Source organism: Dermacentor variabilis, chromosome 6 (genome assembly GCF_050947875.1).
Source record: "Dermacentor variabilis isolate Ectoservices chromosome 6, ASM5094787v1, whole genome shotgun sequence".
NCBI lineage: Eukaryota > Metazoa > Arthropoda > Arachnida > Ixodida > Ixodidae > Dermacentor > Dermacentor variabilis.
In genome coordinates this window covers 159,923,552-160,194,760 of record NC_134573.1, presented here as the reverse complement: position 1 = coordinate 160,194,760, position 271,209 = coordinate 159,923,552, and the positions used below count along the sequence as shown (strand labels likewise).

General features: G+C 45.7%; 10 protein-coding genes across 17 annotated transcripts in view; 5 read left to right on the top strand and 5 right to left on the bottom strand.

Moving 5' to 3' along the window:
* Positions 1–30,328: 30,328 nt before the first annotated feature.
* Positions 30,329–35,732, bottom strand: LOC142584419 (uncharacterized). Of its 2 annotated transcripts, XM_075694570.1 has the most exons (3): positions 35,529–35,732; positions 35,206–35,467; positions 30,329–30,961 (listed from the first exon to the last, which is right to left on the bottom strand). In XM_075694570.1, exons 2-3 carry the CDS (start codon positions 35,273–35,275, stop codon positions 30,414–30,416), a joined length of 618 nt encoding a protein of 205 aa, XP_075550685.1. In that variant the 5' UTR covers positions 35,276–35,467; positions 35,529–35,732; the 3' UTR covers positions 30,329–30,413. The 2 variants fall into 2 exon arrangements, with proteins under 2 accessions (XP_075550685.1, XP_075550684.1); XM_075694569.1 differs by having other exon boundaries at positions 35,206–35,732.
* A 16,878-nt stretch (positions 35,733–52,610) lies between these two features.
* On the bottom strand, positions 52,611–83,979 carry LOC142586344 (uncharacterized). The gene is made up of 6 exons (XM_075697593.1): positions 83,732–83,979; positions 81,301–81,510; positions 79,913–79,982; positions 76,302–76,365; positions 73,239–73,715; positions 52,611–56,250 (listed from the first exon to the last, which is right to left on the bottom strand). Exons 4-6 carry the CDS (start codon positions 76,363–76,365, stop codon positions 55,526–55,528), a joined length of 1,266 nt encoding a protein of 421 aa, XP_075553708.1. The 5' UTR covers positions 79,913–79,982; positions 81,301–81,510; positions 83,732–83,979; the 3' UTR covers positions 52,611–55,525.
* Positions 83,980–88,357: 4,378 nt separating this feature from the next.
* Positions 88,358–95,760, bottom strand: LOC142585587 (methylmalonyl-CoA mutase, mitochondrial-like). Its single transcript, XM_075696462.1, has one exon. The coding sequence runs from the start codon at positions 95,515–95,517 to the stop codon at positions 93,205–93,207; it is 2,313 nt and encodes a 770-aa protein (XP_075552577.1). The 5' UTR covers positions 95,518–95,760; the 3' UTR covers positions 88,358–93,204.
* Positions 95,761–98,132: 2,372 nt separating this feature from the next.
* Positions 98,133–132,048, top strand: cindr (CIN85 and CD2AP related). 5 transcript variants are annotated; one of them, XM_075696456.1, is made up of 13 exons: positions 98,133–98,242; positions 100,452–100,754; positions 104,682–104,773; positions 115,334–115,387; positions 117,403–117,484; positions 118,586–118,770; positions 120,381–120,546; positions 122,406–122,828; positions 123,643–123,761; positions 126,545–126,649; positions 126,880–126,976; positions 127,698–127,888; positions 131,650–132,048. In XM_075696456.1, exons 1-13 carry the CDS (start codon positions 98,239–98,241, stop codon positions 131,800–131,802), a joined length of 1,974 nt encoding a protein of 657 aa, XP_075552571.1. In that variant the 5' UTR covers positions 98,133–98,238; the 3' UTR covers positions 131,803–132,048. The 5 variants fall into 5 exon arrangements, with proteins under 5 accessions (XP_075552571.1, XP_075552570.1, XP_075552573.1 ...); XM_075696455.1 differs by having other exon boundaries at positions 104,682–104,812; XM_075696458.1 differs by lacking the exon at positions 115,334–115,387.
* A 5,751-nt stretch (positions 132,049–137,799) lies between these two features.
* LOC142585586 (COMM domain-containing protein 2) lies at positions 137,800–141,217 on the bottom strand. The gene has a single exon (XM_075696461.1). The coding sequence runs from the start codon at positions 141,004–141,006 to the stop codon at positions 140,401–140,403; it is 606 nt and encodes a 201-aa protein (XP_075552576.1). The 5' UTR covers positions 141,007–141,217; the 3' UTR covers positions 137,800–140,400.
* Positions 141,218–141,433: 216 nt separating this feature from the next.
* Positions 141,434–167,041, top strand: NKAIN (Sodium/potassium-transporting ATPase subunit beta-1-interacting protein). The gene is made up of 7 exons (XM_075696460.1): positions 141,434–141,872; positions 142,065–142,202; positions 142,304–142,384; positions 143,609–143,803; positions 145,466–145,526; positions 155,953–165,394; positions 166,543–167,041. The coding sequence occupies exons 1-6, from the start codon at positions 141,819–141,821 to the stop codon at positions 156,411–156,413; spliced, it is 990 nt and encodes a 329-aa protein (XP_075552575.1). The 5' UTR covers positions 141,434–141,818; the 3' UTR covers positions 156,414–165,394; positions 166,543–167,041.
* A 64-nt stretch (positions 167,042–167,105) lies between these two features.
* LOC142586343 (uncharacterized) lies at positions 167,106–200,542 on the bottom strand. The gene is made up of 10 exons (XM_075697592.1): positions 200,330–200,542; positions 193,005–193,130; positions 191,940–192,096; positions 187,213–187,526; positions 179,943–180,065; positions 177,275–177,385; positions 176,255–176,389; positions 173,487–173,606; positions 172,762–172,884; positions 167,106–167,193 (listed from the first exon to the last, which is right to left on the bottom strand). Exons 2-10 carry the CDS (start codon positions 193,081–193,083, stop codon positions 167,165–167,167), a joined length of 1,191 nt encoding a protein of 396 aa, XP_075553707.1. The 5' UTR covers positions 193,084–193,130; positions 200,330–200,542; the 3' UTR covers positions 167,106–167,164.
* Positions 200,543–231,269: 30,727 nt separating this feature from the next.
* Positions 231,270–238,048, top strand: LOC142585583 (heat shock protein HSP 90-alpha-like). Its single transcript, XM_075696453.1, has 3 exons — positions 231,270–231,418; positions 233,927–235,231; positions 237,052–238,048. The coding sequence occupies exons 2-3, from the start codon at positions 233,927–233,929 to the stop codon at positions 237,922–237,924; spliced, it is 2,178 nt and encodes a 725-aa protein (XP_075552568.1). The 5' UTR covers positions 231,270–231,418; the 3' UTR covers positions 237,925–238,048.
* Positions 238,049–245,903: 7,855 nt separating this feature from the next.
* Mic26-27 (MICOS complex subunit 26/27) lies at positions 245,904–250,665 on the top strand. 3 transcript variants are annotated; one of them, XM_075696451.1, is made up of 9 exons: positions 245,904–246,032; positions 246,429–246,565; positions 247,378–247,503; positions 247,771–247,825; positions 247,907–248,002; positions 248,563–248,709; positions 249,375–249,463; positions 249,651–249,688; positions 250,580–250,665. In XM_075696451.1, the coding sequence occupies exons 2-8, from the start codon at positions 246,458–246,460 to the stop codon at positions 249,660–249,662; spliced, it is 633 nt and encodes a 210-aa protein (XP_075552566.1). In that variant the 5' UTR covers positions 245,904–246,032; positions 246,429–246,457; the 3' UTR covers positions 249,663–249,688; positions 250,580–250,665. The 3 variants fall into 3 exon arrangements, with proteins under 3 accessions (XP_075552566.1, XP_075552564.1, XP_075552565.1); XM_075696449.1 differs by having other exon boundaries at positions 249,375–249,511; XM_075696450.1 differs by lacking the exon at positions 245,904–246,032 and adding an exon at positions 246,086–246,200 and having other exon boundaries at positions 249,375–249,511.
* A 608-nt stretch (positions 250,666–251,273) lies between these two features.
* Positions 251,274–271,209, top strand: part of Tace (ADAM 17-like protease Tace) — a 31,865-nt gene continuing 11,929 nt past the window's right edge. Inside the window, exons 1-14 of the mRNA XM_075696452.1 lie at positions 251,274–251,572; positions 251,787–251,928; positions 252,006–252,139; positions 252,632–252,824; positions 254,501–254,744; positions 257,003–257,197; positions 262,433–262,571; positions 264,841–264,951; positions 265,492–265,497; positions 267,349–267,467; positions 267,564–267,633; positions 268,471–268,603; positions 268,895–268,996; positions 270,895–270,957. Coding sequence (XP_075552567.1) covers positions 251,506–251,572; positions 251,787–251,928; positions 252,006–252,139; positions 252,632–252,824; positions 254,501–254,744; positions 257,003–257,197; positions 262,433–262,571; positions 264,841–264,951; positions 265,492–265,497; positions 267,349–267,467; positions 267,564–267,633; positions 268,471–268,603; positions 268,895–268,996; positions 270,895–270,957 — 1,718 coding nt within the window. The 5' untranslated portion in view covers positions 251,274–251,505. The remainder of the gene's footprint in view (positions 251,573–251,786; positions 251,929–252,005; positions 252,140–252,631; positions 252,825–254,500; positions 254,745–257,002; positions 257,198–262,432; positions 262,572–264,840; positions 264,952–265,491; positions 265,498–267,348; positions 267,468–267,563; positions 267,634–268,470; positions 268,604–268,894; positions 268,997–270,894; positions 270,958–271,209) is intronic.

Genomic DNA, 271,209 nt, shown 5'->3' with positions numbered 1-271,209 from the left:
GGGGGTAGGGGGGAGGGTCTGGTGAAAGCGTTGCGGAGCTCGCGCGGCGGTAGCTCCGGCACTTTCTCCGGCATTGTCTTCTTCTTCTGCGACCGGCGACGACCGGGCTTTCCTCAGGGAAGCAGGACACCACGAGGAGGGCTCTGGTCCCCTCCGCCCCGCGGCCTTTCTGTACGCTGCTGACTGCTTACTGCTGCAGTTGTGTCCCGTCACTCGCCGTCGTCTTGTAAAAGTTAAAAAAAAAAGCACGGCAGAAAGTGCTAACACGTGCTCGCCCAGGCGCGATTTGCCGCGGACGCCCGCGGCATCCGTCCGAGGCGACTGGAACAAATTGTTGAGCTCCGGACGTTTGTTGTGAGATGACCCGACAGATTGCGTCTCTAGGGGGGTTGGCGTGGAGGCGCCGGTCGACACAACAGTGGCGCGCTCTCCTCGAGTACAAGCTGCGGAGTTCTGCCGACTGCGCGGTGGCGCATGCCTTCGGCGTTGAGCGAAGGGCTCCCAGGCGGTTTTGTGTTTGTGGTCCCCAATGGGTAGAAAGTGAAGGTTGTCAGAACAGGGGCCGCTTTTGAGGAGCGCCAATTCTCCTTGGGACTCAAGTCATCGGTTTACCTGACGGCTAGGTACGCTTGGTTTAGTGTACGGAACACTTCGGTGAGCTTACGGCTAAGAATGATTGATCTCCAGCTTTACACATCATGTCAGAAGAATGACGGTAGCAGTCAAACACCTTTTTTTGTTGTTGTTGTTGTTCCCGCGTACCTAAAGCGTCTGTGTAACCTCAGAGCAAGCACAGAGACCTCGTGTGCCCGACATCCTCTTTTAACAAGACGTATTTATAATCCTGTTTTCTGTTCGCTGCGGCGGCTTTATGGATTTGGTGTCGTGCTGCCGACCTCGAGTCTCAGGGTTCGATTACCTGTCACGGCAGCTGCATTCCTATGAAAGTGGAATGCAAAACGATCTCGTAAAGTGCTTTGGGCGCACGTTAAAGAATTGAAAATAAGGCGGCGTGGTCTACAAGGTGCACTGCTCGGACCTGCGACGCCAGCTACATTGGCTAGACTGGGCGGCGACGGGGTACACGCCTCCACGAATGACGTCACGAAAGTGCCGCATGGCGCACGTGCAAAGACGGAACCGGTCGATCATCGCTTGACAACGGAACACGTGTTAGATTTTAATAATGCGAAAGCGTTGGGCACTGGAGCAGCGATGGGGAGAGGAGAAAGTTTGTGGAATCATGGTTTATTCCGCCGTGATCGGTGAACCTGCAATTCTAACCGTGGTCCCCTGCCCGATGTTTACGGCGGCTTCGTAGGTAAACAGGATGTATTCCCTCTATTGTATCATTTGTGTACTGAACATGCCGCTCACATAGGTGGCGAAGCGTCTATGCCTTGTTCTTGAAATGTTCGTTGAGTTAATTAAGTCAGTGCAAAGACGTTGACAAAAGAATTCCAGGTGGTCATAATAATTACCTAGTCCTTTAAAGATTCCCTCTCTCTTTCCCTCTCTTTTATTTTCTTCTCCTTCTCCTCTACAACGGCATCCATGATAGTCTGTGCTTTGCTTTGAGACACTAAAATTGCACTGAAAGGAAGCATAAATTTCAGCTGCAATAGTAAACTGCGTTTTTTTCGATAGCAAGAAATTCACCCTTGCACCGAGAGGAGGCACTAAGAGCCGGAAATGACGCAAAGGAGAAAGGAAGGCACGTGACCAGCTCGCCGTGACGTCAAGGACTTTGACAGCGTCTGTTTGGATCTAGTTAATCGCTTATAGACAAAGGTGGAATTGCGCTGTGTTTTAGCGGTAGCAAACAATGAACCTACCAAGTTTTCTAGAACTTTCACTGCATCACGACGGCCTAAATACCAAAGTATGCACTGAAATCCATGACGTCGCCGCTGACGTACCGGCACAACACCTCGTGTACAAGTTATCCAGGGGCCGAATCTTATAACGGTTCGGAATACGAACCGTCCGCTTCGCCGCTTACGTCATTAGATGTGCCACTCCCAAGCCGGCGGTGGAAGAAGGGGAGTACGCGACCAATAGATGAGAGGGTGCCACCTCTGAAGTGTACGTCATTATATGACGAGCTAATCGAGGAATTGCAGAATGTTTCTGCTTGCTAAATGAATGTAAAATATTAATTAAATATTATACGCCAAGTTTTGAAGTATAAACTTGTGGTGTCGGGCGTTTACGCAATGCAGAAGTAATTTATCAATGTCATTCTTTTTCATTCTCAGCCCACAGGCGGTATCGTAAGCGTAAATGAGTTTGCCACGGAGTTGGCAAAGCGCAGGGCTATGTCGTCTGCTACCAGGAGCTCGCACGATGCATGCACTACGCACTACCAGCACTTCTCAAGTAGCTAACACGACAAAACCGTGAACTGGTTCTTAGGGACACCTTTACTAGCCGACTATATCAATTTTCCTTCTTTTTTCGCCCTTCGTCATCGGCTCGGACATGACTCGCTCGCCGCCGCGCTGCCGCTATCCCTGCGATCTGCCCCACGGCGCGTCGCGTGATAGAAGCAGTGGAACTTAAATCGAACATTACAGTATACGGGCCCTGCATTGCCTGCGCGAAGTCAAATCGAAGAGTGTGGTGCTGACGGTGCGCGCTGTGCCGTGAAATTGAGAAACAAAGTATGGCACTCCCGAACTAGAGAAAGAAGGGCAGCCAAATAAGAGAGCTCCACAATACCTTCCCGTCCTGACTGTATAGTTTTATCAGCCGAACGAAGGAAGCGCTGAACCAGCCTATAGGTTGAACCCTTCTGACTGCTGAACGGCGATCTGCGAGCTATTCACACGGCGATAGCACTGGGAATTCGATCTCACCATGCAAATATCTCCTTGGCATTGACTTTGAAGCTGAAGTCACGGCAAAGCTGACCCAGCCCTTCAACCGGCCAACACAGTAATTGCGAGAGCAACTTTGTGGACAATGCCGGCAGCAGAGATCTAGGCAATTCCGATTAATGCTTCGCGTCCGACTGAGCTCTGGGAGCTGCAGGCCGGTGGCGATGAACCGCAACACGCAATATCCCTTCCTCTGCGTGGAATGGCCACTCGTACGCTTGCACCGGAGTCTCCTCCATTTGATAGCGTGGCTTGCAAAAGGTCTACTTAGAAAGCCAGCAAGGGCGGTGCAACTCATTATCCGTCACTTTTTCGAAAGCGTATCGCATTTCCAGCCGTGGTCGACACCGAAAGAGCAACGCCAAGCAGACGACGAAGGCAAGTAATAGCCTCCGAAGCAACCGGCGCACGCGGCCAGGGTCCCAAGCCAACAGCCAAGCCACAGCAACGGAACCCAAAGCGGACTACCCCTTCTCCGGTTCCTACGACCGGTTCGCTTTGAAGATGATTGACAGATGCGTGACGTATTCGAAAATTGCGATACCGCCCCGCTGCCTCTGACGACCTGTGACATAATAAAAATTTTGGCCAATCAGGTGAGGCCAAAGGAACGGTTCCCCAACCGAACCGTTATAAGATTCGGCCCCAGGTGTTGGTGACCGGCGCCGCGGCGTCGGCGCATATTCTAGAAAACAGAAATCCGCCATTCATTTTCTCTTTATTAATCGACCCCTTTTCGCCAAATTAACGAAAGAAGAAATCTGAAAGAATATCTTTATCTGTAGAAACTGACTTACTGTTTCTTTTTAGTGTCCCTGCGAGCCCGATAATTTAGTTTTACCCAAATAAGTTTTTAACTGATTACATTGTGACACATATTGCAACACAAAAATTCTAGCCGTGGAGTTCGCAAGGCGGATCCACTTGGAACGAATTCTCAGGTTGACACCAGTTTCGAGATATAAATTCCCGAACGTTGCAAAGAAATGCATGGGCGTTCCAGTTAAATTGTTAAGAAAACGTCGTTTTATGTATTGAAGTACACAAGTAGCTGGAACGACAATGCATTTCTCCGCAAAGATTGGGAATTAATATATCGAAACTGGTGTTGTCCTGATAATTCGTTCCAAGTGGATCCGCTTTGCGAACTCCATGGCTAGAATTTGTGTATTGCAATATGGGCCATAAAGCAATTAGTTAAAAACTTAATTAGTGAATTTTTGGTTATTAGATCGTTATGCGTTTCAATTTTTTGTGCATGTAGTGTCCACCGCTTCGAGTAGACCACCTGACGAACTATAATTCAGCTATCTGCCACAAGCAACGTTAAAAAATTTTTGACAGTGTTCGCTGAAACACCCTGTGTAACCTGTAACAAATACTCCACGTGATCTGATATTGTGTTGCTTTGTGTACTGCGTTTGCTCTTCCCTTCCTTGTCTGTGTCTATTTCGCGCCGTCAGTTTGTGCCGTGCACAGCGCAAGGGCTATGAAAGTCTACCAACTAGCCCGATTTCATCGCTCTGCCATGACGGGTATTTTTTTTTAATCGTCCGAGCTATTCGCTCCTCGGTGCTTGCACAGAATGAACCAAACGCCACGGGAGAGAAGCGCCGGGCGATCGACGAGCAGCGGCGACGAGCTCGTCAAAGGTGCGTCGCGAAAGCGTAACAAACGCGTAGGTAGCGGCGACGAGCCAGAGAGAAAAGGAGGACGTTAACTTGGCAGACCCACCATGGGAGGCGAATGCATAGAGTCACCGAGGATATATACGCAACGCTGACCTCATCCTATAGCGCTCACACACACATACATACACACATAAAGAAAAAAAAAACGAGGACGTTGACGTGGTTGAAGAGCTTCTCGATTGCGATGAGAATGAATGGGCGAGAAGGGACGATGAAGGCATCGCCAGGTTCGGTGAAAGTCTTTTTTTATGTCATTCTTAATTTTCTTTTGACGTGAATGCAGTAGCAGACGTTGGCGCCGGGGCGTAATGTAGATCACTCGTTAATTGTGCCGCGAAAATTAAAAAGGACATGCAACGCTGATATCGTTCGTTGGTATCATTCATCATTTTGGGCAGATAGCGCGTGGTCTACTTATAGCTGCAGAATGGGCGCCAGGACAAGCGAGGCGCAGTCGAGGAAGGCAGAGATCTCTGGGTGGTGTGATGAAACGAGGAAATTTGTAGACACTGGGCGGCTCCTGCTGCTGCGCTGGTGCTGATGACGGTTTGTCTACCCGATATCCTGCCGATCCCTCCACAGTGGGGATGAGCCATGTAATGAAAGGGTAACAACAGGTAATAATGACCCACAGAAGTAACGCTATATGAGAGACACGCTAGTACAGAACTCCGTATTTGTTTTACCACCTGGGGTTATGTATTGCGCCCCTAAATCTAAGTAAACGAGCGTATTTTGCCTTCCAGTCGCGGCCGACACACGGGAATGTGCCCTGCAAATTTCCTGATCTCGTCACAGCACCTCGTATAGTACTCGATCTGCCGTCCTCAAATGCCGTTCCCCTCCCTTGGCATCCATTCTGCAGCTCTATATAGATCGTCGGCTTCGTAAACAAGAAGAGACGCAGGAACGGAAGATATATAGGGGGCAACTTCATCGAGAAGTGCCCGCAGCAGATACCCCGCTTAAGTCATGGGTTTGGCCACTTTTTTTCCGCTGATGAAATACCGGTGTATGTGTGCGTGCGTGCGTGCGTGCGTGCGTGCGTGCGTGCGTGCGTGTGTGTGTGTGTGTGTGTGTGTGTGTGTGTGTGTGTGTGTGTGTGTGTGTGTGTGTGTGTGTGTGTGTGTGTGTGTGTGTGTGTGTGTGTGTGTGTGTGTGTGTGTGTGTGTGTGTGTGTTTGTGTGCGCGTGCGGGGGGGGGAGTAACGACCTCCCTGCAGCACATAACCAGTGCCACGTGTATAGAGGGCAACTGATGAGCGACACATATTACGTATCACCTAGAGAGAGAGAGAGAGCTTTATTTGCCACTGTAGGGTAGGAAGTTAGGACAGGTAGGCCTAGTGTGGCTCCCAGTTGGGGGCGTCGTCTTGGGCCCACGAGACGAGTGCGAGTTGCGTTTTCTTGTCTGCTCTCGTCAGCAGCTGGTTCCAACCCTCCTCGGAGGGAGCTGGCAGCAATGATTTTGGGGGAGGGTTACCCTCGCATCCCCAGAGAATGTGTGCCCGAGTGGCGAACACTCCATGGTCGCACTTAGTACAGGCGGGGTCGTAATCCCCTCCAGTGATTAAATAAAGCCTAGAATGACTGAGAATTGAATCGGTGTGCAGTCTGCGAAGCATGGTGGCTTGCGCTCGTTCGAGGTCGGGGCGGGGAGGCGGGTACACGCGTCTCGTCTCCTTGTAGAAGTTGGTGATGTCAGCATAGGATTTGGGGGCCTCTGCGAGCGCATCTGGGTTCGAGGGGCCGGCCTCCCGGTTAGTTAGGCCTCGGGCTAAACGGTCGACTCCTTCGTTCCCAGAGTTCCCCGCGTGAGCAGGTACCCACACTAAGCTTACAGTTCTGTCGAGAGCGCAACCGCGGAGGATGTGAGCGGCGGGGCGACAGAGTGAGTTTTTTGAGAAATTTGGATGGCTTGTTTAGAGTCACTGAGAACCGTGCTTGTGCGAGGATCCGCGATGGCTAGCGCGATCGCGACCTCTTCGGCAGCGGTGGAGGAGTCTGTGCGCACTGTAGCGGCACTGATCAGAGTGGTGGTTGGCGTCGCTACGCAGGCTACGTATGTGTTGGAGTCGCATTTCGCCGCGTCCACGTACATGGCATGTTCGTCGGCGGAGTAGGTGACGTCTAAGGCTTGTGCCTTGCCTTCAGTTGGCGGCGCCTATGGTGGCGGCCAGGTAGCATATTCTTGGCCATGGGTTTGATGACCAGCCGACTGTACACTTCAGTCGGGAGGGGAGCAGTGGAGTGGATGTCACCTGTAGGGTTAATGTTAAGACGATTAAGAATGTAACGACCGTGTTCGGTGTGAGAAAGACAGTGTATCTGTGCAGTCTTGCGTGCCTCTATCAGCTCTGTGAGGGTGTTGTATACTCCAAGCTGGAGGAGACGCTGTGTGCTGGCGGACTGGGGCAGTCCCATTGCCGCCTTGTACGCTGAGCGGATGATGCTGTTTACCACCTCTTCGTCTTTGCGGCGGAGGTGGTAATAAGGGTATGCGTAGACAATCCTACTAATGAGGTAGGCTTGTGTGAGGCGGCAGAGGTCGGTCTCCCGTTCCCCTGCGGCGAGCATTCCCCTCCGCACAGCAGCCAAATGATCTACCCATTTGAGCAGTAACCCAAGTTAGCGGGAAAGAGGTTAGATCGATGTGGACATACACAGACACACATAAATGGATACAAACATACCGCAAACTGAGGGAAGCTCCCAAAGAGTGCTAATAGCATTAAAATATGTGATAGGAACTTCTGACGCAGGACGTCTATAGCGTCCAATCGCTGACTTTTGCACAGCGTACTCAGATGAAGTGCGAAAGCTCGTTCAAAGCATACGCAGAGGAACACGCATTGACGTAATATTAACGGCGTAAGGGTTGATGAAGAGTCATACTCAAGTGGCTTCCGACTCACTGTGGCATCGTAGGCAGCAACTTTGTTCACAAGACTTCCCGGTCTGAATCAAATAGTTCTAGGAAGTGTATGCAAGCCCGCGAAGACACCCATGCGCTTCCAATACAATGGCAAGGACGGATGCTGTGAGAAGCTTCGTGTTATTTACCCTTTAATAAATACGCTAGTTCTCTGGATTTCTTCGAACGTTTATAGGCTACTGCGTAAGCTGCGCCCCTATACGGCTGCAAGTGCCATCTGGCCTTTCCCGCTGCGAAGCAACGTTGCTGTCCTGCTCAGGCTACGAGTGTCGTTTACGAACGCTTATGCTCCTGTCCGTGCGGGAATGGCCGACAGCCCTACGTGCGGATCCCCTGAGCGCAAGAAAACCGTGCACGGAGCACCTGTTGTGTATCTGTCCTCGCCACGACGTCCAAAATGCGCCTCGCCCTCCAAACAACTATAAGCCGACTCGACTCGAACCACTTTCAGAGTCAAATATACAGGTATATATATACTCTGACTCTGACCACATTCGTCGCTAGCGCAAAAGGCTATCGGTGCACTGGCGCAGGTGTTGAAGTGCACCGGACCGCGTGACCGTTTGTAGTCCTCCCGCGTGCACGCAGCGTTCAGCCACTCTCTCTTTCCTCTTTCTATTCACTCTTTCTCTTACCGTGGGGTAGCAAACCGGACACTCGTCTGGTTGACCCAGATCCCCGCCTGCTGCTCCTTGTTCTCTCTATCTATCTATCTATCTATCTATCTATCTATCTATCTATCTATCTATCTATCTATCTATCTATCTATCTATCTATCTATCTATCTATCTATCTATCTATCTATCTATCTATCTATCTCCAGTGGAATCTTTTTCTTGGTGAGGTATAAGCTGAGGATCATATGTATTCCTTCTTTTTTTTTCTTTTATGCTCAAGACCATGTTTCAAAACGAGAAACGCCGTTCATCACGCTCCGGCCGACTTCGCACCGCGTATATCTCGCGGCGGAAACGGAGTTTATACCCTAACGGTTCGTAATGAGACCCGTGTCAGACGCATCCCCAGTATTCGCACGACCGAAGTCTCGAGTGGCTGAACAAACAGCGGCTATACAACGCCTCCAAGACCAATTGCTAAAGAGAGGCGCGAAGGTCCATCGTGATGGAACCTGCGTTGTCACGGTGGTGTTGCTGTCGGAGGAACGGTTCGACTTGCGAAAGGCAGCGCGCGTTGATGTGGCTCGGATTGTTCGAAAGAAACTTCGTCGAGAAAATTGCGGGACAATGCGCAACGGCGGGGTTTCTCGTGACTGCGTGTTTGAAGAGGGAAAACAAAAATCTTGGAATGCGGATCAACGATTCATGACGCGCTGACACACGCTGTCCGCAGACAAACGCGACTGTTCAGTTGTAGCGCCACGGAGAACTTCAAGGATTCCTCTGCAGAAGAAAGAAAAAATAAAAAACAAAAATAAAGCAAGAAAGAACAATAGGGGAAAGACGAAAGTGGAGACGCAACAATCTTCTCTCGCTGCGTGGCTGCAATTGGGCAGCTCAGGGTTTTGCTGCAGCTTTGACCATTAGTCGCGAAAGCGAGTCATTTGCCGCAGCGCATTACTGGGGCTATGTGTACGCCTCCGTCAGGTGCATGCGCTCGCATAAAGCCACAAAGCGCGTTCGCACAGCAGTGAAAGTATCCATTTTCTGCGCACCGCTCGCCGAACGGAAGCTTCTTTCCGGATGAGCTGTTAACGACCGTTATCCTCTCAAGCTCGGTGGGCGTTTCACCGAGGGTACTGGGATACTCGTATACATAGTAACAAGGTAATGATTGGTTAAGGGGGCTCTCCGTCTGGCCGCAAGTCCGAGAGCAACCGTTGAAGCCACCCTGGCTTCAAGGAAAACTTAGATACTGTGTGGGAGGGGTCGAGACGGATCAAAATTATGCAACCAGTTGGTTGTGCTCATGTGAATGGGATTCGGTTCGCGAGCACGCATGCGAAAGGATCGCGCGTCCTGGCGCGACGAGTTCGGGTTCGAGCTTGAGCGTACAGCTCTTGTCACAGAGGAAGATGAGTCACGACCGTTGGGCTTCGTATTGTGCTTGTGTACGTCGAAAGGAACTTTCATGCTAGTCCAACATTTTATTATCTGTTGGATTCGTGCCATTCACTTCAATGAGAGCAAATGTGAAATTTATTTACCATGTTTTATTTTTAATTGCAGTGTACAAACAGTATAGAAAAAGGGAAATTAACGTGGAAGACAAGACAACTTGCCGCCGGTGGGAGTCAAACACACTACATTCGTACGACGCGTGGGATTCGCAGTTAGTACAGCCTTCGCACGCGTCACGCAGGCGTTGTGGGTTCGGCTACCATGGGCGGCATTTCGTCTTGTCTCTCACTTTACTTTTCCTTGCTATTTCTACATATTAAGTTTAAAAAATAGTTAATTTCATTGTTGCTTTCCTGGGTGGCATCGTCTATCAAATTCATGTGGATGTCGCTAAAAAAAAAAAAGAATATCAAGCCTCTCGTTCCAACCGATTCTCCTCACTCAGAACTTGAGAACACACTGAGCTTTCGTCCCCAGTGGTCACTGTATCAGCGAAAGCCTGCGGAGCTTTTTTTCGCGTCTGGTCTCTAAAAAGGCGCTGGGCTTAGTCCAGATTTACAAAAGAAAAAAAAAGTGTGATTCTGCGCAGCGAACTTGTGTCCTGGGTCCAAAAATGACATCACGATCTTCTTAATTTTATAGCCACCGTCTTGGTCGTTTCTGTGCTGAGCAGTGTTCGGCGCCACGCACTTTCCACCTTAGAAACCTTGAACCACTTTCCGCAATTTTCACTTTGGTTACAATAGAAGGGATAAATCTATACTACTAATCTGCAATTATTCAAGCCAGAAGCCATATATTACAATGAAATGAACACTTTTACCGGAGTGACGCTTGGCAGCCGCCAAATTACCGTCAGCGTACAGAAGTTTGTACACACCTTTCTATTATTTTGCCGTTGGAGATGTTCCCGAACGAATAAGTGAAACTATATATATAAAACGACCGTCGCCAAAGGTGGCGGTCTTGGAATGCCGGCGTCAGAATATTTGAAATTTATTGTTTGTGTTATGCATAATGCTTTACATCCAAGTTCGCAGCCTCTCAAATCGCGGCAGGTTCGGTGCTGACAGTTGAGATGCGGATTAAGCATGTCATGCTCACTCCGGTGAAGCCGATTGACTCATCTCACGGATCTTCCAAGACAATGCGCGGAGACGGCCTCATGAACAAGGGTACTGCAGAGAGGCATTTTAACATTCCCGCGAAAGCACACGTTTGGTGCTCTTCTCGACGGTGGAATACGCGCGCTGACGGAATTGAACCTTGCTTTCTGACCTTGCGTTCCGGACTTCCGTGGAAGGCCACCGGCACGTGGCATTGTGTGAGAAATGCATGTGTGATTCACCCACAATTTGAGACAACCGCGCGCGGTCCTACTGCATATCTAGGAGTCCGTGCACCCGTACGTATACATTCCGTGCTCGACAGGTAAGTGAGCGTATCAGTGAGTCGGCGAAATTTTGCACGTCGCGACAATCGAGGCCGCCACTGCCATTTCCTCAATTCCGCCCGCGAGAGATCTATGTTTAAGCAGGGGGCAGCAGCGGGACAATCCCGCCACCCACTTTAATTGTCCGAGGTCAAAGAGTATAGTAGGCGATGGGCAGTTCCGATGAAAGCCTTGAAGACATCGAGCAATTTCAGGGCATCACGCGGCGGCAACCTTGACATGCCAGCAACGGTGCTGCCTCTCGAAGGACAAGCATAGCACGGCCAACCAAGAAAGATATCAGCTTTCCTTTCCTTACGGATGTGTTGCAGCAGTTTTATTCGTAGCGCCACCTTGTTGTTCATTAATTTGCATTTTTTTCATGCGCACAAAGATACTTCTTACCTTCTCATTCTGCCTTTCTAGCATGCCTAGAAGTTACGCTTGCTTCGATAAACCTGTACGAAGCAAAAGCATAGGTGGAGAGAAATAAATCAGGACCGATTGAAAAGGTTGGAAATAGCTATTACGGCGCTGGCTACTCCACTCATTTGTAAAACGTAAATTTGCTTTTAAATAAAGCGAATAAGTTAAAATAAAAAAAATATATGGACAGTATAGAACGCGCAAACCCTATAACACGTTTTCTTCCCGCTCGTTCAAGAGTGAGAAGAAGAAGAAAGAAAATGGGGTGAAACGTGAGTACCAAACACGGGCCACTGAACAAGACCCTATAGTATTTCGAGCACACGTCCGTATCAAGAAACAAGTGTTTCGCTGCAATGAAAGCTGATGTTTCAAGGCCGCTAAGTGGCTGCGGCGGTCCACTAGGTGCCATCTAAGTGACAGGGCGCGATTGCCCAGAGCCCTAACTCTGTGTAGCGTACAGCTGTCGCCTTTGCTCTGCATACGGAGGGCAGCGTGCAGCACCACGTGGGCTACGTCCTCGTCCGCCGCTCCACACGAGCACGTGACGCGGAGCTTGCAAGATGGATTTTAAAAAAAGAAAGTGCTTCGTGTAAGCCACATCAAGGCGAAGGAGGTCAAGCAAGATTTCCACGCTCAGCGGTAACCTCGCACACGCGTAAAAAACAAAAGGAGTAACAGAAAACTAGTTTTTCTTCTCTCTTTCTTTTTCTTTATTTGAAAACAATGAACCCCGAGGGCAGATTCCGCGATTGCTCAGTGGTTACACATTCTGTTTCTGCTTGGGTTTGCGGGTTCGGCGGTGGCTTTGGTGTTCTGCGCTGCAGCACGATGTCGTGGGTCACGCACCTTGCCATGGCATCGGCATTTTTGGGGGGCGAACGCAATACAAATCTGTGAATGACGCGAAGGAGCTCCAGGTTGTTTGGAATAATTTGCAATTGATAATATTAAAATTCATGAAGTATTTACATTACTTCGACCAGGACAGACGCAAAAGGACAAACATCTATAATTTAGTATCAGTGTGGAATTTGTAGATGTAGTCAAAATTACCAAATAGCGAGAACAATCAGTAAAATTGAGGGGCTCGATTTTTATTAGTTACAATAAGCGATATATAACACATGGCGTCCATGACGTGTTTCCGGCTTCCGAATCGCTTCCGGCGTACGCAGCCTTCGAGATTTGGTTCTGTTGTCCAGAGAAATCCGTCGCTCGGGCGTGGATTTGGACACCAGCTATATGAAGGTAATTAAGGTGAATTAAAACAGAGAGAAAAACATTTCTTTTTTATTATCACGTAGAACTAATTATTGATTAGGGTTATTTTGCGATAAACTTCCTATTACTGATTAATAAAGATAAAGTAGAGAAAAGACGACTTGGCCGCTGGTGCACGAAAGCCGAACCCACAACCTTTTCATGACGCGTACAGTGCTTTCTCGTTTGAGCAAGGTTGTCTTTTCTTCAAACTTCAGTTTACTTTAAAGTTAGTGTAAATTTATATGTCATTTTAATTATTGGTACAGTTTTATACGAAACAAATAAATTAATATTAAGGCTGTTAATTTAGGATATTAATCTTTGTCTGTTGGTTTCTTAAGATTGTTACTCAATATCGGTCGCCTCGGTACCTGTACATCCGTCTATGCTAATCTGAAACCTTATGAATGGGAAGATGATCGTAATAAGGCTAACGCACAAAATTTGCCTTAGCCACCCTGACCCATTATAGAAATACCGCAGATTACAGCCCAAACTCAGCGACGCTCTAGCATCGCGCGGCTTGCTACCTCCGTCGTTCTCGTGCATTTTCGAGATATCGCACCCCCACCACCCCCACCAAATTTCGCGGAAGGACCCAGCGGCGAGTCGAGACTCAATTTCGGCCTGGACGGGGCACACAATGCAGGCATTGTCTGGCATGCACCCGCCAGAAGCCACCGTTTCTCCAGCGCCAACGCTCGCTGCCGCTTGTAGCACGCGTAGCGTAGCGTACAGCGACCGGCAGCCGAGAGTGGTGCTGGTGGTGGAAGTGACCGGCATCATTACAGGAGGAAACAGCTCATTCTCCACCCCCCCCCCCCCCCCCCTTCATGCGCCACGGAAAGAGCAACGAGGGTAGACCTCCGGGTCGCCCGCCGCTTCCTCGAAGTTTCCCCCCCAGCGTGGCCGACTGTGTTCTTTCTCGCTCTCTATCGCAATTTTTCTCTCTTTTTTTTTTATAGAACCAGCATGGACGCACGTGGGGACGACACGACGTTGCACTAATGAAAGCGCTAGGCCTCGGTGGTCCGCTCGTGTTACCGTATTAGAGCGCGTATTAGGCGTCCCCGACTAAAGTCACTACTAAAGACTACTACTAAACAGCGCCCCGGTGTGCGGCGCCGGCTCACTCTCTCATCCCTCGTTTTGTGCCAAACATGGTGTGAACTTGTATTGTATTGTATTGTACTGTATTGCAGTTCCCTTCCGCTTGCTTTATCTTTTATTCCTGTCTCTTCCTTCACTCCTAAACCCCATTCCCAATGCTGTTCACGTGCCAGCAGAAGCAGCTCAAGACAGTTACAGTGCAGTCAGCATCAACTTCTTTTCCTTGCATTTCCTGCACATTCGATACATAAATAAAGGAACATGAATTGATACATAAATAAATTCTAACCCTAATTCCTTCCAATTATCTCAAGTTTCTGTCTCTTTAAATAAAATAACCACCTACTACAACTATACTACTAGACGCAGCGACCCACTCGTTTCGCCAACCTTTCTTTTTCCCCACTCTCCTTCTCTCATGTCACGAGTGCCCCCACAACACGTTAGCGCTGTGATAGCAAGCGCGTGCCATAGCCCGACCTTAGGTACACGATCGTGCGTAACTATGCGCGGTTCCGCAAAGGTATCAAGACAAATCGACATATATGTATGCAAGTGGATTTGGGGGTTATTCCCGTATTGCCACGGGATAACGCCGCCATCACGATCTTCTGTTAGTTTCTTTTTTCTCCTAGATAGCCGGGCTCGTATATTCACCATACTTTATCTTACGTTCGAGCGTGTCCTGATTGGCTGGCGTTAGGGCGCCAGCCACTCGTGACAGCGATCGCTATGGTAATGAAGCGATCGTCGCCGTAATGACGAATGGTCGGTGGCTCTTACGTAAGATGTTTTGCGCATGCGCGTGCCCCGTTTTCTTCTTCTTCTTCTTCTGTTCTTTTTCTTTTTTAATCGAAGCTCGCTTACGGTGCAGGTGCAAATGTTAAAGGTCTGCTTTATTTCCTTTCACTGTATTGAAATGCGGCTTTCGGCAGACCGGCAGCTCTGGTCAGCCGGAATGCTAAACGCCCGTCAGCTGAACGTGTCTGTAGTTCAGCAGACGGGCGTTTAGCATTAGAGGGGGATTGTGTTCGCCATGATGCGGTACACAGGCCGCTTGCACCGCGTAAGCGAATACACCTCGCTGGCCTACATGACGAACAAGACGCGAAAGATGCAGCACTGCTGTTTGTCGCTGCTGGCCGCGGCTGTAATTTCGTGCGAGGCGTCGCGTCGCACAGATAGGGTGCAAGGGCAAATAGCACGGATGCCTCGACTTTTTTTAGGCACATGGGTCACGCAGCGGAGCCAGGGTGTAACAACGAGGATGGAGTCACTGGGCACACGACTGCTGTCTTTGGTGGTCCTGGCCGGAGCGAGCATTGAAGGAGGCGTTCCGTTCTTTTCCAAGCGTTGCCTATTATTGGACAGGCTTGCATTACCGATGACGCGCATTGCCTATATAGCTGCCACGGGCCGCTGATGCTCGTGCCGGACGCGTGTCTTTAGAACAACCAGAACCGTCGAAGCTTGGCTCTTGTTTCCTGTCAGGGCACTGAAACTCGAGCGTGACTCAAAAGGCCGAACGCATAGAAAGTGCATTAGGTAACTCTGTGCTATTTATAACAGGAAGAAGAAGGCTCAAATGACGCTATTCTGCTCGTGGCCATCGAAACGCACGCACGGACAGACAAACCGGCGCGTGCGCAAGAACAATTGATCAATGGCGATGAACAGTGAACACGGCTGTAAATATTCAAAGGCTGAAATACTGAAAGGAATATCGTAGATTTACGATATATGACATAAGCAAGTGCATATTACGGGACCGGGCAATGCAATATGGCTTATCTATTGTGGTTGTGTCCACTTTGTTTTTATGTTAACTTGACAATAGCGAAAATAGCGTTTAGAAACATTTGTCGACCGCAAATAGAGTGACAGTTCGGAAACTTTTATACTCCCGGTGGTCTCCTTGATGTCTGGAGGAGGTCATTTAAACAGTCATCTGGAATGTACATGTATGCACGAATAGCAACACCGAAATAAGCGATTTCATAAAAGTTCACAACTTCTCGTTTGAAGGTCGCGGCGAACGAGTACAGGCGCAGGTGTGCGTCCTGAGAATGTTAACGTATACAGCCCGTGCGACGTATTACCCAACCGCTGGCCGGACAATGAGCGCTTGCAGAGCGGGCGATATAATTGAAAGTTGATGAAGTCCAACCACTACAGCGAGACAGACAATGCATTTTTCCGCCAGCGTGCAATCCTCCTCGACTGTTACCAACAAGAGCGGACGGATTCAAAGGCATCCGTAGACGCGTGTTCTGTTGCGTCGCGCATCGGTGTTGCAGGCGTACAGTTCGGCGACATCATCCTCGCGCCACCATTAACAGTGGCGTTCGAGTAAAATGGCATTTGCGCTGGTCGTTCTGGCTTCGGCTCCCTATATCGATCGACGCAAGAGACCGATCGACTAGCTCGCGCCACGTGATTTGGCGGCGTCGCCACTATTATGTACTGTCGCCTCTGCGCTATCACGCCCGTCATCAGTAGAACGAGAGGGGGGGGGGGGGGTGTACACGATGCCACATTGTTATACAGTCCTTGAGCGCACGCCCCAGGTTGCATCACGCTGCCGCAACAACTGCTGCAAAGCACTTTCTGTTGCCACCGCGACTCCCGCGAGACGCGGCGGACATCACCGCATCGCATCGAGTTGCTTTCGCGGAAGTAGTTCGCCTACTCAGTCCGGGCCTCGCCCGCCCATGCATGGGAACCTCAATTGCGGCGCCCGCCAGTTCGCTTGTTTAGAGACTTTCCAATACGACGCGCGTCCTTGCAAATCTCACCGTCATCTCTGACGGCTACCTTATTCAGATAAGATCGTGGTAGCGTAACTTATGTTCGATGGGGCACCATCGGTCTAACTGTTGACGTTGTCGGTCTAACTTGTACACGCTAGGTTCACGTACAGAGCGTTCACGGTGCGGCATTTGTCTAAAGTGCGCGAGCCATTATTGTGCGTCGTTCCGTCAGCCGTCGTTGTGACAGCATTAGGACGGACAGGTGAACTGCTGTTGTATACTCTTTGTTGGCCATAACTCTATAGATAGAAATAATGATTGCCGTACTTAGTGTCTCGGATAGCGGTCCTCGCTCTATATGTGTCCCAGAGAAGCACCGACTGAAGCCTACAGAAATGCCTTATATGACTTGCGACCCGTTTTTAGATATGTGGATGCAAGTTTCGACATACTTGGGCTATTCCTTGTTCAACCTCGCGGCATCTGGCAAATCTAAACGGTGGCGCTTTGGCGGAGAACTCGCCGGCAATTTCTCGCAGGGCTTCGCCTGCAGCTGTATATAGCAACACTCGTATTCCTCTTCGTCTTCTTGTAGATCTCGGGGTTCCGCGGTTCTCGCGTACTCCCTCGCCAATCTTTTCTGCCACCGGCTGCACTTCTTTATATAATTCGACGCTTTTTAGGTTTGATAGAATAACGAACAGCCTACATTCTTTTGGCCCAACCTCCATCTTTTGTCATCGTAAAAAACACAGTGCAACAGGAACAGAGAATGAATAGACCAGACAATATGAGCGCTGTTATTGTTACTGCAGAGTCCGTGTTGTTTCATTTAGTCCACTGTTCTCTTCGCGCTGTTTGTTTTCTATTGCGTCAACCCACCAACACAACTACCTCGCTGCTTTGAGCTAGTTTTTGCATGAAGAGGACAAAGTACCGGCGAGTTGGCTAGTTTATTTGCTTTTTCGTTACGCTTAAACGTTTGCGGGTCGGCTGGACCGAGGTATATATCGTCAGGTCGGGTTGGATCAGAACCACCGATACAAGTAGCGGATTTATTCGGTCAATTCGGCTGACGAAATGTACGTAAACGCGTTTGAGTCGCTCCCCTGGGTCAGCCCGTTTCTTGACATGAACTACTCGCACCGAGATCCTGTAAACAAAGCTAGCTCGTAAGAGCGGTAGGTGGGAGGACCGACTCCGAACACTGGCTTGCTACAGGCCACAACTTCTACTAAGTGCGTACTGACCATGCTGAAACAAAGGCAAATGTGCGATTCATCATTCTTTTTGATGTACTATAATTCTTACGCAACCATCCGAATGTGAATGTTTATTGGCTATAGTCACAATTCCATGCCCTTAACGCGTGCCAATTGTGGATGAGAGACGTACATGTTTCTCAGCACATCCGGGTCCTTTTTAGTAATCTTTCGCATTTTAGGTTATTTGTCTGCTTTGTGATTGCTCTGACTTGTCCATGTGACGTTCAACGATGTCCTTGAATGACCTGACGCAGAGAATAGCAAAAAGCGAACACCAATGAACAAACTACCCAAACTTTCGCAAATGTTTGCACATTGCGGCAAGCGCTTCTGTGCAGCGCACTTTAAAGCCCATAGGTGTCATCTAAGGCATGTTACATACACTTAGGGTAGGTATAAGAAGTCAAATACGTTACAGTTACTCGCCGCAAACATGAGTGCGAATTTACAAAAACTTAAAGTACCACGCGCTCGCTACAACCTGCACAATTGAAGCCTTTCTTTTATTTTTTACATATTTTGAAACACTTCACTGGTAATTCTTAGTTCTCTCTGACATTTCTCGTTCAGCCGCACAAAACATTTTAGCTTAAAAACAAACGTTCGAATCTGAATATGAGTGCAGATTTTATACAGATTGTCAATTTTCAGAGCCTGTTATTTCCTTGTGTCAACGGGAACCGCATCCACGCATGAAAGACGGCTAGTGCAGCCGCACGTGCATCGGATACTGCAGTGAAGCGCAGGGACGGTCCGATCACTTTCGGCAGAAACTGCGCGAGCTCTCACGAGCACGAAGTCGTCGTGCTCGCGTGACCGACACGAGGTACTCGCCAACTCATGCGTTCAACGAGCTGTTTGTTGATCCGGTTGTCATGCGAGCTTTGTGCGAGTGACGCACGTGCTGGTCTCGATAACCACGGGACCCCCCCGAGCGTGGTGCCACCATCAACACACACACTCTGCGGAGACGCTCCGAAGACTTCGCTCGTCCGCGCTGTCCCGCGCTCGACTGGCCCAATTTATGAAGGGGGGGGGGGCGGGGGGGGCGGATACACCTCCTCTGCGGGACGGGCCGCTCACTATCAATCCGTCGGGCGCCCGCAGCGCGCTCTCACGGTATGCGACTGATTAATGTCTCCGGCGGGGACAATTTGGCCGCGCGCTCGTCTCATTAATGCGCGCTGTACGTCTCCCGCTGTCTCATTACGCGCGGGCGACCCCGTTTTGCGGCTCCTAAACGCCGCTCGGTTTTTGCCACCTGCATCGCAGCGGCCATAGCGAACGGATGAGTTCATCGCTTTAGAACACTCGACCCGAGCGAGGAAGGGGTCAGCCCGGAGGGCAGGGCACCGGCAGCGCCATCACCTGCGTCATGAACTGCGCAATCAGAGCATGGCAGGTAGCGCTCATGAGGCGGGATCTTTAAAGGCCGCGGCGGAGTGCTTCGGACAACCGCGGCACTTGATGTGCGCGGGGGACGCAACAACATGGGATCAGCGGTTCCGCTTCACCTTCGCAGTTTAAGAAGCGCGGGAACATGGAGGTGCTGACTGTTCCTAAACAAACGGGTATGGTAAAGGCGAAACGAGCCGACCATCTCGCCGCTTTGAACAATGATCTTTGCGCCGAGTAAGCATGTAGACCCTGCGAACTCGGCCAAGTGCAGTTATGTTGCCTACGGAGTGCTTCTTTCATTCACAAAGACGATGCAACCAAATAGACCTGACAAGACAGCGCTGACTATATATAACCTGGCGTTTACTGTTAAATTTTTGCAGAATCTACAAGCCGTAATCCAAGAAGGAAAATACGACATGTGCTAATGTGGAAAAGGGGTCCTTTCATATGTCATTATTTATGAGACAATTCACGCCAGTAAGTCTCATGATTTATCATGTTTTATTTTTTGTATGTAGGTGACCGTTGTGCGTGCACAGTAAGCGCTGTCGCGGCGCTTTGACGGGAAGGCGAAGCGGTGTGTGTGTGTAGGCGCGCGCGCGCGCGCGTCTGTGTGTGTGTGTGTGTGTGTGTGTGTGTGTGTGTGTGTGTGTGTGTGTGTGTGTGTGTGTGTGTGTGTGTGTGTGTGTGTGTGTGTGTGCGTGCGTGTGGTGAGAGAAAATTTGTTTGCTAAAACATAGGTCAGTACCTTGCTACTTGAAGGCCGAGCTGCCATGGCTGCCTCAGGACAACAACACAGAGGAGCAGAAATTCGCAATAGGATCAGGCATGTGTCAACTGCAGCCAATGTTCTGAGGCGAATTCAGTGCAATGTAATGCCAAAGCGCATGTGATGATGTGTTGGCGCATGTGATGTTCTGGCATAAGGCGCGGAGACATTAGAGAGTTTTAGGTGAAGGGACGCAAGCCGCTTGCGTCCTCTAAAAAAAAAAAAAACGCCCCATTACCAGTACGCGTGTACCGCATCAAGCGGGAGACACATGGCGCGATTTTGGGTGCGATCGGTCGTACGACCATTTGCATCGGCAACCGCGCTCAACAGGAGCTGCCCACAGACCTGACAGATGCGATGGCCTGCATGCGCCTGGTCTACGCTGACAGTGCGTGTCGCATATTTCCGAAGCAGTGGAAGTCTCAGAATGACCACTACAAATCCTAAATAAAGATTGTCTTCAGCAATACGCGGTGTGTCGCTTACATTGCCTGAATTCTGGTCGCAATAAGGCCGAAAGTCACCGTGAGACTTGCTAATCGTTGAGAGAACGGCGCCATCGGTGACTGTCAGTGGAATGCGCCGCCGTTGTGATGCGTTGATGTTCGGGCAAGACGAAGCAGCGTCGTGCAAATATATTTGTTTGCACTCTTCGACGCAAAGTGTTTCGAGCGTGCATGCCGCGGCGCCGGATCTAGGCGGAGTTATACGCGTCTATCCCTTGCATGCATGCTCGTGAAACTTGTCCCAAGTTGTCCTACGCCGCCAGCCGGTGCACACGGAGTGTTGCGACGCCGGTTGCTAGAACCTTGGTTGACTTCTACCGGCGTTACTGCTGGGTAGCCTGGCTTTGTCGGCAGGCCGCAGCAGTCCGGGAGACCATCGCGACCAGGCGGGGGTGAGACAATTACTAGTGCGAACCTTACACTGTTTATTCTATCGTAACGAAGTAGGAAAGAAGAGACGAGAATACAAAACGATACACAGCGGGGCCACTTAATTAGGCTTGCTAGAATCGTAGGCGGGCGTTTCTTCACGACAACGTCGCGCGGTGCCGTTGTCAGATGCGAAGAGGACTTGGCGCGCGGAGCTGCCGCGTCCCAGAGCTCACATGTACTTATCAACGGAACCTCATTCGGTACACTGACCCCGGCACTCCCCCTATAGCCGAGTTGACTGGGCGGGGGGCTTTGGTTCGGGCCAATGGTCCTTTCAGGACGAGGAGGCTGCTGTGGTGCAGCGTGACTGAGCTACTTCACTCAACATACAGTCATGTCGGTGATACAGGACACGAGCCTGACAGACCCCCGGACTACCTTGACATAAAAGAGGTCAAGGCATACAACCACGGAGACCACCAAAGCCATCCGCAGAGCAGCGCGACCGCACGGGGGTGCGCCACGACCGGTTCCGGCTCTGAGTTCCACTGAGCCAAACAGAACCCCGTGAATCGAGTAGCACACACGGCCAAGTCAAGCGACCTTAGAAGCATGCATCATAACTTAATGGAGACCTATCCACCTGGCTCATCAAAAATCACGGCAGGGCGAGCCCACTTTCGAGAAACTTTTAGTCGCGCAAGTGATGCCGATCCCGGGTGAGATGGAACCAGACCTCCTTCCGTGCTTTCGCAAGCACTTCGGGAAGGGCCGGCGCCCGCCGCCCGAAAACCGCTTCACAGCGTGCCACCAAACTTGGTATGAGCACTCGACAAGAAGCACGAACTGGTTGATCGCCTGCTTAGGCAAAGGGTGCAAAAATCGAACAGTCTGATATGGAACACCTGGGAGCCTAAAGAGACTAGCAATCCTTTGGAGAAGAGCTGCGGGAGGCAAACACTGCGAAAAGATGTGAACCGAATCCTCACGACCACCACTAAAAGGGCACACTCCACGAGCCGGGATGGCTGTGAAGGGCCTGTAACTCAACGGCAGGCATCCTCGCGCCAGGCGGTATACATGAACGTATAGCTCACCTGTTGTCGAGGAAACTGGTCGTAATGAGCTTCCAGCTTGGCCTGTGGATGGACAGATCGTACCTTTGGCAATGCGGGGTGAGACCTGGGGTCAGGATATCGACTAGTTCTGGGATTGGAGTTGAAACTGCGTCGATGCCGGGGTGAACCTTGCGGATGCATACCAGAGAGTCGGCAGCTGCCGCATAAATGGTGGACGGGGAATCTGGGCGAGACACACAGTGGGAAAATGTGCTTTGTGAAAACAAACGGAGTCGGGTACTAGGAAAAAAAGGAAGTAAACCTTCGAGTCTGCAGCATATCCGAGTTAAGAGCGACCTGCGTCCATCTTACGCGTAGTGCAGTAGCCACGATGCCCAGGTCGGGAATTCCGAGTCCTCCCTTATCCTTGGGCAACTTGAGCACCTGCCGAGCTACGCAACCAGTTGTCCCTTTCCAGAGGAAACGAAAGACGACACATTCTAAGATAACCTTGGTTCGGGTTGGAGCAGGAGACACGCACCCCACGTACGTGAGAAAAGAAAACAGAAGTGAGCGAAGAATAGTCTCTCGAGCTGTCGGTTCTTGTCTCCGCTGGCGTTAACCCGCTCGTCCAGTTCTCCCCCCCCCCCCCCGGGTCGTCGAGCTCTCCGGGGTGGCAGACTCGTTGAGTTATGACAGTTCGCAGAAGGAGTGCCTTCCCTTTTTCCCGCGCACGCACCATGGGGCTGGCAGTCACTGCGGGGAGCCAGCCAGACCGCCTGAGTCCCCCATATCATAAGCCAACAAACGCTGACACCGAGTCCCCCACAGGAATTTGGGCTATACCCTGCGCTTTCCGATTAGCCACGGCAAGGATTTTGGATAATAATAGGACTGGGTGCTAAACGCCAATCGTGACAGGAGCCACACGTCGGTTCGAACGCCTCATCGTAAAACTCTTGCTTGGGCATCGTATGTGTGTTTAGCGACCTACTCTCGTCTCGAACTATATACCCTCTCCTGGCGCATTATTTTGATTTTCACTGCTATCGCATAACGACTGTTTACATGCGTGCGAAGCGCGATAAATGCGATGCGCCACTTGCCGCATTCATTTAAACGACGTTCTAAAGTTGCTACAGCGATCGAACCGGACAAGAAGGGGATGCAGTGAGGCACCAGTATCTCAAAGAGAGAGAGAGAGAGAGAGAATAATGCAGAGAAAGGCAGGGAGGTTAACCAGAGGTAGTTCCGGTTGGCTACCCTGCGCAGGGGGAAGGGTTAAGGGGGATAAAAAGAGAAACAGAGTGGAAGGGGGAGATAGAAAGAAAGGGAGACAGGCACGAACAAAGCGCGTACACTACAGAGCGGTAGGGGGCGGCATTCTTAGAGTCTGTCGTGAAGCCCCGTAGACCGCAAGAACCTTAATAGCGCGAATAAGGCCTTCAACGCGGATGTTCTTTGGGAGCATTGGCCTAAAGCTTTTAGTTTTGAAAGTGGGCGATTGTCCAACTGGTCCAGTACTCTGCACATCACTTGTCTCTCAGCACTATATCGCGGGCAGACACAGATAATGTGTGCGAGCGTCTCGTCGATGTTACATGTGTCGCACGTGGGGCTGTTGGCCATTCCTATGAGGAAAGCATATGAGTTTGTAAAGGCAACGCCTAGCCACAGACGGTAGAGCATGGTTTGTTCACGTCGTGGTAATCCAGGTGGGAGGTGCATCCGTATGTCCGGAGACAACGAACGCAACCGACACATGGTAAAAACATTTGAGTCCCACAGGGGCAAAGTACACTCATGGGACATCAATCGCAGCTCAGCCGCAGCGTCTGTTCGCGAAAGCGGAATGAAGACTCGTTGACCACTTTCATGTGCAGATCGGGCGGCTTCGTCGGCGTGGTCATTCCCGCTGATGTTACAATGTCCTGGAAGCCACTGAAAAGCGAGCGCATTTTGAAACGCCCTGGATATTTGACCCAATCTTGGCCGCGATTTTTGTAGCAATTCCTTTCACTCGATTCTATGCCACTCTTATCCACCGTTCGCGGCCGGCTGATGCAAGTGATAACGCAGGGGGAACGTCGCTCTGACCACTGACGAAGCGCGAAAAGGAATCGCAGCGGAAAAGGCATTACTGCATGTCGTGAGTTTGCCTGTGGGTTTAAGATAACGAAGAGCGAGACAAAGAGGGAGCCAAGTGGTCATCGAGACATGCAAAAGTGGAGCTGGAAACTGAGAGGCGTCACGAGGCCGCAACGTGAACGAAGAGGAAGAAAATGCGAATGGGAGGACTGGCTACTCGAGGCACTTTGCGTGTATTCGCGGGCTTCTTTCACCCTCGGAAAAACACTTTTAAGTAGCACGTATTGAGCAACAGAATCGGGAATTTTTTCAATTTTCTCATTGACACTTTTCGTCTAATTGTAATGTTTGAGAAGTTGATTAATTAATTAAGGCTAATCATATAATTAGGCGGAATGCACAAAATAATCTGAGTATCTCCAAGTGACAGCAAACAGCATTATCTTGGTTCTGTCCAGCTAGGCGGCATTTGCATATTTTTTTTTTAAATTTTGGTGCATGATAGGTGGGACATCCTGTATATCCATAGGAGCAATTGTGAAGCTCTTTCTGCGCAAGACAAAAAAGTATTGCATGCTAAAACTGTTGTTTTTATTTCTTATGCTCACATAATTTTTACTAAATTCTTAGCGCTTACGGCCTATAGTTTGCCTTTTCTCATTGCAATGTTATTCCTTTTATGTACTGTGCTCACATAATTTTCACCGCAATATACATTAGCCTTCTTATCCATAACAGTCGACATTTAATTTCACTATGTACAAGTTACTTATTTCATTTCCCATTACTTTTCCGCAAACAAAAAAAAACGATAATAACCGTCTTTTCATTGCCCGATTCATGGCCGATCCCCCGGAGTTGGTTGCGCCATTTCACTGAGTAACAAGACAAAGAACAAGGTCAGTGAGTGACGTGGCCTTGGGCTAGAGCGGACGTGTCTTTCAGCCGTGCTCTGGAGACGGCAGCGAGTGGCTCAGAATGACCTGGCCCGCGAGAGGGGTCCAACCGGCAACGCCCCCTAGAATGCTGCGACGATGCGTCGCAGTACCCGGCCAGGTTCTGGCTGCAGTTCCGGCACCCGTCCTGTGCCCACGGAGGCCAGCCCAGGGTTCATTCTGCACGTCGCATGCACTGACGCGTGCCGTCCCGTGCTACGACTACCCATTTTAGCAGGGAAGAAGGAGTATAGTAAGGAGAAGGAGCATAGTAACAAAGTAGAGAGTATCGCTATGCGTGGGCGTCTGGCTGCTCATTTTAGGAAATGTGACGTTGAAGGCACCTTGCTACCCTCTCTTAAAACAAACTGTTGTTGTCTATCACCACAAGAATAAGATAACGAGGGAAATGGTCGAAGCAGCTGAGATAGCTAGAGCAGGTGACGACTGTGTTAGCACGCCGACTGTTCTTTTATCTAAGAAAGAGCTTGAATATTTTGGCATAGTAGTCACATGACTGCTTTCCTTTCTTCTTTTCCTTCAGTGTGTCTGTTGAAGTGGCTTCCCTGTAAGTATATATATGCTTACCAGCTGCAATAAAGCAATTGTTGAAAGTTAGTGCACGTCCCGTGTTTCTGCTTCGTCCTTGTGTCGTTCTTGCGCTATGCATGCCAGTTTACGACTACCCATCCATTCGTGAGGCCCCCGTCCTACGCGACGGCAGCCAACTGGCAACGTGACTCGTCTTGTGTCGCGGTGGTTGCTTGGACATCGCTACAAGGGAGCTACGACGTCAACGGTTAGGACCTTGAATTCAGCACAGGAGTGCATATACATCTTATCGTTTGAGTGTTTCAACACGTGCGCATTGTTTGTTTACAGTTGTTCTGCTTGATGCGTGTTTCTTCAATTATAGATGTTCGTTTTACACGAGCGGCGTGTCCCCATCCGTCTCTGGTCTGACACTACAAAATCACAGCCCTCGGGTGGAACCACAGAATCGTGTGCTTGGAGGGTTGAAGGATATAAAAAGGAATTTTGAGAAATATAAGTTTTGGTTTATTATTCTTTGAGTACAATGAATGGGTAAGAGACAACATACAGACGACGGTCCCAGAGTCAAAGACTGCAAACAAACAAAAGAAACTGCATATTTTGAATTTAGTGGTGAGTTAACACATAAACATGCAGTAAAGTTTGATAGCGAATGTGCTGTCACCGAGGTGCCGCTCAACGTGACTGCGGAGTGCGAAAAGAAAAAAAAAGGGGGGGGGAATAAAAGAACAAACTAGACCAATCACGACTGGCCATTGCGATCGTTTCATTCGCATACAAACACACACCGAAATGGGGTTAACCGAGGAGTCCGATTTTTAATAATCATATCATAAGAAGCCCACAAACAAAGACGCCAAGGTTATGCGTCTTTCGTTACGCGTCACTCGGGGTTACGCGTCTTTCGCTCTTTTCCGACTTACCAAGCAAGGAGTGGCTTCCTTTCTTTTCTTTTCCTTTTTGTTATTGACGAAGGGTAATTCACTAAAGCAGCGCGGCAATTCTTTTTTTATCATTTGTGTTTAAACACGATCCTGTTCGTAGAAGAGAGCCCGCCGTGTACTGACGGCGGAAGAGCCCGAACAAGCCGCGCTGGCAGAGAAATGGCAGAACGTGACATTCAGTTCCGCAGAGGAAATGCACATCACGACCACGACATCAAGAGACCTAAAAAATAAGCAGTAATAATAAAAATGAAGCAAAAAGAGTCAGACAGACAACGGCGTCACACTCCCGTAAAGCAACCTGAAACATTGTATACGTTCGCGGCGACAAAAAGGGGCAGACAAAAGGAGACACTGCGAAATCGTACTACTTAACCACATCGCGAGAACGTGGAAAAGTACGGAGCGGAAAATTACTGTCGAAACGCGGGGGAGCACTCTGTCCACACATGAAAATGTGCAGCCTACCAGAGATGAATAGCAGTGAAACAATTTAATGCGCCTTTAAAGCTAGAGAACATTGTCGGCACGGCATGCGCCAACATATTTTGTCTTGTCTTGCAACCAGGTCGCTGCACCACACCAGGCCGCTGACGTTTCCGCTCCTGCCCATCCGGCAATCCGCCTAAACCACCCGCGAGACGGGAGAGGGTGGGGGGGGGGGTAGTCAACGCTCAGTAGCTGCTGCATTCGCGTGCAAACCAGCTGGCACCGTGTGTCAGCGTAACGACGAACCTCGTTGCAGACATCTTCAAAACTCGCGTTATGTTTCTGCCTCAGCTATAGCCTTCTGTTGACTTTCATTAGTTTATCACCACCAACTCAATAACTGAGCTAATGAGGTCTAATGATATGCATACGCTTGAATCGCGTCGAAAGAAATTACGGCTTGACTTTCTTTCTCAATTACTTAATAACGAATTGGCCCTCGACCCGGGTATGTAAGTCCACTAGTAAGGAGACCTACTCGCCAACACCACCAAAATGCACTAACCCCCTATTTTTCCCGAAGCAACCTATTTAAATACTCTTTCTTTCCACGTGCCATTAACGGCAGGAATAACTTGCGTTTATGAAACTTGTATCACGATTGTTTACTTTTTGTATCAAAATTATTGTCGTATTATTGCATCATTTTGTTGTATTGGCTTTGTTTTACTTCTTGTGACCTAATATTCTATTATCCACCCTGCATGGACTTCGTGTCCGCAGTGTAGATTAAATAAATAAATAAATAAATAAATAAATAAATAATTCTTGTCGTAGCGCTCACCGCGTCTCGTCTATTTCCCGTTCTCCACTCCTTTCCCTTTCTCCGCATTCTTTTTACGTCCCCTCACCCCCTCGACGTCACACGCGGACATTTTTCTTGCGGCTTCCGGTGGCCAGCTCCTTCCGCATTTCCTTTTTTGCAACCGTAGTATAAACAGAGCCAGAGGCGCGAGTAGGCACGCTTAACAATGACATACGCATGAAAAGAAGGGCGCTCATGTCGCTCTTTTCTTTCTTGAACGTATCTGTCCGTTCCTGTGGGTAAACCATGATGCACGAACCACTCCGAAGTTATTTTTAGATTTGTATCGGCGTTGCCGTGAATACCGATGTGGCGATTGATGCGAAAAAGGGACATATAATACAGAATTTCAGGAATCAGCGGGGGCCTTTCTATAGGATTCGGACTAAGATATAACGAAAAAAAAAGTCGGAAATGTTATATTGATTTCTGCCCGCATGGGGGGGGGGGGGGTGTGAGGAGGGGAATTTCGATTGAAGGAAGAAATGTGACGGACCAAGTGCTGTCTCAGTCATTTCGTTCAAGTTTTCTCGTGTGCCTACACAACACGAATTATGTCCAACTATACCGATCTTACCACGAGCTTTACTGTAGTGCACCGCTGCTGCAAAGGATGTCGGTAGTAATAGCTCTGAGAAAGCTAGGGAAAGGTACAAAAAGAAGTCATCCTGACAAAGAAGCTTTAGTTGGGGCAACTCCCATTTCCCTACTCAAATACATGTAAAGCGCGGAAGTTGTTTAATAAGACAACCAGTGTACCGATTTGAATCAAAATTTGATGCGTTTGAGATAAAAGGTTAAATTTACGTGAGTCTAGGAAGCATACTTTTCATTTAAGGCACGCCATATTTACAAAAAAAATTTGCAGAAGATTCTCTGGTAAGAGCGGGATTGAAAAGCCCCCCTTCCCCCTATGAAGATGCGCGCTTTGTTAGTGTTACAACTCAACTGTTGTGACTGCTACCGGGCGGGAACGGCATCCGGCCGGGCGGCCAGGGGCATAATAACGCCCACACAAGAACGGGAACACTGCGTCCGTTTATTCAGTGACAGCCCTTTTCTCCGACGTTCTTAAGCCGCTCCGGAACGTGCCATGACGTCGGTCTCGCGCCACGGCGAACGCGGTTTTCTCTGTCTTCGTTGTCGTTTTCACTTTGCCGCACTCTTCCCTCCTTAAGGTGAGTACTGCTGTACGGATTTTCGTATACGGGTCGATCTACGAAGCACAGCTGGTTGAGCCTCTTCTGGTAGCGTCGGTACACCAGCTGGTTGATCTTGCGAACGTTGTGCCGGCACAGGACTGTATCGAGGACGGACCTGATCCATGTGACGCTGAAGCTCACCTTCTGCCGTTTCAACGATGATCATTCGGGATCCTCTTGTTTCTTTCACTGTGGCTGGCAGCTACAGTTGTTTTCATTTTGCAGCAGTCAGTGAGACCTACACACTGCTTACGTTATCACTGTGCTAACCCCGAGGGATCAGAGCCCGGAAGCGTTTCGGTGGGGGCGAAATGCAACAGCGTCCACGTACCGTGCATTTGGTGTAGGTTAAAGAACCCCAGGTGGCCAAAATGAATCCGGAGTTCCCCACTATGGCGTGCCTCATAAGCATATGGCGGCTTTGGCAGATAAAAGCCCAGAATTCAATTGGTTTTACGATATCATCTAGACGAGGACGTCATGAGCGCTGGCTGTTATGAAAAGAATAGAATCGAGCCAAAGGAATTGTCGCAGTTTGCTTTCTATAGGTGTGTGGTGCTCTCTCTATCTGTCGCACCGTGGGTAACGTGCCATCAACGCGAGGCTGGATGCGCTACAGGTTAAAGCTGCAGCATCACGTTAACTCGACCCGATCATGTGTTTGACTAGTGAGGAGGAAAATGAAAAAAAGAAAAAGAAAAAAGAAACTGCATTGGCGAGCGATGTTGCTGCGCTGCTGATTTATAAAATTTGTGGCATGAAATTCGCTTTCCTGTGGAAGAACCATGACAGAAATCTAAAAAAGCTAGAGCAAATGCAAGGGTCTGTTGGGAAGGAATGGGCAGGGCCGGACGACGACTTGGTTGATTCGAAGCGCGCGACTGTCAGCTTTTTTCACGCTAAACAATTTTTCTGACCTTTAGCATGTCGCGCTGAATTCCAACTCACTAGATGAGGCACGCAACAATGCCGTAGCATTCTGCGCACGTGCAGTTTGACCGCGCTATTTCACTGCGCGTAGCGTGATGCCACGCACACCCGTGAGCAAAAGTATACGGACCACACGGTCACCGAAATAAAAAAAAGAATTTTCTCGTAATTAACTCGCATAAACGGAAACTGAAGAGTTCACTAGAAAGTTCGCAATGCCAAGTTTGGACTGCAATCTTTACTTTCAAGTTGCATTTCCAGGCGCAGGAGAAAATTAGTTTTATCGCGCAATCCCTGGTCCGCATACTTTTGCTCACGGGTGTACACTATACTAACTCGTAAACTACGACACACAACGAACCGTCCGCACTGTCGCGACAGGCGTGATCGTGTGTGCGACTGAGCGAAGAAAGAACAGACAACCACGTATTGACGAGAATTTCACTGGGCTTGTTTATTCGCATAAATAGGTAATACGACTAATCGGTTGAGCGCATTTATGTACATACATCGGGGGGAGCGGAGCTAGTCGACGAACGGCAGGGATCTTCTCAACGGCGAGTAATCGCACTCCGAGAACAGCAGGTGACAGCCGCGACCGCTGAGACCCCCGAGCACCGCCTCGACGTACGGTCCGCCGGCGCTGCCCAGTATGCTGACGACGCGAAGCACGAGGGCGAACATGTGGTCGCGCTCAATTGCTTTTTCCGAGAGTTCGCACACGAATCGAAGCCGGCACTCCTGCTCGTGCACTTTGATGTAGGAGAAGGCGGAGTCCGAGATGTCGACCACCGAGGCGGCGTCCATGATGGAGCCCAGCGTGCGCACGCGACTGGCCACGGTCCCGCTCAGTCCCAGGAACAGGTACGCCATCCCGCTGAAGACCAGGTACAGGGCCGCGTAGACCACCACCAGGGGGAAGAGGAACCGGCGCGAGCGACCGTCGCCGAACACGATGAAGACCACGGCGCACGCGTTGATGGTGAAGGCGCCGACGAAGACGGCCAGGAAAGCGCGCGCCATGTTGGTGACGGAGTCGACTCGGTCGTTCAGCAAGCCGAGGACGTCTTCCACTGCAAGGAGACGAGGAGATGGATGCCGTTGTTAGCAGACGTAACTCGGAGGTGTAGCTGGCGGAATTATCGGTATTGTAGCCGCATCCACGGTCTTACTTTTGAACTATTCCGAGTATGCCGTCGAACATGAAACTCGAGCGTGCCACCGTAATTTACATCTACACAAAACACTAGCATGCCGTTTGGGATTCGAGTCATTTGTTAACTATAATCGCCCTTGAATACTTCCAAAACAGCGCTTCTCGTTTTATCCTCCGGGGATGCCAGCGTCTCGTGAATAATAAATAAATTAGTAATCCTCGTATCGCCATTTCAAATTAACAGCCCGTATCAAATGTTTGTTTTCTTGCCCCACTTATACTTCGGTCTCGCTCGGATCATAATCATGTTGAACTATCATGCACTACGATGAATCGGCATGCTTCCATGTCGCCACCATCATTTAAAAAAGAGAAACTTGTAGACTCTAACCACCCAAGGCTGTCTTCAAACGAAAACATACCGCCCACAGGCATTTCTCCCTCAAGGGCGGTTCCTGCCCCCAGTAGGGCGTAAGCACGAGCACAAATGATTACTCCTGAAGGTCCCTGACCTTATAGTCATCACCCCAAACCTTGTCACCGAGAGGGAATCTATTGTTGTCTTTCAACAGCATTTACCACGGCTGAACGCTCGCAGAGTAGAGGGGTGTGCAGGGTTCCGGTGTGGTAAAGGTGCAGCTGTTCAAGCGTAACAATATTTCGTTCAACCAGACAGCGGTTTAAATTGCTTTGGTTGGAAAATGTCACGCGCATGCGCAGCAGCATGGTTACAAACTGCCACAATAGAGAGCGGCAGACGATTGGGAACGAACAAATTTCAAGCTTACATTTATCCCGTAATGAATGCTATAGTTAGTTCGACATTAGGAACGGTTGTTAAGCAGCGTTAAAGACATGGACGCAGAGACGTATCTGTCTCACGTCTATCCTTTGTCCACGTCTTTCACACTGCTTTTCCGTTCCCAAAGTTAATTGTAGGGGCGTGCGAAGATTTTTCAAATTGTCCACACCGTCGACCGCATGTACGGTGAAATATTCAAATGAAGCAGTAAAATGCATAACTCTCGTCCCATTCGTAATGAACTTGAGTGCATAACACACAGTAGCTCGTACTGCCGGTCCTTTTTGGCTAAACGCGATCACTCGCAATAAAATATCGCTCAGCCATGACATTCAGCAGTGGATATTGTTTAGTTTAATAATTTTTTTGTTTATTGTTTAATAATTTCTTATCGGATGGAGTCAGAATACGTTTCATGGCAAAATAATTTATGCATTAGTAAACCATCTACCACGACGTACCATTTGAACTAAGAAAAACTGTCTTTTTTTACCCCCTGCCATAGCAGGAGACATTTCTGATTTAGTCAAGGAGGTATGCACAGATATTTTTTGGATGACATGGCTGCTTTTATAAAAGCTATCCGTATAGCTATGCATGACCACGTATGATCCGAATAGCTCTGAGATTGCGAACATACTACTTGGCTAACTGTTCCCAATGCTCCCTTTGTGCTATAAATGAACCATGCTTTATAACGTGTTGCGTAATGACAAACGTTTCTAGTGCTGTGATTACCAGGATGCGAAAATTTATATTATAATAGTGAGAACTACTCGAAAAAAATATGCCATTCACTCACCCCTAGTTAATTTCGTACCCACAAATTCCGGACATCGCCCTTTGGGTATATATTGACGAACTTTTAGTTCGCAACGTTGAAAGAGTACGCCTGATAACATATACATTTACGGCGCTTAGCCGTAACTTCGCTGCTGCGTATTTCATAGCAGTGACACGGCTATGAAATGTCACCGATTAGACTGAAATTTCTGCCCATTTTGTTATTCTGGGGCATCGCCGTGAAGTTCAGGATGTGGACGATGGGGCAATGTCCACAATTCCTAAACGTGTTCGTGCCCAGTCGCCTGCCGCATTGCATCGCAACATATTAATTTAGTCACCGGACATGCGATGCTTGTTTATAGTTTTTCTTGTAATGCCTTCATGCCCTTGCGAAGTATTTCCAATAAATAAATATGCGTGATTGTACTGCCTGATAATGTGAAATACAATAAAAAATAGTCCGTCTCCAGCGAACAGGGGGTGTACGCGGTCCATAGTCTCTCCGCATATAAATGCCCGCCTGTACATCGCTATTGGGCTTGTCTGACATCTACGTGAGTGCGACACAGGCGGATTTCGATTGAGCATAAAGAGACTTATCACGACATCATTGTTTGAACATTTCGATTAGTGATAACATAGCGCGTCACGTTAGTCGAGTGAGGAAGAAACCAATCTCGCCTCAGCCGCACCGAAGTTCAGCTTGCGTGCGAGTTTTGAAAAGTGCGCTGAAACATGCACGAATAAAAAGAGAAATAAGTTCGCTACCCTTACCCTAACTTCTCTGAGAGAAGTGTAAATAAATAAACAAAGAAACGGCGAGTAGGTCCTGAGAAGCGGAACGAAGGCAACCTGGCCACCTATCCGCGTTAGCAGCTGCAGTAACTTACGCAGACAGTGGCTGGTGTCGAAAAAAAAAAAAATGAAGCAACCCCCCTGTTCGGAGAACGGAATGAAAACGCCGTAGTGACGTCGCGGCAGCTTTTTCTCGGAAGCTGCACCTGAAAGCAGCAGAGCGCTAAAAAGTAATTCTATGAAAGTTTCAAGGATTGACAGCTTCCAGGCAGTTCGGGATATTGAGTGGGGGGTCACGGTCAAGAATCTCGACGTCTGCCTAATAGGCAGAGAATGGACAGCTACGGGGCCCCTCAGCTAACAAGATTAGAGAGCCGAGCGTATAACTCGTCCGTCGTGCCCTCTTCTATTCGTCGCTGGAATGCTTAACGGAATGTTCCCTCCGTTTCGAACAAAAGCGGTTCTACTTTTCATAAAAAAGCGCATGAAGACGAAGGAACGCATACGACAGGACTGACGCTACTGACAGGTGCATATGACAATAAGGTTGATGCATGTGATGACAGGGTTCTGTTCCAAACGCTCAGCTTACCTCTCTAGCTTACAGGCAACGCGCGCAATTCGAGGACACGGGAAAAGTTACCGACTTGCATACTTTTCGGCAGCGGAAAAAAAAAAAGCAAACGTTGCAGAAAGTTAGCAAGTTCAGCTAGTTGAAAATAGATGCATACGTGAAACCAGCGCGTAAAACAGAAGGGAACACGAAAAAAAAGAAATATGACACGGGACAAAAGCTGTCAATGCTCGTCCGATATACTTCGGTACGTGGAGCCCTTGTTTTACGCGCCGGTTCCAAGTACGGAAAGCTACGTTTGTATAAATATATTCATGCTAAAAAAAAAAAAATAAATAAGACACGTGCACCGCCGCACTGCTGGCGCCATCACTCGTGAAGTCTGTGAGACTGCTCGCCCTAGTGACATCGCCAACCCATGCTACGAAAGATGGGCGGGCAAAAACGAGAAGACAGCCGTCGCTTTGCTTATAAATTACAGGGTTTACCTAGAGCAAATTGACCAGCGACTGTTTGATGCGAATGCAGATATAACCCTACTGTCATTGTACACGGTGCGCGGCTCAAGAATGTTGGTAGCAGTTGGAGACTGGTTTGGCACACAGCTAAACTAAGCGACCCGGGAGCAGGTTTTCTTTGTTCTGCCATACTAGTAAACACTGTCCTAGCGTAGAAAGGCACGAGGAGAAAAAAAAATAAATAAAAGGAGACAAGCTATAGGCTACTCGCTTAGTAACACTTGGGCCGTATTACATGCCGTACGTGAATGCATGAGCAACTTTGCATTGCAGCAGCAGAGCCCTGCATTCGCTTTGCCATCCCGGCAGGCTACGCAAACCAAGCTTAATCATCTAGTGCATTTCAAGAAGCACATCACTGTTTGCATAAAGTGCCGGCAGCGTCACAGAATATTGCAATCATCCAACACGACAATATGACGCTGAAAGGAATTCATAATCAATGCGCAAGCAGCAGTCAACTTGCCAGACCACCTGTTACACACGCGTGCACAAGTTGTAACATCTACCCAGTCGCAACAGACGGCGGCATTGCTGATCACCTCACTAGAACCCGGGCTCTGACCTCCAAGAACTCTCACCTATAAAAATAACCATGTGCTCATATGCGATTATCAGTAACGAGGTAAACAGTTAAAAAAATAAAGCATAAAATAAAGATTAACCTTCAAAAATAAAACACTTACTTCCAAAGGCAGCGTCCAAAAACAGCAGAAGCAGGATGACGAAAGCGACAAACAGCGGCTGGCTTCTCATGGCTGCAGTTTCTGAAGCGCAGATTCGAGCAAGTCCGAGCACTTTTCACTTTGCAGCAGAGTCTGCGGTGCACGCCAGAATGAATGCTCTCGTCGGAGAGCCAGTTTGCAGACTGGTAGAGAAGCAGGGGTTCGAATGGTGATCGCTCGGCGCAAGAAACTCTTTCCCAGGAGTGGCGAGAAGGTAAAGCGCCTGCAGTGAACAAAGTACGTCCTCTAGAGGGTGTTGAGTGAACCCCCTAAAATTTCCTTACATTGCAGGGGAGACAGGTGACACAAGAGGGGGCCTTTTGTCTGGCGATTCCTTTGTCAATCTGCACTCGGGAATAAAGGAAGTTGGGTGGGTCAAAAGGTGTGGCCCCTCTTTGTGGCCAATGCAGCAAGAATGTTTCCCCACCGTGTTCAGGAGTTCATGTCGATAGCTCCCATGCCGAAGAGCCACTTTTTCTTTTTTCTTCAAAAATTTCCATCAGAAGGGTAAAGTGCAAGGGAGGCCCTGTCGGTGCCACGGCTAAGCTTCAGCAGAATTGCAGGGGGGGGGGGGGGGGGGGAATTGTACGTTTCTGTAGGCGCAGGTTATTTCTTTCCTCGTCACGGGGCGGCATTCATAAATTGCTGGGGCAGAAAAGAGGGTGCTTCACACTTAATTAATATCGCCTCCGGCAGCTCTTATGAGGAGCCACCATGCAGCAAACAAGTTTTACTTGCTTGCTACACACACGATCGCACGAGACGAGTGCCTACTTGAACGGGGATTTTCTAAAAAGAACAAAAAAAATTTCCAGCAGAAGTACAGCTTCGTCCTGTTCACATTTTTGTTATGTCCAGTTATGCTTACCGGCTTTGCCGCTTGATCAGCACTTCGTTGCCATCGCTCTGCGGTTTGTACGGCCATGTTGTTACTCCTAAACAAAACTACATTCTTCGGTGGCAGAAACTGCATCTAACAAATGAACGAGTTGCGCAATGTACGAGTATCTATAACAACAACAACAACAAAAAAGAACAGTTCGAACACTTGTCGAAGCAAATAGGGGAATGCACTTACAATTTAACAATAGTCTCGTATGTTTATCGAACTGATCATGACTGCTAAACCGCAGAACATATTCGTGAAACGAATACTTCATAAATACACGCACCAGACTCGCACTGGCTGCTCCGTGCGCCTCACCATCGGCAGAAATCCCTGCCATGTCTATAGGTAAAGCACTACAGTACGTTTCACAGAATGTGTTCCTAAGATAGACGACATCTACTAAGTAAACCATGCCAGCTCGATACCAACCATCATCATAGCTATCATCATCATCATAGCTTTTATGGCCGTACGTCCTACATACCAGACATTGAGCTGATCGCGAAGCTCCCTGAATATGTACGTTTGAAATGCGGAGTTCTATGCAGTTGTATGCCATTGCGCAGGCAGGGAAGCGATCATAACTGAAAATGCATGAACGCACCCGCATTCATGCAAGCAAGAGGCAGCGAAGGTAGCCAGCGTTGACCGACTGGCTATACATGTGCTGGGGTAGAGGGTAAAAAAAAAAAAGATTCTAGAAAGAGAACCAAAAAAAAAAAAAACCTATACATGATTGCCATGTGACGCGCGACACTTCTCCTCAAAAAGCGCAACGCGTTCAGCGCCTTTTGTGCTACGGACGCTCTCGGAACAGTTCCCAGCGATTATGATTCTTGACAAAAAGCAATCGTCCAGTCTGTCTAATGCAGTTGAAAGTTCACTCCTAGGCCCACAGAAAGACGTGCAAAGTTGTAAATATACTGCAAACAGCAGAAGCCTGTCGCGTCGCCAGCACAGAAGCATTGATGGGGTTTGTCCCAAAGCTCGAAATGATCACGCGAACGGCTACGCAACATGAGAAAATCGTCGGAGACGCGCTTTTTGTGTTTTTGCCTGCGCTCTGCTCCACAGCACAGCGTTTAATTAACTTCAGTGTCGGTTGAGGGCTGTTTAATTCGACATCTTTCGCAGCAGTGTATTAGGAGCATGAATTGAAGATGAAAAGGACGAAGTTGAGTTTGCGCTCGTGTAAGCAAACAAAGGTAATCAAAAGAACGGGAAATTTGCAAAACTTGGAGCGACCTCTAGCCCCAGAATCGTGAACTTCGCACCTCGCTGCGTGGTTGCAAAGCAGGTGTTTCAAACAAAACCGAGTCGGCTGGTGCGGTTTCTGCAGTTACTCGATCCCATTCTCACCGCGTTTGACATCTTGGTGCCGCAGATAAAGCAAAATTGATTTGCAGAAACTCTAAGCCGGTTTGCCATATCGGATTTCTCACAGTGTGGTTTTATTGCATTCCTTTTATCAGGAAACAGCGGAACACTCAGACAAGAATTCGGTCAGCAGCGAACAAAACCAGCCGAAGGTCAAAATACCTTAGTAATTTTTAAGAAATATTGCCTCTCTTTTCGATTCTACGTTTTCGGTCTTAGAGGCATCCAAGGAAAAAGAACATAATGGGCAGGGACGATAAAAACAGCACCATCAGCAAGTAAACTAGACAAAAAAAAAATAACAACGGGTGCACAGCGGCTGCAGATCTGAAGGTCGTGGAGCATAGGAGTGAGTGAGTAAAGACTTTATTGGAAAACAAGGTATTGACGGGTGACCTTGTGGTTAGGCATCCAAGAGCCCCTGGGCCCGGGCGGCTTCTTCAGCTCTGTTGATGACCTTGGCCTGCAGGCCAGGGTCGGAGCTGGGCAACATGGCCTCCCACTGCTCAGTATTACTTATTTCGTGATTTGTGTGATTTTCCGTGGGTCACGACTACATAATGTGGAACAGATCCGATTTTTTCTTACAATGGTTACATATATTAGGGTATTGGCCCGGATAGTAGCAAGAAAAATAAATTTCCGCTGCTTGAGACTCGAAATAATGCGATTACCATTTTGAACGCCGACTTTCTGTGAACCATACAATTAAAACGCACTGCGTAGAACAGTCACGTAAGGCTTTTTCTGTCTCAATCGATCCCAGAACGTTACCTTCTTTTTTCAATGCGCTCGCATTAGGAGTGTCAAAGCGAAAAAAAAAAAGAAAAGGGTCCGACGCAATGTGGGAATCAACGTAAGCGAAGCTTTCTGTGCTGTTTGCTCTGACTGACGATGATCACGGGTGATGTTGACGGCGAATGTTTCATTTCTTCGAAGTTTATTGCAATACGGGAGCGGTGAGTAATTACCTTGCGCGCACTGCTGCCGTTTGCGTATATAGTGCACCGAACACACAGCGAGACGCACTTGCTCGAGGCGTTGTCGTGCCCCGTTGATCGTAACCTCCGAGAAAGTTAGTGTTGTCGACGCCTCACAAGGCACATCGCATCGGGGTAAAAAGTGTCGAACTTTACTTGAATTACGGGACTGCACGTGCTAAAACCATAATCGGATTATGAGGCACGCCGTCGTGGCGGCAACATGGTACAGTCGGAGGGCCCTCGTGCTGCGCAGCCTTCGCCTCGCTGAAGAAGCCGGCTCACTGCTGCTCTTACACTGCGTGCCTTGATGGTGGCGGCTGTGGCAGCATGCAGGTATCCATGTGAGACGGTGGTCGACCTGGAGTCCCAGAAGTTTGACCGTCTTCCCCCATGGGTGGGCATTTCTCCCAGCACGAGCACGGGCAGCAGCTTTGGGGTGGGGGGGCAGGGCCCCTGTGTTTGGGAGTGGGGGGGTGGGGGGGGGGAGAGACTAGAAGCCTGATGCTTCGGAAGTGCGAAGCTACTGCATCCAGGGATTGTTGCAGTGACCACCGGATGGCCTGCAGGTTTCGTCTGAGTCCATGCGTCCATATAGGGCCACATCATCTGCTTAACCCTAGTAGCAGCATTTCCTCGATTTCTCAAGTCGGATTTTCCCTCTCTCGCGATCCCCCAATGTGCCAAGGCTGTTATTAGAGAGCTTTAGTTTAGGGGACGCAAGCGGCTTGCGTACGCAAGAACTAGGAGCGACGTTACTGCGCATGCGCAGACCCAGACGTAGGGGTGATAGCATGCTCAGTAACGTGGCCCCTAGTTCTTGCGTACGCAAGCCCCTTGCGTCCCCTAAACTAAAACTCTCTATTCCCTCGTTTCGTGGCTGCGTCGGCCCTACCCATTCTCTGCGATGACTTTGCGGGGAGTTGCGGATAATTACTGCCGTCAAGAGGGTATTGCGGGGGCATTGTGCACGTTCGACACGGTGCAAAGGTCCAAACGAGTCTCTCGCGTCGACCTTCCTTCCTACCACGCTCATGTAATGTATTTATATGCACGCTCTGAACCCCCTCCCGACGCGGCGTTCAAGGAAGCAGCAGCAGTGGAAAAGAAAGAGGCAAAGAAAGCATCACTTTAAAAAGTGTGTGTGTAGACATATATATTATACCGGGTGTTTCAACGAACACTTTCAAAAAATTGTTAAAGGTTGCCTGTGGCAGATAGCCCAATTCTAATTCGTGAGCATGGTCTACTCGAAGAGGCGGGACATTACCTGCACAAAAAATTCAAACGCATAATGGACTACTTAACAAAAATTCACTAATTAGGTTCTGAGCTTATTACCTGGTGGCCCCATATTGCAATATACAAATTCTAGCCGTGGAGTTCGCAAGGCGGATCCATTCGGAACGAAATCTCAAGATGACATCCGTTTCGAGACATTAATTCCCGAACTCTGCGGAGGAATGGATTAGCGTTTCAATTAGTTATGTACAAAAACGTCGTTTTATGCATTGCAGCACACATTATATGTGCGAGCGCACGAGCGCGTCTATATATGTGTGTGTCCGATGAGCCGTCTTCTTTTAATAAAGCTTTGCCATACCATCCCTAAATCGCTCCAACATAGTTCCAACATTTGTGTAATGTTGGAAGTAAACCACTAAACGTTATAAAGTGGGCAAAACGCGGATCGATTCTTCCTCCAGGTTTGAGTATTTGACTCAAGTCTTGTCGTCGCGCCTACCCAACATTCCTTCAAGCACACGTGTCTGCAACCAGGCCTTCGTGGTCCAACAACGTGCAACCAGCAACGTCAAGACAGCTCGCTCAATTGTGGCTGCTGGGAGAACCTGCCAGCTAGCCAGCACAGGTTGGGCTATTGTGCCATTTTGCCCAGGAGAATTGCAGATAAAGTAAAGACGAAACTTAAGCGTCCTACAATATGTTCTTTTTTTTTTTTGCGCACAAAAGGGGCTCTGCGTATTGTTAGCACCGAATTAATGGAAACGAGTTTGCTGGGTGGTTTCTGAACGTAGGGAAATAGGTATCACGTCGCGCGGCACATGCGGTCGAAACAAAACTGGTGTCAGCGGTGCACACAACTCTAATTTCTTGGCACGTTGTCGAGTGTAGCTCACAAAAGCACTGCGACGTCTTCGAGCAGTCGGGCCACGCCACCCCGCTGTTCTGCGCGACCTAACAATAGTGCCGGGGCCAACCTTTCTTGAGGAAGTGACTCCACAAACGAACTCTTTTTTTTTTTTTTTACTTAGTCGCTCTGTTGTAAATATTTCATCTTTACTCGAAACTATCTACTAACCGTTGCGCCTACTCTTTTCCCGCCACCCTTCCTCCGCTGCTGGCTGCTGTTCAGGCTGACTGTCTAGCGCAGCAGACTGCGCTAGACAGTTACTGTGGTCAATAGCAATTTCCTGCCCTTTCTAGCTATACGTGTTTATAGGCCCAAAGCTACATTTAAGATTTCAAGCCTAGAACCTCCCTTTATAGCGGGCCCGTAGTCAGCAGAATGCTGACTACGGGCCCGCTAGTACGGGCCCGCTAGTAGAAGAAACAAAACTAATTGACGATCAATGCCGCTCCAGGTCCCGTCCATTTCAGTTTCAACCTGTCTTTCTTATTACAAATGTTCCGCCTAGGTAGCGAGCACTACAGGCCATCTGCCAAGACGGTTTTCGAAGAAACGGCCCGCACGCACACGACAGCCACGTCAAAGCGGCAGTGACGAACCCCTTACCACAACTACAGCCGCCATCCATCAGCGGCACCGATCATTTTACGTAGAGAAAGGTTCGACCGAGCCATTATTAAACGTATCAATGGTCAGAAGGCCACCAACGCCCAGCAACAAAACAACAATGGTGCCAGTCACAGCTCGTCCTGCAAAGGGGGGGAGGGATCATTTTTCTCAACTACTGCCGACAGATCACCTGTCGCAGCGTCGCAACAGGTACAGACCGGAGCAAGCTGCGACGGCTAAGAGCAGGTTTTTTTTTTTTCCTTTTACCAACCATTACCACGAGGATGATTATTATTTAATGGCATCCCCTTTGAAATGGGGCGGTGAAAAAAGTAACCTAGCCTGCTTGATTTAATCAGATTTGCTATACATGTTTTTTATCTAGCATTTTTGTATACATCTCCTTAATGTCTTATTTTTTTAAAGCAAACCTTTCTTTGCCTCTTCCTTCGACTTGCCCATTGCTACTGCTGCTGCTGCTGGGGCTGCTGCTTCCGCTGGTGTCTGGCACCAGCAGAAGCAGCGGACCTCTTCCATCCGCTAGAGGTCCGCTATCCGTTATAGCGGACCTCTTCTATCCGCTGCTCCGACTAACAACAAATCAAGCTTTCCCCACGTAAGCTGGGCATCGGTAGCTTCCCACAGCTTACATAAACCTAAGTGTTGAATATTATGCACTGAAAAAAGAAGAGAAGAAGAAGAAGTAACGAGCGTGAAGCCGAGCGCGCGCCGGCATTCTTTTAGTTGTTTTTACAAGCGTCGAATAAAAGACGTTCTCTACTTCCGCTCCGCTTCCTGGTTTTCAACAGTAAGCAACCTGCAGGGGCGTAGCCAGGGGGGAGGGGTGCTTATGGGGCGTCAGACCCCCCCCCCCCCGAAATTTTTTCGTGCTGTCCATGCACCGCCGACCAAAACAATCCCCGGCGCCAGACATCATTCTAGATTTCGTCTAGAATGTATTTCTCACGCTCAAAAAGATATTTCAGCACGCACATTGCGAACACGGGCTGGATTTCGAGGCCACGCCCATGCATCGGGAGTCACATAACTCTAGGGACCCCATCCGAGCACAAAGTTTCGAGGGCATTTTGATGGCAAGCGGGCTCGTCGCGGCATCTCGTCGAGGCCGCGGAATCTACGGAGTGCATGGATTTGAATTCCCAGACTTTATGGGTATAAAGTTCTCATAAATTTTTGATGCGAGAGATGCACTGGTTAAATGTTGTTATAAACATTTCACGCCAAAGGTGCATTGACTTTTCTAAAGTATATCGGAACATGCAATGAGACATGCCAAATCAACACACTATCAGACAAGTTGACAAAGCACGCAGCGAGCTCCAATGAGACGAAGCGTTGTGGCGGTTCATTTGTGTCGTCATGTCACAGAAAAGAATATCAACATTTTCATTCACCTCCACCAAAGCATCAATGTCACGACACTAAAGCCAGCAAAGGTAACGAAGTCCTTATCTATTAGACTTCTATTTGCGACGACCACATTGAGCCTCTTCAATTTTCTTTCTCGCTACCCGCGGGCTGCCGGCGCTAGCCAAAGTGCATGCGTTTCTCTCGTGCTGCCCCGACCACCACCCGGCACGATCGATGCTCGTTCGTTTTTCTCTAGCCAAGTGTATTTCAGCCTGGCAGAGTTTTGGACGCTTTCTCGCTAGCAGACGAGAAAAAGAAATAATAGTCGTTCGCCGCCATCACTGTGGGGACTCGACGGATTGCAACGCGTTCGCTTGACCGCAACCTCTCCGGAAAGTCTTTTCTCGCCAGTGTAGGATACCGAGCAACATGCGCATGGTTCTCTGTGGGCCAAGTGTCTCACGCTTTCTTCGATATTCCATGGGTAGCCACATTAGGTGCCCAAAGTAGGCATTCGATTGTGCCCAACATGCTTTCTCTTGCGTTTCTTCATTTCGGTTCCCCCGCCGCCCCCCGCCCCCCAGAAAAATAGACGTTGCCAGCGCACCGCATTTTCGCATGGTGAAATTTCGAGTTTGTTGGTTCTTCATTTGCGGAAAGCAATGGGCTCCGGGACGCTTCATTTGCCGGATGCTCGTATTATATCATTGCGATGGCAATCATATGGACACTGCAGGCGCATTCCTGCCGTCGCTTTCGCCCTCATGTTCCGTATAAAGTTCAAGGGCCATAACCTTGTGACCGCGAGCCGCATGCTGTATGTGCGAATGAAAACATGGTGGGGGGAAGGCATGGGTGAGCCGATGGTGGTGGTTCAGTATTGTGTGCGCAAGGGAGGAAAGTGGGGAGGAAGCGCGCCGCCTTCCATCGCGCGATACGTCAGGGGGAGTGGGGGGACGGGTGGTGGGCGTTAGGATTTGGTTATCTCGGAATCTGTGATTGCGCAACATGTTTATTTGCCTTGTTTGGCGCATTATATACAGTGACTTTTTCTTAGATACGTAGATTTATTGGAGACTTATACTTATATTTAAATATCTTCTGCGAGGTTTTGTGTATACGTGCAGCGAACTTTGTTTCCAGTGGCACTTTTTTTGCCCTTTATCAAGCTCTGTCTTCGCATTTGTATATCCCATTGTATCTTCGCATTTCTAATGTACGAGGGCGAGTCAAATGAAAGTGAACCAACCAACGCCGCTCAATAATGGTTATCCGTGAGGCATGCGGATAGCACACAGGCATCTATAGATGCCTGTGTGCTATCCGCATGCCTCACTTTCGTAAATGATATATCATTTACGAAAGTGACGCGCAGGTGTGAGAATAAATGTTCGTTAATGCTACCATACACTGGGTCGAATATGGTTGCGCGACGTAATGGACGCTCGAAAAGTAGAACAGCGCGGTGTCGTGACAATTTGACAGCTGAAGGCGTTTCCAAAAATGAAATTAGTCGCTGTATGGATGCCGCGTACGTTGAACATTGCATTCCATTGGCCACAGTGAAGCGTTGTAGGAAACGGCTCAAAGAAGGAAGTGATAGTTGCAAAGACGATCCAAGACCCGGTTAAAGCCACCGTGCAATCGCCCCCAACATAATTGCAAAGGTTGATGAGCTGATTAAACATGAACAGAGGATATTCATCGATGAACAGGCAGGACGTGTGAACATCAGTCACGGTTCGGTTCACAACATAATTCGTGAACGTCTCGGTTATCGGCTCATGTGTGGGAAATGGTTGCCGAAGATTTTGAACTGCTGCCAGAAGACGGAGAGGTTCGGCGCTGCCTTGACTCACCTGATCCGGTATCACAATAAGGGTGACGACTTCTTGACTGCACTTGTGACCAGGGACGAAACTACTACGAGCTTGATACATGACGGCGAAGCTCACAGTGGAAACATTCGAATTGACCACCCCCAAAGAAAGCAAAAGCCGTTATTTCCGCCGGAAAGGTGTTGACTTTTTTTTAGATCGTCAGGGGCCATTACCGATCGAATTTACGAAACCTAGAAAGACTATCAATCATTTCCGATATTGTGAAACGCCGGATCGGCTGCGTGTCGCAATCAATAACAAACGACGTAGAAAATTGACGAATGGGGTCATCTTGCTCCACGACAATGCCCGTCTCAATGTCGTTGATGTGGTTAACATAAAATTGGCAAAAGTTCAAGCCCAAACTTGTCGCGCTTGCGACTTCCACATTTTGGGGCAATTGAAAAAAACAGCTCAAGGGAACTAGACTCATGTCCGACGATGACGTGAAAGAGTCAGTTGCGGACTTTTTCAAGAAGCAAACCAAGGAGCTTTATGAAACGAGAATCACGCGACTCGTTAGTCAGCAGGACAAATCTCTAAATGCTCATGGAGACTACTTTTAAATAAAGTAACCCGTTTGTCATATATTCGCATTGGCTCCCTTTCATTTGACTCGCCCTCGCATATTCTGCAGAACTGCATTTTATATGTGCTCTCTGTTGCGACTATAATTTCGGTGCCATTACAACGCACGACCGGTGACAACTGCTTCTGCGCAATACATTAGAACAAAAGACAGCGTCATTAAGATTCTTCCCTGGCCTTTGCATAAGTACAAAAGCGTAAACAAGGTTCTTTACTGACAAAGTTTCATTAACATATTTGTCCTCAACTTCTTCATTTCATGGCCTTTACATATATTTTTTTTTTCATATCAGGGCATGCACTGCTTTGCTGGTTTCGAACTGATATATTTCTAAAGTTGGTGTGATATTTTATTTACTTATTAAATAGACAAAAACACTGAAGCATTGTTATCACTTATTTCGGGCACAATTTTTGGGACATACCGGTATATTCTTTTATGAACAATACATACTTGTCTTGACAGTGCGTAGCGTTGAAGAATTCGTTTGCAGCACCTTTAGCAATGACAATGCAGTTATTATTCATGTATTTGATCCCTCGACAAATTCTATAAGGAGGAGGCCGAGCTGCATCGTGAGCCCCTCCCCCCCCCCCCCCCCCCCCCCCGAACAATATTTCTGGCTACGCCACTGCGGAGGACATACCGCTCGTCGACAGATACTTTCGCCCAGCAGACGCTGACGCGCGAATTCGTTGTCGACGGTTCGTTTCCCTTGTGGCGCAAGCGACGTTCGCTATCAGGCTTGACGAACACGGGAAGCGCGCGGCCTTACTCAGCGCCCTTGCAACATGGCTCGCTTATCGAAGAACAGATTTTCCGGTGGTTGCAACGAAGCTGACATCGATGTATCATCAGTGCACGTTGAGATAATATGAGCTGCGGAAACAATGGTGAGACTGGGCTGATCACACAGCCGCTCGAAGATTAGTTATCTCACTAATTATGTTTTAGCAATAATTGCAATGCACACGTCGCGATTTCATAGATGATGCCGCGCACTGCTCAAGGTGGATACATTCAGCGGGGAACGTGATACATACACACACACACACACACACACACACACACACACACACACACACACACACACACACACACACACACACACACACACACACACACACACACACACACACACACACACACACACACACGCACACGCACGCACGCACGCACACTTACGCGACCTTGAATCAGGGCGCAATCTCCAGCAAAGCCGTTTCTTTCGAGCAGTTGTATTAGCAATCATTTGTGCCTATTATAAAAGACCACTAAAGAGAAACACATAATAAATGAGTTTAGTATGATTATGTATTCTTTCAAAAGGAACTCTTTGTTGGTTTTGCGGTAAAAGGTCGATTACTAAATGAGAAGAAAAAGAGTAAACATCCACTCTCCTTAATTTATTTTTTATTGTTTTTCGTGCCGCACTTCAGCTCCGCTACGCCAGAGGGACATCACGGATTTCAAAGTACTTTCTAATATTGGCCACTGTGACAAAGTAAGTTATCCGAGCTAGTTCGGTCTTTAGCTTCTTCACAATACAATTTATTTCCCCTTTATCGATAAAATGTAACTAGGCTCTATTGCAGACATTGTCAGAATGCATGACGATATGGCCTGTTTCCGAGGGAACTTCAATGCGGCGGCGTCACCAATCTTTTCGGGCTTATACGAAGCCTCCTGTCATGATAACAGTATGGCAGAAGCGTTACGCTTTAGCACAGGTGAACGTAACATTCTCTTCACAGTCCCTTTAAACCATGCACAGCAGAATTTTACCCGCATATGACCAAGTATACATGGGTCCAATCTTCTGTAAGTTTATTCTCGACGCGCAACATTTCGTTCTCCCATGGATACCGAAAAAAATATGCGTGCAAAGCTTCCATCATGCATTCGTGGGATGCAATAAGTAATTTACTGCAAAAGGCGCAAACAGCGCATGCACGTAGTTTAACCAAAGGCTGAACCTTGGTCTGCAGATGATTCATAACATATGCTCCTTATTTCCAAGAAATATACAGGGTGTTCAAAATTGAGCTTTATGGTTTTCTTAAAATTAGGCCCTGGCACGCACGCAAAGACCACCTGCGCAAATAAGTTATGTGGCTAGGGGGAGACAAAGTGAGATAATTATCGCTTTCAACAGTCCAATTAACTAAAATTGAATTAACTTTTTGTTGACTGCAGTAAGTGGATATGTATGTATTGAAAAATTACAGGCAGTCGTGTTTCTACGCAGTATCAGTTGGAAGAATTCTTCTAGCGTGTCTGTGCTCCGAGATATCCGACTCCAAATTGCAATTGTCGTTCGCATGAAAGTATAAACCCCATGCAAGCGATCTTGCACGCGACAGCACAGGCGACGCGATGGAGATGGCTGTCGCGTTCGCTCGTCGCCTACAAGTTGCACCCCATGCGAGCGATGACTTCGAGCGACGTCTCCCCAGTGTTGCCGGTATGAGGGCAGCAATATAGGCGCCGAAACTAGCGTGACACGTGCTTTATTAACTTAAGTTGATGTATTTTACTGTAAAAAGCAGCATAATATATTTCTGAAAGTCTTGCAGTAGGTTCTTATCCTTGCACCTATAAAAATTCGATCGTTTGCTCGTTCCGTGCGACAATCGGAAGTACTGGAGTTATGTACATCCAGTTCCGGCTTTGAGCTATTGGCTAGTCGCTCATAGCACTTCCGGGCGACGAGCGACGAATTCTAGATTTGCAAAACCGAGCGATCGCGCGACAAGACCGAGCGATCTGTCAAGCGACGGCCTGATCCGTCGCGCGAACCCGTCGCTCGTCGCTGTCGCGCACAAAATCGCGCTAATGGGGTTTAGCCTTACGCATGCAAGTGAGTTAGGATCGGCGCAAAGCTCCTCTCTGATGTGACGCGGCTGTTGCCTGCGGCGTCTGCTCTGACAACATGGCGGAAGCACAGGCAAATATGATAACTGCCCCACTTCCCGTCTCGGCTGGCGAAAACAAAAATAAGAAGAAGAACCCGCAACCGATACCGCAACACGCGACCTCGCAGCCTGTAACGATGGCGGCAGCTGCCATGCCGAGGAGTCGGAGGGAAGCGCGCATGCGTAATGGTGACTCGACGAGCGGGCATGGTTTTTGTCTTGGCTACGCAAATAAAGTGACTGCTGATTTCCAAATTAGTTTTATCGAAATCAAGAGCGACAACTGCACGGAACACCGCGCTGTCATATCTTGATTTTGCCAGCCGAAACGTTTTATGCACTGAAGCTCAAAAGTAACTGGAGTAAGTAATGTGCATATTTTTGCACCGTTTAAGTTATTCTTTCTTCGTATTCGCTTTTTTCATAGTGCGTCAAGCCCCGCAAACCGCTTTTTTTTTTCAATACACCAGGGCCATGCAGCAAAGCCTTCTTCAACCAAGCTCTGTAAGCAATTTATGAAATAAATGAACCCCATGAAATTGAAACATTGGTGCCGTTTTATTCAATAAAAAGAAAGCTCTACAAACTGAGCGAAAAGAAATTCCGGTAAATTTGGTACAATTTCTTGTTTTTTTTTTTTGCTGAAGGGAAAAGGTTAATAAGAAGAACAACTCATACTTCGCAGAAAACTTGTTCGTGTAACCACTCGCTTTAGTACGAAGTAGCACAGTTAGCAACGGGAAGGGCCCTAGATGGTTCCCATGGTCATATATAGCTTCTGAACTTTCTACCTTTCCGTCCTCTCTCTCTCACACAAAATTCATAGAATCTGGAGCTGGGATTATTCAGCTGCTGCAATGGGAATGATGGTCGTTTTTAGCGCGTGGACTTCCTGCCAGCTGCTCAGCTGTTCTGCGACAATAGGTCCAGTAGGCATGTTGCAGTTACCGCGAGTCCACTTTATTAGCTTAAATACCGATTCCGCGACCCGTAGCAATTTAATTACGTCAGCAAACATAGGGTCGATCTTGTCCTCTTGATCTTGTGGCTTTAGGATTATTCTCTGTTACAGACGCTAAAACTGTCTCGTAATCTACTTTTGAGGCGCTAACGGATTCCACTGGCCGTGCTACTTCATACCGCAGCAAACAGTCTGGACCGTTCCATACACTGCAACTGTCGCTGTAAATGCTTCTCAGACACTCCTGTTGACCCTTCTTCAAGGCGATCCCGTGGGCTCTGCCATGTTTTATCACGTGGTAACGCGTCCATTGCTTGCCTTCACTGCGAAAGTCAACTCGACAACGCAGAGCTCCTGTGTGTCTCATTCTGTAGGGGGAAGATGATGATGTGTCTTCAGCTGGCAACCCGGGACATCATCCGCGACTCCAGGCACGTGACGTATACGTCATGGACCTCCTATATATATCGTCGCGCAGCGAACAATAAGCGTTCCATTTCTTCTATATGTTTACCACGTAGTCATCTTGTGTACCAGGGCGCGAGTATATCAGTTTGATCACGTGGTGACGCGCACATCGCTTGCCTCAACTGCCTCTGCGTTTGCAATGGACGTGTATGACGCCTGTGCGGCTTAGCAAACCTCTCTTTCGAGAGATATCGTAGACGGTGACTGGGTGGACAACCCGAAGCTTTTGCCACGGTGTCAGAGAACGCGCAAAAGCGCTTTCCGAGCTGATTAAATTGTGCCCAAACGGCGCAAGCAGCGCATATGGTGCTTGTTCCAAAAACGGGGCTGAATATGTATCGCAAGCAAGCTATTTAAACTTTCCCCTCATTAATTGAATCAGGATTAGTGTGTTTTGCTCTTCGTTCTTTATTTGGCGTATATTTTGAACCAGCGCCTTGTCACGTTTCTGACTCAGTAAGATTCCTCGGTGCGGTCACTATCCGATTATTTTCTGCCTAATCACTCGCGGGTGTGCCCAGTTCGGACAGATTTGCTCTTGCTACGTGCAAGCCTTGGAACGCAGCATCAAAGATGTATTATAGCTACAGTAACTCGCTTGCTCTTGTGGACCCTCACGAAACATGCAGCTTCGATCATTCGTGCGCTATCTGTGTAGCCAGTCATTTATTCTGCGTATATGGTGCGCATACATGCAAGTGTGCGTCCGTTAACTTATTGGCAATAGAGTAGGCGTAAGATTCCGTGCCAGTCGGGGCAGATGTGTGTAGATACTGTGTGCGAAACTTACTATTACAGGAAGCAGCGCTAATCCATCTGTCATTGTTTAACGATCGGCACTCTCTTGCCGACGTTCCGGGGATGAAGCTCTTTATTTGAAGGTTATAGCGATACAACGCTGGTGGAGAAGCAAGTTTCTGCACCATCGAGGAAAGCCGTACATCTCGAACTGCCGGTAACACGTGCGGAGTTGCAGCAGTGGTCCGCGAACATGGCCACACAGATTCATTCCATTCCTTAATATTCCAATTAGTATTTCTGCAGCCAACGACTGCCCACGTCTTCAATCCACATGATTCAATCCAGCATGGTTTGAGCACAGTGCGCGAGCGAAAACTCAGTTGCATTTCCGACAGCTGATCGCACAGAAGCAAGGTAAAACCGTTAATAGTTTCGTATTCGTGCGCTGTCGCTGAGGAGACGTGCGGCGCGCCGCCATAAGCGCCATCCAGTTTATCTAGAAGAAACTCTTTTCCTAGAAAAAGGGTCAATAGGCATTATTTCAGCTGGGGATCCTGCTGCACGCAAGACGTGGTCCGCTTCATTGGCCAAGATGCATGTCTCGGAGAAACGGAGCGAGTCATGGTATAACGCGCTTGTTTTGTACCTTTGGACAGCATACGCGACCGACCATTGGTGATGAGCGCACGTTCTAGGTCGCGTTATCGCTATCTTGTGAAACGCAAGTGACTTGGCCCGAGTCCGCCGGCTGAAAAGCGGCCGAATATCACCGATTGCATGGCGCGCGACGCGCCGGCTCTGCATTTTCTCGTTCACTCTTTCTTCTCTCTTCTTTCTCCGTGATCTCGGCGCAAGAGGTCACGTGTTGGACCGCCACTGAGCTGGCTTGACGGAGCGTTCGTTTGCTAAGGCAGCCAAACTTAGCAGGCGATACTAATTTGCGATAGCACATTAGTAGATAGCTGTACGAAGTAAGGATAGTAGTTTTAAACATTAGCTTACTAACTAAATTAACAATGATAGAATATGTAAGCGTGACTCAACGAGGACGTAGAAAGAAACATGCACAGAGAAAGCGCTGTCTTTGTGTCTGCTTCTTTGGACATCCTTGTTCAGTCACGCTTACACATTCGATCATGGTCTCAAACCAACTAGCCCGCCAACGTGTGCGCCACACCACACAGCAGCTCGGCAAGTGCAGTAGATCCGCAGCAAATTCCATTTCCCAGAAATAAAGTGCATGGTGTCCTGTATAATTTGCCTTTTAAAATTCGCAGTTCCGCCCACAAGGCGAAACATCGATTGCGATAGCATAGTAGTAGATAGCTGTACGAAATAAGGATATCAGTTTTATCGGACGTATACACAGGTAAACATTCGCTTACTAACTAAACAACAATGATAGAGCATGTAAGCGTGATTCAACGAGGACGTCGAAAGAAATGGACACACAGAGACAACGCTGTCTTTGTGTGTCGTCTTTCTACGTCCTTGTTCAGTCGCGCTTACACATTCTTTCATGGGTTCAAACCAACTGGCCCGTCAACGTGTTTTAATTAAGTTAACCAGCACGGTGTCACGCGCGCACAGGTAAACATGAATACACCTCGCTCTATGACAGGGAAAACTGTCTGTTAAAACGCTGGAGTTAGGAATTGCGACAGCAGCCGTGAGCCAATTGACTTCCATGCATCAGTCGCTTCAACGCGAACGAAACGTCGAAAGCACAACGCACACGACGCTACCTGAGCTACGCGCACTCTGCAAACATCGCAGTACGCTTTGAAGATGAGGCCCACGCGGGCGCGCACTTTGGCCACGTCGCAGATCGCTTTCAAGACACACGAGCGCTGGCAACGCATCCGTGGCCGCGTGGTCAACGCCGTAGTAGACGCCGTAGTTGTCTCCACTCTGTACGGAGCGGCAGGCGATGAGGACATCGAGGCATCCTAGCATTCGCCGGAGAAGAACGCCCCTCCTCCCTCGCCTGACCCTCCAGCCTCGCGCGCCACATGTGAGAGCACGCATCTAGGCGGCGTTCCTCAAACGTGCACTCGAGATTGAACCGCGTTCGCCGGCTCACCCTCGCACGATTTCACTCATTACGGAACTTCACAGCGACGGCAGAAATGCGCCTGGAGTGTCCATATAATTGCTTTCGCAATAAAACTTCAGCGTACCAGAAGTTACAGCTGCAGTGATATTGTGAAGAAACATTAGGAAGAACTTGGAAGCAATATTTTTTGTAACATGTTTCGGAGTAACTAGCGCATGTAATGTAGGTAGTCATGTACAAAGGGTGCGGGGAATTGGGGGAGCTGTTCTTGTTTGGGTGCCCGGATAAGGTCTCTGGCTTTTGGCTCAAGGTCGCTCAAAGGTTGCCGACAATGGGAGCTAAAATCATTTCATGCTCAAAAACACGCAGGTTGTAACAATGCACATATGCAAAACAGTAACTTATTTAATGAACTGAAAACAGACTTACAGAACTAATTCGGTAATACACGATTAAATAATTAATTGCAGCCAGGAAGAGCTTATATGCAAGAATACAATGATAAAGGTGAAACCATGATCACGACAAAAGAAGCTCGAAAAACTCGGACACGTACTAGGAGCTAGAGGCAACAAGAATATGACCCTAACACAAAAAGTTTGCACCTTATTGTGCACCAAACAACATCAGAGTGCATCCAGATAAGTTCGGTCAGGCATGTCCGGTGACCATATCGAATTTAGATGGAAAAAATATACTTTGCTGCCTGAGTGCCAAGAAAAACAAACCAACTTCCCACAGTTGTCTGCAATGCACCCCCTAATGTGTTGGCTCACTGCAAGTTCTGCTGTGAGCTCCCTCGCTGAGCAAGTTACTAACCAGTGTAGAACTAAAAACATTGTTTTTGGATACTCTGCATTCTGTTTCTAATGAACGCACCACAAACTGTGTGGCAATGCCCCACGGTTCTGTTGCTACGCACATATATACATTATGCGATTCCTGTCTATGAACGTGCCGAGCGTTTTCACCCCGACATTTTCTGTTTTGTCATTCCTAGCTTTCAGAGCCATGCTGGAGCATTTCCGTGCCACGAAAGAAGGGAACTTCCAACCATGATCATGCGCAGACCCTGCATGTCGCAGCAACATGCAACCATTTATTTGGTCGCGTTTCTCACTTTATAATTCTGAAAGAAAAGAAATGATGCAACATATTTTTTCCAGATTGCATTAATTCAAGACAAAGACTTAATTTGGAATATTTCCAAGAAAATCAAGGATGGTATATTTTAAAGATATTTTTAAAGTACTGCTAATTTAATCACAGACCTAAACTTGAGGGCTTCTCCTGATAGTATGGTGCCACGCAAGGAAGTATATTTGGCTCAACTTTCGACAACATTAAAGCACACGATGAAATTTGAAAAACATGCTCTTTACAAATACGGAGAAAGGAAAATCTGGAATTTGGCCAACATTGTGCAATGTTTCGTGCAATGTTATTGGCCCGTACTGTATCAATAAATATTGTTAGAGCCATACCCACAACAATTTTTCTTTGGGAGCTAACCGAAATGGGGATTTGGCAAAACTCACTGAATGAGCTTCCGACCGATTGGGCACTTCTATATTTCTTTTTCTTGAAGACAGATCCTTTTCTTGCAAAGGTAAGTTTGGGTTAGTTATTCTTGGTACTCAGGCAACAAAATATCTTTTATGATCTAAATTAAAAATGGTTGGTCGTCACTGGACATAGCCGGTTGAGCTGATATGAACACACCCATCTACTCTGAAGGCACCAGTCACACATATGCAAGAAAATTAACAGATGTACAGCCATTAACAAAAAGTAATATTACAAATCATGACCATGGAGCATAGTGCGACAGCAAACACAACATAAGCCACCTACCAGCAACTTAATCTACATACAAGAAATAAAAAACATAAGTGCTTTAACAGTGAACTTTCAAGGCCAGCATCCAGTCACAATACTACATGCACAGAGCTTGTCAAAAGAAACAAAGTCACTGTGTGATTTATGGCACCCTAATCTGAGAAGTCTGGAAAATTTTATGCATTTCCATTGCTCAAAGCACCCGCTAGTAACATGAGCACTACTTCTCCCTCTTAACAGCTTTTCAGCACCTATAATTTTTCATTTCTCCACTAGGACTCAGAGTGACTTGCTTGATGCTCTTTGGCAAGGCCTGGACCTTGTGTGATTAAACCCTACACAACAGCCAATCTATAGCTCTTCACTCACGCTCCTATTGGCATCGTCCCTTTTGAGAAAGAATATGTACATACCAAAGTGCGCACATTTGTGCCATCACATAAAGAAAATCACATGGTTATTGCCGCTGTGATAGGCCGATACTCATTACAAGAAACATCTCTGCAACATCTATATAGCTGGCCTCAGCTACTGTCTCAACAAGATGGAACAACTTGCCAATTCAGAATCTGTTCATTCCCACCAAAAGTGCCATCAAAACTGCCGTAATATATACTTCACTAAGGTACCATGTTATCATCCGTACATGTTTCACCTAAGGTCCAGGTTTGCATTTCATGATTTTTTAGCATAATAGAACAACCTGCTTGATGATGCTGGCACATTCTCCGACGTCAATTAGCAGTTCTTCAATAAGAGCATACAATAGCACTTGCACTTCCTAATGTACCAGAATGCCATGCACCATACCACACATCTGTGCAGATTCCCTGTTCAGACTCCATTTAAAATGTAAAATACACCTCACATGGCTGGTGGCATTCTTGGTGGTATAATGGTGCAACGTTCATGTGTGTTCAGTGAGTGGCTTGCAAAAAGGATTTGGAGAAGACGATGCAGCAGTACGGTCATTCTAATGTGAGGATAAACAAGTATTCCTTGAGCTTGTAACCAACCTACAGCACATTTGATTGGTCAATTCAGAGCACTCCACAGGAAGGTTAAAAAAAGTGACGCAAGATACTTGTTATGCTTTACCGCAAAGATTTTAAAGCTATCTTCAGACTTTCTTAGTAGTGTCAAAATGTTCTGGAACACCAAGCCGAATACGCTATTACAGAGAGGCCCCTACAGCAAAACTAGCACTGAAATGGTCAATTGCGGTTATGGTGGCACAAGTGCCTGTTGAGGTGGCTTTCACGCACGAAGGTCTGAGGGCACAAGTGGCACTAAAATGGCCTCTCACCTGTGTAGGTGCACAGGTGATCATCCATTGAGGACCACTGTGAGAAGCTCCGAGGGCATTCAGAGCATTGAAATGGCCTCTTGCCTGTGTGGATGTGCAGATGTTTTTTGAGGACATACTTTTATGAGCAGCTCCAAGCGCCCAAAGGGGTCTATAATGGCCTCTCGTCTGTGTGGATGCGAAGGTGCGTTTTCAAATGACCCCGTTGCCTGAAGCTCTGAGGACATGAGGGGCACTGAAACGGCCTCTCGCCTGTGTGGGTGCGCAGGTGTGTTTTCAAATGCTCTCCTTGTAAGAACCTCCGAGGACATAACGAGCACTGATGTGGCCTCTCGCCTGTGTGGATGCGCTGGTGTGTTTTCAAATTACCCCGTTGCCTGAAGCTCCGAGGGCATGAGGGGCACTGAAACGGCTTCTCACCTGTGTGGGTGCGCAGGTGTGTTTTCAAATGAATTCCTTGTGAGAAGCTCTGAGGGCATGAGGGGCACTGAAACGGCTTCTCGCCTGTGTGGGTGCGCAGGTGTGTTCTCAAATGATTTCCTTGTGAGAAGCTCTGAGGGCATGAGGGGCACTGAAATGGCCTCTCGCCTGTGTGGATGCGAAGGTGTCTTATCATATCAACCCTTTTCCAGAAGCTCCGAGGGCATGAGGAACACTGAAATGTCCTTTTACCTGTGTGGGTGCACAGGTGCTTGTTCAGGGTTTCCTTCAGCGAGAAGCTCTCAGGGCACAAATGGCATTCAAATGGCCAATTGACATGAACCTCGTTCTTTGGTTTCACATTAGAGGGTTTATCAGTCGGACAGTCACGGTGGAAGTATCCTTGATGTGGTATCTCAACCTTCACAGTTGTTGGAGAGGTCGCCTGCATCGATGCTTCAGAAAAAAAAAAAAATCAAGACAGGTTAGTTACGTAATGCTTTTCATTTCAAACAAAACAGTAATTATGAAATGCAAAATAAATTAAATAACATGCACAACAATGCTAAAGATCAGCTTTTCCCTCATTCAAGAAGTATTGAGGGTGAAGTTTAATCTCATGAAACAAGAGCACTGCTGGGTGGCCATTTTGATTTGCACAATGTATTTGAGATTTCTCATTAACAAAGTTTACAAAATTCACACCTATTTTTGCTACAAAAATATTTTGAATAATAAAAAGAATATCAAAGTCAGAGGATGTGGAGTATGGTATCGGTGCAAGCTGCTGCTGGCAGCCAAGTGTGCAAGGATGAACCTTCAGCAATATCGTCTTGGGACAATTACTAAATGCTGAATGAGATGTTGTGCTCGGTGACTAGATGAAGAGGACAGCATCTTGTCTCAAGCCAAGATTCGCTATATTGTATGTTATGTTAAACTGGCTACGTATAAATATTGCAAATATATTGCAGCCGTTTCTTTATTTGTTACAATTTCTTGATGACATCCTCAATATTTTTCACACAATAACACAAATAAAGCATTGCAATAATGTAACTATCTTACTGCCAGTTGTTTAAAAAGATATTTTTGATGCCACAAATGTCACAAATGGCCCAACAGAAGGCGTTGGTCCTGGGTTTGATCCTTCATCCAGGACAAATTTTTCTTTAGCTGGGACATTTTCTTTATGAGAAACCTAAGTACAAGGCCAAAACAAGCACTCTGCTGCCTAAGCATAAGCCTCTGAATCAAAAACATAGTTGCTGGTATCATAAACATATATACATGAGCTGTACCCTTTCCATTGGCCATACAAGAGTAACTATCTATCTTTAATAGAGGATGTAACACAGCACGGTTCCACAAGTGGAGAAGAAGAATGCTTGCATGATGCAGTTTTGAACTAACAGTGGTTGCTTTTAGTCAAGTGTACTGCGTTATTACCAGTATTTCGCAGGTTCATGGTCACTGTTTATTCTTTAAGCTATTTACTGCATATCTCTGTAAAATAAAATTTCTGCGGGCAGCATATGCATCATGATGTGGTGCCTGTTACAGACACATATAACTACAACAAAGTTCCACACTGAATTGCACACATCTCTGCTTCACATTTAGAATATACAGCAATGTGCAATGCTCAGTAAATAGGCACACAGTGATTAGGTATTGCTTCCACATGGCTCTTGTTCATTTTTATCACTTGAGTCATTTAATTCTTACATACTTTCTTTTGAAAGTATAAAAGATATGAACAACCCTAACAACTACATAGATAAAAAGTGCACAATGAAGAAAATGATGATTTTAGCTTTGCAAAAAGCTGAAACAGATACAATATCTCATAGCACATCAGCTAGCTTTAATCAACACAAGCAGTGCGCAGAATCGGAGAACGAATCAGAGGCTTGCAGTACGCCAGTTCTTGATGAGAAGCAAACAGCCACTCTTATGCATGCATGCACACACATAAAATAGAAAGGATGAAACCACATAGATTAGCAAAGAATGGAAAGAACCTGCCTGCATTACAGTTGTGCTAATAAATGGCTTTTCTGCTCTAACAAATGCAATGAATTTATAATTGCAATGCAAAAACACGACAGGTAAACGACACAAAAAAATATTTACAGAGGAACTCCTCTGGTAGTTGTCCAAGTATGTGTAAGCATTGTGCTACTTACTCATCTCCACGTAGCACGGTGTCACTATCAACCTTATGGAACTTCATCCGACAGGCATAAACCCTTATCAACTCTCATTCGTAGTTATCAACTTTATTGAACATCTGCTTATCATGTCCGATAACAAACATGGTCAGGCAGGTTTCATTAAGACAGAATTCATTACGGCATTCATAGCCATGACCATTGGTGGTAATTAATGTGAAGTTAACACGAGTTAAGTAAGGCACACGAACGCTCGACCTTTGGTGTTAAGATTACCTAAGCAAAGCTCTTGCTAAACAACCACTGCATTTGCTGAGGGGGCATGCGATACTTTATTGATGAATCGGATGCTTGTTTTGAGCTTGCTTTTTATTGGAATGTATGCTGTTCTGTGTGTTGTATGGGTGATTTCAATGAATGTATACAATGCTCGCGTCACTTTACTGCGCGCTTGAAGCCTCTGCCTTACGTGGGCATGAGACATTGCATTTTTTGCTTGCTTACGGGATTATGAGCCCTTACTTACAGGGGGTATGAGTCATTCATTGTCTAATGCGACAGACAAATTTCTCATTGGGTAGGCATTGTTGGGAACTCAGCGCTGACGCCCGTTGTTGCACCTGGGTCGCAAGCCCCAAGGGTAGCGTTGGCCTGGCGGCCTGGGGCACAACTGGAAGCATCCGAAGGTCCCGGCAAAGCATGAGTCGACTGGTAACAACAAAACAACTTGTTTATTCTAACATCGCAAAGAGTTGGCGGTCAGGTCGACCGAAGTAGAGAGACGGGAGTGCACGTTACTCAACAGAAGAAATCGGAGCCTCTCTTGGCGTCCGGGGGCAGCTGCTTTTATACTCTCGCAGTTGAGGGCAAGAAGGAACCCCTCTAAGACGAGCACGTGACTGTGCTGCTCGGGCACGTTGGGATGAGAAGGTGGCGCAGCCGTCGTGCCAGCGCCGTTCAGGCACAATGGGAAGAGAAGGTGGCGCATACGCCGGGCCGCGCCGCTCGGGCACAATGGGATGAGAAGGTGGCGCATACGCCGGGCCGCGCCGCTCGGGCACAAAGGGGATGAGAAGGTGGCGCAGCCGTCGTGCCGGCGCCGGTCAGACCCCCTCGCTTCACAGTTGGGGGAGCTCCTCTCCCCGGCTGCCGCGCTTCGACAAGCGTGGGCACCAACATGCACATACACACACACACGCACATGAAGACACGTGGCATTGGAACATGCCTGGACGCGCTTGGCGGGGAGGCGTAGCGGCGGCGCTGAACGGGCCAAAATGTCTGCCGCTTTGAACGAAACCCCGGTGTCCGTTGCATCCGCGCCGGCTTTACCGCACGTCGTAGGCGAAACGTAACAGACCGCCCCGCCGGGGGAAGGAGATCCCGATGGTCAGGGGACTGCATCCGCTGTCCGGAGGGATGTCGCTCGATGATGCTCATAACCGAAGTCGGGCGTCCCTCGACGTTTCTTGAGCGCAGCGCACAGAGAAGGCCTCGTTCTCTCGTTCAGGTTCGCACAGGACACTGCAAAGTGACTTCGGGAGAGTTCACATTTTTGTTCTCGTTCCCGGCAAGCGTTAGAACTACGCTGAAACTCAACCGCTCAGTCAGCAAGCACGGCACAACCCTCACTAAGCCCTGCCAGGCTCTTCCCCCTTCTATACCACTGCCTAGTTCCTTACAGTAGTCTAGCAGCACTCAGAACGCGTCCACAAATTGGAAAATTGCACTAGAAAGCATGTCATCACTTTGAAACACTAAACAAAAGCAATATGTTAAAAATCCTGCCTCAGGAAGAAAAACATCAGTAACAAACAATCTTGAGGCTGATTCCTACGTTAGGGGCTTCGACTTAAGCCATCGGCGTTACCGTTGAGACTCCCCTTTTTGTAACGCACCTCAAAGGAATATTGTTGCAAAGCGAGGCTCCAGCGCAGGAGGCGGCCATTTTTGGGAGAGATGGTCTGCAGCCATTGGAGAGGGCAGTGATCCGTCTAAATGATAAACCTCGAGCCGGCTAGATAGCATGACAATTTCTGAACGGCCCACACGAGACACGCACACTCTTTCTCGGTGGCGCTGTACGCCTGCTCACGACTGGTCAGCTTACGACTAGCATACAGGACGGGGTGTTCTACTTCTCCATTTTCCCGTTGGCACAGTACAACGCCCATGCCTCGCTCACTAGCATCGCACTGAACAACGAACCCTTTTGTATAGTCCGGCGATCGTAGCACCGGCTGGCTTGTTAGGGCACTCTTTAGGGCGCTAAAAGCTCTTTCCTTTGTCTCGTCCCAGACGACTGTTTGGGGCTCTGTCTTTCTTAGAGCATCCGTCAGGGGAGCCGCGATATCAGAGTACCTGGGGATGTACCTCTGATAGTAGCCGGCGACACCTAAGAACGACCGAATATCGGTCTTCGTGCGCGGTTGCGGGAAGTCTCGCACAGCGGCCACCTTTATTTCAGAGGGGCGGCGACGACCCCGACCAATCACGTGACCGAGGTAGACAACCTCGGCCTGTGCTAACTGGCACTTGGGAGCCTTGACTGTCAAGCCCGCTTCGCGCAGGCGGGTTAGCACTGCCCGCAAGTGTGCCATATGCTCAGACCAGGATGCGGAGAATATCGCTACGTCGTCTAAATACGGTAAAGCGAATTCTTGCTGTCCCCGCAACACTTTATCCATGAGGCTTGAAAAACAGTATGGCGCGTTCTTCAAACCAAAACTCAACACTTTAGGACGGAATGTTCCCATTGGTGAAATGAACGCCGCATACCTACTAGCCTCTTCTGTAAGTGGAACCTGCCAATAACCCCTGACAAGATCTAGGGTGGAAATAAACTGAGCGCTACTAACTTTCTCAAGGCGCTCCTCGATGTTAGGGATCGGATAAATTTGATCCTTAGTGATGGAATTAAGCCTGCGGTAGTCGACGCAAGGACGAGGTTCCTTGCCCGGTACCTCAACTAAAATCAAAGGGGAGGTATAATCACTCTCACCCGCCTCAATAACTCCGAGCTGTAGCATTTTCTTTACCTCAGCCTCCATAATATCGCGCTGGCGGGGTGACACCCGGTACGCCTTGGATCGTACTGGCTCTGGGGAGGTAAGTTCTATATCATGAGTAAGGACAGAAGTCCTACCAGGCCTCTCAGAGAACAGACCTTGAAACTCTTGTAAGAGCTGGCGTAGTTCGGTTTTCTGCTCAGGCGACAGCGGTGCGTTACTGATAAGGTCACTAATGACTTGACCGGTGTCTTCCCTGTTCGTCACTGAGCCTAGTCCCGGAAGCTCGACCGGAAGCTCTTCAGGAACGTTTACCATCATGCACACCACTGCTTCCCTTTGTCTATAAGGTTTGAGCAGATTACAGTGGTAAACTTGCTGTGCTTTCCGCTTTCCTGGCAGACTCACCACGTAGTTGACGTCTGACAGTTTTTGAACAATCCGTGCTGGGCCCTCCCACTGCACGTCTAGTTTGTTGTTTAGCGATGTGCGCAATATCATGACCTCATCGCCCACCTCAAAACGACGGGCCCTGGCTGTCCGATCATAATAAACCTTGGCCCTCTGCTGGGCCTTTGCCATTGCTTCACCTGACAACTCCTGTGCCCTTCTTAAGCGTTCGAGGAGCTTAAGCACGTACTCCACCATGACTGGGTCGTCGCCCCTGCCTTCCCACGATTCTCGAAGCATGCGAAGCGGAGATCGCAGCGAGCGACCGTACACCAGCTCGGCTGGCGAAAACCCCGTAGCCGCATGCGGCGCGGTCCTTAATGCAAACATCACCCCAGGCAGACACAGTTCCCAGTCAGTTTGATGTTCAAAACACAATGCTCTCAACACGCGCTTCATGACGGAGTGGAGCTTCTCAACGGAATTCGACTGTGGGTGGTACACTGAGCTGTGTAACAGCTTTACCCCACACCTTTCGAGAAAAGTTGTCGTCAAAGCGCTAGTAAACACTGTGCCCTGATCTGATTGGATTTCCGCAGGAAAACCAACTCGCGCAAATATGGACAGTAGTGCATTGACTATCTCAACTGAGCTGAGTTCTTTAAGCGGCACTGCTTCAGGGAACTTTGTCGCTGGGCAGATCACAGTCAAAATGTGCCTGTACCCCGTGGCTGTTACCGGCAGAGGTCCCACTGTATCAATAACGAGCCGTCTAAAAGGCTCCGTAATGATAGGTACCAATCTCAACGGCGCCCTCGATTTGTCCCCTGGTTTGCCCACCCGCTGACAGGCGTCACATGTCCTCACGAAATGGTCTGCGTCCCGAAAACACCCTGGCCAATAGTACTCTTGCAAGAGACGGTCCTTAGTTTTCTTAACTCCTAGGTGTCCGGACCATGAACCCCCGTGCGACAAGCGCAACAGATCCTGACGGTAGCACTGAGGCACGATCAGCTGATCTAACTCCACTCCCCTGCGGTCTAGATACTTCCGGTACAGGACCCCACCTCTTTCCACAAAGCGAGCATTTTTCTTGGCGATACCTTCCTTGACAATGCAGCGTATGTTTTCTAGGTTGCCATCCTTCTTTTGCTCGGCTATCAAAGCCGACCGGCTGACTTTTAGCAACCTATTAAGTCCGTCTGACATAGGCGCGATGAGCAAATCTGTAGATAGCTCTTCTAACTTTCCCGTGTCGGGCATTTCCTCTCCAGTATCTGGCGCCTTCAACGCTACAGGCTCAATTTTATTCAGTTCGGGCGTGCTCTGAATATCGGCTTGCTGTGCCTCTGACCCTTTTTCATTGTTCGATAACGTCGGCCCCGCAACTACCGCCTTTGCAGCGAGCTCCCGAACCTTCGATCTGGTTAAGGCCTGAACGCTAGCCTCACCAAACAAAAGCCCCTTCTCGCGCAGGAGGTGATCAGACCTGTTCGAAAATAGGTACGGGTACTGGGGAGGCAGCATAGATGACACTGCAGCCTCCGTCTCAAGCGCTCCGAAAGGTCCTTCAATAAGCACTTTTGCTACGGGCAGACACACGCTATGAGCTTCCACGGCTTGCTTGATCCATGCGCACTCGCCCGTGAACATATCGGGTTCTACGTAGGAGGGGTGAACTACATCCATTGTAGCTGCGGAATCGCGAAGCACTCGGCACTCTTTCCCGTTCACGAGGAGGTCTCGCATGTAAGGCTCGAGAAGCTTCATGTTCTCGTCAGTGCTACATAATGACAAAAACACCACTTTTGGTTTTGTTTCCGGACACTGCGCCGAAAAGTGACCCGGCTTCTGGCACGTATAACAAACGCGCGCTTGCCTCGTCTCGAACCGCTTTCTGCGTTCGGCTTCGGCTGCCGCCGTCTCCTTAGGTTCGGTCGCACTGCTTTCACTCGCATCCGCACTACGTGTGTTCCCCTTTGCTCTCATGGGTGTGAACTTCGGCCTTTCAAACTTGGAGCCAAATTCACCCTTTTGACCGTCCTTAGCTCCGCGAGCCCGACGCGTCACAAACTCCTCGGCTAGCTCGGCGGCTTTAGCCACTGTACTAACGTCTGGCCTATCCAAGACCCAGTACCGCACGTTCTCAGGTAACCGACTATAAAACTGTTCTAGCCCGAAACACTGCAGAACTTTCTCGTGGTCACCAAACGCTTTCTCTTCTTTGAGCCACTCCTGCATGTTTGACATAAGCCTGTACGCAAACTCTGTATATGACTCACTTTTGCCTTTCTCATTTTCCCGAAACTTCCGACGGAACGCCTCCGCTGACAGCCTGTACTTTTTTAGCAGACTCGATTTCACTTTGTCGAAATCCTCTGCCTCCTCTCTATTCAAGCGAGCGACTACGTCGGCCGCCTCGCCGGGTAACAAAGTGAGCAAGCGCTGTGGCCACGTTTCCCGAGAGAACCCCTGCTTCTCGCACGTTCGCTCAAAGTTAACCAGGAACAAACCAATGTCCTCTCCAAGCTTAAACGGCCGCATCAGGTCAGTCATTTTGAACAATACGCGTTCTCCTGCACCGTGTGCCTGACTTCCATTACGAGCGCGTTCGATCTCTATCTCGAGACGCTTCATTTCCAAAGCGTGTTGACGGTCGCGCTCTTGTTGCTCTCGCTCTTTCTGTTCTTTACGTTCACGCTCTTCTTTTTCTTTCTGTTCTTTTCGTTCACGCTCATCTTTCTCTTTCTGTTCTTTAATTTCGCGCTCCTGTCTTTTTGCCGTCTCCCTCTCCTCAATGGTCTCAAGGCATTCCGACAGCTCGTCATCCGCAGCTTCTAACTCAAGAATAGCCCTTAGCAGTTCTGGTTTTCTGAGTTTGTCTGAGACATCCAGACCCAACTCTCTTGCAAGCTCCAGCAATTTCGGTTTGCGCAACGACTTCAAATCCATGGCTGCTCTGAATGCTGCTTTCTCTACTGCCTATTATTGTCTTGCCGCAATCTAACCCGGCAGCAACGACAACCACAATTACCAGCTCTGTTTCTGACACTAACAAAAGCCTGGCAAAGCTCAGAAGAAGAAAGTCCCGCACTCACCAAACCTCGTAGCCAAGAATTCCGCGCAGTCGTTCCGCTGCAGGCAACCAGTCATCACACAGGGCTCGTTGCACTGCTCCCGGATGGTCGTTGAGCTGCTCAGCATACAGTCAACTGCATATCTTCGCTGCTGGCCTCCGTTGTCGCGATCTCACCGCTGCCACCAGTTGTTGGGAACTCAGCGCTGACGCCCGTTGTTGCACCTGGGTCGCAAGCCCCAAGGGTAGCGTTGGCCTGGCGGCCTGGGGCACAACTGGAAGCATCCGAAGGTCCCGGCAAAGCATGAGTCGACTGGTAACAACAAAACAACTTGTTTATTCTAACATCGCAAAGAGTTGGCGGTCAGGTCGACCGAAGTAGAGAGACGGAAGTGCACGTTACTCAACAGAAGAAATCGGAGCCTCTCTTGGCGTCCGGGGGCAGCTGCTTTTATACTCTCGCAGTTGAGGGCAAGAAGGAACCCCTCTAAGACGAGCACGTGACTGTGCCGCTCGGGCACGTTGGGATGAGAAGGTGGCGCAGCCGTCGTGCCGGCGCCGTTCGGGCACAATGGGAAGAGAAGGTGGCGCATACGCCGGGCCGCACCGCTCGGGCACAATGGGATGAGAAGGTGGCGCATACGCCGGGCCGCGCCGCTCGGGCACGTTGGGATGAGTAGGTGACGCATCCGCCGGGCCGCGCCGCTCGGGCACAAAGGGGATGAGAAGGTGGCGCAGCCGTCGTGCCGGCGCCGGTCAGACCCCCTCGCTTCACAGTTGGGGGAGCTCCTCTCCCCGGCTGCCGCGCTTCGACAAGCGTGGGCACCAACATGCACATACACACACACACGCACATGAAGACACGTGGCATTGAAACATGCCTGGACACGCTTGGCGGGGAGGCGTAGCGGCGGCGCCGAACGGGCCAAAATGTCTGCCGCTTTGAACGAAGCCCCGGCGTCCGTTGCATCCGCGCCGGCTTTACCGCGCGTCGTAGGCGAAACGTAACGTAATGCTTCACATTTAATAAGCCGGATAGCATACAAATGATCTGTTGCCATTGCAGGACTATGGCCTTACAAAAACATATATTTTATGTGTAATATATTTTTAATATTCTCTATATTAACATGTTTTATAAAAATATAGAATTACAAAGCATACAATTCTGTAAAACAGAAAGTAAAATAAACACTTTCTTGAATTTGCAATAAGTTCTTCAGTGCTGAGGATGAATGAACAAGGGCACTGAAGAAGACAATATGCAGAAACGAATGAAAGAGAAATTAAAAAACACCTAGCAGATTCACAGCACAACCTCTAGTGAAACTATGCATTTCTTTTAAGCAGCAGTATAATTAATAGTTATTGCTTGTACTAAACGAAGATTCAAGTGTGATCAGTCAACTTCCCGCCCAGCATCCAATATAATAGATGCTTACGATACCAAAAGATGACAAGCTACTAGTGCAATAACTATCAAGAGAATTAACAATCCACAAACATTCAAGAAACACTGTCATTTATATGTTGAAACAGACCTGAACAGACTTCTCTGTGAACCTTAAACACAGAATTACCATTAAAATATACTTACATGTAAACATAATAAAAATAAATGAAATTATGAATATAATTATTTAAACAAATATAATGGAAAGGCTGAAAAAAATATTTATGCAAGAAACTCCAGCAAAGCAGTGTACATACTAGAACCTAGAAGAAGCAAGTACATGAACTGAATCAAAAAAAAAAAAATTACACCATATTGTGCAAAACAAAACAAGTGCCACTGAAAGGACTAGTCACAAAGATGCAAGAAATTTTATATTGCACAGTCACTAACAAAAAGTAACATCGCACATTGTGCAGAAGATGGAACATGGGGGTCCAAAAATAATATTTTCCTTCTGCCAGTGCCACACATCTAGAAAGAGAAAGAGGGGAGCAATGTGTTATAAAAAAAATTATGGGGTTTTACGTGCCAAAACCACTTTCCGATTATGAGGCACGCTGCAGTGGAGGACTCCGGAAATTTCGACCACCTGGAGTTCTTTAACGTGCACCTAAATCTAAGTACACGGGTGTTTTCGCATTTCGCCCCCATCGAAATGCTGCCGCCGTGGCCGGGATTTGATCCCGTGACCTTGTGCTCATCAGCCCAACACCATAGCCACTGAGCAACCACAGTGGGTAAACCTAATGGTGAGGGGTACGGATAAAGCATTATGATCAGCCGCGCAAAGCATTTGCACACATTACAGCACAAAACCATCGGATTTTGAAATACCAGAAGTTTTGAATCACTGGCTACAGATAGTCGACATAGCGCTGCCGTCTCTTATGACCATCAAGATTCAATACGTCTGACAGTTCTGACGGTCAAATTTGTTTGCGTATTCATAACTTACCCTAGATATGGTGGCAAAAACGACCATGTCGAAAGTGGAAAACCATTACAATACCATCACAATGTTGACAATTTCTTTCTAAAGGCATGTGTCACTTCTGACTGTCTGTCAATTTCATTTTAGGCTGTTCCTACACTAGAACATGTTCCCTGACAGGAGCAAACAGTAGAAATTACATATTTTGAGGAAAGGGGGCCAAGTTTTGGCTTACGCGTACCAAAAAATTGAACTTTGTAGGTTACTTATATGCTTTGAAAATGGTTGTCACGTCCAGCAATGATTGCGCTTCCTGGAGGAGCTTCATGTTCTCAGTCGGTCGGTTCAGCATGCAGAAGAGTATGACAATTCAGCCCTCGCATGGGATTTTTGGATTAAACATTAAACGAGACAAACACGAAGTGTATCCCTAATAATGTGTGTGTGTGTGTGTGTGTGTGCAAGAGAGAGAGAACACTGTACTACATGTATGGTGTTTTCAAGGACAAGGTTCCCATAATCTTTACTCACAAGCATTTCACAGCTTCAAGGTCTACATCAATGAGTCTGTTAAATCTCCAGTCCGATCCATGCCTTGAACTGTAAGATGAGCTGGCACCTTGAAGGGAGCACCACTTCTGCTTTGCACTACAAAGTGATTTTGAGTTCTTCCGTGAAATGTAAATCTTAATAAGCTTCTGTGGAGCTTGAAATGATTTCGTTTGAGTATTGCTGTTTGTTCAGTTTTCTTATTTTTTAATGCTTCTTCTAAACTTATTTGTGCTTTGTGCATTATTAGTTGATAAAGCATCTTAATTGGCATTCACATCAAATTTTGTGTGTGCATGTGCGCATGTGTGCGAGTCTGCACGTGCATGCTAGACAGGGGGAGGCCTTCGAGTTGTGAAGTGACAACTGTGGAGTTGGAATGACTACGGAATCATTCCACATTTCCAATCAGCTGGAATGGAATGGTATGCTGGTACTAGTTTGGCAGGTGGAATGAGAATGAAATGCAAGCCCAAGATTCCAGAATGGAGTTGGTATGGAATGGATGCATAATCCCGAAGCACTAAATGTAAATTTGAAGCACGACTGTAAAAGCGGTAAATTTACACTTCTCCCTATTGACTCACTAAGACTCTTCCAGTGGCTACCTCTGCAGTGTTAATTATAAACAACACTGTTTTCCACAAATTCTACATTTCCGATGACCCACAACCCTTCTTTCATTCCAATGTTCAAGTGCATCTGAAGACTAACTTTTAGTTAGGGTTAACTCATTATCTTTCAGTTAAGGTGTTAAGCTGGTTAACTCCTCAGTTTTAGTGGACGATTTAACATTTGTAGTGAAGTAGTCAAGTTGTGAAGAAATATTCAATTTAGCAAGAGCATGCTTTACGTACGACAAAGGGATGCAATTTATAAATGGCCACATTGGAAGTGTTTACACACTGCCCGAGGCCACAGTGATTTGGAAAGTGCATCATGTATTCTCGCACACTGTCAAGTGTCCAGGAGGTACAATAACAAGCGGTCAGAAAGGTGTGCTGGAAAATTGCGCGGTAAACATGAAACAAAAAGAGCAGCAGACTCCAGTGATTTCTCCGGCTCTGAACTCATTTACTGCGATAGCCGCATTCTCCTACAGCAAAGAACACAATCTTAATTTTGCTTGCCTGTTTTTTTCCTGAAATAACTGCGCTCACCTTCCATGGGTCACAGAGCATAAAATTGCTATGCACTTTGCATTACTCTAATGATTTATAATTACAGTGATTAAAGGCAAGAAAGTCCTGGACAGATAACAGGCCAGAAAGCATGTTCATCCTTGCGCGAAATAACAGTATGTAACATAATTTGCTAGGCTGTCAAAACTAGAAAAAGTTTTTTTTTTCATCGTTGCACGTGCAAGCTCTAGTAGTGAACAATTCTAATAAAAGTGATTAATTTACTGGAATTACAGGAGTGGAATGGATCAGTTCAGTCACTCCGGGAGTGGGAATTGTACGTAAGGAACTCATACCTTCTGGACATAAACCATCAATAGGAAGTTTTGCTGTAAGGTTTTCAAGGGAGAGCATTCGGCGCAAACATCTAGGGAAGTGGGAGAACAATTGGCTTCTCCACCAAAATGAGGTGATGGCTCACACATTACTTGCTTTTCGACAGTTCCCGACTTCCAAACACATCACAGTGCTGATCTTCAACAGCCCTATTCATCTGACTTTACCCCCTGTGACTTTTTCTTGTTCCCGATTGAAAATTGAGGCTGAAAGCACAGTTGAAGAGATACAGTCGGAATCACTGGAGGTGCTCAATGCACTCACACCTGAAGGATTCCACAGATGCACAACATCATGGTAAAAATGATGGGATTGGTTTATTCATGCTCAAGGTGACTACTTCAAAGGAGACCATTCAGATTAGGAGTTATGGTGCGTATATATTTTTATGACCAAATTCCCTGAACTTTTGGGTAGCCCCCCGTATACCTATCATAATGCTAATCCTAAAGGCATGCACCTCCCAGCCACACGGGACCCCGATCTACGTAATGCGAGTTGAGGTGGTTATTCCGCATTTTTATTCAGGAGTAGAAACGGACACTGTAAGGAATCAAACCAGCCTGTATATAGGAAACTGCTCGAAAGGCACACTATAACATCAGTGCACACTATAACATCAGTAACAACAGCACACCCAGCGCCGTGCTGTTGCAATACGCGAATGGCCAATGTGTCGACAATGAGTCGACACGCTGCCACATTCGAAAGTGGCATTCAGTTTCCAGGACATAAAGTCCATTCTCGTTCGAAGAAACCCGCAAGCACGAATTAAATTCATCCAGTATGGGCACCTGGGGCCTGTCAATCAAACAGTGATGAGTCTTGAACACTACCGCCATGATGACCTTTCTCGTGAAGACTACCGAAGTGTGGATGTGGCGTGCCGTGGTTGTGTCAAATACAAACTCCAATGTAAAAATACCCCAATGAGGGGATGGATTCAGATTTGTTTGGCCACTCACGGAACCCCTGGGTTAGAGTATCGGGCCTCTGTCCTAGAGGTTCTTTGCTTGAATACTGGCTGTCAGACAACTTTCTTTATATATGCATATAAATATATATGAATCAGAAGAAAGAAACCAAGGGCCAAAATATAAGAAGCCAACAAACAATAACATCAAGGATAGGATAAAGGAAATTATTTGTAGTTCTTAAATAAAAAAATGATAACAAATTCAAATGAAAGAAGATGAAAAAACAACTGGCCATAGGTGGGATACAAATCCACGTGTTGGCATTACGCGTGTGATGCATTACGCGTGTCACTCTGCAATGTGACACCTAAGGCAGACAGAATGTTCCACATTTGGTGCCAGGGCCGTGAGTGGTGGTGCTGGCCAACCCTCTGAGGGTTGGTTCTAGTAAGTAAAACATAAATATCCAAGAAAGAAGATGGGAAAACGGTGCCACGGTAGCATAATTGGTAAGAGCATCGTGCACGTAATGCAAAGATGTGGCTTTGTTGTCCATCTACTTTCATTTCCATTTATTTGTCATTTCTATATTTCAATGAAGAACTACAAATAATTTTTTCTATGCTGCTCTTGGTGTCATTCTTTGTTGGCTTCGTATGATCTGACCACAAACACACACAGTTTTATTGCTGGAACACCAGGGCGACGGTGAAAATTTGCCTGGAGTGTCCACAGAATAGCTACCACAATAAAAAGCACATATAGCCCACAACACATGCATCATAATTTAAATTCCTGATGGAAATCTGTCATAACCATTGAACTGAATGGCAATAATAAATTAACTGGAAAATGCTGTCACTCAGCTTCTCTTCGAGTATTAAACACAGTAAAATGCTAATAATTTGAAAGATTACACGCCATGAGCGCAAGCATTGAAATGCTAACAAGAATTAACAACGCACATTCACAAAACAGTAACTTATTTAATGAACTGAAAACCGATTTACAGAACTGATTCTGTAGTAAACAATTAAATGGTTAATTACAGCAAGAAATAGCTTATATGCAAGACGAGAATGAAAAAGGTGAGACCATTGTCATAACGAAAGAAGTTCAAAAAACTCTCATACATACTAGAAGCTAGAAATAACAAGAATATGACGCTAACACAAAAGATTGGATCTTATTGTGCGCCAAATGACATCAGGGAGTATCGAGATAAGTTCAGTCAGGCATGTGTGGTGAACATTTTGAATTTTCATTTAAAAAATATATTTTGGCGCCTGAGTGGCAAGAAAAACAAACCAATTTCCAGGAGCTGTCTGCAAAGCACCCCCCAATCTGGTGGCTCATGGCAGGCTTTGCTGTGAGCTGCATGTCACACCAACGCTACCATTTATTCAGTCACATTTCTCACTTTATAATTCCGAAACAAAAAAAAAATGATTCAACATGTTTTTTCCAGATTGCATTACTTCCAGTCAAAGGCCTAATTTGGAAAATTTCAAAGAAAATCAAGGATGCTATTCTTTTTTTAAATATTTTTAAAGTACTGCCAATTTAATAACAGACCTAAACTTGAGGGCTTCTCCTGAGCTTATAGTGCCACGTAAGGAAATATGTTCGGCTCAAGTTTTAACAACATTTATGGCAAACAATGATGAAATTTGAAAAACATACTCTTTATAAATAGGGAGGAAAGAAAATCTGGACTTTGGCCAATATTGTCGAATGTTTCACGCAATGATACTGACCCGTACTGTATCAAGAAATGTTGTTAGAGCCATAGCCACAACACTTTTTCTTTGGGAGCTAACCCAAATGCGGATTCAGCAAAACTAACAGAAAGCGCTTCTGACTGGCTGGGCGCTTCCATATTTTTTTCGTGAAGAATGATCTTTTTCTCACAGAGCTAATTTTGGTTTAGCTTTTCTTGGTACTCATGCAGCAACATATACATTTTGGTCTAAATTAAATATGGTCGTCACCGGACTTAGCCGGTTGCACTTATCTGAACACGCCCATCTACTGTGAAGGCACCAGTCACAGGCATGAGAGAAAATTAACCGGAGGTACAGCCATTAACAAAAAGTAATATTACAAATCATGACCATGGAACATAATTCGGCAGCAAACACAACATAAGCCACCTACCAGAAACTTAATCTACATAAAAAACATCGGTGCTTTAACAGTGAACTTTCAAGGCCAGCATTCAGTCACAATACTACATGCACAGAGCTTGTAAAAAAAAAAAAAAAAAAGTCACTGTGTGATTTATGGCACCCTAATCTGAGAAGTCTGGAAATATTTAAGCATTGCCATTGCTCAAAGCACCCGTTAAGAACATGAGCACCACTTCTCCCTCTTGACAGCTTTTCAGCACCTATAATTTTTCATTTCTCCATTAGGACTCACAATGGCTTGCTTGATGCTCTTTGGCCAGACCTGGACCTTGTGTAATTAAACCCTACACAAAAGTGAATCTGTAACTCTTTAAACATGCTTCTATTGGCATAGTTCCTTTTGAGACAGAATACGTACATATCAAAGTGCGCACAGTTGTGTCATCACGTAAAGAAAATCACATTGTTACTGCTGCTGTGATAGGCCGATGCTCATTGCAAGAAACATCTCTGCAACATCTATATAGCTGGCCTCAGCTACTGTCTCAACAAGATGGAACAACTTGCCAATTCAGTATATGTTCATTCCCACTACATGCGCCATTAAAACTGCAGTAATATATACTTCACTAAGGTATCATGTTATCAACTGAACATGTTTCACCTAAGGTCAAGTTATGCGTTTCATGATTTTTAGCATAATAGAACAACCTGTTAGATGATGCTGGCACATTCTCCAAAGTCACTTAGCAGTTCTGCAATAAGAGCATACAATAGCACTTGCACTTCCTGATGTACCAGAATGCCATGCAGCATACCACACATCTGTGCAGATTCCCTGTTCAGACTCCATTTAAGATGTAAAATACACCTCACATGGCTGGTGGCATACTTGGTAATATAATAGTGCAAAGTTCATGTGTGTTCAGTGGGTAGCTTGCAAAAGGATTGCAAAAAGACGATGCAGCAGTACGGTCGTTCTAATGTGTAAATACAGAAGTATTCCTTGAGCTTGCAACCTACAGCACATATGACTGGTCAGTTCAGAGCACTCCACAAGAAGGTTAAAAAAAGTGAAATAAGATAGTTGTTATGCTTTACCGCAAAGATAATGTTAAGGTAGTGATAACGTAGCCATATTTTTACTACTAGAACGAAGGTGTTATAGTTGTCTTATGAATTTCTTAGTACTGTCAAAATGTTCCCAGGGCATTCAGAGCATTGAAGTGGCCTCTCACCTATGTGGATGTGCAAGTGTTCCTTTAAGACATACTTTTATGAGAAGCTCGGGGGGCCTAAGGGCACTGAAATGGCCTCTTGGCTGTGTGGATGCGAAGGTGAGTTTTCAAATGAGGCCTTTGCCTGAAGCTCCGAGGACATGAGGGGCACTGAAATGGCTTCTCTCCCGTGTGGATGCGAAGGTGTCTTTTCAAATGATCCCCTTGTGAGAACTTCTGAGGACATAAAGGGCACTCATATGGCCTCTCGCCTGTGTGGATGCGCTGGTGTCTCCTTAGAAGAGCTCTTCGTCTGAAGCTCTGAGGGCATAAGGGACACTGAAATACCTCACCTGTGTGGGTGCACAGGTGTTTGTTCAGTGTTTCCTTCAGCAAGAAGCGCTCAAGGCACAAACAGCATTCAAATGGCAAATTCACATGAACCTCGTTGTTTGCTTTCACATTAGACTGTTCATCAGTGTCACAGTCACGGTGGACGTATCCTTGATGCGGTATCTCACCATCCACAGTTGTTGGAAAGCTCGTCTGCATCGATGCTGCAAAAAAAAAAAAAAAAAAAAAACGAGACAGGATAGTTACGTAATGCTTTTTATTTGAAACAAAACAGTAATTATGAAATCCAAAATAAATTAAATAATATGCATAACAATGCTAAAGATCTGCTTCTCCCTCATTTCAAGAAGTATTGAGGGTGAAGTTAAATCTCATAAAACAAGAGCACTGCTGGTTGAACATATTGATTTGCACAATGTATTTGAGATTTCTCATTGACAAAGTTTACAAAATCCACACCTATTTTTGCTACAAAAATATTTTGAATAATAAAATATCAAAGTCAGAGGATGTGGAGTATGGTATCGGTGCAGGCTGCTGCTGGCAGCCAAGTGTGACAGGATGAACCTTCAGCAATATCGTCATGGGACAATTACTAAATGCTGAATGAGATGATGTGCTCGGTGACTAGATGAAGAGGACAGCATCTTGTCTCAAGCCAAGATTCACTATATTGTATGTTATGTTAAACTGGCTACATATAAATATTGCAAATATATTGCAGCCGTTTCTTTATTTGTTACAATATCTGTTAAAGCATTGCAATAAAGTAACTATCTTACTGCCAGTTGTTTAAAAAAATATTTTTGATGTCACAAATGGCCCAACAGAAGGCGTTGGTCCTGGGTTTGATCCTTCATCCAGGACAAATTTTTCTTTAATTGGGACGTTTTCTAAGAGAAACCCAAAGTACAATGCCAAAACAAGCACTCTGCTGCCTAAGCATAAGCCTCTGATTCAAAAACATAGTTGCTGGTATTATAAACATATATACATGAGCTGTACCCTTTTCATTGGCCATACAAGAGCAACTATCTATCTTTAATAGAGGATGTAACACAGCACGGTTCCACAAGTGGAGAAGAAGAATGCTTGCATGATGCAGTTTTGAACTAACCGTGGTTGCTTTTGGTCAAGCGTACTGCATTATTACCAGTATTTCTTGGGTTTATGGTGGCTCTTTATTCTTTAGCTATCTATTGCATAACACTCTGTAAAACAAAATGGCAGCATATGCATCTTGATGTGGTGCCTCTTACAGACACATTTACTACAACAGGGTTCTACACTAGATTGCACACATCTCTGCTTCATATTTAGAATATACAGCAATGTGCAATACTCAGTAAATACGCACTCAGTGATCACGTATTTCGTCCTGCCATGCTGAAGCAATACCTGATTTTTGTGAGTTAATTGTTACATACTTTCTTTTGATAAGCATAAAACACATCAATAGGCTTAACAACTACCGATAAAAGGTGCACAATCAAGAAAACGATGCTAACTTTGTAAAAATGCTGAGCCAGATACAACAGAGTGTCTTACTTTGGCGTTCTTATGCTTCGCTCAGTACCTGAGCAGTGCAGAAGTGCGAATACGCATGTGCTCAAGAGGGCTAGCGCAAGAGGGTTAGCGCAAGAGGGCTAGCGCAAGAGGGCTAGCGGAGTGACAAACACAAGCTGTCTGAGAGAAGCATCACTGCCGCAAGGGTGGTCAGTGCAGCACTCACTAGCAAGGGTGGTCGATGTGCGCACCCTCTCTCGTGATTTCACAATGACAAAGATTTATGTTTGTGACAAGAAGTTGCAAGTGCTGACCCATTTGAATATCCCACAGTGTGGGAGGATGTGGTTTGTGCTGTGCAGCACGTTGGCTAGCGTTAGCGTCAGAAAGGACTGGACTGGATGCGAAAAGCAAGCTCGCAGGCTATCACGTGGCGTTCCCCAAAACGACGCTTTATTTTCCACTGGATAAGATGGACCGGTAATGGATTACAAGCGCATGTCTAGATACGTCATGGACAAATAAATGATATTTGTTTTACTTTATAAAAGTGATCAATGGCTGTTTTTATTTTGTTTAATTTCCCTGAATTTGGCCAGAGGGCGGTGCAACTACAAAAGGTCTGTTAAACATATAACTAATATGTGAAAATCACCCGCTGCTCTGCTGTGGCTTAGCGGGGCAACTCGGAGCGCAGCAACTTAAAAAACACCTAGCAGATTCACAGCGCAATCTCTAGTGAAACTATGTATTTCTTTTAAGAAACAGTATAACTAATATTTATTGCTTGTACTAAATGAACATTCAAGTGAGATCAGTCAGCTTCCCGCTGAGCATCCAATGTAATAGATGCTTATGATACAAAAAGATGACAAGCTACTAGTGCAATAATTAAAACATCAACAAGAATTAACAGTGCACAAACATTCAAGAAATACTGTCATTTATATGCTGAAACAGACCTGAACAGAATTCTTTGTGAACCTTAAACACTGAATTACCATTAAAATATGCTTACATGTAAATATTAAAAAAATAAACGAAATTATGAATATAATTATTTAAACAAATATAATGGAAAGGCTGAAACAAAATAATTATGCAAGGAACTCCAGCAAAGCAGTGTACATACAAGAACTTAGAGGAAGCAATTACATGAACCCAAACCCTCCAAAAAATTACACCATAATGTGCAAAACAAAACAAGTGCTACTGAAAAGACCAGTCACAAAGGTGCATGAAATTTTACATTGCACAGTCACTAACGAACAGTAACATCACACATTGTACAGAAGATGGAACATGGGGGTCCAAAAATAATGTTTTCCACCCGCCAGTAGAACACATCTAGAAAGAGAAAGAGGGGAGCAATGTGTTATCAACAATGAACTAGTTATCAACACAACAAGTGTAAGTATACATAAAGCAGTGTTGAATTGCATTTGAATTTTCTGTGAGCTATGTTATCACAACTACTTTGTAGTTTTATGGTGGTTCTTTTGTTTATGAAGGAATTTATGTATAACACTAAGTAAACTCATATTTCTGTGTGCAACATATGCAAAACAATTTTCACAATTTTCTTGTTAGTGCTGAGGACAGGCTGCCGTTTTCAGTCTCACATCATTACGTACCACTCGGGTGAAAAAGCTCACACTGGGGAGGTTAGAGTGTAGCATCAGAAGATGCATTGTTCAGCTTTAGCCGAGCAACAAACGAGATCAATATTAGCGTGCAAAGATGACACTGTAGGTTGTGGGGATACGCTCTGTGTACTCCCACAACTGCAGGAGAGCTCCGGATCTGAAGGTAAGCTCTGGATCTGAGGCGAGCTCTGGAGCTCTGTACAGAGCTCTGGCTCTGTACAACACATGTAAACCAATTTCCACCATATTCTTGTCAGTGTTGAAGGAATGGTGGTGTCTTCAGTTTCGCATCATTACTTGCCCCTTGGGTGTAAAAGCTCACACTGGGCAGGTTAGACTGTAGCGTCAGATGATAAATTATGTGGCTTTAGCTGAGCTATATGCACAAGGTAAATCTGGGCACGCACAGATAGCACTGTAGGTCATGGGGGTACCCTGTGTGTGCTCCCACAAATGAAGAAGAGTTCCGGATATGAAGGCGAGTTCTGGACCAAGACGCACACAGTCATTCAGTGGTACTCCCCATCCTGTATCACATGTAATCACAGCCACATTGGGATCTAATGAATAAGGCAACTATCGATGTCAACTCTAACAATGTTTATTGCTACAAGTAACTGGGAACACTTCCACAAAGAAGTCCACTCTGTAACAAGTAATAAATAGGATTGCCTCGTTCCGTGGAACAGTCATGTAAATGAGATCACTCACGGTTTGTAGCAGGTACGTATTTACACGATTGTAAGTCGACCCCCCCCATATCGCTTGACCGAAAAAAAAAAAAAAAAAAAAACCCGAGGGCGCATTCGATAACGAAAATTTATTAGTAGCTGACATGGTCACTGGACTACTCGTCTTCACTAGTGCTGTCATCATCGTTGCTGCGGTCCCACAGCGCGTCGTGGTCCAGCGAAATTTCAAATTTGGCAAACGACCGCACCAGGACATCTTGCAGAACAGCAGCCTACGCCAAATGCACCCAACCACACGCAGCTGTCAGGGAGGCTCTTTTGACAGGTCCGGTTGGCGTAATTTCGCAGTCTTCTGCCGCCAGCCACTCGTACTCACGGCGGAGCAGAACCTTAAAATTAAGGCGAAGGTCCAGGCTTGTTTCATGACCACGTCACACTTCACTGGCAGGGACCGATCACGCATTTCAGCGACGCTGCCGCAAGCTTAGCCTACAGCTCCGCAAAGCGTCCAGACTTCGGCACGTGGGAAATTTCTCACTTGCCGCCACAGGGTGAAAATTTCGCTTCGCTGCAGTCGCCACTCTCGCACCACCCGCTTGGAAACATCGAAATTGCGGCCCGCTGCGCAGTGATTTGTTTCTTCGGCGTAAAGGATGGCAGCCCTCTTGAACGCTGCTGTGAACGAGTGCCGAAAGATTAGTGGGCCTGCTTAGTGACGACTGGGGAAGCATAGAAGTAGCACGTAGCCGGCAGTCAAGTGGAGCGCGTCAAAAAGTTGGTCAAACTAATGCCAATGCCTTTAAACAGAGAAAGAGAAACGCGCGAACGGTGTCTGCTCTTCCTTGAACTACCGATACTCCCCGCAAGCGCCGCCGTTCTAAGGGTGCCGCCGCAAATAGGAACAGCGGCGCTTCCATCAACTATTGACACCCCCCCCCCCCCCCCATGAGTGTTGCATGCACTGTAAGACTCTCAAAAATGTTGAAAAACGCTTCCGAAAAGCAAACAAACACGCAGGATAGCGAAAAGATACGGGTAGGACTATAGAGCAAACATAAAATTGTAACTACCCTGTAGCTCTCTTTGGTATCGCTTTCTTTTTGGCGGGGCCATGTTTTGGTTTCGATTGTAAGTCGACCCCCCAACTTCAGACTTTCAAATTTTAAAAAAGGGGTCGACTTACAATCGTGTAAATACGGTATTCCTATCTGTCAGGATGTGCCAGTCGTTCATTTGAATTTCACACTAATTGTAATAGTGAACTGCAGCTAAAAAGAATGTGTACAGCGTACACACAAGTAATTATCCATTTTTACCCATGAGCTACAGCGTTTTTGTAAGCTACGCACCACTCGCTAAAATCCCTGTAGGCGACAGCACTTGCATTTCTTGACTGAAGGATGGTATGATGCCAGTGGCAGCTGCGTCTGGCTGACCCCATCATGTGGCCAAATACAATATAGCACTTGTGAGACCAATTTGGCCATGCTAGATGAAGGCGATGGATTGCTACACCAGTACATAAGATCTCACAATATGACGCACTCCTCTTTTTGCATAACTTGCTCCGATAGAATCAGGAATGACAGAACATTGAACAAAAGCTGTAGCTCCTGCAGTTAAAGCCTCTTCTTGTATCTGCTTTTGCATTGTAGCAGTCAATGACACCTTCAGGACACAAGCGCATGAACATGCCAGAATATATTCTACCTAGGCTTTCGTGCACGACCAAGCTTGTGCTTGCAGGGCAATATTATGCAGAGAACAGGTTGCATGTAGGTTAGAACACCACAGCTAACTGAACGAGACTTGTAGCAGAGCCCGCACAGCCCACAAATCAAGCGTGTCGTGCGATTGCCCGCACGTCGACCCTTTACACGATGGTGATGGGAACCCAATGTGCACACAGTGTTAGCATTATTGAAGACGTCTATTAGACTAATGTTTGTTGACCACAATAAGGCATAAAGCAGCAGAAAGAGTAGATAATGGGCAAACTTGCAGACGATTACTGACTTTATGACAAGGCTGCTCAGTAGGCAAAGCAATCTTTTCTGTGCACAACAAAATTTCACAGATACAATAAATGCTTACATTTTTAACAATACATCTGTAAGTAAAATGTTTTTGACCTCCAAGGAATTCTCCAACTTTTAACAACCTCTGTTCAGATGCTGACAAAATATTATTGAGCAATATTTCTAAACTGGCATTGTTACGTTTACTTGTTTACTAAAATACCTCTCATGTGACAAAGATCATAGTAGGGCATGTTCGTGTTATGCATTAACTAACAGTCCATATTTACAATGTGCTGTTCACTTGCTCAATGATTGCTCTAGAGATTTCAGTACATCTATGTTACTTCAACAGTTTCAATAGTTCCCGGGGATTTACAGCAGGTGCGTAATTGTCAATATAGCCACATAACCATCACTTGGGTTAATTTGTAATTATGCACTCTGCAGCTCCGCATTGCAACCCAACATAATTTAATAACTGCCATATATTAGATTTTGCTGGCCATGCACAAGCTAGTGGTGAATTGCCACAAACCTATGTGCAACAACCAATACAGCAACAGTTTCTTTCATAATGATGTCGGCCACACACCTGGCCAAAGCAGCTGTGAAAAAAAAAGTGAATGTGAGCGCAGAAGGTTCTTGCCATAAACCAAGAACAGCTATATTAGAGAAACACATGCTCCACTAACACTATTATTATGTGTTTATTGGGGCAAGAGCCCTGTGTGGCGAAAGAGTGCCAGCACATGTTTTTTTCTAATGATTTAATATTATGTTATCAACCAGGAAGAATCTAAGCTCCAGTGATAATTTGAAAGCATTACTTATGTTTAAATGTAGCACACGAAACTATGCAAATGTGCAATACACCCAAGACATGTGGCACCAGCTATACAAATGCAAAAGAAAACCTGGAAAGCAACAAAAAAAGCAATATACAGGTTTCATCACAATGTAAAGCTTTTCACACTGTTATACTGCTTTCACACATGCACTTCTAAGGACTAATAAAATCAAAGGTGACTGAAATTCACAATTCCCATTGACTTTCTCCTATTGCACAAAGAAGCCAATAAGGTACATAGGGTTTGAAAGTGGGTGAACGAATGAGGTATTAGACAAGCATGGCATTGTGGTAGATGCTGTGGTTTGGATTATGCTTCAAAATGGTACACAAATAAGTTTATGTTTCTTCTGACAGTTCCAACTTGAGCACATCAGTGGACAGCAATTTCTGAAAAGCAACATCCACAGCCTTGCTCTGTGTTCTTTTAAGCTGCAGAGTATTATTTTTTGTAAGTATGATCCAAATCACTGTGTGAAGTGTAGTTATCCTTCATTTTTAAGATAGTTAAATTTAGAACAGCATATGTTAAAAATTACAAAGGTGAGACTGAAATAAATGAGGCTGCTTTTTTTCATAACTCTTAGGAGCGCTGTGCTACCCAAAATAATTCATCTAAAGTACACTGTGGTTTGCTACATTTCCTAAAACATCATACAATCCTAACATTGTGCTGAAGCTGGAACTAGTTTTGTGACACTATATTATTATGGGTACTATGTGGATGAGCTGAAAGTCAACTGTTGGGGTGTGTTAAAAAGCAGGTTATGGTCAGAATAGCTTAAGCCATTCCAAGCTGTCTGTTTTGAAGTAAAGGACCATCAGACACATACTACATGTTGCTATTTCATTTTACCATAAGCAATGGGGTAACAAATGTGCAGAAGCCTAGGTGCGAATGCTTCTGGACATAGTGCGAAAGTCTGACATAGCATGTAAAAGGAAATGTTACACATTTAGGTTTTTTCTGTGCCCGTGTGGCACGGGTATAAGGCAGCATTGAAAGACAACTATGTAGAACCTGTCAGAAATATAATGCATTTTCAAAGATATGAAAAACATAAGATGTAACGCACCTACAAACTTAAGATGATGGAAAGATTTAACACAGAAAGCAAAGTCACTTTTGCCTGTTCAAGTATTTTATCTATTGTTAAACAATAATTAAGATTTATTATTATGCATATGTCACGGACTGTCACCCGTTCGCCGTCAGTGCGAAGTCATCGACGGGGTATACAAGCCAGTTGGTCGTTCCACACCCAAGCGAACACAGTGAAGGGGTCCTAGTTGGAAAAAGAAATATATATATATATATATATATATATATATTGATAGACTGACAACGATACACACACAAAAGAAAGACACCATAACAGTAACACACATGCTTTTAATATAGATCAATGATGATGAAAGAAATAGGACTAATTAACAGTGAATGTTCGCTCCCACGTATGTGAACATTATCATGGGTCAGCTTGAAGCAGACCTGTTGAAATCCTACCCTTTAAAACCACACACCTATCTTCATTACATTGATGACATATTTATAACATGGAAACATGGCACCAGTGCGTTAACCAACTCAATTAGCCATTTCAATCGCTTTCACCCGAGTATTAAATTTACTGCTCACCACTCTCCTAGTCAGATCAACTTCCTCAACACGACGGTCTACACAGAAAACGAAAAACTGAGAACAACACTTTACCCGAAGCCTACGGATAGCCAGCAATATTGGAGAGGTTTAGCTCGTCCGGTATTACGGTAAATGCAGGCAGTCGCGGGGCGTTGTGGTGGAGGCATAAACGTGAGTGGCCTGCATGATGCAGCCACCTGGTGGCACAGAGCTCGAACAGACAGAAACAGTTAATACTGCCTTAATCAAGTGTACTCTACTTCGCTGCTGGTGTAAATTTTCGGCACTGGCGTAATCATGTTGCTGCCAAAAATTTACACCCACAGCAAAGTAAAATACACTTGGTTACTGCAATATTAGCTCTTTTTTTCTGTTTGAGCTATGCGCCACCAGGTGGCTGCACCATGCAGGCCGCTCCAGTTTACGCTTCTGCCCCAATGCCCCTGTCCTCCTACGTTTACCCGAATACCAGACAAGCTAAACCTCTCTATTTAGACTACCACAATCATCACCTGCGACACTACAAGGAAGGAATTTTTATCGGACAAGCGAAATGAACAAGAATAATAAATAAAGGGAAAATCAGACATCTACCCGTTCGTTCGTTTTTCCCTTTATTCATTACTTCTCTCCACCTTGCGGGTTTCCGCAGAACTACTACGTCGAATAAGAAGAATCTGCAGCGAAGACCACGATTATATCCACCACATACATGAATTTAAAACAACGCTAGCCGAAAGAAACTATCTACAAGTTGCTCTCGATAAAGCTTATGATGTCGCGTCAAGATTGGAGAGACAGTCGGAATTAGCGAAGAAACAGCCTACACCTGAATCTGACAGACCACAAGCCTTTATAACAAAATATTCTAATGCACTCCCAAACATAAACAACATCCTACGAAAATACCACCCAATATTATCAAGTAACCAGCGTCTGAGAAAAGTGTTCTCGGATGTACCAACGGTTACCTATCACCGCAACAGGAACTTTAAAGACATGTTAGTGCACGCAAAAGTCAGTCAACATCATTCCCCCGTAATATAAGCATGTTGTTGCCCCAGGTGCAAAACCTGCAAGCACTTCAAAGTGACATTAACATTAAAAGCACCGCAAATAGATATACACGCAAAGTCAAATCTAGCTTCACTTGTACTAGTTCGGATGTGATTTATATGCTTGAATGTTCCTTCTGTAAGAAACAATATATCGGTAAATGGGATAATTAATAAACATCAGATTAAATGGACATTGCGCGGACACAGCTAAAAAAACTTGCCAAAGCCGTTGCCAAGCATTTCAACCAACCAGGTCATAACTTTGATGAACTTACACTTACATCTTACAGTCAAATTTCCGTTCTGAACGAGAAAGAAATACAGAGAATCATACCTTATCTATAAGTTCCAAGACATTGCGACCAAAAGGCATAAATGTTTCAAAGGGAGCTTTAGAATCTATTCACTCGGCTAAATTTCAAGCTACAGGCAACAACACTTAGTTTTCTTTTTTTGCTTAACTTTCTTTTTTCCCCGTTATTTCTTTCCTTTTATTTATTTATTCCATTTCAGTATTTTCTACTAATTTTTTTTTTTTTTTTTCACGAGCACCGGTTTCTGCCGCTCCTTTTATTAGCTCTTTCAGAGACACGATAGCCCACGACAGCGAAACACGTAATAGAGGGCTGCTGCGCACGCCGTTGACACGCCGGCTGACATGGCCGTTGACACGTGATTGACAGACGGCCTTGTCACCGGCCTTGTGCACAGCACTCCTTTATCCTCAATTCTAGGCCCTCGCCGCTAACACACCTTCGCTCGTTTCCGCACACACCCACATTACGCCCTCTCCCCTTTACCACATACTGTGGCGACGAGCGTTGGTGGCGACCCGGTCGTGGTGGCGACGAAAGCATATGTCGCCTTCAAGAAGTCCACTTGTCGAACGTTGGCTCCTGCTTTCACCTTGTTCTCGTCTTGCTCATCGTCTTGAATATCCATCTCCCGACTTCCCCCTATTTTCCCTGGACATACACCGTTAGCAATTCATGGAAAGAGGATTCCAGAGACACCACATATATCGGGGTATTCGCCAACCCCGATATATGTGGTATATATACCTTCTCAATGCACAAGCGGGGGCAGAGAATGCAGAGGGGTTCCTAGAAAAGACTCTCGGGACGCCAAGGTCGCGCAAAAATAATAATAATAAATAAAAATAAATAAACGGTAACACTGAACTTAGTGTCACACATTACTCCCCCCCTCTCCTTTGGCTTCTGGATTGGATTGGCGCGGCTCGCTACGTGGTTGCGCGCTTTTCCGAGCGCAGATTGATGCGCGCCTGGTGTCTGCACTAGGTACTTACACCATTACTTTTCCGAGCGCAGATTGGTGTGCGTCTGGTTTTTTGACTAGGCTTTTATACGATCGCTTGTCGCCGCTTTCCTTTTCTCTGGTTTGATTCGGCGCGGCTAGGTGCAGGCGCGCATATTTGGTGTGCGCCTGCTTTCTTGCGCTGGTCTTTGAACACATCGCTCGCTGCTCGCGCTTATATATAAGAAAACGCTGCGCCGCTGGCGTACCGTGTACGTAAGCGCGCAGCAATGCCGGGAAACATTCATACAAAAGCAAAGGGTCAGAACACTGCGCTTTGTTTTAGAGCGCAGCTCTTTGGCGTCCGTTCCTGGGTTTCGCGTCGTCGTCGGCGTAGTCGTCGGCCTCGTAACCAGCTCCGCCCCCCTTTCATCCCCCCAGCGCTAGCAGCGACCGACTGATACCGCTGGATGCCGCTGTCGCCGCTACTAGAGTCAAGATAACGTGACTGCATAGAACACCGTCGCCGCCATGCAGAAAGAGGAGGAAAGGGTCCCCCCCCCCCCTGTTCTTGTGTGGCGGATAGGGTGCTCTTCAGTTGCATCAGTCAGTCGCTGCTATCTCTTCCCTCCTCCCTTTATCGTGTTGTCCGCTTGCTGCGCGCGCTTCTGCCCCCATCGTTTGCCGCTGGGTGTACACGCCGCCCCCCTCCCCCCTCTTCCTGCGAGTCTCCGGTTGTCAAAGCGCCGGCTCGAACTTAATTCCTTTCTTCGCTCCTCCTCCAATGCAACCCCTGTGCGGTGGCAATCAGAGAGCCAGATCGGTGGCGGCGGATCTGTATATGTGCACCGCCCGAGCCGAAATTGCCGCTGCCGTTCGCCCTGTGCGGTGGCAATCAGAGAGCCAGATCGGTGGCGGCTTGACATAAAGACAAACAGCAATTTCCTAACACTTATGCGGGAGAACATCCCGTTCCTCTCGCTCGTAACGCGTCCCACGGCTGTGACAACCTCGCGAGGCACTTGTATAGATCTCGTCTTTGAGAATCAAGCATTGGTGTACCAAGTCGAACATATATCAGTCTATTTCTCCGACCACAAAGCTTCCTTCATGACTGTCAAGAACTGTTAGTGGAGTCTTTGTTAAAGGAATACGTGTGAAAAATAAAAAAAAAATTCTGTGATAGCGCATACATGTGTTGCTCGATTTCTTTGCCTCAATCTATCGAAAAGGTGAAACAGCTTATTTGCTGCGCTCAAATTTCGCATTAGGAAGTAACGTAATCGTCGGTAATTTTTCATTACTTTGTCATGTATGTACCTTCACACTGGGTAGCGCCGAGCGATCGCTTCTAACAAACGCAGAAATGAGTCTTTGCAGCGAGTGTGGCCATTAATTGACTACCCAACACAGCCATGTGAGGTGCGACTCCAGGCGGAGAGGAGGTGGCGCTTCACTTTCTGCATGCCAATAACTTTCCATTTTTTGCGTGTGAACGCCCGTGATCGGGTCCACAAATTTCATGCTGTCTGGCTTAGTTTCCCATTGCAGATTGAGGCTCAATCCGTTAGCATCCACTAAGTTCGGGATGCAGTTGTATGCGGCCCATTCATCACTGTGGATGGTGGTCCCCGGTTCAACGTTGGCTGCAATAATGGGGCCTAGCGTCGCCGTGTCTCGTCTGTCGACCTTGAATAGTCGGAACTGCCCGGTGGTCACGCAGGTCATGCCGAATACCCATGGTCCAAGGTCTGCAATGCCGCCGTGATTTTGCCGGCTCGGCGGAACCTTGTCGCCCGTCATCAGGCGGCCTCGATTGTGTTTTCGCTTGCCGCGAAGGAGGCATTCATCAATTTGCACAATCCTTTGGGGCCACCGAGTGGGTGTCGCGCCAGCAGCTCGTCCCGCACGACCTCACGAGCTATCACGGGCGTTCACACGCAAAAACTAGCAAGTTAATAAACTGAAGCGCCACCTCCTCTCCGCCGGCTGCAGGGTAACTGCACCGCTGCTGGAGTCGCACCTCACATGGCTGTGGTGGGAGTCAATTAATGGCCACACGCGCTGCAAAGACTCATTTCTGCGTTTGTTAGAAGCGATCGCTCGGTGCTACCCAGTGGTAAGGTACATGACAAAGTAATGGAAAACAAGGCGCAGTTTTCTGGCGCGCTTACATACACGCTACGCCCGCGGCGCAGCACTTCCTTATAAGCGCGAGCAGCGAGCGATGTGTTCGAAGACCAGCGCAAAAAAAAGCAGGCGCACACCAAGTATGCGCGCCTGCACCAAGCCGCACCGAATCAAGCCAGAGAAAAGGAAAGCAGCGACAAGCGATCGTATAAAAGCGCAGTGCACAAACCAGACGCACATCAATCTGCGCTCGAAAAAGCGACTGTATTAAAGCCTAGTGCAGAAACCAGGCGCACATCAATCTGCGCTCAGAAAAGCGCGCGTAAGCACGTAGCGAGCCGCACCAATCCAATCCAGAAGCCAGAGGAAGGGGGGAAGTAATGTGTGAGTTCAGTGTTACCGTTCCTACTTCCACGACATTTAGGCGCGACATTTCGACGACTCGAACAATGCCGCACCGTGACGGCATACAAGGATTTTTTTCCACTGAGAAGCTTGGCAAGAGAAAAATATAAGTGCATGAGACTTGAATCTGAGCACCTTTAGAGCTTTTGCTGCAAGAACGATACATCAAAACAGCCATTACACATACGCATTATCAAATGCGGAAATTTGCACCACAAATGCATTATAGTAACAGAACCGAGAGTACTTGCACCTAGCGACCGCAGAACAGTGAATGTTTACCTATTTAAACATAAATTCATTCAGTTTAATGCTATAAAGATATTTAATATTCGCTGCGCTAGTGAGTGGCTACAGCGTATATTGCTACCGAGCCCGAGGTCGGGGTGCCCGTCGTGCTACAATGATGTTTCCTCTGTAGAGTGGCAAACATCATAAGGCACACGAACGTTCGCGTGGATAGGACGACAACACATGTTAACCCATATGTGCCGCCTACGTGCACCACTGCACCATTCTGGATTTGCGATTTTTCCGGCCATTGACTGCTAGCTGCCAGCGCGAGGTTGCTTCCGCATGTATGGCTTTCCCCTCGCTCTAGGGCTTGTTGGCACCTGTGGACAAACCACGTTCCGATACCCTTATGGCTCAATAGAGATAGAAGTATATGTCATACCTCAATAGCTGAGAAGGTGACTTTAGGGAGGCTGTGAAGAAAGCAAACGAACCGACACAGCACCATAAGCACCATCGCTTTCGCTTTGCTGCCATCGATGCTATAATTTGGATTGGATTGGATCGCTGTCGAACGCTTCATCGAACTACTATGGTGTTCTAGAATTTTTGTTCTAGAAGTGTTCTAGAATTATACTATGGTGTTCTAAATTTTTCGAAGAGTGCTCTTAGAAAAATGTACACCTTTTGCGGCGTATCTTGTCCTACTACGATAATCGTCATCCGTGTTGCCCGCGTTTCCTTTCTTTATCGCTGCGAGCCCGGTACTTCCCAGTCACGAACGGCATGCGCGTTATCAGTGTGACGCAGCATTCTCGACAGGAAACTAGCGAGCGCCGAGTTTCAAGAAAGGAAACGCAAGCAAGGCAGATGACGATCATTGTTGTGGGACAAATATACACCCCAAAGGGTGCAACCGTTTTAAGAGTGTAGAGTGGCAGATATACATCTCAAAGGGCGTAAACTTTTTTTAGAGTGTAGGCAAAGTCTCCCCTTCAGGTATACCTGCAGTGGGGGCTCCATGAAAGGTCCCCGTCAATAATCACACCTAAGAAGCAGTGAGACTTTTTGTATTTGATACCCTGGCCATTGAGAAAAACAGGGTACGGTGCCATGGGTTTGCGCATAAACATGATTAACGCACATTTTTCGATGGACACACTAAGGCCTTGTTTGCGGAGGTACAAAGAAGTGCAGGTGGCTGCCTGCTGAACTCTTGTGCGCACTTGAAGACGAGTCACCGCAGAAGACCAAAGGCAAATATCATCACCGTACATTGATAGGTGAATTGTCTTGTGTAATATTTCAGCAAAGCCAACCATAGTTAGGTTAAAGAGAATAGGGCTCAATACCCCGCCCTGTGGGATGCCACTGTGACAACAACAAAATGACAAAGAGACAGTTAGCTATGACTCAGAAACAGTGTTTTTATTCAACACAGTGAAACTGATACAAAACTGATAAATGGAACACTCTGTACATACTGACGACACACAAACCATGGTTAGACATGAGCGCATTGCACGAGCACATTACACATGAAATGTACCACTAAGGCGAGTAGTTTAGCGGCCACTTGGCGAATTAAATTTTTTAGCCTGCACATTCATGCAATTATCACATACGTCGTTGATAAAGCTGCAGCCGAGAATTCTGTAGCACTACACATCAGGTACATGAGCTTGGGCTGCTGGTTACCGGAGCATTCTTTATCATTTACACCCGATCAAGCCAGCAGAAAGAGGGGAAAATTAGCAAGGTGTCAGACATATATGACACCCCCCCCACCTGGCACCCCTCCACCCCACCCGTTACTATGCCACTGCACACACTCCAGTGTTATCCTGATCATACCAAATGCTAAGGCCACGTTAAGCAGTAGTCAAATCAGCACAGTCGTGACAAATTTCTTTTAAATGTTGAGCAGCTGACCTGGCCATGACCGCTGGCATCGCAAAGGTGCAAAATGTGCACGTGTAGCATGATTTATAAAACAAACCCTTCTTCCAAATATGATGACAAAAGATGACTTAACTCCCCACCCATTCTAGTTCGTAAGGCCTGCCAGGAAACATGCACCAATTTATCCTGAGCTGGCCTTCATGGCTATGAGTCTCTAACGCAGCAGTATTGCCGGTTCCACTTGTTCTTTTTCGCACCTCCATAATATCGATGCTTGTCCATGAAGCGCATGTCATTGCACTGTCGCAAGACATATCAGGAAAAAGTTGGAGGGCTAATTAACAAAGCAAAATGGCCCAAACCATGGCCAACACAAAGTGCAGGGCGCATGAGGTAATACGTGTCAAACTGGCTGGGCCGCAGAGCCACCTTCCCAGTGCTGTCGCATTGCTGTGGCAGATGGCTCCAGAGTAGCCGCAAGCTCGACTGTACAGAGCCTATAGGGAGTGCCGGCTGCCACAACAAAGATCGCAAGGTTAAATAAATAGACGAATCAGCTGACTCACTTGCATCAATCGTCATCATTAAATGGTCCACTCTTAAGTGTTCCTGATTTCTCTTTTATATCAGGAGCTAGATTCAAACACCTTTTATTGTTGATTAGTAATGAACCATCCATACTTTCTGCAGATGATTTTCGATATTTAAAACTTCGGTAGAACACTAGCGAATGCCCTTCACGCCAATGCGAGATGATGTTAGCAATTTTCTGCTGTAGAGCTAGTTCCCCGCCTAAATTTTTATCTTCATAGATTTGGTTTATCCACAACTAACCTCTGCTCTTTTTGTAATGAACCAGAAACTATTGACCATTTCTTTCTTTCTTGCCGCCACTTCTCCTCCCTTCACAAAATGTTCCTCATATTTCAAACCAGTAAACTAGGTTTAGCACTTACAACACCAAACATTTTGTCTTTTGGTGCCTGTCAATTAGTCACAAGCCATGATTCGATTGTTAGTGTTCTGCACAAGTTCATTGAAGCTGAACTGAAAGGTTGAGCTGCTAGGGTACCAACCGTTGGACGTGTTATTTTATTATTTTTTCAGTTTAGTTTTATTTTTATTTATTTAGTTGATGTATAGGTGCTCCTAAAATCTGTGTTTTAAGTTAATTGCCAAATGATTCCATCTAAACGTTTGCCTTTAACCCTTTTGGTATGTTGCTGAGTGTAAGTTTCAATCTATCCAGTGTAGCCAATCCCCCTCGTTGGTGCGAGCCATGTTTTGAGGCAGCAACAACCACAACACAGTAGGGTCTGGACGTCATGGGAGACGTACACATAAAATTTGTTTACGTATTTACGTTAGTGCTCATTTTGTATTAATACCGGTAGAAACACTCATATTACAAAGCAATTTAGAACACAAAAACTCACATTATACATATATATCTTTTTCTTACACATCAACCAGCAAGGAAGAACAAGAATAAGCGGCGTGTTAGGATCGTAAACTTCATATACCTGCCAATCAATCCAAAACAGAGCACGTCTGTGAACATGCAAACTGAGGCCCAAAGCTGCTTGGCTGTTCAACCACCACTGCTGCATGGCTGCCTCACTTGTTTGATGAAGCACAGCTATAGTACCACACATTTAGCATTGAACAGTGCACGGTCGACTCAGGCATATTTATGTCACTGTGTGTGGCTTGCAGCATATCTCTCAACATCAAACAGTTATGCAAAGGGCAGACACAGCAACTCCACAGCACTGCTTCGAAAACTGTGTTGCCAAGGTGCGACACCACTTCGATATTTTGATCATGATCCGTACCACCTGATTCTGCAGAAACACCAGTCGCACAACACAGATTCTTTGTCGTCAGACCTCACAGAAGCCGCAAGCCACATTGCCACACCACCTTCATTGCACTACTTTCTGCTGAGAAGCACAGAAACCACACAACAGCATTGAATAATGCGCCCTACAAGCGGCCAATGCTTGCAGACCACGACAGATCTGCCAATGTGCCATGTACGCACCCTCTGAAAAGTCCTTCGATCATCCTCTCCCTAAGTGTCTATAGTACCTAATCATGTGATAATTTTTTGTCCAATGTTAACCTATCACACGTGGTAACAGCTAAGGTATCCGCTCCCACCACCGACCTGCTCGGAACTTGCAATCAACATTGTAGATGCCATCAAGAACAGGAAGGTGGTGAAGGTTTAAGAAAGCAACAGTGTGCACATGAGAAGAATTTTGACAGGGAAATCAACAGTAGCATGCCATACTCTGCAGCTGTACCTTGTCGCTCCTGGGTTTCACCACGGAGTGTGTCGTGAGCCTTAATATCACAAACTCAGCTGCAGTTGCACATTCTGTGAGATTCTGTTAGTATGCAGAAGAAAATTAGTGCCTTCTTTCACTAAAAGTACATATCTTGAATTTATGCTAAATAAATGTTGATATTTTGCTGAAAGTGCTTAGCCTGCTCTATCACTAGCGGTATGATGTACAAAGGACTTTGTAGGTTCCAAATGCTTTGTTGTAAACATGTTTGAGAGTATTTGGAATGCCGATTTCGTGGCATAAACAAAAATAAAACCAAGGGTTAGCTTTTTCAGTTTTTGACACAGCACAGATTGCTGCATGTAAAAGAAGAAAAACTTGTGAAATGTTGCTGCTATATATGTAAATTGTGTCCATGACGTCAAGGCACAAATCCTACAGGGAGTCAGGCTAGCCAGGCTATACAAGGACAGTTTCTGTCAAATGGCTAAGAAACTATGCACAAACAAGGCAAGTATATGTTTGCAATGTACTTATTTGCTAAACATTCATGTGTGACAGCTGCTGTACATTTCATAGCTCACAAGCGCAACACATGTTTTCATACTGTGATAACTGTGACCTTTGCATATACGAGAGCCATTGTGCAAATTGATGCGCAGTTGCCTTATTCATACGATTATGTCATATTGGGCGAGGATGTATGTGGCACTCGAAAGAAACTGTGTCCTAAAGCTTAGATATTCATTGCCCCATCATAGTCCAGAGCTTTGTGCCTGGCCTATGATCCTATGGTAGGGCCCTTCCAAGGTTAGGGGGCTGGTTTTTTTTATGCGCTTTGCATGAGACTTATTGCATGCATAAAGAGCATTTCCTTAAGAGGGCTTGGAACATTTAACCCATCACCCTTTCTGACCCTTCCAGTCACACATTGTAAAAAATAAAAAAAATTAAACAACAAACAATGTTTCAAAGTGTCACCAAGGGAAGCACAACTGAAGCATGGCCAACATTGCTTTTAATCAGCGGAGCCAAAGTTCACAATTTGATTATGCCAATTCACATAGAAAACTGAACAAACAAAGTAGGCAATGTATCAAGGCTCGCTATGCTTTATATTTAATGAAACTAAATGAAGTGGTAATATGCTACACTAGACATGCACGTATATGAACGAGTTCATTAAGCTTCAAGGTCATTGATTTCATAATTCTTTTCCCATATGTGCACCCTACAAAACCTTTTATTTGTATGCAAGCTGCTCAGAGTATTAAATTCATATTGCAGTTTGTCTGTCACATGGCATGAAACCAGCTTTCTTTCAGTTGTCCCTGTGAGACATGTTACTTGTTTCCAGCTAGTTATAAGCCAGCCAAGACATAAAACCATAAGTGAGGCTAACAAAATGTGGTTAAAACTCAAAAGTTAGCAAATCTGTGAGCAGATCGACTTGGAACAGTGCAAGCACATTCTTTACCATTGCAACTTCTATTTCATTATCAACAAACGATTTTATTTTAGCCTCTTCTAGTTGGTTCTCATGGTTTCCCAACATGCCAATAATGAGAAGCCGAGTAGGAAGGGAATGCTCAAGCCAGAAAAAGACAGTTTCGGAGGTTGTGGTAGCCATCCAACAAAAACATGTGTCACCATATTTCCCTTCAAAAGCAATACATGGCACACGGGATTTCCAACAGAGCTGAATGCTCCAAACCTCATGTGGCTGTATCCTTTCAGCTACATCGATTGCGGTCATCTCTGTAAAACTGCTTTGCGGGTTCTTGCAAGGTGTGAGGCTGTTTGCCTCCCAAGTCAAAAGGCCTCATATAGTGAGAAAATGCAAGTATACCTAAGGCATTGTTAAACTCGACACCCGTTTCAGTATTTTGCAACAAGCTGACAAATTTCAACATGAGTTAGCAAATGGTGTGAAGTGCAAATAGTTTCTTCTTTGGGACATTAAGAGGCTAAAATAAATTTTGACCTTTTCAGCATGCAAATAGCATAAAAAAAGAGGCAAATTTTAACTACAGTGCAATTTATTTGTTAATATGGTGATCATGCTTGCTGCTTTCCTTTCTCTTCATTTTTCTTTCCTGATAGGAGTTCAAGCACTTGTTCCGCACACACTGGTATCCGTGTACCAGGACCGAAGATTGCAGCAGCACCAGCCTTATACAGGAAATCATAATCCTGTGGTGGAATGACACCTCCAACAACAATGTGTATGTCTGGCCTATTCATCTTTTTCAGAGCTTTTACCAGCTCTGGCACAAGGGTCTTGTGGCCTGCAGCTAAGCTGCTCACACCGACAACGTGTACATCAGCATCAATTGCCTGCTGTGCGACTTCTTCAGGCGTCTGGAACAGTGGCCCGATATCAACATCAAAGCCCATGTCAGCAAATCCTGTAGCAATGACTTTGGCACCTCTATCGTGGCCATCTTGTCCCATCTTGGCAACGAGAATACGTGGCCGTCGTCCTTCGCGCTCCTGGAAAGCATCTACTTTGGCTATCACATTCGAAATTTCCTCATCCTCTCCAAATGTAGACTTGTAGGCACCGGACACCATTCTATCAGATGCGACATGGCGACCAAACACCTTTTCCATGGCATAAGAGATTTCACCGACTGTAGCTCTTAGTCTAGCTGCATCAATGGCCAATGCTAACAGGTTGCCTTCTCCAGTCTTTGCAGATTCCGTGATGGCATCTAGAGCTGCTTGTGTTTTCGCATTGTCCCGGGTCTTGCGGATTTGTTCGAGCTTGGCAATCTGCGAATTTCTCACTTTTGTGTTGTCCACCATCAAGACGTCAATGGGGTCCTCCTTCTCAAGACGATATTTGTTTACACCTACAATTACTTCTTTACCACTGTCAATCAGGGCCTGTTTTCTGGCTGCACATTCCTCTATGCGCAGTTTGGGCATGCCCGATGCCACAGCCTTTGCCATGCCTCCCATTTCTTCAACCTCAGAGATTATTTTCAGAGCTTCATCGTACACCTGAGAAGTGAGCGCCTCCATGAGATATGAACCACCCCAAGGGTCTATCACATGTGGTATTCCACTTTCTTCCTGCAGAATGATTTGAGTATTTCTGGCAATCCTCGCACTAAATCTGGATGGTAGTGCAAGGGCCTCATCGAAAGCGTTAGTGTGGAGAGACTGTGTACCACCAAAAACAGATGCCATGGCTTCAATCGTGGTGCGGACAATGTTGTTGTAAGGATCTTGCTCCGTAAGTGACCAGCCCGAAGTCTGAGAATGAGTGCGCAGCTTCAGTGAGTTTTCATTCTTCGGGTTGAAGTTTTTCTTGATCAGTGTAGCCCACAACCTGCGTGCAGCTCTCATTTTCGCGATCTCCATGTAAAATTTCATGCCAATGCCCCAAAAGAATGACAGTCTAGGTGCAAAGTCATCGATGGTCATGCCAGCCTTCAACCCCGTCCTGCAGTATTCGAGTCCATCAGCAATTGTGAACGCTAGTTCCAGAACGTTGTTTGCTCCTGCTTCTTGTATGTGGTAGCCCGAGATAGAAATGGAATTGTATTTTGGCATGTTTTTCGAGACAAACGCGAAGATGTCGCCGATAATGCGCATTGATGGGTCAGGGGGATAAATGTAGGTGTTCCGTACCATGAACTCCTTGAGGATGTCGTTTTGTATGGTTCCAGAAAGTTGTCCAACTTCGACACCTTGTTCTTCTCCAGCTACAATGAACATTGATAGCACAGGAATGACGGCACCATTCATTGTCATGGACACCGATATTTTCTCCAGGGGTATGCCGTCAAAGAGCGCCTTCATGTCTTCAACGGAATCGACTGCCACACCGGCCATACCGACATCTCCCTTGACTCGCGGGTTGTCAGAGTCGTACCCACAATGTGTCGCCAAGTCGAAGGCGACCGACAGGCCCTGAACGCCAGCCTTTATGTTGTCCTTGTAGAATTTGTTGCTCTCTTCAACCGTACTGAAACCAGCATACTGGCGAATCGTCCACGGCCGACCTGCGTACATGGTCGGATAGGGGCCTCTCGTGAAAGGGAACATGCCAGGGTAGTCCTCGGGCAGTCCCTTGATGTCTTCGCTTGTGTAAAGCGGCTTCACGGTGATGCCTTCCGCCGTATGCCACGCGAGACTCTCGGGGGGCTTTCCCTTCAGTTGTTTTGTGGCACGTTTCGCCCATTCTGGGGGAAACTTGAAATCCACGCCGGTCGACGCTGTAGCTGCTGCTGTAGACGGGGACGGCGCAGGAGCGGCAGCGCCTGCAGCAGAACTTGCTGCAGCGCTAGTGGAGTCCCACGAGCATTGGACATAAGGGCTCCTGTAGATGAGATTACGCCAACTCTGGGATGCCCTCAACATGCTTGACAATTTTGGCTGCGTTCTATGCGCAGACACCTTGCAGAACGTCCTCCATGGCACACGGGAACTCAGAAATGAAACGAAAAACCACAGTGACTGAACCTCCGGGCAAGTGCTTAACTATACTACGCATAAACTACGCTCTACGCTCTCAAGCTACCAAGAACCACCACAGAACAGCTGCCTCACTACGCTGCGTAACAATTTGTTGAGTTCCGTCGGTCCCGTTTTTTTTTTTTTTATGTTTACGCTTTTTTCGAGCAGATGGCGTAACGTGTCAAAGCAGCGGTGGAGACGAGCACGACCTACTGATTCCAGACCTACACATATCTCCCTGCTCCAGCACGCCTAGTATAGTTCGCCCATTTTTCCGCTAGGGTCAGAACGTGGGAGCAAAGTGGCGCTAATTATAACCTGTTCGCTGTCGTCTGCTTCGGCGATCTGTTCAGCGCTCGTGCTGCCATTTCGGCAGGCGAAAAGCGCTTGTATTGGCGGTAAATGAATAAATTCACAAATATAGAAAGAAAACAGAAATTTGCGAATGCTTTGCTTTTCAATAGTGAAACTAGAGGAGGAGAGCGGTGCAAGAAATGTAAACAACGAGCATAGGTGGCAGATGCAATAAATTTCCCTTTCCTACGCTCTAAAAAAAGTTGCACCCTTTGGAGTGTATATCTGCCATACACTCAAAGAACAGTTTACACCCTTTGGCTTGCCCCTTCTGCCACACAAAAATAATCGTCATCTGCCTTGATGTGTTTCCTTTCTTTATCGCTGCAAGCCCGGAACATTCCAGTGACGAACGGCACGCGCGTTATCAGAAGGAGCACTCCAAAGGGTGTAAACTGTTCTATGCTGATAACGCGCGTGCCATTCGTTACTGGAAAGTTCCGGGCTCGCAGCGATAAAGAAAGGAAACGCATCAAGGCAGATGACGATTATTTTTGTGTGGCAGAAGGGGCAAGCCAAAGGGTGTAAACTGTTCTTAGAGTGCAGTAACGAACGGCATGCGCGTTATCAGCATGACAGCATTCCCGACAAGAAAATAGCGGGCGCGGCGTTTTCGAGATTAGCGTTGTGTGGCAGATATACACCCCAAAGGGTGCAAACATTTTTTTAGAGTGTAGCCTCCGTAAGAGACTGGAAAAATTGTTTTAAAAGATTCATAGGATAATCTAGCTTTATTGAGTTGATTACAGATAGCCTAATACCGTAGATAACATTAGGATTTACTGCTCTGCGCCGTATTCAAAGGCAGGTGAACTGGTAAAGCACAGAGTTTCTCACTATATATGCTATAGTGAGAAACTCTATGGGTAAATGTATCCAGGAGTAAGTCCTCCGCCCGATATGTGCAATAGGTTGATCGAGCCTGTTTCAAGGAAAGCTGAGCATATCTTGTTTTAGCTCAGTAGAAAGCTTGCAAAATATGCTTTAAAACGTGCTGCACTGTAGGTCTTCTTAATTAAATTGTGTCGCGGAACTCTTTTCGAACTGTAAAAGCTAGCTTAAGCTAGCTTTTCTGCGCTATTTCAGCGCACCGCCGACATCCGTAATTGAAATAAACGAAATGACAGCTCAGCCTTTATTACGTAAACTTTATTTGCAACTAATTAAAACAGCACGGGCAGAAAAACACTTCTGTCTGAAATTATAAACTTTTAGAAGCAAATTCAGCTTAAACGCTGAAAATTTTTATAACGTAACTTCTCGAATGGTTGACTGCATGACAGAGAGAGCGCAGGTATAGCGCAGGCATTCGGGACCAGAAGACGAACAGTCGCGACAGAATTCACGCTTGTGAAAGCTACGTGTTTCTGCTCAAACAGGAGGCACTGGCTCAAATCAAGTTGCAGTTTATCAATATTGTGAACGAAGTGGCGTGACATCTTCAGCTACAAAAGTGGGGGAACTTTAGCAACATACCAGCGTGCCACGGCTTTATGTGGTCGGATGTATTTCTTCATTCAGTGGCGGACAGCATGTGTTCACCAGAAATGTGTGGCGAGACTGTACGTAGTGTCTTTTTGCACATAAACAACTATGCATGTTACGCACGAGTATATATTTTGAAACGCTATTCACGTGCTTTTTATTTCTTGTAAACATCGATGATGTTATAATAAAGCTGTTTGTTGGCAGCAAGTTAATTTAGTGTGATCAGCGTCGTGCTCGGCCTATGAAGTAGTGCCAACTTTCAAAGGTAAATGTAATTCCTAGTCCTAAGTAAGAATATATATATATATATATATATATATATATATATATATATATATATATATATATATATATATATATATATATATATATATATATATATATATATATAATGTTTGGATATACCTGACCAAAGCAAGCAGGCTGCGCAACAGCAATAGCAGAAGCAGACGACGCCGGCGTCGGTCGTCTGCTGTGCGGCACTTCACAAGCGTCATTGCACTTTCGATACACATTTAACTTTCTAAGTAACTAGAAATTATCCAGACGTAGCCTGTCATTTTGAACTTTATATTGTAAGTGAATAATATTCAGAAAGTAAGTAAACATTTTTCTGGCATCAGTGCAACTACCCTTAGAATCCAGGCGGCGCTAGCGTCGGCTGCGAATGTCACGGGCTCACGGGCTTGCGAACGTCTCGTGCGGTGGGGGCGCGTTTGCCGGAAGTCAGTGACACTTCCGCTGGGGACTACACCTACAAAATCGAATGACAAGACAACTGGAATGGGTTCGTTAATGTTTTTTGCGTTTTCTCACGATATAAAGCGACATATTCTTGCTGAATGGTAACCCGAATGTGTTCGACTCATGCCGAGAAGAATGCGATAACCGACAATTGTCTGCGAGAGACTTAAAACCGTGTTACACCCATCGCCGAGTGGCCATCCCGCCGCCGTCAAGCTTTTGTAGTTTTTCAGGGCCAAAAAATATAAGCGATTTGACAGTGTCGCATATTGTTCATCACATTTGCGGACGCTCGTACACGAATACGAGACAGCATTGCCCTTAATTAAATGTTAAGCTAAGCGCTCAGTGTGAGCAAGCGCCAATAAACGGGGAAAAGGCAGAGTGCACTTTTTTTGTGTGTGTCCCAGATTCGATTTTCTCTTTATTTTCCAGCCTGGTCTGTCGGTTCAACTGGAGGAAGTGGGGCCTAATTGTGTCAACTCAGCTGATAACGAATGGGGGCCACACTGGAGGACGGGTTTGGGTTGTTTTGACCGAGCTCATCGCTGGCAAGGACTTTGTATTCGTTCCGTCAACTCCGGGTTGATGTTCACGCGGCTTTTACTCAGCAGCGGTACTCCAGCAGCGTGACTTATTTTTTTAAATATTTTTCTTTTTATGGGAGCATGTTAGCAGCGTGCGTTTTCATTTTTTAGCATTTTGTACGGCGGCGATCACATGCGTGGTTCTGTGCGACGAACTGTTTCGAGCAAGCGTCAGCCACACGTCAAGCTGCGGCGTAAATTGTGGCACTCCCGGTTTGACAGGAAGGCCGCTGAGCGCTCACGTTTCTGAACCGTTTGCCTCGCGTGCAAATTTCGCGCTATTTCGCTTCATGATGCGCGCTCACTGCGTTAATTTTTTTTTGCATGCCGCGAGCATAGCTCGAGTACAACAAGTTGCGAAAACAGCAGCGTCAAGCGTTCCGCAAGAAACGCTTCAACGAGCGAGCCGTTGACGCAGGAGCTGAGTAGGCGAAGCATCGGGAACGACCTTCGGACCATCTTTCGAAACTCTTGAGGGATGAAAGCACTCGCTTGCTTATCTTTGAACCGATGATGAGTTTCATTGGGAAGTTTATCAGCTCTCCTGGCGTAGCAATATAATATCGGCGTGTGGAGAAAAACCGGAACAGAAAGTGCGGAGAAAAGTTCCGTGTTTAACGCGGTGAAGAAAGACAGTTAGTCTCTTGTTTTATCCCTCATGCGAAGGAGGTAACATAGCCGGCTGCGCTGTCGAAATAAAGGGGGGGGGGGAATTATTGTTTGCCAAAAATAAGTGCAAGCAGAAATCAGCATCCCTCAAAGGTTAACTGAACTGAGGCAGACCTGCGAGCATTACCAGAAAAGAGCTGGAAGTTATTTATTATATTCAAGTATGTTGAGGATTACTGAGTAAGCCATTAATTTGTCATGATTATTTGTTTACAGTCTTTTTACATTTATCTCTTGGTACTGACATGCCTGTTTGCCTAAATAATTACATGTCAACATCTATTGTACTGAGACAAGTGATTGCTTGCTGCAATTTTAGACCATTGCGCTACGTTAAAACTGTGTTGCAGTTCTGTGTCAGCCAACTCTCCTATATATATTTTTTCATTGGACATTTTCTAAGCTAAGCTCTGCAGTATCATCTGACTAAAAGATCTTATTTCAACAGTCTCCCATCAGGCACGCACATTTGCAGACATGTTTTACAGAAGGTCCAAATACCTTATTTCTCTGAGTTTAGAATATACGAAATAAACTGCAGCAGGGGGCCTAAAAGGAGTTGTGGCATGTTTACATGTCATACACCACTAAGCGTGCAAGGTAGGCTGTTCTACTGTCAGTTTGGTTAACTAAAGGGGGTGTCTTCGTAAAGGTTATTGGCTTGAGCAATAATTTATGGAGCAGGGCATGTGAAACCTGCTTATAAAGTCAATGCAGGAAGGATTGGTTGGTGCCCCTGCACACACTTCTGTATTGTATTAGACCTGACAGTGGTGAGTCCAAAAAAGCAGGTCAATGTTCTAGTTGTCTGGGCCTGTGCCTATACTTCTTCCGCCTCAAAGTGAAATGAATTTTCTTTTTCCCAAGTTTTGAAGAGATTAGAAAGCCTCACAAAACTTTTTGTAGCTCTGTAGCTGCAATTTGATAGTATTCTATAAGTATTTCCTTGCCAGAAACTTGCTTCATGTGTGCGGGCATTATTACTTACCCATACAGAGGCGCTGAACAGGAGGCGTGCTCGGGTGGCATTCAGCTACCAGCCCCAGAACGAGGATGAGCTGCAGTTGGAGGTGTCAGATGTCATTGAGGTGCTTGAGGAGGTCGAGGAAGGCTGGTGGAAGGGTGTGCTGAAGGGCCGCATAGGTGTCTTCCCCTCCAACTTTGTCGTTCTCGAGGAGGCTACCCCGGCCTCTCCCCGTGCGGTGGCCACGGCGACTGCCAACAACCAGTCGCGCTGGGGAAACTCAGTCACCTCCGATTTCCACTCAGAAAAACCTGAATCTTCGGGGGACATCACAGGTAAGTAGCATTCAGTGCACCCTTCTATGCTTACTTTGGTAGTCTTTGCGAAGGTACACATTTTCTTGCTTAAGGCTGGCTGTGATGAAATTTTACTTTGGCTAGATTGGTTATATTGAAGTAGCATATACTATTGAAGCAATTTTTGGCAGTGTTGCAGAGTGTTCTTATTAATGGCCTGATTAAAAGACAGCACATGCACATGGTTATCATGTAATGCAAATCCCACTACATCGCCCTTGAGATTTTTAGCTTGTTGCAGGTCCCGCCTAATCTTGGTGTTCATGCAGAGAAGCCATGCTAGTAGTTGTCGGCGTTCAGAGTTTTGTGCGATTTTCGGTGAGTGACAATGGCAGCAGTTTTTTTCTTTGGTTTCGGTATCAAATATATGTACTTTTGCTAGCTTTTCGTGACGCATCCACTCTTATTTAAACTTATTTAAAACACAAAATTTTGCGCAGAGGCTGCTTTATATCTTCACGATCTGAAACTCTGCATTTTATACACTTCAAAATTTCGTTGTTGCTTTGGATAATACAAAGAATCTATAGATCAGCTTTGGGCTGATTACCATTTTTTTGTAAACACTGTTAGCACCTGCTGCCTTGGCACAGGGGCTGTGCTGCTGAGGATGAGGTTGCAGGTACGATGCGTGGCTGCAGCGGCTGCACTCCAGAGGGCGAGAATGCAAAAATGCTCATGTTCCATGCTTTCTGTGCACATTTAGTGAATCCCAGGTTGTCGAAATCCGGAGATCGTCGCTACCATGTCCCCTGGGCTTTCACTGTGCAACTTCGGGACGTTAAACTTCACAGTTTTATGTTCTATTAACGTTACTTCTTAGGGAGAAATTTACAATTAGCCCTGTCAGGTGGCAGTTAAATTTATTGACTGAAAACTTACTTTCGCCACATTATTACATCTTCAGAATCGTAAGAAGCATACTACACAATAGAATAAGAGGGAAAAGTTATTTAGTGAGTTTTGACCAGTGTATAGAATGTGGGCTCCCTGCAAAAGCTTATTGCAGGAGCATCAGATATGAGAACATCAACTATTTCATGTCTAGCAGACTTGAAAACAGCCGATCCAGCCACTTATAAGTTATGACTGCTGCCACACATTGTTAAAAACAATGAAAGGCGTGAACTGGCCACATAGAACAGCATACTCACACCACGCAAAATACACAACTGTCTACCTTCCCATTCGTTTTACTAAAACATTTTGCACCATTTCATATAAACTTGCAGCACGTATGCGACACACTTTACGTATTATTACTTTAATTAATGCTTTTGCTGTTGACGCACTATCTTGGCGTACACAATTGTGTACATAGCTCCCAAACAGGTTAAAACTTTCAGGTACTACAGTAAAATACCACTTGAACGAACGTCATTTAAGCGAGCTGTTTAGTTGTACAAACTTTTTTAAATCCCTCATCGAAGTGTCATTGAACCACATGCAAACGCCTTTCACTTTAATTAAATTCAGTGCAGTGCGCATTTCAGTTTTATGAACGTATTCCGCAGCATTATCCTCTGTCTCCTAGGTCGTATTGATCACTTCAAGTACAATTCGCATTTTTCTAGCGTATTTTTACTTTGAGAACCGTGATTCATAATCATGCGACGAATAAAGGGCCCTATTTTAGCTTTGAACTGGATCGGCCAAGGTTCCTTGGATTGGCTACCCAGATAAGCTCGCAGCCAGCCAAAGCCATAGCCACAACTACAGCTTTAGCCCAGCAAGCTCAAAGAATAGACATTTGCTTGCTGGTTAATCTTGAGTTCCAAATGAAAGCACCAGTCTCTAGAAGAAAAACAGGATGTTTTGCATAGGCTGTCCTCTGGGCAGCATCAAGTCGACATTGCGAAGGCATTTGGGATCCTGGCGTTGTTGTTGTCTACGAATAAGAATCAGCGCCAAGCAATCACGATTGCATCAGAAAGTGCACAGCTCAGCCCTGTGCGCAAAAGGCTGTGCCTTGGGTATTTCCGAAAAGTCGATGCTGTTGCCACATAGCTAAAGGATTTACAATCCACGAACATTCCGGTTTCAGGACCCATGATTCACGAGAAGGTCATGGAATTCATTGAAATATCAGTTGAACACTCGATGTTTCCTTTAGCTCAGGATAACAAGCTGCAATATACTTGTTTCAGTTGAGTGAACTTTCACTTCAGCAAACTTTTTCCTGAGGTCCCTTGAAGTTTGTTCAAGTGGTACAGTGAAACCTCACTAAACTGTAGTTGGCCGGAGCTCGGAAAAAGTATGTACTAAATGATAGTACTGCTTAACTGAAATAGCATGAGATCGCCCACTTACCTGTCAAAAACGGAACTCGGAGAGAGTGCGATGAAAGGGGAAAAAGACATGCAGTATTTATTCACTTCGCGTGACAAAAGTGTTATTTTCGTTTGAACACTCGCATGGCAGATTCCTCGTTGGCGTTACGTATTCTCCATGCACGCGCGTGGTAGCTCTGCAGAAGTCTCGGGGTGCCTTTTTCATTGCGGGGTGCTGTTCTCGTCGCGACGATTGCATTCATAAAGCTGACGTAACGCGCAACTTCTGCCACTGTCGGGCCTGAATCGCCCGTGCTGTCGCTTTCCGTGTCATCCTCATCACTGTCACTTGTCGACACTTCAGCAACAACTGAGGCAACGATGGTGAAAAGTCTAACCTTTTAGCCGACATCTATTGCGGTTGCAGCAGCGTTGCCGCGCAACTTCTTCGCATTCCAAATGCCTCACACCATAGTCAACAGTAAATCCCTGTCGCGTGCCAGTGCTGATTTCTCCATGTCATGTTCGATAGCACGAACAATGCCTAATTTTTCTTATATGCTGAGCACCTGGCGTCTTTTTTATCCGAGCTTCGGCATGACGTGAGTCCTTGTTTGCATGATGCCACAATGCTCTCTGGCACCGAAATGATGTTGATGTTGTTTCACGCGCAAACAAGCAGGGCGCTTGGAGGTCATTCTTTCGATCTCTGAGGCTTGTTTTTCTGCCAGGCCACCCGATGGAGATGATGCACTGCCGTGTTTGCGCGACGAAAAGTGGAAACACTACATGTTGACCGATACGTATGCAATAAGCTGGTACAATTTGTGCGGATAAAAACACATTTTCCATGGTTGCTGAGTTGGGGATTTGACTTTGCTACTTTTAAAACAAAACTACTGTTTAAGTGGGTACGGTTTAACGAGGTTTTACTATATTTCAAATATATTTAACTGTGCGGGTGAGGTCAATTTATTTGTCACCTGTAAAATGTTCTAAACTCATTTGACTTTACTACTTTTAAAACGAAACTACTGTTTAAGTGGGTACGGTTTAACTAGGTTTTACTATATTTCAAATATATTTAACTGTGCGGGTGAGGTCAATTTATTAGTCAGCTGTAAAATGTTCTAAACTCATTGCATTAACTTGAAGTACGGTATGGTCCACTCTCTAAGAAAATACCTAGCTGGTGATAAAGCCAGTGTAGCGGGAATATTTCACCTTATGGAAAAAACATAACTGGTTTTGCAAGTTAGGCCGACATCTTGAAAAAATAAATAATTGCGGACTTTTTGTTTTATTCTAACCAGAATTGCTGTCAGAATACTAACTGGGCATTCTTTTTAGAAGTTACCATACTGTACTAAGGAAAGGAAATGGTTTGCTTGTGCATGCCCGTGTTGTTTGTTACAGCATTCACTACAGTAGCACTAAGGTCTCTTCTAGTTTTTCACTAATCACACATTAAGATCCATGGCCATAAAGTTGTTCATTGAGGATCTAAAATAAGTTAAAAACATTTGATTGGCCCTGAGATGTGGGCTGCATGCTTTTGGTAGTGTAAATGCCCAAATTATGAGTTATCAAAGGTGTTGCTTGAAACGTGCCTAAGTTTGCCTTTCTTTTCCTCCAGGTGACCATTCGCTAGCATCACTAGAAATCAAGCCCAAACCCGTCGCCAAAGGCATTGGATTTGGCAACATCCTGCCGGAGAGCCGCATCAAGGTCAAAAGCAAAGTCACTGACTCGCCCAATGACAAACGCGTGAGCTTGGGAACTGCTGTGGTTGCCTTGCTTTTGCTTTAAGTATGGCACATTGCCATGTATGCTCTTTTAGGTGGAAGCCACAGTCACGTGAAGCCAACAGACAATGAAACTAAGGAAAGCAGAGGCTAAATTACTTGCTTTAATTGAAATGTAGAAATGATGAAGTAAAGGGAAAAGAAAGTGGACAGAAAGACAACTTGCCGCTGGTTGCCACCTGCGTAAGTTTTCTTTTTCGTGCACTTTTGTTTCCCTCTACTTTATCATTTCCACATTTAAATTAAAACAAAAACCATATTTGCACGATTCTAACGTGCACCTTTTTTGAATAAAATGTGCTGAAATTTGCATGCATGTTGCAGTCGCAGCTCATTATACTCAAAATCAAGAATGAAACAGATTCCTACTGAAAAGCTAGCTACCTTGTACTCAATAGAAGGTAGCTAGTCACACTTTCATCAAACAGTCTTTCTTTTTTTCTTTACGCCTTGGTTTGCGGTCGTCATTTTCCAGTTTTCTGTAAGTGTGGCGTTTCTAATGCATTATATGGCACTGAAGATGACTTTCTGTGGTTGGTAGACAGCGAAAAGGACAGCAACTAGCCACTAAGATTCAGCTGTGTGGGCATCTGTGTGCTGTTTAATGTTCCATAACATTGTTTCAACGTGCCACGCGTTGACTCTTGTTTCGTTACTTGATGTGTGCGGTAGAATCGGCACCTAGTTATTTTTAAAAAAATATTTGGCCGGTAATATAACTGTGCAGTACTATTGGGGGCATGGTAGTATTGTGCAAATACAGTAGTTTAGCTTATGCTTTCCTTAGTTTCATTGTCATTTGGCTTCACATGATTGTGACTAAAAAAAATCTGGCCCCACAGTTCTTTTTCTCTTTCCTTTCAGATTTAGAATAAAAGCATATCATTTTGTAAAAACAAGAACTTTCTTCTGCGATCATAGGAAAGTTTCCTAAATTTGTTGACCCTGTTTGGCTGTGACGTATGGAGCTCAAAGGTTGTGAAGTCACTATCTCACAATTTGTTATAATTATTTTTTCGCTTTCTTTCTTTCTTTCTTTCTTTCTTCTTCTTTTTTTTCAGTCTGAATTGCAGAGAACCTGCAAAGGAGTATGCTTGTCACTTTGCATCATTTTGAAAAAAACTAAAATAGCATGAAACAAGCGAATGGTTGTTATGTAAAAAAGGCTGTGCAACATTGAAGTCCAAAGAGCATAGGCAGATGTTATGATGCAGCTTGTTACAACTACTGTACACCAAGAACATTCACTTTCAGGGGTGTCATAGCACTTTCTCCGTTGTAGCAATTTGTTAGAGGTATTTAAGGCAGTTTAGCTTCAGACAGATTGCTGTCTCATGGAATTTCCTAAAATTTAGTATGCACTGGGAGGTGACTTATTTGTTGGGAAGATTGTCGTGGGAGCCAACACATCTCTTAAAGGCACTGACAACTGGCCAGAATGTGTTGAGACGTTGATGGAAATGGAATGACCATGATTTATTGTGATAGAATTCAGCACGCTGTTCGCAATTAAAGTAGGAATTATAATTTTAAATTGGCAGAGATACAGTCAAACCCGGCTATATCAAACTTGCAAAAATACGCCTATCAGTTCGATATAGAGCATAATTCGATATAAGCCAGCTAAATAATGGGATGTCATAAAAGAACATACCATATATAAAATCACTATTGATGAAACTAGCTTAGTTTCGCATGAAATAGTCCTGCATTTTCTTTTGCTTGGGCAATTTCGCTGCCTGCGACACGCGCACTTCTCCACATTGTCTAAAGCAACTGAGGCCCCAACCTTCCGCATTCGTTTAGAAGCACCAGGCTAGTGCGAGCACACCAATCACTTTGGAGGATGTGGGCAAAGGACCGTCGTTGCTCTCCTAATTGTGCCCACTTTCACTTGTGCTCGGTACGTGTCGGCAATGTAGTCTCCGTTTTGGGGCTCTCCTGTGGTCACGACACCATCATTTGCACTCACAAACTCGTCCATCGTTGATTCAACAGCTTCCGGAAAATCTGACAGCTCGCTCCAAACTTCGGCAACACCGGCAACGGCTTCGTCGCATTCATCAGACTTTACAATCATCACTGAGCACAGCTGAAGCAATTTCGGATGAACCACTCGTACACGGCTGTGCATACTCATCAGGCGCCACGCGTACCGGGTCGCGAGTTTGGCCGCTTTAGCCCTAATCTCTCCCATATTCAAGATTGTGCCGAGAGTGCTCCTCGGAATCATGCACGCTGCGGGGGCATCCGACTTCTCACTGCGTTCGACCCGATTTATGATTTCGAGTCTTACGATGAAAGACAAATTCTGTTGCTTCACCACGGCAACACTGTGGGAGAAGGCCCACAAGGTGCACACACAATGAATCAGTAAAGCAACAAGACAACTCGCACTTTTGCCATCTTGCACTACGAGGGCACAAGAGCCTCTGATTGGCTATCTAAGCAAGCGTTGTGGGCGGGCCAGGATCATTTTTTGCAGGGGGGATGTCGACGGCTCCTCCGAGGCAGCGCGGTCACGGTAGGGGGAGTGCTTGGATGGAGCCACGCTGCCGGGTTTCCCCGCCACCACGAGGGAAAGCCAACCTTTGGGGGCACTTTTCCGCAGCTTGATGTTCGATATATAGGGAGTCGCAGCTATTTTTGTTCGATGTAAGCGTAATTTTTTCTATATATACTCATTGTAACTATACCCTGTCCAGAAATTGTTCGATATGTAAAATAACTCGATGTAAACGGGTTCGATATAGTCGGGTTCGACTGTAGTCTCAAAAACCAGTTACTGGCGAGGCCTGGCGGTAAAATTCTGATCCTTCGGATGTAGTCAATGAGATTACTGTACGGCTGTTATTAAGTACCACATAATTATTTCTTCAAATTGCAGTTGCTATATTATTAGACACTTGCTCATTTTTCTATGCTTCGGAAATTGAACGTGCACGCATAGCTACAGCAAGGACGTGTTGCTTGGTGGCAGAAACTCCAAGCAAATGTGCGTCAAGCGAGCATTCACAATGTGAGCAGAGCAGGTGTTCACAACCAGTAGAATTATTCGGTCATCCCTCCTCATTTGGTTGTCAAGTTTGATGAGCCACTCGGAAGGGAATTCTCTGGTCATCCGGGCTTGTTTGTTGGTGCGGTAGTCGTACGGTAACAACATGACGTTTTTCATGCAGCAAGGCTTCACATACTTGCCGATGATGAGCAGTTTTTCTTTGTGCCTGTTGCATTGCAGCAGAGCAGGACTGTCACACAAAGATGTGACTTCTTCCCTCCTTTGCACTGCTGCCCTTGGGAGTGCATCTGGCAGGAGCTGATAAAAACATGCAGTCTCATCCGCATTAAAAATATTGTCTTCAGAGTATGATTCAGCCACCTCTAGAAAAGAATTATTGGGCTAGGAGTCCGCACCTTCTCTGTCAGCGGCCTTTTCCTCACCCGAGACTACCTGCTAGGTTATTCTGTTCCTTTGGCGGAAACGAAAAAAACCAACCCGCACTGCCGTCGAACCCAGTTATTTCAAGTGCATTGGCAAATTCATGGGCTTTTTCTTGGAGCATTGGGCCAGACACGGAAACGTTTTGCAGTCTGGCATCTTTGAACCACGTGAGAAAAGCATGGTCCACATTTTGAGTTTCCCAGTCGCAGCCGTTTCCTCATAGGAGCGAGTTGCGATTCCCGGTGAAGCTTGACAGTCTTGTCTCAGTCTTTCAAAATGGTCACGACGGTCGATGGGGCAGTACCATGCTGTCTGCACACATAGATTTGGTTTTTTCCTGCATCGATTTCCTGCAATACGTCTAATTTGTCCCACTGCGAAAACTGCTTTCGCTTCTTGGCGCCATTGCTAGCTGCATTCATTGTTAGATTTCGCCGAACAACGCCAAACTTTTGTCGTGAAGTTCTTGGTGAAGTTTGTGGTGAAGTAGTTGGCACTTGAAATTGTGATAATAATAGCTACTGTGACATGGTGATGATGATAGCTACTGCACTCGCGGTTTCTGTTTTACGCGAGAGTTGCAGTGCTGTTACTTTTAGCCGAATTCGTAATACTGATGTTGCTCGGTTATAAAGGTTAAAATAAACTATGTGCATTACTCTGAAATATGTGCTGTATTGAAATTCATAGTTCAGATATATTTGTACTTTTAAAATATAGGCAGCCTGGCGGGAATACTTAAAATATTCGTAATTTTGAGAAATTCGTTAATCTGGGGTTCGTAGTAACGAGGTTTGACTGTACCATGAAAATTGGTTGTCAGTCCCTTTAACGACAGCAGATAGCCTGTGTTGCCAGCAGATGCAGCCTGGCATTGTATCAGCCATTATGGAGGCTGTGCTCTGCCGAGTACAGTAAAACCTCGATTTGACAAAGTAGATAAAATCAGCAATTTGCTTTGTTATAACGAAATATTGTATTGAAATTTGACCTTCTATGCAAATAAGTATAGTCGCTGATCGATTTTTCTTACATGGAAAGGGGCCGCAGAATTTTCCAAATTATCGGGCAATTGAAAAAAGCAAATTTGAATGCGAAAACAGTTCATTTTGATTAATTTGGCAGTTGGCGACGAATATAGGCGATACGAATTAAGTGAAGCCAGCCACGTTTTCACATTCACTCCGCCTCCGTGGCTGATAGCGTTGCCCGCACTGGGACTACACTAGTATCATAAAAAGCGCCGGCAGCGGGGAGCGAATGCTTCGTCTGCGCCTCGCTCCAACGGGTCAGTGAAACTCGAGATTGCGCAACCTTCAATACTAAACGCGCTGGAAGACAGTTTTACATGTCACGCCGTCTTGGCATGCCCCATCTTTGCACGTGCGGCAAATGATCTGTAATAATGTAGTGTGCACGGCTGCGTATGCACTCAGCCTCACTTACAGCCATGCGCATACACGGCAGAGACGCGCACCAGTTTAGTAAGCCCCTCCCCTCGCGCGCGCTTGGATCGCGTTACAGCAAGCTCGCTCCCCACCCCCTCTTTCCCTTTGCTCGCGTGGGGAGGCGGCACTCGTGCGTGAAGCCACCATCTTTATTTTGGGGCACGATGGGATCTTGTCGCACTTGGACTTTCTGCGGAACATGATGCGGCTTCACTTCGGTGGTCGCTCTTGTTGCGCCGTGCGCGATTAAAGGTACGTTTGCCAGCAGCAGCTTGTAATTCGATCATTTCAACATCTGCGTCTGCGGAAGTTTCAATTTATTGACTCGGCATTCCTTTCCTGTAGAAACGAAATTTCATTATATTGAGGTTCTAATTGCATGGTGTTCTATGGACAAGAGGTTATGAAAGTTAATACTTAGTTATATCGAGAATTTTTTTATATTGAAGTTCATTATATTGAAGTTAAACTGTACTAGTACATGCTCTGATAAATCACAGTGCTAATTTTTATCAGAGGGTATTAACAGGTAAAATCAAATTTATTCTTTAGAAAAAAAATTAGCCACACTACACTTATTTCTGTGGTGAAATGCAATGTTGTTGGCCTTTTAACATAAGTGCTTGGCCATTATTTGCCAAATAAATATATGCACAAATTATATTGTAGAGTCATGCACAATGTGAAAGGGAACACTGCATTCGTTCATTAAACAGTTACATACTCCAGATAGGTGGATAATCAGACACCTTGGTTCCTTTTCTTCTTGTCACAATGGGATCATGGTTCTGGCACGTAATACCGCAGAAGTTAATATAGCACCTTTATGCAGGGTGAGGGCACCTTGAAAGCCATTTAGGCGTTCCTTTTCATATTGCTCTAAGGTTTATTTCGCTTGAAGCTTGTACCATATTATTGCACTCTGTGCACTAATGGTAACATTTTCTTGGTTTCAAACATCTTGTTCCTTTGTATAAGTGACATCATGAAGTTCTAATCTATACTTGGCTCAACTTGACATACAAGTTGGATTTCAGCTGTTGCGCAGTCTGAGTTATGTTGGCAGTGCTCATCTTAACATATCTGTGGACTTCCCATGCACCCTTGCTTGGTAAACGACTGCACTGCCAAATATTCTAGCGTGAAATCTTGAGCTCGGCTGTAAATTGAGCAGATATGGTAACTCTAAAAATGGAAAATTGATCTTAACATCTGCTGTTTATCCAAGCAAAGCATACCATTCCACAGACAGCAACTCTCGTGTGTGGAATCATGCTTGAATGTTTGAATTAATGCTTCTTTTTACAAGATATAGGTTGCAGCGATTAATATTTTGTTCATTGTTTCATCATGCAAGGTTTGCTAAAAAATAGTCGCAAATATACGTTCATATAGGAGGGTTGCAGAGAAGCAGAGCTTTCAGGTGGTGTGAGCATTGTTGCAGACTCCAGCACTATGTTTGCGGTCGTGTGGCCATTTTGATCGCATTGTATCGTGCTCCGTGTCAGCCAGAAAGCAGTGTCGTGGCGCTTTTTTATGGGGAACTGCGCTGTGTTAGAAGGTGTCCAGAAGTGATGAGAGCGGTGTGCAGTGCAATTGGCTGCAAAAAAAAAAAAAAAAGACGACACAGCCAGATAGGTGCACTGCCGTGCTCCACTCAGTCTTCCCTGCAGCAGAGACAGAGCAGGATTCAGCCTTCTGCTCATACACATTAGCGTTCCTTGCTGAGTAGCTGTGTGCATGCACGCTGTGGTGTCATCCTCCAGAGAAAATGTTTGCTTTCAATCTACCTTGTCTCCATGCAAGCCTTTTGCAGGAGACAACTTTTGCCCCCTTTCCAGTCATTCTGGCCAAAAACTATTTCGCTAGTTTTGGGCTCCGCGAAAAAAAAGAAGACAGCTGCACACAGGAAACTCACCATTCGGGCGTCCCATGACATCACATGAAAGTGCAATTCTCTGCTATTTGCAGTTTGTGTGAGTTTCCTAGCCAGCAAAACCAGCGCAGCATTATATGCGATAACGAAACTACTGAAACATGAATGCGCGAGCGGCGCAAAGTCAACCGAGAATGAAATCTTTCGATCGCACGTGTCGTTGCCAAAGCTAACGTCAATAAGTTCTTTTTTATAAAAATGAAATACGATTGGATAAAAAGCATTTTCTTTTGTCTTATAATGCAATGCAATGTTTTTATAACAAGTGGTTGAGTACTAGTGACATAATTTAATTGAGTACCTTCGTCATCAATCAAGTACTTGGATGTACCTGGGGAGTCTCTAATAATGTCCTGCATAAACTTCAATTTCTCGATTACTAAGGCTCTGTTCGCAATAATACTGACACCTTGGACATTCTCAAGCACTAATTTATCACTTTAGCTTGATTTAACATTTGCCTGTAGTGTCCCTTTAAGCGATGGCGCCTCATGCGTAATGAGAAAATGAGCGTGCAATTCAACTTTGAAAAGGCTCTTCGGGCAGTGGCCGACAGCAGACTGCTGCGGCCGTGTTATGTTTTTGGGAGGGGCTGACAACGGACTGCTAAGGGCTAAGAAGACATTTCACTTACCTCACCTATGACGGCATGGCAGCTGCTGGCAAGCATTCTGGCTCTTGGCTCTTGTAACCATCCTCTGTTTCAGTAACTGTGTATCTCGATCGCTTTGATCACTTTTAGTTCGTTGTGCATCACAAAACTCCTGGCATGTGTGCCAAAATACTTAAAGGGGCCCTGAAACACTTTTTGAACATAGTAAAAGAACATTGCCGTTCTGTTGATGGAGGCTTCCGTGAACAAATGAGTCAAGATATTATTGCACAGCGTGCAGCAAGGAATTTACAATCGTGTCAAATGCAGTGAACAGTCACTTACTCTCACATCCGCAGTGTCGTCATCAAAAGCACTTGATGGACCAATGCTGTCAGCTGATTTCGTGATCGTGAGAATATTCTCAGTAATACGTAATTGCTGATTTTGAGTTCAATAAATGAAAATTATGTCTGCGATATATATGTCCGGACGCAGCCAATAGCATTGGTGGGTCCAGGTGCTTTTGCAGACGCTGCATGATAGCATTGTGGCAAGCGATTCTTCGCTGTCTTTCACGATCTTGTAAATACTCTGCTGCATGCAGTGCAGTAATATTTGGCTAACATGTTCACGGCAGCCTCTAAGACAGATCGGCAACATTTTCTTACTATGCCCACAAAGTGTTTCAGGGACCATTTAATAATCGCAATGTTCACATGTGGTAACAACCTTATGTCATGCATAATATCACCAGGTCTGAGCTGTAGGGGTCAATGCCTCCGTGTAACTGAACCTTTGTGAGATAGCGGTACTCTTGTGCACTGTGCAAGTCACGTGCATAGGCACTGAGACACACGGGACGTGGTACACAGTTGAAGAATGGCTATGCGGAAAAGGGCATGGCTGCAGTTAACTACCTGTGCCTATCCTTGTCATTTATCTAAGACCACGGACCGCAAACATGATAGCGACCACCGGTGCTGTGCGTTCCCCTAACAGATGACGGGGAGAGCAACCCTCCTATATTAGTAAGGTGTTAGCTCAAGAAATTTCTTAAACATACCTTTAAGTTTTGATTAATTTGATGCTGATGTGTGACCTATCCTATTTTGTGCAAAGGGCTTGTGCTGCTTTGTGTCCTTCATCATCCATTTTTTTTGCACCGTCTCTGAATAGTAGTTCACGGGTGTTGTCTTACCGGCAGTGTCCTGATCCTTTGCATGGCATTGCACTCTTTCTTAAATTCTAGGTTAGTTGTTAATTTTATAGACTAGTAGATTTAGGTGCACGTTAAAGAACCCCAGGGGGTCGAAATTTCCAGAGTCCTCCACTACGGCGTGCCTCATAATCAGAAAGTGGTTTTGGCACGTTAAACCCCATAATTTCAATTTCATAGACTAGGCTTAATGAGAGCCTGGAGCTGCAATGACAGTTCTGGACACACCAGAGGAACTCCAGGCAATGAAAAATCTAAAAAAACCAAGCACATTGGTTTGCCTAATAGCAAAAATTGTTGCCCTGCAGCAAGAAACCAAAATCTGTTTGGCGGAAAGTGTCCCCATCGAAGAATAGTTAAAAGTATGGCACTGTGGTACTTTCGACATAAAAGGTGTTTCAGTGGACACTTCAATTATTAAGAGATTAATGATATTGAATTTTTTTTTTCTGCTCAAATTATGTAGCAGCATTGGACACCATAACATATTTCCATACTTGAAGCTAGCCACCATTGCTTAGAATCAGTCCACTTCAATTTGAAACTTTGCATAAAATTTTCAGCAATTCTGTAACTTGCACCAGTTTCAAGTTGTCTGTTTCTAGCTTTGTGACGAAATGCAGTGGCATTCCAGGTATGATTTTCCAACGGAGCTTTTAATTAGCATTAATGAACTAAACTGCATGTTAAGCCAGTGTATTTCATAGCTAATTTTAGGAATGGATATTTCAAAACTGATATCCGTCTCAAGAATTCTTGAAAGTAGATTGAACAGTGACAGAGTTTGGCTCGGTCATTGCAATATGCATCATAAAGGAAATAATCATGTAGTCAATCAATAGTTTGATGTGCTTAAAGAGCTTATTAGTGGTTTTAGGGTAGCTTGTGACGTCCACCACTGTCATTAATTTTGACTAGGAAAAATTTTTTTTTCTCTTACCCGGCGGTGGCGAAGAGGCAAGACCTCGACGTCCCATTGTGGGAGGCCTAGGCCGAGCCGACTGAACTGCTGGTGATCATTAAAGTTCACTCTCTCTCACTCTCTCTCTTTCTTACCCTTGTTTTTAAAAACATTTTGAGTACATCTGAGCACTTCTGATGAATTGTGAATGCAAAAGCTTTAATGTCCAATTGAACACCGCTGAGTGGTCTGTCAGTTATGTAGTCCTTGCGGGCAAGCGAGCGCATTGAGACGCTTGGCACGTTTTGATTTAGCCTTATCGAGGTGCAGTTAGAACACAGGTGATAACTTGCACATACAAGAAAGGGGTGGATAACACAGGCTCCTGAGAGCAAGGGTAATTGGCGTCGTGGGGACGCCTTCTCCCCTCATGCAACACCTGGCACACTGCTGTGACAGCAGCTTTTCTCTTTCGCCCTCTCTGCTCCATCGAGATGTGCTCATGTTGTGGCATCGCAGCCCACGGAAACTCCATTGAGGAGCGCTTGTGACGTGGCATCGCAGCCAATGAGAATTTAGGTGCCGTTACGCTGCTACTAATGCAGAATGTTGGCTTCCTTGCTCAATGAGCCAATTTATGCTTTCGCATTAATAGTTCAAGCAGTATTCACTGAAGCACCTCTTATGTTGCTGTCAGCAATGTTTGTGCATGTTGCTTTGATAAATAAGAATGACTTTTGATAATTCATTTGATACTGAAAGAACTTGGTACATAGGCAGCTGGTTTGGTTTCTATAGACAGGTTGCACCATTCTTGCTTCTTTCCACCTAGCTTCTGCACCTAATCGAAGGAACTGCACTCATTTTCACATAATCAACCCACCACCCTCTGCGTCTTTGGTCATGGACCATAACCTACTGTTGACAAAAATTTCATACTTTCAGATTTTCTTTCAACGAGGGTGCAGGCTTTTCAGAAAAAAATTCAAATCTCTAGAGGTGAATATTAACGCAATTTCTGTTGCATTCCTATATGTGCAGTCAAGGATAAGAGTTTGTGGATCGTAGGTGGCCACTGGAAATCTGAATATCGTTGCAGTCAGGGCATGCAACTTGGCATTGAAAAGTGTACTAAGCTTTCATGTGTAGGAACTGTGGAGAAATTTTTAATGCAAGGCTACCCACTTAGACCACAAAGATATCCTGTTTTACTGGAGTTCCACAAACTTTGTTCTTGACTGTATGCTTTGTGGCTAAATGTTCACTATAGTGCTCAGCCTTTTAAGAAAGGGAGAAGATGCTTTTGTTCACGTAAGACATGCTTGAAGAGCGTGTTCGCATTAGGCTATCGACTGAGTATTACCTCCTTACAGGAGCATGTGCATGCCTGTGAACATAACACATTCACAAGCTCCTTAGTGCTGATATGAGGCGATGCTATTCTAAAATGACCAAATTGCAGGGTGCACGAGGTATTTGAGGATACAGCTATGATCGCCATAGACACTAACATTTTCATTCTGTTTGTCTAGGCGCTTAGATTTATCTTCAACCTACCCCTTTGTCAACTACTTAGCATATTTACTTCAATGTAGCAACTTCAAGTCTGACACAAGAGATGAGACCACATGCAATCCTAGCCACCTTGCACACTGGCCACAGCGAATTGGAGAGCACCAACTTCTCGATTTTAACAAAGTACTGTTTTGTGCGTTAAACGAAGATCAATGCAGACTATCATCTGTGACGAAAAAAAAGAATAAGTGCTTTCAGGGATCAGACGTCATTTGTATGGTCGAGTTTCTCCAGCAGGTGGAGGCCATCATGAGTGAAAAACCTAAAAAGCCAGTGACAGTCATTGTCAAGCAGCGCCTGATGGCATAGTCAACAGTGAGGGTTTCTGTCCACGAGGACATTAAGCGCCACTCCTAAGCAATGGATTTGCTTCCTCCCACAGGGCCTACATGACCTAGTGCTGTGAACTTCTGTGGCCACGTAACTCTCAACTTAGTGTCACTGTTCCCACTATTTTAACCTTCTATGTTGACATGTATGGGGGCGCCATTGAGAAGGAGACTTAGGAGCAGCCATAAAATGCCAAAGCTTGTTATTAAAGGCTGCTATTTTGGAAACACTGGTCAACATCCACGAACATTATCTGGTCCGTACCTAGAGCTGTTATCGAAGCCAAATTCATTAATTGAAATTGAAGCTGGTTTTATTGAACAGTCTTAGGAAAAAGTTGTAAAAGAAACAAAGTAAAAAATTTGGAGTGAATATATATACATGTTTGAAATCTGTCTGAAATAGCCTTGCTGTTCCTCACGTCGTCACAAATACCATGTGCTCCCAGTACGGGCAAAGGGTTCCCATATTGTTTCTTTTCTCCACCACCTCATATTTAGAAATAAATTTTGCAATTTGAATTTCTGTACGAAGATGTCATATCTTGAGGGCCTTATTGTCTCTTGATTTCATTGAACCTAATTTAATTTACCTGACTAAGGCTTGTGTTGAAGCTAGGTGGAGATTCATGGATGAAATGCAACAAACACTGTCTGATTTCAAATGCTACAAAGCAGTAATAGGAGAGGCATGCTTAAGTAAGGGACTCTAAGATGAGAGAGATTTTTTTTTTGAGAAGGGCAGAAAGGAATGCATATGCAAATGCATAGACACAAAATACCGTGGTCAGGTCATCTGTGATTGAGATGTGTCATACAGCATTTTTTCTCTTCTTGCTGAACGACTGCGACTCTGGCAACTGTGTGCATGCTCTTGTGTGTGCGAACTCGAACCGCCTAAAATAGAGTGGTTTGCTTTTCAGAAAGAGCTGTCAATGGGGAGCTCTCGCAGCGACTGTGCTTTCCTGAAACCATATTGTAAGCCTCAGATGATTATTCCCCCTAGCCTTTCATTGTTGCATGTCAAGGCTTGGGTGAATAATCATAGTGTAGAATTGTAGCTAGGCTTGTACTGACTAGTGTGTGTGTGAATGTGGTACATCCTTGCAGGCTCTGGGGCCACTGAAGAAACCTGCGCCCCCCGTGCCATCGGAAACTTCGACAGAAGCCCCAAAGTTGCCTCCAAAGCCGAGTGAGTACTATGTTCACAGCAAAATGGAATATTTTGACTATACTTAACACCCTTCATTTTTGGGTTTATGCATTTTATGAACTCAGAGGGGGGGGGGGGTGCGGTGTAAAAATTAGGTGTTATACTCTGAGATGAAAACTGTAGGAGAAATCAGGTTCTAGTTGTCTGGCAGCCCATAGTTCAAGATTTTTCTGGCAACTTTCACAAAAATATTTACAATAATCGTAGCGGCTGACAAGATGGTAGACAGCGCGCAAAGTCTACAGTGTAGTCTTCTTCTGACCAAGCTGACGTCTTCTTCGTCTGCGTGTCACAATATGATCTCCTTCTGAACACAAAAAATTTTATTCAAGGAAGCGAAATCACTGACAGGAATACATAATGACAGAGAACTGATTTCAAGGTATGTGATAAACTTATGTATACAAGTTTCACTGGAAAGCATTATTTACTTTAAAAAAAAGCTCGCCCCATATTTGGTTGCTGACGTCTTGCCCACTTTATTCACAATGCTCCAGAAATGATCACCGTGATGCTTTAAAAGGTGTCTTTTTTGCTATCAGCATGTTACACTATGATACTGCTACTTACTATCTTGAAGTTATTTCAATGATTGTCAAATGAAGGAATAAGTGTAGAAATAGCTGTAGGTTGGAATTGCCACTTGAGGCTGCCGCTGATCCTCTTAAGTGTTCTTGGTAATTTGTGATATTTAAAAATTGCTGAAAGACGCTAACGTGTCATTTTGCATCTGCCGGCATATTCTATGTGCGCCGCAGAGTGTGTGCAGACTTTTGCTTGCGTCTATGTTGACTTTCTCTGGCTGGGTTCAGCGCATGTTAGCCTGTCTCTATGGCCCAACTCGCACTTGTCCACTGCTCTTTGATCACCGCTGTCCTTTCGACCGGTAGACCTCGTGCGTTCTCATCAATCTTTCCTTGGCAGAACAATGCTTTGTTGGCCGAGTGTATGCCGCACATTTTCCCGAGACTTTCCGTTAGAACATGCTTGCGTTTTTTTTTAGGCAGCTGCAAAGAATGTATGCTCATGAGCTTTGCAGCCCATGCTGCTCTGAGGCTTTTGCGTCTGCTTCTGCTGCAGTACGGGAGCAAGCCAAGGTGCTGTACGCGTATGAGGCACAGAACGACGATGAGCTGACGATCAAGGAAGGGGATGTGATCACGGTGTTGACAAAGGAAGTGGAGGACAAAGGCTGGTGGAAAGGGGAGCTCAATGGCAGAGTCGGCGTGTTCCCGGACAATTTCGTCAAGCTCATAAAGGAGGAGGTGAGCTGGTGGCCCCATCTGCTGCAGTAGACCAGTGGCTATGGTTTTGCGCTGCCATGCTTGAGGTCACAGGTTTGATCCCAGCTGCGGCGGCCGCATTGCGATGGGGGAGGGGGGGATGCAAGAATGCTTGTATGCCGAGCATTGGGCGCATGTTTAAAGAACCCCAGCTGGTCAGAATCGGATCTAGAGCCATGCCATCTGTAGGGTGAGGCCCCATTTGCATAAATTGCAAGCAAGACAATTAGTCCTGTAATACCATATATCAGGTGCTGACCCCTGATGTGTAAATGACAGGATAAAACTGAAAAGTGTGAATGTGAGCTGTAGAAAATCTTTCCTGGGAGACTTCTGATTCGAGTGTTTCTCATCAGCATCTGCTTGAACCTGGCAGACCCTTTTACATTCCAGTTATGACTACCGTATCTCTGTGTGTTAACCCTCACCGAAAATTTATGAAATTTTATAACCCTTAGAGGGTAAAATTTTCCCCAAAAAGTTTGTCCCTTCGAATGAATTTCTTTATTGCAGCTGTAATGTCGTTAAAGCTGCCTATTTTGAGAAATAATTTTTAAGCGAGATTAATGTGGTTGAAAAAAAATGTTTGTGTGTTTGTGCAATGTAGATGATTATTATTCCATATGCATAAATACGCCATTAGTTTACATGCATTATTTTAATCATCAAAATAGCTTTGAAATGGCAATGCACGGCTATCAAGTTGACAGATATTCATTTCTGTTCGAATACTATAAGGGATAACAACAGTTGTTTCAAGTCTACAGAAAGAAACACCAATGCAAGTGGAGGTTCTTAATTTTGAATGATTCTGCCCTAGAACCATGGTTGTTTTGGCATAGCAGCTCCTCGATGAATGCATGAAGCAGATCACTTCTGCAGATTAGTTTCTAGCAAACTGTTTCTTTAAGCTGTCTATGAAATTGCTACTTCAATGTAGGCAAAGCAGTTTATTATTTGGCCACACTCACCATGTTTCTATTTGTGGTGCTGTAGTGTACTACTTTTGGCTCCTTCAGCAAGCACACGCTCTACTACATGTGTGTGATCACACACGGTTCCTTTGTTTCATTACACTGTCATTTCCATGGTGCATTAGATGTGATCACATTTCAGTTGTTTCTCACTTAAAAGCTTCTCATTTTACCTGGCACAGTTGTGGCAGTATTAAATTTATCAACTAACATGCCTTTTTTTTAGCCCTATAAACTTCATGCAACATTTATAGTATTTAACTTTGTTGAGAAATTAAAAATATTGTACATTTGAGGGTAATTTTTCTAAAATATTTGATTTGATTAAAGGATTTCTCTATTTGAAGACCCCTAGTTGGCCAAACTGGAGGTGTGAGAGAGAGACCACATAATTTCGCCTTCAAGTGTGGCTTTATGGCAAGGCAGATATGCAAAACAAGACACCGTTTGGGGCTTCGCTTTCTGCTGCCATTTGTGCCAGTTCAGTTTTTTAAAGAATTGAATGATATATGCATGGGTTATGTTTTTTTTTTAATGGTTAATATAATTGGAGATGTAGATAGTGTGCTCGGGCGGGTCATGTGCACAAAAACAGTTAATGCTTTGTTTGGTGCCCAGGTTCCACAACCTGTAAAACCGGAGCGGCCCGAGAAGCCCCCAGGAGGCAAGATGGTGGGCAAGCCCGACCTGCCTGACAAGCCTGCCTTCCAGGAGTATGGCAACAGCTCGGACCGGCCCGTCTCCAAAGTGCCTCCTTTTAAGCCTTCCGAAATTTCTAAGAAAGGTGCATATGCCATGCGCTCTTTGATCATCTGCGAGGTTGCATTCCTTACCTGCATCTGTGCAGCTCAGAAGAAAGGATTCCGCATTCGAACATTCTTCAAATTTGCATGAGAGACTCGTATACTTGTAAAGCTTGCAGTGAACTTTAAACGCTGTCCGTTGTCATTAATGAAGCAATGTTTAGATATTGTAATGCTGTGTCCTATTTTGTTGAAGGATCAGTACTAATAGCCCCTTTTCCTGATCTGCATGTAGGCTTTCCTGCACTGCACATTTGCCCAGGTAATAGCGGCACCGATCATGGTTCAAATGACAGTGCTAGTTGCACTCGCTGTTGCTTTTTTCTTGCGCTTAGTTTCATCATGAAAGCCATCTCTACATTTTTTGTGGGATTAGACAAGTGAACTTTTTAGTACATATTGATTACCAAGATGACTATGTTGCCATTAGCTTGGTAAACTGCCTCGCGAGAAAGCTAGCTTTACAATTAATGAATCTGGTTCATTGGGACAATAGGCCTTGAATGCGCCTAAGTGTTCTTCATGTGCCATTGTTTGCACTCACCTCCTGCATGTCCTGATGCATCTAAATTTGACATCTCATACCTTGCCTTTGTCTTTCATTATCATAGAAGTTTGTTTGGAGACACATTGAAGTTTTCTCGGGATCTTCATTCCGATAGTTGCCATTATTGAGTGCTTCATAGGACTTCACTTTCACAGGAAGTAAGAGTGTTTGATGCGCTTGCTTTTTATTTTCGTTTACTAAAACATTCAAGTAAGGAGTCCTAGTGCAGAAATGTGCACCTTGCTCCCTTGTATTAATTTTTGACAGTAATTTCTGCTTGAGCATACACTATGTAAGTGAGACCATATGCATAGCATACATTGTAGCAGATTGTTGGGGGTGTCAGAGAGTTTGGCGGATATTTTGCAAATATGTTTTGGTAATAAGACCAGTACGACCACTTATGTTGTGCATGGGTGATCACCTTTCCAATTTGTCCTCGGTTCTGTGCATACAAAATATACAAATGTAAATGTTTGTTTATTCGAAAAACCTGCCATAGTAGTTGTGTAGAAGTTAAACTGAATTTGCCAATATGGTTCTACTGGTCCAGAAGATTTGTTGAACAGAGCTCTGTCTGGAGTCCATTGTGTTAGGTTAGTTCCTGCAGTGACAGATCTCAGCTTCTGTAGACACCATACTGACCTGCCAGAGCAACAACAGCATTAAGTGTTTTGGTATTGTTATGTCGCCTCATAAATATCTGAATGTAGTGTATTTTTTTGGTACCTTTCTTAGAGGGAATTCCAGCTCCTTATGGAGATTTTCTGAGGATATTAATTCTTTTGATTTATTGTATACTATGGCTGTCACCTGAATAATAATGGTGGCGTAGTACTTTGTTATCAAGCAAGGGTCCATTAGTTATGAAGCATTACGTGGTGAGTAGATGTATAGAAGATACGGCACACTTAGTCCATGAGGAATGATATTCATTTATTTTGAAATGTTCATGTTTATGTTGATGGCAAGGTCATTCTAGTCTTTGGATGCACATAGAAAGAAGCTGTGTTAAAATATTTTCCTGGCTTGTGGAGGATAAATGGCCCGCGGTAAGACATATGGCATACTTTTGGGAGGAGGTTGGCTAGTATGAGCATACGAAGAAATATACAAAGGCACTGAGGGGCTAGTCTGCAGCTTTCGATGAGGGTGGGAAGAAGAACCTGGACTTTCAGAACAAAAATTACATATTGAGAAGTACATTTGTGCCACAGTCTCCATACAACAATAGAGATTGGTAGTTTGCTCTTGCTCTAGTGGGTGCTGCTCAACACCCCTCTATCACCACAGCACCATCATCGGCCAGCGCGGCAGTGGTGGAAGAGAAAGGCAAGGCACCCGCCCCTCCCCCCGCTACCTGCTTGGCAGCGGCCAAGAAGCCCTTTGTCCTGCAGTCTCCACCCACCTCGGCAAGCCCCGCCCCCAAGAAGCCCCTGCCCCAGTGGCCTGTCCAGGATGCCGATGTGCCTCCACCCTCGTCCCCGCCCCCTCTGCCACCTTCCAGCCCTACTCCCACTGCTACACCCACTTCCAGCCCCGCCCTGCCCTCAGTTGCACCTCCCTTGTTGGCTGCTAGGAAGACTGAAGGGCAAACAAAAGAGGCTGCGGCGCCTGCCCCTGTGTATGCCCAAGTGAGGCGAATTACGGCCAATGGAGTTGTCAACTCCAAGGAGTCTCAGTCAGCGGCCTCGTCCAGCAAGGAAGAGTACTCTGGTAAACAAAGGTCCTTGCCCTTCTGTTGCTGGTAAATCTGCTCGTGCGCATGAGCTTGTGTGAGGTTCCTTTGTTCTAGGAGCAGCCTCTGTGCATTGTGCACTTCTTTCACCTTTCCTGTAAGTGTTGCTGCTCCGCTTTACTGCTGGTGATTTTTGCTTGCTGTCCAGTGTCATCTGGCGCTTTGGCAAAAGCTTCCTTGAGTGTTAGCCAGCTGTGACAATAGTTGATTGCCTTTTGGACTCTCTCATTATCGAAACTAGCAAGTCTTCTCTAGCTGCTTCTTTCTCTTCTCCTGTGCCTCTAAATCCCTCACCTGTCACACACTCACTTTTCTGTCTTGCTGTTTGTTGCCTGGAGATGCTGCTTTCGCCTGGTATGGGGGTCAATCTGCTAGGCTTCCCACCTGTAGGGCATTCAATGCTGGGTTTATTCGATGGGCTTGGTATTATGCCCTTCAAGGTCTCTCTTATCTCTTTCTTGCCTTGCCCACTTGCATTCTTCAACCCAATTCGAGAAAGGGATCTCACTTTTTTTTGTTGGCATTCTGATTTTTTGTATTTAATGCTCTATGTTATGTTTTCTCAGAGTACTTCATGTTCCAACAAGTATTTCTTCCTGTCTGTTCTGTGGCTGTTTTTGTAGTGGCAAACTTAATGTGCCTCTCGTAACCCTCACAAACTGTTTTGAGAGCACTCAAGGCATACATACGTACTTGTGAGAGCTAACTAAAGCTTAATGTCGAGCAATTGGCTTGGGGACATCTGTTATGTTTAACTGAATGCGCAAGGGGAAAACCTGCTGCACATTTCAGAAGCGACATTTGACAGCATCGAGCCCTCAGAGAACAAGCTGAACCACCCCACTGCCAACCGTGTGCGACCTCCCATGAACAGGAGGCCTCCCTCACATATAACAATCGTCAAGGAAAACGTAAGTGAATGACTGCTGGCTATCCTAGTCATTTTAATACCAGCTCCTGTATTATGTAGTCATGTTGGCCGTAATCCTCAGTCTTTGAGAAAAATACATTGGTTGTGTTGTAAAGCTTCTCTTTGGCCTCACAGACATTACCATGTTGATGCTGTGGAAGTTGTAAAAACCTGCAAAACGTCCTTAACACTTTCCTTTCCATAGGAAAAGCAGCAGTTCCTGGATAGTCTAGTAAATACCTTTTTCCTATCACAGAGCATGCCTGGCACTAAAGGGTATAGCATCAAATCGAAGAGGAAAATAATTATCTTTAAGATGTACTAGTCTCAAACAACATTTTAATATATCCTAACAAATGTTGTACAGAAAATGAAAGTGATACAAACATGTCATTTTTGCTTTACGAGAAGAACTTGTAAAAATTTTCAGAGTATACCTCTTTAATGCAAGGGACCTGTTCAATATTCCGGCAAATGTCAGCTTTCTGCATAAGTAATTTCTTAAAATTGAAAGCAAAATGTTAATCCTAGTGACTAGGCCTAGCGCAAAGCCACGGTAGACTACCAGCCATCTTTTCATAGGAAACTCGACTCCCTGCTTGCTGCAGACAAATAGTCCTGACTGAAGCATGTTAACACCCTGCACATAACTATTACCTTTAAAATACACAGGATATCTTTATATTAGTATGCGCCAGTTCTGAAGTCGTTCAGCAAAGACACCAAAATCCCATTCTGAAATCTTACAAACCAAAGTTGTCTTCCACATCAACGCTGCTTCCAAAGTCCAGAAACTCTGCATGCATCAGAATCAGTAGAAATGCAGTGTTGTCGTGCATGAGCAGCGCGCGTTGCCGGCGCCATCTTGGAAACTATGAGCGCTCATCATGCCAATCATACCCCTTCTTCAGAGACGCTTTAAAAATATCTGTGTGGCAGAAAAAGAAAACGGGAAAGCGAAACTGACTAAATAGTTCCTAAATAACCAAATAGCCAGCGCCAGCTGTGCAAGAGCGCTCAAGAAGCTGTAAAATACAAATTCGCAACCATCTTATATCGGGCTATTGATGGGAATAGGCATGGACAGGAAAGTGTTAAAGGGCCCCTCACTACGTTGGGCATTTCAAACTGACAAGTGTTAAACACAGATCATGCTGTAAAGATTGTGTCTGCAAAGTACCGAACTGCTGGATGGCACAAAAACAGCTGAAATTTCAACAAAAGTCTGTACAGCCTCCCTCTTTAGGGAGCCTTGCCTCCTGCCAGAGAATCAATGTCACATGCATTAATGCTCTACATCAGATGCACTGCCTTTAACATCACCGATTATGGCATGTGACTTCGGTAAATCATGCAATGCAGTACCACAACTGAATGTGTGTGGTGCAACAAAAAACAGGAAGGGAAAAAAAAAAGGAATCTGGGCTCGTGATGCAATTGTGTGGTTTCTTGGCTGCAGTGTGGGAGAAAGCTGGGAAGACAGGAAGCTTGCGAACGCTAAAAGAGTGTGTTTACATTGAAGTAAGGCTCGACTTCTGGCAGCATGGTGACATAATTGGATTAAATGCCCCCCTAGGTGGCACTTCAGGTCTTCCAGTATACAGTTGATTTCCGTTAATTCGATCTCGATTAGACTTTTTGCTTAATTTGACCGCACTGAAAAGCCCTGGCAGGAAACTATACATTGCTATGGAAGGAAAACTCGTTTAGTTCAAAGGCAGAAGCATGCTGCTTGTTTAAGTGGACCCCATTGACCTCAGCCGGTGCCCCCTCATGTGCATAGCAGTTACTAAAACCTTGGAAGAACACAAGAAATTCATCGGCTGACGCCATTGCATTTCTTTTTTAAGGATTTTGTCTGTGCCAACAATAGTGTTGAGGTATTTGTGGGCCACTCACCAACAGCGGCACTTTTAGAAAAATGACAGTCCAATGCTGGGACAGCAACAGCATTTAAACATTTAAGCACGTTTTGCTACATGGTGGTTTATTTGTGCTTTAAGAGAAAGTAGCCAAAAAACATTACAAACTACTTCAAGCAATAAAAAAAGGTTTGAATTCTTTCATTTTTCCGTGATTTCTTCATTCGACCTTTTGAATAATTCGACGAAATCGTGTGGTCCCACAAGGGTCGAATTAATGGCAGTTGACTGTATAACCAAAGTTGTGGTGTTGTGCATTCTGCATTGAATAATTTACTGAATTCACATGCCATTATTGGGGATGTTGCATGTAATGCATCTTGCATAGAGGCATTTATGCACTTAACCTTGATTCTCCGGCAGGAAGTGGGGCTCCCTTGCCAAGAAGGGTGCACATTCTTTTGTTTGAAATTTAGATTCAATATTTTGCAGACAGGATAAACACCGCGTGATCAAGGCATCATACTTGTCTGTCTGCAATGCCATAACCTGCTGAGGGGGCCCTTCCTTTAACAATTACCATATTATTCATATTTAATTATTTAAAATTCAAGAAGCCCAATTTAAAAGCTGGTTTATTTCCCCTATGCTTTTCCTGTGTTCGTTGTCTGATGGCTTCGTATGGTTGGTATGAAATATCAAGCTCCTCAGTTCCCACGACTCATCTCACATTTAGCACCAGCGGGTTTTCTTGGCAGCATGGAGACTTTATTTATATTTGTATGTTATGCTTTCAGTGCATTCTTTCATTCTGGTGCTCATAAAGAGAAGCAGAGGGATGTTGAAATTAAGAAGCTTTGAATGACGGTGCCTTGCATGCGGCACTTCATGGTTTCCTCTGCTCTCCCATTTCTCTCTGCAGGGCAATGAACCAAGTGAGCAGCAGCCAGCTTGGATGAAGGATCTTGGAAAGAGGCACCAGGCCAAATTCTCTAGTCAGCCTACATTTGAGGGCAAGGACACAAAGGTGACCATCTTTGAGTTTAATTTGCATTGCCTATGTGTCCCATGCAGACATGGTTGCAGTTGAGTAAAAAAAAAAAAAAAAAATTTGAGGGTTCTATTTTTCACATGTGATGAGCCAAGTCCCAATGGAGAGCCAGCAGTTCAGTGCCTTTTTCTTTGAAAATCCAACAAATGCCAACTTCTTCCCGAAGTACGGTACTGTATAAGCAAGTTTGCAACATTTGTCTCCAGATTGCCAGCAGCCCAGAGAAGGAGCTCCCGAGTAGAATGTACCCTCAAAAATCGCCACCATCTGCGCACAAGCCCTTGGCTGGTTCCGTCAGAGAAGGTGGGCCAGCGTGCTTTTTATTTCATTGTTCTTGCATTGAGGTTCAACTGCATGTGTTTGTGCATGCGTACATCTGTGGGCATTATACTAATGACAACCAATATACATGGACTTCACTTCTGTAATTCGGTTTGTTGTTAAAGTAAACATTACATCAGCAGCAGCAGCAGCCTGGTTACGCCCACTGCAGGGCAAAGGCCTCTCTTATACTTCTCTAACTACTCAAATCATGTACTAATTGTGGCCATGTTTGAACTTTTAGCCAGTGAGAGCAGTCCAATTAAAAAAAAGGGGGCTTCTCTTATAAATTTAGCCAACACACATTAATACGGAGAAGGGTGTGTTGGCAAAGTTTTGCACTTAGCTAAATTTCAACCAGTGCAATAAATCTAGAGTGAAAGTTGGAAGGGAAAGTATGTATTGGCATTCATAAACAAGCCCTTGAGAGAGAGGGACATTTTTTAAAGAATGCTGGAGATGTTTGCCTGACCGTACACCTGGCATGATTCTCCAGATGAGATTGAGGACTTGTGAAATGGTCCACTCAAACACAGTATGCATGCACAACCTGCACAAGTAACAAGCATAACATTGGGTGTGAGGAGGGAGTTAGGGGAATGGAATGTAAGACTTGCAAACCGATGCTACAAGGCCGATGTGTGCCCACACATTGGTCATCATTAGCAGAGACTCTTATTTTGGTGCCGACATTGCTGTGCAGAATCAGCTGTGCTGTCCCGGAGCCCAGTTGCCAAGGAAGCTCCGGCAGTGACAGCAGCACCTGTAATTCTGCGAAACCAGAAGGGCCTGTGTTCAGCTGAAGGTGATGTTGTACAGGAGCTCAAGAATGAGCTAAAATTGCTTCGCGAGAATTGCGTGCCCAAGGAGGAGCTCACTAGCCTCCAGCACCAGGTGGGTGTTCTAGTCTTCTGCTTGGCATGATCTGCTAGCTAGTGACACTGTAAATATTTAGTATAGTAAGCTCACTTGAAATACAATCTGCTCATGTAAGAAATTTTTTCTTCTATTGAAGACAGCAGATCCTGATGCTTTCACACATTGTGCGAGCATACTTAGATGTGTCTGCTTGAAAATAAACTGGAAGAAAAACGAGGCTGGGTACAAGCTTCATCAGCTATTACGTAGCATGCTCCTTAGCAGAAATTGATAACATGGAAGGTACTTACTAAAATGCGTTAACTCTGTGTCGTCTGGTAGCTTCGTCGACATTCTAGGTGTGCCCCGGTGTTATTTGCGGAATGTTCGAAAACTTTGAAGGTCAACATGGTAGATAGTCTGTTAGCTGACAGCAGCACACTCATCCTTTCCATGTTGTATAGCAGATATTTTGCATGGGATGGTGCAACCGCGCTTCATTTCTTATCTATATAAATGCAAAAAGCATGCATTTGAAATCGAGACTTGTCAGGGCTCATCGCATGCATGGGTTTCTTAAATTGTGAAAACCATTATGAAGCGGTCGATTGTCAGCGCACTTGTTCTTACTTGTTCTTATTGCCCTAGCATGGAAATGGGTAACGGTGTGGTCAACTATGGTTTAAAGTGTAACTGATGAAAGCCTTTGTGGGTTTGAAATAAGTTGCAAGTAAGAGTTGCAGTGATGAACATGCATAGTGTCCTAATAAGCATGCAGAGTGTGGCAGCTGCTATGACACAAAAATCACGTCTTGGTAAAAACGGAATCAAGTCATTGTGTGGTCCCAATGCTCTTGTTAACAAAAGACACAGCACACGACTATGCCAGCATACAAAAAAAAATGACATATTGTTCCAGCTGTACCAGCATTTCAGCTAGCCAAAATACAAATAATAATTCCTTGATAGAACATGCTGAGGAATTAAGGAAGTTCAACTCACCACACAAATGAATGTTCGCCCAGCACCAATGCCCAAGTCACTTCTGGATGCTATCTTATGAATAGATCCTGTTCGCTCGTGCCACTTTCACTTTCTGAAGCCGAATGGGGAGCACTCCACAGGTTAGTCTTGCAGCGTGCACAGTCAGCGCACATAACCATCCTGCAGCTGAAGAACAGGAAGCTGGATACATGACAACAGATTCCACAAAACACTGCTTCAATTCATACACAACACAGGCCTCACAGCACACATATAATACACATATACGCACCAAGAATTATGCCTTAAGGGCAAGTCTTTATCGCAATAAAAATTGGCAGAGGCTTAGCTAGGCTAAGCTTAGTAGATTGCGAAAGCAATCTTCTGTTCAGGTTGTAGAGTTCCATGCTGCTCATCGAACGTGTAGATGCAGTCTCGTCGCCATTTAAAGCATCCATAAGGCTTGCTGTCGAACGATCAGGTGTCGCCAAAGTCTCGTCAGCATTGAGAGCATGCATGATACTTGTAGATGGAGCCAGATCAAGAGATGTTGAACGCATTCGCCTGGCTGCATAATATGCACGCCGTTTAGCTAAACGTTGTTCCTGCTCTTCATCCATTTCTTCCACACGCTGCTGCTTCTTAGCTGTAGCACATCGTTGCAGCTTCACCTTATACACATCATCCGACATACAGTGGAGGATTCGCTGGGACGACTGCGACGAGCTAAGTTGGGGGGGCCGCTTTTCCACAGCTGGCATGACGTCACGTAGAGCGAGCGCCTCCCCCACGGCAGCGGCGTGTGGAGGATTCGCTGGGACGATCGCGACGAGCCGATTTGGGGCCCCGCTTTTCCACAGCTGGTATGACGTTACACATAGGTCACGCTAAAGGTCAATGGTGGATTCTCCGGGACGACGGCCAAGAGTGGAAACCTCGAGCAGCATTGCTTTCGAAAAAAAAAAAAAAGGAAGCAAGTTCCATGCATGTCCAAGTTGTTCATTCTGTCATGGGACGTTAACATTGAGAGGCTTGCACAGTCTCTCATCGCAACTGCGTAACTACGACACCCGACTCCCACCATCACGTGTATGTCATGTGGGGAAACCAAACGTCAGGAGATGTGAGTCGTTGAAGGAAGAGGAATGTCAGGGGACATGATAGGGGTAGTCGAGCATCCCTACTATTAGGCACAGAACTGACTTACCTTGTATACAGAAATACCACGACTAGCTGCACTGTGGCATACTCATAGATACAAGAGTACAGTTTTGAAAATCCTGTGTGGAAGAGCGTAGAAATGGAACAAAGGAACTGGACAATGCAAAGTACTGACTAACACTTTATCTTTATTGAGCATATGTTGCCTGAAAAGTTGCAACAAAGAATGAAGCAAAGTCTAGAACTGCAAAGAGCCCTGTTAACTCTTTGAGGGGCAATTTTTTTTAGCCCCCCCTCTTCGGGTCAACTTTTTTATTGCAAATTTAATATTTTCCGAGTGACCTATATAAAAAAACATTTGCCACAATTTTTTTAGTAACCATAAAGTGGCAAAAAATGTTTTCTGCAGGTAAACATGCATTATATTCATTCATTCATTTAATAATAGCCTTTATATTCTATTAGAGGAGTGGAAAGAACATAAGTCTACATGGGCATAAGTTAAACAACCGCATCCGACTATTCATGAATATGGATGGGCTTGCATAGGTATTTGATAAAAATAAGATTGTAGATACACTGGAATAGATATATTCCAATTCAGCACTTGGGCAGTAGTCGGTATTTAAGGAATTGCCGCTCGACTCTCTTGCAGAAGAGCATTCAGCGCGCATGTCCAAAACGTAATTGAACTGTGTATGTGAGCGCACACACTCTATGGTTGTGCGGCCACAACCATCAGAAGGGGCGCTCAGGCTCTTCTAACCGCCCATGCCTACTCAGACGCCGAAAATTTAAGAATTGATAAATCGTGGAGATATTCAATCTCCTTGTCAATCGAGGCAATCGAAGGTGCGCTGACACATGACAATCTCATGCAGTGCATAGAAAAACCTTCATAGACCTCGTGCGCTCACAAGTAGTTGTGCAGAACACGTCCTACGTCGCCTTTGTTGTCCTAGTTTTACTTCACTCTGCTTTTTAGCTTTGAGTGCATTTCTTTCCTTTGTCCTGTTTGTGATTTCTTAAACTTACAATGGAATAAGATGTAAAAGCGAATAGCCCATACTTTAACGATTCATGATTTTCCTAAGACATAGGCATTCATTGTATATAGGCTGAATACTTGAGGCAAATGCAGACTGTATCCCAAGTTAGCGTGTTTTCTAAGCACAATATTCAAGGGGGGAAATAAAATTGTCGCTACCAAGGCATCGATTCCCAAATGGAGAAGAGCAGTGGATACTTCTTTGTATGACTACCCCATTTCCAACCTATATTCTTGGATGAATGGAGAAGTTGTCAGGAAGTGCAACTTTGCAACTTCTGCAATGAGCTGTACAGTTGTGGACAAATGAATTACAAACAAGTTATGGTCAGCTAGATCACAGTCTTCCATTTATGCTTTTGCCAATATGTCTAATATGCACACAGATTCAGTTTGTGCGCTTAATGTGAAGCCTGTACTATCTTTAGTGGCCAGGTATGCAGCGACCCGAGATCTTGCTCTCGAGTTTGTGTTCACATTTTATTCATCCTTGATAGTACATACACGAGTGGCCCACAGCCCACAAGACTCATGTTTGAGAGCCTTGCATAGACCAACAACCACCTCTTTCCTTCTCTGATACAGCATTGGTAAACTTTTGCAGATCAATTCTCTGAAAGAAACCGTGGAGTCCAACCGGAACCAGTACAGCAAGCTGGTGCGCGACCTCATGGCTGAAATTGACGAGGAGAAGAAGCTGCGCATGACCCTTCAGGTGGAGATCGACCGCCTCAAAAAGCTGACCCTGACTGTCTGACCCAGTGCTGCTGTCTGACCAGGTTACGCGGTCGCACCAGACTTGTGCAACCTTCCCGTCTGAAGGCAGAGAGGCCCCGGCACGCCGGCCACCCTCCAGCCAACTTGTCGACTCAGCATTGCAAGACCAGTGTAGCCCTCTCCCTTCAGAATCTCGGAAGTGCATAAGTATTTGAATGAGGGTGTATACAGGCTGCTCCAGGCCATGTAAATTTTTTAAGTATTAAATTTTACCAATGAGTGCGTATTTATAAATTGAGATTGTGTCAAGCTATAAAATGCTGGCATCAATGGCCAAGCACTGTAGTAGTGTTTTAGTACGTAGAGAGTTCCATTTTTTTTCTTTTTTTCGTATTGTGGTGTAACAACTGTAAAGGAAATTATGGCATTGGTGCTTGGTACAGTCGGCGATGGTTTTGAAAGGTACTTTAGCCTTAATTTGAGTCTTGGTGCATGTTTAGGAGGCATAAAATGTGTTAGAAGGGTGTCTTGCATTCTCAAGGCATCAGCCATGCTCTTACTGCGATGGTGATTAACATTCGTTATGCGGAGCTTTCCTTTTAGTCAAGATATCAGGGGCCAAAAACAATGCTGTCTGCGATGCGAAAAGGTATCGCTGAGTAGGCTTGATAGCAGAAGTGGCTGTCCGATAAGTAGATCACCGTGCAGCTAAGCACTGGCCTATTTAACATCCAATAACGAAAGTTTGCCGCTGCAGTACGATCGCATTTTGCAAGAGAATTGAGAAATGTGTAAATGGTTTCCTGCACTAAAATAACTTGCATTTGTGTACTCGTAACAGTACCATACTACCATTGCCAATTTTGTGCCATTTAACAATAATACGACTACTACCATAACTACTGCAACCAGCATTGTCATCGCATCTCGGTTCTGGTGAGCCCTGCTGCATAATATTTGCTCTGGTGATGTGATTTATGCGAGATTTCAGTGGGGCTTGCTGTGCATGCAGCATGGATGGAGGGACTTAAGGTGCGATCATGGCTTGCGTGTGAGCTTTGCCACATTAACAAGGCTTAAGGAATACAAAACTAAGTCCTCACTTGCTCTATCTCAAGACTTTCATTTACTTCTGTTATGGATAGTACAGCTGGGAAATTCCGAAATCACAAAAGACTGACGCTTTTAAAGTGGTCAGAAGTTTACGTTCAAGTGACAAGTTTATTGATAACAAAGTATGTTCTTTTGTCGGCTTAAAACACTAGTTTCAAGCAAGCTGGCCTTGGATGTGAGTGCAGTGGTCTCATCTGTTGTATTTCCAAGCAGTGAGTTATGCTGACACCCCCCCCCCCCCTTTCTTTAAGCATAACTGATAATCATTTTTCTTATGTGCTACACAATTTGCTTATTCTTATGCTGCTTGGGCTTTCCTTCTTCTTTTGTTCACCCCTTTGAATTCCCGTGTATGCGGTGATATTGCTCGTGGCAATATTCACCTAAGGGAACCATCTGCTTTTTCCTTGTGTAAGAGTTGGTTCAGTTCACTTTTGTTAGCTGTAGGTTTAAGGGTTGAGAGTAGGTGGGACTATGTGTAATCGTTCTGTCTTGAAGTTTGCTTTTTTCTGTCATCTTGTTCAAGATACTTTATGACCACTGGTCTGGTTTGGATGTGACACCTATAATCGGTGAGAACCCAGGAATTCAGTGCTAAATAAAACAATGTCCAATTCAAAGTAGCTGGTTCAGAAACTGTTCGTAGTAGCTGGAACTTGGCTCTGAGTGTGATTGTTACATGTGGGCTTGACTGTACATGCGCCAGCCTATTAAGTTTGCTCATTTCTGTGATGTCATGGCAGAGGCCAAACTTTCACAATCAGTCTCTTGAGAACTGTGTTGCTGAGTGTGAATACACAAAGGCTATATGCATTGCGGATTTGTTAGTAAAGCCGGTACTGAATTCTTCGGCTGTCACCAGGTATAGGCAGCAATCTAAATTGCTCATTCTATTAAACATTGTCTTATTACCTTACTGTGATGTATAGGTAATGTGATTTGTGGCCTGTGAAAGATTTCTCGAGTGAGTGTAAAATAGTTCGTTCTGAGCTTGCAGTGGGTCTGGTGCACGAATGTGTGAATGTGTGGAGCCGATTACTCTGACGAGGTTGCAGGCAATGTTGGTTTTGCTGTATTGTGTATTTCACTGGAGATAAGCCACCTTTCCGAATACAGTTAGCACCAACCATCTTGCGTGGGTGTGTACTGTAATCGGCTCAAATATCATGCACAAAGTATCTCATCTTTCTTAATATGTGTGATTCATCATAACACCTGTATATACTGAATGTTCATTTTCATTTGTGTTCTTAATGGGTTGTAAAAGCTGCAGATTAGTATACTGGCAGCAGTGTTCTGTCAATTCTTTTCCATATTTCTTGGCTCTTCTGGCACCTGTTTTGCGATAGAAACTGTCAGTTTAGTGCTTTGGTTTTGTAATCTTTTCTCACGGATAAGCAATATAGTCCCATACATTGCTGTAAATCCTCTCATTTTCATTGTATCTTAGCCTGGCATTGTCAGACAGGACATGAAGCTATCAATCTTGTCATAACGAATCTATGATGGTGAACATTTTCATAGGAAACATTTGTTACGCTCATTGAGATGCTACCTAATTTCAATGTTATCTATTTTCTCTGTGATTTGAAATTCTCAATATTTCTGCATGCAGTCTGGTGTTAGGTCTTAGAGTTGCTTGATTTCTTTTTTTCCACCATGACTTGGGGTCTCATACATACCCTCAGTAAATTTTCTAGTTCATGAGTCTAAAAGTTTATCTTTCGGTTGATGTAGCAAGTTTTATTATTTCTTGGTGGGCTTGTACAAAACTGTGGTGTCAAGTCCACAGTTAGACTCGCTGGGGGCTGTAGAGCAGCCAGGGTTTAAACAACCTGGATTGTGGATTTATTGAACAGAGATAAATTTCACATCAAGATGGCTCTTTGAGGAAAGGCGTACATAATGTCACATGTAGACTTCATGCAATTCTTGACTGCACATCCCATGACAGACCAGTTTCGGCCTGCCAGTTCGTGCAAATCATCTTGCATTTTTTCGAAGTGCTCTTTTTTTATAAAGCACCAGGACTAAAAATGCGGAGGAGGCTTGCTTTGTGGCCTGAGCCGCTTCCCCTTTTGTATAACCAATTTAATTGCATACATACCGTCATTTTACATGGCCTGTTTATGGCTTTGGAACGAGTTTTTCACAGAAGTGCATGTTTTGGGACTTCTCACTGAATTTTTCAAGTCTCCTTACTCGGTAACCCTAGCTTGATGTCTCGAGAAAATTTCATTTCTGTGAGTGAGTGTAATGTGATTTTTTTTTTTCCTTATGGAATTTATGCAACGACTTGTACTACCACTTTTGTGTGCCTGGCCAGGTCCCTGTTCTGAACAGCATGTGTTACTCATTGCTGGAATGATCCTCAACTTTGTATTGTTAATCTCACATTGTGGTTATTGGATATCCAGCCATCACTGACGTGAGCATAACTTTGCGACAGTAGACATACGGCGTTTACTGCACTTTCGGAAATGAGTGTGATTGCAACTCTCACTCCACATGGAAGCAGCGACAAAAGCCTATACACATAGCCTTATGTCCAGTACTTGGGTGGAAGGCACAATGGCCACCACCTCAACTATTTTATGCCACAGGGTCATGTGCTGGCCATCTTGCCTTAAAGAAGAAATTTCCTCGCGCATACTGAATGTTTTTCAACCTATGATTTCTTGGTCAATCATCACAGGCCAGGCAAACTGCCAATGATTGCTGTATGGATGGCAACTGATAAACCAAGCAGTTTTTGTTTGTTCAAGTGCTACTGCCCTAGCAAATGATGAATCGAAAGTAGCAACAGTATTTATTTCACTATCGCATACACACATAGAGTCAGGGAGGATTGTGGGATTTCATAAAATTTTGAAATAGAGTAGTTTGCGACTGCAGACAGTAAAACTGTGCAGCACTATGTTTGCGTATATTAGTAAAGGTTGGAAATCCAACTACCAGGCTTGCAGAAACTGTCAGCCTATTCTATGATCCCGCAGCCCATATACTTATGATACCTACCGTGAACAATGGCGCAATGCTTTTTGCACCATGTTCACAGCGCTGCCAGAATTATAGCTGTGTCACTGGCGCTCTGTGGAGTGTGAGCTGCACATTTGCATGTTTTGCTGATTATTGTTTGCCATGTGTACATCTCGCAGCTGTTATCTTAGGAACACACCTCTGGTGCTCTCAGTATGACGGAGTGACGCTGTGCAGTTTGGCAGCGTTGGTCACCGAACTTGTGCGCAGTTTCCAAGATAATGCCAGCGACTCGCAAGGTTTCATGCATCGAGGTAGCTCCTAACGGTTTTGCAGTCTGTGCACCCACAATGACAGCAACGCAGGTTGCATACTGGGAATAGGAGCTATTGCACCGAGAATTCTTTAACTTACTCTAAGTAAGTAAGGCCCGTGAAAAAAATTTTTTAACCTGCGTCTTTACAATTTCTAGAGCAGGTAGCCATCTCCAGGGTCATCATGCAATGTATTCGTGCATATAGTACTTCTTTCTTTTGAGTGTAGCATTTTGAATCAGGCTTTCATGTGCAAAATGCACATGAAATCTTGCCTTGGCCAAGAAAAGGCACTTGCTCCAGTTACCATAGAGACTCGTATAAGGGTCACACCCTCAGCTTGGCGGCCCAAAATTTGTAAGAAGAAAATTTCCATCGAAGAAGCAATCACGTTCAATGCCCCAATGCCGCATATATGCATCGGTTGAATTTTCGAATTCTGTGCACTTACACTTCCAGCCTACTACACGGCTAGAGTTACACGCTGACCTCTGATACCATGGAACATTTGAGGATCCATGGTTGCAGTAGTCACTGGCTGCACCGACACCATTTTGACCAAAATGTTAGTACGCTGTGGGGAGCGTACAGTTTGATTTATTGACCACAGTTGTTGTGGCATACTCTGGCGAACTTGGCTACTGTGCTGGGAATTGTGTATTACAAGGATCGGAGTATTGGGTCATCTTTGTCAAGAGCTAGTGAATCGAATCTTCAAAGAGTCAGCTGCCAACAAGCTTTCACATATTTTGTGGAGGCTGTGACATAAAAATGGTATATCCATAGATTTTTTGTGATCTTAACATTCCGGATATAACTGTACAAATGAAAAGTTTCTTAACACATTGGTGTGGATAAATGGGGGGGTTGTTGGTCATTGTCTCTTTATGTTGTTTAAGAAAGTAATGAAAACATCCTTCACATTGTTCTCCCGTGTGAGCTGACTGATATAAATGAGGTGTTATTAAATGTTCCTGTACTTGAATAGTCTAGTGAGTGCTTCAGGAGATAGCAAATTTCTTGTGCATCTTGTTATCTGCTGAGCTAGCTTATCTATATACAAAAGTACATATCCTTTTGCAGCCAGTGTGTGGCGCTTGAGTCTCTTCTACCTGCGACTGTTTTCTACAATGTTTGTAGGTAATGTGCAAGTTTCAAATGCTGAAAAATGTAATGTGGCTTTTACGAGGCAAGCAGAAAGCAAGTTCAATAACTTCTTTTATATTGTTTCAAACCACCAACCAGTGTGAAATTTATGTATCTGAAAGATGTATTCATCTTAAGTAGTCGCATTATGCAAAAAAGTGAGGCGTGCAGACAGGACACAAGAGTAGAGAAGTGGACAACACGAACGCCAGTCGGCGTTCTAAGTGTGTTGTCCACTTCTCTACTCTTGTGTCCTGTCTGCACGCCTCACTTCTTTTTTGCGTAATGAATCCTTACCAACTAGCTCAGCTTTCTGTCGTTCTAAGTAGTCGCTTTGCATCATTTTTACCGTAAGAGCTTTAGATTTGGCACAAATGCACCACTGCAAAACCACCGTTCCAGGTTGCAGTGCTGACCGATGACTCATTTTTATCACTGATTCTCTTCTGGTGAACTGGACTCAAGATAACTTTTTTTTGGCCGAGTGCGCTGTACTGTAGAATACCACCTTGAAGTCATACTTTTTTACCCTCAACTTCTTTGATGTGCTTGCTTTCCGTGGGTAATCATGTTAAGAAAAACAAATTAATGTAAGCAGAGCAGTGATGTACCTTAGAGCGACACTAGAGAGAACAATGAGCTGTACCAGTAAGTTACGCTTCTGCTATACCAAAAAAGCCACTCGTACGATGAGATGAAGCTTTATAAGCCAGAAAAAAAATATAAAAAACAAAACTGTTGTCAATGCCATCTTGAAGGTCCTGCGTGAGCTCACCGTGGATTTCAACAGTATCGACTCGGGCCTAGTTAAGTGTTCTTAACATGGACTACATTGTATTCTAAAGCAGCCAAAAACTTAGCAAGTTTCAACAACTAGCTGTGCCGCAATATACTTGGAAATTTGCGACATCATTCGACATCTCGGTGCTGGGGTTACAGTGCGTAGTCCTCCTCTTACCTTAAAATGAATGAAAATAGAGCTTTAAAAGAACATTTTAATCAGTCCAAAGGAATTTAGTGTTTCTATTCGGTGCCACTTTAAGAACTATTGTTCTGCACCTCTAAATGTCTTTTACTGGCGCTTGAGAATTGTATTTGATAGCATTTTGAATTGTATGTCCGACTCGGTAGTATGGTGCACTCACTCTTGAATTCTTCGGAAGATATTTCCGTATTTTCTTATTCTTGAATAGGAGCTGAGCAAGTTGCATTTGTCATGGGCACACCCATACTTGAGAGCATGGCATGAGTTCCATGGTACTTAATAAAATGAAGATGTTCCTACATTCCACTTTGCAGAGATAGGTTTCTTAATTACCAGGTGCTAGGAGAAACATGGTGGAGAAACAAGAGAAAAAAAGGGGGGGCCCCTAATGCTGCTGTAACTCAAAAGGGCATCCTATCATGGGGCACAACATTTGTGTGCTAAATAAATATATTGCCAGTGACTTAGGTACCTTGACTTACGTTGTTAGATAGTTATTGTAAGATTTGTGATGCAATTTAGCAATAAAGCTGTGGGTACTGGTCTAGTTGACGTGTAGAGCCGTGAAACATTTATGCCATACACTGACTTGTGTGTTGCATCGTGTGTGAAATGTGTGTGCGCTAGCTTTGGTTTCGAGTACCAATCCTTTATAATTGGGTGTGCACTTGGCTGCACTAATCTGTGTCCCCTTGTACTATAGTGTTTGTGTATTGCTAATGTATTGACTTGTATGTCCGGCACATGACAAGAGCGGTCAACACAGAGTAACAGTATTGCTGAAAAGCAAACTTTTTTTCTAATTTTTGTCAGGTGCTGTAGATAGGCACAAGCAGTGGTGTTCTTCACTGATGTCAAATTATTTCATCATTCCAGCTAGCGAAGGGCTGTGACCCATTTGTCAGGCCGTCTGCTTTTCCTTTAAGCCCTGCTCTTTTGCATAGCCTTTGTGAGACCGGTTTTTGTTTTAAAAATCAGTGCTGTTCATTATAATGAATTGTATAGCTTGGTGTGTGTAAGATATGTGCCTAAAGAATTTCTTCCTCTGCTCCATAAAGTGTACGACAGTGCTGCCATGAACTGAAGTCGACAGTGTTCTTCAGTAATGCTCGTTGGCGATTACTGCTGTAAAGAGCTGCTTGAGAAATATCACTACTTTAGTGCCTTTGAGTAAACAATTAGCGTGGTTAATGAAATAGCTTGGGAATCGCCGAGGAGCTTCATTGAAGCATGGCGTCAACTTCAGTCGAGGGCAGAGCAGTCCTTTACTTTCTGGAGTTGAGGCGAAGTGACAAGGACTTTTTCCGTGATGGCGTTTGTTTGCTTGTAGTGATGTAATATGCTGTGGCACATCAAGGCCTAAACAGCAGCTGCTTGCTTCACTCCTTGGAAACGCGGCTTCTACATAGTCCAGTGAATTGCTGCACGAAATTTTGAAGCCTTAGAACTGATTGTGCATTGCACGCCTTTTATGTGGCTACAGTACTGTTTTAGTTGCGTATTTCCCAACACTGCAAGGAAAATAAAAGCAGGGCACTCCCCCCCTCCCCCCTTTTTTTTGTCACAAGAATGCGTACACACTGTGACAATCCTCTGAGCTCAGTATGTATGTAATATAATAGATTTATATATGATAAAGAGAAGATATGTAGGTGACCTGAATGTGTAGCCCTTTCGTACAAATAAATGGTATAACCACTGAATGAAACTAGCCTCTGTCGGTTTTGTTTGGCCCATCCTGCATGCTTGCCATTTGCAGATAGCCTGGTCATCCTTGGGCTATTGCTTTGGCAGTAATGCTTGAATGCACTGACGTTTGCTTTCTTACCATTTTTTCTTATTTGTTTTTGCTTTAGTGGCAGTGAGTGTAGTTTATGCAGATACAAAGCACTCGAAAACACCCCCAGTAATGTGAAGGAACGCCTTTATGGTGCACCTATCAAGCAACACGGTAAGCAATATTTTTGTTTGCATCGTAGTATCGCACCGCAGCAAATGGTGCAGGTTTGTATTACATTGTTCTTGTTGCGCGCGAAACGCTTCAGTACAACACGGGTAAGACAAAGATCCGGATGTCGAGTGCCGTTATTGCGTTCAATTATCACTTGACGTGCTTCGCTATTCTTCGCATGTGAAGAGACTTTGCACTCTGTAGCGCTTCCTCCAGCGATTCGGTCATGTGCAACAGGTTCAAAGGGTCCGTCTGCAACACCACTTCTTTGGTTTCGCTGCCATCTCCTTGCTTGAGATGAAACTTGAAGGTAACGAGAGGCGTCACGTGCGACTTCAGACAGCGACTGGCGACCTCGGCCTCCAGTCTCCATTGGAGATGCGAGAAGCTCCAGCAGGGAATGGACTTCTCAGACAGCAGCTTGCGCACGTTCCTCTCGTTATCGACGTGGTGTTTCACGAGCTCTTCGCACACAGACTCGGGAAAGCTCAGCAGCAATAGCGATTCTCGTAAGTGTTGTTCGCCGAGCTTCAGCTTCGCGGCCTGGCTGAGAAGGTGGGAAAGCCCCTCGACGGCACCCTGAACGACGTCGTCGTCGACTTGGAGCTTCTGCGCGGCAGAGTGGTACACTTTGGGGTTCACTCCGCGAACGAGGAACTCGTTGGCGATCTTGCAGAACTCCTTTGCCACCGGCTCGTCGACGCTGCTGATAAACTGGAGGTGCTGTTTGTGTTCGTCGTCGAGTATGAGCAACATGATGATGTCTGCTGGGTTCACCTGGCGCTGATCACGGCCACACGTAGCAAAAATATTCGTTGAGACGCACGACTAACAAGGGGTGATGCACGCGTTTGAGTTTCCTTCCATGAACTGCATGTAACAGATGAAACGCCCACAAACCACAGCACGAAGCGACGAAGCTGCGCATAAAAAAAACCTATTCACATGGTAGCCAACAGGCTGCTGATACGTCGCGCTACTTGAACCTGCTTGAACCATTGCACATGCCATTGCAATGGTTGAGCCAGCAGACCTGGATTTCGTGATTTCAGGAATTGTACCGTCTTTGTACTTATTAAGAATTTTGTTTTAAGGTAACACAAGGATAACTTTTTCAAGTTCTCTACAGAAGACAGCTCATTACGCAGCAACCTTTCTTTTATTCAACATACCTTGCTCTAGATGGCGACGCTGTCGCTTTGCATTTCTTTCGCTCTTCCGCGCATGCTCATTGGTCTGAAGTTACCCGTTGTGTGCACGGGGTTGTGTTTTGTGTCGTGCTTTTGTGCTGTTTCTACCAACCAGTGTTGGAGAAAACAAGTCTGGAATTTATTCAGCGCTCGAAGAAATGAGGCCTCTCAATCGGGACTTCTCTTTGTCACTGGAAACTCTAAAATGCCGGGACAAATGTAGTATGTGACGTGAATTTGTGATGCGGTGGTTGCCATGTTAGTGTCACCTGCAGTGCTGCGGTTGAGGCCGCATCAGACAAGGATTGTTTTCCGATGTATATCCACGTTGTTGTGACTATGGAGAGCTAGACACTGTTTGGTTACTGTTGCCAAAGTATGTCTTGCTGCGGCGCAAGGATCCTTGTCTTGGCGATTTGCATCATTCAGCTGGTAAGTTCACCGACCATTGCCTTTCTCGTAATCAGATAAACGCTGCGGCCTTATCGTGTAGCCGTGTAAAAGGAGCCCAGGGACTTGCTTGTTCTTGTTATCGACTTAGCCCGTTATATTTTTTGTTTATTTTATTTGTGCGCTCACGCGTTGCGCTGCGTATTCTGAGCGCGAAGAGCCGTCTTTGTGCAGATTGCTACATTCCAACGCCAAGTCTTCGACTTCCTGGGGTACATGTGGGCGCCGATCCTGGCGAACTTTTTCCAGATCATATTCGTCATCTTCGGTTTCTTCGGAACGTACCACTATCGGCCAAGATATGTTGTTGCCGTGAGTGCATTGAATCATTTTGTCCAACAAGCGCCGGTGTATAGCGTCTCGAGATAGCATGGGAGTATGGATACGATGGGGGTATGAAATTTCCATTGCAGTACATCATCTGGACTCTCTTGTGGATTGCATGGAACCTTTTTGTCATCTGCATTTACATGGAAATCGGCGCCCTGAACAGGGTAAGAGCAACGTGCTGTGATTCAGCACTTAGAAACCTAAACTAGTACACATGCTAGTGGATGCACTCTAGTGACAAAAGATGCAATGTTTGTATGCATTGTATGCATTGTTACTTGTTTGACATATGGGCTGAGTTTATGTGTTCTAAATAATGCTTTCTGTTGAAACACTTCTGTCCATTTGTTGAGGTTTAGCAAGGTGCGCATTTCGTGTCTGTTTTGTTTCCTTCGTGCTACGATTAAGATTAAACCAGCACGCTCAGATTTGTGCACTTCTTGGCCTGCTAAATGGCTGTTATAAGACGCGGCCAACAATTTGATCGAATTTTACGTCGAGACCCTTTGCTATGAAATGACCGTTATTGTAAAAGCGAAACTGTTGCCTGGTATATCATTTATATGGCATGAGTAATGCTGCAGCAATGAATTCTGCCTCTTAAGAAAAATAATGTATGTGTCTGTGCTCACATTTTGGTGCGTGCACGAAAAACTTCTGTCGCAATATTTTATTGGTGGCATGCATGCTTTGTGCTGCGCAGACACAAGGGGCTCGCGCGTTGTATGAGTGCATCGGCTGATGAAATCTAGTCCTTGCTGCATCACAAATGAATACAGTTAGACTACAGCACTGCGCCTTCTCTACCTTGCTCGCACGCAGTTTGTTGGGCTGGGACAGGCTCCAAGATTAGCAAAGTACAATGTTGGGCTAGTCGGTGCATAGCTGTTGATGTGAGTGGCACAAAAGATAAGCTGGGCAAGGGTAAGATGGACAACAAGAGCTCCTGCATTGACTGCTTGGATGCGCTTGTCCAAAGAGAGCAAACAAAAAATATATGAAATGCTGTCGCACACCCGTATCTAAAAACTGAAACTTGCTCTTGCAAAGTACAAGAGAAGCGACACTGATGCATAAGCCTCCCCCTCTTCATGGTATAGTATGCTTTCATGCTATTGTATCATAGCTTCTTCTGAGAGCCCTCAAACTGCGGTACACCACCTCACATGCCACAGTGGAAGCGCTGGTGTGGGCTAGTTCCATTCTTAATTGAAAGCACATGGTCTCTCGTTTAGCACTGGACAGATACTAAAACATAGCACTCACTTTTCATCCTTTTCTTTAGTGCGATATGTTTTTGCATACTTCGTTATGAACGAACGATTCAAGAAAACATCTTGCAGTGTTGGCATACAGCAAAAAGTGCCTTGATTGATGTTTGTTCTCAGGACTCCAGCATTCTGAATATGGGCACTGGAAGCCGGAGTTGGTGGGAGGCAAATGGCTTTGGTTGTGTGGCCATCTTCAACTACAGCTCTTCCGATGACATCTTGGCTGTCACCAGGCCTGTGTCGGTGACGGGATGCCTACTTGCATACTACCATGTTGAGTGTATTCAAGCTGGGGTGCAGTGCCTGCTAGCGGTAAGCATGCCACACACCTATCTCTCTCCAAGTTCATGAAACAAGGCAATGCCACATTTCAGGCTGCATAAAGGTTCCTTCAAAACTTACTAGAGAAATATAATGTGCTACTGTCTATAAGTGTGCACAGGCAATTGAATCAATGTCAAAATTATGGGTATTACAAAGGTTTGCCTTTGTAACTTCAACCGTATGGCTTCAAACGGCCATGTGGCTTTGCAAATTGGTCATTTTTCAACAAAATATTGTGTTATAAGTGCTATAATTAGCAGTTATTATTTTTGTGCACTGAGATTCATTGCCTTCGTGCATTAAGAAACATATGATTGCTCTGAAATTTAGAAAAACAATCAACAATAAGTAATGCCATGAGGACTACTGAAGGCACAAGCATAAAGATGACGGATTCCACAGTAGCTGAATGATCGCAACACAACATCTCCCTCTTGTAGTTTTAGTATAAAGCTTTGTTGTAGGCTGGAGATGATGTTTATTCTGTAAAATAAATTCAATAGGCATCATCTCTGTAAACTAAAGGGGCGTTACAATGCCATTGTGCAACAGGCTCACACCTTGGGACCAGGGTGCTAACAAGTTAAATGGCACTAAATCAGAGCTAGTGCAGAAATCCTAAATTTTTCGGCAACTTTAAGCATTTGGGATCACTTTAGGAGAAATGCTGTTCACAAAAAAGCTTTGCTTTTCGGTCTCCGAACTTTCCGTTGGAAATTTTCCCATGGTAAAAGGGTGCAGGAGGGACGCTTGCTTCAAGCATGTTCCTGAAGCATATGAAATCTGCAACAGCAGAGTCGCTGCAGCACTTACTGTGATATAAAAAGCAATGCATTGCTTGTCAGTCTCAGCTGTTTGAACTTTTCTGCTGAGTCTAAAGCTAAACCATCATTAATAAAGTGTGTATGTATCTCGCAAAATGCATGTGCTCAAGGCAAGCTTTTCAATAATTACTTTACTGTTGTCAAATGCGAGCCATAGGTGTATATTGCATTTGCTTTACATTATGTGTATTATGTACCACTACAACTGGAGATCTTGTATCCGTCAATCTCCACTGACTGCTTTCAAAAGAAAGTGAATCAAGTACCGTATTTCTTCCTCATCCCATGTTCCTGCTCTAAACCAACCAATGACTCTTGATGCCTGTCATTCAATGTCGGCTGAAGACATTTAGCCCGAAACTATGTTCTCAACAGTGTAACTAAGCAAGAAAAACACTATTTCTGGTGTGTTATACAAAAAAGAGGTGAGGCGTGCAGACAGGACACAAGAGTAGAGAAGTGGACAAAACGAACGCGTTCGTGTTGCCCACTTCTCTACTTATGTGCCTTGTCTGCACGCCTCACCTCTTTTTTGCATAATGAATCCTTACCTACTAGCTCAGCTTTCTGTTGTTCTGGTGGGTTGTCTGTAGGTAGCACTCATCCATAGAGGGTTAACTAGACTGTTTTGATGTCTCTGGAAAGCTAAAAGATGGCCCTTGGGTGGTTCAACTCATCAGTGAATATTGTACAGAAGGTGCCACATTTATTTTCTGCAGTGGGACACTTGTCAATTGGTAGAACTATGTAATGTCTTTCAAATGCATTGACAAGCTCTGCATTGTTGGTGTCTGTAAACTTAATTTCATTTGTATTTGCTCTGCAGTTTGTGGGATTTGTTGGAGGCTGCTACCTGATCTACCTTTATACTCAGGAAGATGACTCATGTGAGTTTGAAACATTTTCTCAGTGATATTACATTCACACAACAAACTATTATGACTTCTTAGTTGATGGGCCACCAACATTATAAATCTCAACTTGAAAAAAAAAAAAAGAAGACATAGGAACAGTTATAACATTTTGTTAACTGAAAAGGCAGTTCCGCATCACTGTGTAGCTAATGATCAAGTATACTGGAAGTATACGTCCAAATGCCATATTTATTTGTATACAAGGTGAAATTTTTTCTCGGGATCTTGACCCTCAAAGTCACCTTGCGTCTTATATACGGTGCTGCAGTGCCATATTTCGGCGATGCAGGTTTTAGATGGCAGCACAAATTGTAGCAGCCAATAAACCGTGGCAGGTAAGGCAGTACCATATTTTTAAATGTGTAACGCTGACCAAGAATGAAAAAGTTTTTTGCTGTAAAGGTTGGGTGCAGGTTATATGTGAATTTCGTTTGTGATGTGACTTTACAGCAGGACAGCATGTGTAGCTATGAGGCCACACCTTAAGGCGAAATTCACACTGCTGTGAAGTTGCACCTCAGGGAGACATTCGCATACTATAACCTGCACCGATTATTCTGAGGGTTTTCAAATACATGGTATTTCGGGCAATCCCCACCAAATCTGAATAATTCATCAGCTACTCTGTATAGCCTTATATTAGTGTGCATACTTAAGTTTACTGCGTTATATACTATATTCTACGATGTGCATACTGTACTGCCTTATATTCGAATAAATATGGTATAAGTTACATCAATCAAACAAGTACCGACAAACATGTAAATTAAAAATTATGTCTAATTTCTTACACCTTTTGTTTCCATTTTGACTGTATGCAAATAGTACAGGCTGTCTTAATTGAAGAGAAGCTTAATAAATGCACCACTTTTCTGCCGCAAGGCTTCGCCTATTAAACGCAGAAATAAAGACATATAAACAAAACATTGTGTGCCCTTTCAATGAATTCTTTTCAGTTTGCTTTCTAATCCCTCTACTACGCACAAACATTATGGTTCAAAAGTGATATACCTCCATTGGATGGGTGTGAAAGGCGGCAGTGGCATATCATATACACTTGCGTGTTATATGTACACAAGGACTTTGTGCAACAATATTGACAGCCTATAGATTTTTTCTGTTTTGTCTCCCCTGTTCAGTAATGATTGTCAGTTTTTGAACATAGTGTTTGTAAGCAGAGAGTGAGATCTATGCATTGTTGATTTGCAAATATGTTAACTTGTAGTAGTCTTATTGTTTAAATTGTTTAAACTCTAAGATGAAGAGGATTTTTGCTGGGTGTTGAGGCATCCAATAAATTAAAACATTAGTGACGTTTTCACAGCTAGCAGTGCGATTAACCCTTTGGGGCCGGGTGTTTTTGTAATGTGCAACACATTAGCAGGCTTTGAATTCTAAGGCTATTTATCGGCAATATGTTGTTGAACATTTAAAAAATGTTTTCATCTGGAAATTCAAACAAAGATCAATATCATTAAAGGGGCACTAAAGTGAAAAATGATTTCTTCTGCATCAGTAAATTACCGTTCTACAACACCAAAAACACCACTCTTACAATGATAAGACGCTTGGTAACCCTGAAAAAGCGCAAGAACGAAATACGGGTAGCGACGCCTACTTGTTCCCGCACCTGGGCGCTGTGACGTCTTGGATTTTGATGACATCTTCTAAGGCCTACTAATTATATGTAGTGGTACAGATTCACTATATTGTGTTCTAAAGGAACCAAATATTAAACATCGCAAGTTTCGGGAACCTTTATTCAGCCAACACGGCCCAAATGCGAAAACATACTTTGGAATCCCTGATGTCACGCTGACGTACTGGCACTGGGGTTTCGGCGCGAAATTCAAATACTGATACTTGGACCTTCGTTTTCTCATCTGATAATCAAACAATGTTTTTTTTAAATGACTGCCTCCAGGGTTCTCAAACAATGCTTCATTAGTCTAAACTGATTAATTGTTTCGCTTTAGTGTCCCTTTAACATAGTAATTCTTTCTTGGGCAATATATCCTCATTGTCATTGTCATTGCCCCTTGAAGACACCTCGTAATCAACATCAAAGTCTTCCTAATTGGAGTTCATAAAAGTTGTTGAATTTCTAAATTGTTCAAAAAACACATGGGCTTTTTGCACCAGTTTGCCACGTCTGAAAATTGGGAGATGTAAACGATGCCGACAGTAGATAAGCTCTGTCACGTCATCTGTCATATAAAAAACAAAACCTACCATAAAATATTAATTTTACCAACTTCTGAGTAGATGGCGCTGCCAGGCTATAGATGTTTCAGTTCATTAATTATCTCAGGCACAGCCAGGGACATGCATCAATGGTGAGATGAGTAGACTAGAGCATGGCACTTAGAGGATTGAATGTAAGGTCAGAGATCTCTAGTCCAGAAAAATTAAGGAGAAAATTCTTTTGAAATTGAATAAGATGTGTCATTCTTGTCATGTTTAATTATTGAACACACAAGATAAAGGTTCATAGGAACGTGGATTGAAGTGACCCAAAATGGTTAAACAAGGGATGTCTCTGGAGCGAGTGTTTCAACAAGGGGTTTAGTAGTAGACGAGACTCCTTCTTGAAATGTTGGCTTCATAGACATCATTGTTCAACCATTGTTGATCATTCTTTACCAAACAGTTAGTATTCTTGACCTTATGTTTGATAAATTGCTAAACTAACAAAAGTCTGCTGTCAGACAGTCACTAACACACTTTTTTTTTATTGTGCTTTTGCGCCTGTCTTCTAATGCCTTAACTAATGCCACATGGGCACATAAAATGGCATTAAGTACCTAATGCTCCCATATAGATAAATTTATTGGCATCTGACTCTCATTTAGTAGTTTGCCGACTCTGCACTCTGCTGCCAAACCTGTATGCTCTCTCTCTCACAATGTTTGTCTTGAGCAAGATAGTTTGATGATAAGAGGAGGCAAGTGTATAATGAAAATTCTTAATTTGATGCCATTTAAGCGCCTTTCTATTTGTCAAAAAAGGATAGGGCAGTTTGGAATTGCTGTTTAACGTTCTTTAGACTATAGGCACCTCTTGAGTCAACCATCCCAGACCTCGGAAAAAACATCACTTGACAACCAAGCTTCTCGTCACAGAAGATGGCATCATCGAAAAAGCAAATAAAAGCACTCATGAAAATCTCTTTGCCAAGCACACACCCTTTGTTTAAAAAATGGTGGTTTACTGGACGGGCAGAAAAAGACATTAAAATGTAATAACTGTTTAATGTTCCTGTTGGCACCTTTGTTAATAACAGCACCATATTCTGAAACTTGTGATTCCATTGTCACTTACTCCAAGAATATCGTGTTTTCGCTTGTACATTTATAAACTAAACCTGAACATAAATTCCTCAGAAAAAAAAAAAAACTGTTTGTGCCTGGGTAATCAGCTGGGTATTAGTTCAACTACATATGCAACAATGTGCATAACTTTATATGCAGAATAAGAATAATAAAACAATGATTATAATCTTCACTGCTGCCTCTTGTTTAGATGAAGTGCGGTTTCACAGCTGTGTGGAGCGTATCACAGTGAAGCCGCATTGTAAGGCCAAAGTATGTATTTACAGAACATTCAACAGATGACTTTAAGCAATGCAAAGGTGTGTGTTGCAGTAAAGCCACTCTACAAGGCTAAATTAAATGATAACATAAACCCCATGTTGCATTGTAGCTTTTTGTATGTCTGTTGGGTGTAATACATGGAAAAATGGTAATAGCATTAAAGAAATAAATCGGGTCTTACTGCTGATAAACTTGCCCATATGGCACTGGTATTAGCCTTGCAAGTTGTATACGAGCTCTGTGATTTGGAAGTTCTGTTAGAATATGAGATCTCTCTCTACTTTTTCAGTTGATTTCATTGGGGGCTTTGACACTTACTCTGCATATATAACACCGCCAAAGCCGTGTCGCATGCAGAACACAATGTATGTATTCTCTCTTTCTCTCTTCTCTTGTTTCTTGTGCTTGGGATGGGTGTCCTTTCTTGTGCGCTTGTGTCACCTACTAACAACTTACCCTGCTGCACAAAACTAACTTTCAATTGACTTTTCACTGTGTAGTGTTACACCCCGTTTCGTGAGCACTCTGGTAAAAGTGAAACGGCTTGGGAATAATATGTATATGCCAGGCACATACCCAGGATTTCTTTTCAGGGGGAGCCCAACCCAAGGTAACTTTTCTGTGCAAATGAGTGGAGGTGGGGTTCTACCTTTACTAGTGTAAATGTGAATAATGCCCACCGTTCGCCATAAAAGCGCGTAAAACCACAAAAGAGAAATGAAATAAGGTGTATTTCACAGGTATACTCCTGTGAGATAGACCTTTTCTTTGCTTAACAAACAAGGAACCACATCAAATAGACTCGTGCAGGAAGGAAGCGCAGGAAGAACACTGCCAAGAACAAGTAAACAAGCGAAAGTGTAAAATAAAGATTTCTAATAGCGTTTATTTAATTAGCTCTGGAGAAATACAGAGAAATATGTATTTGCGGAACAATCAGTTCTTTTGGATCGCTCGTTTATTGCTCTACCAAGTTAAGTGCCGAAACCGACTCGCATCGTTATTTGGGAAGTTGCATAACGATGCGTGGCTGCCAGTCCTGTACAACGGCGTAGAGCACATGACGCTGCGGTTCTAGACATACTGCGCCCACCGCGGAAGGTTAGAAAAACACCCGCATAAGCATAGCAGAGAACTGGCTACGTCAGTCGGTTAGACTGACAACGGTAGAATTTAAAACACATGGAATACGTCTTCACTTCTGGCGGTGTTTTCTCTACTTCCTTTTTAAATAAAAAGATGTTCATCCATAATTAGTTTCACAAGCAAAGGCTAAATTTGTTCATTTTCATTTTTCGTTCCGGTTTGGCTGTTGCTTCGGCTCTCTCCCTTAGTAGATCACTTAATTTCTCGGCTCCTTGCGACTCTTTTTTCCAGTTGCCAACTTTGCCTGAAAACTGCTGTACAATTAGGGAAAAACCAGACGAGGTAACGGGTGACATTCATATTCCTTATGGGTTTAACAGTTTTTGGAGGGTTTGATCATGGACGCTGTTTCGCATGATTTTATTTTCCACCTTATCTAACCTATATCGCGGGTTCAGTCGCCGACTGTTTATTTGGACGTCACGGGGGCTGCGGAAATGTCCGAATAAACAGGTGTCCGAAAAAGCAGATCAAGAAAAAAGAAGAAATCCTTTATTTCCACGCACTTATTTGAGCTCGGCAGTAGGCTTGAAGAAATCATGAATGCGCTGTTGCACGCTGTTTTGTTTACGCGCAATCAGATAAGCCTGAATCTTAGAGAGGGTCGTACGGTCGCTATAGGTGGCTGAAAGCACAATCACTGCTTGTATGCGCTTTGCATGCGACGGCTCGATGACTCTGACTCGGAGTCGTCGTCCGGTGGTGCAGCAGAAACGTGACGAATGATCTCGCCATCGTCGAGTTCTGCGCATGTCAGTACAGCAGTGTCAGCACCTGTGAAACTGTCAAATGAGACGGTGTCTGGAATCGCAATGCAACCACTGCGCAGGTCTCAGCAGAACATTTCGGTGTCAGTAGGGAGCGCATCGGAAGGCGACAAATCCTAGGCCTCCTGGCACCTGCTTGCCGGCATTCCCCAGCGCAGTATGTGTGGGCACTGTCGGCACCATTAGACACTTGACACAATGTTTCCGTATGCCGTGTTGGATCTCCGCAACCTCGACACAGCACACGAAGCAAACATCACCATGCCGTCACGCCGATACCAGTCACACAAATGAAAAAAGTGGCCTACTCACAGCATCGTGCACGAAGAAAGAAACAAATGAACTGCTGGATTGTCTTGGCATGGCTTACTAAGCTGAGACTAAAACGGCTGTGGCCATGAACCAGGCAGAAACAATGATGATGAGCGGGGACTTGCAGTAGCGCCACTTCGTGGGGCAGCAAGGAGGCTCTGTTCAAAACAAAAAGGGCATTCAGCAAGTCGAACCATGCACCGGTCAGAGTCGTTGCATGGTGCTCTCGATCGAGTTGGCTCAAGGAGTGTCCGAAAAATCAGACGAGAGGTTGCAAGGTGTCCGAACTTTCAGCAGTTGTTATACATTATGGCCTATGGGGAGAATGGCGGTGCCGCGAAGCAGACCGAATAATCGAGCATGCCTGAATATTTGGAGTCCGAAAAATCAGTCAGTGACTATATATGGTTCTGAGGATATGCCAGCGTCGCGGCGAGCCGTCACTCAAGGAAATAACGAAGCAAAAGGAAAAGTTTATTTATTTATTTATTTATTTATTTATTTATTTATTTATTTATTTAAATACCTTCAGGGCCCATGGGCATTACAGAAGGGAGTGGAATGCATGAAAAACAAATGTATTACCACAGAAATGCGGCAATGCAGAAAACAATAACAGAAACAACATTTAACTATGTTGCAGCAAAATGCAGATTACTGAAAATAAACAATAACTTCAATAACAGATTCAAACAAGTCAGTGTTGGTAATTGCGGCGGGCAGGCGGTTACAATCGTTACTTGTCTTAGGAATGAATGAGTAAAAAGATGAGTTATTTCGAGAAAACGGGACGCCTACTTTATGAAGGTGACCTCTACGGGATGAAATGAACTCTGGCTCTGCTAGAAAGGCTTATTTAAGATGGCTATGATGATAAATTTTGTGACAGAGTGATAACCGAAGCACTTTTCTTCGTAAGGAAAGAAGAGAAAGGTTCGAAGTAGCTTTCATAGTGGACACACTAGACAGACGAGAGCAGTTGTGAAGTATGATTCTTGTGCTGCAATTTTGCACCGATTCCAAAGTTTGAATGATACACTCAAGACCGGGATTCCATACCGAGCATGCATATTCCAACTTTGGGCGTACGAGCGATTTATAGAGTAAAAGTTTTAATGAGGATGGTGCCATAGAGAAATTGTGCCTTAAGCAACCAAGCATGCAGTTGGCATTGTTGGCAATGCAACTGGCGTTGTCTCCGGCCGAAGCTCGTTCCACGAGCATACAGACCAGCTGACTACGAGTTGAATCCCTTTCCTTGTCCTTGGATCAGTCTAAACAAAGAAGGTTGAACTAACGAAGCAGTAGTGATGCCAGTGCCCGTTGCATTGGATGGTGACAACTGAACGCGTCAGTCGCACAGGCACCGAATCGATGAGAAAACTGTCCTTCACACCCCAAGAGATGCTATAACTACCGCCATCCAAAAGGAGTGAAAGAGGCAGCAAAATGTTGACCACCGATTAGTTGAGAAGTCTCAAATTTGATTTGGCGGCGCTTTAGGAATGTGTGTGAGGAGTGGCGGCGCGGGTAGGAGGCGGGGGGGGGGGGGGGGGGAGGGTCCTTGGGTATGTGCCTGGTATACGCACGACTCTGGATGATGGCATTGGCATGTTAGACACATTTTTACCTGGCGTTTAAGGTGTTTTTGATATTGAAGCTAAAGAGAAATGCTGCCATTACCGCTCACCAGAAATGAACCCAGGACATTGAGAACCTGTGCGGCACCTGGGCATGACGTGTGAGATCAGATACTGCCTCATGTGCTCAATATATGACTTGCATCACATCTGCCAACCATCAGGTGCCCACTTTGTCTGATAGGGAGCTATTGAACGGCTGTTAATAAAAACAACTTAAATATTGCTAGCCCTGCAGCTTTGGGAAGGTTGCTTTGGTTGTATGCAGTTGACGTCTGTCAATTCGACCCTGATGGAACTGGCGAACTTCATTGAATTGTCCAGTGGGTCAAATTAAGTAAGATGCAGAAATAACTCAGAGCACACCACTGATTCTATTGGCAGTATCTGTTCTATTCTGAATCAAACACACGCCCACTTTCAATGTGTACAAAGCAGAAAACTAACGAAGAATTGACGTTAAAACACCTAAACAAAGTAGAAATCTTACAGGCACTCGATATTTTAGTAAGAAAAATTGTTCCACAAAGGTGGCCAGATTTCTGAAGTCGGCTCTGCCACTTGCCATTTAAAGTTTGATCCAACGCAATACATCTGTGTTATGCGATACAGCATACAATCATTGCGAAGGCGGTTTTGGTTTCCTGCCAGATTGCACTGTGCAGGCAATTTACGGTCCAATTTTCTTTAAAGAAAAGAAAAGTATGCGTTAGAATCGGGTAACTAACGTAATCATATGTTGTCGGCTATGGTTATTGCTTGAAAATCTACCTAGGCTGGGCCCGAAATAGACCTTTTCGACAAGAGATGACATATGTTCAGCACATTCACTGTCTCCTCAGCTCCCGTCGGGACAGACGTTGCCACAATATGGGTTGCTATATGGGTCAGGTGTAAGCATGCTGACTGTCAAGTTCCAATTATCTGGCGAAGGCCAATTTCAGGACTGAAGTAATGAAAGTTTGGGCCCATAGAAATGCATGGGTGCCAGCCGGAACCTTCAGTAAAGATCGAGTTAACTGGCAAATTAATATAGCTGGAGTCGAATTTATGAATTCCACTACTAACTACTACTATACTAGTATACAGTATACAACGAACTCATAACCATTCTAGCAAAATGAAATTTTGTTTCTGTTAACCTTTTACACTGCAACTACAAGAATATGTGTGTTTGTGTTCATAGAAGGAATGTTCAGGTTGAATATCACTTAGTTTTTTCTTAAGACAGAGGTAAGCAAACACATCATTGAGCACTTGTGGGTGCAGTGCAGACTGCCTTTGTGCCATCGACTAGATGTTGCTGTGTCTAGACAACTTGCCTTCGAACAATCAATGCCTGATTCGTCAAATTATCGCTAGTTGCATTGTACTCTCATCGGGATCTGTGGCTGATGTGGTAGTGCACATGTTGTTTGAGCAGGTGTTTTTGGATGAGCAAGACACAACTACCACGTTCACTTGATTCTGACGCCAACTTTTCGCCGAAGAAGGTTATCTAAAATATGACATTCGCATTGGAATTGAGTACGAAATGAAAACTGCAATGGGTGGTGTCTGAATCTTATGCTCCAATCTTGGAAGGCCAGGCTTTGACATCATCTTTGAACTCATCATCATTGGATAGCACTTTCCGAGACACCTTGTAAATTATATTGCACATTGCCTTAAACCTTCTCGAATTTAATTAGAATTCAGGTAATTAGTTAGTTACGTAACACATTCACTTCCGATATAATGTCAGATGAATGTGAAACCACATGAAGGTGGTTTAACGTTATTCTTTTCGCCAGCTTTCGAGTAAATTGACATTAACTTTATATAGGACATTATGTCATCACAGACAACGGAAAGCAACCATAAGGTGCTTGTTGAATACCACAAAATGACGTGAAAATCCACGATGTAGCGTCAACATGGCAAACTACAACACCAGGCTACATCATCATCTCTGTGTTAAGGAAAAAAAGAAAGTAGTTTATACCATGTGAAATATGAGGAGATAACTTTGTACGTGTATGCAGAGGTGCTGCTTCTGGTATCCAACGGCAGCATTTAAACAAAAGATGAGTTTCTCACTTGCTTAACATAACAAATGGTGAGGAGAACATGCTTTAAATGTGTTAATGTCCCTGGACTGTAGTATCAAGTGGATATAGCTGATATACAAATCAGGCACTTGCGGCAACCTCAGAGTGTTATTTTTATTTTTTCCAAGTGAGAGTGAATCACAATTTTTTTTATTACAATGAAACTCTGGTGAGGGAACAAGCAAGGGTATTGCACTTCTGCATTCATTGAAGTCTGATAATAGAAGTATGTTTTACAATCAAGTGTGCATTGCAGTAAAGTAAATTTGCATCTTTTTTGCAGTCTTGTCTAAGGTGGGCGCTTCTGTTAAATCTGCAGTTAATGAACCGACTAGCTGAGCAACACGTTAGAGTAAATATGATATATTTCAAACATTCTGGGTGCAGGCTGGGCCTTCGTTCCAGTAACCAGCTCAGGTTTGTCAGAAGAAAGGCCAAGCGCTGCAACAGAAATGTCAGAAATGCATACTTGTCTTTTTCTCCAGCTTTCATCAGTGCAGATAATAGATTCAGGCTATTCTTGCGCACAAAAACGATTGATTTTCGTACAAACATGGCATATTGAAGTAATGTGATCACAGTACTGCAGAGCATCTTTTTATGATATGAGAGGCAGGAAGGAAAATAAAGGACACTAGAAATGAGTGTACAGAAATGCGTGAAAGGCATGTCCTATATACTGCCTTTTCTGTCCCTTGTAGTTTTGCTGTGTGTAAGGATATCAGCTAGCCAAATAAACAGGTTCTTGCACTCCCTGATATTTTTAAGCTTTCGTGAGAAAACTTACTTAGCTGACCTTTCTTTTGTGTTCTTTTTTAAACACTGCTCATACCATTTCCTTGCTGCTACAGTTGCACCCAGAAGAAGAAACAGCAAAAGAAAACCACTGAACAGCCTGCCTTATAGCATCGAGTTCCGTACCGACCCTCCTGCCACAGATGGTGGCGGTCCCTCCATGGGCTCTGGATTGGGCCGCGCACCCATGACCCCCCGCCGAGTGAAGCGACGATCAACACGGTCCAAGCGGTCGACCGGCCAGGCACAGTACCAGAATCCTGTGACACGTCTGCTCGACCGGTCCCTAGACACGTCAAGCAATGACAGCTATGCCCACTTTGGCGGTCAGTGCAACCCAGTTTACCTGGGGTCCCGCACCAGCCTCCACTCGCTGTATGGAAAGGCCAACCCCAACCTCAGCGGGCCTCTTCGAACAACCCAGCAGCATGATGCAGCCACGGGGCTGCCTTCTACAAGGCACTCTACAAGGGGGCGCCACCAGCCCTACGTGGACAGCTCTGAGACAATGATATGAGTTTTGAACAGTATGTGCACATTGTATGAGCAAAGAAGCGTATGCATGTAGAGCTGTGCTTTCTCCTGAGAGCCTGACTTGGTTCCTTTCTGCTCGGTCTTTTGGTCGCAGTGCTTGACCAGTCCTACAACCTTTCATATGCACATTGGCAAGCAATATAAAATTAATATCTAGATAGTGATATGTAGGATAGAGCATTCAGGCTTCAACTTGTAACCTGAAGGTCAGCAGAAGATAGGATGTCCTAGGCTTACACATAGTGATTGCTTGAAGATAATTAGTAAGCTTTAAATTTGTGATGGAATCAGGTGTTGGACCTCATACTGCTCACCAGTGTGCAGTCCTTGTTCTCATGTGTGTTTGTTTGGGTTTGTAAGTTGTACTTCACTGAAATGCAGCTCTCAGTACTGTTGCTATGCTGCTAGAATGTCTTTCAGAGAGCAAAATGCTGTTGCAAATCAGCAATGCTGTGCTCGCATTGGATAAAATTCTCCCCGAGTTTAAGTTATGTCAGCAGGAGCAAAAATATAGACCAGAATGTTTTTGTTTTAACCATTTATTGCCATAAACATCTGCCTACTGTGCAGCCATATTTATCAGAAACATTTCATGCATTCTGCACACTGTGACGAGACGTCCCAGAGCACAAACATGTCGTACCACATTTCCACACTGCACTTGTGTAATTGACTTTCTTAGAAACATAGTTTTTTCTTTTCATTTTCCTGCTGTATTTCTTATAGTAGCAAAGTCTTGACTCTGTCATACGTTTCATTTTGATTTCTACAAATGGCACACTGCCTGCTAACTATGCTCAGCATTCTCATGTGTAAACTGTGCAGTGTCATTTAATCTCTCTTGCACAATTGGACTTTTGGTCAAGCCTTTGCAGGTTGTTTGGAAGTACCGTATTTACTTGCATAATGATCACACTCACGTAATGATTGCACCCCGGAATTTTGTCGTCAAAATTCGACTTTTTTTCCTTTCCCGTGTAACGATCGCACCCCGAACTTGCCACAGCGATATGTTGTGTGCCACATCTAGCTAATGATGATCGCGCTTACCATCTGTCGAATGCTATGCGAACGACCCTTCCAAGACATACCAAGCGGTCTGCACGCACCGAACATTCTTAACCCTTTGAGGGTCGAAGTATTTTGAAGAAAACTTTCCCAGGTGGTCAAATTACTTTATTGCGGATCTTGAATGTACAAGATGTATAAAGTGGGGAATAAATAGTAAAAAAAATTAGGAACAGTAATTTGGTGTCGGCATCACTCAGAACTGCAAAATGTTCAATAGTATTTCAGAGTGTGGTACTCCTTGAAACACGAGTCTCCGCACAGCCGCAGAGAGCGAGAATACCTCATGAGCGGCGGCGATTAACGAGCTAAGAGCAGTGCCAATCAAGATAGAAATCAACTTCCGCCGCCCCTGTGATAGTGTGCCCACAAAGATAAAAATCATGTTTCGCGCGCCTCCGTTGCGGCGGAACCGAAACCACGAAAGCGTGTTGCCGCTGAGAGCGAGAATACCTCGCGAGTGGCGATTATAAACAAGCTAAGAGCAGCGCCAATCAAGATAGAAACCAACTTCCACCGTATCTGCAAGAGAGTGCCGACAAAGAGAAAATTATGTTTCGCGCGCCTCTGTTGCGATCACGCGGCGAAACCGAAACCGCAAAAGGGGTGTTGCCGCAGTCTGCTCGACGTGCTGAAGCTAGAAGTCAGTTCTGTTTATCTCCCCAGGAAGGTAGCACAAATTTCAAACGCTTCTTGTAAGTCCTAAGAGGTGGCAGCACCTCCCAGTGAGCATACATAGTCATTATGGCACGAAATTTCAAACGGAGGGTCGAAACCGTACCCGTACGGCAAAGACCTTGCGGGACAGAAAACCGCCGCCATACATGTACGGCAAAAACCGTCAAAGAGTTAAGCAGGTGCCCCATTTCATTCCTTTCATCACTTTCCGCACTTCCATGAAAAAAAAAGCTACAACCAAACTTGCTTTGGCTTTATTATTTGTGGGCTTTATAACGGTTGTGGTCAACACAACAACAAAAAAGGCGTTTTTCGATTCTTCTGGTCTGCACTCGTGGGCACGAAACAAATCGCAAGCGGCAGCGATAGTAGCCACGTTTACACTGATACGTTAGAAGTGTACCCTATTCATACGGCAATGCTTGTAACACAGCTAAGATATTCGCTCACCCTTAACAAAAGCGTGCCGTATTAGGACAGTAGTGAAGACAAATGACGGAGTTTCTGCAGCGTGCCCGCTATGGGTTTCTGTCACTGGCAGCTAAGCGTGTCCATCTCTGTTTCTGACCCCTCAAAGTGGTCATGGCTACGTTATTGCCGCAAACTTGCCGATAGTAACAATAATATTCATTACTAATACGGGAGAAACTGTTTCAATGCGCGTAATATACTCGCGAGAAGAAAAAAAGAATTCGTGTTCGGACTGCTCCGCTGGCCACCATTATTTTTTGGTGTCCCGCACTGTGACAGTGGCAGCCGCCTATTGTCATCCCGCAGCAAACGCGGGATGAAAAAAATTTTTCTTTTTGCGGGAAATTCACTCGGAAAACTCTCGTAATGATCGTACCCCTGAATTTGTGTCAATTTATTTGACAAAAAAGTGCAATCATTATGCGAATAAATACGGTAGTATTACAGCGATGCTGCAGGTGTTCGTGTCCTAACAGTCATTTTGTGGCCTGTTACATTTTCATCAAAAGAAGGCTGTTGGAAGGTCCATGAAACACCGGAACATTTAATCAATCTGCCCAATCTGTAGACCATAGGGTCATAATTTAAAAACTTGTAAACGCCATTGTGGTGAGTCTCAAGCAACATGCTGCTCTTATTGGAGAACAAATTTTAGAGGGTATTTGCCTCAAAAAATACATTCGTTTGCCTGAGAATGTCTGGGCATAATGTTGCAAGCAGAAAACAAGAAGTGGCATTCTTTTTTTCAAGCAGGAAGGTGCAACTTTTCATCCACAATTTCCTGTCGTTTGCTTTGTTCATGCAATTTTCATGCTGATACACAGTCAGCTCATGGTAATTCAAGCTCATTAAGTTCAAAGTACTGGTTGATCTAAACAAATCTCGGGCTTCGGTTGGTCTGCTCCTTTTTCAGTTAATTTTGAGGGTGCTCAGTCAAAGCAGAACTTTCAGTCAATTCAAACATTCTTGCTTCCCATGGACAGAACAGCATGACTGGGCACCACTGATGAGAGTACATGAATAAGTCATGAATAGCCTAAACACACTTCCATTTGATATTCATGCTGTGTGTTGGCACCCATGGTTCCATGTCCACAGCAATAGAGTCTGTGTAGCACTTGTAAGTGTTCTGGTCGTATATATGCATGAACACTAGTAGTTGTGCATCGTTGTTTCACTTAACAACTAGTAATTCTGTTTCTAACTGAATTTTCTTTAAACTGCCAAATTTTTTTACAAGGTCCTCACTGTATAAGAGTTTGAATCAACATGAGTCAATTGTAATTGGTTGATCTATCCTGAATCATATTTGTTTTTGATAATTACTCAAAGCTGCAGAACATTACAGTTGGTTTTTTAAACATGTGTTGCTTATTGTCGTGCCATTTTTGGGTAAAACAACTTTTAATTGCTGTAATTGTTGACTGGAACAGGATGTCGGTAATATTTGCAAGTATTTGCTTTCTTTGCAGTCTCTACTTCGTTCTGAGTTATTTCAGTTTCTTCTATGTGTCAAACTTGGGTTTTACTCTACTGGTTTACCGTAAACCTCACATATAGTGAGGCTTTGGATCGACTGTGAAATCAGCGTGCACATTTGCAACATGCATGTGAAGAGGCATAGAACTTTTAGCAATGCATTGAGAGACATGAAACACTTAGTTCTAATGGATGTATATAGAACGGCTGGTGCAAAACAGTGTTCTCATTTAATTTTTAAGAGTGGATGTTTTTAATTGTACTGAAGTAGCAAACTACAGCTGTCGACTTTTTCTTGCTTTATATTTATGACATGGTCACAGGAATCTTCATGGACTTTTACTCCTTAGCTTTCTTTTTAATAGTTATCAGCAAGTGAGCAGCTGCATACATGAAAACCATTTACCTCTATCTGTCTTCTTTGATATCTGGGATTTAATATCCCTGTTTTATGAAATATTTCTGGGCATTGCAGTGGCTGCTGTCTATTTCTAGGCAGCCAATGCCTAAATATTCTATTAATTAATTGACAACATTGTTTATCTACGTGTCCTTTTCCTTTTGTTGTTGGCATTCTGCTAGTTCCTACTTGTTTTCCGGTGCAATCATTAACGCAACCTTCCATGACTCTTAAGACAAGGTGGGCTCTCATGATGGTGTTGAGTGAATCCTGACATTAGCTCACACAGCCTTTGCATTATTCGTGTGTTCTCCTTCCGTGCTGCTTGCAACTTCAGAGAAGACTATCTTCCTCAGTCTTCCAACAACCAAAGACGATGGTACTCTCGCATTGTGTCTGTTGTTTTTCTCCCTTAGTGCGTTCGTCTGACTGCATCTTGTATATAGTTAGCTGTGTGGCCATCAAAATCCTTGTGTCACTGTTGGGTGTGCCATCATGTACATTTTGTTCCTGTAAAGCTGTACTCGTCCTGTATTATTCCTTTTTCCACAAGCGGGTGATAATAGTGAGGGGGTACTTGAGACACCAGTATTGTCAGGTACCACAAATCAAAAGGTGACGTAATCAGTGCACGAATTGGAGAAGTCAGATGCTGCTTCAATGAGCTGCTCACAGTGGTTCTTCTCGAATAGACGTAGGTTTAGGTCTGCAGACACTGCCTCACAAGTAAAACTTGAGGATGCTCACCTCGTGGATCTGCCTTGGTGTGACTTACTTAGAGACCAGAAAAATTAGTATGTGAATTTAAGAGCAGTTGTTACACTTTGCTGCTCATGGGTTAAAATCATCAGAATCTTGCTTAGAGATTAGTCATTGTGCGTGGCAATGACCGTTGCTTTTGTTATGAGCCATTGCGCAAATGACTTTAAGGTAGCGGAAAGAAATTGAAAGGACTCTTATGTCATTGGATGAACTTCACTCATAGATTCACTTTGATGGTGTCTTTCCTTGGCCCAAGAAACTTGTTTGACAATGTTTTGTGTGCCAGGCCTCTTTTTGAGGTCACCTTTCAGTGTTACCATTTCTAATTTTGTGTCAACCAAGTGGTCATGGATGCTGCTTTATCAGAAAAAGTTTGACATATTTGCTGTTGTCAAGTTCTGCATTTTCCATTTGACAGGGGTTTTGTCAATTCAAATGAAATTGTGTTTTGGGCAGCATTCGAATATCCTGTGCCATGTTCAGAGATTGACAGGATGAACATACTTTTGCAATGTGTTTGCAGTATGTCTTTATCAGCTTTTGGGCATATCTGACTTTTTCTTTACAATGGTCTTTCAAGGTGCATATTGCAGACAAAAGAGCATTCAAGCCAGTGATTTATGTCACCTTATAAGTAATAGCAAGATCAAATTGTTCAGACAATGTGTGTTACTATACTCATGGACAACTTTCTGTGGCTATGAAGGGAAAGCTACAGAGGCAAAGCACGCACAAGTGAGAGTGCTTCTGAAAAGAGTCCCGTGTTCTCATTCACGTTAGCTTAAGCCGGAGAAAAGAAAATATAAACACGGCATTAGCAGCAATTAAATAAACCACACCACTGAATGTAAAAGTTTACTTATTTTGCGGCTTTTCCATTCCGTGTCTGAGCAAACGCAAAACCGTCGCACATGGAAACTGCATTGATTCAGCGTCTGTTTCAAGCAAATGAAAGTATTGTCAAACGCTGCCGATCTATTTGGGACAGTAACACTTGTGCTGCACCCATGCTTTCCCTTCATAGCCACAGAAAGTTGTCCGCAAGTATAGTTGGGGGAAGCAGAAGAAACTAAATGACAGAAAAATCCAGTTGACACAATAAGGGGCATTTCATTCTACCTATAGCGTTTGCACTACATATATGTTCTGTTGTAAGTTAGTGACATGTTGGGTGGCATTTTAATCTGTATGAAATACAGTCGAACCTTAATGTAATGAAGTTGCAGTTGAGACAAGCTTTCGAAATTCAGAACAAGAGCATGTGCAAAAATAGGTGCTGGCTTGTTGCAGCCGCAAGTAATACATTGCTGCGCAAATTTTGTGAAAGCTCATGGATTGTGTCGGCACTCGAAAGACTTGTTTTTGTTAGTCATTTGAGTTATCTGTTCGGAATGGTGAATTTGTGAGTTACACTTGCAAATTTTTAGCTCTTTACTGGTAGCTTGCTTATTTCTAGCTGTGAACAAACAAACATTTGCTTAATATAACCAATCACCCTCAAACTGTGCTCTGCATTTTTACTCTTATCTTAACACAACCAAGTATTTAAAAAAAGAATGGTACTTCAAGAAAGTCATGAAGCATAAAATGAAGCATTGCCAAACAAGCTTTAAATTTAATTTGTTGTAATCAACAAGTCGTTATATCAAGGTTCAACTGTAACATGGGGTTCGTGTTTCGACTGGTGGCCTCTTTAAAGCACTTCATTGTCCTCTACCTGTCCTGTGCAGAATGTGCAAAAGGATTTGTGCCGATTATGTTTTAAGGGCAGCTGCTTTTTGACACTTAAGTGGTGGTTGCTGGCATTCCTGCTTTGGTGTTGCGGCCCATTCACACTGTAATGTTGCGTGTGACTGGAGCTGAGGTACTTGAGACTATGTTAAGTTCATTTTCATCAGCACCGAGGTTGCTGTCTAGCGTGTTTGTTTGTGGTTTGTGCTGAAACTGTTGCAGACTCCGTGTGCTTTCATGTAAATAATTCCTGGTTGACCTGTCTGTGTGAAAAGCGTTTTGAAGCGAGCACTTATTTATTTAGAACCACATATGTTGAGGCTTCATGCGAGCCTCTCAACCATGTTTGTCACCCTTGTACAACTTGGCACAGTGATGAGGTTTTGAGAAGCTGTTGCTCAAAGGGCCAAATGAATTGCATAGGCTGTTATTTGTAAAAGACTTTGGAAATTGTTGATAAGAGAAATCATAATGCTAGTTACGTAATAGCATGTAGGATTTCCTAAAGCTTTTAAAATGCAGAAGTTATTGTGAGTGATAATGGTTCTGTCGTGTTACAAAGTGAAGAGCTTAATTGCATTTGCATTTCGTGTACATTAAAGTGTTTCAGAGGAATTGCTTGCCGTGAGAACACAGATGGCATCTTGCTTGTGGCCATGTGACATAATGATCTCAGTAGCAGTGCAAGATTGATTGACTGCTAAAAGGTATTTGTATAGTTGTTGGAAATGATGAACCATTGCCAATGTATGCATAGTGGAGAAGTTTTTTGCCATGGCTAATACAGTTTTTCATACTCTTTATACACCTGTAACTAGACATTACATAAAATTTGGAGCTAGTAGATGAGTTATTGCTCCTTGGTGAAGTTTGTCAATAAAAAACATTCCATAGCCTTAAGAGCAAGCTTTACTTAAAGCCCTGTATATTAAAGTGCATGTGAAATGCAGAAGTGATGCTTCTGGCTTAGCCAGTATGGATGAAATTTGTGGCATTTGAGATGAAAATAGACTGTTCAGTGACCCATCCTTATCATTAATTAAAAGAAAGGAAAGTGCAAATTGTTGAGCTAAAAGAAATATAAATAGCAAATGTATAACTGTTACATTTGCAACAAAGATTGCAGTTCCCTAAGCAGCAACTGTCCATAGCAAACAATATCCGGTGTAGGCAAAAGTGGTATTGCTGGCATCAATAGAATAATCGTACCACTGTTCTGGATAGGGTTATTGCAAGACTCTTAAATAAACAAAGTACCTTATAAGCAGCTGGCTAGCACTTTGATTTTGATAGGTGCTTTTGTTAGTTAGACCTCTAGTGCCCTTTCTATACTTTTTTGTTTTCTTAAAATTTTATCATCTTCGAGGGTCCGAATAAGCTCATTTGCAAGCATGTGTCACTGTAATTTACTTCTCTTAATTTCTTAATTGTGGTAGATTTTATTCATACCTGTTGAATGTTTGCTTTACGAGTGCATTTTTATCGCTTAATAAATGCTTAAACAAGGAAAGCTTCAGCAGACATTTCTTTTTTTTTTTTTTTTAGACGTGCTTACCTGTCTGAGGTAAATCCAGCAGGTCAATATCTTTAGTGCATCTCAATTTGGGCTGCTCACAAGACCATTTTGTGTAACTTTGAAAGGACTGTAAATTCTTGCATCCCAGTAACAAACCTAGTGCCATTATACATAATATTCTGTAAACTTGACTGAAGTCTGTCGCTGCATGGCTTTAATGTACGGGGCATCGTACCTTCATATTTCCTTTTAGTGTGTGTGTTATGATGGTAGAAAGGTGTAAAGTGTTGCTTTTGTTCACAGCCTGTTTGTAAGGAAAGCACCTTGTATAAATAAAAAAAAAAGAAGTACTTTATTTTGAACCCAAGACTCGGCACAATTTCGTCATGAGTAAATAGCGAAAATGATGAGAATCATTGACAGTATCAGCGCTATCGATGCGTTTCTTTGGGCGGCGTGGGCTTTGTTTTTCTCGTAGTTTCGGTTTCGTGCGCGGGGGATTTCAGAAGTTTAGGTTCATTACAATTTACAAATGCATCATTCCCAATTTAAAAACAAAATAGACCATGTGTTTGTGCTTGGGCAGGTTTTTTTGCATTGAGATAGACTATCGTGTAGTCGATTGCGTCGTGTATCTGTTGTCAGTTGTCAATAGTTTCGTTTTAAATCGTAAGTTGGCAGGTGGCGCGTCGGTTACAGTCGTGGTTCACTTGGCTTACCAACGTGCGCGCGTGCTTATTGAAAGTGCTCGTGTGCACCTTCGTGTATTCGAGACTTGGCTGGCTTGGTGATGTCCCGACGAATTGCACTCTCGGACGCCCAGCTTGAACGACGGCTCGTAGCTGTGCGGAGCACGCGGGTAAGTGTGACACCTGACATGCATGTCCATGTCCGCTTGTGTCGGTATTTACAACGCGCTTCGCTCTCCTTGCCAGTCGACTGCATCGTTTGCGAATACGGTGATTTAAACACGGACTGCTTTCCCAGGATTTCGTTTAAGAGTAAAGATGTCAAGGTTCTGCATCGCTAGACGGCTGCATGGGGCCTTCATGAACATGATTATTGTTTCGAGGAGCTGCCGATGTCGCGCGCGTGTGTGAAGACCGCTAACTTGTGGCACCGCCTTGCGTGCTGCTGCCACCGCAATGCACCGCTGTCATGGCTTTGTTCTTTAGTCCAGTAAAGTCCGAAGCATTGCCGTGGCTACCGCGACCTCGTTGAGTTTGTGTGCTGACATAAACGGAGCTTTGAGCGTCGGTACACAACACGACGTCGGGTTCAGTCAACGTTAGGTTGTCACATTCGGACAGGAAACAATAATCCAGGCGTTAACGCTTGTGGTCAGTGTTAAGTGGTGGACGAAGTAACCGTTAACGCTTGTGGTCAGTGTTAAGTGGAGGACGAAGTAACCGCCCGTTTCCGTTCATCACAGATTTTTAATTGGGTTCCCCGAACACCAAAGCCACTTACCGCAGATGAATTATGCTTACGCGCAATGATGATGTGCGTGAACCGTAATTTACACCTTTGCAATTCTTTAGTAATATCACGGGGTCGTCGACCGCACGGCGTGTAAGCGGCCTTGTCGCGTTGAGAGGCGGCAGGATCGCCGACAGTAGGCGCGAGCGCGCAGGGCGACTTCCAATTGTAATTGCTGCGGTGTTCGCTTCAGGAGTACTCCTCGCCGCTGCAAAGCCGCTGACAAGCGGTACGGTCAACGCTCGCACGATAAATTGTTAAACAATTGCAAGGGTACTACTTTACATCTGGCATGGGAGTAAACGTGAGCATCGAAGCTCAAAGTTGCCACAGAGATCGCTGATGACATTTCGTCAGTGAGAGAAGTTTCGGTGTACTGTTGTGCCGCAATCACGGGGACCAGTACTTCGCAAGCTCGGCTACGCATACGCATGACTTGCGGTGTCATCTCCTAAACTGGCGGAATCATCGAAGCCTAATTTCTTTTAATTGTTATTGTAATGAGCATCGCTGTTCTTTTGCTCGCAGGGAGCGGAGCGCAGCTGCGTGTGCAATCGACCCGTCGCCTACGTTACGTGTCAGACCTGCGGCACGACCGTTATGAGCAGAGTGCAGAAGGCGTGCGTCGAACATCCTGCGGTCATACACTTGATGGACATGGAAAAGTGCCCCAAGTGCTTTTCGAGCAGCCTCATCGAAAAGTATCCAAGCGGCAGCGCGCGTCAAAACTAGGGATTAGAGAGACGCCAAGTCCTCGGTGTTGCCCAAAGCGTGCCTCTCAAACAGTGCTGCGGTCCTGTAGTGGTTATCTGCTGTTCATTGTTTACCTCCGCTGTTGACTTGCGTACCTGACAGCTTGACCAAGCTCGTCATTTTGGACATGTTGCTTTGCTATGAATAACACAACTCTCCCCTCGCTCGACATCCGTCCGGAGAGTAGTTCTTAGTTTAACAGTGGCTCTTTTAGTTTCATTTGTTCCCCTGCGTCCCGGCACACGTGAATGGAAATAAACGGGAGTTGAAGGAATGTCGGCGAAGAGCACATCTTGGCCTCTGTTGTCCGGCCCACGAGCAGGTGCACTTGCTTCTCACTCAAGAATTGTTTCTGTTGGCCGCTGCTTGATACGCGATGTTCTTTGGTTGCCAAGCTTCAGTGTTTGGTATTCGGTCGGCCGTTCACTGAAACATGAAAAACACATATTGACACTGAAAAGGTGCAGCAACGCAACAGCGTCCACCAAAAAAATCTCGCGGTTACTTTAAAGCAAAGCCTTATCTTGTCTCGCCAGATAGCTCATATATAAGTATAATCGTAGCCCCGTCAGCTAGAACTAGCCATTCGTATGTGTCTGTGGTTTATCTTCAGAATTACGTGGTGAAAGAAAAATTCGGCAGATACACTTACGACTGCTTACGTGAGGGAATGCGAAAGCGTCATAGTCTCTTTGGAGAATTTGTGTTTTTCTCTCTCGCGTTCCTTGTCCGCGAAAGCTCTCGCCTGCGTTCTGAATGCGCCTCGGTGCGGCCAGACCAAAACGCACCAAGCGTGTCAACGCGCTTGCTTGCTCGAAGGATGGATGGATGGATGGATGAAACTTTATTGGATCTGTTTGAATGTGGTTGGGCCCCTAGACGTCCGGGAGCCCCCTGGCCGACATCTCTAGGCAAGCACGGTCCACCAGCCAGAGCTGGTCATCCGAGCAAGTGACCCGAATAGCGACCTCTCACGAGAAAAAGGAAGGGTTTGTAATAGGTTCTACCGCCCGCGAGGAGTTCATTACTCAAAGAACCGCTCAGCATGCGTTCAGTTGGCGATTAAGTTTTACTGCGAAAGCATTAAATGCAGGGCGTCTACCAACTTGCAAAAACAGGAAATCTCGGGGATTTTGAGTAGTCTGGAAAAACTCGGCGAATTTGTGCTTCTATCAGGAAAAATTAGCTTTAATTTTATTGAAAGGGGACGAAAGTCGCGGTAATGCTGGCTCGAGTAACAGACAGGAATAGTAACGAATCGTCTTTGACGCCCTGTCGTCGGCTGGAGGAGTTGCCAGTGTATGTACAGTCAACGACCGACTTTCCGGATGCTCGATAATTCGGACGGCTTCGCGGCATCACCACGTGCCCCTTATGCAGAGTCAATGTATCAGAACGTCTGAAATTTTGGACGCACGAACCCTTCGCCGTCCGATTTTCCGGACATTTTGCCGTGGCCGCAGGTACGAAACGTCATTAATCAAAGCCAATACCGCTGCCGTTTTTATTACCTCGACGCCTCAAATTGGCGCTCTCGCACGCACATCCGCTGGCAGCCGTAGCAACCACTGCGGCAACGCTAGGACTAGCTGCTTCGACGTTCGCTATTAAGCTTCTTGCCGTTGGGTGCATTCGCCGCTGTCAGCAATGGCACCGACTCTGCGTTTGTAGTCCTCGCGATTGGCGTCGAAGCTCGGAAAGCACGGTGCGTTGCATAATGCCGGTTCCCGAAAGTCAGCTTCGCCTCTGTACAAGAATATTCCTTGGTGAAGCCAACTCAAAAGTATTGCGGTGAAGCACAACAAGCGTGGAAAGGGGCAATTGCCACGGAACACAGTATCTATTCCGTAATTATACATGCGTGCAACCGGTATCTCCTGTCACAGTACGATATGACACCGATATGCCTAATACGTGTACCGACAGGCCTTCAGAGCTTTTGCGAATGTGCCTGTGGCGGTTTGAGCCCATGCATTCATTTTTTCCAACTGGCCGATTTTTCGGACGTTTTCGCGGCCCCTATAGGGAGTTCGAAAAATCGGACGTTGACTGTACAACTGACCAAGAAGATGCTTCAAATAGTCCGTGGGGCGAGCACGCGGCGGGAGGACGACGAGAACAGAAAGGACACACGCCTTGAGGAATGAACGGGGAAGGAAGCGTGCTGCCGCCGTTTTGAAGGAGCTTGAGCTCAAAAAACGAAGTGTTGACTGACGCCGAGATGCAGGCGTCCCTCATCCAAGCCAAAGTAAACTCTTTAAAGCAGTGAAACACAACACTGAGGCGTCGTGCGCGGTCTGACAGCATGTCAGGGCAGTTGAGGTTGACTTAAGAGAGAATCTCAATTGTGACAAAGTTCGCGCCTCATACCACTGAGCTTGCTGTCAGTTGATAAAAATAGCTCATATTCGAACATAGTTGCTTCTGTATGCATCTCCTTTTTATTCGTATTTGAAAATGTCCGACTTGTAATTTTTTTCGAAGACATTTTATTTGCTGTGCATTTTACTAACTCCTCCCTTCTATTTTTGAATAAAATAAACACTACTGCTTAATATTCAAACTGGATTAAGTCGTTTAAAAAAATCACATGCTCACTAGAGAGTGACAGCATCGGGCGACATGGTTTCAGCCCGCTTTAACATAAAACATAGTTTTACGTCACTCAGGGAAAGCCTGGAGAGAACATTTATTTGTCATGAGATGGGGTGATTTCTTCGTAGGGTGGAGCCCGTAGTTCAGGGCTCCATGCGCCATTCCTCGTGCCCGCCGGATCAGCCGTCGCTGCTCTTGCGAGTCTAAAAGCTGGCCAGCGCAGTCTCCCAGGAGGAAGGTGAAGGAATACGGAAAACTCGGGGAATCGGAAACGCCAACTTGGTAGACACCCTGTATATGCCCTGTTATGCGAAAATCAGTCGACGTATATAGTTGGCGTGAGAGAAAGATGGTACCAAAAATGGCCGACTGCGCAATGAGTAAAATCTCGTAAGAAAATGCCCGGATTGACGTCAAATTTCTCGGGGAGGTTCTTGTAAACAAAGTTAATTGATGGCTTTGAAAAGAAAGTTCAGTAAGTTTTAGTCGGAGGTGCGAGACGAGTGCGCTACCCCGGCGGCTCCTCGGTTCTGGTGGTTGACTAAAGGTGTGCATGGCCTCCGAGATTTACCCTCGAAACGCGCGCCGCGGTGGATCTCGGAGGCCATGAGGTGTGCATAGTGCGTGCGTTATTGAGCACGTGAGGGTGCAGGTAGTAGGTGGCGTCACCTCATGAGTGTATAAAATAGAAAGCATTAATATCCAGTTGAACGCCGCTGAGCGGTTCTTCGAGTTATGAACTCGCGGGCAAGCGAGCGCGTTGATACGCTTGGCGCCTTTTGACCTGGCCTTGCCTGCAGGCGCCGCGAGAACGCAGGTGAGAGCTTGCGCGGACAAGGAACGTCCGGAAAGAAATCTTTAATCACAGGGATTATAATGTGTTTTCGCATTCCCACACGTAAGCAGTCTTAAGGGCACAGGGTAAGGGCGCCGGTCCTGCCGTTTGTGTTCTTCTTCTTGAGTCCTGGTCTTCTGCGCCTTGCCTTTACTACTTCTTCATGTAAGCCCTATATTTCCCATGCATTCTTGACCATGTTGAGGAACCGTTTTGTCGGTAATATAAGAGGTATCCACATAATGCACACATCATTTTCTTCCAAATTTCGCGCTCCTTTAACTGTACTAGACTTACTAAAATCTTAATAAAATTACTAGTTTGGTGAAATGGTTCCCACTGTTATGACTTTATTTGCATATTTCAAAATTTGTAACACACAAACTGTTCAGTGCGTATTTTCAATTCTAGCACAGTAGTTGTCTGCACTTATACAGATGAGAGGGAAACAAATTCAACTGGTTTACTGTAAGACATAGGAAATAATGCTAAATATGTAATAAAACCCATGGTTTAAAGAAATTGAGTTTAATGTAAGAAAACAGCTGAAAATCAAATGTTTTGCCACAAATACCGTTCCAATAATTTCTTTAGTAGCCATCGGCTTGGTATTCATTAGCCAATTCATTCTGTCGCTTTTCAGCCTGTCGTCTTGCTTGCCTTGCCTCTTTGTGAGCTGCCGTGCAGCTCTGTCCGCAAAGTATCGTCAATTGGGGTCAAGTCCTTTCAGCCAATTGACTGTGTTGTGGCCAGGCTTCAATCATAATGACTTAAAGATGTTGGCACCTGTGATACTACCATCACTGAAGGAAAGAACAGCATCCAGTGACGCAATCCATTGCACCACGGACACAATGTGTAATGCAGCTGTACTCGCGGACAACTTTCTGTGGCTACGAAGGGAAAACTACGGGCTCGTGGCTGCTGTACACGTGTTACCGTGCCAAATAGTCCAGCAGCGTTTGACAGTGCTTTTCGTTGCTCGGAACAGACGCTCAATTGACGCAGTTTTCGCGTTTGTCCAGACGCGGAAGGGAAAAGCCGCAGATTAAGCAAACATTTACACTCAGTGGTGTGTTCTGTCTTATTTAACTGTTGCTAATAAAGTGTTTTAAGTTGTCGCTTCCCCAGCCTAAACCAACGTGAATTAAAACGCGGGACTCTTTTCAGAAACACACTCGTGCGCGCTTTGCCTCCGTACACTCTAGTTGCACCCTCTGGGGTGTATATTTGCCACACAACGATAATCGTCATCTGTCTTGCCCGCATTTAATTTCTTCAACGCGGCGAGCCCGGTACTTTCCAGTAACGAGCGGCATGTGCGTTATCAGCATGACATAGCATTCCTGACAGGAAAGTAACGAGCGCAGCGTTTTCAAGAAAGGAAACGCGGGCAGGACAGATCACGATTATTGTTGTGTGGCAGATATAAACTCCAAAAGGTGTAAACTTTTCTTAGAGTGTGGCTTTCTCTTCGTCGCCAGAGAAAGTTGTCCGCGAGTATACACTCTCAGAACAGTTTGCACCCTTTGGCGTGCCCCTTCGGCCACACATCGATAATCGTCATCTGCCTTGATGCGTTTCCTTTCTTTAACGCTGCGAGCCCGGAACTTTCCAGTAACGAACGGCACGCGCGTTATCAGAAGGGGAACTCCAAAGGGTGTAAACTGTTCTACGCTTATAACGCGCGTGCCGTTCGTTACTGGAAAGTTCCGGGCTCGCAGCGTTAAAGAAAGGAAACGCATCAAGGCAGATGACGATTATCGATGTGTGGCAGAAGGGGCACGCCAAAGGGTGTAAACTGTTCTGAGAGTGTAGAACTTTCGGGAAGCCACGCGGCACCAGCGATTACACTGGAACCTTGGACGACTCACGTATAAAAGCCGACGCGTTTGACCCGCACATCTTCGACGATTGCCGACTCTGCTACGCTCTTAAGCCCTTTGCGGTGTATATATACACCAAAGGATGTATATTTGCCACACAACAATAATCTCATCTGTCTGCTTGCGTTTCCCTCCTTGAAAACGCTGCGCGCGCTACTTTCCTCTGTCGAGAATGCACTGTCATGCTGATAACGGGCATGCCGTTCGTGACTTGGAAGTACCGGGCTCGCCGCCTTAAAGAAAGGAAATGCGTACAAGACAGATGACGATTATTATATAGTTATGGCAAAAGGGTGTAATTTTGCTTAAGAGTGTACATGTCTCTCTCAGATTCTTTGCCTAGTTATATCGCGATATGGAAACACGTATAAAGTTGCGCTGAAATTTCGCACTAGGGAGTGTCGTAATCGTCGGCGTAATTTTTTTTTGACGTGTTTTCACTCTTCGCGCTGTCGACCATTTTCCGGTACCATCTTTAGGCCACGCCGACGGATTTTCGCGTAATGTGGCATGTAATGCTTCCGCATTAATAAAAGGCATACCCATATATTCTCAGTGCAACGAATACCGAGCGGTAACGATGTGCTAATTAAGGTGTAAGTTTGTGCTAACACTGGCAACGCTACGCTGAAAATCGAGCATCGTCGACGCGTGGCAGAAGACCAGTGGTTAGCGCACCTTTGACGTAAGTGCCGCAGTGACGCTCGTCGCTCCCGTCTCGGCAGTCGTTGTGTCCGTCGCAGCGCCACAGCGAGGGCACGCAGATGCCGTTGTCGCACCGGAAGTCGCCGGCCGTGCATTCTGCGGTCGATGCGGGGCGAGACAAGGATTACGTGACTACTACGGCGATCGCTATCCCAGTCACGTTTCGCGCGTCGAACACTCCTGACGGAAAAGTGGAATATCAAATCAGTGTAGCCACATTACTCGTCTTTCTGTCGCTCAGAGCTCTCCCTCAATTGCACGTCAGAAAGACGTTGATTTGCTGCTTAGAAAATGAGGGCCAATCGTTCCTGTTTCGAATTTAGGGCCCGAAGCGCAGAGTAACTGATAACGTCAGCCAGACGTGCGTCACGAATTTCCCAGTATTTTCGTGTATATTGAGCATTTATTCGCATTCTCTCTCTCTCTCTCTCTCTCTCTCTATATATATATATATATATATATATATATATATATATATATATATATATATATATATAACAGTTAACAGGCACCGAGCGGCGCTGCCAAAATATGTGACATCACGGGAAGATTACACGGAATTCTTTAGGTGGTGTGGCTAATCGCCCCCCCCCCCTCAAAGAATGAAGGAGGGGCCGCCCCCCTTTCTCCTGACTTTAAGTACTGGTTACAACGATGTTTGAAGTCCTTGTTTGCGCATGTGTACGTATTATACTCACTCCTGTTGGCGCAGTCCTGCTCGTCACTGCCGTCCCGGCATTCGGCTTTTCCGTCGCACACCCAGCGCTGCGGGAAGCATCCGGACCCGTCCCGGCACTGGAACCGGCCCGTGCCGCACACTGCAAAGCACAGAAAGCCCCGAGTGGGAGTCTGTTTTCGCTACGCCGTTTTGCCGGAGTTCTGCGTTAAAGGGGCGCCGAAGAGAGAGAGAAATTCTGGTGCTTTACGTGCAAAAACAACTATCCGATCATAAAACACGCCGTAGTGGGGGGGATTACGGATTTATTTCGACCACCTTCGGTTCTTTAGCGTGCACCTAAATCTAAGTACACGGGTGTTTGCATTTCGCCCCCATCGAAATTCGCCAAGTGATGGCGACGCCGCTCTGCGGTTCACGCGCAGCACCGGGCGTCGTCGGAATTCTGACGGCGTCAGCGCAGCCCGGTGACAACCACAAAATGCAGTGGCAGTTACACCGTTGTCCAACTCGAAAAAAACGTGTATGGAATAGGTGCGACAATTAATCAAATTGGCTAATTTCCGGGACGTCGCGGCGGAGGTGAAATTTCTATGTTGGCGTCTGTCAAGGAACTTCGTTTTGTAGCACGAAAGGACAGCAAGCATGGTGCAGATGAGATTTTGCGGGGCGGAGCTGGTGCTACTGAATTGTCAGGTTCAGGGCCGCACCCGGGAATTATTTTCGGGAGGGGCTTCGCAGAGGCAACGGCGGACATTTTAAAGGATATCGCAAGTGAATCAAACACACCGCTAACATGACAGCACAAACACTTATTACATACATTGCCATGTGCGTATAATATAATAACATATATGTAAGTTGTGATCAGCAGTCTACCGCCGCAACGGTAATTGGGCCTGCTTAGGTTGGTAATCGTTTATTGGTTAGAAGCGCTACATCGCATTCTAAAAGAGCAGCAAGCTCATTCTACAAATCTCCTAGGACTGTTTCCTGCTCTAAACCAGCCAAGATATGAGAACATACATTGAAGTGCGTGATGACAGTGCGAAATTCAACAAGCCGAAGTTTAGCCTTAGTTCCTGAAGTAATAAGCAACTTTGTTTCGCGCCACGTTAATGAAGAGTTTCGAAAGAACTCATTAGAGTTCGATGAACTGATTTATTGTTGTTCTTTAAAGTCCAAGACCACACCCAAAACACGTGGTGCACTGTTTTTCTGCGATTTGTTTTTCTATGATTTAACCAAAATAATATGTTAATTGTTCTTTTTCTGTAACATTACAGAAAAGAGTCGTAACTCAGTTTATTCCATTAAGGGAGCAAAATTACACCCCACATGACTGCAGCTTTCATGAAGTATTAGAGAGGAAATTATTGGGATGGTGGTTATACCAGAATATACATGTACAAATAAGCACGTACGCTATGTAAAACATATGAGATGTGACCACTTGGCAAGACAAATGGCTCCAAGACATCCGGTACTACGTACGTGTCAGCGACACATCCACTCCACAAGTTTCTATAGCCATGCTCCGAGCGGCGTGAACTCGTCCTGATTGCAGCTGTATCTTATTCCGAAACTATAGAGCAATTGGCTCGCGCATGCGAGATTTATCTGTCTATACTTGCGTGGCTGGTGAATCTGCAAACAAATGTTAATTGATCATAGTACATAGACGAACAAATCTCATTTTGCTCACAGTATTGTTAACAGCCTTTTTCCACTTTGACGTAGGGGACCAATTTCTGCTTAAATCAAGAAAAATTCTGTCTTTGACCATTAACAGAAGAGTCATTTTTTAAAATGAAATAACATGTTTCTTCCATTAAAAAATTACTCTAGTAAAATAAAAATGTTCCGTAAATTTCCATTCTTTTTTTTTCAGATTTATTTATTACAGTGTAAAACAGGACGTACACTGCACTGAGTAAAAAGCAAAGGGGACAACACGACTCGGAGGAGCAGCCGCCAACGTAACGAAAATTATCATCGCTGTGTCAGATCTTGGGATCATGCAATGGTCTCGCACATCACAGCTGCAGAAGGCCACAGAAGCGCTGCTGCGATCGAGAAAGGAGGGGCTCGTATGTATTGGGCTCCGAAAGCGAGCTTTCGGAGCCCAACACGTTGCCCAAATGAATAATTAACGTGGTCACGCTAATTAACTATCTAATAATTTCTTTACAGCACGTACTATTTGAACGTACGAATTGTAGCTAGTGGGTTTGCAAGGCATATATAGCGACTTCGAACTAATTCTGAGGATGGCACTGGTTTCGAGATACGGGCCGTTAAAGTCGCGGTAAAGATGCACTGTTGTTCTATTTATCTTTTAGAGAAAACGCTGTTTTATGCATTAAAGCACAGAAGTACCTGGAACGCCAATGCATTTCGTCGGACACTTTGAAAATTAATATCTCGGAAACTAGTGGAGTTCTGAGAATTCGTTCCAGGTGGATATGCTTTGCGAACTGACCGGCTACAATTCGCAGATGTAAATATGTGCCGTAAGGTTATTAAGTAGAATGTTAACTAGCGTAACCATGCTAATTATGCAATTAATCATTCTGATTCCTCGTAGAAGCAATGGAGTAATTCAGATCGAGGGTTAGAATCGTGCTATTTGCCACATGCAATTTTTAAAAAAATTTTGTTAAAATAAAAAAACAAGAGAAAGCCTGTGTCATACACGCTAAGTGGACTACACTTTTGGCGAGAGAGGTTGCAGACTTGATGCCAACACCGGCGCTGGTTCTCGCACGGAAGAGAGCTGACGGGGCTCACCTGGCTTGGGTGGGCAGTGCCTCTCGTCGGCGGCATCCTGGCAGTCCGGTTCGCCGTCGCAGCGCCACGTGTTGGGGATGCAGCGGTAGTCGCAGCGGAACTCCTCGTGACTGCACACCTTCGACGCGCCCCGGCCTGGCGGCCCACCGTAGGATACAGTTATCACCGGTCCTCTTTTTCCGATCCAAATCATGGCGCGGCACACTCAACCTATCGGTAATCATGTTCCGCCTGTCCCGAAGAAACGCAATTCGTGCCAATTCCGGCATGTATGAAACGCTTTCGTTTGGCACACCGTCCGCGTCCCACCCGCCGTCATGTATACACCACAAGAAAGGAAGTGCTGGCAGCACCTTTGTGCGGGAGTAATTGGGTGATCCGTATTTTACTCCTGTACCCGAGAGTAATTGCGTACTCTCTTAAGTAAGGTATAGTGCGTTTGGACACAGGCGGAGTAAACATACGCCAGCTGGGACACTCGGAAACGGAGTCAAGTATTCATGCATGAACGAAGCAGTTACTCCCACGTGATGGATTTGCCTTTACTCAATTGTTTTCAAGAGCCTTTCGCGTGCGAGCGCGCGACTACTGAGACGTGCACAGTACTGTAAGCATGCTCTATTCACGCTTTCCAGTGGGAATGGAGACGCTCGAACAGCTCGAAAAGTGCTCCGGAGAGTCCCCGCGCCGGTCTCGGCGGTACCATCGTGTCCAGCTGGGAAGCTGGCGACAGCGCTCTCCGAGACGTTCTGAGTGCTTGTGTTCCCGCTGGAACACGATACAGCTTTCTGTACCTCAGTACCTCAAAAACCAAGACGGTTACATCGGGTGGTGGTGGGGGAGCATCTACTAACTTCTGGAGTCGGCATTATTATGTTACAAAAATTGTATATATAGCCTTAGGCACACCACATTACCCCAGGCATCACTGCAGTGGAGGTGCAGATAATTGCAGTAAGCGTGCGCTGCTCACCCTGGCTGTACACAAGCACGCAGTAACTGGTACGTGCCAACACGTACCGGTGCAGTTTGCCTCGTCGGCGGCCAGCGGGCAGTCCCGGACGCCGTCGCACCGCCACTGCTTCGGGATGCACGTCAGGTCAGGACACTGGTGTTCCTGGCGCATGCACGCTGGTGCGGGCGAGCACCAAGCACAGGTCATTGTCGTGGAATCGATCGAGTCGCGCTCGTTTTGCATGTGGCATTGCGGGCAGGTGCCAATAAAACAGCGTTAATTGCGTAGACTTGCACAGCTGCGTTGAAAAAAATGATTTACGGTTTTCGAAAATGTCAAAAGGATTGCTAAAGCTATCGCTTGAGCCGTTGGCACATAGGCGCACGCGTGAAGGGATTGTAATGTTGCACAAAATTGTACATGCTTCTGTCATTGTCGACGTGCCTGTGACATTTTTTAGCTCCTCGGCACGTGTGACACGAAGAGCCAATCCTTTGAATATTGTTCCCTTTCGAGCTGACTTAGATAGCTTCAAATTTTCTTTCTTGCCATTTATCATTGAACTGTGGAATAACCTACATACTCATCTCCGAGAATTGCCACATGAGAGTTTTGTAGACGAAGTTCGTTGACATGTGACATGTTGATTGTATGTTTTCTTGATGTACTTACCCACTCCTGCTATGTCTCAAATCTGAGACAGCAGTATTTGTAAATAAATAAATTGCCAACGCATTGTGTTGGGCTTGTTCAGTCCTGCCACTTGAATAGCGTTTAATTGGGATGAGGGCGCGAAAAGATTGCGCGGCACAGCGCAGGAGTGTCGATCGTGTTCCTTCTTATGTGCTCGTCTGAAGCGCTGCTTCAGCGTCTAGATGTCGGCTGCTCTGGGAAGTTCTCTTCCGAAAAAAAGAAGAAGAAAAAAAATCGAACAGACTCATATCTACAGCGAGAAAAAAAAACAAAAAAAAACAGTCTGAGCCTGTCTGTTATACCTTTAGCGCCGTGCCGGCTGAGCGATTGTGGTGACCTGTAATTCTTATCGATAGAATTTTTGCCCTGTATTCTCTTGATTGATCGACTGATCTCCTGTAAATTATCAGCGCATACGGTCGTTTTGCTGTCCATTTGAGACGTGACCGCCGGACACGGCGATTACCAGCTATTGCAGCCGCGGTTGGAAAGAATCTTTTCGGAATGCGATTTTAGTCGGATCGTTGTGTTATCACAGTTTCTGTTGGTACTACATCAATGAAGAAGTGGCGTGAGTGCCGCTGCTTCGGCGTGCGAGCATACCTTTTCACCGCTCAGCACAAAGGCGAGCACGTCATCGAACGTGTCATATATTGTGTTATCCGGTTGCACTGCCGTGTTCCCAGTCTCACAAGTGCCGTGGGGTGTAGAGAGGCCTGAACATATAACCGCCGACATCCATCATTCGCCATAACCTGACCTCTCTTGTAGAGAAGTACATGGACGTATATATACAAAGTGTGGTTATATATACACGTTTGCTTCAAATTTGTATAAAAGCGCTTTGCCGCATAGGTAGTGTTATAGGTCGACTCGCATTTAACTATGCGGGCATGCGGTGAAAGGGGGCGAGATACGTTTTAGTGAACCTTATGTTCTTTTGCTTTCTTTTTTTACGTTGTAACTAAACGGCCCCGCTAGATTCATAGTGAAAAAAAACCTATTACAAGTCAATTTCAGGGCAAGGACCTTTCCAAGATACCTCCAATTAGTAGGGGTGTGCAAATAATTATTTTGAGACCGAATCGAATAGTGCCAGAAGCGAATCGAATAGTTTCCGTATATATAGTGAACAGCCGTTATGAAAATTAATACAAATTTAAACGACGTTCGCATCCTGATATTCTCAGAGTTGGCAAGTTTCTGTGGTTACATTGTGAAGCGTACTTTATTAAAAGCACAAATTGAGCATTAAAAGCAATCAAGTAGTTTCTTCGCATGCACGGGACTCTTCAGAGAGTGCGAATGATCGCTGTATAGCCTGTAAAGTACGGCTACCTACGCGACGTAGCCTGCTACACTAAGCAAGTTCTCTTTTATGTCTATATACTGCGCCCGCGGGGGTGAAAATTTACCGTACTTTTGCTCCAATTTTATGTTCGATTCGGCGCGCTTGACGTTTTGAAATATTCGAAAAGTATTCGACAAAGTGTTTGCATTTACGAATAATGACTACTCGATTCGTTATTCGAAAGTTCCGAATATTCGCGCCCATTATTAATTAGCAATATGCCTTCACCACGTGATAGGCACGCGGTAATTTCTAGCCGCCGAGCTCGCGGATAGTATTGGGAGCGTAGGTGGCTGGCGAGGGCCGATTTGGACGAGTCTTGAAAAGCCCGGTAATCACGTAGGGCCTATTCCCCAAGATTCAACGGGCAGGTGGGCCCCAAAAGGAAAAGGAGGGGCGGTCTTAGAGTAGGTTGCCTGCCGCGGGGCCAGCTGCCTGCCGTTGTGCTCTCTCCTATAGTCCCCGTTTCCTTCCGCCCTGGTTATATTCGTTTCACAAACTGTCCAACTCCGCGATATTCATCTTGGTATGAACTGAAGTATCATCCCATCCCATACGCGCCTGTCTGTTAGCCACAACCAATTAGACAGTCTCCGTGTGTTTACTGACGACGTACCATTATATCATATACATGTTGCACAGCTTCGAGGACGTGTTATAAGTGTGCCATGTGTACGCTAAATACTCACAGGCGCTTCTGGCCAGGTTGAGGCAAACTCCCGGGCTGTCCGAGTCCGGGTAGCGACGGCAGTCGAACACTCGAGACAGCGCCAGCGTCGCTGGGATCAGCTTCTGGCAGTTCTCCGTCGCCACTGCGCATAGCGACGCACGAGCTGGTGAGAGGTCATCTCCACACTGTAATTTAATGTGCACAGATGACCGCAGAGTCAGCCCTCCCCCTTAAACCGGCAAATTACTCCTTCACAACTCGCTCGTCGTTGCCGCAAACGAGACCTGACAGACGGCTGCCAGGTCGACGGATATTGCTGTGTAGGTTACTGCAGGGGCATCTGTTTGTGGAAGCTCTCTGTCACCGTTAGTTCCAGTCTTCTTCTGGTGCTCCAGCTATAAAATCGTTTGTGCAAATACAAAAAACTATCTTGTTCTTCTAGAGGACTAATAATGACGACCTCTACATAGTAAGTCTAAGAAAGGTAAACTATAAGCCCCGCAAACCTTTTTAAAACGCCATCTAAGAGACGGATATACAAGGTTTCCAACAAAATAATGTTCATGTCACTAAAAAGCTTCGGTTTGGGATTGTTTGGCAGGGCATATTTAGCACATCAGCGCAACTTAAAGGACAGTTATTAGAGCTATACAGTGCTGACTTCCAACAAAGATTTATGACCTGTCCTTTCCTGTTCTCACTCCCTCCCCCCCCTGTCCTTTTGAAGTAAATCTTTGTTGAAATGCAGCGCTGTGTGCCTCGTCGTCTCTGCCCTTTGCCTCAAGTTTCACTGTTAAATGCTAGAAATGTACATGTCGCTTCTGTACAGTGACAATGCCCGGACGGAGTTTCGGAATTATTTCGTATTTCTTTAGCCTATATTGACGTTAAGCTGCTGCCAGAACAGGTTTCACTGAGATCTTATTAGAACCGAAATTCGACTTCAAGTTCATCGAGGCTTTTACTTAGTATAAAATCTCGCATATTATATATGAAACCGCATATAATACAAGTGATCATTCTAACGATGCGAAGCAGAATTTATTATTTTTTTTTTCGTCATATAAAGCGGCTAACGAATTCCCCTGGTTCTTGGTCATTCAAGAAAATCGAGAACTTTGCCACCCGTACCTAACACGAGAAGCAAATCTGGCGCTTGAAAAGCCAGAACTACACTTCCTATATATTGTATGCAAAGTTTTACGGTAGTCTGGAAGCGATCGTCTACATGCGCCCACCGGCCATTTGCTGATATGTATTGTCGCACCCCCGCGCCACCCATATAATACTTTTTATTCTCTCCCTCTTCCCGTTGCTCCCAGCTCCAAACAACAGCGCTATGGATCGTTGGCTGTGGAAGCAATCAGCTCGAGGCCAACCTCTACCTCAGCTCGCAAATGAGCGCCTCTCCGCATCTTCCTTTATTTTTCGAGAGTACCATAGACACGTGGTTAACAGAGGAGGCACAGTACTGAACACGGTATGGTTTCCACGCTGAGGATCATTCAACCGAAGCATTAATTCGCTTCCTCTTCGATAGCCGAGTTGATGCGTGGGAACTTCCTGCTCCGCACTTCGAGCGCACGTCTCAGAAGCGCGCGGGCAGCAGCGCACGTCGGTCTAATTGCTACTCGCGCACCGAGCGGATTAGCGTTTTTTCGCGGGAACGACCCGTCGCGAAGGAAAACGCATCTCGAAGCCGGAGGCGTGGGGAGGCTGTTTCCAGCCGCCGCGAATCAGTCAGTCAGCGCGAGCGAACGCCCCAGCGGGCACCGCTAGCCCGCGGCCCGGGGTACGTAACCCGTTCATTACGTACGCAGCGTCCTCCGTGGTTATCGAGGTCGTTCGCCGGCGTGCACCGGACACACTGCGACGCAAGAGGCGCTCTCCGCATCGCTAAAACACGACAGCGTTGTGAAATGCTATAGCTCGATACTCACGAAGCTGTTGGCACGTGAGAAGCGTTGCTCATTGGCACGGTGCCGTGGCGGCCGTTGTTGTGATCGTGGACGTTAGGATTTGCCAGCGTGCGTGTGCCTGTGTGCTTTAACTCCTTGGGTTAAACTTTAACTCCTTAGCTCATATCCCAAGGTTGCACACTATAGGACCGTTGTAAAATGGGTTCCAGCATTCCGTCTCTCTCTCTCTCTCTCTCTCTCTCTCTCTCTGTGTGTGTGTGTGTGTGTGTGTGTGTGTGTGTGTGTGTGTGTGTGTGTGTGTGTGTGTGTTTAAGAATGCCGCATGTATGTGTGTACTCTCCAAAGCTACAATCATCTCCGCCTGTGAACGTAACTTGAAATTGAGCACTGCAGTCATAAGTGCAATCGTCCATTTCAGATTGTGCTTCTGGATTACGAATAAATCTTTTTTTTTTCCTTTCTCACTTTTCTTGCGAGTTTGTGGTCTTTTGTTCACGGTTGTGGGTACATGCGCGCAGATGGACGCACGTACATTCGGTGACTGGCCAGCACATGAGTGCCGATCGACCGTTTGCAGGCCATCCTTACGAGCGAGCAGTCTGAATGTGCGAGCCATGATTGGCTTGCTACACAGGTTACGACTGAGTGTGGCGTTCACTCGGCGCCTACCTATACGGCTTATCGGCCGGGCAGACTGTCCGGACTGCGATCGAGTGCGGTGTACCCGAGACTTACAGAACACCTCGTCTTGGGCATATGTCCGCGATTTGCTGCGAGCAAAGCCAATCGTTGACACAATGGACACAACAATTGCACGAGAGCGGTGTGTATTTGAAACTTTGAAAAGTCTTCCCTGTTCGAGTTAATTCGCCACCATTTTCGTCCTCGCCATCAACTCTCTCTCTCCCTCTCTTTTAGTACCCTTTTCTTTCCCTAATGCAAAGTAGCAGGTGTTATATATATATATATATATATATATATATATATATATATATATATATATATATATATATATATATATAAGAAAGGCGCAACATGTGGCGCTGTTTTAAGCGTACGCGTTCCCGTCTCTCCGAGCGCTGATCGCCGCGCGGCCGCCATCTTTATTGAGTGATTCGACGTCTAGCTTTGGGAACGCTGCACGATATTGCCGGACCGGACTACTATTTGGGGCTTCGGCGGTTTCGGAAGGGGGCCATTGGAACGGCGTCCGCTGGGCGATCGATTGCGACGCGGAATTCGAAAACGATTATTTCTCGAGACGACAACGACGACGGCAGCGACGACCCGCGGCGGTCGAAGCGGAGAGAATGTAGAAAGAAAAGCGACGTCCCCACTGGTTCACCGCCGTGCAGCCGCCCGGCGAACGCGGGTAGAACGTTCCGCCCAAAGCGCATCGATGGGTGTGCCTGTTCGAACTAGTGCTAGCCAAGAGACGTGGAGGAAGAGAGAGGAGGTCGGAGGTTATGCGGGAGAGCTAGAAACAAGGAGTGGTAAAATACATAAAATGGTGTCGCACTCCGTTTGCGGCAGGCACGAGTCCCTGCCCCTGACCTTATACACTTCACCCCCAAGAACCAAGCTGCGTTGGCTTTCGTTTCTGAATGCGTTTGTTTGCACACCTACGCTAGACGTCCAAGATCAAATCTGCACTACGTATTGGTAGCAGCCCGTCTTCGTGATCTGCCATCCTCTCGGTACCTCTATGTAACCGCGTGTAGTACGTGTTCGTCACGTCGACGGAAAACCAGCTAACCTATACGCATCCCGTTGTACTCGCTTACGCCGACTTTAACGCTGAGCGATGCGGTTGAGCGTTGCGTTGAGCGTTGCAGCACTATAGCTGCAAACTGACAGTCGGCGAAACGGGGAAGAAGCGTTACGCTTTGGACGGATTGTGCAAGCTATGTATCGTCGTGTGTCGCTGGACGGCACCTCCGTATCGAGAAGGTCATCGCGCTACTCGGTCTTCTCGAAGGTCACGTGACAAACGATCGGGTTCAGTCCTGTTAGGCAAGCTTGTTTCGTTGTATATCGTCGGCTGTACATAATTTTGTGTACCCGGCCGGTAGGCCTTATGGCATATTTTTGTGCGTTTTAAAACGAAGAATAAGAGCAAAGAGAGAGAGAGAAACAAAAAAGAAAACAGGTGCGATTGTCGCTATCCGGTTGAGAAACGCCAACCAGCTTATACAAACACACTGATACCTCTTTATAACCAAATCGCTTTATTCGACATACTGCATTGCTCGAAGTTTTCATGATCCCGAATTCAGTGCCCGCATTGAAGCACAGATTTTTCCTGAGCTGCGAAGCTATTCTTTCTGAGGAAACCGCTTTGATTTTCTTTGTAGCTTCGTGCTACATTCAGTAGATGACAAATTTCCTCTTCATGAACCTTTCTGCACCTTGCGGAATTCCGCAGAACTGATTAGACGTATTTAATATTAGCAGTAATGCTTGTTGGTGGGTGGGGAGGCAATCTTTCAGCTCGGTCATTGTTTTGTGTGTTTGTGTGTGTGTGTGTGTGTGTGTGTGTGTGTGTGTGTGTGTGTGCACAGTATAGTGTTCTCCTTGTCGTCGCCTTTCTGGAAGAATCTATGCAAAAAGAACCTATTGTAGAACAACATAACTGGCTAGTACAGCAGCTTAAGCTTGTTGATTTTCCATCCTGGAGTTAACAGCGCAAAACGTAGACGGCGACGCGAGACGAGAAGACGACACCAGGAGTGCAGTAATCTTCTGCTTGAACTACGCACCGGCGAAAAAGGCACACAAATCTTGCACAGATATTGTATTCGGACCACCCTATATAAGCAAGGCCTATTTACTTGTCCATTCGGTTCATTCCCGGACGCACGATGAAGCGTAGAGATGTGGAGGGGGCAAATCGGGATGGGAAAAAGAAAGAGAGAGAGAAAGGAGGGATGGAGGGAGACGGACACTTTCCGCCTGTCGCGTGTCCGGCAAGTCTCTTTCCGTCCGCGATCCACCACGCTATTTGCGATCGTTGCGCCATAAACTTCGCGTTCCCTCCGGGTCGTCTTTAACTTCATCGTTCCTCTCGCGTCGTTCCACGATTGCTCTGTTGACCCCACCTTGGAAAAGAGGCTACTGCGCCCCTGTATATGAGGCAGGGAACGTTCCTGCGCGGCCGAAAGTAGTCCAGGAGGACGCTCGCGCAGGAACGCGCCGTTTGGACCGATTCCCATGGCACTCTCGCTAAAGGAAATGACTCCGCGGGTCGACCCAGCTCGATTAAACTGCGCGTTCGTATTAGTGTCTCGGACAGCCGACAAGGCAGTGGTCGAATTACGTGCGTTTTGAGCACTTCCCTTCTCTGGGAAGTGTATTATTGGAGGTCAATAATCGCGTATGTTTTTACGGAGGCATCTGAAGAGAGAGAGAGAGAGGAGGGGGATTAAATGAAGAAAATAAAAATAAAAACAGGGGAAAAATAACTTGGCCGGTGGTACACAGGCTTCATTATTACACTCTGTCGATGATCTGGGCAGGATGTTTCGTATCACGAATTTGAAATTCCATTAAAAAATGGAAAATACAACAATTAAGCGATTTCCACGGGATTGCTTTTCCCACAGTACACACATCAATATGACTCGGTGTAGTAGTTAGAGGGTAAATGTGAAAATTATTCAATCTTTTTTATCGGAAAGAGTCGGACGAATGATCCTAATGCAAAAGTTTAACCATTTGAAGCCCCTCCTTAGCAACCCGTGGATTCGCCCGTTCCATCCCCTCTCTACAGTGAGAAGTAAACAGTCACGTGGCTCTTGTTATTGGTGTAATAAGACGAGGGACAATGTAAAGGAACAGGACAGGAAGGAGCGTCTCGCGTCCTACTGCACGTCATATTCATCACTCTCCTTGAACGATAAACAACAATTTTTTTTTTTCATCTGTGAAAACGATAATGGGAATTAATTTCTCTTGTGCACTGATGCACTACGAGAACAAATGGACTGTTTGCAGTTAACAAACACGATGCTTCGCGTTGCAACTTTCTGGTGAAGCTTCGTGGCAATTCACGTTTGACAATTCACGGTGATAATTCACGGTCACCCCTATTCGATTTGTACATCATACCTCAATGTGAAGCAAAACTTATGCGGAGGCCCGCACAGACGGCGGGGATGTGTAAACTTGCAAAAACTGGTCGGAACGGAGGACGGGCTATACCTTTTACGCTAGCAAGTGCATGGTGCTAGCGCGATGTGCTTACTAGTGTGTTTACGCAGATATATAAAAGTAATAAATAACATTCTGTTATTTTATATTATTATATTCCGTATTTTCTACATACCTCTCTCGCACCATCAATCCTCTATGCTTTCTGTAATATTTTCGCTCGAATCGTACGATGAAGCCCTTAAACAGGAGACACACAGTGGAATCAGACATGTGACTAGTATACAACCATCATAAGTAGCCAACAAACACTGACACCAAGGACAACACAGGGGAAATTACTTGTGCTTAATAAATGAAATAGAGAAACATAAACTAATGCAAATTAAAGTGGATGAGAAAACAACCCACAACCTTCGCATCGGGCCCCTCGGTTAACCCCCTTTCTTCTCGTTTAGTATACCACTACTGTGTCCAAGAAGTGTGCAATAGGTTTCGACAGGTTTAGGCGAGTTTCAACCAGATTTCAACTGAGTTCCGCAAAAAGAAAAAGAAAGAAAGGAAGTTACGAAAAACGCATGTAATTACTGCATAAGCTGAGCGTAGAAAAAATTCGACCTCGTTGGTGAGACATATCGAAGAACGTTGAAACGCAACAGAGGACACACACGAAGCAAATGAACACACAACCATTACAACTTCAGTCATATATGTTAAATCGCGTTTCGAATAAAGACCGTACATTTGTTGAGATGGGCACTTGCGCGTGCCCGAGCACATTTCGTGCGCTCTGCTGCGCTTGAATGTATACTCCGATGCATCAGACTGGTAACACGGTGCTCCCTCAACGTTGAATTGGTTGGTTTTCCTCCACGAGTAAAACGGCAGAGAATATACGCTCGCGCATGTGCAGGGTCGGGCTTGGCAGAGGCCACCGTCTTTGTACCACATCTCGTGGGGATGCCAAAATCGACCGCCGAATTTAAATGCCTACTTAGGTATAATCTAACCAACACACTGGAGCAATGGGAGGCGCAACCCGCCAGCTCAGACCCGAAGGTGCAGAAGGCTCTGCTTGGTCACGTTCGGCTAGCGGCAGAAGCCAGTGGAGCCCTGGACTTGGGCCGCCACCCATCAAGCTCCTAATCCCATATGCCCCTTTCCCCAATTCAATAAAGTTATTCTCTCTATTGGCAGAGGATATGACAATGACGCGAATACCTTTGCAGAATTTGCGACACGGCAGCAGCGTCCTCCCAGCGCGGCAGGGCGGCTCGAGCAGAGAGCAGAGCAGCTGCTTGAGCCTCGGGTTGCACTCGGTCTTGAGCATGAGCGCGAAGAAGAGCAGCGTCCGGTCCAGGGACACGCGGTCCCGGTCGCCCACCAGGTTCGGCAGCAGCGTCGAGTTGTACGGCAACACGTCGTTGCACAGCGACAGCTGCCGCGGACGGCAGACGGCCTCTGCGTTTGCGCCGCGGGCACACGGAGAGAAAGCACGTGAGGCAACAACGCTCGGGAGTAGCGTTCCTTCCTTTCTTTTTTTTTTTTTTGAGGAAGCACGCTTTCACGACCCGATCCACCCTGTTTGCAACGTGCGAAAGTGTGCAGGTTCAACTCAAACGGGTGCGTAGTTTGAAGGTACAAATGTGTATACTACAGCACGTGTATATGTGAGGCCATAAGTGTATCGGAGTCTACGAATTGATCTATATATATTGTCTGTAGGTTTTCGTCTACATACTATAGTCAAATATGCGACAAAAAGTGTAAGGTCACTATATATAGACTGTCTTTACACCAATTTTATATAATGAATGTGTAGACTTTCTGTAGTTTACTCAAATAAATCTGTGTAAGGGACGTATATCACTCTGTACTTAATTACCATCATCGTCATCACAATTAGCTTCTTGCTTCCTTATTGTTCATCCTCATCCTTTCTCTCTAGCAGCACAGACCAGAAACAGCGCCTCCGGCCCATCTCTCTGCTTTTTATTGAACGCCTATCTCTTTCTCATTTGATGATACAACGTTCAAAGAATAATATTAGCTATAGTGGACTCTCTTTGCCGAGCAGCTTGCGTATTTCGTCCTTGGAGCAAATAGCGTCCTGCAGACCAATAAGAAGTAAGGCAGAATCGGCTATCCTAACACACGGTTGAGAAATTGACGTCACCTCCTCCCTCACATAACACGCACACACATTCCGCTATGACGCAAATACACACACGAAAGAAGGGGAAAAAAAGAAATTCTAGTCCTGCGCCTCACTGAAATGCAAGGCATTTCAGGTTGCTCTTTTATACTCGCAGGGTATGACTAAAAAAAAGATAAAAAAAGAGAGAAAGAGTCTGGGAATGGGTATAAATCCGTGTCGCGGCACGCCTCTATACATCAATGAGATTCCCGTCGCCAATCTGCTACTAACGGTGCTTAGGCAATCGGACTGGCACTTGTTTCTATATCCGCGTACGAATCTCTCTGAAAGCACACACCCGTACTAACGCAAACGAAGTCGAGTTTTGTTTGGCGGTCACAATGAACGGACGCCCATGTGCTATCTCGGCCGCGTTCACCTACACGGCGCGCACGTGAAACCGGTCTCCCGGAACGCGCTCGGATAGCACGGCCGGTCTGAGCTGATAGCCGAATACAGATTTTCGGGCGGCGTTATACCATACGGGTTACCCAGATCGCCCCCCTCTGACCACGCGCGTCCTGCCGAGAAGTCTAGCACGTGGCCCTATCCGTTCATCGAGCTAAACGTCAGCCGAAGAATAACTCCAGGGGGCGTCCCCGTCTGCTCTGCAGGCAAGAGTCGATCGAGCGAGTCGTGAATCTGATCTGATGCGGGGTTCTGCCGTTCCGAATTCTTCTTCGTCCTCGTCCGCGTTTTACAAACCGAGCGAAACTAAACCGGAGCCACCGCCGACACGCTTTCGGCGTCGTTTATTTCGGCGCCAGGTCGGCGCCAGGTCGGCGCCGACCGAAGCCGCATACGTCGACGATACGTCGACGTGTACGACGGCAACTTCGACGACGACGACCACGTGCGCACACAAACGGGGGCTGCCGGACGCGCGTGTTTTCTCTCGGGCTAAGGACGGAGCGATTCAGGGTCACGCGGTGTGTGCACGTGTGTAAGTATCTATATATAAGTGTGCGCATACGACGCGCGCACTCCCGCCAAGCGTGCAGGTGTATAAGGCGGCCCAGCGGGCGTTTTCATTTCGGTGTCAGGTCGCTTGTCCCCCCGTCACGTCCACGGGGCGCCCGACGGCCGGGGGAGAAGCTCGCAGCGGCCAGCGAGGACGATTAACCTGGAAGAGCACGAGTGGCATCTACAGACATGCGGAGAATGAGGGTCGAAGCCGTGTATACAGGAGCTCCTCCCGTGATGCATGCTGGGCGAGTATACTCATTACCCCCAGCGCGCACGTTATCTCAGAGCGTGGCCAAGACGCCTGCATGTATAGCAGTGACGGGGCAAGCAGGCTACATAGCAAGCAAGCAAGCCGGGACTGTCATCGCGGATGTTTCATGACGCGGTGTCAGAAGAAGCAGCACGCGAAGGGACGGACCTCTCGTTTTCTTATTCTCGCTTCGTCCACGCCAGTGAAAGGATGCGCCGAGCTTAATTCTCGGAGGGCGCGCTCGGGCGCATGGTAATCGCGGCCCCGCTGCAGCTGTCCGAAAAAAAGAATCGGCGAAAGATGCGCGCGCCCGCGTTGTTTGACGGCGCGGCGAAACGCGACCCCGTTTGTGGTCTCTCTCGACTATCCGCCGTCATAATGTATGCGCGCATGCAGACCGCACATATGAGCAACAAACGCGGATCGGCGCTGTTTTCGCCTTCCTCGCCTGCAGCGTCCTTGTTTTCGCTGCAGCGTGTTTACACGGTCCGCGCAGCGGCGTGATCGTGGGACGGGCCGCGAAGTCGCGCGCGCGGTGAATCGGTGGCACTCCCTCACCACGCCGCGAACGTCCTTCGCTAATACGCGTCCTTCGCTATAGAACGGGCACGCACATCCTTTACTCTCGCTGCCCTTCGTCTTCGCTGATCGACCTGCTGGGCGCCCGGGTTCAAGGGCCCCTTGTGTCTGTTTACGCCTCGTGGACCATTGACATGCATCGTGTAGCCGGCGACCGATTGCTGCGTGTATACACACGCACGCGAGCACGTGGTTCACTGCACTAATTGATACTTCGACTTTGGGTGGGTGGAGCAGTCGGGTGGGTGGGCGCAACCGGTCTTGCGTATAGTGATTAGACTAAATGTGCACGGCGAGCGCTTTTGTTGGCGCGTTCTCCTATAGCACGTGAGAGTGCTTGCGAGAAGGAAATTTTCGGCGATAGACGTTGTCCCCCCCCCCCCCTCCCGTCATGATTCAGAGCTGCGATTAGGATGAACATTAGACGCAAACGGGGATCGATACGCTTTTGCAGCACACCATTTGTGGGGCATCAGGGCAAGGACCAGATAGAAGACTACAGGTTACACGATCCTGGTTTCCTTGTGCTCCTGAGAGCGGTGTTTATTAACCAGGCCGTTTGGCTTAACAGTCTCGCCATGCATGCGCGTGACACAGTATATGGTCGGCAGAAGGAAAAGAAACGAACGCTTGTTCGTTTATCGACCAGGGCATAAAATGTTTTGAATGAAAAAATACCACCTGTCTCCTGTGTTTCCAGTGATAAGGTATGCAAGCAATATATTTCCTGGTTGAAAACGGTGCTTTTGATTGCCAACCGTATGCGTCTGGGTAAAGTAAAATAAACACGGAGGTTCGTGTTGAAATATGCGCCCGTAGAGTAAAGGGTACCGAACTCGGGTATTACGGCCTGCTGTACAATACTCTGTATAATCTCTGCATAGATACGGCTTTCTCCGAGCTAGGGCGAACATAGAGAAGCGGTGTCTTCCACCGAGTGCTTTTATCGCGCGCTATAGCTTATAGTGAGATGAATAACGACCTGCTATTCTAAGCGTTTCAGCCAGATACTCACGTCGCTTTATTCACCTTGCCCTTCAAGCACCAATAACACGACTTGTTTTCTTGAGATCTAACTGATTAAATAAGGTGCGGGTCGACCTTGTAACTCAGTCAGGCCGTTCTTTGATATTCTGTTGTCATTTTATCCGCTCGACCGCACTGCACCTGGTCAGGCACTGGCCCGCTGGCGTGACGAACTGCTTGTTGTTTCTCAAGTCGTTGACTACGTTTGCGAGAGTCCATCACAACGCGAGACATTATCCCGCTCTGCATGTGGGCGCCTTGTTGTATGTGTCTGTCTTGCGGTCCTTGGGTTGCAAGGGTATGGTCGGAAAAGTTGAATTTTGAAAAAAGTTGAAAAGTTGAATTGCTTCAATCTAGCAAGGAAGCTACGAAACGCGCTCCAGCACTCTATATATGTAGGCTTTGCATTAAAATTACTTTCTGCTACGGAAAGACGCGTGATTCGGCACGCGCGCATTCGTGCTACCACGCTCCTTATTGGCTGCAGCTTAGATAATTGTCAAGATGAAACTTTATCCACATATTTCCGATGTTTAAGGCGATGCCATTACTGTGCCACTTCCACTTGTCTGGTCTCGCATTCACAAGAACGTTCTCACGCTATGAAACTGTTCGTAAGAGAATGTGCTGTAGCCAATTACGGTGTTGGACATGCCATTACTGAAAGCCGCCGACTAATGGCAAACAGCAGTTACGAAGAGAAGAGCCTCGGGAATACGGTGCCCGGTCAGTTAATTGCTACAGTTTGAATCGCGTTACTACCAAAAACCAATAGGCCCTTCAACAAGCTTATAGAGACGTCGCCCTCGTGTCGAATGCTAATCGCGCACTCTCACGCGGTCGTCCTGTCGAGTTCTGACGGCGATCTCCCTCGATGACTGAAGCGGTTACAGCAGCATCGCTTCCACGAGCGTGGCACACGTACCTGACCTGTACGAGCTTTCGGTCATCCACGACGTCCTCGGCAGGACGGGGTGCCCGTAGAACTTGGCCACGTTTCTGGCGTGACTGCGACTCGACGGGTGCCTGCCGGGCAGCACCAGCGGCAGGCCCAGGCCGTCCAGCGTGTACAGTGAGTTGTCGGCGCCTGCGCCGTGTGTGTATATACATACAAGTGAACGCGCCGACTCTGTAAACTTCCTGGAGGTGTAGCACAGGCGCAGGACGTCTGCGTGAAACAGCTGGCCGGGTCGACCTGTGGCAACGTACTTGATCGCCCGTCGGTTTCGTGTAAACGCTCTTGTCGGTACGGGGCTGAGCGAGTGCCGAGTAGGGACGGGTCAACCCGCCTGCACCGAATACGTTGACTCAGCTCGACCCGCCTGTATACAAGGTGGGATGAAACGCTTTTTTTTTTTCGGCGGTTCGCGCACAGCGACGATGCTATAGAACCGGACGGCGTTTTTCGCGCATTGGTGCGTGGGAGCCGAACGAACGGCAGGCAGCAAGTTGTTATTTCGTACGTACACTTCCATTTCCCTTTTCCTTCGTTAAAAATAAAAAAAAATTATCACAAGGGTAACCGCCAGTCTTAATGACTTCAACATTCCTTTAAGAACATGGTTAATTTTCCTTGCGCTTTCGTTGTGCTTCCTTTGTATGGATGCTACTAAACTGAGCCTCTCCCTTTGCCTTCATACTTGTCGTTCACTAACTCCATGTATGACGTATACATCACACTGATGTTACCCGCAACGCGGTGTCGTGCAGAGCGAAGTTCAATTAAACGGTGTTTGCTCTTCACTTTTTACCGCTAGTAACCAAACACTTTTCAGCTAAACATCTGCAAACAGAATTTTTCTAGGAATGATATATGATATTGACAGGTCACTTTGTTTCAATGTTTGTTGCTTTCTCGGTGTAACGTTGCTTAATAAATCTCGATGTCACATTGGAACACGTGACCGCTTTGTAACCTAAAGAAAACTAGGCCGCGCATAGACCAGATGGACTCTTCGCGCCTCCGTTCTATATAGATGCGGGTGGACAACTCACCGTTGAAGTAGGAGTAGGCGAATCCGGCCAGTGCGAGGTGCAGCAAGACCTCAAACGCGCGCCGGCCTCCGAAATCCATGGCTTCGACAAGTGCTCAGCTGTGGGCCGAGATGAACGCGGAGTCGCCTGCAGGAGGAGGCGAACCTGCAAGTTGGTTCTGGCCAGAATGGCTTCTTTCCCGATTGCTCTGTCGTATAGGCATAGACCTTTACCAGTTGCGTAACAGCGCATTAGCGATTCCAGCAGTCTAGACGTACTAACCCTGGCCGTACTCTGATGTTCTCAAGGGAGATTCTAACTACAGTGACTGGTAAAAGCATCTCGTTTCATTTAATGTCATGTGCACGGAGTGTCGAACCGAATCATCTTGCTTTTCCACTACAGTTTCCCTCTCCTGTTTAGAGAAAACGGTTCAATTGGGGTTCATCCCCGGTGCGAAAAAATAACTGATGTTCGTTTTCATAACCTCCCAATAATTACAAGTTAACAGCATAAACTTAGTACAAAAACTCGATGACGCTCCTGAGCTGCACTTAGACTTTAAAAAAAAAAAGGGGGGGGGGGGGGGGCCGGGTACGCGTGCAGGTGCATGTAGTTAAAAGGCGCCTTAATGGCGCAAGCAGTTAAAAAAATCACATTGTGGAAGCGCACCTTAGAAGCCCACGTTAGGAGCAATACGTCAGAAAGCTGAGCTAGTTGGTAAGGATTCATTATGCAAGAAAGAACAACACGAACGCCGACTATCTACTGAAGGGAGCACTGAGGCGTTGATAGTCGGCGTTCGTGTTGTCCACTTCTCTACTCTTGTGTCCGGTCTGCACGCCTCACTTCTTTTTTGCATAATGAGCAATACGTCATTTCTTTCGCACCTACTTCAGTTTACATACCAGTGCGATCAAAAGCAACCGCCCAAACAGGGAGTGCTTCTTCACTTCAGCGTTTATATGTAGGTATTTCATCACCGAACAACCAGGTTAGAACCACCAGTTTCAAACGCTCACAAGTGTATCTACAACATGTCTGCCATGTGACGCGACACGCTTCATTTAGTGCGACCCACTGCTCGGCAAAAAATAAATAAAAAAATAAAATAAAATAAGGCGTTTAAACTTTTAATGGCACTATTGCCAAGCAGCGATAGCGAGTTTTCTTGAGCTTGTTTTTCAGTAGTTTCTTGGGTTTCTATTCAGCTCCAAATAAAGTTTTGTGTAAGGTTAGCTTTTTGCCACATCTACAGTGCTGCCACATGCGCTATCGGAGGTTACGTTTTCCCGGATTATGCATTCTTTTTCCGAAGTCCGCTAAAAATGTATCAACGGGATTCTACTGCAATACAGCCTATTCTTTATGGCATGCTACCGAAGACACATGGCCATGGAAAAAAATAAGAAAAAAAAAACACGAAGGACTCTCCACGGTGACTTAGTGGCTATGGCGTTGTGCGTTGCTAAGCATGAGGTCGTGGGCTCGATACACGGCCCCGTGCGGCTGCATTTCGATGAGGGATAAATGCGAAAACGTTCGTGCACATGCGTTGCGTGCACTTTAAAGAACACCAGGTGGTCAAAATTAATCAGGAGAGCCCCCCCCCCCCCCCCCACGACGTGTTCCATAATCATATCACGGTTTTCTTGCCACGTAAAACCCGAGCATTTCAATAATTTAGTTAAAACGTTCTATGTGTCTTCTCCTTTTCGAATAAGTCTTCTCGCAGAGTGGATCATTATTGGAAAGCTTGCGGTCTTCTACAGTGTGCGGCATCGCATGGTATTGGGAAGCATTTTGCGTACATTCGACAGTGTATACCAGAGAAGGGCCGCAACTGCAACGGAGACGTGTATCACGTAGCCGTCCGACGTGCGTATATATATATATATATATATATATATATACTTTGGATTACTCTTGGTGCTGCAAGTTCGTGTACACACAACCACGGCGCCGGCATTGGCATGGACTCTGCTCTGTTTGCGTGGCCACAGGCGGCTGCTGCGAGACGTCTCAGTCTCACGCTGCGTGTAGCTTCCTGCAATGTTCACTAGGGGGAACTCTGGCGCTAGTGTCTACGCGAGCTGTAGGCGAGGCGGTTCAGCCAGCGTAGGAATGATCATGTTAACGCGACAAAATTTGCATCGCATCCGGCGCGAGGACTTGCCACACTGCGACGCGTCCCAAATATCTGAGAAAGCGGAGCGCAGTTTCTTGTTTCTTGTTCCCAGTACGACTGTGAACGGCAAGCACTGATCTCTTCGTTAGCACCAACTAACAACAGGCCTTTCAGTAGATATGTATTACTGGCCCATCGACCGGACATATCAATGAAGCGAGCCATCAAGACTCTCTTAAAACATTTAGGTAACACAGGCCTCTGTATCAGAGGCTGTGAACGGGCCTTTCGCATGCTGTCCTCATCATTACACCTAAGTCTGTTATTTCTCTTCCGTTCCCTTTCCCCTTGAGCAGAGTAGCAGGCTGGAACACACTATGCGTTTGTTCAATATAAGTTTCCCCCCCTCTCTCTCTTTCTCTCTCTCTCAATAAAGCTTCGATTCACACAGATTCTAGCATTGGTGTTGTACCTGCATAATTATTTTTTAAATACGTGCTGCCTGAAGAACAAACAACAAGCGTGATCTTTCAGTGCAGCTTATCAGTAGCGTCGAGTTCTTGTGCAAAATAAATGTGCGCTGTTTTCTTGCAACAATTATTCGGTTATGCAAATGAAATTGAACCTGTTCGAACCGGTTTATTGAACCGTTATTTTTTTTTTCGCTCCGGAGTTGAACCGGAACCAAACCGTTTTCGGTGAACCGAAACTAAAACCGGCGTGGAAAAATACTTTTGATCCGACACTCTGGTCTTACAGGCTACAATTGTTCGTGGGAGCAGAAGACAGTCAGTGATGTTACTGAAAATCTATCCGGCAGCGCTTGGTGGGCGGCCAAGGACAAGGAACGCTTATACCAACGAAAAGATGTGTGTATTGGGTCGGTCCCACATGTTTAGAGAACCTAAACTATACTCGCAGTGCAATTCAACGTCGGTGCCGCGTGGGCGCCCAGCGAACTGTGTGAAATTTGACGAGGCCCGCAGATTACACCTTCAACATTGTCTCCGTATTCCTTCGACAGTGCAGGATCGCTCGTTAGCGCAGGAAATGAAGGTCAAACTTTTTTCAATTTTGTGCAGTAAGTCAAAACCACCATGCAGTACAAGGTTGCAGTGCACTTCGATTCATGACGTCATGCTACCTTGCGCGACTGCCATAGAATCTAATTGGGATGCTCCCGAGTAAGCCGCGGGTTTGGCACGGAAATTTCGGTCCGAGTAGCACGACATCATAAAGCAGAGTGCACAGTCCTGCTATCTGGGAGGCGTTACCTAAGCCCGGTACTTATGACGTGACTGTGTTTCTGTGCCCTTAATTTTCTTTCTTTGTCTTTATTTACAGGAAGATCATACAGAAGTTGCCAGGCCGCGTTTCCCTTCATTTTTCAATGTAGTGCATCTTTTCCTCTTTTTTTTTGTAATCCGCTAAGCAGCTTGGCCGAGACAGCGCTAAAATATATGTCGTCACGGGAAGATGGCGCGGGAATTTCAATGCGGCGTCGCCAGCTGTTCTTCGTTTTCACGTCTTTTCCCGATATATCGAAACCCCGCTTGTGGCATAACTGAGCTATCGACAGTTTCATCGGTGTATACCACGATTTTATGGTTAACCTTTACATAATTTGTTTTGCGTTCATTTAAGACGGTGCAGTAACCGCTTGTTATCGGTGTCTGTGTCACAGTGTATATATAGTCGGGTAATTAGATTTCTTGTTTTTTGTTTCATACTAGACGGATTTTTAAAAGTTGCGTGTAGCAGATAGCACAATTCTAATTCCTCGAACAGGCGGAAATGTTATGCAGAGAAGCCGAAATGCATAGTTGACTAATGAGCAGAAATCATTTGAAGTCAAGTTTTTAACCAACTATTTTGTTGCAAATATTGAAATTTATAGATTTTAGCCGGTGAGCTTGCGAAACATACCCCCATGGAACGAACTATGACGGATGGCACCAGCCTTGATATACTGTATGCACAGTCAAACTTGCGGTAAGAATTAACTATTCTTCCACTTTAAGAAAACGCAATTTTATGCATTGAAGCACGAAAGTATACAGCTGAGACGCCTTACACACTTTGGGAATTAATATCTCGAAACTAATGTCATCTTGAGGGTTCGTTCCAGGTGAATGCGCCTTGCGAATTCAGCGGCTACAATTCGCAGATTGCAATATGTGCCGCAAATTAATTAGTTAGAAGCTTTTATCAATTGAATTTGTCGATTATTTGATTATGCATTTCGATTCACCGGGCAAGTATGTCCGCCTCTTCGAGTAATTCAGCTCAAGTCTAGAATTGTGTTCTGCCACGGGTGATCTTTAGAAATTCTGTATACAGCCGGTATATATCCGCCTTCGCAGCAACGCAGTCGAGGATCGAAACACTCCATGTAAAATATATGTGTTTACGCTTCGCACCAGACGTCGCTCGCTCCGTGTGACACAAACACACTAAACGCTCTCTGCCTTACAACTCTGGGTATGCGTCTATGATACGCGTGAGCTCACCTTGCTTTAGAGCATGGAGACGATCGGCGAACCAGCCTCACGAATGATGTCAATATACGAAAGTTTGGCTTTGCTTGAGTGGAACGAGCACGGACATTCGCAGAAGTGCGGATTGGTGCAACAATATATGACGGACACGAGAATACAACACGGGCAGCTTCGTGTCGATTCTGGTCGTACATTTTCGTAATTTGAGAACTCTGGGGTTCGATCTCAGCGTGTTGTTAATTTGAGCTTTTCTTCTTTCTTTCTTTCTTTCTTTGGATTAACAATTAGTAAAAAATTGAAAATTCTTTCTATTCGCGAGTCGTTAGGTCTTTCATATCCCTTTTAAATTCAATCAATTTGAGTGAAATCGGTGCTGCGGCGCCCAAAAATATCCTCCTCTGCAGCGTTTTCCTTATGAAAAAAAAAAAAACTGCGTGTTATACGCATCGTCATGAGGAAACACTATAGCTGCGCGTGATAAGACGGTAATTGTCACAACTTTCAGAAACGCTTACGACCAATGTCATGCAGAGGCGTGATTCAGGGGGACGTCACCTCGATATTTCGTTTCATATGCAGACGCGGCTCATATTCGCAAAAGCGGTGCGTGTACGCTTAAGAGGTATAAGAGGTATGCGCCAAAAATTAGCGAAGATACTCGTTCATTGGCAAACACAATTCTTACGAACGAAAATCTCTGTGAATCGGAGCCCCGATTACTGCGAGTTTTCGTGCTACGTAAGTATGACAGCAATGCGTTCACAACAACCTTCAAAACCAATTTCGTAATAGTAACAGTAGGATGAGCGCTGCTCAGCCAGCTTCGTGAGTAAATACGCGAAGTACATAAGTATATACAGCATCCACTTGAGTTGACCAGGGCACTTACTGCACTCCTCTTTGAGCGGTCTTATTTTGCAGACGCAAAAATGAGGAGACGGAACAATGAAAGTAAGCATGCGCGAGACAGTGATACCGGAATACATTATCTCTGTCTTGCCAAAGAAACGAATTAACGGGCGCTAAAGGCGTGGTCGGGGATAGGTCTCACTGCAACAATACGTCAGTATACAATTCTCACGTCTGTCGTCAAGAGTGCGTGTACAAACGATGGAGCGGTCACCGGGCGCCTACAATGCTCGACCTCGGGTGCAGTGCTCACGGGGTTCGTTTGGCATCATTTGGCATATTGAATTCGGAGCTAATCTTACCCGCTTTCTCTGCAAATGCACACATTATCTTTGCGTGGCTTACACGGGGTGATGACTTAAAGGTGTTCGGTCGTGATCCAGCGCATGATAACCTCGCACCAGTGGTCTCTCCACTGAGCACATGAACCAAATGTCGGAATCTGCGGTTCCTCCTGTACTGAGAAGATATGGCTATCGCATCGACCGGTTATCAGCTTAGGGCAAAACTAACCTGTCTCACGATGGTCTTTCCGAAGCACCTTCTCGAAGTCGGTTGAGCAAAATACATTTCAAGAGACAAGTCGAGGTACCTCCATTATAAAAAAAAGTTAGCGCAAACAGGACGACGCAAGAATTAGATAAGACAAATTCGCCATCTTGAGTATGCGTGACATACGGACAGCCGAATGCTTCGAACACGTTTGACAGTTTAATGTCGAAACTACAGCATTCACACCATGGTGCGCATATTTAAGTAGTCTGCCTTCACTGCAGCAAGTCGAAAACGCCGTTAATCACGTCCTATCGGGCAGCATTCTAAAAGTTGTTTGCCATTACCAGTAGAGAACACTTCGAACGACTTCACAAACGCGCTAGGTGTAGATAAGTGGCAGTGGCTCTTAGATGCTGTGCGCAGCTTCGACTCCCGCCGTCGGCGGCCGCGTTCCTATGGGACCCGAATGCAAAAACGACCGTGCGCTTAGATTTAAAGTCACACGTAAAAAAAAAAAGTGAAGTGGTCAAAAGAACCTCAAAGCCCTCCATCACAGCATTTTTCTTATTACGAACATTACTTGGGACCCTGTAAACACAGTTATATGTTTATCTGTCAAGTTTCGGTAATCTGTTACGCGTGTTTGTAAATCATCGTGCGCGGACGCCGAACGCTTCGCAATGTGGCCTCAGTGGTGCAATCATACGAACCGCGTCCTGCCTATAGAATATATTTAAGCGGTCGACTTTTGCAGGCGCATGTAGAATAAGCGTACGATTGTTCCCGTCTGCGAAGCACACGTTTTAGGCGGAATAGTATGGGGTGTCGCAGGTATTCAAGGCATTCTCATCACACTAGCTACATTGCACACTCCACTTTAGATTCCGACCACTCCCGTGACTGTCGGCTTCTTTAGAAATTCAACAGCCGTATACATCGCAGATGAACAAGAAGCCGACAAGTATTTGCTGTCTCTGGCATCACCATTTTGGTGTGCCGTGAAGCCACACTTCGTAGAGCCCCGAAACTCGATCCCGTCAGCGTTCGATATTTTGAAACGCGTCGTCCGTAAAGAGTCTTCTTCGGCTGCTATTATCCACAGAGTTTCATATCACATTCTCGGAAGGCTCTACCACGGTTCGGCCAAGCTGGCCATACAACTTCCCATACCGTCGTCTTTCTACACTTCAGCGGCTGACAAGCTCACGCTTTCCCGCAACATCCGCGAGGGTGGCGGAGAAAGTGACCGTCGCGGCGCGCCGCACCTACGCGCCGAAGGAAGCGTGCGAGCGCGCGTGCGGGTTACACCGACTCACTTCGTCGTCGCCGGCGTACCGGAGATGGCTTGGAAGAAGCGGGTGGGCCGCCCGGTCTGCGTCGTTTTCTTTCAGACGCCGACGGGACGAGGTAGCAGCAGGTCGCTCGAACACCTCCGCTGGCTTCTCGTTCGTTCGCGTGCCGATTGCCGTCAATGGGCCGCTGGGCGAAAGACGATCGGAGGAGACGCGCCGGCGGAGAGGCCAAGCTCGGTCGCTGAGCGCAGGTGATGGGGATCTGGCGCCTCCACTGACGGCGAATCCCTCCTCGAAGCCGGGCGTATCCCAGGTCACTGGGGCCGCTCTTAAGGGGAGAGGGGGAAAAGACTCCGTCGGCGCGCCAGACCGCCGCGCGGTTCCTCTGCTGCTGCTGTTGCTGCTGATGTAGCACCGGCCACTGCGAAGAGTGCGCGTTCTTCTTACCTCTCTTTACGAAGACCATTATCGCCCCTTCTCTCTTTCTCCGATCCGCTCATCTTTAGAAGCGCCGGTACCTCTCGATGAACCGGAGGAAAGAGGGACCAGCCGAAGTGTGAGGGATAGGAGAGAGAGGAGGAAATACATAAAAGGAACGAGAACAACGGGTTTCCTTTCTTTCTGTTTTGATCTTCCTGCCGGCACTCGCACCGGGGAGGGGGGTTGGTTGGGAGGAAGAGACAAGGTTGGGGCACCACGCGGTCTGCGCCGACGGTGCTACTCAAACAAACGCGCCGACGGCCGTCGTCGGTCCGCGGCAGACGGGGCTCCGTGCCCCCGGGTCCCATCGCTCTGATCCGGATTCGCGGGGGCGCGGCGGCGGTGTGTGGGGCCCGTTCGCGCCTTGCGCACTCCCTTGGCCCTCGAGAGGGATTAGGCAGGGGCCAAGTGCGGTGCGGGAGCACGTGCGTGTTTGTGTGCGCGCGCGTGGGTCGTAAGGCCGCGCCTCGCTTCTTGTTAGTTTCGTTATGCGTCGTTCCCCTGGACGGAGACGGCGTTGCGAAGAGTGTACACGCAGGAACAAGGGGGCGGGTCCGTGCCGGCCGAACGATATGCGCCGCTCATTCCCTTAGTGTGTATAAGTGTGCGCGCGTGTGTGTACGTGGTGCTGCACGTGGGAGGAGACCAATTCACGCTGCGGTTCTATCGTAACGTTGCCTTCGGGTTAATTACTTTTGATCCGCTCGTTGGCCCCGTTTCTACAACCGCGAACGGCGCGCTTACCCGCATTGCCTAGCTGCACGGGAAGCAGACCGCAGCAGTTCCGTTACCGCGACGCGTTGTGCTGATTGTTTCTCGCGAGAGCTTCATTCGGGGCTCTCTTCGGGACTTTTCGATCGGGAACGTACGAGAAAGACGTTGCTGTTAAAGAGTTGTATATAATTTGTTGTGGACTGATTGTACCGGTTGTGTTGAACGTCGGAGGCACCCCGAGGGTACGTGTTGGAGGCCTCAAGAAAAGCAAGGGATTCGGCTTGTTTTGCCCAAATCACCGCTAAATGAGACGAGTCCCGTACATCGTACGCCTAATTACTTCGTCTATACCATGTTCGGGAGGAACTCGGTATAGTAAGACCATGTGTCCGCTTAGTCTTTGTTTCTCATGGTTAATTGTGCAGGCGACGAGTCCCCTCGGAGTTGCGTTTAGTGAAAGTGGCGCTGTTGAATTCCTAGGTCAGTGTCTAGAGCGATTATTATTATAGCTATAGACCTGTTGATTCCGAGCTCTTCCCTGCATCCACTTGCTACGCGTTCAGACTGCGTTCAGACCCACGTGGCAAACTTTTTTTTCAGACAGTGCAGTAGTTAAACTTTTCACGATTGTAAATCTGTGGGGTAGTCTGCGTGGGTTAGCCGATCCAGAGGTTGCGTTTTGGTCATGTATGCTTGCGCAGCTCAGTGCCGCGTCCCAGCCTCTGGGTCATTCAAAGCACGCTGACGTGGGCACAAGTGCGTCGTCGACAATGTTCTCAATCGTATGAAACCAGAGCATATCGAGAGAAGGACCACCGCGCAACCTTCTCTCTTCTCAGTGATGCCATCTACGACGACTCCGTCTATAAACACAGTGAACTGCCTCTGTCTCGGGAAGTTTAAGTCAACACGCGCGAGGCAAGGTAACTTACATGCTAGAGGAGCTTCGACAGTTGTACTGGTCATGGCATTATACCAATATGCTGCTGGGCAAATGAGATAGGAGGTAAAAGAAATCAACGAAACTCGTCGATTTCCCAGCCCGGCTCTCAACTCGCTTAGTGCGATAGCAGCGACCTCTCACAGCAGAAAACGCCGTCTTCTCAGTAACGACTTGCGATGCACACAGCGTCGTCACTGTCCACTACAGTAGTGTCTCTTGCGACCTCCGAAAATACATGCGCAGACGGCGCTACTCTCAAAAGCACGTGAGGTGCGCAAGGCTCCGCACAAAATTATTAAGTGTCAAAGCTGCGCGATTGTGCGTCGAGTACCGACATGCTCAATTATTGCCGCGGTGACGTGAGTTCGACTCCTGTAGCGGCGCGGGTGGGCAAACTTTAGTCTCACTTTGCCCTATGACGAGAGTCATAGGGCAAAGTAAGTAAGGATGAGGAAGTGGTCTGATAACGATGACGACATCGGTGTAACAGAAAGGACGGACAACGCAAACCCGGTTTCTAGTTTTTAAATGCTGTCGCAGCCTGATAAGTGACAAATGGTCAAGAGAACAGCTCGCTTTGAGTACACTTTGGTTCATCGGTGAGGGAAGAGCGCGACAGTGAAAGAGAAGTTGACCGAAAGAGTTCAGGTGGAGTAAATAATCGTACGGATGTTCCAGCAGCTGTTCTGTGCGACAGTGTATACTGCAGCCAAGTTAAAAGCAATGTTTACAGAGGGCGGTGCGGTTAGCAGTATAGAATCGAAACGGAGCCAAAACGACTGAAATAAGGTTGCCAAGACGGATGCGTTGAGTGACAGAGGAAGATGGAGCTGGTCACGATTACGTCTGAGGAGCAGTCACGTGGTTGTGGGCAGCGCGCGGGATCAGGGTTCACGAGGGAAGACAGATGACTTGGCCATCTGGTGAGAAAGATACGATGGCTACATCTGTAAGAAGATAATGGTGATGGATTCCGGCGGTAAGGGGACACGAGGTCCGCGCCCATAAAAAGGTGGCAAGGCACCATTACGGATGACCTTAGCAGCAAGAAGCTGTGGAATGGAAGGGGATAACCGATCGGGCGAAGTGTGATAAAGTCGTCAGCAAGAGCGACCTCGTACACATGAGACAATGAAGCTGACGGAAGAAGAACAGGATCTAAGGTAACTTAAGGACAGCTCAGTTTGGGCTACGGCCCCGGCGTGGGCGTCTTTCTGTCCTTCTGTCCTCGAGTTCCATCCGTAAGCCGACCTACGTCAACAAAATTTGAAAACTCTGATAATAAAACCGACACCGTAGAGTGGACGCCATAGTGGATGACCCCGGGTGAATGTTCCCCACCTGGGGTTTTACAGCGTGCGTTTAAATTTGAGCATAAGATCGCTTTTGCGTTCCGTCCCAGCTCGAATACGGCAACCGCGTCCGGGAGTTGAACCCGCGACCTCTGCTTCAGCAGTATGACGCAAAAGCATCCGAGCCGCCGCTGTGGTGGCTCTACGAGTGCACGTGAAAAAGCTTCCGTTTTCGCCTCAGGTATTGGCCTGCATGACCTCGAGTAATTCCTGTCCCGCGATCTCTTCGAGCATCCGTACTGAAGCGTACAGACAGGGGTGTATTATTCGCTGCAAATGAAGACATCATCTGCGAATCCCGCCTATACTACCATTGTATACTTTGTGTTGTTCTCATTTTCTGCTTTTTTCTCCCTCTTTCTTTAATTTTAACCGTGCATTGAATAATTCGCTGCACTTCTGAGGTGGCCCAGTCATCCGCCGCGGTAGCTTATAACTATGGCGCTGTGAAGCTCAGCTGGAGGTTGCGGTTGCGATCCTCGCCTTGGCGACCGCATTTCGATGAGAGCGAAAAAAGAAATAATAATAATAAAATCTCGTGAAATTATATTTAGGTACTCGTTAAGGAACCCCGGGTGATCAAACTTAATCCGGCGTCCCTCACTATGGCGTGTCTCATAATCACATTGTGGTTTTGGCACGTAAAATCGCGGAATTATTTTTTTTTGTTCAATTGCACGTTTTTCTTTTATTTATTCTTTAACATCATCGTCGACCCGTTGAAGTCCACATTGGGGTGGTGCCCTTTCTGAGCGATCTCCATGACAAGCGGTTACGACTCTAAACGCACTACAAGACCTGCTTCTTCTCTTCCTAATCTTTTTTTTTTTCATGGATTTAGCTTTCAAATTTTACTGCTTTGTCCACGTCACCCGAACCTTGGCCGGTTCCTCCCAGTGAGCGGGCCACATGGAGTCGATGTCATCATCGTCGTCTTCCGTTCTTTACATCTCTAAAAACCGGTGTCGTCGCGACAAGACCTCAACCTTCGTCTATATACTGCATGGATGGACCGCCTAATGACCTCTACCTTGGATCAGGAACCGGCGGCAGGCTCGCCCTTCTGACAGAGGAACGATGACCGAACAATGACGTGTGCTCAGTGACGCGTCATGGCCTAAGCGTTCGTCGTCTCGTTGTATTTTAGATTTCCTCTTCGAGCTATGGAGGAACCCCGGTTGCAGTAACATCCCTAACGGCTTTCGTCGGCCGTCACTCGAAGCAGCGCGGCATTGTTATCTTGCACTGCTGCCGAATCCAACCCGCCTCCGTCGCGCCGACGCACTTCCGCACTGCCGTTATGATTTACCGACTCATAGAAGTGGGCGGAAGATGCTTCTGCAGGTAGGTCGAAGGACAATGGTCCGACTGTTCGGCAGCTGTTATGCATGCCTGCGGGCATTCCTGTGAACGGGACAGCCCGCTTTATGGAAACGGCACAAGAAATAAGATTTCGTGCGTGGCGCGATGCAAGGTCAAGTGCTTCGGGCAGATAGCGTAGCTTTTGTCTCGGATACTCTGGGCCACTGTCGTTAGCGGCCCACTTCAAGCTTCGTAGAGGACGAGTGCACGACGAAGATGCGCAGATAGAAGTATGTGCCAGTGGCGTAGCCAGAAATGTTTTTCGGCGGGTGGTGGTGGTGTAGGAGGGGGGGGGGGTGTCAACAACTTGACCAGGGACGGGGAGGGGGGGCTGGGCATTCACATAATAATATAATACTTCAGGGGGGGGGGGCGGCACGCGTCCGGTGTACCACCCCCTGGATGCAGCACAGATATCTGCTGCTCGTTTTATGTCACCGTGTATGTGCCCGATCAAGACAACTTGAGCCACTATCGCATGTGCAACTGGATATAATGTGCCCGTTTATAGCCACTCTCAAAGTGTGAATGTACCACTGTGACTCAAGGGGTATATAACCATTAACTGCATTTACATATCGGTGTATCGTACGCCTCTGTACGCGTACACCCTTCATCAGCATTCTCTCCTCGTTCTTAGTCCCAGTGACACACACAGCTGGCAGCCACAGGCGTCGAGGCAGTGCTCGCGTATGTCGCTAATGCTGCTACCTCGCTAACTGAAACATTTATGTTTCAGTGTTGCGTTGGCTCTGCGTATTTTTTTTACACTTTCACCACAGAAAATAACTATAATAGTGCTAGAATCTCGTCGATAGATGACCGTTACTATTGCGGTTGCAGTAAAGTGTGAAGCGCAACTACGAGGCAGCAAGACCTCCAGGTATGTCACTTATTCCCTACGCGCCGCGGTAGCCCATTGGTCATAGCGTTGCGCTGCTGTGGTCGTGGGTTCGAACCTGGCCCTGGCGGCCGCGTTTCGGCGGGGGCGGAATGCAAAACCGCTCGTGTACTTAGATTTTGGTGCACGTTAAAGAACTCCGGCTGGTCAAAATGAATATCGAGTCAGTAACGTTTTCCTCCTCCGCCGGGTTCTTCTTTCTTGGTGCTTTCGTTCGTTCTCGGCTTTTCCTAAGCTGCTGCACTGTTCTCTGCTTCGGTTTTCCAGGAATAAAGATGCTGAATGTCAATAATTTGAACTGAATTTATTTACAGGCAGACGCTAACGGTTACACTGGGGATATAGTAAACAAGGAAAGTGAGTTCATATTGACGAATGCGGCTGAGCAAAGGCCTCGGGGCAGTCCGTCGCCCCGATCGGGCACTTGGCGAGATCGGTCCGTTGTCTCTCAATTCTCAGACCACACTGCCCGCTCAGGCGCGCACATTCTAACCCCCAGCCGCGGGACCATGTGTCCGGGCTGCGTAACTCGCACTGGCGGTGGCCACCGCTCGGACCACCCGAGCCGCCCGCGCCGCCTCGGCCCGACCCAAACACTCCCCAAAGACTCCCTTCTCCAGGTGCCGCTACACAGTGGCTCGCTGCGCGATTTATGGCGCTCGCCAGAACCAGTGCGCGAGAACCCCTGCCGCTCCCTTTTTCGCCGAACAGCGTCCGGCCACCGCCTTCCCAGAGCAGGCGTTATCTGGAAGCGGCCCGAGTGCGAGCCAACGGCACAACATTGCAATGCAACAGATACGCAAACACAGAGCGGACCCCAGAGAAGTCGAGCAAGCGCACACTTCAACCAAACAAAAAGAATGCACACATGAGATTAACAAAGGCGAACATTCACAACGACGTTACAGAGTCACTCCACTACGGCCTGTCTCATAATCAAGTCGAGGTTCTGGCACGTGCGTCAAACCCCACAATTTTTAAATATTATTTTTTTCTATCTTCAGGTCATTGTGCCTCAATAGTCCGTTATGGAACTTCGCATACGAATTACGTAAATTAATGTGGACCCGTATTTACGAGGTACTTTGTACACTAGCACAGTTCGGAAGAACAGGCCTTGACCAGCCGTGATAACAAGCATAATATTAGCGAAGGCAGCCAGCCAGTGAAAGGCAGGTTTGTTCGAACGAAAAGCTTTGTAGATTGAAAGAGGGTATTCACCTTTTCTTTTCTTTTTAATTATATACTGTGTATATCTACGAATTATACACCCTGTACATCAAACAAAGGCTTATAATACACGTTTGATTTGTTCAACTGAAAAAGGCCGTGTTAATTTAAAAAAAAATTGGAGGACGCTTAAGCTTCGCCTTCAAGAGTGGAACGCGACAGCGTTCCCGTCGACCCGCCAAGGGGTATTGGGCTACGGCGCAGCGACTACGCGCCCCGCATCGGACGCGGTGAGCGTCGAGCAACGCAGCGTTCGGCGCGACAACGAAATGTGCGTCTCAGCAAGCGACGCACGCCTGAGCCTTAGAAACAGCTCGTTTCTAAGGTAACACCGCGTTCACTAGAGGCGCTTTTGTACCGCTTTGAAGCATCGAACTCGTGGCTCAGTGGTAACGTCTCCGTCTCACACTCCGGAGACCCTGGTTCGATTCCCACCCAGCCCATCTTGGAAGTTGCTTTTATTTATGAAGTGCCTGCCGTGATTTAACGCTCACGGCCAACGCCGCGGACGCCGACACCGGCTTTTCTGCGACACGAGCTCCTTAACGCTATCGCGTTAAAAGATGAGATGGAAAGGAACAACGAAATAGTTGTTGCTGTAATATATACACTATGTGGTTGTTTTCTGAGAGCGCTTGAGCGCTTTTTTCACTGTGTGAAGAAGGATCATCAGCGAAGCTGTGCATGTGGGCCCCTTAATGGTCAACTGTACCTCCGTGGTGGGCCGGCCTGGCATTTCACTATCTTCGGAATCGGCCCACGTATGGGGAGTGCCTGACGCCTGCTTCACCTCCGCCGCGGGTCGGCCCAGCATTGTACTGTCTTCGGGATCGGCCCACGTCTGGGGAGTGCTTAACGCCTGCTTCACCTCCGCCGCGGGTCGGCCCAGCATTGCACTATCTTCGGGGTCAGCCCACGTATGGGGTGTACATAACGCCTGCTTCACCTCCGCCGCGGGTCGGCCCAGCATTGCACTATCTTCGGGATTTTTTTCTACACGCGGACACGATAGTGGGGAAAGTAGCCCTTAACAGCTTCACTGTAAAAGGCTTTGTTATTTGTTGTACTGTCTTGGAAAGCTCGCTGAAATCCATTATTCGCTTGCACACTGCAATGAACTGTTCATTAATTTCACAAATAGCACCATCAACATTTCTCGAAAGACCGCAGTATCCCTCCTTTCAGGAAAATTCGATGACGGCAGAATCGCATGTCGCTTTCGAGCGACTCTTCGCGTGCCACCATCCAATTCAGTCAGCGATCCTTATGTCGTGCAGGCAGCATCTTTCTTTTACCATTCTTGTCGCTCACATTATTCTTCGTCGTCGCGGACCGCCCGTCCTGCGCAACAACAGCACTCAAGTTGCGAGACTGCTTGCTCGAGCTATCCTCGTGCACTTGCCACGAGGGCGCGGTATAAACGCTGCTGCGCTTCGGGGGGGTAGCAACGGTGGGCGCGCAACCGACGCCGTAAAGAGCGGACAAAGACGTGGGTGGGTGGGTGGCCCCGCCACCATTACCACCTCCAATAAACAAGAACAAAAAAGGGGTTCCGACCCCGTGATCGCGTTCCCCACTCGCGACGGGGAGCGGAGCTAGGCCTGACCCGGAAAGCGCCCTCTCGCTTCTGGCGGCGGCACTAGTGCGGTGGTGGGGGTCATTTCTGCAAATGCGCTTCCGGGATGGCGGACCGCAGGCGCGCCTGTCGTCGCCAACCATAGAGCGCACGCATCTAAGCACAGCCCGCCGAAAACGATCAGACCGGCCGCGCATAAACGGCGCGCTGCCCAGAGGGCGCGCAGGTGCGGGTGCTCGCTGCCCATGCTCCGGCGGGGTCGAGCGGTCCCCGTCCGCAAGCGTAGACGGCGTGCCCAATTAAGACGGCCGAGGAGAGCGTTGAACTTGGACCGCGCGCCGCTCTCTCTCTCGAGAGCGCGAGAATCGTCTCATTGAACTTGAGAGGCAGCGCGCGCCGCGTGCGAGCGACTGGTCCTGTTCCGAGAAAGGCTGCGACGACCCCTTTGCCTGCTGCCGCACTTGGCCCGAGGCCGTCACCGCCGCCGGAACGTGGACGAGGCGGTGGGTCGGCAACGTCGGCGATTCGCCGGTAACGGTCTCTTTAATTGCGACGCTTTAGGCCCGCCACTGTTTGTGCAGAGGTGGCTTTTGACGCCGTAGACCGTTAGCTATGCGATAATGATGATCATCATCATCATCGTGTCAGGCTATAACGATAAAGTAAAATATGTGCAGAAGACTGGAGAAAAGAAGGCACCTCACTCGGCACCGAGACCGGCGTCCTCACTTTCGAAAATTGGCACTCCAAGCGACTTGCACCAGCAGGATATCGACGTTGAACGAGGACTGCAGAGACCGTCATTTCCTCAGGAGGCGATATTATAGTATTCATTTGCATGTCCCTTCACAGGCTCCCGGACAGAGTCTTTTACTCTCACACACCCGTTTAAAGCTCGCGCAGGACTGCAGTTTCGATGACGGGGCAGCTGACGTCAGTTATGGCGAGCGAACACTCGTGGTATAGCATGCGAACAGATTAAGCGTAATCACGGCTGTCCCTTCGTTCTTTCCGCCAATTCCCGGCAAAATAAGGCTGCCCCCTAGAAGCGCTGCAAATTCTGATTTATACAGTAACTATACGCGGTAGTTACGATATGCGCCTCTATACGCTGCACGAACCAGCGCCGAGCGGGAAAAAAAATTAAACGAAGCCGATGACAAGATGTGACCGGCCGTATAAGAATAAGAGGAAGGTATATATATATATATATATATATATATATATATATATATATATATATATATATATATATATATGCTCTCCAATGTATCTAGTCCGCGTACCCCGCTATATATGAGTGCTTCCTCCGATACCGCATAGAACAGTGTGAGTCTTCCTGCAATAATAATTCGCTGGTTATCGATGCCAATTGTTAGCAGATTGCTCAAAACTACAGCTTTCTTGAACGCGAATGTGGCTCGGAAATGGCGTGCGGTGAAGTAGGTGACGTAAACGCGACAGTGGCAAGTGATGTGGCGTCATTCTTTTCTGAATCCGCAGTCATTGATGCGAAAGCATCAAATGGTCCACTGAGCGAAAACGGCGGCGGCGTCTGTAGCAGCGAAACGGCAACTAAATTCCCATTGGCTGCGACGCCACGTCACGAACGCACCTCTACGGAGCAGATCTTGCGAACCGGAACACCTGCTGCTGCCTTAGCGCACCAGGTGTTGCGTGAGGGGAGAGGAGATCTCCGCGACGCCACGTCACCAGCGCGCTTCGACGAAGCAGATACGGTGGCGTTGGCACCACCGGCTGCTGCTGCCTGCTGGCTCGGGCAGCACGGACCGCTATGGCACACTAATGGCAGCGCAAAGCTCGAAGGACAGCTCAGCGATGTTCAATTGGACAAAGATGTTTTTGCATTTCAGAAGTGCTTAGGTCTCCTCGAATTTTTTTTTATGTCGATTCGGTGCCCAAATAGAATTCGCTGCGGCAGAATGCGTATGCGTGTTTACACTTTCGGCGCCCGCTTTATGCCGACCATCATCATCATGTGTAGCCTTATCTATTATTGCCATCACCATTACGTGACGCATTACCCATCATCATCCATGTGACCAAAATTAGTCTAGAACCTTCTACCACCGCGTCCTCGTGCTGTCAGAATATGGAATTCGCTCCCGGACAGCATTTCAAGCCAGTCCAGCTACGATTCACTCTGTGATGCCTTGACTGAATGCATGAATAAAGAAGAGTGAAGTTTTACGCTTGTCGCACAATGCTTTCTATAATTGCACTATCTTTACAGCTTTTAGCTTATTGTCGCATTATTACCGTTATGTCGCTATGTTTACCGTTTCGTTGGAATGTCGCGTCCGTAACTTTTCTGTCATTGTTTTTCATTATTACTGTTTAACACTCTGATCTTATTAATTGCACGACTTCACTGAAAACAATCTGTGTGATTTATTCCTTGTTATTATATTATGTTTTTTATGTTTCTTCTTTTTCCTAGTGAATCGTGAACTAAATAATTCTTTTTTCATCTCAGTTGTACTTGCGGTTGTAGGTTGTAAACAGATACGGTTTATAGATGTCTTGTATTCTATGTATTTTCAATGTACTGCCCCCCTTACTCAATGCCTCACTTTGAGGCCTGTAAGGTATCTTTAAATAAATAAATAAATAAATAATCTACTAGATTTAGATACCAAAAACAAATTCCCGAGGATGACGCGATAATCACCGCATCAAGCTTACGCCTACATACGGCGGGATAGACGGTCATTTTTTTCCTTTAGCGCTTCGAGATACATGTATCAACAGCGGTAAGGCAAGAGATGTTTCAGTCTGGAACTAACGCTTCTTCATAGGGACCTGTCTTCATCAGGGCAAATACTGTTTCACGATGACAGGTCCCTTTGTCGAAGCGTATATATATCCTCTAACCTGAAACATTCTTTGCTCGACCACTGTTGATCACCTGAAGTCGCCATGTTCCTGCGAAAATCTGTGTTGTTTGGATGTACTATTTCTAATAGCTCACACCTAACGCTGTGTTACATAACAGCTATGTACTGCAGGTGTTGCTGGGATAGTTGCTGTGACAGCTATCCCAGCACGCAGGTAATGTTGTGACGTCTCGTGTATTTTTATCTCGTGCCTTTAGTGTTCACAGTTATATCCTTCCAAGTCTTGCTATAGTTTATAAGTGGATGGGCCGGCAGCCGTATACCTGTGACACGTGTTGCTGTGATAAAACAATGGCACACCTTCTGGCATATCAGCCCACATTATAGTATGTGGGAGAAGCAGGCACTATGTATAATACCGCGTTAAAGACAAATTTGTATGGGCCAGCTGGTTCTGTGACATGCGCTTCACGTGTGTCTACAGTGGCCTAGTTCTTCGCATCCTTGTCCACAGTATATACTGTTTCGCAGCGCAGTGTTCCACCATGTTGCGTTAGGGACACTGTGCAGCCAGCCACTGTCAAAACTAAAGATACTATATATGCAGTCGTCAACGGACTTGTGTGTTAAAGTCAGCCATAGCGCTAATCGTTCGCTTCCTGCTGTCTACGGATCTGCGAGATAGGCTCTGAAAGTGACGTGCACCGCCTCAGCATTTTGTGCACCGATTTCCGTTTCACTAATCTTTAGCTCCTTCCAATGTCTCTCAATCATTCTTTTTTTGCCATTTACCCCTGTGCAGGGTAGCAAACCGGACACTTCCTGGTTTACCTCCTCGCCTTTTCGCTAACATATAAACATTGGCAATGATGTCATGCATGCGTGGAGGGAACGGGCATACAGGTTTCCGTGCGTTTAACCATACGGACCGCGAAGTGTAAACAGCTCGGGGGCACAGCACCACAGAAGCGTTCCCGCTTGCTCCGGATGCCCATGACCCACTTCGGTGCCGCCGCTGATTGCATTGCTCCGGAGGAACCGCTGGCGGCGTGGCAGTTCTCGGTACATTTCGGGGATGTCTATGCCGCTCCTCCTGTATTATTGACCGCGGGGGTAGCGCCGCGATGGGACGAAACGCTGTTTTAATTACAGCTTTCGTGTGCCGCGATCTCGGGCTACAGGTGTGTGTACACAAAGGGAGCGCTGCGGCGCGGAGTTGGATGTTTAGCATACGTAGAGTTTCATACAAAAAAAAAAAATACTATATGTGTAACTCTGGCGCTGCGATTGTTCAGCTACTATGGGAATTATGGGTATACAGTATAAATGCAGTACTTACGGTTCCAGGCGTTTTGGTGGTGCTGTTATCGTGTTTTGTCGTTCTAAATTTCTAAGCAAACATAATTTTCTAAATGCATGGAGGCCTCTGCGCGCATGCGCATACGTTGCGAATTATTCCGTTTATAACGCGATGCTTACCGAAAATGATCAATTTGCAAAGTCAGAAAGCCCTTTGAAGCCAAAAGGACGACGTTTAGGGAATTCCATGTACTACACCTATGATTCTCAAACTGGCTGCACAGCCATGCTTAATATGTTTATTTATTGGCATCACCTTTGAAACGGGGCGGTGACAACTAGTCACCTGTAGCCCGCCTGAGCGAGTCAGGTATGCCACATATGCTGATCGTTTCAGCATTCTGCTTACATCTCCCTCATGTTTTATTTTTGTTATTAAATATTCTGTACATCATCAGACACTATAGCGTGATGGCTCCCTCTAATAATTTCTATAGGAAACTCTATGGTATATACTTAACGGAAAGCCTGCGAGTTCGATTTTTTTGTTAGGCACAACTACGTGAGGCCAACTTGACGCCAGGTGGCAACCGAACCCACACCTTCCGCGTGCGATGCTTTAGCTACAGAGGTGCGGCGGCCAACCACATTTTCGTCCACTTTGTTGGTTATCAGGGCGTGTGCGCGAGGTCCGACCGTGGGAGTGTTTAGCCGGCGCTGTTCATGGCCACGTGTGTGTCCGCCTCTTCGTTGTCCTCCGGCCACTTCGCAGGACCATTTTTAGGGGATATAGTTAACAGAGCTTACCCCGAAAAAGTGGACCCTTCCGCTTTAAGAAAAAAAAAAAAAAAACAGAAGAAAAGAAAAGCGACCGAGGGAATTTGGTAGTAGTCGATCACGCCCGCAACCTCATTCGGGTGCGTCGCATGTGCCTATCTGAACAGTGAGACCTGCCAATGTCTATATAGGTGGCCCACTTCCGCTCACGAGCATGGTGGAGCTGTCGTAATCTTCCTCGTAATCATCTACGATGCGCCACCACTAATTTACTCATTCAGAAGGATTATCACATTTATTTTGCCCTATAACACTATAAGGCGGAGCGATGACAACTCCTTTATGCGAGAGTAACTGATATATCTAACTCCATTTTGGATAGTTCTTGTATTCGTCCGTAAAGTACATTTACTCTTATTAAGCCCGACCACAGTGAACGCACTTTTTTACGGAGTATAAGCCCTTAAGGGTACCATTTTTGTTTTATCACGCCCTAAAAAACAGTTTCTATCCGTTGGAGCTTATCTTGTCCCCAAACAATGGTCGTCATCTATCTTGCATGCATTCCTTTCTTCAAAGCTGCGCTCCCGGTATTTCCAAGTCACGAATGACACGCTCGTTATCAGCGTGACATACCGCATTCCTGACAAAAAAGTATACCGAGCACAAAGTTTTCACGGAAGGAGACGCAAGCATGATGGATTACGATTATTTGTTTGCGGAAAACATACAACAAGCAATAGAGCTAAGCTTTCTTTTTTTTTTTAACAGTGAACAGTAATCTAATCATCCTCGATCTTGCGGGCATTTCCTTTCTTTGACGCAGTTCTCCCGTTAATTTATCGTCAGGAGAGGTCGAGAGGTGCATGGTGTTCCCGGCAGGAAAGTAGAAAGCCCACAGTAAGAAAAAAAAAATACACGTAAGATCGGTGGGAATAATTGTTATGAGTCAAAATTACACCACGTATATAAGGCTGTGCCGTTTTAAACGGGGTGCGAGAATACCCTAAGGTTATGCTGAGTGTCGACAAGTAAGTGCTCCCCACCACTATATCGTCGCTAACACTGCCTTTGTTCTGCGAATGCACAACGAAATTGACGGCGCCGCCGCCGTATCTCAGCGACCTCACGTACTGTGTTGCGAGTCACCTTTGGGCAGCGGAGCAATATTTAGCGCCGCATTGATTAAGTTAGCTCGTGCAGAGCACAGCATGTACAACCACGCAGCAGCATCCATCAACTTGTACTAAAAATGACCTACATCGTATTATCACACTACGTGTAAATTAGGCGGCCACTGCGCTTTTTCTCAATCCTGAGCACAACGCCGCAACGAGGTATGGCCCGTTGCGCTGCTCTTTTGGTCGTTGTCGTCGTCGTCGTCCTTGCAAATGGTTTGAAGGCGTTGAGCGCTGTTTCAATATAGTATCCTCTGCTTAAAAGCAAATTCTGTGCCCTTGCAACGATGTCCAGCGTCGGGAAGCCAGCTCGATGTAGTCCAGAGAGCGCGCCAGCCGACCATGGATTATGGAGTCCTGGACTGAGGACTCCGCTCACGCCGCGCAGAGCCCCCTGCTGGTCTCTGTGACTTGCACGAAAGAATTGTTTTATCTCTCCTTTCTTGCCGTATGTCGCTGGCCAACTCCTCGAGCTCAAACTCACGTATACGAAAGAAGCGTATTACTGGGTTCTCCAATGCCCGGATTGCCTTTCCGGAATGCAACGAGCCGTATACGACCTGCCCGTCCATTGTTGCCGCAGCGACCGCATGCATGCAAGGCGGTGGCGGCGTTAAAATGCGCCGCGCACTCGCCTCAGACGCCGACCGACTGGCAATCAACCGCCCCGGCCACCTTGCTCGTGCGTTGCGCGCATTTCTCCGGGTCGTAATTTCTTGCCAGTCGGTATACGGTACGGCGCAGGGATGCGCCGTCGACTTGTGTGCCCTCTTCGTTTTCCGTTTTGTTTTGTCTTTTTCCCCCCTCCGAATTCGACTTCAGGCTTTTATTACACTACATGTCCTTTGCTTTATAAAACAGCTACGTAGACGCCACTTTTGTTCGCATCACCTTAGTCTGTCTGGTTCCCTAAGGTTCTGCAGTTGCTTGTTTTTTTTTCACTTCGCTTCGGCGGCAGTCAGCTTCGAAGGCCTTGCCGCCGCTACTATGCCGGAAGTACAGAACTCGCCTGCTCTCAACGCGACGCATGCCGTAGACGTACTCTGGTAGTGTGGCTGGCACTACCACCACGTTTAGCCAGGGCCTTGTTCGAGGGGGGGGGGGGGGGAGTGCTCGCGGTCTGGAGTTGACTCACCTTCGACGAGCAAACTTTTTGCACGTGCCGCCCCACCTCGGAAGGAAGCGCTGAAATTGATCGGCTCGCGGTCGTTGACACACCACTGGATGTGGTTAGGGACAGCTGGCGTATAGTAAAGGAAGAGGTATAGATGGGTGACCTCACTCACAGCTTCAGAATGTCTATACCACTGTAAATTGCGCACATAATTTCGTTTTTTATCATACCAATCTGGAGTAGCATACTAGGCATGCTGCCAGGCATACCGCTCCAGTCCAGAATTAAAGACCCCCCTCCGCTCTCTCTCTCTCTCTCTCTCTCTCTCTCTCTCTCTCTCTCTCTCTGTCTGTCTCTCTCTCTCTCATTGCAAATACTTGGCCACAATGTATCTAACTGGTGAACGAGGCACCATACCTGCCAATAAATTCGCGAGCGTTACTCTGCTCCAGTTTGCGCATGTCGTTGTCTCGGTAAGCTAATGTCAAACGATGCACTCATGTTGCAGCTCACTGTTTTCCAGCAATGGTATTTGATTCCAAAAATTCTTTAGCTTAGTTCCTACTATCTGGGCTGTCATTTAATTGTGCGAGCGAGCGATATTGCTTGTCGAGTGTTTGCGTAGGGGAGCGAACTACGCTTTTGCGATGTATTTTAGCTCGGCGAACGGTAGCGACGACCGCAGTTTGACGAAGCCGTCGCCTGCGAAGTCACGTGGCGTGCCTTGCTACACCAACAATGGCGTGCCGCGACGTAACGAAGTTTGACAAGGCTTCTTTTAAAAGCAGAATGCTTTTTGCAAGCACTTTCATTATGCTCGTACATCAGTAACGTTCGGATACCGCTTGCTTACCCGCAGTTACGTGCCCGCAGTACTACCACCGCACACGATGCCGCATGGGCACCTTGCAGCGGCCAGAGGGCGTTACGACGCTTTCATTTATCATCCCATTGTCGCCGATTCCGGCCGCTAGGGCTGCTATGAAAATGAAACGACTAGGCAGCTTACATGTCGCGCTAGGCTCCCTAGAAACGACATTCCAAGCCACAGCGACCCATGCTCTATCGCTCGTCTTAGCGTTATTATGTGCAACGAGCTTTTACGAGCTTATGCTCGGGGGTGTTCGCGCACTTCTGATCTCAATCGTAAGTATTCCCGAACACGCGCACTATGCGCACTCCGAGATGTTGGACACTCTCGCCTCGTACTAAGTGACTCAAAGTGCCACGGCCAATGTGCATTGGAGCCCTCCTATTTCGATTCTACCGCTCGCTAGACTTCGTGTTCTGATGCTGCTGTCATACTGTCAACAAAGCTTCAGTGCCAGGCGCCGGCAGATCATAGTCCTATGTTTGTCGTTTTCATCGATTTGATTCGATATTTGCCGTAGGATTGCTTTGCGTAAGGGAGGCGGTAATTTGCAGGGTGCCATTCAGACTGACCGAGCACCTCGGCAGATAGATCGAACTCAGGCATAACGCCGCAGTATGGACGACCTATAGCTCGATACGGGAGAGGTTCCTGGCGGGCGGTGTTACTCGTATTCAGCTATATCCTCGAAAAAAAAAATCCGAATAACTCGTACAGATGATTACGCTACTGCATTACACGAACCTTATCGTGAGATTCGTTAGAGCAGGATGTACATCCTTGATCAAGTCCGCTTTCTTGGCAAAATGTTGCATTGGTTCCTCAGAGCTGAGGTACACATTCAACTGCTCTGCGCATCAAGTCAGCACACACGGCGACATTTTTATTCTCTCTCTCTTCAACGGTCACTCGGACGAACAGAGCACGTGGCGAACGCCTTGTGTTTCTCTTCCCTCATTCAAGCAGCCGGTGCGCATATCTCATTAAAAATGCCACAGGCACGCGACTCCACCCTTCTCGAATATACGAAGCAAACTCGCGAGGGCAAAAGTTAGAAGAAAGAAAGAGCGACGGAACAACGCGGTGGCCGAAGTGCTCGTATTTCGAACTGAATCCGCGCGGAACGGAGCGTAGTCAGTTTTGAGGAAGTCGAGCTCTCCGGGCACGGCGCGTGTATGCCTACACGCACGCGCGGAGATATCGCTTCAAACCTGCGCTGACACATCGTGGTTCCGCGGCGCCGTTCCGGCAATATTGATATCTAAAGTGCGCGCTCGGTGGGAACCTGTTCGCACTCATGCCCTTCCTAATCGGCGTCCTTCAGCGTTGCAGCAAGCGCTGAAGAACTTCTCCCTCTTCAGGAGGACCCTCGCTCTGCGGACTGATGGGCCTCACGGGCCGGTTGGTCTGCTTTCTTTCTTTCTTTCCTTCTTTCTCTTCGCGTGGATTTGGTTGCTGCTCCTGCCCTCTCCGAAATGACTTTTCCTCTCCGATAATTCTTTTTTTTTCTTCTTTTATTCACCAACATCGGCGTGGTCGTTCATGGTGGCCGTTTCCCTATAGTCGCTTCGTCTTCTGCATCTTTTGATTGTTTATTGTCCGCCTCGTATTAAAACTTATTTTCCTTCCCATTTCTATCTCCTCGTCGAAGCATTCTAATTATTGCTTCTCCGTCCTTTTCTTTTTCGTTTCTTGTCAAAGCCTAAGGGCAGTAAGTTTGTACTCGTCGAGGCCAGATAACGGACAAGCGGCCACTATATATACATATATACTTTAAATCTGCTTACACTGCAGCCTCTTTAACGTCTCGTTTTCCGCGTCCCGACGCAGGAAGTGCGCGCTTCCTTGTTGACCTTGTTTCCTGTTAATGATTCGGACGCAATCTATTTCTCGGGACCTCGTTGTGGCATTGTACACGTGCGCACGTGCAAGTGTGCACAAACAACTACACACTACCTGCACTTTAAACGTTGACAGTTTATACCGTTGCCATAGAAACAAGTTGTCCACTAGTATGCTATCCATTGAGATTGTAACCTGCGAGTCGGCAGGCAAGTGAGCCAGTCAGATGTCTGGCGCGAGTTCACAGACGCATGCGCAGACAGGTTCAATCAGCCAGTGTCGCTGTTCTTACGGGTTTGAAGCCAATTTTCTCTTAAATTTCGTCTTGCTCCTCTTTCCCATTGCTATGCAGGACACATTAGAGAGCTTTAGATTAGGGGACGCAAGCGGCTCGCGTACGCGAGAACGAGGGGCTACGGTACTGCGCATGCGCAGACACCTCCGCGCATGCGCAGTACCGTAGCCCCTCGTTCTTGCGTACGCAAGCCGCTTGCGTCCCCTAATATAAAACTCTCGATTTTCTTCCACAATACTGATCGCTGACCTTGAAGTCAATGATAGCGCCGACTGTTAAAGCGAATAACTTTCCAGTGGGCTCTTTCGCCCGTTTTCATGGGCGATGGTCGGCGGTCGGAGGTTGATGGTGACTGGACTTCTCCGCCGATGGAAATGCGCCGATGCAAAGGATGCCTGCTGTCGCGAAGGTGAGTTGCGGTCAAGGAGGTTTAATACAAAAATTGATGGAGTGGAGCTGATGTCTCGAAAAAGTGAAGGTCATCTACCATGGGCAGGAAAAAAAAAACGTTAGCGAATTTATTTATTTATTTATTTATTTATTTATTTATAAATATTGCGATCTTATACAAGATCTTAGCGGCGGGGTACACGAATAAGTACAAAACAATAAATGAATGCAAAACAATGGGGAACTGCGCTCAAGTTTCTTCACACCAGCGCTAAAAAGAGCAATTAACAAGAAAGAAGTCATGCAACGTAGTATAGGGATTTTCAAATCATACAGTCAAACAGTCACCTCAAAACAATCTCAGCAAGCGGAGAATGATTTTCATAAAAAGTATGTCTCGAAATGTTATAAGTAGTCCTGTGTTACAGTTTTATCGGCCAGCTTATTCCAATCCACAATGGTTCTAGGGAAAAATGAAAACTAAGTGAATAGCGAAAAAGCTTTCTTTCCACTCCGTGCTATTTAGGACGGTTAATTTTGCCTTATATGATATATATCGTTCGACGCTCTTCTTCGGTAGTCGGAGGTTGATGGTGACTGGACTTGTTCCTGTCACTGGTTTTAGAACGAAGCCTAGACGCCAAATTTTGTAGCACATCATGATATAAGTACGCAGCCAAAGGTAACATTTTAACCACAGACCGCGAACTTTCATCTTCCAATTAACCTAAGAATTTACAGTAATTGACCAATAGGAAGTGAGCTGTGAGCACATTTCAGCTGTCGCGGCCATTCTTTCAGAGTGGAAGTCTACACAAACTCTGGAATTCACCTGTATACTGGTAAGAAACTGCTGGGACTGCCACTCCAGCATTTATTTTTTTTTTTTTTGCCTCCCTGGTTGCGGCCAATGTTCGTCGCGGAACGCCAGCTGCCAAACTCTTTGAAACTCATGTGCTGTGATACAGATGGGCTGGTTAACGGCTCTGTTCTTTTGGGCGCTTAATTGCTAATGAAACAAACAAATGGTGCTTACATATCCTCTCTATAACAAATATATATACTCCTTCAAGCGCATCGTTTCTCTAATACAGCGACTATATGTTTCGCGAAGCGTCCGGCTATTCGCTTACATTGACAGTCGTCGTCGGTAGTTCCTGCACAATATTTTTTTTTCAGCAATGTCTATTATTGTATTTTAATTCCCTGGCTTTCGTGGAATTTGCCGTGTAGGTACGAAGGTGGTCATCATCAAAACACCAAGAAAAGTAAAAATTAGTGCACATGGCAACGAACAAACGTATATACAAGAAGCTGAAATTTATTTACAATTTATACATGCATTATTCTCAGTAATGCGAAATAATCACGAATAATTCTGACAAACATCAACGTTGAGAAATTGAGTAGATCCTTGCACAATAAATAAATATAGAAAGACTAACACGATCACAGGCGCACTATATATACAGCTCGAGAGTTTTGCTCTATACAGAACCATGCATGCAGGAGATAATCCCTAAGCTTTCTTTTTTTTTCTTTTTTTCATTTTAGACCATAAGCCGACCTGCACAGGTGAATCGTACCAGCAATCTCGAGGTTTTCCTTCCTTTTTTTTTTTCTTTTTCTCTTTAGGAAATCGGGTATTCGGTAAGCAAGTGGTCTGTGTTCCATGTTTAGTTCTGAACATTGGTTTTCTGAGTCGTTTGTGCCTGTGATGGTATTGTGTATTGTACTGCAGAGAAGATGATGACTGAGCACACTAGTTACATAGAATTTCCTTTAGTGTATACATAGCAACTGAGCTTTAGTTGTAACAACTGATTTAACTTTGAGTACGTTAAGCTTAGAAAAGAATGGCGCTGTGCGGTCTCTTCTTTATTATTCCTTCCTTTTATTATTATTATTTTTGAGTAATTGACCTGTCTAAATTTGTCTTAGTAGTGGTACCATGATGGTCATGATCGTGTTTATTATCAGCACGTTTCCCTTTGCCGAAACTCTCCACATAACCCAGTGGGTGACCGGAGTTCAGCAAGCAATCCATTGCATCTTGCCTCGAACTTTCTTTTAACTATGATTGATGAGTTATTTTACGTGTTATCGGGATAGTTAGTCCCTATTAGCAAAAACAAAAACACAGAGAGGAAGAAAGGTGCCCCGTGTCTTTCCTCTTGTCAGAAGTTTGTGCTCGTTGGTTTACTTAAGTCGCATTTCTTCGGTAAAAGAGGACGGAAAACTGGACTAGTTGGCTTATACCCCTGACACACGGGCAAAAGTAAAGTACTTTCCAGTAAACGCCTTTTGCTACTCTGAAGGACCCTTTGCAGAAAGGAGTTGCGCCGATGACACACGGCACCGCACTGAACTTCTTTAGGTAGTTCCTCAGATGAACGCCGCAAGCCACAAGAGAGAAAACATTCTTAAAAATTTGCGTATTTAATTACACTTAGCTACTGTAGAACCTAAAAATATATTTTTTTCATTGTTGATGGCCAATAATGCTTATAGTCGTTTATGTTATTCGCGTGTTTGCGTTGTTAGCAGCCATTTAACTTGGTCCAGCAACTAAGTGCAGCCGGTGTTTTGCTGTGCGTGCTGTTTATTCTGGTGATGCCCACGTTTCTGTCGTCCTTTTTCACGTCTTTGTCGTCCCGTCCTCTGTGCGCGCAGGCGTAACACGTTTTATTCAATATATTATTCCAACAACTGTGGTTTCTTCTGGGTATTTCCTGCGGGCGCTGATTGTGCAGTCTCCATCTCGCGACGTGAACACACCACATGCGCGCAGCAAACAACGACGACACTGCCGGAATTCAACATGGCGGCATTAGCGACGTTATGCGAGCGTTTGAGAGTATAGCTAGAGGAAATCTTCACTATTCGACAAATTGTATTACCGCTAACAATTAAAACATTTTCGCAAGCTAAAAAAAATACCTATGGGCACCGTAGTTGTGTGGCAGGTTTCCTTCTATTGACGAGTTGTGCACGCTGTGTGCGAGAGTAACTCCTTTTCCGCTCGAAAAGTAGTTGCGCGATCTCCTTTCCCGAAAAGGAACTTTGCCGTAAAGGAGATACTCCTTTGTCGTGTGTCACTGCACTTGAACGCCTTTCCGGTAGATGTCCCCTTACCTAAAGGACTTTAGAGTGCCCGTGTGTCAGGGGTATTAATCTTGGAATAGAACGGCGAGAAAGGACCAACCAAAGGACAGACAAGGAATCTTTTAACAAGTGCTTCTCGTGGCCTTTTCTCTTCGTGTGTACCTGGATCGTCTCGCGCTGTTATTTCATTGTGCGACTCTCCGTTACTGGACCACTGTATTGGGATCGATCCCCGGAAGCCAGCGCGAATTTTTCTTTTTAGCTGGGCAGTTTACATTTCGAGGACATTGACATTGGTTTCTTTGTACGCGTATATAGCCTTCCGCATGCCGCAGTCAGCTGGATGGCAATGAACTTAACCTTGTTTCGATCACGCAGGAAAGGTGGGGAAACCTCGCTTCGATCATGCGCGGAAGGTGGGAATTATGTCATGCCAAATGCAAATATGCCCTCAATCATTTATTCCCCGGACCTCACAAGACTCCACCGGGCTCTTTCTTTCTTTCTTTCTTTCTTTCTTTCTTTCTTTCTTTCTTTCTTTCTTTCTTTCTTTCTTTCTGTCTTTCTTTCTTTCTTTCGTGGGGGGGGGGGTTCAGCCACGTCAACAGTTATTCGCTCCCAGTTACGCATTGCTTTAAATAATACTGTGTAACTAGGTAACTAATAAAGAAGTACCTATCTGTGCATGTTTGGTTTAGCTTGTTATGCATTGTATTGCTTCACATGTTAGTCATTCCTGCCTTTGTTTTGCTTTCGCTAATATTGTATTAACATGAATCTACCAAAGCCTCTAACGTGTTTCTATGTATGCAAAGTCCGCGTTTATACTCATATGAACTCGTATTTCACGAAGGCACAGCATGGTTCTAAAAATCATATTCCTGTGAAACTAAACTTGTACCTTCATCAGATCACATCGCATCCTAGATTAATAATTTTGCAACAGCAGTTCTTTTGTTCTTGTTCTTTTTTTGACCCTTTCTCTTTTAGTAAAGCATTCGACAAGGTATGCCATCAACTGCTCTTTAAAACAAGCTTGGTAAATGTCGACCCTAACCTTCTTAAATGAACATTTCGTTACTGGCCGCCTCAATTAGTTACCGCTAAATGTAACATCTCTACACTCCCTAAAGTACAGTCAGCACATACCCTTGTACCACAAGGGTCTGTTCTGAGACCCCCTGTTGTTTCTTATTTATATTAACTATCTTGCTGCTATAATATCCTCTAACATACTATTGTTCGCATACAATTGTGACATCTTCCCCGAAATTGTTAACGCTGACGAATTAACAACCACCGTCTAGTTTAAAGCAGCTGCTCTACAAAACCATAATACCCTCCGAACTCGAATTTGTATCTGTGATATGGGATCCCAGTAACGTTAACCTTTTTACTCCACATGAACTAGAACAAAATAACTTTGTTCATTTCATCCTTTCATATTGTACTGGTACCGCGAGTGTAACCTCATACCCTATTGTTCCACTACCTAACCGTCGCAACTGTCGCCCGTCGTTCACTGTCTCATAAAAAAAAAGTGACATAGCACATTTCACGACGGCCTCATACTGGGGCCTGAATACATTTCAAACCGCATCGGTTACCGTAGTCAGGTAGAAATTGATTCATGTTGTACGAATTGTCTTTCTTTCAGTCTTTCATCCCATTACACCCAGAATGGAATTACTTCCCCCAAGTGTCGTAGCCATCGCCAATAACAACTTTTTCGTGAAACATTAGGTAATACAGGTGTCACGCGGCCCGATCGCGATCGAGTCTCTCGGTCGCAATTGGCTGCTTTGCGCAATCTGCAGTAGGGAGCCAATCGCGGTCAAAGATTTGGATCGGGCTTGATCGCGATCGAACGTGGACGTGGGACACCGGTATAAATAAGCAGGAGGATCCTTAAGTTAGCAGAGTTACTCTTCTTGTTTTTCCATTGCTTCGTAACAACTCCTCTCTTTAATGTCATATGGCTCTGAGGGTACTATGAATGAATGAATGAATGAATGAATGAATGAATGAATGAATGAATGAATGAATGAATGATGCCTCTGGCCCTGAGAGCAACACAAGTAAGCAAGCAAGTAGGTAAAGTAAGTATGTAATTAAATAAATAAATAAATTTTTTCTTACACGCAACCTGGTCTTTGGGTTTCGTCATCCTATATGCTCATCCTCTAGTCATAATTACACACATCGGTAGTTCGTGCTGCCATGCGAGATTGACTGACTGACTGAATTGATTGATTGATTGATTGATTGATTGATTGATTGATCGATTGATTGATTGATTGATTGACTGACTGACTGATGATCGATTGACTGAGTGGTTGATTGATTTATTGGCTGATGGTTGATAGATTGGTCGATATGTCGATCGCCATCGACCATCAATTGACCTCACTTCACACGATATCTTCGTCGGCAAGAGCAGCTCGCCGTCTCTCCCGGGCCCGCCCATAACGCCAGCGCGCGGTGAGAGTGTCAGACGAGTTTCCCACGGAAGCACCGTTATGCGAAAGCTCTGCAGCGTCGGTACTGCAGGGCGGAGCCGGTCGAGCTCAGTGTTACCCGGGCTCGTTGAGCAGCGTGCAGCCCGTTACATATAAGCGCGCACGCAGCGCGGGCCATTCAAGGAAGGGGTGGGGGGAGGGGGCGGAGAGGGGGCACAAGGGTTGTTTCGCAGCGAGGCGCCGTTTCATTAGCGCCCACTTTTTTCGCATCCGGGCGCCGATGCGAACAGACTGGTTCAACGCCCTTGGCCCTCGATGGGGGCCGTCTCCTTCCGGCTACTTTGTTGCATGCGCTGACCATAGCAACGGCAGTGTGTAACCGTGTGCGCTGGCAGGAAACATCGCTCTTTGGAACGCTGATAAAGAAAGAAGCATCTGTAGTCACGGCCACTTAGAACGAACCGCAGGCGGCGCGAAAAATCTATCCGATATGTCGATATACGGGGTGTCACAGCTTACGCGGAGCAAGCGGTCATATCCGTGCTCTTATTTCTATGAATAGCTTGCCCTGAAGAAATCCTTGTTTCACCAACTTCCCACTGAAATCTTTACGTGATGTTAGAATCTGTCGGGACGATTTAACAATTTTGTTGTCTCCTGGAAAGGGTCTGTATATCTACTATGTTGTTTAGGAAAAAGATGCTGCAAAAAAAAAAAAAAAAGGAACAGACAGGAGCGAGAGGGTAGCTACGCAGACAAGCTCAAATTATTATGAACCAACTAGCCCAACAACAAGCAAGTTTTATTCGGGTATTCCTGTTTGGGGACGTCTACAATAAACTTCTAACTTCAAGTACTTATCTGCGGATAAAATCAAACATATGTTGTTGACAACTTCTTAAAGAAGCCTCCAGTGTTTCTCGGGTTCTTAATAATGAAATAGTTAGAAATGATTAATTAGTAACTCTATGTTCACATTGTCAATACGTGGTTTGTAGAGCACATTCAGTTATTGGCGCCGCGTTACCTCTTGCATAGCTCTTTTTTTTTTTTTTTCCGCGTTCTGATATGCTGCTCATATAGCTCGAAATCTTGCGCAAAATATTTTGTCCGTAGATGACTGCGTATATATTAAGGGGGTCCGAATATTCGAAACTTTCGAATAACGAATTAAATATTGTCTTATATTTGATTCGGTCCTCCAATCGAATAGTCACTACTAGAAAATCTGGATATTTTTCCAATAGTATTCAAATACTTCAGGTCGGCGATTGCACGAGCACGAGCAAGCGTAAAATTGAAACAACAGTGCGCCGGACACGGACACCGGACATTGTGTACGGGAGCACACTTTGACGCTCAGGGTCGCTCTCCCCGCTCCTCCCTTTGCGCGCATGAAAAGACGGCTCGCACCCTCCCTGCCCTCCTCCCTTGCGAGCGCGAGATGACACAGCCGCATCAAGCCACTACCCTCGGCTCACCCTCACAAGCTTTCGCTCGCACCTGCAGCGATGCGCGGTAGGGCTGTTATCGCACTTGCACTTTGTACTGAACATCACGGCGATGCCGACGAGGACGTGCTTTTGCGGCTAAGCCACGATCACTCGCAAACAAATTTCGCTTAGACATGGCATTGGACAGTGGGCATTATTTGGTACCACACATATATAGATGCAGCACTTGCGTTCTTTCATCGGAGTAAATTTTAATACGTTTTATTGCAACGTATTTGATAAACTAGTGGCGCCATCTGCCGCGACCAGTCGAACTAAATAAAAAGTGCTTTCTTTGTGTGTGCATGTGCCGAAATCTGGGTTAGTGTTTCAGTTTGCAGAATACAAGCGCTCCCTAAGCAAGATAAAAGTAAACTCCTAACGCAGGAAGTGTAAGCGTTAACCATCAGGAACTGCTCGGTGCCGCTCCCCCCCCCCCCCCCAAGACGACACACATGTCTGCTTTGGTCGCGAATGTTCAAGCAGATGTTAACAGGCGCAAAAGCCCACCTTTCTGAACTTTATATTATAATGCAAAAGCTATGCGTTATAAATCTGCAGTGTAATGACATAAACTTACAAATGTTTTGAATACCACTATGTGTCATTTTTTTTTATATTGGTGGTGAGAAAGCTCGAGTTTATTCCGGAACTATTAAAAAATCCTCGATATTCAATACGATCCGCTTCTGGCACTAATCTATTCGTCTTCGATAAGTTTTCAGAAACTACTATTTATGCAAAGCAGGCAAGCGCTCATTGTTCGACTGAGCAGCTCTTATGACGTCATGTGTAGTTGGCTGCAACTTGTGCCGCGTCATCTACTTGCCGCTTGTTGTCATGTGCCGTCTGAAGTGCTCTATTAGCGTAATAAAATGATGCTTATGTAATATCGATTTAATTAATATGAATTCAGTTAAGCGTATTAAACGGTGGGTTTAGTGGGTCCGCGTTTATGGTGCAAATTTGGTCGCAGATTTTTCTTGCTTTTGATTTACTTTGTCTAGCAAACACTCAGTCGGAGGATAGATTATTTATTGCGGGAAGGGCAATTGTTAGTCGTATATATGAGTAATATATACGTATGGCGTTAACGTTAAGAGCCTTTTGTTGCTATTATTAAACGTAGCTAGGTTATAGCCCGACGCCAGCGTCGTCGGGCTGTCTGCAGCTATCGACAGCGCATGCGCCGCTCGCACGCGGCCATTATCTCTGGAGACAGGCTGTGCGTTTGGCTGCAAAAACGAGGAAGCGAAGTGTATAGCTGGGCCAGCGTTCATCCTTCCGCTGCTGGCACGAGCGTTTTGTGCAGGTAAACTTTAAAAAAAATGAAATTCCACATGAGCGCACTGAGACCGTCACGCAAGGGCGATGGCGGGAGAGCGCCATGATGAAGAGGACGGCGGCACGATAAAGAAATTGCGATGCGTTGAAACTGTTTGTATAAGGACCTATATGCGAGCGTTATGAGACGCCTGGCAGCTGCCAGGGCGCTGTTCCTTCTGCGACAAACAGTATAGAGTTGATTGCGCGCTGCATCGCGCTAGCATGTCGGGCCACTGCGTGTGGTTAGAACACCGTCCGAGGAATTCCAGTGCAACGTTGGACCTTGCTATCGCTGTCAGTGCTTCGCCGTACGGGCGACACTGTCAATTATATCGCTTTATTTTATTTTGCTTGAAATGCGTAATCTCGTAATTGCACCCATTATAATTGACGTTCCCATCGATCTCACGTGTCACATAGGGCAATAGGAGCAATGCCTTGCCAGCAATAAGGCCTTCATGCTGCATTTAATGCAAGGCTGTTTCGTGAAAAGTGCCTAACATCTGTATCCATGGTGGCTAATTGAAAAGAAAGAAGAATGAAAGAAAGAAAGAAAACGAAAGAGCCAAAGTGGCCATGGTTTTGTACTGTATGGTCATTTCATGGCACCATCACTCCCTGAATTACTACCCCTGACGGCACACTGAACAGAGATGCTGGACTTGTTGGGAGTTGTGCCGCTTCGGGGTGCAGCGGATGTCGAAACATTGCGATCACCGACCCCGCACTGCAAAAGAAAGGTGTGTAAAAAAGTCGCAGTTTCGCCGGAAAGGCGACGCATTGGTTGAGATAGCTAATTATCAGATTATCAGACGGCTATATATATCAGCTGCATAAACAACATTAGACAATCGCTTACCAGCTAAGTTAACAAGCAGGTTGTCACCCGCCGCACAGGCAAACACGAACATATCTCACTCGACGGTCGCGGACACTAGCTATCTCAGGTCCGCTAACCTTCGAACCCTCCGCAGATTGCCTCCAATATCGGATACACGCAGCCGCGCTCAACTGCTCAGCGGCCGCAACTGATGTGGAAGAGGAGATGCGCACTAACCTGCCCCCATAGAATAAAGAACCAACTTTAGAGAAGGGAAACTGCATCAAAAGGAGGCATTGGCCGCATCAAGCCACAGTCCTCGGTTCACACCTCGCAAGCTTTCGCTCGAACCTACAGCAAACGGCGCGCAATGACGCTGTTATCACACTTGGACTTTGTACGGAACATCGCGGCGATGCCGAAGACGACATATTCAGTGAGGCGATAAGTGGGGCTTATATTAGAGAATTTTAGTGCTTCCGGTATTCCGGCAAGCGCGGGTGGCTTGCCGGATAAGCGGGAGCGCGTAAACGTGAGCGCACAGATTGGTGACGCCAGTTGGCGGTGCAAAGCTGAACCACTAAAACACAGAGCCAATTACTAATTATACTTAGCTGCTGGCGTAAACTTTCGTAAGCGGCGTAATAGTGTTCACATTTGCGCCGATGCCGTAAATTTTCACCAGCAGCGAAGCAGAATATAATAGGTTACTGCAATTTTAGCACTGTGTTTGTCTGGTTGAACTCTACGCCACCACGCGGCGCAACGCTCCGGCCGCTCACGTTTACGTCCATTTGTACGGCATGCTTAAAAATGAAATATTAAAGCTCTTGCGCTCGACTAGAGACGGCATATTGAACATTTTGCAGCCAAAGGTAAACAGAATCGAAAGAAAATTGACGTACAGCGAGAAGGAGGACTGTATGTCGTCTCTCGCAGTCCTTGTCCTTCTCACTGTACGTCATTTTTTATCATGAACTACCAACTAGCCCAAGCAACCACCCTAGAATCGAAAGCTTTTTTTATCCAAACCGAAACTAAAACAGAGCTAAACCATGCGTCTAAAATCTCGAAAGACTAAATTAGTGCTCTGACCAGCCGCTCAGGGCGCTGGCGGACGTGCAGTAGCTCGGTCGCAGGGCCCTACTGGAGTGTCCGCTCTTTACCAACATGTTTCACTATGGCCGCGCGTCGAACGCTGCCCGTTCCTCGGGAGAACGCACCACGCGTGGCCATATCGTCCGTTTTCCGAGACTGAAGTGAGCGGAAACGAAGCCGGCGCAGCGCGCGCGAGACCCTTTCCTGCCCTTTGCCTCCCTGACGGAAGCGAACCTGACGGAAGCGAAACGGCTCTGATTGGTTGCGCGCGTGGAGTGACTACGCACTCTCCGGCGCCGGCGCAGCTTTCAACTCATCAAACCACCCTTTCCCGCATCTGCTCTGCTCTGGGAGCAACTGGTTTTTTTGCGTGACCACGACAATGCCACTTGTGAGCCAATAGAAGATTCGCTTGAAAAAAATATTGTGCAGAAAACATTGACGATTATCGTCAATGTTTTCGAACAGGCTAGCGATTGAGCAAATGAACAATCGAATGAACGAACAAACGTACGATGAACGAAACAGCGAACGAACGAACGAGCGTTTTCTAGTGTCAGGCGTCTTGAGCTTCACCAACTTCAACTTATAGCAACGCTACTACACTGTATAGCAACGCTGCTCAGCCTGACAAATGCAAGCTCCAGTGAAGACGCGAAACTTTCTAGTTTTTTAAAGGTGGTGGGCGGCCAATTTCACAATCGCTTGTCAAAATGTCTTTACGTAGTGAACGCGTTATAGCGAAAATAAAAAAAAAACACAGGCCTTAACAGCTTCGCTGTAAAATCGGTTAGGTCTTTGTGTTTCCTAATTAATGACGACGACACGCAGGAGCACTGGCATGGGTGTGTTCGCGCGGTAGCGCCGAGGGGCGCCAACGAGCAAGTTGTGGAAGAACGACGACGCTTGAGCCAATCCTGATGATATTTTTATGTTAACACACGGACACGATCCTGGGGAAAGTAGCCCGTAACGACTTCGCTGTAAAAAGAAAAGAAATAACACTGCAGAAATTAACACCGGATGCAACGGAAACTTTTCCTATCAGAGCCAGATGAAGCGGCCTATGATAGCGCGAGAAATTCTTCGGGGATCTAAAAAACTCACACGTTTAATCGTTATTTGCATACCGATCCAACAAACTTCCCCGAAAAAAAAAAAAAACTGGAAAAGCGCATGCCGTCACCGCTTGACATCGACTTGCACCGGAACAGGGACTACTTTTCAACGAGAATTTTCTCGAAGCTTGTAGAAAAATCGAGACGTTTTTGCATAATACTTCTTCTGGTAAATAGTCCTTGCAGATCAAGTACGTATATTTAATTTGTAGTCTTAAAGTCAAGAAAGTGCTATCATGAGCTAAATTAACATGCAGACTTTGACATCGATAAAAGCCAGGAAACCGTCTCTTTTTTTTTTTTTTTTGAACCGTGTGCTGCCGCAGGTGTCGGCACCGGAAGCGCGGAACACTACAGCGAAGTAGAGCTAGCGGCCTAGAACATTGTCCGGGTGTCCTTATAAAGTCTGTGCCGTGGGCGTTCATCGGTTCAGTGTAAGCCTAGCTTCTGTAGTGTTAGCCTTGCTTATTTCCCTGCCAAGCGGCGGTTGCAAGTGAGGCACACTTGTCAAAGTAAGTACAGTGGTACTTCATTGTGTCCTATTGCGCTTATTTAATTATTGTGCAGATATTTCCTTCGGGTTTATCTGCAGCTATTAGTAATTTTTTTTAATGTGTAGCACTGTGACCTAATCTGCGTGTCATAATGCTTTATTAACGCCATAATTATCGTCCACATTATCGGACTTTCCTCATTTTTGAAGTCGTTTCTAGTCTGCTTTTCTTTCTTTACTTCATTAAGCGCGTGTGTGGCTCGTCTGTGAAATCGCCGATATTGTTTGTAGTCGCGAGGGAAGCCATGTGCCCGAGGAAGGCGCCTGAATGTGACGAGAATCGCGGCTTTCGCCCCCATGTCGTTTGTGGTACTATGCCACGGTGCTCGCTGCACTTGTTCGCAGCCTCTCTTTGCATGTGCAGCAACGTACGCTTTACCTGTGGCACACCAGCGTTGCACTTCGCCGCCGAGATCAACGTGGCGATCGCGGTCACGCCCTTTCCGTTTGTGCTTCGACGCCGTGGTGCCCGTTAATTGGGCATATTCGCGGCGTCCATACGCTTGCGTGTAGCCCGCGTTGACGAAGTGAAGCGTCGCTGTCACATTTGTATTACTTTTTGTGCGATAGCAATTATGGGGACACTCCAAGCGCATCTCTGTCGTCGCAGTGAGGTTCCGTATCAGTGAAAGCGTGTGAGGATGACCCGACGAATGCTGTTCGTTCTCGCGCGAGGAACGCGGCCCGGATGCATTTTTAGAGCGTAAGCCTTTAGTGGCTCATGAGTGTCCGGGCGCAGTCCGTGGTGGACGCAGGAAAGCGGTGATCACCGGCGAGGGGAGCAAGGAGAGGACAGCGCCCACTTGCACAGCGCCAGTAGCGCTGTGCAAGTGGGAGAGCGCGAACATGCGCGTGGGGGTGCGCGCGCATCGGCGACAAACCTCGCAGCCGTATGGCTGTGATTGCATCCCATGCTCGCGGTTGCGGCGGCGTCCGTTCGCAGAACAGTTCAGACAACAATAGAGGCAATAACTGCGATAGGCTTTCGCGTATCGCAGTTTAGCTCAGCAAAGTGCCCATAGATTTTTTTTTCTTAGCTACATGGTGTAGGTACAGCGGGGCGTGGACTTTCTCGCGCGCTCGACGTTTCTGCGCAGGCGCGAGTAAGAGCGGGCGCGAGAAAGAGAACCTGGTGGTCTTTGCTCCTTGAATATGTCTGTCTAGTCACTATGGAGCGTATTGTATGCGTTCGTCCCCCTAGACATGCCAGCATTGCGGAGTGCGGTCGAGTTCGCTTGCGCTCCGCCGCTGGCTGCCCGCGCGGTGAGGCTGTGGGCACGGGCGCCCCCTCTGGTGATCGCTGTGTCCGAAGGGCGCTATTCTCCTAGGCGTGCCGACTTCTGTCGGCACGCCTAGGAAACTCCCTCGTAGTGCCTAGGCAGTCATATATAGGAGCAAAAGTCCCCACATTTCCTCTCTGCAGTAGGTACAGCAAGAGCCACGCCCCGCTGTACCAACTAGCAAGTGTAAATATGCGGCCCGCGTGCGTGCCCTCTCCTGTGGCGCGTGAGGCAAGGGGGGTGACGCGAGGGAGAAGGGTCCTTCTTCTGCGGTGGCTGCTACGGTGCCTCGATGTCCTCCTCGCCCGCCGCTCCGTACAGAGCGGACACAACCGCGGTGCCACCGGCTCCCTGCGCTGCGAAGCCTGCTGGAATTTATAAATTCCACTGTGAATAGACATCCTTTGAGCGCCCGCTACAGCGCTGGCCACTTTACTGAGGACTGCCACCTGTCACGCATAGTTGTGTCTATTGGGCTACATCCTCCCTCTTTCGCTGTCATCTTTCACTTCCCTCTCCCCTGACTTCGCTTCGCCGTGCTCCCTCACGCGCTGCAAAAATGGCGGACGCCGTAGGAACGCGTTGCCGGCCCTCATGTGTCTTGTAAGCTGTCTGCGATCTTTGCAGAGTGCGCGTAGTGCCGGTAACTTCGTATGCGATGTGCTTTCGACGTTTCGTTCGCGCTGAAGCGAGAGATGCATGAAGGTCAATCCGCCTTCCTGCCGCCGCGATTCCTCGCTCCAAAATTTTGACAGCGGGGTTCCACGCTCTTCAAGCGAGATGCGCTCATGGTTACCTGAGCGCGCGTGACACCGTGCTGATTAATTCAGTTAAAACACGTTGACGGGCTAATTGGTTTAAATTCATGATAGGCTGTGTAAGCGCGACTGAACAAGGGCGTAGGAAGCACACATGCACAAAGACAGCGCTGTGTCTGTTTCTTTCTACGTCCTCATTGCGTCGCGCTTACGCATTCCATGTCAATTTAGTTGGTACACATTCGCTTACGAAGTTTATACGGCCGGTACAACTATTCTTGCTTCGTACAGCTATCTACTAATTTGCTGTCGCAATCGGTGCTTCGCCTTTTGTACTGAACTGCGAATTTTTTTTTTTATTTGCGCGTGCTTCGAAATTTGTGTGATGGACGCTAAGTCGGCATTCATCGACTTTCTTCATCTCTGCAGATGCCAGAGGAAACACGCACGGATGTCTCCGGGGAGGTGGAGACCTTCGCCTTCCAGGCGGAAATCGCCCAGTTAATGAGCCTGATAATCAACACCTTCTACTCGAACAAAGAGATCTTCCTACGAGAATTGATCTCGAACTCTTCGGATGCCCTGGACAAGATCCGCTATGAGTCTCTCACGGATCCGAGCAAGCTCGATGCCCAGAAGGAGCTTTTCATCAAGATTGTCCCCAACCGTGACGACCGCACCCTGACGATTATCGACACCGGCATCGGCATGACTAAGGCCGACCTGATCAACAACCTGGGTACCATTGCCAGGTCTGGCACCAAGGCGTTCATGGAGGCGCTCCAGGCGGGTGCCGACATCAGCATGATCGGGCAGTTCGGCGTAGGCTTCTACTCGGCCTACCTCGTCGCGGACAAGGTGACCGTCACCTCTAAGCACAACGACGACGAGCAGTACACGTGGGAGTCGTCGGCCGGCGGTTCCTTCATCATTCGCACGGACAACAGCGAACCTCTCGGACGCGGGACCAAGATCGTGATCCACCTGAAGGAGGACCAGGCGGAGTACCTGGAGGAAAAACGTATCAAGGACGTCGTCAAAAAGCACTCGCAGTTCATCGGCTACCCGATCCGCCTGTTGGTGCATAAGGAACGCGAGACGGAAAGCTCCGAAAGCGAGGAAGAAACGGAGAAAGCGGAAAAGGCCGAGGACGAGAAGCCCGATGAGGAGAGCAAGCCGAAAATTGAGGACGTCGAGGGTGACGGCGAGTCGTCCGAGAAGCACAAGAAAAAGAGGAAGGTGAAGTACTCCGAGGACGAGGAACTGAACAAGACCAAGCCGATCTGGATGCGCAACCCCGACGACATCTCGCCGGAAGAGTATCGCGAGTTCTACAAGTCCCTGACCAACGACTGGGAGGACCACCTGGCTGTGAAGCACTTCTCGGTGGAGGGCCAGCTCGAGTTCCGCGCGCTGCTCTTCGTGCCCAAGCGCGCGCCGTTCGACTTGTTCGAGAACCGCAAGCAGAAGAATAACATTAAGCTGTACGTGCGCAGGGTCTTCATCATGGACAACTGCCAGGACCTCATCCCGGACTACCTCAACTTCGTCAAGGGTGTCGTCGACTCCGAAGACTTGCCGCTCAACATTTCGCGTGAAATGCTCCAGCAGAACAAAATCCTCAAGGTGATCAGGAAGAATCTCGTCAAGAAGTGCCTCGAGGTCTTCGACAGCATCGCTGAAGACCGGGACACGTACAAGAAGTTCTACGAGCAGTTCGGCAAGAACGTGAAGGTAGGCACTCGCCTTATTCTTTCCCCCTGAAATCGCGTAACGTTCCTGCGCATAGCGCTCCGCGCACAACCGCCGACGTTGGGTTTCTCCCGAGGCTCGATATGCGTGGTGGTGCTTATGGAAAAACTGGGCTTGACTCGGATGCGTCAGGGCCTCTCGTCTCTCTACGCTTCTTCCGCGCGTACTTGCCTATTAGTCATCGTAGGCCTCCACTTAACATCCATTTGAAAACTCGGAGCCATTCCACTCTGTGAAGGTGGGTGACCAGCGGAGCTGCATATGTGATGCATTCGTCATCAATATTGACACGTGTACTTAGCTTTATCGGGCGACCACGTTTCGCCGCCTAACAAATGTTATCGCACAGTGCAGGATGCGCCTGCATGTAAAAGTTTCTGGAATGTTATCGATGGTTCCGTCCAATGTCTTTCACCGCAACTTGTGTAATCTGATTGCATATATGCACGACGCATATAGTGTAGAACTTTGTGGAAGACACGCGGATCCCAGTGGTTAATCTGCAACACTCGACGACTGATCTATAAAAGCCGACGCGCTTGACCCGCTGATCGGATTTTCGCCGAGTGTGTTCACCGCTACCGTTCTTTGAGTGTAGCCTGTTTCTGAGGGCACAAGTTTGCCCAATAGAACGTTCGTTTCGTTAATCACAGTTCTACTGCCTTCTTAACCGTCACTACCGCGTGACAATATGTTGGTTGAAAATAGCACCCATACCACAATAAACCTTTGTTTCATTATTTTTAATTGCATACTCCATGCTTTTTCTTTATTTAACGTTTTCTTTGCTTTTCTTGGATTTAGTCACCACGGTGACTATCGCTTTAGGATCGCCATTATATACAGCCAGTGGCTCTGTGGCGACACCAGAAAGGTTCTTCGCCGCTGTGAGGTCCATACACGATCGATGACGCGACGTGTGGGCTCGCATGTTTGGACCATTGAATGCCGAACCTCTCCAAGAGAAACGCCACTAACCGCTTTACGTCTGGCCGATACACGTATATGTTGAAATCGCCCACAATAACGATGGGCGTGGAGTCGGTAGAGGTAATCTAACCGGAGGAGCATACGCTTGGCGGTTGCGGTACGATCTTCGTCCGTATTACGCGCGGTCGCCGCGCAAGTTCTATTCACAACGGTGTTTCTTCGTAGGCGCGCTGTTCTGCAGTCCTCGCCGCACGCGGCCTCCCCATCACACGGGTGAAAGAGAACAGATATAAGGTTACGTCGCTTACCCATATATAGAGCCCGTGGTGTCAAACCGCAATCCATTCTAAACTGTCATTCCAGTCTTGCGTTTTTTATTACGATATTTATCACAATACGTTTTGACACTTCCCATGATTAAACGCAGCTGGGGCATACCCGGCGATAAACTTTTGCTTCATGTTAGCTCTTCTAACACTGGGATGGCCGCCATCTTTCTTGCATACGCACACAAACCGCCAGAACCTAGCGTATAACAGGTCGGCTTCGAAAAATCCCCATTGATGTCTTCGCTTCTGTTGTATACCGTTCATGTCTCGTACAATACGCACAATTACATGACTACATGTGTCGAACCCTCGCGATTTTACAACGAAGCTGTATGTCTACCTCTACCTTCCAAGGAAATTTTCGTGTCGTTGTTGGCGTGGTAAGCAGAAAACTCCCCATACGTGGGCCGATCCCGGAGGTAGTGCAATGCCAGGGCGACCCGCGGCGGAGCTGCAGTTCGCCATTAAGCGGCTTGCATACAGATTCGCTGGTCATCCTTCTTCCAAACGGAAGGGCACTGAGCTTCTTTTTTTTTATTTCAGCTGGGAGTACACGAGGACTCTCAGAACAGCAAGAAGCTTGCCGAGTTCCTGCGCTACTACACGTCCGCTTCTGGCGACGAGATGTGCTCCCTGCAGGATTACACATCGCGCATGAAGGAGAACCAGAAGCACATCTACTTCGTCACGGGCGAGTCGAAGGACCAGGTCATAAACTCTGCCTTCGTCGAGCGCGTACGCGAGCGTGGCCTTGAGGTCATCTACATGATCGAGCCCATCGACGAGTACTGCGTCCAGCAGCTGAAGGAGTACAACGGCAAGACTTTGGTCTCCGTCACCAAAGAAGGCCTCGAGCTACCGGAGGACGAGGCCGAGAAGAAGCGCCAGGAAGAGAACAAGGCGAAGTTCGAGAACTTGTGCGCTGTCATGAAAGACATCCTGGACAAGAAGGTCGAAAAAGTGATCGTGTCCAACCGGTTAGTCAAGTCTCCATGCTGCATCGTGACGTCTCAGTACGGCTGGACCGCTAACATGGAGCGGATCATGAAGGCTCAGGCCCTCCGAGACTCCGGCACCGTGGGTTACATGGCGGCCAAGAAGCACCTCGAGTTGAACCCCGACCACCCAGTCATCGAGAACCTCCGACAGAAGGCGGACGCCGACCGCAACGACAAGGCGGTCAAGGACCTCGTCGTGCTGCTCTTCGAAACTGCGCTGCTCTGCTCGGGCTTTACACTGGAAGACCCTCAGCTGCACGCAGGCCGCATCTATCGCATGATCAAGCTCGGCCTGGGCATTGACGAGGATGAAGTAGCTGGTGCCGGGGCCATCACGTCGTCGGGACCCGTGGTGGAGGAGATGCCGCCGCTGGAAGGCGACGACGAAGACGTATCTCGCATGGAGGAGGTTGACTGAGCTGACCTCACTCTGTGCCTTGCTCTTTTTGTCACACTTAACCCACACCGTCACGTGTTGTTATTGTTGCGTGCTGTTTCCCCCTTTTTCCTGCTTTTAAATAAATTTGCTCGCTTTTCGTGCACTTGGTGTGTGTGGTCTTTCACTAAAATAATGTAATTATCGTTGTATAGATAAACGCGTGTCACAATATTTGCATGTGGTTGTATTTCGGTGCTCCATACAAAGCAAAATCATCGGAACTAGGTTGTCCTGTGTCAAGCAGGCAATGTAAGCTGTCGCTGGAACACTTACTTACCACTCGTCACCTCGTGAAAGCTAGCGCTTTGATCGAGGTGCTTATCGCAAGAGTGGCGTCGCGTACATCAACAATTTCAAAAAAAAAAAAAAAGCATGTGGGCGTCAGTTCTACCATGCTTCATGACTGCTACGGCTTTTGAAACGCTGCGGCATAGCACACCTTCGGTACGTGGGCCAATGTTTACCTAGTGACAATACCGGCCCATGGCGGTTGAAGAAATGTCGCGGCTGGCGTGCATGACACGCGCTTGCCACGAAATCGACGCTGTCGCGCGTCTTGCTATCATCATAAAGATGTTATCATGCCTGCACTCGACTACAAATTGCAGCCGTGCAGCAGCCGTACGAAACGACGTTATAACTACTCATACATAGAAACTTAAAAAAAAAAATCTGTGGCGATTTAGCGGTGCACGGGAGAGAAATGCGTTAGCATTACGTTGCACCTCTTCAAAGCCCCGGATCCTTGATTTAAACCGCGTCCACCACGTTCATAACTGGTGTTCAGAGGCTCACTCGACGCACGTCCGGCCTATTCGAGGTGCGAAGTGCAGCAGATCGCCGTCAGTGGCGCTATACGTATAGCGCACAATTTTTTTGTCCCCATTTTGACACTCCTTATGTTAACGCATTAATCAATAAAAGAACCCAGGGACAAGCACACATGCTTCAAAAAAAGTATCAGCTTCGCTTACTTTCAGTAATTTTCAATTATTTTTGCGCGCACACACACAAAGTGGAGTGGAGCAAGGTTGACGAGGAACGTGCACCAAGATGCACATACAATTCGCTGACAAATTACGTGATAATGCATCTGGCCTCGATATTCTGCTCAATGTTGCCTCGCATTCAAGCACAGCGGAAAAGCAGTAGTGACTACCGTCCTCATGGCGCCACCGGGAGCTATATACGTCAGCGACTTGTTCTAGGTAGCTTTGGCTATAGGTGCGCATACGCGTCTTGAGCGTGGCGAAATCGGTCATCTCCAAGCCCCCGCAAGAGAACGCACACGTCGCCACTTTGTTGCCTTAACAGCATCACGCCGGGTCATTTGCCGTGCAAACCGAGTGCGTGCTTCAAAACGTTTCTTGCAGTAGAAAATAGGACGAACGGTGTTCACTATTCGAGGGCTCCGGCTTGAGCTCTGCGGCTTCCTTGGAGTGTGGCAGCCTTTTGAGTTGCCTCCGAGCGGGAGAGCAAGGCCTTCTATCCCACTCGCGTTGTGGTTTCGCGAGGGTTGTCTTGAGGAAACCTTGGCGCATTCCCACGTGTCGTGGTCCAGCGTGGGATCATCCCCGCACCACGGGCACTCATCTGGGTAGATCTCTTTATTTCGTGTAGAAGATGTAGGTGTAAGTTTTAGTTAGCGATCTCCTCCAAGTGCCTTGTTCCGCTTTGCTTAGTTTCCGATGACGCGGGGTGAATTTAATTCTAGCCCTCCTGCCATATACTCCAGGATTGCTGATCGGCTCCAGTCCACTGGTTCGGGGTCAATGCGCGCTTCACTGTTGGGGCGGCACTGGTTTGTTGCGTGCGAAGTGGTCACCGTGTGGGCGAATACACCTCCCCCGATGCCAGTATCACTTTGTACCCAGATGAGTTTGATTGCGCCAAGGTCCTCGTTCTTTATTTGTTACCTCGGCGGTTGCCATGCAGATCCTACCGTTTCGGTAGTTTCTTCACGCGTGCCTGGAGTCCGTCAGGATGGGGGCTTCCTCATTCGTGTTTGGGTGCGCTGCAATAGCCGTAGCAATGGCAGCATCCTGGGGCTCGCAGATGTTGGAGGCCCGCGCTGTGGTGCTCGTCACTTCTCTGTAAATGTCATCTATATAACTGCGGTTGTAAACCATGGTGTGCGTGTACTGTGGAGTCAGTGTAGTATGTGTTAACTCGTGCCCTCGTATATTTTCTTGTAGTGTTTGGCCTTAGCTTCACTGCGTCCCGGGTTTAGGACGGGGTCCGTCCTTTTTGGGATTGGAGCAACGGTGATTTTGTCCCTCTGGGCGGTTGTAAAGTCCGCCTGCCTATTCTGAAGTTCCGAGCAGTTTTGGAAACCCAGTCTGCGTAGGATCTCTCGTACAGTTGTTTAATGGGTGAGCCTAAGCTTTTGCACAGTTCGTCAAAGGTATTCGAGACCCCAAGGACCATAAGGAGTTCCGTTGAGGCCGTTTGAGGGAGCTGTAGGGATGTTTTACAAGCTCTCCGCAGAAAGGTTTCTATGGAGTGTCTGTCTCCTTCTTTAGCAAGTTGTAGTATAGGGAAGACTGTATAGAAGTATACTTTCGACCAGACTTCTTACAGGCCGAATTGTGCCGATATTCGACAGAACTGCACAGTTGCATGTGTCCTAGTCCTGAAGTTCGCGCTCTTGCTACGCCCATCGCCTATTAGTTTGCTTCACCTCATACAATAATGTATTGTAAGGAAGATTGATTCCAATGGGAGAATGAGGAGAGCGATCCTTTGAGAGGCCTAATGGTGTAAGGCCTTTGTATATAAGGGCTAAATTCTAATATTGAGGAAGAGGGCTTTATAGTATCTGAATTTAGGCCTTACGGATATACATTTCATTGTTTCCCTATAGTCGAAGGCATCTCAAATAAAGTTAAATATTCTGCCCATGTACCTTTGTGCTCCTCGGATTATTAAGCAAATGGCGTGAGGCCTGTTTTCGTTTCGGAAGAGACGAAAGAAAGAAGAAACTTAAAGAGGGTAAGTTTTTGGACTAGTTGGTACACGAAACAGCGCGGGGAACGCAGCAGGAAACGTAAGGGGTGATCCCCTTTAAGTTTTGCCGAAATTTTTTTTTTAAATCGCCTGTGGTAGATAGCATTAGTATTGTCCTTGAGCTGTAATTTTCGAGCACGGACATCACGAGCACGAGTAATCGAAACACATATACAACTAATTAACAAAACCTTCACTAATTATCATCTTAATAAAATATTTTGCGGCCCATATAGCAAATTACGAGTTGTGAGTTTGAATTATGTATCCGCTTGAAATGAATTTCCAGGATGACACCAGTTTCGCGATATGATTTCCCAAATTGTGGCACGAAGAGTGTTTTGTTGAAAGAAAATTAAATTCCGGGGTTTTGCGTACCAAAACCACGATCTGATTATGAGGCATGCCGTAGTGGGAGACTCCGGATTAATTGTGAACCCCTGGGGTTCTTTAGCGTGCAACCATGCACGGTACTCGGGCGTTTTTGCATCTATAGCCCCCATCAAAATGCGACTGGTTTCGTTAAAAAAAGAAAAAGAAAGAAAAGTAAGTGGAACAACCGTGAATTTTTACGGCGTATTTGATGGCACATATCTACAAACTAGTGTCATTCATTCCAATAGAAAATTCATCCCAATGAATAAACCTTCCAAACTCACCGGCTACAATTCCTAAATTGCCACATGTGCCGTAAAGTAATTAATAAAAAGGTAATTAGGGAAATTTCGTTAATCAGTTTCATATGCGTTTCAATTTCTCGTGCACGTAGTGTCCGCCTCTCTGAATCCAGCTCAAAGACTAAAATGATGCCATCAGCAACAGGCGATTTTTAAAACTTCCGTAAAACTTAAATATGGTCACCCTGTATGCTTAAATAGGCGAAAGAAAAACTCTTCAAACATATATGAGCGCTTCATCTTTTTTTTTTTCTTTTTCTATCATCACAGTCTTTGACCAAATGATTGAACGATCCCTTGAAGAAGCTGCATACAGCCGGTGGGGAGTGCTATAGCTGGTCCGCGGCGTCAGTTGCTTAGGTCAGTCTGCGGTACCAGCGTGTGTAACGTGCATCACTGCTCCTGCAAGGGGCGATGGCGCTACGAGTAAGGCTCGATGTGACGCTCCTTTGGGTATTGTCACCGCTGACACTGGTGGCACGACGTCCCCGCGACGAAGGGCCGCTCTCGTCGTTGGTGGAACGAAAGCGTGAGTGGAAAAGCGTAGTGCTTCGCAAGACGGGCTGTGCGGCGACGATGGCGACGATATGGCGCCAGAGTTGCGCGCCTCGTTGGAATGGAAACAAAGCGCGATAGTCACAGCGTTCTCTTCCTTATATAAACCTACGTAATCATGATGCAAAACATTGACAGGCGAAATGAAAAAACGTATAGAGCTGCGCTCAAATTTCGCATTATGGAGTACCGTAACCGTCGGTGAATTTTTTTTCCATTCTGACAGCTGACGCATTAAAAAACGAAACAGCGAGGGGAATGAACAAATGTCGGTCTGTGAATGTTGAGCGTGCACAAAGGTGAAGACGGGAAATAAGTTTTTGATGAAAGACAGGTGTTTGCCGGCACGCACCTTACGTGCGAGGCGCCAAATACGGGGGGGGGGGGGGTGCTCCTGGATCCGAGCCCGCCCCCCCCCCTCCCACACAAACAGCTAAAGTGCCCCTACCAGAGCTTTGTCATTCACGTCATTTGAGGTTTCTTTTGACTTTCCTTGACCTTTTCGCTTGAAATTTTATTAGGGCTAATAGCTTACTGCATCATTACTGACGCAGACTTGCACGGCTTTTAATTCATACTTTCGCTTTATTTCTGCAAATTCTGACAAAAGGAGGAAACGCGCATTAGAAGTTCCAGCGGCGGCTGCTTCATCCGTATTTTCTCACTTCAACATTGTTTTGAATTTCCACTATAAACACCATGCAAATACACAATATATTTAAATATACACACAGGACAACGTTTCTTATACTTTTGAAAGAGATGGAGGTAGTCAATTAAAACTTATTTCTCAAGGTATGGATAGCCTATGCCTAGAGAATGAATATGTTGCTGTATGTTAACCATGCTTCAAATTTCTTTGCGTGCTTTTTTGACTATGGAAAAAAAAAACGATAGAATTCAGTGACTCCTTCGATAGTCTTTTATCAGTGGCGTGTGAAATGCACGTGAATGATATGTGCCTCAGTATCCCTTCTCTTTCCAGTAAGCAAAGCTAACGACTCATTAAAAACACACTTTTAGTAATTTACAGGAATTTATTAGGAATGGAAACATCGTCACTTGCATGCAGAGGTCATAAATATATACAGGCTGTCCCAATTAACTATCATGCACCGAGATTAACAATATAAAGCAATGCATTACTTGAAGAAAACCTAGTGCATATTGTTTACAGTACAGTGCAGTAGCTGCCGGAAATTTTTCTTTACTGAGATTTAATTAGGTAATTGTAATTAATTATCTAACCCGAGAGGCACTATCCTAATTATCAAAGTGTCAATGAGGCATTTGAAGGCACAGCCAAGGGATATCTAAGTGCGGTATGCTTTTTTTTAATACAAAACCTATCACCGCAAGAGCCATTTGACAACGTCAGTGCAAAGGTTTAAAGGTGCGTTTTGTCTCCCGTCCCAGTCGCATGTTTTTTCTCTAATGAGCAGAAAGTAAACATGATCCGTGCCTTGGGATCTGTAAATGGCAACAACAGGAAGGCCGCAAATATATATATATGTCAGTCATGGAAGTATGGCGGTAGACCAAACGTATCGACTATCATCCGAAATTATTAAAACCTGAGACAAACTGGCGGCTTGCAGAAACAGCGGCGGAGGACTCCATCTTTGAATCCCAGCCTTATACGCACCGATGTTCTAGCATTTGTGGCCTCAAACCCTCATGCTAGCATGCGGGACGTGGCCGCCCAGTCACCAATCTCCAAGTCATCAGTTGGGAGGATTCTAAATGGCGGCCTTTCACCCGTACCGCCGTAACAAGCACCAAAGCTTAGAAGATAGACACCTGTAGAATCGTCTATAGATTCTTTGAATTGGGTCCTCACAAAAGCCGACGAGTCACCAGACTTCTTGAGCAACATCATGTGCACAGATGAAGCCAATTTTCGCAGAAACGCCTAGTTAAATTTGTATAATGCACACTATTGGATGGGCTTCAGTCTACACTGCAGGGTAAAGCGCAATCGGCACCAGTACCAGTGGTCGCTCAATGTGTTGTTCGGAATTTACGCCAGTGCTATAATCGATCCCATCTTCTTCGATCACACTCTGACTGGACAGCGTTACGTGAACGAAATCTTCGAAGGAGTGGTGTATGAGTTTCTCAACGAAGTCCCGTTGTCACGTCATCCATTTGTGTGGTATCAGCAAGATGGGGCACCCGCATACAGCAGCAGCCGAGCACGAAACTGGCTGGATGCGACTTTTCACGCGCAATAGATTAGAAGGCATTGTACATTGGCCGGCTAGGTCACCTGACCTCTCTCTACTCGATTTCTTTCTTTGGGGTTATGTTAAAGATCGTGCCTACATGATCGAGACGGACGTAAGATTAGTTCAAGGCAAGCATAACGGATGTCTGCCGTAGAATTCGGGCGTCGGTCATCAAGAAAGCCTCCGAAGATGCGATATAACGGACTCAGTACTGCGTAGCTGCAGAAGACCTATTCGCACACGTCCTCTAGGCTGGTGTCCAACGGATCTTACGAATTCATAGATAATGAGGGCACACTGAAATCTGATGTATTTTCTTTTTTTTTGCAGACTTCCTAAGTGCAAATTCGGCTCATTTAGAAGTGTTATATTTACTTTCATGAATACATCGGTTTTGCCTTTTCTCTACACGTTGGTCGCTTCCCGGTCTGTTTATTTCGCTTTTATTTTTTGACACGAACCTGTTTTTGCACCACGTATACACTTTAATGAAATATAAAACTGTCAATTTAATTTGGCTTTCGGTCCAAAACATGTTTCTGGCCCAAAATATAGCTTCGCGCGCACTCTTTCGATGCAGTGCGAGAAAAGCCGGGATTTTGAAACATGCTATGCCTATTACATTGCTTTTCGTGTTTCATGCATCGTCAGAGCGGCGCTTTGGCCGCGTTATCAAGGCGCTTTTGTTATCAATGTGATCATTCGGCCTTGAGAGAAGGATAAGTGTAACGTAGAAATGAGACGAAGGATTAGCTGCGAAGCCGCGAGACTTGCTGTTGGTGCTTTTTCCGTACCATTATCAAAGTGATGCGCGGTCTCTTCGGGTTTGCGACAGGCAATGCAGTTGCTTTCAATCAGCTTAATTGAGAGCGCTGCTTTATGATGCGAGTAGGAGCGCACTCATGTGGTATTTTTCAGACTTAGAAAGAAAGAAAGAAAGAAAGAAAGAAAGAAAGAAAGAAAGAAAGCAGTTTCACCGGAAAGGCGAAGCAGGATTAGTGATAGCCAAGTATGCGATAATTATACGAAGGAAGATTACACCACCGAGAGGACTCAGGCTGTGAAATTGAACTGTCTCCTACTATGAGGTCTTGCATATATACTCAAATAACGCCGTCACTTAAGAGCTCAATTCTTCGAGGTCACACGAAGTTTGTTCAACTGCAAGGAAGAAAAAAGTATATATATATATATATATATATATATATATATATATATATATATATATATATATATATATATATATTTATATATATGGGGGGTCGGAAAGCTGGTCGGACCCCAGCCCCTCCCCGAAAAGATGAGAACTCTCCGCCTATGGACGGGATGGTAAATTCATCACAGAAAAATAATGTGTTGCCCGATCCATGTGCCCAGATTAAAGACTCAAGTAATAAGCTTGAAATGAAGTTTTTCATAGTGCGATCGGGGCCGCGACTAGGTACGGTTTCACACGAACTCGACGGCATTATAGCGGCATACTGGGATCGCTGCAAACCGAAAACGGTTCTGGCAGCGCGAGACCACGTACGCTAGCGTTATCGACACCACGACAATTTTCAGTTTCCTTCCGGACCGCTTCGGACCTGCAGCATCCTGCAGCTTCTGCATCGGGCTGTTGGTTAGTGTGATCGCTGCGTTGTATTTCAAACTACTATCTTTCACTTTTATTCTTCTTATCTGCATTTATTTGACCCCAGTCTCAGCTGCATTAAGCTATTTCTTGTTCTGTACGCTTTGACGAGCTAAAATAATTTATCTCTTCGAAGTAATCGTTGCACAGTTGTCGGTAACTGCCCTGCAACATCGTTTTGTTCTTTGCATTCCCTTCAATCAGTCTTTCATTTACTATATATCTAATTTGTTGATATGAACTTCTATAAGCTGACCTTGCCGAGTTAGAAAGTCGGTGGATGAGCGCGTAAAACTAAACTAAATGTGCAACAGCCGGGTTGTCCGTTTGCCCTTGAAAATATGTGTTTACCACTTGCCAACAGCGTATACGTCTACTGCGCAGATTCATGGACGACCGAGCCTCGTAAAACCATGGACGTCGCGCCCAAAGTTCACGCTGAAGCGGCAGCGCCCGCCGAGGAGAAGAAGCCGGCTTGCAGGCCATGCTGCCGAGGCAAGAAGCTGAAGAAACCCAGCGAGGTACACACCGTGCTTTGATCGCGTCTGTGCCAGCACATGGGTGACAGAGGCGTTCCCCCTTCCGCATGTCTAACCTGCTGTCGTCACCCTCGTACCATTCACAGCTCTTCAAATTAAGTCAGTTCGCGCAATCTTGTTCGTACGCGGCTTCCAAAACGCGTATTTCATTTAGAGGTCGGTAGTGGAAGTTCAGCGAATAGAGGAGAAACCACTGGACGCACCATTTTATCCTCCTCTTCTTGAGTACCTGACCTGGCTTATGAACTCTATCTCTCCCTTTGTTCTTTCGTAGGCGGCTCCATATTTCTGCATAGTAAAATAACAATAATACACCTAAAACCAAACAGCGTAGTGAATGAACAAATGTCAGTCTGTGGATGTTGAGCGTGCCAAACCGCTGTCGGTAGCTGATTTATTAGTCACATGATGGCAGGTTAGTGTCTTTGTGTCGGCCATAAAAGGAACTTGACCCAAAGTGAAGCCGGCGAATGCATATGCTTGATAGAAATAATAAATTTAGTACATAACCCCTTCATCCCATTTCCTCATTTGCATTTCGACTCTTGCTTTTAGATAACAATACACCTGAGCCCTTAGTACTGTATATTTAACTGTAATGTGTCATTATTCTTTGTTTTCCGCTTGTTGACTGCCCAGAACCTACTTTATCTATCAATTTATTATTATTTTGATTGGAGTAGGCAATATCGTAAGTGTAACAATGGAAAGAACTATCGGTTGAGGTTAAGTTGGCCGTGCTGACATGTGCAAGGCATGAATGACTGCTAACCTTTTCTTGACCTCTTTTGCAGTTGCCGCTGTACAGCTGTCCCTCGGAAAATGTTGAGTACGAACTTGTAGAAGAGCCTCCTGGTCAAGTTGAAAATGCGGTTCATTATGTGAGGACAAGCCTGAGCCCATACTACAGTGCAGTTGAGGTAAGGCCCCGTAGAAACATTTGTTAATGCATTTATCCTGTGTTGTTTTTAATTATGTCAGTACATAAAGCTCTGTCAAGGCATGGCATATGTAATTGTTTTGTTAAAGTTACCATAGTTCACAGTCATGTTAATTGCAATCACAGTGGCTTATGTTAACGTGTTTTTTTCAGCCACATATTTCTGTAAGCACGGAATCTTCTGTGAAGACTTGCATGCAGAAACTTAAATCAGTTGTCTCTAAAATATTTGTTTGTTTTCTTTCAGTCTGCAAGTGAAAGGGTCGGGGATCTGTACACAACTGCCATTGAGCATTCAAAATGTGAGTCTTGTCTCATTCATTTGCCGAAGGTGTTTGGGAAACTTGAGACTAAAGTTCTTTATGTTGACTTTTTCATTTCAGCAAGCTATGAGTATGTAACAAGGGAAGAAAATATGGTTGCAAGGGCCATGGCCATATCGTTGGGAGGCCTTACAGGAATCGTTCTTGGAGCCAGGGGTAAGCACAACAATTCTCAGAAGAATGATTGTGATGATTGATAATATTTGGATTACGCTCTTTGTGTGGGGCTCTGCTGGATTTACAAATTGCACAGTTGAGGAAACAAAGTTCTTTGAGTATATGCTATGTTGCCACACTAGTTACTGGTGATGCACTGTTACACTGGTGATGCCTTTTCCAGATGCTTATGCGTTTTGCACGTTTAGCGTTTGCTAGTGGACAAGTGGCGCTGTATGGCAAACCGCCGAATGTGGCCACTCAAATGCGAAAAGCACCGAAAGGCATTAGCATTGAAAAAGGCAACACTACAACATAACGGCCTGGCTTTGCCTTTTCTGACATTTGGGGTCAGCACTTACAGGGATTTATGTTGCGCTTGTCATTCAAAAACTTATTGTGTACAGAAAGTTTCATTTGGAATGCACACATTTTCACTTCCACGGTGACAGTTTAGAGTTAATGAAGCAGAATAACCAAGTTTATGTTTGTTCTCTAGCAGAGGTAATATGAGCACATTTGAGGTATTTGTTTTGATAGGCTATGTTTTCTTTTCCTAGGAGGAATGTTCAAGAAGCTGATCTATGGAAGTGTGGGAGCTACTGCTGCTGCTGCGGCCTGCTATCCCAAGGAAGCCAGGCAGTTCTCTCAGGATTACCTGGTTGTTGCTCGTGACCAGGCTGCTGCTGCTGTGAAGCAGGTCACAGGCAAGCTAAACAATGCACCAGTCATTGAACAGGTCAAAAATGTAAATATTATCGAGAGGACCTAGTTCATTAATCATAGGTTTGTAAGTTTGACTCGTATGCAGTAATATGCCGTAGATATCACTCTGGGGTGGATCATGAGAAAGGGAGGAAGGGGAGGTGAAGGCGTCCCTTCTCTGAATCCCTGACTGGTATCATGTAAAAGTGGGGGACAAAAGGCTAGCAGCTGGTGACAGGAGTGAAAGCATGAGGTAGGTGTAGCATTGTAAGCAAAATGGGAAATTGATTTTCAAAACATTAATTGAGATGAGTGGATGAAAAGACAGTTTCTTTTTTGTAGGGGACCTTCTTAATACACCAGTGTTATCCATTTCTTAGTGCTTGTGCAGTTATGTAGCCAGTGCTTTTGGGCAGCAACCTGTTTCTCTTTCTTAAGAAATGGTTGCCGTGACACTGGTTGCATCTATGGCTGTTGGCCTCCTTTATTCATTCACGCCGTGAACCCATGATTTTTCTATTCTCTTCTGTCTTTAATGTGCTACTTTGAAAACACTGCTTCTGATAAATGGTTGTGTGCATTGATCAGTGGTAGCCCATTCACTCATACTATGTCTGCATTTGTAGGCTCTTTTAAGATGTTTGTCCTTTTTTTAACTTCCACACAGGCCATGACCTAAACAACCTGTTTTCGAAAGTGCAACTTCCAAAGCTGCCTGACTTCTCTGCGAAGACGATTGACCAAGTGGGCCAGCAAGTGAGTGACATTCAGTACTATGGTTTCAGGCTGGCCGATCCTGAATCGGTAAATACTGTGTTCTGCACTTCACAGTTGATGCATTTATGCATGTTGTAGGCCGCAAATTCTACGTAAGTGTTGTAAGTGATCGTGGGGGTTTTTGCTTGTGGTAACCATTGGCTTCCTTTCTGTTTGTCTTTTGCAGAAGAGCTCGTAGTAGTGTTTCCTGCCAAAACACTTCAGGCAAGTATGAGTTTTCATCCTTAGGAGGCTCATATCATTTAGCATGTGTTGCATTGGGAAGAGGTCGCTACAACTGTACGAGGAAAACAAACAATGAAGCCAGAGAGAGCATAGGGGAAATTGTTCGTTTTCCATTGAAGTGTTCAATTAATAAGTAAAAGAGAAAGGAAAGTGAATGAAAAGACAACCTTAGCTTGCCCACAACACTGAAGTAGATTCACAGCTCAACTATGACTGGCTGGCGTAATAGTAGGCGATGTAGCATCTATAATGTTGTCATAATACAGTATGAAAAGACAACTTGCCACAGCTGGGAGGCAAATCCGCATCTTCCAAATCACATGTGAACTTGGCATTCTGGTAGATACAGGTAGCCAGTTTACTTTGAGGGCATCGAAAACTGCACAGTGCTGTTATACTGTGTTATTACAATATAATAAATACTACATCGTCTACTAATATGTCAGCCAATCATATTGGAGCTGTGAGTCTACTTCAGTGTGTTGCAGCCATATCGTGGACAAGGTAATATTGGCTTCAAGGAACTGTTCTGAAATAATAACCCCTGTATTCTAGAATGTTCCTCCACACAACATTCCACCGCAACACGGAATAGTAGATTGCCGCGCCAGCCCCTCTAAACAAGCGATCACTGCACTTCAGAATCATCCACGTCAGTTCTAGAGGATCGCAGTATCTTCTTGAGCCGAGGGGTGGTGCCGTGCTCAACTCGGTGAAGTGGAGGAAGAGCTTTGAGTCGAGAATCGCTTGAGCATACAGGCGTAAATCTCATTGGTAAAGCTGTGCTTCCTGTGATGGCTTCTAAGTTTTCACCTGCTATTACAGTGCTTTTAATCATTTCCTTCCCCCCCCCCTTTTTTTTATGCACAGGTGTGGCTTTCCAAGCCAGCAGGATCGACATTGGCTAACCTCTGCAAGAAATTTAGGTCAACGCAATAAATGTCATCTAAATGTTTTATTGGCGTAGTGTGCTTTTCGTCTGTTTTTATCATTGCATTGGTTGCAGTTGCTACAGTAACCATGCAACTGTTGTTTTGCTTTAATTAAGGTAAGAACTGGCCGATACCAAACCGGGCATGATGATTTAATTGATCACCAGTATGATATACACGTGAAATCTGGCCAGCTGCAGTGCTGCAATAATGCGGCGAGGGCAGCCAAGCGGCGCTGGTTTTTCTCGTCGCTCTGTTTTTGTAACGGTAATAAATGACATAACTAGGCCGGGTGGTGGAGTTATTGGAAAACCATTATCCAAAGCTTCTCAGCGTTGCTGTGAGTGCTAGTAATTCCTGAATCGGGTATTTGGCCGCTGTAAACGGCCGCCACTTAGCTAGTAAAATACGCGCCGCCTACTAAACCATAGAATAAAGAACAACTTCCATATAAATGCGTAAACACACGTACTACAGGCCCGACCATCTCGCACGCAACAAATTAAGTGGTCAGGTGTTGCCATCTGTCGATAGCGATGTGAACGCATCTACGCGTTGCTGCAAATATATTTCTGGTACCCCTAAAACTTGGAGCTGCTAAAGATAAAGTGAAAATAAACAGAAGAAACAAACCAAATGCTGAAGTCAACAAACCAAAATACTGAAGTGTAATGGCATTACTTTGTTGCAAAGAGGGCTTCAAGGAGGTTGCTCGAATATTTATCCACATAATACAGCTTCGTCTCTCTACATGTTACTACATGTGTTACTAGCATGACGGAACTTCCGGTAATTTCTCTCCAGAAAATGTAAACTTCCTGGGAGTGGTTACTTTCGTGCTTCTCGACCGAAACTGCAAGAAGCATGATCATCTCCCCATGGAAGTCATTACCTGTGATATGTTACTTAATTATAGTTACCTCAAGTCATGGTAAGTAGCATTATTAGAAGTCTACCGCTGTTTCTCGGACGAGGCACAGATCGGACTCGTGTCGGACTCCTAGGATCAAGCTCGTTTTTGCACACTTCTAGTTGGAGGCTGCTTGCTTTCCTTGTAATACTTGCCCGCTTTCTTTGTTCTGTATTGGTCATGACAACATATACTTTTCCGGAGCCGAATACTGACATTTGACATTCTTTTGCAGCCGCAAACATCTACGATCAGCTCAAATATTTTGAAACTTTAAAGGTTAGCGATCTGAGTCATTCCATCACAAAGCGAGGCACGCAGCCAAGCAAGCATAAATTCAACACAATCAAAGAAGTAAGCTTCAGAGCCCATGGCAGGTACGTGTATTGTTGTGAACGCATTTGTTAGCTAACTTTTCTGTCTTCGATGGATAACCGTTTTTGTTGCCGATTAGGGACTTTCGGCTCATCCTGAACCCGACCAAAGGCTTGTTGTCAGCCCACTTTAAAGCGTACACAGTGGATGGTTCTGGCAACAAGAGGCCTGTATGGGTCGACCAGAATCAGTTCTTTGAAGGCAGGGTGTTTGGTAAGCCATCATTTTTTCTGCACTCCTTGTGCACTGGAATATCGCATAATCAATGATCTTGCTGCTCACGATGCCTAAGAACGCTAGCAATTAGTGAAGAGAAGTTTTATTTAAGTGTAACAGTTGTACAGCACACTTTCGGAATGGTACAAAAGGCAAAATGCCTAGCGAGGCCCATCTCCCTACAATCACTTGTAGCATTTAACAGACAGTAGCAGAGACACTTCGCTACACAACGAACATAAAGCAGGGTCACTTTCACAATATGAAAACACGAAGGAATAACATCGTTTAACACCCAACGCACTTGCACTGAATACATATACTACTTTTCGCTCTGTAGCAACCACTCCAAGCCCTAGAAGTACTCTGACAGACGAGGTCTTCAATGTGTTTGTTATTATTAAGAGAATGTATAATTTGAAGTTCAAGCGTTAATCTACTACTTTAAACTTCAAGTTCTCTCATCGTATTCTACATCATCTTCCGCAGGGGAACTTGTCTCTAATGTGAGTGCGCACATTGATGAAGGTGTTATGACAGCGTCAATACGTCTCAAGGACGACATATATGTTGTTGAACCGTCATGGAGGCACATCCCTAATGACCATAATGACACGATGATTGTGTACCGAGCATCTGATGTCAAGTACTCCTGGGATCCAACACAGGGAGCCCAGTCTTTGTGAGTATTCTTTTCTTCTATGAATTCACTTTTATTTACACCTAATTGCAACATTCTTTGCAGTCTTTGCTGATTTGGAGGCTAACATATTGCACTGGGTTTGTTGATTTGTCATGCTATACCAGCACTAAGAAATGGGACACGAGGCGAAGGCGGCAAATCATGGCACTGAACTACCAACTGAAGCTTCATTCTGATATGTTTCTAAATAACTATTGGCAGCAGTATCCAAACAGAGTAGGTAAAGGTGAAAATAAAAAAAAATGTATTATTTAAACATGCAAGGCAATACAGGTAACGTGCGCATGCAGCAGTGCAGGTCTTTTTGAAGGCTAATGTTCAGTGCTGTGTTGTGCCATCCTCGTTTCATGTCCTGTCCCTTGGCGCTGGTATTACATAATGATGTAGGGTAAAAAAAAAAAATTCTTCACAGAAAGTCTTTCACGGATGCAGCAGTATACAGGGTGTTTTAGCGAACACTTTCAAAATTTTTTAAAGGTTGCCTGTGGCAGATAGCTCTATTATAGTTTATGAGATGGTCTACTCGAAGCGGCGGACACTACTTGGACAAAAAAATTGAAATGCAAAATTGACTAATTAACAAGAATTCACTAATTAACTTTTTTTGCTTATTACCCATATTGCAATTTACAAATTCTAGCACTGGACTTCACCAGGCAGATCCACTTGGAACGAATTCTCAGGACGACATCAGTTTCGATATATAAACTCCCAAACTTTGCGGAGAAAATGCATTGGTGTTCCAGTTACTTTTGTGCTTCAGTGCATGAAACGGCATTTTGTTTAAAATTAACTGGAACGCCAATGCATTTCTCCGCGAAGTTTGGGAATCTATATCTCGAAACTGCAGTCATTTGAAAAATTCGTTCCAAGTGAATCCACCTTGCGAACTCCACGGCTATAATTCGTAAATTGCAATATGGGCCATAATGTAATTAGTTAAAAACTTAATTAGTGAATTTTTATTAATTAGTCCATTTTGCATCTCAATTTTTTGTGAAAGTATTGTCCGTTGCTTCAAGTAGACCAGCTCATGAACTAGAATTGGGGTATCTGCCACAAGCAACTTTTAAAGATTTTTGAAAGTGTTTGCCGAAACGCCCTGTATTTCTGCCCAGTAACTACGGCATTCTGCTGCTGTGCATAAAGTCACAGGCTTGATACCTGGTTGTGGCTGCCGCATTCCGAAGGGTGAAATGCAAAAACACCATGCTTTACGCACATGAAACCCAGGTGGTAAAAGTTAATCTGAAGCCGTCAATTATGGCTTCTTTCATGGCCCAAGTGCTGCTTTAGAATGTTGAGCACCATCAACAATTTTAGCTCCTTATCATATGGACTTGAAGTGTGACATCCTAGTTTGTTTTTTAACCGCTGAAGAAAGGGAGCTTGACATTGCTGAAACTGTATTTGCTAGTAGGATTGAGTTCAATAGCGCCTAGCGATATGTTTTGAGTGTGCAAAATAGTAATCTTTCCCGACAACAGGGATAAGAGGTCAAGGAAAGCTTGCTTCAATACTCTCTAGCAGATTGTAAGGCTCATTACGAAGTGAAGGCTCTTTCAAGTATACCTTGAAACCACACCAGACTTTATGTTAGGTAGTTATGCCTTGTTTATGGGTATTTCTTATGAATTTGCTTGACTGAAATGCAGAACCAAGTACTGTGGCTATGTCAAGGAGAATGGAAATGCCACGGAGGTTACCGGCGACCTGTCTGAAAACTTGAGCCACTGGAATGATGGAAGCAGCATCACGTCTCATGTCCAAAAGCGACAGGCAATGGAACCCTACCACTGGGAACCTGTGCAGACCCGCTGTTCTCTTCTCCTTGTGGCTGACCACCGTTTCTATGAAAACATGGGGGGCCGTAACCTCAAGAGCACCATTAATTTCTTGGTGAGCGTCCCTGACCTTTTTCATTTGTTAGCCCTTTAAACCACAAGCCCAAGTGGCACCTTTCCTGCCGGTTTGTGCCAGTATTGCCAAGGATGAATCCTGCTCCTACGTCACACACTTTGCTTTTCTTTGTTCCCCAGTGACGAGTCATGCACATCAACTCATTCCATCAATAGCTACAGGCTGTGGACACTCGTGCATATCATTTTGTAGTTCGCATATGTTTTGCTGTCATGAGTGCAAAGAATATTTTGGAGACGTTTATGCGACCCTGAGGGGATCGACAAAATTTATCGAATTATCCGCCTGGTTGAATTGAACAAGATGCAGAAGAAAACTCTAGAACACATCGCTGATTCATTGGCAGTATTTGTGCGATTCTAACACAGCCCCAAATCAAATGCGCGCCCACTTAAAATGTGTCCAAAGTAGAAAAATAACATAGAAATGATATTAAAGCTCCTAAACAAATTAGAAATCTAATGCACACCCGATTTTTAGCAAGAACATTGGCAAGGGTCTGCACAATAGTGTTGCACAATGGCGCCCTGTTTCTTAACGTCAGCTTCGCCGCAATGCATACTTGTTTTTACGTATGGCAAAGCATACAAACATAGCGAAGGAGATTTTGGTTTCGTATCCGAGGGCACCATGGAGACAATTTTTTTCGCAATTTACAAAATCGACTTAACTGTAGTTGAATTAACGGAAGTATACTGTGCTTTGAGAGAAATTATCTGCCGATGTCTTACTCAGTGGTTCCATTGAATACAAGAGACAAACCATACAACTGTTATTTTGGAAGAACAATATTACATGGAAAAATGTTGCAATGTAAACGATAAATTGGAAAATTTCATCCATTTTTGACGGAAAGAACTTGAGAATTTTGTTATCTGCATTGAGGTTGTAATCATGCTCAGGAAACATGCTGCAAACAGTGATAGGTGAGCACGATAACGATGATACGGCAGCGTTGGTCGGAAGCAGATGGGAAGTGCAGTCCTAGCTCTATGAGTGTAATACTTTCTTTTTTATCAAGCCAACGCTCCTGTGGTTGGTGTTTTTTAAAGTGTTGAATTATTTCTACAATAATAGGCGGTGTCCAGATCTGCGCCTTAGCAATGGCTGCCTCCAAGTAACACAAACCAATCTCGAAAGCCATGCTTTTGTAGGGTGCATGCACCACGCCCATTTGTTTTTTAGCTAAGCCAAGCAAGGTAGCAGAATGTGCCAGTAGTGGTATTATTGCAGCGGTGACGCCCATTCACAGCAGTATTAGTCGTTGGCAGTTGAAATCTCATTGAGAAATGGAGCTCTGGGCCCTCACTTGCAAACTCACATGCGTGCAAACGCACTCATGTGCGCTGTCATGCAATGAGGGCCGCCACGACTCTGCCGCTTCACGCGTTGCTGAGAACGTAGCATAGCTCAATAATGTGAACTTTCTTTTCGTTTGTAATACACATTCAATAAAGTGCAAATGCCTAGGCAATCTACAGATTGCAATTTTAAACAACAAGCATACGGCACTTAATAACAGCTGACTTATGTACAGTAACTTTATTGACTCCATCAGAAATACCAAGGTCTCGCTGCCAGTTCATGCTACTTACCTTTTTCAATTCCTACATAACTTGCAAACAGAATGCTCATTTCTATCACTTTAAATCATGCTCTTTTCATTTCTGCTAACAACTCATGACAACATCTCATGGGCAGTTGTCAGTTCCTTAAAGATTTCAGCGGCATCTTGAAAATGTGCTTAAGTTTTGCTAGATGACCCTGTCTGGCATTTTTCTCTTTATCGAGGGGTATTCAAATTTTGGCAGCTAGGTAATCACTTTTCATACCAAGACATTCGTGAGCTGTAGTTTAGTAATAGTCATTTGTGGAATAAGTTCGAGGATAATTTTTTTTCCGACAGCTTTTGTGGAAGTCATGAAAGTAAAAAGAAACGTGTAGAACTTGCTTCACCTACTTGCTAGACTCTCACACTGTCAAATGGTCAATATGCTGATTGTTCAAGTCAGAATTTTGGCTTGTTCGGTTACCACCTTAAATTTTTCCCCCTTGAATTGTTTAAAAAAGATAGCAATGAAACTGTTTGCGCAATGGTGTCGAACATGCCTACCAAGCTGCAAAGTGAATTTAATTTTTAGCTACTGAATGGCTGTCTCTTGCCTGATAATTTTTGCTTGTATAATGGCTGTGACTTTGCATTCTGGTAAACCCTGCACATATTATGCCATGTGCAGATAACCCTGATCGATCGAGTCAACAAGATATTCCTTGACACTGAATGGCGAGACAGCGACCGCCATCCTGGCTTTCGTGGAATGGGCTTTGTCATTCAAGAAGTGATGGTACACACTGAACCGACACCTGTGCTTCGTAACGAAGTACATTACAACATGGCGGGTGTGACTTGGAATGTCCGAGACCTCCTGGAGGCAAGTTTTATATTGGTATCTTCATGCTGCTTCTTAAAGACACGCTGCAGTGATTTCATTCAGTCAGTAGGTATCGCAGTAGATATGTCGGGATGTGGTGCATAGCAGGTAAGCTAATAGAGGACCTGTTTTGAAAAAGAAAAGAAATGGTATGCAAGTTTCACTGGTATTAAACAGCACCTATTTTAACTCAGTTAACACAATGAAACTATGCATGCATGTACACTCACCGCAAAATGCCAAACTTACCTATTTCAGGGCACCAAACTCCCATAAACAATAGCTTTGTGAGCTTCAGATTCTAAGAGAAAGATATATTCAACCAACATTCCTCTTAGATGCAGTAAACCAATACTTATTGCACCTCCCTCGAAGCCATTGATGGCATGGTGCTTCGACGCTCTGTCAAAAATTTGAGCCACTTCGGCTGGCAGCATCGCATCGCACACTCATAAAATATGTGAAATGGGGATTGGAAGCTGGAAGCACTGCAGCTTCGCGCCCGGCACCTGATGATGGTGATGATAACCAAGTGGTGCTTTCTGTAGTGGGTATATCTCGGGCAGTGCAATGTAACAGTAAAACATTGTGGCACCCTTTAGTTATTTATTGAGTCAGTTCTATGGGTTTAGCATTTTATTTAGGAAAAACTAAATTATGGCTGTGAACTATATAGCATGACCTCCAATCATGGAAGCACCTATATCACGAAGACCATGTTGACGGCCATCACTGGTGCTGTTACGCTGCCTCCATGGCAAGCCATAAAAGCTGACATCTGTTTGAATGATCGCTCCACTGTTACTACATGATTGAATTTGTTTCCTAACGCTGTCTGCCATGAACGATTTCTCGTACTAGCAAAAAAAGCAAAAAAAAGCACATATTCGTCACGCCTGCATGCATGATTTTATGCAAGTGTGTCACACCACTGTATAAGGAGTACCGGTGAAAATTTCTGTAAAAAGCCACGACTTGTACACCAGAAAATACGGTACTCATGTGTTGTGAAGCCATGTTTGATAAAAAAAAAAAAAAGAGAAAGAAAATGCAATACAGAAGTAATAAAAGGACAGGTCAAGTAATCATTACGTGAAGAACAGCACTTGTCCTGTCTGCTGATGTTTTGTTACTTGTCCCGTTTGTCCTTGTGAACCCACTTAGCTTGATACTCAGCTGTAGTTTTGTGAGGAACTTGGTAGATGCCATGATATTGAATGCTGTTTCTGTGGAAATAATCAACCAGTTTAAGTTGGCCCATTCTCAGCCAGTAGCATTTAGTTCTTGTTGACTTTGAAAGGTTCTGATTGTTTATATTTAACTGTGGGTTTATAGATAGAAGAAGTATTAAATGTTTTCATGTGAACAAGATATCAGGTAAAAAAATAAAAGCATTTTGTTATGCTGCATATTTAACTTAAATACCAAACGAAGCTAGTTGATTGGTTTTCATGAATGTTAGTCCAGTGCTGTGAGGTGTAGTGGTACATTGAACTTGATATTAGCAGCACTTTATTTATAGCGGTGAAATCAACTGATTTATAGTGAACTGATTCATAGCATATGTAATTTATAAAAAAAATTTAATCTAAATAAATTTATTGCATTTGACATTGCACGTAGACCTTACATAATATGGCCTTTGTACGTAGATCCTAGATGTCCCTCTGCATAGAGAGTAAAGAAAAATGGTATTCTGGAGTATTATGGTGCAGAAGGATATATCTTCATAGATATTGTTAAGTGTTCAGTTTGCTTTTATCAAAAAAATTTAATTCGGATTGAGGGATAACATACAGTCAAGTGCTTCTACAACGAACGCCTCTAAACAAAATGACTTGCATAATCAAGTAATCATTCTGGCCCAGTTCTATTGTGAGGTGTGCACAGCTTGACCTTTACAATGAAGTGAGCTGTATAATGAATATTGTCAGAGTCCTCAAGCACTTTGTTATAAAGGCATTCAACTGTATAATGAAAGTGGCAGTGTTCTTTGTGCATAGGAAAGTATGCATGTTTGTGTGTCAGCGTGTGTAATATGTAAACGCTTTATGGTGCAAGTACTGCAGAAATTCATGGTCGTTTAACTTTGATAGCAGCATGAACAACATCACAGGGTCTTTGTTAACGGTGACATTTTATCCAAAGTGCGTGACTTAGTAGCACTTGTCTTTGGATTAATTGGTGCATGCTTCGTGCAATGAAAATGACGCAACGCACCAAGAAAGCGACAGGCGAATGGAAAGGGCATCACTAACTGGCACATGTTTAACATTGACAGATTTATGGTGGTATGATGCATGGAACTGGGCTGCACATGTATGGCATGGCTACATACTGCGATGGTTTCAAGGAATAAAGTTAGTTGCGAGTGATGCCCTTTACTTTCACCTGTCTCTTTCTTGGTGTGTTGTGTCGTTTTCGTTGTAAAATGCTTGACTCAGTTCCAACAGGACTAAGTGCACCATAGAACATGTCAGCACAAAATAGTTTTCATCATCCTAACTTGTATTCACCTGTTTATGTGCTGGTTGTAAGTTGCCAGAATATTTTAGTATATCATTCTTTGGGTTCTTTAACTTTTGTCTTGGGGTTTCTCATCTGTTGTTTGCCATTTGTGTCGTGTATGTGGCACCACTTTGCACGTGCATGTTACCTTGCACTTTGGTTGCACGTTTCTCTGTTTTTGCAGGCATTTTCCACTAAGTGTAGAACCAGCACTTGCTTGTGCCACCTGTTCACAGACCAGTCATTCACTGATGATGGCAATGTGCTCGGGCTGGGATATGTGGCCTCTGCTAACCCTTTCTCCGCGGGTGGCATCTGTAGCACCGAAGGTTGTTGGGCACCATCCCTACTCCTCCTTCCTCACCTTTCTGCCACCTCTTTCTCCTTCCTTTTCCTTAACACTGCACTGCATGATACATTGCTTGTCAGCACGCATTGCAATATGGAACACTGGAACATCATTTATGCGCTGCACAGAATGGTGTGTCAGGTTACTGCACATTTGCTTACTTTAGGAGGACTAAGTGTTCCTCGATGGGCCCTTAAGTGTTGCTTGTTCCTGAAGTGAGAGCAGATATTGCTGCAGTGGAACACTTGCCATGTATTATCACTTCAGGAGATTTCAACCTTGTGATTACACACTGCAGTTGCTCAGTAGCTATAAAATTATACTGCTGAGCATGTCTGCTGCTGCTGGGCATGTTTGCTGCTGCTGGGCATGAACATGCCGCTCGCATGTTTGATTCTCAGCACTGGCGACTGCATTATGATAGGTCAGGATATACATACGCTTGCGTATCTAGTTTATGTGTACATGAAAGAACCTCTCGTGATCAAAATAATCTGGAGCTCTCCGTTATGGCACCTCTCTCAGCCCCTGTGCTGTTTCGGATGTCAAGATCAATCAACCAACCAATCAATCAATCAATCAATTGGCCAATCAATCGATAAATAAATAAATAAATTATAAATAAATAAATAAATAAATAAAGTGCTCACTGGCTTTGTCAAAGTGCAACACCATCAACTTCTTGAAGTTCACAAGTGTTGCTTGTAGCTTTATCAAGTGATACTTGTGACAGACGAGTGTACCTGATGATACAACTTCAAGTAGGTTTTGCTTTTCCACAAATTAAATAAGAAGTTTCAGCCCCACAATTGTGCTGTTATCTTGATTTCTTTCAGTTAAACATCTGAACCATGTTCCATCATAATGGTTTTTGGTTTTTGATGCAGGCCTGCAGAGGATGGCAGTCACTTGAGTGATATAACATCGCATATTGTATGCAGTGTTGCAGTGCTGGGTTTGATTTGCATTTATTTTTCTTGGCATAGGGTGGTGTTAGAAAATTATTTCACTTCTTAAGACAAAGTTGTTTGTTTAGTTTTGCGATGATCTTGTAGGTGTGTTGAAAGAGTAGTTGTTGCATGTTGCCACGCAAAATAATTGTGTAGGTGAAGTAACTGTCAGCTTGAATTGGTAAAGGCAGTGTTGGAGTTTTCTGTTATAGAATCAAGCTTTTGTTTATTATTACTTATAGCTGTGTGGAAGTGGAAGTGCATGTGAATTCTAAAGTGATGACGTGGAGCAAGGTGGGAATGGGCAAGGTAGTGACACATTCTGTGCACGCACCGGTGGTGCATTTTGTTGGTTCATTTTCATTATATGAGAAAGCTACCCAAGTTAATAATTGGATAGCATGCCTGGCAAAAAGAAGAAGGCTTGTTTTCTTCTATTGCTGCTTAGTAGTACTCGTATCTTGCTTGAAATTTCCAAATTGCTAAAGCGGTTGTCAAAGTTAAAGCAGCTTGAAATTAAAATGATGTTCCACTGCATGTGTGAAAAGCAAGAGAATTCCTGCTTGTGGGCTTGACGCTGGCTTGCCTTGCGTTGCAATTTATTTTGTTCATCCACATGCACATTTCTTTCCCTGCACATGTTTTTAGCTTTTACCTGTGTGCATTGCATCCATTGCTTATTTAAATATTGGAACGAGGGGCGGCAATATACTTCATCAAGGGGTCCTGTATTATAAAGAAATCTGCTAATCAAAATTGAAATGCCATTGAAATAGTTGGGTTAATGAAGTGCAGTATCCAGAATTCTGAAAATAAAATAAAATAGGTGTGTATTAAACAGTTCAGCACAGCTTATCGCTGCTGCAGGCACAATGTTGACAAGAATATATTTTCAGTGGCCTGTGAGGTTTCTGAACCATGTTTGATGGCAGCAAAACTAAGGGACACACACAAAAGGAGTACAGCAGTGGACACAATAGCACTTTCTTGCAACTGAATAAGTTTACTGAAAAAAATGTTCCACATACATTCAGACATGTGCATCATAAGTTCTTGCACTGCCATCAAACATAGTTCAAGTCCACCATGTGTTTGGATATGGAAATGTCATTGTTTGCTGTTGACAATCTGAGTGAGGTGTTAATGGCCAGTACTTCGTGTGTCCATGTGGTGTTACAGCTAGCCACTGCCTTTCAGATTAAGTTTGCACAGTCATCTGGGGCAGAACAGGCTGCCGTTAAGTGTGCAGCACATCTCAACTGTTCTCAGCCTTGGTAATGGACTGTCGACATGCACTAGTCCATAGTGTTTCTGTGACATTACGTGCCAGCACATTTGTGCATGTGAGTAACTGTGCTGCCTCTGACTTGGTTCGGTATGGCTTGGACTAACCTCACAAACATTGGCATGTCCTCCGCCACCCGGCAGGTCTTCTCTCGCAGCCTGAACCACCGCTGGTTCTGCCTGGCACACTTGTTTACCGATCAGAAGTTTGAAGGGGGCATCCTGGGCCTTGCTTACGTGGGCTCCCCTCGCCGCAATTCCGTGGGCGGCATTTGCAGCCCCGGTACGAGCATGCCTTCCTTTCTTCTTTTTTCATGTGGCCTCCTTTCCTGTCTTTGCTAAGCTGCTTACTTGCGAGTTGGTAGTTGCGCACATTGCAACTACAGTGAGTGCATAGTTGCAGCAGTTGTCAAGTGTTTCGAAGCTGCTGTGCAAGTGATGACAGCTTTCCCTGAGCTGCTTTTGGCGAGGCTTCTGTGGCACTCTAGGTGCTTCTATGCTTAATGGAGTGAGGGGAAACTGTACCTATCGATCTGCAGAGCTTTGCAGCACCAGGAGTTGCGCATGGTTTTGTTGAGGAAAATACAATGCAAAGAATATGAAAACAGAGCTGGAGAGGTACGCAGGACAGGTAGACGTACAGGTCAGCACCACTCCTGTGTACTTCTTCAGGTCTGCAGTTTTGTCTTCTTTACGCTGTGTTCACCACTAAGAAGTTCAACTGACTCACCCAGCTCACTGTTTTGCTGCTGGACATGGGTACTTTGGCTATTTCTCTAGTGACTGCATTAGTTTTGTTGACTTTGTTAGGGCTGTACAATCTCCCTTAAGCATACCAGAATGTGACACTTGATACTAAGACTTAATATGGATTGGAGAGTCTGTTGTGCTCTCAGTTCTCCAACGTTCTTAAGAGTGAGGAGTAGCCCTGCCCTTTGCCCACCGGAAACACATAATGGCGATATTTTTATATGCGTCTCCTACTAGATGACATGATATCGGCTGTGGTCACACAAGGGATGGCCTGCATATGATATGGGTGACAGAAAGTGTACTTGCTTAGCAGCACTGCTTGTCATCGGGTGTCATTAAGATGGTGAGATGAGGTTCTGCTTATGGAGAGTAAAAGAAAAATTAGATTTTCATCTTTTCCCAACTGGGACATCAAACAAATAATAAAATCACATTTGGTATAAAATCTGAGGGAGAAATACTTGACCGGTTTAGGATATGTATTTGCGAATGCTGTTAAAGCGGTTCTTTCAGGACATGGTAGAATGGTCAGCCTAATTTTAAACAAAGGACACCATGAATATTTTGCCGACAAGCATTAATACCTATAGTTATATATGCTCGTGTAAGGCCCACACTCCTAGTTTGGAGGGCAAAATTTGGGAAAAAATTCTAAAGTTGCATTGCCGCTAGATGACGGTAGCTACTTTTCCATCGACGCAGCTCAAGCTGGCACCACTGCGTCATTATTTCATTGTGTGACGCGTCGTCTCAGCTGTGTTGGCAGTGTTTCCAATCAGAATGGTGGCATTTCGCCTCTAGAGAAGGGAGCCCTGTTTGGGTCAGCGCTGGCCAGGGATGATGGATTGGCATCTGAGGGCTTTACTGTGTCAATGTTATGTCATTTTCACCTCTCTTGCCTTCTGCTACAGTTGCAGAAACAGTACAAACATGTAGCGGGTCGCATCGGCCTGATTCGTGTAAGGGCTGCAGCCAGCCAAGATCATAGAAAAAAAAAAGCATGCGGCCCTTTCACACATATATACAGTATGACAGAGTAGCCATGTCGTGCACAGAAGACTATGTACAGAATTGTAGAATACCGGTGATGCTGTGTTAGTGAGGACAGTGGTGTAGCTCTTCATTAAATTATTTAAATAAGTTATGTCTTTTCGTTTTATAATATATGCCTGCAAGAACTTGCGTCTCTGCTTGCAATTTGCTGAAGCTACAACGCCATCTAGCTTACTTTCCTTATTTTCTTGCGAACTTCTCTCATTTGATCTTTTATTTCTTATCTAAGTGATCTCACCTCTTTATTTGTTACAAAATCTTGTGGTGGTGCTAAATTATGCAGGTAATGTGATTTTTATTATACATTGCAGCTACAGTTGGGGCATGTCTCTGTGCATGTCTTTATGGACTACATACTACTATAAGGTCGTGACAGAACTAGTGTTTACGTCAAGACGTTAATAGAGCATTAAGTATATTTGGTGAGACTTGTGGACTTGCTGACACTATTAGCTAAAAATGTTTTAGAGCAGTTTGATTCTTGTGGCCAATGGACACTATGTTGCAAGACATTGTATACTTTGGTGCATAATAGATGGCCTGAATGGTTCATTGATGCACGAGAGCTAGAGGCATGATGAGGTACGTTTAGTTTTTTTGACAGTGTATTGATGTTAGGCTTTGTATTACAAGATCATGTCAATGTTGTTGCACAGAGAAGGCCTATAAGCTGTAGGCCTGCCAAGTGAAATGTAAACTTTCTTTTTTCGCACAAGTATCAACATTCTTACAAGTGTTTTTGGCAGGTTACGTGAAAAATGGCTACACATTATACCTCAACTCTGGTCTGAGCACGTCACGAAATCATTACGGACAACGAGTAATCACAAGAGAAGCCGACCTGGTCACGGCGCACGGTAGGACTGCTTTCAGCTGTTGTTCATTTGCTTTCCTAACTACTGTTATTTAAAACACCATTAATATGTTTTGTGCTTGTCTTCATCGTAAGCAGTATTGACGGATCTTGAAGCTTTATTTTGTGGTCTTACTGCAGACATTTATTTACTAGTAATATGCCATATAACAAACTGTGTGAATAACAAAAGAACTGCAAAATTATAACATTCATGAATGGTTCTGATGCACATTGACCATTTCAGGTCTTCACTTGTATGGATGTTCTTTTCTCAAAGATTTTCCAAGACATTTAGGTGTCTCTAGACAATTACTTCATTTTACTGATATTGTTTTTGTAATGTTCTAATTCCTTGCGACTACTGCAATTAGCCTCTTATTAGTGCCCATAATGACACCAGTAATGAACTGAGAGTTAAACCACAAGGGTGGCATCCCATGATCCGTAGTGCTTAGTTCAGAGGAAGATCCTTTAAACATAACTTTTCTCTCTGTCTCTTTATTTTATGTGTTGCTACATCTGCTGCTGTGGCTGAATTTAGAATTTGGTAAGTGTAATTTTGCTACTTTCTCCAAATCTTTCTGCTTTGCCGTTTAAATGTGTGTCAGAATCATCAATTTGAGACATCTCGTCTATGTGAATGTCTTAATGCCAAGTTGAACCATGCTATAATAAAGCTGCACCTGACACATTAAGGCCATCGTTATATCCTATATTTTTTATATATATACACACTGATATCAACATAAAAAGGAATGTCCTGATCGGCTCTCTGCAAAATAAATGCAAACGCGATGCCTCCAATGTGCCAGTAAAGAGTCTCCTGTCGATTTTCATTACCCGTTGGTGGCTTGCCATGCTGATACACGGCATATGAACAAAGCTAATTATAAACGCATTTTGCATTGTCAATATGCAGTCACAGTGGATTACATGTTGGCTTACTTACTCCAGGTGAGCCAAGGAAGGCTTTTGGCCTAACATGGATGCACCTTGAGTATTTGCTGTTTAATGTTGCTCTTGCTATGCACTGCCATATGGACTCGTCTAAGGGCCACACTTTTTTTCACAATTTTCACGAGGTGCAGCCCTTGTACAGCACTGAACCTTTTGGTTACAACAGTGCCAGCGCAGCCGGTGACTACTGCATACTCTATATCTCTGGATGTACTGTTGCATCAGAGGTCAACATGTAGCTCTTGCCATCTAGTAGCGACACACAGAAGTACAGAGCATGCTAAAATTCTCCAATGCGCATGCGCCCCGCATTGGGGCACCGAACGTGATTGCTTCTCAGATCGAACTTTTTTTCTAGAAAAATTTTGGGCTACCAAGTTAGGTGCTGCCCTTACATAAGTCTATACGTTATTGGATACTTTTGTTATAAGGATACATACTTTGAGGCGCAAGCAAGCAAATATTTGCTTGTTTGTAATGAATATTGTCTCCCATCTTTCATGTTCAGTTTCATTATAGGAGTACAATACTCACTGAAGTAAAGCGTTGCGAATCAAATTTTAGGTATTGCATTGGTATATTCAATAAATATCATTGCGATAGCAATTATATGGACACTCCAAGCGCATTCCCGCTGTTGGTGTCGCCATCGCTATCACTGTCGCCTTGACGTTCTGTATAAAGTCCAAGGGCGATAACATCGTCGCCGCGCGCACTGTGCTGTGTGTGTGAGTAAAGGCGGGCAAGGGGAGCTGGCAATTGCAGTTAAATCTCACCCAAGCGAAAGAGACAAAAGCGGGCAGGAAGCACGTCTTCTCCAGTCGTGTGCAAGGCACCCAATGTTGCGAGGCATCGGGCGGAGGGGAAAGAGAGGGGACAGTGGTGTTCTACTCCATCTGCACTTGTGCATGTGGCAGTTGCATGCAATCACCCGGCCATACCTTAAGAGCAATGTAGGTTGGGGGTAGAGTCTAGGTACATTGGTGGCTTGTAGCTTTGTGCATGCTTTGTGTTCTCAGTACTCACTTTTTCGTTGAAGCGATAGACAGCACAGATGTCACTTTGCTCACTGCTGCTGCCGTGTTTCCTCGCACCAGCGTTTTGACAGCGAGTTTCCGCAGTTAAGTGAGATGTGTTCATGCTTGCTTGTGTTCGTGTGACATCGTGCTTTTTAATTTAGTTAGTGTGTATATGTTTACAACTTTATACGGCCGATAAAACTACTGTCCTTTCTTCGTACAGCTGTCCACTAATTTTCTATCACAATCGATGCTTTGCCTTTCGGGCGAAACTGTGACTTTTCTTGCATCCCTGTTCATCATGTGGAGGTTCGACTCTATTGATAATGTTTTCCTTGTCCAACAGCCAATCTTTATATCTCACTCAGTCATTTCACAGCAGTGTCAACGTTTATATACATACAAGATATATGTACTCACAGGTCACAACTGGGGCAGTGAGCATGACCCAGACCTGCCTGAATGTTCTCCAGACTCTCAGCGAGGTGGATCATATTTGATGTACACTTATTCTGTCAGTGGCTATGACCCAAACAACAAGGTTCGTTTTATTTGCAATGAACGCACAATGTGTGCAATAAGATTTATTACAGCCTAAATGGTTGCCTTCTTTCATTATGTTTTTTCTTCTTTTCAGAAATTCTCGCCTTGTAGTGTGCGCTCTATCAGGGCAGTTTTGCTGGCAAAGGCAAGCAAGTGCTTCTCAAGTAAGTTGTTTTTGTGTGCGAAGGCTACCGCATTTGTGTAAATATAATGCAAGCTTTTCTCCCTTATGATTTATAGCCTAAAAGTGTGCTTCACTTATATTTAGAATTGCTCCTCAAATATAACACGAGGTTGGGCCTGTGATTTTATTGCACGATGCTTGACCATTCATCACACCAGCTATGAGGAGAAACCGAGCCTGAATTTTGTGTGGCTTTTTTCTTTTAGCGTGACTCGCAGCAGTCACGCAAATACAGCTAGCCTAAGCTGGATTCACACATTGAACAAGATCACTTGTTCAGGCTGCAGAGCGTAACTTGGCGGCACAGAATCACACTTTGAGGAGTTTAGACTAAATTCCATACTTGCAGCATGATTTGATGCCGTTTAACCACACAGTACTTAGTTCGCAAATTGAATTGAAGAGGCAAGTCAGTGTGTTACACAAATTTTACTTCAGTGATGCTGCACATTGTAGTGATAGGGGCAGCTTAAAAGTGGCGACAATTAGACTCCATTGTTAGGCTGCCCTGCTCATAGTGCAAAGCTAAGCAGGCACTACCAAGTAACTGAATTATTAATTTACAGGTCTAGCAACTGCACTGTTTTACTGCACTGTTCTTTATGATGTTGAAAGCTATGGGAGGTGTCTGAATTAGTTATAATTCTCAAACTAATATGCACCAGATTCTTGGTGTGTTAAAACATCAGCTCAAGCTCCATTTTTTTTTAAAGTTACGTCAAAGTGCTACGGATATAGTAACAGCTCAGTTTATGCATGTGATCTAGTGACAGGGGCATTTAGGAAGTGTTCTTACCCTGTTGTCTGCCATTTCCAGAGCCCGAAGAGTCGTTTTGTGGAAACTCATTGGTGGAAGAAGGAGAACAATGTGATGCTGGCCTCATTGGTAGTGAGGACAGTGACCCCTGCTGTGATGAGGAATGCCGGCTCAAGCCTAGCGCAAAGTGCAGGTACTTCGACAGTAGTTTGTTTCTTGGAACAAATGGATGCTCTGCATTTGTTGCTAAATTTGTTTGATGTGAGTGTTAGCTGCCGTTACTGAAATAGGCCAATTTTCAGTGCTATAAACTGACATTCTAGGAGCATGGAAAGTGTTGAGAAGTCAGGTTTTCAAATCCTCTTTGAGTTCGACTGTAACTGCTACAATTTGTTGCTCCTTGTACATAATTTTTTTAAAAATTCCTTTTCCTTTCAGGTATTTCAGTCTTTGTACCTAATTTCTCTTTTTACGCTTTGTTCAGTGACAGAAATTCGCCATGCTGCCGAAACTGTGACTATTCCCAGAACGGGGCGCTGTGTCGGGAGGCACAACCCAATGCTTGCAAAAATGAAGCCTACTGCACATATCCTTTGCTGTTGTGCTTGAGCATGTGCACATTTTATGGGAAGTGTTTGGTGCAGCTTATCTGCCAGATGGGAAAAGTTGGAAGAAAGTGGTTTCTGTTATCTGCTGCATGTAATGAAGTTTCCACGCCATTTTGTATGCTTTGTTTGTTGTAAGCTAATACTGTGCACTTCTGTTAATTCAACTACAGGACAGACAAAGCTTATCAATTTGTGCGGTGGGCCGAATTAAAAGAAAAGGCATAAAAAAGTCCAAATACACTTCTGCTTTATTTGTCAGTATTGCTCGATTCTAACATTCCCCCAAAATCAAATGTGAAACCTGCGTTTATGGGTTCATAGCACAAAGCAATGTGCACCCAAGTCTAACCTGAAGCCAATTTTATAGCACCATGCATCTGATTCTGGTCATCGTAAATGAGATGAAACCAGTAGAGTTTACCTTTACAGAATTGAAATTTATTTACACTTAATGTTTATCATTGTCTATCTCAAGCAGCCTTTTATTGCTGTATATGGTCTACAGGTTGTCCTTCTTGTGATCCGTTGTGTTTGACATTCAATCAGTTATGAATGGGATAGTGCCCTACACCTGGACTAACCACTTCACCAGTTTATCCTGTGACGCATGCATTTCTTCAGAGCACCAAAATCATGTGATGTGACATTGTTGTCACTAGCACAGCAAGTGAAATAACTGATCAGTTGAATAAGGCTTTGTAATTGAAACCTGAAAGTGGTGTGTCATCATCGCCATCCCACTCAAAAACATCTGCCGGGATGTTGTGATAGCTGTGGCAGTGATGCTAGCACTGGCGGATATGCGATTGTAACGTGTAGGCAATTTACAGACCATTTTTCTTGAAAAAAAAAAAAGTGTGCATTAGAATTGGGTAAATACGGTAATCATTGTGAGGCTGCCATTTTGACTTTGAGATCTGCTGAACACAGGCTGAAAACTGCCACTTTCAGTGGGAGATAACATGTCTTCGGCACATTCATTGTTCCCTAAGCACCACCAAGACAAATACTGCTGCTACCACTATTGGAGTCATGATTAGTGCCACCAACGGCTTCACCACTGGTCTAAGGCATGTGCATGCTTTCCAGTCAAGTTACAATTATCAGCTGAAGGCCAATTTCGGGATCGGAATAACAAACACTTGGGCCTATAGAAATGTATTGGTGCTGGCTGGGACTTTCAGTCTAGATCAGACTAATCAAAAATTTAATTAACCAGAATTGAATTAATGGATACTGCTGTAGCAGGCTGGACACTGTGTACAAATTTTTTTTACTAAGATTTATTAGGTACACTTATGTTTCTTATTCTGGGTGTCCTGTTCTGTGCTGTCAATGTTGAAGGCAATCTGCATGCAGATGTTCTACTATTATTCCTTTCGCTGACATAAAACCTTCGATTGTATCAAAACAAGGCAAAGGTTCAAAGGAAGATGGAAACTTGAACTGATCAGCATTGGTCAAGCAACGAAAGCCTTAGCCTGGAGCTCTAGCCTGATGATACATCCATTGTTGAACCACTGTAGATCACTGATTGTACCATTCTTTTTAAAACTATCAGCGTTGTTCTAAATGATAGGGTTTAAGAGTCATACTATATACATAAGTTAGAAGCTTGAATAGGCCTTCAGCGTTTTTAGTAGAAAAAGCTCTCAAAAGTTCTGGTGACAGCTTTTTTTGTATTGAAAAAAAAAAAAAATGTGTTGGTCCTTGAATTTCAAATACTGGCCCTTATAATGCCATACCCAGTAATCCTGTATCAGGGTGCTTTTTCTTGCATTTTATTTTGTGCCTTTCTTTGAAATACGTGTAGCTATTTTCTGTTAAAAAGTTGCAGTGGCCATAATTGCAAATTTTTTCTTAACGAGATGTTCACTGGCAGATCAGCAGAGTGCCCTCCATCACCACCACAGAAGGATGACAGCCCTTGCTTGGACAAGTGAGTAAACGATTTCTGTTGCGGTTGCCTTGACGTGAGAAAAGTAGTGTGGACCTATAACAGGAAATAAATTTTGTTATATGGCGAATATGCTAGTGCAGTAAAAGTTTGCTTTAACAAGCCTACCATCTATAACTTCAAGTAAATGAAGCCACCTAAACAGTTACCCACAAGCATTACATTGGACCTTATGCAAAAAAGTTTGGGTTCAGAGAACCCTGTACAAGGCAGCTCATTCAGTTCTAATAATTA

What these genes read in the sequence shown, in the direction of transcription:
- cindr (XM_075696455.1), top strand. An exon ending in TCAAGCTCATAAAGGAGGAG is followed by an intron (nt 118,771 to 120,380) that starts GTGAGCTGGTGG and finishes TTTGGTGCCCAG; the next exon opens with GTTCCACAACCTGTAAAACC. An exon ending in TTGAGGGCAAGGACACAAAG is followed by an intron (nt 126,650 to 126,879) that starts GTGACCATCTTT and finishes ATTTGTCTCCAG; the next exon opens with ATTGCCAGCAGCCCAGAGAA.
- LOC142584419 (XM_075694569.1), bottom strand. Translation starts at nt 35,275, where the DNA reads ATGAGAAGCCAGCCGCTGTTTGTCGCTTTCGTCATCCTGCTTCTGCTG. An exon ending in TTTGGACGCTGCCTTTGGAA is followed by an intron (nt 30,962 to 35,205) that starts GTAAGTGTTTTA and finishes GTCTCCTTGCAG; the next exon opens with TGGAAGACGTCCTCGGCTTG.
- LOC142586343 (XM_075697592.1), bottom strand. Translation starts at nt 193,083, where the DNA reads ATGGATTTCGGAGGCCGGCGCGCGTTTGAGGTCTTGCTGCACCTCGCA. An exon ending in CGCCTACTCCTACTTCAACG is followed by an intron (nt 192,097 to 193,004) that starts GTGAGTTGTCCA and finishes CACACGGCGCAG; the next exon opens with GCGCCGACAACTCACTGTAC. An exon ending in CGACGAGGCAAACTGCACCG is followed by an intron (nt 176,390 to 177,274) that starts GTACGTGTTGGC and finishes GTGGGCCGCCAG; the next exon opens with GCCGGGGCGCGTCGAAGGTG.
- Mic26-27 (XM_075696449.1), top strand. Translation starts at nt 246,458, where the DNA reads ATGGACGTCGCGCCCAAAGTTCACGCTGAAGCGGCAGCGCCCGCCGAG. An exon ending in AGCTGAAGAAACCCAGCGAG is followed by an intron (nt 246,566 to 247,377) that starts GTACACACCGTG and finishes CCTCTTTTGCAG; the next exon opens with TTGCCGCTGTACAGCTGTCC. An exon ending in AATCGTTCTTGGAGCCAGGG is followed by an intron (nt 248,003 to 248,562) that starts GTAAGCACAACA and finishes TTCTTTTCCTAG; the next exon opens with GAGGAATGTTCAAGAAGCTG.
- LOC142586344 (XM_075697593.1), bottom strand. Translation starts at nt 76,365, where the DNA reads ATGTGTTCTACTGGCGGGTGGAAAACATTATTTTTGGACCCCCATGTT. An exon ending in TGTTCCATCTTCTGTACAAT is followed by an intron (nt 73,716 to 76,301) that starts GTGTGATGTTAC and finishes TTTTTTTTGCAG; the next exon opens with CATCGATGCAGACGAGCTTT. An exon ending in GAGGCCATTTCAGTGCCCTT is followed by an intron (nt 56,251 to 73,238) that starts AGGCCCCCCGAG and finishes TTTTTTCTGAAG; the next exon opens with CATCGATGCAGGCGACCTCT.
- LOC142585583 (XM_075696453.1), top strand. Translation starts at nt 233,927, where the DNA reads ATGCCAGAGGAAACACGCACGGATGTCTCCGGGGAGGTGGAGACCTTC. An exon ending in AGTTCGGCAAGAACGTGAAG is followed by an intron (nt 235,232 to 237,051) that starts GTAGGCACTCGC and finishes TTTTTATTTCAG; the next exon opens with CTGGGAGTACACGAGGACTC.
- NKAIN (XM_075696460.1), top strand. Translation starts at nt 141,819, where the DNA reads ATGTCTTGCTGCGGCGCAAGGATCCTTGTCTTGGCGATTTGCATCATT. An exon ending in CGATTTGCATCATTCAGCTG is followed by an intron (nt 141,873 to 142,064) that starts GTAAGTTCACCG and finishes GTCTTTGTGCAG; the next exon opens with ATTGCTACATTCCAACGCCA. An exon ending in TACTCAGGAAGATGACTCAT is followed by an intron (nt 145,527 to 155,952) that starts GTGAGTTTGAAA and finishes TTGCTGCTACAG; the next exon opens with TTGCACCCAGAAGAAGAAAC.
- LOC142585587 (XM_075696462.1), bottom strand. Translation starts at nt 95,517, where the DNA reads ATGTTGAGGGCATCCCAGAGTTGGCGTAATCTCATCTACAGGAGCCCT.
- LOC142585586 (XM_075696461.1), bottom strand. Translation starts at nt 141,006, where the DNA reads ATGTTGCTCATACTCGACGACGAACACAAACAGCACCTCCAGTTTATC.